Source organism: Lissotriton vulgaris, chromosome 6, assembly GCF_964263255.1.
Source record: "Lissotriton vulgaris chromosome 6, aLisVul1.2, whole genome shotgun sequence".
Lineage (NCBI taxonomy): Eukaryota > Metazoa > Chordata > Amphibia > Caudata > Salamandridae > Lissotriton > Lissotriton vulgaris.
Window position 1 is genome coordinate 1,127,903,158 of NC_141694.1, and position 288,358 is coordinate 1,128,191,515.

Below are 288,358 nucleotides of genomic sequence, written 5' to 3' on the forward strand. Positions count from 1 at the left end.
TTTATTTATAGTTTTTACCAAAAATTATATTTATGCAATTTTATATTATTGGTGCAATTTTTGAAAACATAAGAGAAGTGCTGTCTTTTGTTTATATGGATGTTCCCTCCAAAACGCAGGAAGTATGATCAACTCTGTAGCCACATTAGGAGAGTCAGGCATTAATGCCGAGTATGATAGTAAATGTTTACACTAAAATAAATGCAGTTAGAAATATAAAATCAAAATGAAAAAAACAGTGCAATAAGATTGTATAATTTGTACTTGGTTTTAAAGTTGAAATACGCTAGATGGAAGATGTAATTATGTCTTTTATGTCTATGCTAGAGTGCATCACGTGATTATGTGCACTAGGGGGGGCAATGGTAACAGAAAAAAACATTTATAAGGCATACAATGCTGCTGATATTTTGTGTGAGCAAGAGCACAGAGGTGCTCGAAACGCGTTGCAGCGGAGCGGGAACGAAATGAAATACCTTCTGCCTCATACTGTGTGGTTCGCCTTCTTCATTTTTCCTGGGAGTGGAAAACAGTGGAGAAATTGGTGTTCGGATATATCTATATCTATATCTATATATATATATATATATATATATATATATATCTATATCTATATCTATATATATATATATATATATATATATATATATATATATATATATATATATATATATATATACATATATATATATATATCACCTACTGGCGGTCACCAGTAGGTAGTTATAGTTAGGATATTTTTCAATGCAAAATTTCAAAATTCTATTTGGAATAACTTTGGCGCCGGTTGACGAATCTGCCTGAAAATTCCCTCAAATTTGCCTCGTCAAGCTCCAGTCCTTCCCTGAAAGTTTGGGGGGGATTCGTCAAGCGGGGGCCGAGATAAAAGGGGGGTCCCAAAACGTGTTTTCCCCATGTTAATTTCCATAGGGCGGTCAAACTCACTTTTAGCCCGAACGGCTGAATGGATTACCACCAAACTTGGCAAAATTGTAGGGACTGGTAGCCCGATGTGCCTTTACTATGTCTCAAGATATGTGCTCCAGTGGATTTTGAGTTATTTAAGTTAAAAAAATATATATATCTATGGCAGCGCCCCAGTACGCACACCGGGCGCGCTACGCAACTTGCGCACGGAAAGCTGATTGGCTCTCGGGTGTCTATAAACATTCGAAACAGTCCGGAGCGGCCGCCATCTTGTGTCTCGGTAGGATCGAGACACAAGAGGTGGCCAAAACAAAGGGGGAAATGATCATAAGGGGGCAGGGTAGACCCCCCCCCTGACCCCCTAGGTCTGATGTGGGGGCTTTAAAAGGGCCCCTGCGTTTTCATTTTGCGCGGGGGGACTGCCTGGTACGCGCACCGGGGAGCGGACTGGGGAGCGTACCGGGGAACATACCATGGGGAAAAAAGTATGACAGACTTTTCAAAAATTGTATGTTTATTAATTGTTCTTTTTTTTTTATTATTAAGTACCAACATGTAGGTACCAATGCAGAGTCTAAAATGTAATATACACCGTCTCCTTTGTAGATATCTTGCATGTTGTTACAGAAGTTATTGTGGTATATGAAATTCATACCATAGTCTGTCAGGAAAGCAGAAACAACATGGAGGTAGGAGATGATAAAGAGATGTTAAATACACATTGGAGATAATATAGTCGGAGAAAGGAAGTAACTATGAGCAAACTTACTATGTAACACAAAAAAGTTGCACAGTATACTGTAAGTCTCACTTAATATTATAAACATTTTGGAACTACTTGATGAATTACATATAAAAATGAATAATGTCTCGAACAATTTTTTATTAATAAATATGAATGTATTTTTCTGATTCTTTTTCAAAATTTAATAAAACTTCTAACAATATATTGTCTGGAATGTCCTCATTTTCATTCTGTTATTCTATTGATTCCACACACTGAACTAATTGAAGGTCCAGAGACTCATCCATAAAATCAAAGTTATCATTCTCAGCAATTTTTTCTTCAGGGTTGTTGTCCAAAACAATTTCGAAAGGAATATTCTGTTTTCCTTCCATTTTGTTGCTGTAAATTGAATAAAAAATAAATATATCAGTAGAGATATGTTATGTTATGTTAAAAAAATGTATACCGCGCACGTACACCGGGACGGTTTCATGGCGCTCATAACAAACATAGCTATCCAGGGCAGAGGAGTTACTCAAAGGCCGCCTTAAAAAGGTGAGTTTTCAGAGTTTTGCGGAACAACTCATATGAGGAACAAAAGCGAAAGGGAGAAGGGAGGGAGTTCCAAAAGGAGGGACCTAGAAAAGAGAAGCATAAACCACCGTGTTTTTTACGGCGAAATGATGGAGTGCAAAGAAGATTGTCAGCAGAGGAACGTAAATTGCGGGTAGGAAGGTAACGCTTAAGCTTGGAGGAAATGAACTCAGGGGCCTGGTTGTGCAAAGATTTGAATAGGGTGCAGCCGAGCTTGAAGGAGCACCGTTTAGCCACTGGGAGCCAATGAAGGCTCTTCAGGAGCGGGGTAACGTGCTGGTGTTTGGGTTGATGGTACACCAGGCGGGCAGCCTGGTTCTGGATCAGTTGAAGTTTTTGAAGCTGATAGACAGGAATCCCCACGTACAGGATGTTGGCAAAGTCAACCCTGGAGATGACCAAAGCCAGTATAACTAGTGTGAGTGCTTCTCTGGTTAGAAATCTACAGATCTTGCGGATTCTGCGTAGCTGGAAAAAGCAGGACGATGTTACTGCTGAGATCTGAGGTTTCATAGAGAGATCCTCAGAGATGATCACTCCTAGGCTTTTCACAGAGCTGACCGGGCTAGGGGGGAGACCCAAAGAGGGGGGCCAGTAGTTACCATCCCAAGGATTGGTAGGACCGCCCACCAGTACAAGTTCCGTTTTAGACGGATTCAACTTGAGCTGGCTGTGCGCCATCCAGTCAGAGATGAGTAACATAGTAGTTTGGAAGTTGAGGCGGGAGGAAAGTGTGGTATCCAATGGGAAAATCAGTTGTAAATCATCAGCGTAGTTGTATATTGTGGCGGAGGAATGATGAAGGGAAGCCATGAGTGGTTGCATATATAGATTGAAAAGGAGGGGGGAGAGGGCAGAACCCTGGGGGACACCGCAAGTGAGGGGAAGAAAAGAAGCAGAGAAGGTGGAGAGGTGGACTGCCTGGGAGCGGCCTTGCAAGAAGGATCGAACCCAGTCAAGGGCAGTGCCCCGAATGCCGGCGTTGCTGACACGGTCGATCAAGATAGTATGATCGACCGTGTCAAAAGCCGCCGACAGGTCTAGCAGTACGAGGGCTTGGGGGATGTTGTTATCGGCCCCAGTTCTAAATGTGTCCATCACAGCTGCAATCACCATCTCTGTAGAGTGCAGGGGGCGAAAGCCCGCCTGCTGGGGATCGAGGAAAAGAGAAGTCTCAATGAAAGTGCTCAAGCACTTAGTGACGTAGGTCTCTAAGATCTTTCCCAGAAAAGGGAGGAGAGAGATAGGTCTATAATTGCTCAGCACTAGAGGGTCTGCGCTGGGCTTTTTCAGGATGGGTAACACTACCGCCTGCTTGAAGGCATCTGGGACAACACCTGATGTTAAAGAGGAGTTGAGAAGGGCTAGAGCAGGGTCAGGGCAGTGCGTGAAAATTTCTTTGAAAATATGTGGGGGGCAGCAGTCCTTCGGGGACCCGGAGCTTACTTTGTGGAGAAGACTGTGGAATTCGGTGATGGAGATGGGAGGGAAAGTTAGGAATTTCTGAGGATTTTCAAGGGGGAGGGGAAATGATTTGGAAGGGGAAGGTGGAGAGATGTTGTTTTTGATTATGGAGATCTTGTCTTGAAAGAAGGCATTGAGCTCATTGCACAGGGCCTGAGTGGGAACGGGTGGGAGAGTGACACGATCGGGAAGGGAAAGCTCATTGACAATCGAGAAGATGTCTTTGGCTTTTGAGGCCGACTCCAGGATTTTACAAGAAAAATAAGAGGTCTTAGCCTCTAGGATGGAAGATTTATATTTGCTGAGTAAGCTTGTAAATTCAGTCTTAAGTGCTGGGTCATACTTATGACGCCAGCGCCGTTCGGCCTGGCGAAGAGATAGGGCACTGTTGGGTTTAAGTTCAGACAGGTACTTGTGAGTTTTTAACAGTGAAGTTATCTTTGGGCAGTGTATGGTTTCAGGCAGGAAGTAGAACTATTAAAAAGTGCCTGTGGTGAAGCCTAAGTAAATTCATAATTATACCAGAGAAGCCTAACTCAATCCCTAATTATAACAGAGAAGCCTATCTCAATCTCTAACTCTTACAGAGGGACAGTATATAACTATCTGAAAACCTTTTCCTAAATTAATTTAAAGTGCATAACATAGTTCTCCTTTCAAATTAACAACTTACCTATTTTAAAGTAGTGGAAGTTTTCTTTCAAAATTCTTAGGTAGTGTTAGTCAAAATGGCTGTGTTTCCCTCTCATTTTTCATATATATTCATGTACTTAACCAATCAAATGTCAGCACATAAAAGTACAAATGGAAGTAACATTTTAATTGGTTGAAAATTCAAACAGTTTCATATGTGTTTTTGTCACGTCATTTACCTCAGGATATTTAGACAGGGCTACAGCCCAAATGGCTCAATGGAATACCACCACATTTGGGTAAATGGTAGGGACTGCTATGTAGTAGGGCCTATTCTATATTTGGTGTAAGTGTCTCCAGTGGTTTTTATGTAAATTACTTTCCCACATTTTTTTTGGGAGCGCTTACCGGTGCGCGCTCTGGTATGCGCACCGGAAGCGCTACGGAAGTCCGCCATTTTGTGTTTCTGTAGAATTGAGACACAAGATGGAGGACAAACAATGTTGAGATTGGGTAGAAGGGGGCATGGTAGACACTTCCTGACCCTCTAGGTTTTCTGAGGAGGGTTTAGGAGGCCCATTTATGTCCCCCCCCAAAAAAAACATTATAAAATTTTTCACGGGGTGAGCGCCCGGTACGCGCACCGGGAAGCGTACCGGGGAGCGTACTCTGGTGAAAAATAGTGAAAAAAGTTAGAAAAAGAAAATCATTATGAGTCATCAGAGGTAGGGTAGCCCTGAAAAGAGCTTTTGGGTTCTGTGGCTGATTTAAGTACCTACAAGTAGGTTTCAATGCACAGTCTTAAATTCAGGAGGAATATTCTATTCCCTTCATCTGAGAAGAGCACACCATCTCCTCTGTAGATGTCTTGCATGTTGTAACGCAAGTTATTGTTGTATATTGAACCCATTCCATAGTCTCTCATGTAAGCAGAAACAGATTTACTCACATGTTTCCGTGCTTTCTCAAATTGTGGACAAAATTGGTTGGACCAGTTCCATTTCTGTCTTTGGCATATATTGGAATATACCAAGGCAGTTTGTGGAAAAAGTGTCATCAATTGATCAAAGGTGTCCTTTAAAAGCATTTCCAGACCAACCCCAGTCATAGTGCCCAAGCCATTTCCACCACAGTGCACTATTAAGAGGTCAGGGTTTGGCAGATGCAAAAAAGGTTTTCACCAATAGTATCAATTGGTGCCATCTCAATCCTCTCTGGCCAATCCACTTGATTTCCACATTTGATAAATCAAGGTTGTGAAAATGTCTGCTAGCTGCATACCTTTGAGCCCAGTGGATGAAGCTATGTCCAATAATCCACACAGAATACATGATGAGAGAAGGTTCTGGTGCAGTCAGATGAAGTGTGGGAATGAAATGGCAGTTGGAACAGTAGGAGTTTAAAAAAAAATGTGGAGTTTCTCTGCTCTTGAATCACAAGCAATGATTGGTGGATTCAGATAGTTGAAAACTGAAAGTTAGGGTGCATGGCTGTGTTGTGTGAAAGAAGCAATTTGAATGGTTAAGAAAAAGTCACTAAAAGCAATAATGCCCTGGATAAGCTGGTGTATTGAGAGGTCAAACATCCTTGCTGACTTAATTTGCAACATTGTAGAATAAACGTTTGAACCTGAGAGTTCAGTTAGGAGGGAGTTGCTATGGTAACAGATAGAAAGGTCTGAGAGGGGGAAGGGTGTTGGTTTGAAAAAAGTGAGGGAAGAGTTTTGATTGGTTGAAATGAGGCATATGTGTGTAGAATTAGAGGTTTTCTCTGCCAGTCTTGGTTTCAGTGTATTGAGTGCACACCTTTTGCTCTGCTAAAGAAAAATTGGTGTGTGTGTCTGACACTGTTCTCAATCTCCCAAAGCATTTGTAAAGGTAAGTAATGATTCATTTAATTTAGATGGAGACTCGTTTGCTCTATGGAGAAGATTTGGAAGCAGATAGTGAAGTTTCAGTAGTAAAATTGAATGCTTGTACATAGGACTTGTGCTGTGTTTGTAAAACGTTATTTAAAAAACGATTTTGGGGTAAATGGATGGCTTATATTTTTGAGAAGAAATTAATAGTGTTTGCCTCATTAAATAAATATATTTGAACTTTTAGAATGATATCACTTGCATTACCTCAAATTTGGAAGCAGATTGAGATTCTTTCTTATTGGTTTGTGGCATGTATTTTGGAAATGCTTGCTATGAACATTTGCAAGATAGGTGATTTGTATTTTGTGAAACAGTGAGGTTTCAGTAGTGAAATTGAATGCTTGTACATAGGTCCTGTGTTGTGTTTCTTAAATGTTATTCCAAAAACGATTTTGGGGGCAAATCAATGGTATTTACATTTGGGCCTTATTTATGATTGCCTTGTGGCGCCAGTGCGTCACTTTTAACATGGGAAAAAAGTGACGCACCGGTGGCGCAAGGCCTTCATAAATAAGGTTCTGAGTTTCTTTGCGGTTGATTTCTCTCTTGCTTTTTGATAATGCTTGCTATGAACATTTGCAAGATAGAGGATTTGTATTTTGTGAAACAGTGAGGTTACAGTAGTGAAATTGAATGCTTGTACATAGGTCCTGCGCTGTGTTTCTAAAATGTTATTCAAAAAACGATTTTGGGGGCAAATCAATGGTATTTAAATTTGGGCCTTATTTATGATTGCCTTGTGGCGCCAGTGCGTCACTTTTAACATGGGAAAAAAGTGACGCACCGGTGGCGCAAGGCCTTCATAAGTAAGGCCCTGAGTTTCTTTACTGTTGGTTTCTGTCTTGCTTTTTGATAATGCTTGCTATGAACATTTGCAAGATAGGGGATTTGTAATTTGTGAAACAGTGAGATTTCAGTAGTGCAATAGAATGCTTGTACATAGGTCCTGTGTTTTTTTTTCTTAAATGTTATTCCAAAAACGATTTTGGGGGCAAATCAATGGTATTTACATTTGGGCCTTATTTATGATTGCCTTGTGGCGCCGGTGCGTCACTTTTAACAGGGAAAAAAGTGACGCACTGGTGGCGCAAGGCCTTCATAAATAAGGCCCTGAGTTTCTTTGCTGTTGGTTTGTGTCTTGCTTTTTGATAATGCTTGCTATGAACATTTACAAGATAGGGGATTTGTATTTTGTGAAACAGTGAGGTTTCAGTAGTGAAATTGAATTCTTGTACATAGGTCCTGTGCTGTGTTTCTAAAATGTTATTCCAAAAACGATTTTGGGGGCAAATCAATGGTATTTACATTTGGGCCTTATTTATGATTGCCTTGTGGCGCCGCAGCGTCACTTTTAACATGGGAAAAAAGTGACGCACTGGTGGCGCAAGGTTTTCATAAATAAGGCCCTGAGTTTCTTTGCTGTTGGTTTGTGTCTTGCTTTTTGATAATGCTTGCAATGAACATTTGCAAGATAGGGGATTTGTATTTTGTGAAACAGTGAGGTTTCAGTAGTGAAATTGAATGCTTGTACATAGGTCCTGTGCTGTGTTTCTTAAATGTTATTCCAAAAACGATTTTGGTGGCAAATCAATGGTATTTACATTTGGACCTTATTTATGATTGCCTTGTGGCGCCGGTGCATCACTTTTAACATGGGAAATAAGTGACGCACCGGTGGCGCAAGGCCTTCATAAATAAGGCCCTGAGTTTCTTTGCTGTTGGTTTCTGTCTTACTTTTTGATAATGCTTGTTATGAACATTTGCAAGATAGGGGATTTGTATTTTGTGAAACAGTGAGGTTTCAGTAGTGAAATTGAATGCTTGTACATAGGTGCTGTGCTGTGTTTCTAAAAAGATAATTTCTCTTTGCAGCAAAATGTTTTAACCAAGCATTATCCAAAAATATGAGTAATCTGAGGAAACATAGATGACATGATTGTGAAATGTGTTAATATATTTCTTGAATCATGCAGATACTATCTAATCAACCTTTTTCTTTGTAATATTCTAGCCTTGAGTTACTCTCTATTACACATATGTGTCTGTTTTATACCGTCTCTCTTTCTCTTTCTGACTTTTTTTCTCTCTTCCTGTTACACCCTCTGTCTGTCCTATTTCTTGTAACATCCTGTCTCTGATTTACTTCCTCTTACACACTCTCTGAAACTTACTCTCTGTCTGTTCCTTTACTGGCTCTCTCTGTTTTAGTCTCTTTTACAACCTTTTCTCTTCTCTGTCTGTGTTAGTTCCTGTTACACCCTTTCTCTGTTTTATACCCTGTTACATCCTTTTTCTGATTTACTCCCTTTTTTTGACTGACTCCCTTTCCCTATTACATCCTTTTTCTGTCTTTCAACATATTATACCCTCTCTTTGTCTTAGTCCTTTTGTATGTTTTACTCCCTCTACCTGTTTCTTTGTCAGAGTCTCTCTGTGTTTTTGTATTACTCCCTCTAGCTGTTTTTCTTTGTCTTACTCCTAGTTATATAGTTGCTGTGGTATAAACTTAGATATGTTGCAAATTAGTGTTTATATCGTTTGCTTATTGTGATTGCTTTGTTGTTTGCTAATAGTGGTCTATAATGTGTTATTTTTTTCTTTACCACAGATTGAAATCAACATTTCAAAAGTAAGCAAAAATGCCGTCAAGGCAAAGGAGAAGTAAAAATACCATACGGAAAAAAACAAAATTAGCAACGGAAGTAAAGGAATCCTCTACAACAAGTACTTCTAAAAACACCCAAAAAGGTCCTGGTAAGACAACTAAGGGCCCCATTAGCATGACGGGCGGACATTGTCCGCCCGCCACCCTATCGTAGAACGGGACCGCCCGCCATAAGGGCAGGGGTACCGTGGGGGGAATTAGGATGTGCCCGCCACAGTGGCGGGCACATCCTGTAGTTTTTGCATTGTGGCGGGCGGTGCACTCTACACCGCCCGCCACAATGTAAAAAATGCTGTTTTGCATTTGCATATGCAAAGCGGCAAGCACCGCGCGGTGCCTGCCGCTTTGCATATGCAAATGTCAGGGGTTCCATAGGTACCCCCCATGTGCCCCCCAGACAGTGGCGCCAACCTGGGGGCCCTGCAGGGGGCCCCCGCAGCAATCACCGCATGCCTTTTCGTGGCGGCATTGCCGCCGCGGAAAGGCCTCTGCTTTTTGCCATTGTAATATGGCTGGCGGTGTCCATTGGACACCGCCACCATATTAATCTATTACCGCCGCGGTCGCAAGCCGACCACGGGGGTAAAGTGGCGGACGGTCTTTCAGTCCGCCGCTGTCCCCTCCGCCATCCTAATCAGGCGGAGGGGAACACGAGAGTGGTTGTTGGGCGGATTGCCTCCGCCTGGGTGGCGGTGGCCACCGCCACCCTGGCGGAGGCAATCCGCCCGATATCGTAATGGGGCCCTAAGTCTTTTTTTCTCAACATATGTAAAACAAATGTTAATGGGAATGTGAAGATTCAGAAGGAGAGAGCAAATTTGAAAAGGAAGGAGAGGCCCTCAGAAAATGTCTCTATTGGAGCAGGAGAGAAGAATATGGATAGCAATAGAAGGTTAAATCAATTTAGGGACATTCGTAGACGAATGTTTCGCAATAGGGTAGTTTTAAATTTGCTAAAAAATTCAAAGAAAGGTAAACATAGAGCTGCTTTTTACAAGAAAAAGAAAAGTGTAGAGAAGATTGTTGATCAGGCTTTTGAAGTTAAGAAAAAATTATGTATTATTTATTTTAGTAATCAATAGAATTAGGATACTCAATAAGGCAATTGATGTTTTTAAATCAAACAGTAGATGGAAAAGAATAATTAATCGGACTAATTTTTGTGCAGTATTTTCTGGAGATTGGATGCATAGTTCAAGTTTTGAGCCATTTTTTAATGATGAGAATGATTTGGTGCATGCAGTTGACACCAGTGGTCGAGCATATGAGGTGAAAGATGGTTGTGTGATGGAAAAAGAGAAACTTGTGTCTAGAGATGCAGAAGAGGTGTTAGCTGATGAAGTTTTAGGGAGACGTACTATGGGTCCAGTGTACACATTGAAGTGCAGTAGTATTTGTAGTGTGCGACACGATTCAATCGATTTGCTTTGAAATTTCTTACGTACATATAGTAAGAAAATTCTAAAACAAAAAATAAAGATCTTGCAAGAGTTAGATCCTTGCAGAGTGAGAGAAAACACAGGTTTGCGTGGGCATTCACTGGCTTGTCTTTCTAGAAAAGTATGTCAGAGTGTTTTTCACCATTTTAGGATGTTAGCAGTGCATCATAATAAGGTGAGGAAATTAGTGAGAAGGTTGTATTATGCAAAAAGTCCAGCACTTAAGCTTAAACAGTGCTCTTTTGCATGGATCTGAAGTAGATGTGAAGACTATTTGTGAAGAAATTGAGTTTTGTTATTTTGGGAACAAAGAGGACAGTGTAGAAATGGATATAGTAATGGATGGTAATGTGGAAGACAATGTACAGATTTCAAGTATAGAAAAGTTTGACGAGGAAATTACCAAGTTTAAGGTGAAATGAAGTGAAAGGCCTAATTTAACTTGTGTGTGTTGTCGACGGACTCATTATAAGATTCAGACTAGGTTAGTTGATTTATATGCAAAATGTGAATTGGAAAATAATAGTGAATGGAAGGATTTTGTAAGGTATTTGTTGGTGGAGAATTCTTTCGATTTGAGTTTTGATCAACGTATTTGTAATTATTGTTTGAAAAAAGTAAATGAAAATATAATGCTTGCTAGAGCTGTTCATAATAATCTTCAGTTGATAGATATTCCTACTGAATTGATGGATTTAAATACTTATGAATCAATTTTGATTCAATGTGTCCATTCGTTTCAAGCTATTGTTCGCATGGAGCCTAAGATAGGGAAATTACCTCCTACAGATTTACAAAGAGGATTAAAGGGAAGAGTTGTTTATTTGCCTCTAGATGTCAAGAAAAATATTGATACAATTGGTGTAGAAAGAGTAGAAGAGGATCCTCTGGTTAATCTAGTTATTGGGGTTCCGACAAAGAGTAAGAAAATCTGGCAAGATTTAGTGGATGTTAGGAAAGTCAAAAAGGCAACGTTGTATTTGGTCAAAAACAATGAGTACTATAAAGATGTAAGTGTTGGAGCAGAGGAAACAGCTACAGAAGAAGACAGTGATTGTTCAGCTGGCCAAATTGAAAAATTTGATGTGTCTAGAAGTGAAGAAATATATGAACATTATACTGTTCATCCTTTGCATTCCAAAGAAGTAATGGGGAATGCAATTAACTTGTTTCAAATGAAAGCAGCAAAAGGTAGTCCTATTAGTGTATGGGAAGAAAGTTTGGAAGCTCGTTGTTTTCCACAGTTATTTCCAACAGGTCGAGGTGGACGATATGATGATCGACCAGTTCAAATTCCTGCAGCTGAATACCGGACTTTAAGATTATATGCTGAAGATCCAAGGTTTCGTCAATGCATTCCGTATTTGTTTCATCTACTGTATGAAAGTGATTTGTCTGGGATTTCTTATTCAGTTAATCATATACTGAAAAGTGGAGCTCATCTGCAAAATGTTTCGGCGAGGGACTTTATGGAGAAAGTCAATCTGCAAGACAGTATTTTGGAATCTCAGCTAATCAATCTCATGGCATGTCAGCGTGGAACAAACGAGTATTGGTTCTGTCATCATGGGGAATTGAAATGTATGCTAAGAAACTTAGGAACTCCTACATGGTTCCTCACTCTTAGCTGTGCTGAGTATGCATGGAACGACTTACTTCAATTTCTACGAGAGGCAAATGGAAACATACAAAATATTGAATTGAAAACACCTGGAGAACTGTGTTCTATGGATCCAGTGAATGTTTGCAGATATTTTAATCATAGATTTGAAGCTATGATGTCTTTTATTACCAACAAAAAAAATCCTCCCCTTGGAGAGGTTTTGGATTTCTTTGGGAGGAAGGAATATCAAGCGAGAGGTGCTCCTCATATACATATGCTGTTATGGATTAAAGATGCACCCAAATTTGGAACTGATTCGGATGACACAGTGATGAGTTTCATTGAAGAATATTCAACATGTGCTGTTCCGAAAACTACTGAAGAAAACAGTTTAAGGCAACAAGTTTTACATTTTCAATCTCATCGTTGTGGAAAGTACTGTCGTCTAAAATTTAAAAACAAGGAGAAATTCTTCACGAAATGTCGTTTCGCGTTTCCACGACCAGTGATTTCTAAAGGAAGAGTAAATAATTGGATGTCTTCTCTGCGACATACTGTGACAAGGAAATCACCCGAAAATACATACAATTTAAAAAGAAACGAAGAGTCCAAGTACATCAACGACTACAACTCAGTGATTTTGTCCATGTGGAATGCTAACATGGATATTCAGTTCGTTGCTGACAACTCTATTGCTGTGGCTCGATATGTGACATCTTACATCACAAAAAAAGAAAAGACAGAACTGAAGGAAATGTGGGAGGACATTTCACATGAAAAGAGTCTAAGCAAGAAATTATACAGTTTCAGTCTGAAGATGTTGTCGCATCGAGAAATTGGAGCATATGAATGTTCTGATCGGTTATCATCAGCAAGTCTCTATGCCAAATTAAGAACAATCATTTGGGTGAGTCTAGGTCTTGCTGCAACACGAAACCGAGTTTTGAAATCTGTACAAGAAATTGAATATTTGGCGGAGAAAGAACCAAACAGTACAGATATTTTGAAGACAAGCATGTTGGATACATACTATCCAAATAGAAGTACTCAACTTGAGAACACTTGTTTGAATGAAGTTCTGCAAAACTACAGTTATAAGAGGAACATCACGGAAGATATCAATAATGGAAAATATGCTGTCATTGGGTATGAAGGATGTCTAGTGAAGCAGAGAAAAGGCCATTTGATTAATCATCGAAAATTGAGTTGCGAAGCTCCAGACAAAAGAGAATTTTACTATTTAGCTCTTTTGTAACTCTTTAAGCCATGGCGTACAGAAGAGGAACTACTTGGAGATTTTCTCTGTTATGAAGACTCTTTTAATGCAACCAAGGATACCATAGAATGTCCTGTTTTTCCAAACTATCTGCAAATGTTGAACGAAGAAATAGAGCAAGAAACCACAAGTGCTGAAGAGATTGCTAGAGACAGTTCTCAAGACAGTCAGAGTTCTACTTCATTGAGTCAGGATCCACTAGGAGGACCAATTATCCAAAATGAAGCTGCAACTGCCATGGATGAGGTGGAAAAAGCTATGGAACAAGTTCAAGAGGATGTAGTTAACTTAAAAGATTTGGTAAAGCAACTAAACGTTGAGCAGAAAAAGATATATGACGAAGTCACAGAACAGATTGAACATGGATTCAGACATGAGAAAAAAGTGTGCTCTTGTACATCATTTAAGCCTGTTCGACTGTACGTAAGTGGAGAAGCGGGAACAGGAAAAAGTTTTCTGATTAAAGCCATTGCAACTTATTTGCAGAAAAGGACTGAATCATCGCTGTCTTGTGTTGTAACCGCTCCAACTGGACTGGAAGCAAATAACATTAAACGGATTACTCTACATCGTTTACTAATGCTGCCAGTTGAGCATGATAATAAATTGCATTACAACAAGCTATATGGAGATGCGTGTTCTGAAGTTTCCAGAGTCTTGAAGAAAATGAAACTTCTTATCATTGATGAAGTAAGCATGGTCTCAAATCTAATGCTTGCTTTTGTGCATTTGAGAATGCAAGAAATTCTTAGAACAGAGTATGATGTGTTATTTGGAGGAAAACACATTATTGTTTTTGGAGATCTACCGCAGTTGACTCCAGTAAAAGGACAACCAGTGTTTAAAATCCTTACACATGAAGATACCAGGAAGTCCCTTGGAAGCATTGGAAACGTTAATATATGGTTACATTTTAAATATGCTGAACTGCTTCAAAATATGCAACAGGCAAAGGATGAAGATTATAAAAATATTCTACAAGATGTAAGAATTGGAAAAGTAAGTGAGCTTGGGAAAGAAGCTTTACATGCTCGATTAATTTCAAATTTGTATCCAAATGAAAACATTCTTCCAGAGAATATTTTTAAAAAAATGACTGAGAAGAAATCTGGGATATGTTTGATGCCAACTCTGCAAGAATGTTCCATCTTCAACAACAAAATGTTAAAGTTAGAAAATGAAGAAATTGTGAAACTGGAAGCAATAGATAAAATAGAGCATATGGGTGCAATAATTGTTTTGTCAGAAAATTTGAAAACAAAATTGGATTCATTAGAGAAAAGTATTTCTAAAACAGCTGGTTTTGAAAAGACTCTGAATGTGTGTTTAAATTGCCGTATCATTTTGAGAAGGAATTTAAATGTTGAAAGAGGTCTGGTAAATGGAGCAATGGGTTATGTTGTTGATTTTGTAAATTATAGAAATAGAGATGGAATTGAATTTTTAAAAATAAAATTTGATGGCATTGAACAAGTACAACAAATCAGTCGTTGTGCTGCTAGATTTTTGCTTGTAAAAGACTTATATGTTCGCCAAAAACCGTTTCCTGTTTGTTTGGCATATGCGGTGACAATTCATAAATCTCAAGTGTAGATAGTGCTTTGGTGAACATTGGAAGATCTGTGTTTAAAGAGGGTATGGAATATGTGGCATTATCACGAGTCAGAACTTTATCAGGATTGTACTTGATTGAGTGTGATGAGACAAAGATTTGTGCAGATCTAGATTGTGTTAAAGAATACAATAGGTTAAGAAGAGAGTATGCTCCACATTTGCCTCAATATCCTCTGTTTGAAAAACGTGTGGTAGGCCGAAAAAGAAGAAATGAGAATAATTGCAGTGAGGTAGCAGCAAAAAGACAAAAGTAGATGAAAATGTAATTGAAAACAGAAAGAAAAAGGATTCTGATGAAAATGTTGTTGGATTTCAGTTTGAAAACAGTTCTGGTGTCAACTGCTATGCTAATGTGGTGGTTAATGTTGATTTTTTTCTTCAAACTTTACAAGAACAGATTGTTGAAAATCGGGATCAAAGATTGTGTGGTTTATTGAATTCTGTGTTTGAGAAATGTAGCAGTGATAGAGCAAAAATAGAAAGTGTAACAGAAATTCGAAATATTTTATGTGTTCTGGTCAAGATAAATTTTCACAGAACATTCAGCAGGATTGTCAGGAATTTTCAATGTATATGTTTGGTGTTTTGGAAGATGAAGGTGTTTTTAGCCTTTCTTATCAATGGCAGCATGACTGCCACAACTGTAGTTCATCAAGTACTACTAGAATAGACACTGAAAGATGTATATATGTGACTTTTCCAGACTGTAAATCAGTGTCATTTAATAATCTAGTTAAAGCAGCAGATCATAATATGGTGTGTACCCACTGTAAGTGTCCAATGCTGTCCACATTATTTATACAAAGGTAAGGTCAGTATATCATTTTAGTTTTCCAACGATAGAGACCTGATGGAACTAAATTGACATCTTGTATCAATAATTTTGTGGCTTCTCAGTTATCAATTTCAGGAAGAACCTTTACAACTGTAGCTATTATTTATCATGACGGTCCTTCGACAACATCAGGACATTATACATGCTACTTAAAATGTCAAAAAGGTTGGAGTTACTGCAATGATTCTCATTTGACTTATAAACAACGTTTGCCTTATGACTTTAAAAATTCTTACCTAGTGTTTTTAAAACCAAAGTTTTAGTAAAGGTAATTGGCCTTTGAAGACGGGAGTAGTTAATAAAAGTTAGTTAGTTAGTTAGTCTAATGTTTAAAATTATTTATCTCATATAGGTACTGTAGTTGGATCTCACAGTAAGTGATATCAGTTTTATAGGAAATGTTGAACATGAGTGATCAAAAAAGGGAATATGAATATTTAAATATTGTGAAAATGGTATATGAGCTTTTCTTTGAAAACTTCGGGTAAACGGTAATTTCAGAGTTTAATTAGAGAAATTTAAAAATATACTCATATATCTGACACTATTTGGCCGTAAGGAAAGTGTAAGGTATGATGTTCTTAGATCTTTTTTCATAGGAAGTCGATGAAATAGAAGTTTTAGAGAACAGCAGACTTTTTCCCACCAAAAGGATCTTCACTATCTACTTTTTGGCCTCAAGGAAAAGTAAGTGAATATAGATTAGAGTACATATATGATTTGTAAGTTTATATGTTTTTTTTTAAACACAATCTTTTAGATTGTGTTTTTTTCCCTGCTGTTATATGATGAAGAGTTTGAACTCACTGTTTTAAGTGCCGTTGGCCCTTAAACGTTAGGATGTACAATTTCAAGTTAAACGTTTTGTAGGATGTTAGTTCGGCTAGGAGAACCTTTGTATTAGAGAATATGTTAAGGTTAGCCAAACATCGCAATGTGGAAATGAAATTGTACATTAATATGAAACTGTTATTTTAATGTTTTAATTTTGTTTCATATTTTAATAAATACGGCCGGGAGGGTCACTCCCTCCCGTCTTCCAAAAAGTTCAGAACCGTTTCCAGTTTCCCATTCTTGGGGATTGTGTTGAGAGGGGGTGGCGGGTATCTCAGCCATATAAACAATGTAACATATTTTATAAGTCATTCTATAGATTGCATTGTGTAATTTATATTGTATTCCCATTGTCTCACACTCATTTTCCTTTTTCCACCCTTATTCAGCTCTCTTTTGTCACTTACACTGCCTTTCTTTCACTTTGTTTCATCGCTGTTCCTTTACTCCACTTCTTTCACAACTCAATCCCATTTCAACTGTCTGCATTTCCTCTCTCCCTTGTACCACTTTTCAGCTTTCTCACATTCTCTCAGTACCACTGCTTTAGTTCTCTTCCCCTCTCTTTCCTTCTTTTGCTCCTTTACTCTTTTTCTTTTCTTCACTCATTGTACTGCAGTTCACTCAGTCCTTCCCTTTGTCTTTCTGTGTACTTACTTTCTCACTCCTTTTTCCTCTATCGTTCTATATTAACCTCATTCCTTTCCTCCTTTCACTCTGTGACTCCCCTTCACTCACTCTCAGTCATCTTCCATTCCTCTTTCTTATTAATGGATCCTCATTTAGACTCCTTTCCCTTTCACTCATTTTCCTTTTACTTTCTTCTCTTTCCTGATTTCGTTTTGGTATCTCACATTCTTTTAGTATCTTACTTATCTTCAGTAATTTGTTCTCCTTCTATTTCTTTTTCCCTCTTTTTTGTCTTTCTAAATTACTCTATTTCTGTTTTTGTATCCTTCACTCTTGCTTTATTTCTTAGTACACTTTTTTATTTTTTACCTCTTGACCTGTTTCTTCTATTTTAAAATATATATTTTACTAATTATAACTTGTTTTTTCTTTTGTCTTTCCCAGATACAAAGCGTAGTTTAAACATGCAAGTAAGTTTTCATTAATTATATGGTAAGTGTGACTACAAAATGTAGTTTGTCATCACCCTTTGCTTTAACCTCACTACTTTTCTCTCATCCTACCTCACCCCTGTTTCCTTAATCTGCTTCCCTCACTTATTCTTATCCTCTATGTTTATTTCCCTTATTCACTTTTATCCACTCTCTTTCACTTCTCTTTACTTACACTCACTGCTCTTTTCTTTCCCTCCGTTACCGCTGTTCCTTTTCTCTGGTTCCCTCACTACCCGTCATTCCCCATCCTTTACCTTCCTTCCTTTTACTTTCATCACCCATTCACATTCTCCCAGAACCTCTGCTTTAGTCTTCTTCCTCTTTCTTCTCTTCTTTTGCTCCCTTATTCATTTTCCTTTTCTCAGTTACTTCCTCTTATACCTTTTCTCTGTGTTACTATCTATTACACAGTCCCTCTGTGTTTCCCCCTCTAGCTCTCTTTCTCTTTAGACCACTCTCTTTGTCCCCATTCCTCATGCTCACTCCTTCATTATTTTTTTTTCTTTTTTTTTTGGTGCGCTGACCGGACGCGCCCCGGTACGCGCACCAGGGCGCACACCGGTACGCGCACCGGGAGCGCTCCAGGGTGAAACATAAAAAAAAAATGAATACACTTTAAAAAAAATATTATATTAATATACAATATAGGATTAATTTTTAGAAAAAAATACCTTTCTAAGCTATAGACATTTGCTAATAAATAACCTTAGAAATTCACTAAAAAACACATAGGTATGAGGCCCTATATAAAGTTAGGAATTAGCAGTTAAAAAACCTATGAAGTTCACAGAAAAAAACATAGGTTTCACACCAGTTATAGTTAGGAATTAGCATTTAAAAACCTATGAAATTCACTGAAAAAACCATAGGATTCACACCAGTTATAGTTACCTGGAACTTTTCCTGACATAAAACCATTGAAATTCCCACGTTATAGTTAGTTGGACTCACTATAACTTGCACGTGTAATGCACTGCTGATGACATCACATATTACATCACTCATTACATGGTCAGTGACATCACTCATGACATCACTGATGACACTATCCTTGTGACAGAGTGACAGACCACCTTTCACTGTAAAGTAACCCTTGAAACACATATTCAAAAATAGAAACTAACATTTTCAAAAAAGTGGAGATACCTATACCAGTTACAACAACCAATTCAGTAATTCCACCATTTATATACACATCCACTCATTCACCAACAGTTCTATATAGTCATTCATACATATACTCACTCATCATATGTAGTGATACACCTATACATCCGCTAACACACCGATAGTCTTCCAAAAGTTGCTCACACACATACTCACACATGCAAATAAACTATTGAACATCCATTTTTTTTGCATATACAGCTATACACACACTACCACCTTACTTCTAAGGAAACTTACACATAGTTACTCTCTTAAACAATCACTTATAGAAACACATACTTATTTAAACAAGAACTCTTTCAATCTCTCACTCTCACATATACTCACTTATATACATCAATACTCACATATACTAGATTAAAACATATGTAGTTACTGATAAAGACACTAGTAAGACAGTCATTCACTTACTAACACATACATATACACACATTCACCCATACAGTCCGGCACATATGCTGTCTTCAAAACACATACAAACAGTGAGTCAGTCATTGATGCATCTATGTGCGAAGTAACACCCTCACCAAATCATACAGACACTTATACTGATACTAAAAAAATCTAATAACCCATATACACACATGTAGCTACTCACCAACCCATGCAGCCACTTATACATACACAAAGTGAAACACTGATACAAACATTTAAATATTTAAACAATACTCGCTAATATATGTATTCACTATGATACACTTAATAAGCCAGTTAACCAATCAATTTTTTTTTAAAAAAAACATCCATTAAGACACTTATTAAAACATTTATTCTTCCATCGACCTTTACATATACATATATAAAACATGTTTATTTTTCAGAAAGACACACATTCACTGGATGGTGTCATCAGTGTGTCATGAGTGATGTCACTGACCATGTCATGAGTGATGTAATATGTGATGTCATCAGCAGTGCATTACACGCACAAGTTATAGTGAGTCCAACTAACTATAACGTGGGAATTTCAATGGTTTTATGTCAGTAAAATTTCCAGGTAACTATAACTGGTGTGAAACCTATGGTTTTTTCAGTGAATATATATATATGTGTGTGTGTGTGGGTGTGTGTGTCTATATGAATTTATATATATATATGTGCACACTTTATTAACCCAAGCCCATTTCATGCATAATTAAAATGAAACAATTTTTGTGGGTGTTAAGTTATAAAAAAATATACACAGGCTTGTAGGGCTAAAAGCATTATTTCATTCTGTTAGGATGGTTGTTGGAACCAACGACTTCTAGACACAAGCCAAACCAGGATCAGGAGTGACAAGTTTGATGTGAGCTAACCACAGCAACAATGATGCCCTCTTTAACTTATTCATCTTGTCTTTAAGATCAATTCTCCTATGAAAATTAAGGCAGCCAAAGATAACATCGGTGACTAAAAGCTAAAAATCAACCACAGCTAGTCTGTAACTTTACTTGTAACAAAACCAATGGTGTATGGATAGGAATTCAAGCCAGCGATAGGTGAAAGCATTTTTCTGATGAGAGTAAATCAGTGTAGTTCTGAGTGTAGCCATAGAGTTCACTTCCAAATGAAGCAGGAGACTTTGTGGACAGAAGCTTTCGATGCCCTCCATTCATGATGTCCACCAAATTCGGAGTGCAATTTCTATAAAAGCAATAATTCCTAAGTTTTGGAAGATTTAACATATAATCTAGCGTACTCAGATCAGCTAATAAGATCAACCAATGTCAGACAGTCAAAGCAACTTGCTTTTTCTATGTTTTCCAACACTGCCTATAATTTGTGTATCAGGATAAATACTGACCAAATTGCATTAGTTTTGTTTTTGTTTGATTTACTTCAAGTTGCTTCCTCGAATCGGAATTTGTCTGCAAAGCCCTGGAGTCTCCTCGATCCATGCCCGAAGCAGTGGCCTAACTTCGGGGTCATTGAATACTAGCATCTAAAATTCTTCCTTGTTTCCCTTCTGCTTTTCTGAGTATCTTCATATCTTTTCTATACTGTTTATAGATTTGTCCTGGAAACTGTTGTCTTCGGGTATCAATGATAATGGAAATGTATTTCTCTTAATAGGTCAAACTGAATACTGTTTTGTAATTATATTTCATAATTTAGCATATAATATAATCTCATTATTTACATTATGAGGATATTTGGGTTGTTTTATACTTGGTAGATCATATGACTTTAGGATTGTTCCCAACAAAAATAATTTAAATTCAAATCATCATGGTCCCTCAGTATTACTGCATATTCATATGCTTTGTCAAAAACAGCATAAATAAGTCTGAGCAAATCCAACAAGCTGTTTACATGCAACTAGCAAGGACACAGTATAATTCAATCAGCAATAATCAGTGAATTAATTACAAAAAATAAATAAATAAAAGATCCTATAGAAAGGAATTTCACCAGGTAACCTAATAAAATTAGACAACATTTCATCAGCAATTGTGCATTCTATAAATATATAAAATATGCCAGGCAGCTTGGAAAATGTTTTAAAAAAATATGATAACCTTGCAATTGACACTGAACCTCAACACTGCTTCCAAATTTTTGTTTACAATCTATGCAAAATGCAGCTCATAACAGGCAGTATTAATCATTCTATGTGTTTGTAAATTATTAAAAGTCATAAAATATGGTTGAAATGCCCTTTAATTTTCACTGAATATTAAAAGCAGTAATTCAAGAAATCATTCTAGCATTGAAGGCATGTCACAATCTCATACATTAAAATCCAAAGTAACCAGACAAGAAAATAGCAGTGTTTTTTGGACACATTTTAATCTATGCTATGCTCTTTAGGAGCGTTTTAATAAAAAAAGATAACTGCTTGTAAAATCAGGTCAGGTGGGACTTTGATATATAGCCATATTAGAACTTTTATGGATAACACAAAATTGTCTCTCAGAAATGAACACTGACATTAACCAAGGCATGAGATCTGTTTTCATGGGATGCCATGCTGAGGCCAGTCCATCTTACAATTGTGAATTTATGATGAATTCTTTCATGAAGTGAAATACCACTCTCGTGGATAATATATTGTTCTATCCCTGAATGCTACCCTATACTGGTACTGCAATCCTGACATTCAATAGTTGATTAGTTGAAGAAATTAGGTCAATCTCTAATATTGATCTTAAATATCATGTCACTATTCATTATTTAAAGAAATATGATTACATGGTGAATTATCTGCATTTTTATCACTTTTATCAAAAGCCTATGCATCTGCATAATCCGGTTAAATATCATGTGCAGTGGAGGCATTCATGCCAAGGAAAGACTACAGGCTAGATTTAGGGTTTAGATGGGCAGATGCACTGTCATAATTTGGCATTGCTCGCCCCACTCAAAAATCATGGTCCCTCTAACTAATTTAAAGTTAAAGGATTCACATGCTTTCTGACAGGGGAGCCTCAACTGTTTCTGCCACCAGAAATCTTGACCAGCTGTCCTTCTATCACTGGATCAGAGTCATAGTGGTGTTCAAACCCCCTTTTTAAGAGGTGGTTTTTACCATCACTGATTTCCCATGCTTGACGGTATGGCAGACCTCGGCTGGGAAAATAAGTAATGGGTAGACTTGCTAGAAGACATTTTTTGATTTTTGATTTTCTGAATCACACTCCCACTTTTGTTTCAGTAACATAAAACAGAATGCCGAGCAGGGGCAAACAAGCATGCCACATGCTTAGCATTATCCTTCACATTCAGTGTCTTTGTATGTTGTACATGCAATAGATGCACTGGCGAATGCACTAAGGGCACTGAGATTCCCATGAGGCAGGAGGGGATCTCTAACTGCGGTGTGAGATCCTCTACCAGGGAAGCAGATACCAGGTGGTGTTATGAATTGGTGGGTTGTCAGGCAGGTCACTAAATTAAAAATGATCCCATATATCTTTACTTTCATAGAAGTCATTTGATTCATGCATCATCCATATTATTCCGATTGTCCAGAGTTATTCTGGCCAATAGTTTTATGGTACAGCTTTCTTTAGATTAATTAGTTCAAGGGATAAACATGAAAATTAACAATAATGGCCCACTAGGAGCTGGGCTATCAAGATTATAAATTGATTTGACATTAATTGAATTTGTTCTCATGGAAGACTTTAAGTTATTTAAAAAAAAGTTCATTATGTTTTATGATAAGGCATTTACAAACATGCTTCAAAGGTACTATTTGGGCAATGTAGGTGGGAATCTGATTAGAATGTAATCTGCCTTTGACAGGAACAGTGAGGTTTTCTAATGATAACATTGATCATTGTTGCATTTTTGAAGTTACTGATGCTTTCTTATGCTACATTCAAGTTTTATAGGCATGCATGTATATTTAACCACATAGTAAAATATATTCATTTTATTAGACTTTTAAGGAAGTATTACCTATTTCTTCATTCGTGATAAAACACTTACATAAGGGACTTCAAGTCAAGTACTAATATTTGGGTGTTTTAGACAGCTAAACTAATCAAACAAAGATTACACATATTTTACAATAAATATAGACACATGGATTGTGGAGCGACAGACTGTTTCAATGCTTTTAATATCAAATAAAACACAAATATACAGATTTGAATGTCAACCTAATTTAGCTGGGTCTGAAATGTACTCTTAATGGGTTGTATATTTATTGAAGTCATCACCTCAGCCACTGAAATGTTAAAACTCCGACACTGTGTGTTATTTCAGAGGATTGTAGACTAGATTTTATTTACGTTATTTATCATTTACAACAAATATATGTTAAGGTAATGCTTTATAATACTGGGTCACAGGAACAGAGCTGCTATAAAAGGACAAGTATTTAGGCTGAAGCACCTGAGGCCTGCTTTGAAAACATTACTTTGAGATATTTCCTTACCCATCGGTTGTGAACAAGTAACCTTTTAATTCTCTTCTTTTGTTCAGTCTTATAAACGTTTTAATGATGAATCTGTAAGAAAAATAACAGCCAATTTAAATCTTAAACTATACTATATAAATATATATAGAGAGAGAGAAAGAAAGAGAGAGAACATATATAAGAAACAATTAAACTCTTAAACATATCATATATACATACATATACACACACACACATTCCTTCATGTATGGAAACATGCCACTTGTAGGTTTTGCAGATGAGCAGTACAGTGCACTGCTCTAACTTCGACTTACACTATAACTGACATTTTTTCATCTGCTCTACCTTCGACTTACACTATAACTGACATTTTTTCATTCTAAGCCATAATGCACTTCAAGAACAAAATCAAACTACCCCATCAATTCTCCTAATGAGATGGTGTTGTAAAATGTACATGTTAAACATCATGCCTGTACATATTTCATTTAATGTGTGCATGCCCCATTAAACAATACTTTAATTTTTACCTGTAATTTTAAATTCACGGTCAGTATTACATAGTAGTCCCGACATAAGCAAACCAGATTGTGAGTAAAGCTACATGCTTTAAAAAATGAATATTCCCATAAAATTTTAGTTTTGTTTTAGATTGCTAGAAAGATTTAAGTGAGGCCAAACACCTCTGCACAGAAAATAATTAATAGTAAAGAGTACATTATATATAATATAATATAATATATTCTGAAGATTGCCTATTTAATGAGTTGTAAATTAATAACTTTTTTATATTGTATATTTCTGTTTAGTGTTCTGTAGGTCTCATGCTTTCAGAACAGTTTGTAATAGGTACTTGCTTCGTTTTGATAAGCCCCTGCAGTTAAACCGGTTAACTGATAGAATAAAGCAACAGAATTGTCACAGTGTATTAAATGCTTGACTCTAAAATATGCAGCGATCTGTACAACACCAATCTGAAAAATGGAAGAGCTGACTCAGCTTTTTTTTATCCTGAGGTGGGGTTTATTATTACTTTTATTTTATTTATATTATAATTATTATCATTATTACTAATATTATTATTACTTGCAGATCACCTACAGTATTTCTGAGTTCACGATTCTATCACACTAAATATAATGTTTAGATCAGCAGATGGCTGTTGTGTGATTCAGAAAATTAATAAATATTTGGTAAATTTGTTCCCCACTCTATGGCATTCCAAGGGCAAATAGAGAAGCACGGCTAAAGAGTGAGCTGATTTAGAAGGTCATTGAACTTCATTGTGACTTGCAACATGCTTCTTTTATGTATGGTATGAGTGAACTTTATTACTTCTAATATAAAGGGCTATTTTTTTATTTATAGCCCCAGGGAGGTGGTGGTCCCAGCGGGCCAGGGTGGTCGGTGGCCCCCCAAATTAAGATTGCCATGAGCCCCGGAAGGTGGTGGTCTCCGGGGTATTTTTGCACCCTTGGTGGGAGGCCCTGTGTGCCCACCTACATTTTTATGTGTAAAGTCGGTATGCGCCCGGGATCTGGCCCGCCCAGGGGCTATAAATAGGAGTTGGAGGCCGCAGTTCATTCACAGCGATATCTGCGTATATTTGCGAATTTCACTGTGAATTAAAAAAAAAAAATGCTTTTTTGCCCTGCCAGGGTCCCTGCATACCTCAATGACAGAATCGACTTCCACGTACCCAACAGAAACCTCAGATCTTCAAACCTCAAATTTGCTGAAACTCTGTGCATCCACAGAGCCAGAGCAGGTGGAAGATCCTTCTCTCACATTGTGGCCAGGACCTGGAACAAGCTACCGGCAGACAACAGCCACACCCCCTCCCTGAACACCTTCAAGACCTGGCTCTTCGGCTAACCAGAACTGTGGACCCCCTCCACTCCCTTCATCGTCTTGATACCCTCACATGAGAGTAGCACGGTTACAACTCCCTGATTGATTTATTGACAAGACCAAGGCTATACCTACCTTGCCCCCTTTACTTTTCTATATTTTTTGGGGGGACTCGGCTGACTGTCAGTAAAAGATTTTAATTTTAAATTCTAAAAATGACTGATATCCACCAGGTATAGTTAGCTCAACGAACTATAATTGCGCCCCTTTTCTCTTCTGTTCTTTGTGTGTAAGGCTGAGGAGGTCTTATCTCAGACCTATGCTCAGTGCTTGCAGAACTCGTATAGTCAGGAATGCTGTGAGCCTGATGCTGGATATCATCAGTATGACCATTTTAAGACTGACATTCAATACTTAAATAGACACTGGAAACAAGGATGGAGAGTAATGTAGACCATTTCTGGACTCTAGACAGACCACAGGGATCTTGCATTTATTGTTTTATGGAAAAGTCAAAAACACATTTTGTTTATTCTTTTAGCCCATTTTCATGTATATGCAAATTAACAATGTACTTTATTGAGACAGGGGAATCCAAGCTTCTAATGAACACTTTGCTGTCATTAAAAGCAAAGATACTTTTCTCACAATATTATGTTTATTGACTCTTCAAGCTGGATTTAGAAGGTGATACAAGCTGTTTTCTATAGTGAGTTTACATCTTTGCCTACAGGATGAAAGAAGATTACTCCATCAGAAAAGCTGAGTTCGGAGTATGAGATTGATAAGTTGGAGGTAATATATAATTGAATGGTCTCATTTGTTTAAATCTTTGTCTACAGCAAAGAAGAACTTGACCACATCAGAAAAGGTGAGTTTGGAGTGTCAGACAGATAAGTTGGAGGTAATACATATGTGTAAGGCCTCATTTGAGGAACATGGATAAGCACACAAGGGGTCTATAATCCATGAAAAAACTCAGATACTCTAAAGGGAAAAAGCAAAAGGTTTTTTTGCGCTCACGACTGGGTATCTCAGGGAAATTGTTGAATCACTGAGGTACAGGGCCATGAGGATCCGAATGTCTTTCCATTTTTTAGTATTTATTCTAACCTATTTCAAAAGAACACATTGATCCTAAATTACAGTCTTCACTGTTATTGTCAAGTGGATCTCTATACCCAAGTATTCCTTGACCTAAATATTCCTTCAGAGGTCCAACTGGCTGTTTATTTTTTATCTGGCAATGAATGTCTGGGACCGGATTGTTTCCTTGCTACATTCTATAACTAACAGGCACAAGGGAAATCATGAATAAATCCTGGGAATCTACTGCCCATGTAACTATCACAATGGTTGAGTCAATGCTATGCTCATTCACAAATCGTAGAATGAAAAAAACTACACAGAAAACAGGACCATCACAGTACTTAATGAGAGTACAAAATGTTTTTAAAAGGTATTAGACATCTCTTTAGCTCATCGCTTGTTGGACATAGCTCATCTAGACTAATCCAGTTTTGTGAAATCCCTCTGTATGTTGGGCATTAGGCAATCAGCAAGTGCACCTGACATAGCACATAGGGAGGGTATACTTTTTGTAGGTACTCACCTTAGATGTTGTAGAAGATTTTGATTAGATGAACTGGTTGTTCATGGATAAAGTGGTCTAAGATTTTGGACAAAAACACCATCTCTTTTGAGTAATTTCATGTTGGCAACTAATTAGTGCTTTTAATGGACATACATTTCTGATGGGACAATACCAGTACTCTCCCATTAGAAATATCTGTCATTTAAAAAACTTTCAAAAGTCAAATTTAATCAAATAAAGTCAGAGTTAATAATAGCACTTCTGACAGAATCATCTTTAATTGCTGAACATTGCAGGGCTGTCCACTGTCCCCCACAACCTTGGTTCTTGTCATTGACACTCTTATATGTGAACCCATTGTATCACAGCAAAATTGTGGTGGGCCATGCACACCAAATGCTGGCAATGTACTCAGGTGACAAGCTAGTTTTTTGAGCCAAACTGTGACTTCTCTGCCACATTTCATCAAAGAGTTAGCTGAGTTCTGCAAGATATGTGTTTTAAAGAAATTTAAGTGAATAAGAGAAGTGTGAATGTGACAGAAACAAAGTTCAAAATATGGGTTGCTTTCCATTTCATGGGCAAAGCTTGCAAATTGCGGTATACACTTATTTATTCCACCCACTTCTTTTATGGTCACTGCTCCCCCAACCCTAGAGATACTGTGTGTCTTTAGAAGGAAGCATATGTGAATAGGAATTTTCCTCTGTTCCACCTTCATCTGATCCTGACACTTCCCATTTTTGTACCTTTGCACAGGCTGAAACAGATTAAGACACTTTATCTAGTAGGGCAAGCCTAAATAGTGGCCATGTGATTCTTTCTTAGGTCACCTCAACTGGGTGACTAGGCAATCTCAGATGTGAATTTTACATAGTAACAACAAATCCCTGTACCACCCTAGTTAGTAGTACAACTCAATGGGGAGAGATGATTTCCGCTGTATTAAGCCATGTCAACTCTACCTCTTTTAAGATGCTATGGATCCCACATCTGTAAATTCAATACACAAGCAATTATGCTCATGTTCTGCTAGCATGGAATGATGGGTGATTGCCATTAAAAGGAAGGGTATATCAATAATCAAGATATGAGACACTAGCTCACATTATGAAACTTAGCATACCTGTTAGACCTGTCATCCTTAGGGTGGTCTTCGCCAAACTTTTACCTGCTTACCGCCTCTTTCTTCTGTAGCTCTTTGTTGGCCTTAGGGCTATGAACACTATACCACTGCTAACCAGTGCTAAAGTGCATGTGCTTCTCTTCTAAACAAAGTAACATTTGTTTATCCATGATTGGTATATTTAGTTTACTTATAAGTCCCTTGTAAAGTGGTATACCATATACCAAGTGCTTTTAATCTAAATGCTACTAGTGGGCTTGCAGCACTGGCTGTGCCACCCAAACAAGTAGCCTTTCAAACATGTCTCAGGCCTGCCATTGCAAGGTCTGTGTGTTCAATTTACTGCCACTAAGACTTGGCATCTAAAAATATTTTCCAAGCCTTTAACTCCCCTTTATTTACACATAAGTCACCCCCAAGGTAGGCCCTAGAAAGCACCAAGGGCACGGTGCTGTGTAACTAAAAGTTAGAACATGTAACACCACGTTTTACAGGGCCTAGTAGTGGGAAAAGTCAAATTCATTTTTCACTTCTGTGAGGCCTACTCCTCTCAGGGGATAGCTTTGGGAATTCCTTATAACATTTTAAAGCTGTAATTTCTGAATAGAAAGGAGTAGCTGCACCATGTTTAATATCTTTGGAATGATAATGCTAAATCCTCTTTACTGGTAACGTTGGATCTAACATTACTGTTTTAGAAATGCCACTTTTTGAAAGTAGACATTTCTCTGCTCTTACTGCTTTGTGTGCCTTGCAGTCTGTCTCTAATACACGTCTCATATGGGTGAGAGCTACACTTTGTGCATTACCTCCAGACAGCCACTAACACATGAAGGGTGGATGTGACAGAGAACTCATCTGCATTCATCTACATTATGACTGCTATTCCTGGGCAGGAAGAGGGAGGAGTAGCTGACACCTACACCTGATAAGGCAGTGTCCTGTGTCCCATACAAGGGGCTAATTACCCCCACAGATAGGATGGCAGACAGGACTTGGATGAAAGGGGACCTGTGTACTCAAAGGGTCTGCTTTGAAATCACCCCCATTTCAGAGGCACAATTGCATATGCGTACTGGGCTCTGACCCTACCAAGACAGTATACTACTGGACTAGTGAAGGACTCTGCCAGGAATAAAGACTGGTGTGCTACAATGATTTCCACTCTGTATGACTGCTGCTCTGAAGGTAATGTTTTCTGCTTTGCTGAGCTGCCTTGCTGCCTGCTGAACTCTGCTCTGCTGAGGGAAAAAACATAGAGTGACTCCAAGGGCTTGCAGCCTTCCCCCCTCTTCTGAAGTCTCAGGGCTTTCAACTACTTCCTTCAATTCTGCAAGAGAGCCTGGACTCTGCCATCTGTGAGTCCTGCCCTGCCAAGTGGTGCCAATCCAGTCCTGGGCCCTTAAAAGGTGATTTCTGCTGTCCAGAACCATCAAAATCGACACAGTGACGACTTTGCACCAATTGGAACCAATGCATTGCTCTTTGACACAGATGCAGGAGCCTATAGATGACAACGCCTTGACAGACTGTGCGGCTTGACGATGATGGACAGCGCGCCTCAACAGTGACGCAAGTCTTCTCTGACACATCAAGGCTTCAATAATTTGATCCATCCAATGTACTTTCTCAGCGGGATCTGCATGAGTCCTGTAGCCGACTTGCCCTCCGTTCCTGTCAACCCAAACTTTGGATTTGCCCTGTTGCAGAGCGACCTCAAGTAACTCCTTAGCATTATTGACTTCTAAACATAATTTATTTATTTATTTTTTTAAATTCATAACTTCTGTTCTACTTATTAAATTTTTGTAATTTTGGGCTTGTTTGACCCGTAATTGTTTTTTCTATTTTTCTAAACCTCCATGTAGTTATTTTGTGGTATTTTCATTGTGTTATTGTGAGGGTTGGTTGCGCAAATACTTAACACATTGGCTCTTTAAGTGTTGCTCCCAACTGCAGAAGGCCAATTATCCTAAAACACGTGTCTAGAGATACACAGCATTGGCTGCACCAACAAGGGTGAAAAACTAAAGCCTGCCACCAAAGAAAGTGTTATCATTCACTGCATTTATATGATGCATCGGGGCAAACTGTGTGCAGGAGTGTGAGGCAGTGTGCGCCCACCCCCCTCCTATTTGAAAAGGCTCCCTTGAGCTAATGAGCTGATGAGCTCTGGTTGATGCACTTGCACCCAGCGAGTGGTACTGAGACCTGAGAAGACTTTGGCAGCATCTCCAGCACCCCCCAAAAAATGTTGCTCTCTACTGAAGAAGGATAATTATCCTGAAACATGTGTCTAGTGCTACAGAGCACTGGCTGCACCAACAAGGGTGAAAAACTAAAGCCTGACACCAGAGAAAGTGTTATCATGCACTGCATTTATTATGATGCATCGGGGCAAACTGAGTGCTGGAGTGCGAGGCAGTGTGCTCCCATTGTCCTCCTATTTGAAAAGCCTGAATGCTCTGTGCCAGACTACCTGAGGGTGAGCACAGTTTATCTTTTTGTGTGTAACTAGCTTAAACTGACAAGTATTGTGGTCACTACTTGGACAGGGTGCATACATCTGCCAACTAAAGATTCAGGGGCATATTACCAAGCAATAGCAATAATTATCGCTATTGCTTGGTTAGTGATAAAAAATCATTGCCGAGCTGCGGCAATTTTTATCGCAGATAAACCTTGGTATTACCAAGGTTTATCGCAAATGCGATAAAAATCGTCAATAATGCATGAATATCGCTGAAAAATCTGCGATATTCAGGCATTACCGAGCTAATGCTTTTAGCCATGTTAACCACCTCCCATTGGATAACATGGCTAAGAACTGCTCCTGGGCAGGTGTTAGCTTTTGGAGATATTCGCGCTTAGCGCGAATATCTCCAAAAGTTGGTAATAGGAGATAGCGATATTAGCGACTGTTTCCAGTCGCTAACATCTTGGCACGCCCACTTTGCATGTCATTAGTGATACATTTTTCTGACATGCAAATCGGGGCCCAAGATGGTCGCTATCTCCTACTAGCTGTCGCTAACTGGTGTTAGCGACAGCTAGGTAATAGGGAGATCATTTTATCTCCGCTTTCTTGGCTTTTAAAGCCAAAAAAGCGGAGATAAATCCCTTGATAATATGCCCCTCAAATTCTGACAACACCCATATGCTTATATGTGGAAATGGCGGTTAGATTACAATATAGATTTGTGAACTGACAATGTTTGATTACTTTCAAGTGTTCTCTTTGTTGAACAGTTCTGGCCTTACATTTCTCCCCACTTTAACGGAATATCTGCGCTGTGAATGGAGATTGAAGTTTTTGACATGTGCTCTATGATACTTATTTTGCTTAAGTGTCTAGCAAAACTATGTTAAGGAAAAAAATACTGCACAGTTTACATGAAAAAGCAAGAAAAGAAAAGGAGGCATGATTGAAAAGAATGTAAAAAAACCAATATTGACAGTTTGTGTGTTTCCATGAATGCTATGTTATTATAGCCAATCTAAGGGTACTTTATTACTCCTTGGGGTGAGGATAATGAGGAGAAACAGGAATTTTGCCTTCTTACCTTACTTCTTTGATTTCTGGAATATAGTCAGCAGCCACAATAGCAGCATTCAATGGTAGGGAAGCAAACTGAAGTGATGTTTCACCTAGATAGAACAAATAGATAAGGGTAATTGCACTTATTCCTATTTAATGTAGTGAAGGTGAAAATTATATTCCCAACATGCTGTACAATGTTGTGTACTGACTTTTTTGATTCTTAACCCTCTCATTGGAAATAACCAAAACTATAGACGAGCTCCAAGGACATCAAGACAACATATTACAGGAATCAAATTAGCAACTCTATGAGGAAATGTGAGAAAAAAACAATTTTTGTACACATCCGGGAATAAAATAAAATAAATTGGTAACAGCTGTGATTCTTTGGACAATGATCAGACCTTTGATGATAATTACTCCAAGGTCCTTCACCTCAGTTGTAGGTAGTAGCCACTGGCCAAGAGCGGTCAACCATCAGGATTAGTTCCATAGAGACTGCTTAATGTCCGTGATGAGAACCTCTGTTTTGCATGGTCTCACTCCAGGTAAATATTACTCATTCATGGCCAACAATTAATTATGCATGAGTTGAAAATGTTTCTGTTTTGGATGATGAGTAATAAATATTGTTGAGCAGTGCTACCTCAAAAGCTTTTCCTGAGTGGATATTAGAGCAACTCTCCTAAAATAACTTCAAATGAACTCTTATGTGTATTCATGGAATTCGTCATTCCCTTTACTGATATAATAGCTGCTAAATAAACATAAACAAGAGCTCAGGCATCAACCGCACCCACTGTTTAAAACACAGTACAGAAACTATGTTATTGGCAATATCTGCCTATTTTGTTCCTAACCCAATGATGAGATATGTTTGTATGACCTAGGTCAAATACAGCAACCCAAAACATTTTCAAATTCACAGATAGTCACAATCCAGTCCAACCAGTTGGCTGGTGCCTGAGAGACTCCTGGTGAAATGTGAAATTTGTATGACCAACTACTGCCTTTTATTCTTGGAGGCAGATAGTACTACGAGTTCAGTGAATGACAAGAACCACCTTTCTAGTTTTTGATGTTCAAGCCATAGCATTGCAAGATTTCAAGGCTTTCTCTTGAAAGATACTACAGAGAAGATTTAAAAGTTCAATATCATATTAAAATATTGTTCACTGAGAAAGATGCATTTAGCACACTACTGGGGACAGTTTGGCTTACCCAAGAAAGCAGACCATGGGTGCAATTTTATGTGTTAAGGCATTAAGGCCCACGTGTAGTGTCTGATCTGCAAAGCTGCATCTAATACGAGAGCTTGGCAAGTGTAAATCTTACTGTCTTCTTTTGATATATGCCTGTCAAGCTGTTCAGCAAGCTTCAAACATACCAATATATAGCTTGGAGTACTTTTGTGAGCAAAGGTCGATAAGTCACTTAATAGAACATTACAGATGTGGGGAAGTACCTGGGTCTTCTCCACACTCTACTGTTCCTGGCCTTTCATAGCAAGAATTGCATGAAACAGTTCTATAGCACTTCAAGAGAGGCAACTTGCATCTCAGGTTTAAATTACATGGCGACATTCCAGGTCATTTGGAGTGGTCAATATGTCATAGTTTATACACAACATGACAGCTTCAGGAGTGTGAGATGGCGCCTTGGCAAGCTGGTTGTGTATGCCCATTGTCCAGTATTTTGCTTGCACTTTCCTCTTGCGTTTCTGGTAGCAGGGATCTAGGTGCCCTAGAACGTATCCCTCAGTGGACGGTGACAAAGAGAGCTCAACTCCTGGCAGCAGGTAATTTACATTGGGTAGGTTAGAAGCCCACTTGTCTAATCAAGACTTTACACTTTGGTTAGTGATCCATCCACAAGAGAGCTCAACTCCTGGCAGCAGTTAATTTACATTAGGTAGGTTACAAGCCCACTTGTCTAATCAAGACTTTACACTTTGGTTAGTGATCCATCCACAATGCACTAACAGCTGGGCCATTGTTGCTCAAAATGTTACAACCGGTTCTCCACTATAGCTATCCCATTCTCTTCACCAATTTTCACCAACACGCTCTTCGTTGGACTGTAGACCAGGCTTGGCAGTTCGGGCTGGACTGTTCCCATAAGGCATAAGGTCAAGACTGATTTGCATATGGCTGGGTCTAAACTGGGGTGGCCTGGTGAGCAGAAGAATGATGGATATCACCCAGATATCTAGACTGACGGGAGAATGTTCTTCTTTGAATGGGTGCAGAAGTGAAGATGAAAAAAACGTATTTTGGTCATAAGCCAACTTAAATACTCAGAAAAAAGAAGGTTAGTGACTTAATTGTTCTTGCAGAATGAGTGTCGCTTTTGACATGCTGGGAGAACCACCCAGGTGTAGGTTTATTTTGCTCGATTTGAGATTGATTTCTTATGTTATGTATATTGATTTGTATAGTGCACTAATAACCTGAGTGGGTATCTAGGCATTTGGGCAGGTTTGTAGATGTGTGGTCTCCAATGTGTTTTTACGAAGAGCCAGGTCTTCAGTTCCTGAGGAACTCACGAAGTGAGGAGGGGGCTCTGATGGGTTGAGGGAGGTTGCTCTATGTCTTGGGTGTAATTTAAGAGAATGAGCAGCTCCAGTTTTGCTTTTGCGGATGAGAGGAATGTGTGAGAGTGAGCGTTAGGTAGAGTGTAGGTGTTTGTTGTGTTGATGAAAGTGTATATTTTTGTTCAGGTATTCTGCTCCTGTGTTGTGTAGGGATTTCCCTGCGTGCATGAGAAGTTTGAATACACTTTGCTTGTGAATGGGAAGCCAGTGAAGTTTCTTGATGCATGATGATCGTGCGGTGTGGGAGTTCAAGTATGAGTCTTGCATCTCAGAAATGGACATTGCATTATGGGCTCAAGTTACTAGTGCCATGATGATGAAAGGTATCCCATAATACCACCATTGACAGTGAATTCAGGCAAGATTTCTCTGTAGAAAATCGACTTCCTCTTTCGGGGCTCTAGTTCTCTTCTACATGAGCTACTACAAGGGGCAGTGAGGATTGATTGGGCATTCAGCACATCTCCTTTGTTTGGCTATTGTCCACAGTCATTGATATGGCGACGCTTCCTTTCAAGATACAGATTGAGCTGCCCAAAGTGGTCTGAATAAGTGGGTTAGGCATTAAGCACCTCTCACTGTTCATTAATACTTTGGTAAAACAGAATCAGTTGCAGAACAGTCTGTCTTCAGAAGCAAGGGTAGAAATTGTTCTAATTCATGGACATACGGGGGCCAGGAGAGGTAGGTGCCTCATTTCCTATGAAGTCTATCATAGCAACTCATGTTTTTGATGCTACACATAGACTGGGGACTATACACACACACACACACATGGACACACACACTCTTTCTCTCTCTGTCTCTCTCTCTCACTTGTAAATATATAATTAGCATATTCTGATAGTTATCATCTGTATAAGACATAGTCACCATTGTTAAAGTTAAAGGGAGTGTCTTTTTGAATGGGCAGAATCTCCAGTAGATTCATGTACCATTCTAGTAACTCTTTTACAAAATATTGCAGCACATTTACTAGACGACTCCTACACAGAAAAATACCCTGATTACATGAGAACATGGTGAAATCTAGAGCAGGGTGCCACAGTGTAAATGTGGCAAGAGCATTTGACCCCAAACCATCCAACTCCACTAGCAGTCTTGCCTAGTTCACAATATCTTCCAAAATCCAACACTATACCTTGAAAATTGTAGCCCAATCCACATTATTTGGTTCTCATGATCTTGCCAGGTCTGAGAGTGTTGTTCTTCTTCATTCCAGCACCGGATTCTCCTAGGCCTCTCATTCTGCACCTAGATAAGGATGTATACATTAGGATAGTGTGATGGAAATCAGAAATGCTACGTTCTCAGAAAATGGTGGCACAAATTCAAATTCAGACATTTCAAGAGCTAAAAAAAAGGCAATGAAGCAGCTGTATTTTGCACCATACATTTAATCCACAACAATGTTAGATAAATGCAATAAATGTGACAGAAAACATAAAAAAGACTGTTTAATTTGGTGTATCACAAAAAAGACTACCCTCATGCCACACTTAAGGGAAAGGAGTAATCTACGCATATGGTGGAAGGTTCTTCCATCAATATTAATAGGTTATTGAGTATTTTATATGGGCTGGGCATGCTTCACATTTCTCTATGGATTAACAGTCATATATTACAATATATTTGTGCAGTTTGGAAATCTTCCCAGGCTGGAAAGGTTCAGACCAATGTCCATAAATCTCTTTTGTCTATAGTATAATGCAAGCCAAGCTTCAAGAAGCAGCAAAGCGAGATTAAAGAAGATTCTCATTACAACAATGCAATGGGGGTAATGCAGTAAGATGTCTGAGTTCTGGTGTCTGGGCTCCGGATTGGGATCACTGGATGTTTGGGGGAGTGATGGGTGGGAACATGTTTCTTGGACAGTAGAAGGCAGTTCACTGTACATAAGAGGTAATCATCCAAATGCATGTAAGAGGTGCAAAATACCATAGTTGTATAAGCTAATTCAAGGATGTAATAGAATGCAAAAAGTGAAGCTTACTGTAAATAATAAACTGGATTGTCATCTCGGGGATTGCACGAATGACGGTCCTAATTTCTGAACAGAAATTGACATTAAACCTGAAGCTAAATTATGAGTGTGGCGGTTGACAAAATATTTTTTAGCATCTTATTGGATGAGAGCAATATGGATAATCCAAGGAAAGATATGGTTATAACAGCAAGAGAAAAGATATCAACTTTATTCATCTAAAGGAGGACATTGCCTTGAAGCACTGCAGATTTAAAATATTTTAGCAGAAACATTGTATTAGCAGTGCTTGCTTGTATTTTGTACTTACTATGAATGCTATAATGCCACTACACTCCAAAATGGAGGAACACCCATAATACTCTAAATGCCCCTGCTGGCTCTATTCACTTTCCTGAAACTTAACGACTTTGTACCGGACTACAATGTTGGGCAGACTCAAGTCCACCTGACACTGATTTGGTCCTAAGACCAACTGACCTTCGGTCGACTTTCCCGGCCAGCTACTTACAATGCGACCGTACACGGTTCAGTCACATAATCCCATTTGTCAAAGGGAGCTCGTGTTGCGGCCATAAATGGGAGGTATTGTTCATTCCTGCACCCCTCGGCAGACACATCAAGGTTCTTGCCACAAGGTGCTAGGATCAACAGGGGGGCACTTGACCTCAAACTGGAGCCCACATGCACAAGGGGCCCCAGCTGGGGGCCCCTAAACAATTTTTCCAACATGGTTTGCATGTCAGACAGGCCGTCATGGAACCATTTTGGAAACCATGCATCATAATTGCAAGGGCAGAAAGGCCCACCCGGTAAGATTACAAGTCGTTTCCAAGTGCCCGACAGGCTCCTTGAGCCAGTCGGAAGGCACCCGGAATAGCCAGCCGGTTTACTTTCGGACCGCCAGTATTGTAATGCGGTGGTCGGAAAGTAAACCGATCGGCCGATTACGTTGCGGCCTGGAAGGCTCCGAACATCGGAAAATCGGCCCCAAAGTGTTTATCTCGGATTCCTCCAAAGAGCAGAGGGGCCTTCAAAATATTACAATTCTCTTTTCCTAGTATGTACTGTGCAATCTGTTAAACATGGCCTAAATGACAGTTGCTGTAAAGACTACTAAATGGTGAGAGGCTGTCAGTATAGTTCAGGAGCAGCACATTCGATGGTGAATATACACTTCCTATTTTTTCAGTGCATTATAATTACATTATATTAAAGTGCTTAACTTCTTTAATGTTTAGCTGTCTTTTCCATTATCTGGTTGATATATTCAATATTTTACTTGAATTTGAACCTGAACCTCCACTTCTTTATTTTAATGATTTCTGTTATGCAAATGTATTTTTTTCTTCAATTCTTATAGTATATGAACACACACATAGCCTGTCTCTATACCTGACCAGCCAACCATAGCTCTCTTATATCATTGAAGCCCGAAGTCAAGATATCAACGTATTGTTTATTATTCAGGATTTCTCTGAGGGTAGTCCATCAAAATAGGTGTACTAGATAGTTGGCTAGAGCACCAAGTTAAATGGGGCATCACATAGAAAAAATACAATCATACTGAAAAGAAAAAGGAAACATTGTGAGTCGCTGACTGCTTCATTTGCCCGTTAGCAAAGGTTGTTGTTAGATAGTCTAGTGCCATCCCTGTTCTCACTTATTACATTGAGCACAGCACTGACGTGTAGTACTGTGCAATGCTTTATGTATGGTTTTTGTATTCTCTTGACAGGTCTTTGTTAAATTTTCCCCATTTTGAACTAGAGTTTATTTTTTATACTTAGATGAGCACTTGTCTGCTCTTGACTTCCACCACCACTGCTCACACTATGGCATAAGCACTGCTGGTATCTTCGGATAAATGTATATTGTATTACCTTTGAAACACAGGATCTCTTGTTTAATATGTAACAGCATTAAATAGCAAAATGAGAAAATTGCCCAAAAGATCACTGTGCAATTATTTCATGATACAATTGTGAAAATGTAAATACCATCAGATAAATTAATCTTGAGGAAATGTCCATCTGAACCGATTTTGAGCATCATACCCTTATGCTTTAGAAGAAATTGACTAAATATTGTACTATAGTAGAATGACTACAGATACATTATGGGCTAACTAACTGATCTTCGTTTGGAAGTTCGTAGCCTTCCACATAAATACAAAAATGCATTTTTTTTCATTGTGTTGTAAATCAACAGCGGTTAGATTAAGCATTAGCAGAAGACATGTTTTGGTTTTAACCATTATCGTTATAAGTGTGCCGACTCCATCTTGAATCTGTAGCGGCCATTTTGTATGCCATACATTGCCACGTGCTCCCCATGTGCTTGGTCCTACCTTCCTGTTCATCGCGCCTGGAGTCTGCCCGGCAACAAGCTATTTTTAGTAGTCTCCGCTTCCAGCATGCCTAGACATGCGCAGTAGGATCAGTGACCGTTACTAATTGTTTCCAGATAGGAATGTGTTTACCAGTTATCGGAGATTGTTAACTGCGCCCACTCATCGATTGTGCCTTCCAAAATGTCCTTGTATGGTCATAAATCTGCTCTTGTCTTTTGTACTGCCTTTTGTTGAGCCCCCTCATTGTGTATAAAAGGGGCCATGTGCTTTAGTTCAGTGTGCTACTCGATACAATACCGAAGGGTGTTGTGTGGGCTGTAGTATCACCTTTAAAGGTTTAATAAACTTTGCTTTTGTATTTCCAGTTTCATTGCCAACTTCTTCCTAAGGTCTGAGGACTCTGTGCAGAGAAGGGCGAACCCTTGCACTAAGTAGGCCTGGCTGAGGTTTGCTTACAACAATTGATCCTCCAAGTTTGTAGATCATATGTAAAATAGTGCCATCTTGACCCCACAATAGCACCTGGCGTGGGGGTACCAAGACCAATTTGAACTCAAAGACTATAAAATATACTCAAAAGTAAACTTCTATAAAATAGTTTTAGCAAAAATGTTGTTGTAATTTAGGGTTTCGATGTACTAAAGTTAAGTTAATCAGTAACCAGTTTGCGACTGGTTAGCGAATGCAAAATTGCAATATTGAAGTGCATCAAAGAAGAAAAATAATGTTTGCTAAAACTGCATATCGAACCAATCAGATAAGAAATAATTAAAAGAGATATGAAATAGAATTAATACTACTTCGCCAGGGACGTGCATAAAATATTACCAAACAGCAATTGTTCAGAAAAATGTGATTTTGAACTAGCAATTCACCACCAAGAGCAAGCATGTAGTAACCTGGTACAAACTATAAAAGGGGGGTCAGAAAGGAAATCTGTTTTTCCAAAATGGCAGGACTATATGCACTAGAAAAGAGGATAAAGATTTTGACAGCACAGTACAAGAATAGGAGGAGGCGGCAAGAGAGGATTTTTAAGGGTCAGTATAGTATTATTTAATCAAGAGACGAGTGCACTTATTTAAAACATAGGTTGAGCTGCAAAGTCATATGTGGCCTTATAAGGTATCTGGACCCAGTGGTAGGTAGCATACACACAGAAGTCACTATTCCAACAAGTTGACAGGTCCTATGTTCACTTCTGCTTTTAGCACTTGTCAGTTTTAGGCAACTACAGGTAAATCAGGGGTGGTAATGCTGAGAGGGGCATATTTACAAGAGCCTATTGCCACCAGAACGTCACTTTTTGTGACGTTCTGGTGGCTATAAGCCCTTTACCTTATTTACAAGGCGACATTAAGTCACTTAATGTGGCTTAACGCCGCCTTTTGAATAAGGCCCACTTTCAAGCAGCACTTAGCATGAAAGGGACGATAAATGGGTGTTGTGGTGGGCGTTCCACCGCAACACAATTGTTTTTTATGCTTCCCCCTATTTACAAGGGTGACATAAATATGGGGCAGCACCATATATAAGACCAAGGTAAAACTTGGTCTTAACCAGGCGAAAGGAGGAGAAATTATTACTTTCTTCTTTTTTTTGCTGTTTCTATGTGTGCTGCACTCTTCAGCACACATAGAAAGAACAAATCACCACTAGTGATTGTACATGTGCAGGAAGGAACACCTTCCAACACATGCACAATCATTCACCACAATGCAGGCACCCTGGCACTATGGTGCAAGGGTGCCTGTGTTGGTGCTAGGCAGCTACATTTAGTATTAACACCAGGGGAAATGCAGGATAGCATTGCATTCTGGTAATTATGGCGCATTCCTGCGTGTGAAAACTGTCGAAGTGTAGAGTTAGCAATCATGGCTAAATGCCATGCTCCAACAGTTTCCTTGTAAATTTTCCCCATTGTTGTTCCAGTGTTTTTCAATAATTTAATCAATGCTATGTTGTCAAAGATGCACAACTAAATAATGAATTACAAAATTCAGCTAAGGACTTTGGTAAATACAAGAGTTTACTTAATGCGCAATTTCCACAAATCCCAGGTTGGGTAGATGAGACCCGCAGCAACAGAAGTTCTACATAAGAATTGTAAAAGTGAACACTGATTAAGCATTTAGGTTGTATGCAGTGCTCAGTATTATTATAGACCTTTGTCAACATTTATGCCCAAACCAACGCAGGGGGTGTTGCACCTAAGATGAAGGCTTTCAGATCAGGAGATGCCACTGCTGGCATACCAATTTGTTTTATCCTTAAAGAAACACTTAAGGCTATCCAGGCTATGCAACTCGGGGAGGCACCAGACCCAGACAAAGTCCCCGGTGACCTGTTTCACCCTGAGCCTTTTGTATGGGGACACTATAATAATGCATTGTCTAATGGGATACTGGCGGGTGGGAACGTTCTCAACTCATGACGAGGCACAGAGATTATCCCAGTATACAAAAGGGTGATCGAAATGTTCATAGTAATCAGTCCATCAGCCTCATTGATAACCTCTAAATGGTTTTCTGCCAACAAGTCCTGGATAGACTCAAGGGGCCGTATTATAGAAGGGGCTGCAGACACTCATGTGTCCCTTTTGTAATACACATAGTGCTGGCACACATAAAGTGCCAGCGCTGCCAACAGAGGCCGTTCCCCATTTGCAAAGAGGTGAGGCCTCATGCAAATCATGGAATTCCTTACCCTCTGTGCCTGCGCTGTATTACCGATGCGGGCAGAGAAGCAAAGCAGTTGTGAGGAGGGGCACTAACAGTGCACCACATAAAGGTGGTGCACTCCCTGTGTGTCCCCTGATGCCAGCCCTCTAGAAGGGGAAAAGAGGTCCCATGGTGCCCCCAGACATCCCCTTTCAGGCGGGTGCAGTCACCCACTGCAACTTCCTGCAAGGGGATCTCTAATACCCCGTCAAAGTGCAGTCGGGTTGCCACTTGCACAGTGAAACACGGATCAGCTTAAAAACAGCAACTATGTTTTTCACCGGAATGTGCTGCCCTCAGCTAGAGTTTGCGCTGCCTTGGAGGCAGCGCATTCACTATATTGTAACACATTGTCCTGTTTAGCGCTCTGGACTCCTTTTGTAAGGGGCGTCCAACACTAACCAAGAAAATGTGCTGGATATGTAGTATGGCCCCTGGACTGGACTGGTGAGGCCTCCATTCTGTCCCCATTAGAGCCCGGTTTTCAAACCAAGGTGATTACAATAGATCAATTCTTCCACTTTGATCATATCATCACAAAATCAATCAGGCTCGCAATGGACCATCTTTACATGGCTTTTGTGGCTCTCAGGGTAACCTTTGACCTTGTCCCAAGACACCAGATGTGGTCCACCGTACCATCTATGGGGATAGATCAGGCACTCCTAGACATACTCAAAAGATTACGCAACAACTTCTTTGCTCAAGTCGGATGAGGTTTGGGTGCTGAATCTACTGATCATATTGTGCGGGGTATGCCAAGGGCACGTACTTGCACCAACATTATTTTCATTGTACATAAATGATGTGGTCAAGCACTTATGTAACTGTGTTCATGACTCCCCAAGGCTAGGAGGGAGTTCCACTCCTGCGCTGCTTTTTGCAGATGATACACTTCTGCTCTCACAAACTGATAAATTCATGAAATTCTTTGACCTTCATGGCCTGGAGGTGAATACTCTAAAAAGATAGTAGCACTCAAACCTCACAGATTCTGCAGAGGTGGGTTTTTAATGAAGGGGTCTACTCTGCAGGTGCCTGAGAAATTTGACTACCTGGGGATTAGATTTGACAAATCTAGTATATGGAAATCTCACATTCAAAAAAAGTGCAATAACACTGCTACACTCCATATCAGCAATTGCAAAGAGGCACAAGATGACTGCTCCAAAATCTGTCTCCCCTGCCATTAAAGTTTACTGTGCAAAAGCTCAGGAAGCTGCACTGTATGGGACAGAAATCTGGGGGTTTGTAAACATCCAAGGTTTAACTTTGAAAGAAAACAGTTTCTTGGGATCCTTCTTTAGTCAACCTCAGGGCACCCCTATGACACCTTCATTTTTCAACACCTGCCTCAAAAGGGTTGGCAATATGGCAGTAAGGAAACCCTTTTTATATTGGGCTAGGCTGTGATCCACCCCAGAACTTCAGCAATATAGGCTGGCAGCTGAGGAAGTACTATAACTGACCAAGACAGACCTTCCACCTTGGATTGAGTATGTCAAACTTCATATCCACGACTTAGGCCTGATTGATTATTGGAACAAATACATCTCCAATCAACTCTGGTACCAAGGCTAATATAAAAAAAACTTCTTCTGGAATAGTAACACAATCGGATACCATCATAAAGCCAAAAATATGGGTTTGGTGGATGTTTTTCTATCTTTTAAGCCTACACCTACAAAGGAATTGTATATGGATGTGATACAACCATCCTTGGCTCGTACGTTGTTTATTGAATTTAGGATTCATACACTATTAGTCAACAAATGTACTAACAAATGGAAAACGTATTGTCTTGAATTACCAGCATGTGTATTCTGTAACTACAAGATTGAGGATATTGAACACATACTATTTTTTTGTCCTGCATATGATAGACCTAGGGAGTCTTGGCTTCAGCCACTCTGCATCGCTACAGGCGTGAGACACTTCAAGGAGGCATATCGAATCACACAGTCTGACACTAGTCAGCGTTTGGTGTTTGGCATCAGCCGATATTTATATGCAGTGTAGCTACTCAGAAAAAGGATGGATGTTGCATTCTAAAAATGACACATACTAACCCTGTGAACCTCTTCTGTTCTTCTTTGCTGTGCCTCAGCAGTGCAAACACATAAGAGTCTTGAGCACCATGACCTGCAAAGTGCATCCTTCCTAATCTTCAAAACTATCCTCATGTTACTATTACTCTTTTAAATGCAATTTTTTACTAATTTTAGTATTTGGCTAACAATGTATATCTTAAACTTTGGTTGCTTTAATGCAGGAATATCTATTCAATAGACATTCTTTTTTCTCTGTGTCATATTTTAAATATTGTTTGCTATGTTTGTTATAGACTTTGTATCATGTTACTGTACGAGTACACTATTCATACATTTTCATGCATCGTAGCTCGTACAATTGTTTGACAAGAAGATCTTTTGGAAATAGATTACTATTTGGCAAGTCTCAGCGTATGCACTGTGATTTATTTATTACTGTAATGTAAAATGTAATGTTCGAAATGGACCTTTTCTCTGAAAGTGATATTTCTTATTCAATATGACTTTCGATGCTCACTTCATTATCTTAATGCTAATACAGCTAATGAGAAGAGATATAACATAGCACATAGACGAACAAGGTCGCTAGTGGAAGGACCCTTTGGACTATTAAAGAGTAGGTTCAGATGTCTACGCCAGAGCTGTAGAGCTCTGCAGTATTCCCCAAATAGTAGTGTGATATTGAATAAAACCCTACCTGCTTCTTCATCACATCGTGTTCCAGTCTCTACATTCGTTGGGAACACCACCATTAGTATGATGTTTCATGCTACATAATATAGTAAGAGAAAACTGTGGTCACTAAGAGTTTATTTACAGGGCATTTCAATTTAAGGACACATTCAATTGCAATTCACACTGTAGGTATGCTTTCAGACAGATGTGAGAAATATTGGGAAATACACATTTCTGAGCACCATTTTTTATTTTACAGAGTTTTATATAGCGTCAACTTGTCCTGAATCGGGTATCAGAGCGCTTTACATAGCACCAGTTGCATTACTTGAGGACACATTAATTTTTGTTAGGCACTGGGAGATTAAGTGATTTGCCCAGAATCACAGGATGTTCAGCGTCATTGCCGAGACTCGAACCCAGCTCCTTAGCTTCGAGGTCGACCGCCCTAGCCGTTAGGTCAACTCCTCTCCCCCATGAAAACATAAACAATGATATTCTAAAATATAAAAGAATTGATCACTGAGATATGAATTTTGTGGAAAAAACTTGCTCGGTGCTGTAGGTGATTCACACAAAATATTTTAAAATGAAGGAAGGAGATGTGGAAAAACAATGAAAGGCTTAATTTATATGCAAAACATTTTTAGATTACAAAACAGACATGACTATATCAATGTTTGTTCATATGCAGCCTAATTCGAACTGTGGTTTCAGGTGCTTGGCACCAACAGTGAATTATCAACACAGCACTTATAACAGTTAGCCACATAGTGGCTCTGTTGGCCTAAATTAATGATCAACACAGCAACAGTTGTTTATTATTTCAGTATAAAGAAAACATTCTTATACCTGCTGCTTAAGCCATCCTTGTAGCTTTGGGGGCCTGGAACAGTCTGTATTGTCACACCTGTTGGGTGTAACTATTAGCAATTGGCAGGGGCTGGGTTATGCAATCTGCAGTGGCCTCCTGACGGGGCCCTGACACTTATTTTTTTGTATAAATTAGGCCCTATTCATAAGGTGCAAGTCAATGGCATTTCGGCCCACACTAATGACCGGGCCATCATTGGGATTGAGAATTAGAAAGGAAGCCCAAGGAAAAAGAGGGAGGGGTTTGTGTCCCAGTTAATTTATGTAGGGAAGTGCCCCTTTTTACATGGTTACCCCCCACTTGTTGCTTGACATATTATGCATCCTGACTTCATGTGCCCTGTTTCCCTGCCAATCATGTTCCCAGGTCCTGTGTTCTTTGCCAAGACTGTACCTATGGATCCACAATTGACACATCCCTGCCCACAGGTAAGCCCCTTGTAAAAGATACCATTGTTACCAAATGCACTGTGACCAATAAAGGACTACAAGAGCTGCAGCACCTGTTGTGTCACCCTTAGAGGTCCTGCACCTTAACACACAGGCAGGCTGCATGTTTTGTGTGTGTAGAGACAACTGAAGAGTCCACAAGTCACACCTCCCTATGTTATCACACTATAGGGATTCTTATAAGGAGGAATTCTTACCATCCACAGTACCACTCCATAATACTCAACTCACATAAAAGGTAACCGGATGGTTTATGTACTGATCTCACAAAAATGTGTTATATATGCTAGGGAACGGACAACTGTATTTGTTAAGACAAGAACCCTCACTCACCCTAAGATGACATGCTTCATCATTGGGTTCCCCTTTACACACTGCAACCGCAAGTTACACAGAGTGGGCTACAACTCTCCCTCAGGAGAGGAGCACAAGGTGTTTAGGTTTGTATGAGGGGTGTGTCCATTTACCCATCACACTACACAACTGGATATAGGCCTTGAGACACCTTGGCTATTAAAATTCCCACTAATTGCAATGCGAATGGGGTGATCTATATAATTACACACCCCTGTTTATTGAAATACATAGGGATGATTACACGGAAAGCTATGTCACAAAAAAGGGAACCAGGAGCTTTATTTACGCAGGTTCTGCACACAAGCTCCAGGGCGTAATGAGTTTCAAGTGGGTGTGCAGTTCCTAGGGAAAGGGGAAGGGAAAGAAAGGTCTTTCTTTGTGATGCCCTCACACACGCTCGGAGGATGTCATGCTTCATCATTGGGCCTTGCTCCTTGTCGGGCCAGCGCTGCAATTCCCGACGGGCCCGCGTAAACGGGACTCTTTGGCTAAGATCTTTTGAAGAAGCCGTTGGGTGTGTGTGGGTGTAAGGGCTGGGTAGTGCACTGGGCTAGTGAGATAAAATAAGTCTAGAGCTGTCCTACTGTAATGTATGTTATTCCTGTGATAGCTCTAGCCTAATTAAAATATGGGTAAGCCCCTGCAAGGGTGTAATGTTCCCACAGGGCTAAAGTAGTGTTATTGGTCGACATGTTTTGTGCCTGTTGAGCCCCTAACGGGTCTAGTGGCACTTCTTCAGGACCATATGTGAAAATTGTGCAGTAAGTGTGCACTACCATAGGGCTGGTTCGATCAATTATACTAAAAGAGCCAGACCCGGTAGCGAACCACAGTTGGCATTGTCCTGGGGTGCGAAAGACCTAGAGGAAATGGGGGGAGTTAATAAAAAGGAGAAAACCAAGGACATTTCAGACACTGCAGACAAATACAATTACTTTTAAGTGGGTAGAGTTTGATGTGCGCCCTTGGTGGCTAGGTTAACTTTGTGTCGTGCATTGGCGCACATGGTGGAAGGCGATGGGAGGCCAGGGGTTTTGACTGAAACAATGGTGCTGTACTGAGGCTGGTGAGGTAGAGGAGTTTAGTGAATGCCACGCCCTACAGATGGACGTATAACAAATACAGCCATAGGTTGTTGTGCCGGTAGCATGACTATCGAGTAAGGGTGCCGGTTGCATGGTGCTTGGGATGCGGATTAAAGCGCTACTGTCGGTGAACGCATTGGCAGATTGACAACTTGTACGTAGGATTGTTTAGGGTTAAAATATGATGCCGGTAAGTAAAAGAAATATAAAATATAAATACACACTGGCCGCGCAGTGGGCATTAGTTGTTAAGTGGCTGCATAGTGCGTCTGAAGTGTAATGTTCAGTCCTCATTCATAGTATGCTAACTGTTGGGATCAAAACCGGGTGCCGTGTGGTAGCAGGGGTGATGCCTGTGAGGTCACCCGCATGTCTTAATAAAGTTCAGAAAGTAAGTCATAGAAGCTGTAGTGATTGCGTTTAAGTTACATGAAAATAAGTTGACAATACACAACAAACAACAGCGACAGACGTATACATACATAAGGCGCACAAAATGTCAGCCAATACCCTCAATGGCGCCTGAGACTCACCAGAATTAAGGATGGTCAAAGGCTGATGGGGAAAGGCAGAGCACTTAGTTGCTCGTAGTGGCAGGGCGGTCTGGCAACCTGCGGTGATCCTACGCTGGCTCTGAGCCCAGTGGAGGTGACTTCTGGGTTGGAGTCTTATAAATGAAATCTTACTGATAGTCTGGTGCGTGAATGGTGGCGGACATCTTGGGTGAGTGGTTAATAGCATAACGAATAAAGTGGACCCAAGGGAGAGGATTAAAAGCATGGACAGTGTTGGCAGCCATATTGGGTGGGTGATGTTGCAACTGCAAAGGACTTAGACGCATAGCCAAGTTTGGCGGCCATATTGGGTGTGTAGTGTTATAACAAGGTCATGGTCCTCATAAAGGGAAGTGGCCTATATGAAGAGAGGGGGGGGCGCCTGATTTGCAGTATGTGTCAAGTCAACTAGAGAGGGAAGTGTTCCATATATTATTATGGGTGGTATATGTAGTTGAGGGCCGTGGTCCTCCAATTGGAAGGTGACCTATATGGACAAAGGGGAGCCTAATCTATGGTATTTATACTGGGTGACTGGATTAAAAGGGGCCATATGCCTCACAAGGTAGAAAGTTGGATGTGGTAGGTCAGTTAAAATAACATATCTAGATGGTGGTTTTTAGGGACCTGTGGTCCAATGTGGTCTTGTCTGGTCCCAAGTAGACACATATGGAGTGATCAAGTGTAGAGAGGGATATTCATGAACAGTTGAGTTCAGCCCAAGGAATGTCATCGTTCAGACCTCGTGTATGTGAGGACAGTTTGAAAACCCAATTTTGCTCTTTTCTCAAAAAGTGCCTCTTTGGACATGTGTGGGAATGCTTCCAGAATAGTCCATGATAGATCATTGATGGTGTGGTGTGGTCAGCGAAATGTGTGTAAAGTGTTGTGTTGTTTTTTTTACATCTGATGTTACTTCTATGTTCTGCCCTTCTGATTTTTACTAGGTGGGTGGCCATGCCTATGTATTGTAACTGACAGGGGTAGGAGATGAGATAGATACAATTGCATGTATTGCAATTGGTGTGTCTGTTTTGGTACCATCTTAGAGTGTCGGTAACAATGATGTTTTTTGAAGCTTTCGTAAGGAGGAAGATGGTGCAATGCCAGCATGGAAAATGGCCTATAACTGGTGGCAAGTTCCATAGGGTATTGGTGACTGCAGGAGGTATCCATTTTGGTCTGGTGTTAATGAGTAGATCTTTTAAGTTTTCTGTTCATTTGAAGGCAAATGTGTGGTCTTCTAGTTGGAGGATACTCCAGTTTTGATGATGGCTCATTTTATCATATTGGACTCTGGAGTGATGGTGGGCACACAGGTCACGTGGGCAGTGTTGTTTTTAGGTTGCCCTTCCAATAGTGACATTCTATTGGTGTTGTGTGCTCTTTTTTGTGCCTGATCGATTTGTCTAATGGGATATTGTCTTTTTGACAGGGCAGTTGTGAGTGCAGCTGCCTGTGTTTTAAAGTCCCCCACATTGCTGCAGTTAAGCCTTATGCGTAAAAACTGTCCATGGGGAGGTTCTTCCTAAGGGCCTTTGGATGGAAGCTGGTGTACAGTAAAGTGCTGTGACTATCGGTTTGTTTTTTAAAGATGATGCTCTCTAGTCTGCCTTGTCTGCGTTGGATCTGGAGGTCTAGGAAAGGTAGCTCTGTGTCCGGGCTGTTAGCCATAAATTTCAGGTATGGGTTCAGGCTATTAGCCCAAGTGAGAAAGTTGGGGATGAGAAGCGCATCTCCTGTCCAAAACACCAGGATATCATTGATGTAGCGACGCCCAAGAGAGATTTTCTCGGTGTAGGAGTTGGTGGTATTGAGTTCGAGCCTTGCCTCGAAGTCTGACATGCAGAGACATGCCAGACTTGGGGCAAAGGTACTCCCCATGGATGTACCTTGGGTCTGATGGTAGATTTTCTCTTCAAACTGAAAATAAATTTCAGTTAGAGCAATGCGTGCACACTCAATAATGAAGCTTATGTGCATTCTAGTTGTCTAGGTAGTATTGCGAAGGATTTCCTCCACCACCTCAAGTGTGGCCAGTTGAGGTATATTTGTATGTAAAGCCAATGATATGAGGATGTCAGGATGGATCCCCTCTTGGTTGCTGGTCTCAATTAAATTGAGGATATCCCTGGTGTCCTGCTGGGTGTGTTTTGGACCAGGGGTTTGGAAGAAATGGTTGCAGAACTTTGAGGGTGGTTCCAGGACTGACCCTATGCTTGAAACTACGAGTCTCCCGGGGAGGGGGTGGGGTTGGACCCTCTTGTGGATTTTAGGGGGGGCGTAGAACTAGGGCATTTTGGAGGAGTCATTGATCAGGAAGCCCGCTTCATGCTTTGTGATCTACCCCTGATTAAGCGCTGCGGTCACCATCAGTTTGATGCATGTGGAGAGACCTGGTGTCAGGTCCTCAGTGAGGTGGTTATAGTAGCGGGTGTTACTGAGTTGATATAGACATACTGTTCTATAATCTGAGCTGGACATGATTACGATGGCCCCTCACTTGTCCGCTTCTTTGATGGTGATGGATGGGTCTGATGCCCAGGTTTTTATAGCCTCGGATTCCAATCTAGATGTATTGGAGAAATATGTCTTTTTTTTGTTTTCCATTGATTTCTTTCCATACTGCTTTTTTAAAGGTCAGCACCTCTGGTGGTACCATCCTGGCATTTGGAGTAAACTTGGAGGGTTTTCAAAGGCCTGAGTCCCCGGGCGGAGAATCCTTGCCAAAATATTTGAATGGTTGCAAAGATATTAGTCCAGGTACACAAACTTGACAATCAGTAGGTGGAAGATTAGAAGCAGAAGAGTGTGTAGCCTTAATCTGTATGAGAGTATAGGCAATTGATAGGTACATTTACAAAATGTGGCAGTAGAAAGGCAAAGCAAAATAACTCTGCCCGTTCAGGGAAGCAATGGACTGCCTGTGAGTATTCGCTGCCCGGAGAAAATTGGTGACCTGATGGGAAGAAGATTCCCGCCAAGGAAAGATGGATGGATGAACTCAATTAGTGCAGCTGTTCAAAAGAAACAACGGGTAGAAAAAGGATCCTCATATTGCATTAGATAGCCTAGAAGGCACAGTGAACACTCTGTACCCATGTAAGGTATAGCCGAGTGTGGGAAATAGGGATGTTGGTTGCCTGGGATGTGAGCCTGGTCAAACAACAACCACAATCCATTGCAGGGCGAACCAGTAAAAGGCACTAAACTGTGCTTAACCCTGGGTAGCTAGGCACAAAAAGCAGTTAGGCTTAACTTAGAGGCAATGTGTAAAGTATTTATGAAGCACACAAACAGCAATAAAGTGAGAATTCCACACAAGAAAAAAACCACACCAATTTAGAAAGATTGTCTAAATTTTAATAAATAATTAGACACCACACAATGGCAAAAATCCAATCAGTAGAACAGGAGTGATGAATTTGTAATGCTTTTAGTAAAAGCTAGCACCTAAAAGTTAATCGCTGGGCCACCCCCTTTACATCTATTGCCTCTGGTCTAAGACCTCGGAGTTTATCTGTGGGTCCCGAAGCCAGCATGTCAACCCGCTCTGGCAAAGCTCTGAGGGGCGGCGGAGAAAATGCCTCAGGGGGTACTACGATGATTGGCACTATGGACAAATTCATTACCAGGGTGGCCGCCGTCATTGAAAAGGAGATTGCAATGACGGAACGCCGCCTCTCACTAGACTTCCTCCCTTCCAAACGCTCTTCCCTGGGAGCTGCGGCACATGTTTTGTCCCCAACTTCCTCCATCTCCACCGCACCTCCGCCTGGGACCCTCTCTGGGGAGCCACATATTGTAGCGCTAGAGGCTGGAATAGACAGGATAGAAAGTCTGATATCTGATTCTCTCCCCACCAGTCCTTGTACTGTGGTAGCAGAGTCCCGCCCCGCTCATCCCATAGTCAGCTCTCCCGGCATCATGTCTCAATCCGGTTCTAACGTTCCTACACCCGACCTAAAACCACTGTCCCAGATTCGATCTACCCGGGTGCATAGGAAAAGGAAAAGGGCGACCAGCATTCGGAAGGGTTGCTACTCCACGCTCTATAAGCGTCCTAGGACCCAGCCCCAAAGGGGTCCTACACACTCAGACTCCGGAGGGCCTGAATCACCTGGGAACCCCATCCCCCCACAGCTTGCAGCCGACACCCTGCAACCTCCCCCCTTGGTCCCGGCAATACTTGTTCCAGTAAACGAGGGCCCCTCACTCGAGCTCCTCGAGAAACTGGTAAAGTCTCTGCTTGTACCACTCATTGACCAAGTTAAGAGTCTGGGGGATAGGCTTTACAGATTTGAACAGGTTACCAGGGACAATTTTTTCTCCCTGAAAACCTTGTTTAAACTTCAGCCAAAGCTTAGTGAGGACAACACAGACAGGAATGCTGGAAAAGGGGTTTCAGTGAGCCAACCATTGGGAGATCAGTCGACACTGCCAGCTAATCCACTAGCTACCGGGAATGCTCCTACTCCAGCTTCCCAGGCCGGTGCGAGGCAGGCAAGGCCGAGTGTTTCCACTCATGCTGCTCAAGTGCATGCTACTCCCTCCCCAGCAGTGATAATTCCCGTGCTTAATCCTGCCCATAAGAAGCAACAGAAGGGAGGGACTGGTTCAAACTCTCAATCCCTGGCTGCTCCACTCGCTAAAGCCAGCGGAGTAGCCATAACCTCTAAGACTAAACCCACCACCTCTCCGCCTAAAAATCCCTCCCCAGTGGCCATTCCGCAGAAACCGACACGTAAGTGCCCCCCGGTTAACCTCCCCCCTGAGTGCCACCCGTATGTTGTTGTCCTTACCAAAGTTCCCCCCCTAAAAGATACTCAGAAGGAAACTCACCAGGCGCTAAAGAACAAGGTCATCCACTGGCTGAAAACCAATAGACCCCTTCCATTGGTCGTGGATGGCCTGATTCTTGGCGTACGTAGTGTGGGCTGGATCGGACACGGGAAAAAACCTTTTGAGGGTGACTGTGTGGTGGTCAATTTCCAAGACACAAGAGCTGCCCATTCAATATGCTACCAAGAGCGACCCGTGGCCGGCGCAGGTGTTGATACAGTTGATCTATTATTCTTCTACCCGCGGCCGGTCTCGATTATCCCTTTCATCCATACCGGGCCCCTTCTCCAAAACAACGACCATGGCCAATTTTTCCCAGGAACTACTGTACCGCAGTCGCATACAGTTCCACCACTACCGAACTGGGGCTTCTGGGGCTGCTGACTTCGTGACGCTCCTGAGGAGACCTTGGTGACTTGGATTCCCGGTGTCGAGTCCCCCCTTTCTGCCAAAATTTATAGCCCTCCGGTCACATCAGAAGATCAGGTCATTGTCGAGACTTCAGGGGTACCAGGGGAGGTGAGGGCACCACTTGACCCTTCAGTTGGCTCTCCAGCTGCGGGTGTTGTGGACTTATTTGCTCCTGCCGAGACCTGTAGCATTGCGGCTGTGGCGGACCCACTCATTAGGGTTTTCAGCTGGAACGTAGCAGGCCTCGAGAGAAAGCTGGCATTGCCCGACTGGAACTCGCTTGTGGAGCAATACTCCATATGCCTGTTCCAGGAAACCTGGAGCAAGGAGCCCCTACACAAGGCAGGATACTCTACCCACTATTTACCAGCTGTCCACTCAGAAACTGGTAGGGGTCGCCCTTCAGGCGGCCTCCTCATCTGGGTGACTTCTGAACTTAACTGTAGGGTGGTGGAGCGGGATACTTAATGCCCGGACCTCCTCAACATTTCCCTGAAAAACCCTCAGGGTCGAGTCATTCTAAACATCTTCAATATTTATGCCCGAGGCACGAAGGGGGGTAGAGAATCCCCAGTTATAGCTTGCCTGGAAGCCCTGCTTCGTTCGTCACCACACAAGCATTGCACTCTGGTGGCGGGCGATTTTAATTGCACCTTTGAGCCCCTGGGCCCCGAAATTTTACAAGATCAAGAGGAACACGACAATAGGTGGGGGATACCGTCCTTAGAACTCAGCCCAATCAAAAAGTGGACAGAAGTGGCCCTCCAGATTAACTCCATAACTATGGAGTTTGGTCTGAGGGCCGCTAATGGCAGGACTGGTTCTGATAAAGCAGGAGCCCATACTTACAACAGGCCTGGACATACGTCAAGAATTGATTATTTTCTTCTTGACGTAAATTTGTGGAGCATGGTAAATGATATGGTGATCTTGCCTTCCGTGGAGAGTGATCACAATCTCCTCTCGCTCACATTGTCCCATAGGTGGTTATCTGGCACTGAGAGTAAAACCGCTTGCAATCTCGCCCCGGATTTGACAGCAGTCTCCAACTGTGGACGACGATTAAAGTGGGCAAAGCTGTCGCTCTCAGAGGAGAAAACCACTGCCATAAGGCAGCTTCTTACCACAGCTTTAGATAACCTGGACTCCTGCGAGGATGGGTTGTTGGAGGTGACTATTAGGTTCTGCACCCTAACTCAGGCTATCAGTGACCTTTTCGTAGTCCCAGCTAGTACCAACAGAAGGAAACCCCGTACACGGGCTAGACAGGGCTGGTTTAACCAGAAGTGCAGGGAGGCAAAGTCACTCCTTATTGAAGCAGTTAAATATAAAATACCCATTAGGACCAGGGCGGCTAGAAGGCACTATTCCCTCTGCCAAAAAAATGCTAAGAAGGAGTGGGAGGACATCTACTGGCAGGACCTTTTGGCAGCCAGCCAAGGGAAAGATGCTAAAGGCTTTTGGGAAATAGGAATCGTCCCGAGGATACACTGAGGACCTGCAGCATTAATGCCCAGACATAGTTTACCCACTTTCAAACACTCTATTCCGCCATCGAAGGCCCACTTAATGATCCCTTCATCCTTCCGCCATACACCTTAGATAGAGACCTGGACTTGTTTTCTGTACAGGATGTCACAAAGCAGATTAAAACCCTGGTGCCATTAAAAGCAGCTGGCCCGGACGGTCTCCCAGGAGACATTCTCTGAGCCTACTCAAAAGAATGGGGGGTACTGATCTCGGCCCTTCTTAACGCAATCATCGAGGGAGGATCTGTGCCAGACTCCTGGAAAGGGGCCGTGGTAGTCCCAATTTTCAAAAAGGGCTGCCGGGACTTACCTGGGAACTATAGGCCCATAAGCCTAATAGACTCGAGTCAGAAACTGGCGGGGAAAGCTATTTTGGGGAGGATCTTACAATGGGTGGATGACAACCACATTCTGTCTGACATGCAAGCCGGGTTTCGTTCAGGAACCGGAACTATTGAACAAGTGTTCAGGCTCCTGTTATTGTACTGGAAGGTGGTGGAGCTAGGCAAAGGCAGTCTTTACCTGGCCGTTATAGATCTGAAGACTGCCTTTGACCTGGTTCCCAGGGAGGAACTCTGGAGGGTGTTGTATGGTCTAGGGATGCCCCCGTACATCTTAAACCTTCTCATTAAATTGCATAATGCCACCTATGCCCAGGTTAGATGGGGTCTGAATGGGGAAAAGACCGAAAAGATCAGGGTCGAGAGGGGAGTGCGGCAGGGCTGTGTTCTGGCTCCCACCCTATTTTCCCTCTACATCAATGGGGTGGTAGAGCACCTGCTCGGCGAACCAGCAGACGCCCCCACTTTGGGAGGCGTAAAAATTCCAACACTGCTGTTCGCCGATGACACCCTCCTCATTTCGAAAACCCCCCAAGGACTCCAGAAACTCCTGAACCGCTTCCAGGACTTTTGCACCATCAGAGGATTAGTCATCAATGTGGACAAAACCAAGTATTTAGTCATTCACCCCCCTCGTAAACTTGGCCGTCCCCACATTTTGAACTCCACCCCCCTTGAAAGAGTGGCAGAATTTGACTACCTGGGAATCCGCTTAAGTGATGCGATGAGCTGGTCCGCCCACATCAACAAAATGACAATCGGTCATAAAAGGGTGGGGGGGGCCCTCCTCAAGGAGTACAGCAATTCAACCAAACAATGTGTTGCTCCATTAATAGATATTTACAAAGCCCGAGCTGTATCCGCGTCACTTTACGGAGCCAAACTGTGGGGCCTAGGTAAATTGGAATCTCTGAGCAAGGCCGAGAACAAATTCATTAAAGACCTCCTTGCCATCCCGATGAGTACCCCGACAGTCCCGGTCTTAATGGATGTAGGCTGCAAAGCAATTGGGGACCAGGCACGCCTTCACCCTCTCTTGCTTTGGGCTCGCCTGTGGAGGGTTCCGGAGTTAAAATCCTACGCTGACGGGTTAGCAGAGGTGATGCGCTCTGTTGGTTGGCAGAAGATTAAATGGCTTAGGGACATCAAACAACTTCTAGGGGATCTAGGTCTGGAATCCTGTTGGCTCAGCCACTCCGCCCCCCCAAAGGAGTCCCTAAAAAAACTATATTGGGAATGGGTCTTGGCGAAGCGCATCAGCAACCAGCAGCACTGCAATGCCACCGCAGCTTTTTTGTTAATAAAAGATGTTGTTGCCTTCGAGCCCTACATGGATTTAATTACCATCGCCATGGACCGGTCTTCGTACATTAAATTTCGATTAGGAACCCTACCCCTTGCCGACCTTTGCTCCAGGTGGAACAAGTCCCAGCCAGCATCACGCCATTGTGCCCTATGTTCTGACAAACCAGAGACTGTGCCACATTTTCTTTTCGAATGTCCGGACTATGGGCGCCCTAGATCACGATGGCTTAAACCAATTTGCAGAGAACTGGGCACTCGCCAGCATACGGTCGCCCTCCGGATTCTATTAACCAATACAGCCCCTCCCATTGTCTGTGCCGTTTCCAAGTTTTTAAAATGGGCTTGGTTGATTCGACTAAAAAGACTGTCCATATCAATTTAATTCTGTCTTAGCTAATTTATTCTAATCAATTGTGCTTTTATTCTTTTTATTCTTAATGTACAGTCACATTTTTCGACATGCTGTTTTATTCTTTGTAATGCTTTTATGATATATGCATATCGAAATAAAGCAATCAACCAACCAGTGGTCCTTCTTCATGGCAGAGTATCCACAGGCCCATACGTGTACTGAAGAGATGTTGTCTGATGTCCCTGTTTCACACCTTGGTGCCCTGGTTCTGTAAGGTGGGAGAGGCTTCTAGACAGTGGTTTTATAATGCATAGAATTTCCTGCCTCCACTGCCCTGGCTCCAAGTTGACCAAAGTGACAATTTGAGGTAGTTAGGCTCTTTGTGTGAAGGTAGAGTACAGGCTATTCAATGGCAAGAGGAGCTGGACTCTGCTCCGCCTCTTCATCCCGCCATCAGATGGCCCATTTAGGCACACCTAATCCCTCTACTGTATGACTGTCTGGGAGGAATTCACCAAGACTGTCAGTTACACCCAGTCATGTGACCCAGGCCAGGCTTTTTTCACAAAAGGGTTAAGGGCAAAAAATTGGCAACTTCCTAAAAGAGGATATTTTTAAATTGTGATCAAAAAAACAACTTTATCAATTAATAGGGCTTTTCATTACACGTCAAAAGACACCAAACATGATATAACAACCTGCTCCTATTTGGAAATGAGTCTAATAAATGTGATAAGGAATTTCCAATGTTATCCTATGAGAGGGGTAGGTGTCACAGTAGTGAAAAATGAAATTAGGAGTTTTTTACTACCAGGACTTGTAAAACTTAAAAGTACCCGTCTAACCTTTTAGTTACACAGCACCCTGTCCTATGGGCTACTTAGGTCCTACCTTAGGGGTGACGTATATGTACTTAAAAGGGAGAGGAAGGCTTGGCCAGGGGGTTTTAATGCCAAGTCGATATAGCAGTTAAAACTGCACTCAGCCTGCAGTGGCAGCCCTGGGACATGGTTTAAGATGCTTCTTAAGTGGGTGGCACTATAAGTGCTGCTGGCCCACTGGTAGCTTGTAATTTATAGATCCTGAGTATATGGTACATGTCTCTACAATCATGTTTAAATGAGAGAGCACAAGCACATTCACACTGGTTAGTAGTGGTAAAGTGCACAGAGCCCTAAGGCCAACATAAATAAATTCAATAAAAAGTGGAAGGAAAAAGGCAAAACATCATCCCCTGGCCTGAACTGCAGTGGAAATACTAATTATCATCATTCAAAAAGTATAGATATATGCACATCTGATATGTGCTTAGAGTGGTTTTACCAAGGGGGACAGACCACCCGGAATTTTCACAGCTAAGGAATAGACTGTTGGACAAATTTATGCTCCGAAAGGCCATGTCACTGTCCTATAAGAAACTTCTCAATAATATTCAAGATGTCTTGAAACAGTTAAGGGAGCAGTAGGAGCAGGAGGTGGGAGGCTTAGAGAATGGAGAGTGGGAGTAGCGGGCCATATGCTCAGAGTTTAGACTAACCCAGCTACAGATCATTCATTGCTCCTATTATGCCGGAACGACAATGATAAATATGGTCAGGACAGGAGACACAAATTGTCTCTATGACTGCGGACAGACAGGTACTTTTTTCATGTCCTCTGGGATTGCCCAGTACTGCAGGAATACGGGATGGTGGTTGTGTAGTTCCTGCATGAGATAGGAGGTGAGGGCAAAAGTGTCTTCACAAAGCAATGTTTCTAAATATTTGGGGAGATACAGACATCAACAGGGCGCAGCAGACATGGATGACAGTGGGTCTGGTAGTGGCTAAAATAAATATTGCAAAGCTATGGGGAGCCAGGAAGGCCCCAGACCTAGAGACATGTAAACATGATATGGATTAGTGCAGGATTGTGGAGTGGGTGGTCTATGAGGGTATGTTATAAATGCTTCTAGAGCACAACCAATACCCGTGGGTGTCAAGGTGCTAAGCTCATAGTGATCTGATATGATGCCTGATGAGTTCCTTGATTTGCAAATAGCTATGTTTCCAACAGCCTTCCTGACGAGAGCATGGTTCTGATTTGGAGAGGAAGAAGGGTCCACTCTTTAGCTGTTGATATGACCAAGCTTCTTCAACTCAGTTTGAGAGACTAAATCTGTTGGTCTATAATTTATTGGTGGCTATGAATCGGAGCATTCTTCTTTGTCTATACTATTTAAAGGAGTTCTGCAGAAAAACAGGACCACTGCCATGAGGGTCCTATGGGTCAGGCATAGTACCTTAGATTTCACACGCTGTCTAACTGGCAACCAGTGAAATTTATTGATAACCTTTGAGTTTGAAGAATGTTTAGGTGTCTGCTTTAATATTCTGGCTGCAGTATGTATTCTGTACTACCTGAAGCCTATAGATGCTGATGCTGCATATCAGGAAGACAACATTGCAGTAATCCAGTTTGACAAGCACCAGAGTTGACATTACAGTTTTCCGAGGATTTAAGGGGATGAAAGAAAGGATCTTTTTAAGCATCCTAACTATAAAGAAGGCTGAGAAAGTGACAGCATTTACTTGTACTCTGAAGGTGAGTCTATTGTAAATTACTACTCCTAGATTTTTAGCCTTTTTCACAGAAGTTGGCCCATTTCCTCAGGCCACAAGGCAGGAGGCCATAGGGATGGGTTATTCCCAAACAGAATCACTTACATTTTCCCAGCATTAAGATGGAGACAGTTTTGGCCCATCCATTTTCCAGTTTCTGTCATGTAGTCATGGAAATTACCATCCCCCAAGTTATGGGGAACGTACATAGCTATCACTATCTGAGTATCGTCTACACCGGAGGTGAGTTCCAAACCAAACGACTTTATCATTGCCACCAGCAGTTTCACATAGACATTAAACAATGTAGAATTGAGAGCAGATCCCTGTGGAACACCAAAAGGCAGAGTAAATGGTTCAGAGGTGTACGGGCCAAAGGCTACCATTTGGCCACCATTTGGCTCCTATCTGATAGAAAAGATCATAACAATTTTAAAGCTTAACCTAGAGGTTTCCCCTGGTAATGGAAGACAACTTAGAATGGATGGAAAGCCTATTTAGGATATGTGGAAATATTGACCAGCCTGAGGACAAATGGATAATTTTTAGAGACAATACCGGATGATCGAACAGAGTGAAGAGTGGAGGGGTGGATGGTGGATGGGGAAAGGGTGTGCGAAGATAGAGTGAAATATATGACAATTTATTTTGAAAAATATCACTGCAATTTTAGACACACAATTCCCATTTAAGTATTCCTCACTATAATAAGTTTGATTACTTACCCACATTAAGAAATCGTATCTGGCTTCCCTCTTGCGTCAATGCTTTAGCATCTTCATGATGATTGATTTAACACATCTGGTGTAAAGAAAAAAAGACAGGTGTCATATAATTGCTTAAATCAAGGTGATATGCCATACCTTAAGACTGTCCTTGTTCATTGTTTTAATGTATTTGATGAATTGTAATGAAAACATAAGGCAACACAACTTTCAGGGTTGCAACATAAACTATATTATTCACATTGAGATAGCAATGTTTTAGAACCTATTTAAGTGTGTAGTTGTTGTGAAAAAGTGACACAATTGTTGTTAATATGCTTTTTCCAACTTCAAAACATGCAAAAGTTCACAATACTTTTATTACAGGATGATCACATTCAATCTATTTTGCAACAGGTGTTTACCAGATTTTCAAACAAATTACTTAGCAATCTTAACTAACACTAGCAGTTTGAAATTTGATGCAGATTTTTCAAAACAGAAGTACAAGGGAGTTGCCTTACACAAACATGAAATGTGTGCTCAATTAACCAGTCATGTATTTCACAACCCTAATGTCTCAAACTCTGCTTGTATGAAAATGGTCATTTTTTTATCCGACTGGATCTCAGTTCAAACATTCAGCTATCTTTTTGTAAAATAGATAAACTATACAGTAATGCTCGACAAAATGTGGAAAAATTAAAATTCTTGAAAATGCTTGAAGAAAGTCACCAGTTGTTGTTTGTTGGTCAGTTACATAAGGATGTCTTACATTTCAATGAACTCTAATTAAGAATAACAATATACATCAAATACTTTGAGAGGCAAAACACAATTTTCAAATTTAAATGAACAATAATTTCACTACACAATATATGATATACTTGATGTGAGTTATATGCACATGCACATTAAACTGAAGCTTAGAAACATGTTTATTAATTCAGAAACACTGAACATAGGTCTTGCTACCCTTCATATGATGTTCTATGAGTGAATATTAGAAGTCTAGATCAAGGTAGAATAAGCACTAATGTAGGGAGGTAGCTCTCAAACGACCGCCAAGCTGTATGCATGCTCACACTCGGAATCACTCCACTTATTTTAACTTCGGTTTTCTACTTACTGTAAGTGCTACAAATGCATTTACTTCAATTAAATATTTTACTCTTTACTTCATTTGCATCTATAATTGTTTTGGATTTTGGTCATGATTGATCATTTGGATGACCATGTGTATAAGGACAACAATTTATGCAATGATCTCTACAACAGGAAATAGACATTACAACGCTGGCATCACATCGCAATGCTCTTACAACGCGGTTGTTACAATGACTGCGTTGTTACCACGCAATGCCATTACTACGAAAGTCATTACATCGACTTGCAGTAAACTACGAGCTAACATTTGAAATAGTATAGTTTACTATTCCAACCCCTTCCCTACTGATACATAGGCTGGAGCTGGAATAGTAAATTATACATTTATAATGTCAGCACACTATCTACTGCAAGACGATGTAATGACTTGTGTTGTAATGGCTTCGCGTGGTAACAACGCAGTCATTGTATCCACCACATTGTTATGGCACGCGTTGTGATAACTCATGTTGTAACAAGTCATATTCCTCTGCAACATAAGTTAAACATTCATATTTTAAGTTCAAACATGTGATACTCATTTGTAAGACAAATAATTTGTTGATTCTTTATAAACCAATAGTTAGCATAGTTTGAAAGCGTTAACGACTCTGATCCCACTTGATAACATTTTTAGGTCTAGCTGAACAGTACAGCTGTCTGCAAGACATATTATTGCTTAAAAACAGTGATTCTTTGTCTAAAGTTCTGGAAGGGTTTGAAATGCCTACTTAAGGTGTCCGCTGCCGTTTAGAAAATTAAATAATGGCAGATAATACATACGAAAAAAAGTACAATTGAAATGCTTAAAATGTTCGATAAAGGAGAAGGAATTTAAATTTGGGTGCTAAAAAACTCAAGTTGGTATCCATATTTTAATTTGTGAGAGCAGCACAAGTACAATGAATCTAGTATGAATGATTTGTGGCCTTAATTGAGGCAATGATATATGCCCATAAAAAGAAAGCAGGCGCAGGATCAAAAAAGACAAAATGATATGCTAGCATACAGCATTTCACTTTTCTTTTAGAAATAAAACTACATTTTTAAACACTCCAATGTTCCGATTAAAACCTTTGCATATTTGTTTGTTGACTAATTAGGCAAATAATTAAATTAAATAACCAATGAGAGAGAGACTAACTCTATGTCCTGATAGACCCCTTGATCTGCCAAAGGGTGCTTCTATTTTGTTGTAGAAGAATCCTCATCCACTAATATTCATTAGTGGCATGCTTCATCATAGGGTTCCCACAAAAGATGCTTAGAGCGATACCTGAATTACAGCAGAGCTTGTTTTTCTTTATCAGGGATCAAAACATGCTAAAATGGCCTTAAGGTATCCCTGCCAGGAAGGGTGATATTTATTAATGGGAGCCTTAGGTAAGGTTAAAAAAATCACAAGGTCGGATGAAGAGGGAGACAGTTATGATCTCTCACATTTTGGTATACATGTTTCAACCCTGTTTCAAATGCCACTCAGCGTCAAATGGCTTTCTTCAGGGGTGATAGCTAGATCTCTCTTATATTATCAGGTGTTTGCCAAACATTTGTGTACTTGTGCATTCTATGAGTTGTGATATTGTGCCATAATTTACGGTCTCTGTTATGCTCACCACGTCCTGTAGATAAATATTTGTCATAGTTGTTCATTATATCATAGAGATTTAGAAGAGGGTCCTCTAGTCACACATTCATCACAGTGTCACGCCCGATATGGACCTGAATGGTGTTCTCCAAGCTCTGCATGTTAGCATGTGCAAGCGATCAGGGCTAGATAAATGTCTTCCAGGAAAGGCGCGTCATGCCAGCACACGTGTCATGATGCAGGAGGCATATCATGATGCCAAAGGCATGGCAATAGTGTATTGATTCTGATTGGGGGAAGTTGGATAACTTCATTGTTGCGTGGCCAAACCTAGGTCTATTTATTCTAAAGAGTGGAGCGAGCACTATCTATTCTCCAAGAAGTCAGTATTTGTAAAAGGAGACAGACACATAATTTTCTCATGTCTTCAAGAAATAAACAAAGGATTTGTACTTAATTTCTGTCCACAAACAGTTGTCTTTGTTGTAACACATCTGTTGTCTATTAGTATCCCAGTGATAGGTCCAACTGAGATATATAATTTACATCCTTTTAATATATATGTCAGGTAGTATAAGATTGTCAGGGGTATGTCGTCTGACCCAAGTGTGATAACATGATGGAGCTACATATTGGTTATATTAGAACTGCATTCCAGGGTATTTTATCATTAAGCCCTGATTTGTGGGTTGAAAAGTGGTAAATTCATCTTTGTTCTGTTACAAACAGGATCCTATGTAGGTTTTTTATACCACTACAGGGTTGTTCTGTTATGACCCACCTCCAATCATTTGTTGTGTGTCCTAACGATAAGAAATATTCCTTCATCTTCAAGGTGCTTCATTTACATCGTATGTTGCTTCGATGTTCGCAAAGTCTGGTCAGTTTGTGGGTTTTCTGATAGTCCACATTGTGGGTTATTGACTATGGATGCCCGCAGAACTTGTCAAGTCCCCAACCAGATCACGATTAAATAGAAGGGCAACTACAATATACGGGATGCACCTAGACGTGGCTCACAAGACTTTGCTGGGCACATCGGTCTGGGAGATATCGATTGACTGAACTCACCCCCTTCATGCCCAGCTTTGAAGGTTGTCCTGCGAAAGGGCACATAGCTACAGAGAGAGAGCAGGACACAACACTGTGAGCCTAGTGGCATCCATTTGTGGGATTATCTGTGGGTAGCTGGGCTTGTGATGTCTTCTTGCAGGCAGGGAAGATTCTGTGAGGGTGATGGGTGTTCAGTACGAGGAGCCAGTCAACCAAGCAAGCCAAGGAAATCTGTTTTAGAATTTAGCTGGGATAGGGACCAAACTGGGGATGCTGACTAGGGCAGCTCATAGGAAAATATGACATCTGCCTCTATCAGGAAAAACCAAGCATGGGGCTTATCACCAACGGCTGCTATACTTTCTTTTACGCCGATGCAGTTCCATCCCCTAGAGGCAGTTCCTTAGGGGGCTTGGGAACAAGGATTCATTCAGCTCTGCAATGTTCTGCAAGTAACCTCCCTGTCAATTCCCCAGATGTGTTGGCTGTAGAGTGGATTTTAAAAGCGGAAATTCTACAATCATGTTGTAGAGAGGAATGTAGGAACCCAAGTGCTGAATATTCTGGATGATTTCCTGACTGATCTTTGGGGTGACAGGGAGCATATTGCACCGGTTGATCTGAGCATACCTTCAACAGGCCTGGTAATAACTGCCTTATTTACTATTTCTTTATTAGCCTGAAGAACTGGTAGTATCTTCAGGACATGGCAGTTCTCAAAAGGGTAGACAGCTACCACAATGCCCTTTGCTTGACTAGGCTCCCTTGCTAACACCCTGATAGCCTAGGGTCATCCCCAAATAGGAAATGTTGAACTTTCCAATTAAAGCAAGGCCATTAAATGGGGATGAGACAAGAGACATCCTGAACTCGTGGAGGCAGTGAACTCTATGGCGACACAGCGTAGATCTATTGAATAATCTTGCCCCAGAAGAGAAAGGGCTGTTTCTGGCAACAGCCCATGTCTTTCTTTAATAACATAAGAGAATTGTTGGCCCATGACAGAAAATGACAGAAAAAAGAAAGAATTAGAAATGGGCAAGAAGGACTGGGAAGACTCTCTCTGGGACGAGCTTTCCTTTCCTCTGGCATCAAAGGATAATGTAAGATTTTGGGCCAAATTGGCTTTGCGACCCAATGGTGGGCAGAGATCTGTGGAATACATTGTACAATCAAAGGAATGAGTTTCCCATTTTAGCAATTAATATTCCTGTCTGGATAATCCGGAATGGGTTTATGTGGATCCCCAGCTGGTGGAAAAACTCAAGGACCATAAAATCTAGAGGTTACCCTTCGTGGCCAGAGGAGGCCATTAGCTCCATGTCACTAAAGAAGGCACCTAGTCCAAGCCATACCCCAAATGAGCTCTACAAACGTAACCTGGTTGCCTTGGGATGTTATCTGAACCATTTCTTGAATGCCTCCTGACGGTTGGCAGAAGTTATTCCAATTCACAAGAAGGGCCAGCACAGTCTACAGATATGATTAGTCTTCACGACACCTCTTAGAAGATCTTTTGCAAACAAATACTTTATCACATTTTAGAGTGAGTGGATAGGTGACAATAACATACTATCTGAGGTCCAGGCAATTTTCAGGAGTGGAATAAGTACAGTAGATCAGATCTTCCACTTCAACTGTCTCTTCTGGAAAACTGTGTCGATAAGCAGGAGACAACTCTCTCAACTTCATTGACCTTCTCGCAGCCTTCACCGTAGTTCTTAAGGACATGCTCTGGACAATACTAGATAGGATGTGCATGCCTTCTAATTTATTGGCTATTCTGGCGAGGTTGCTTGAGGAGAACTATGCCTTTGTCAGATGGGTGGATAAGGGGCAGTTCAACCTTCCCATAAGCATCTGGAAAGGAGTCAGGCAGAGATGTGTACTGGCTTCCACTCTGTTCTCCCTCTATGTAAATGACGTTGTGAGGAGATTGGTCAGAGATGGTTGATATGCTTCTAGGGTGGGTGCCAGGAGAGTACAGACTCTGCCCTTTGCGGACAACACTCTCCTGATTTCCAAATCATGGTGAGGTTTAAAGCAGTTGGTGGATGATTTGTATACTTTCTTTTTGGAGCAGGGAATAGAACTAAATAGCGTGAAAACTAAATTCATAGTCGTTAACCCTGCTAGAGCCAAACAAATTGTTGGACTGTAAACTCTGTTGGAACAGCTTCAATAGAGCAGGTATACAATTTGTTTTATTTTTTTTAAACATAGTTTTATTGATTTTTCTTAAGAGAACATAGACATCTCAGTACAATGTTGCATATCATATATAGCCATATACATGTTGAGGGTGCCATCTATCAATATCTATGCTGCTATCAAATTGGGGCCTAGTACCCTGTTTCAGTTCACATCTATCAAAGAGATACTGTTAACATATATAGCCTATAAAAGCGGTATAAACAGTGGTATAGTCCACATCAGTACTGTCTGATATCATATCCATACATGGAAGCAAATATCTTTGCTATGACTAAGTATGAACAATGATCTTAAAAAACGCAACCCCAACACCCGCCAGCCCCATCCCTCCGATCCCATGTACATTCAGAAAATCATAAATACATTATTACGAACATTGCAGGCTCTTGTAATACTAATGCAGTTGTATACAAAGCCGCTTCATGTCATGCATCATTCGGGGAATGTTCGTCCTATTGTGCGGTCAACTGTGTGAGTCCAAGGGTTGACTGATTAATGTCTACTGCTTTGAGGGCTTCTAGAAGAACACCCAAGTCCAACACCATTGGAGTCTTGCGTAATACTCTAAGTTCCTCTCTGTTTAAGGCAGCACTCTCTGCACTACCCCCAATGCAGTAGTTCAGTGTGCCAGGTAAATATAGTGGGGTGGTTCCCGCGACTTCCATCGCATGGTGATGACACGTATCGCTAAAATAAGTGCCAAGTCTATAAATCGGTATTGTACTTTATGTTTGGACACCTGTTTATGTAGGCCTAAAATACATTCCTCTACGGTGTTTTGAGTTTCAAGGTGTGTGACCCCTCCGACTATGTGCTAACATTGTCCCAGAATCCCCGCACTTTCCGGCATGTCCATAACATATGCAGCAGGTTCGCTCCCTCCTATAAACATCTCGGACAGCAATGCTGTGTTTGTGGTTTCATTTTATCTAGTTTATGGGGAGTAAGGTAGGCCCGGTGGAAGACCACGGTCTGAATAAATTTGAACTTCGCATTCCTGGAGGCTTTTTTCGGGTGTTCAAGAACACTCGTCCATTCTTTGTCTTCTAATTCCCTGTCTATGTCCCCAGCCCATGCCGCCGGTAATGAATCCAGAGCAATCGTTGTATGGGAGCGCAAACCAGTATAGAGCCACTTAATAAGGTGTCTGCCTCTGCCCGTATAGTAAAGAATCTTGACCAGTTCATGTGTGGGGGTTCTTGTCTCCCCGGGGCCCAGTGCATTGTTATATATTGGAACAATGCAGAGTGTAGTAGATATAAGTGCGTCAGGGCTCCCGTTTCATTGACAAAAGTGTCATGATCTAGTAGCATCCCATCCCAAAACAGATCAGCAACTGTACTAACCCCTGCATCCAGCCAAAGTGTTATTCTGCGCTTAGTGAGCCGGCCATCCATCAGTGGGATGCCCAGAAATGGAATGTTACCTGCGTATGCCGTGGGCGCATGTGTATATTGCAGTGCTGCTTTCCAGCATGGGAGCGCCGTGCCTACCAGAGGGGGGAGACCCTTTGGGATTCCACCACCAGGCAGTAAAAGGGTATGTAAGATACCACGATCTATGTCCACCTCTGTATACCCTATGCCGTGCAAGTTACGCCCCTCTGTGCAATATAATAGCCATTGTAATTGACATGTGTAGTCGTATGTGCGCAGGTCCGGAACGCCCAGACACCCCCACACATATCCAATTGCAATTTCTTAAGACTGATACGTTTCCAACCAGAACCCCAGATAAGATCAATGAGTAAGGTGTCCATCTATTTAAACGTAGTTTGTGGTATCATAAGTGGTTGGTTTGTGAAATAATACGGCAGTCGCGGTAGGAATACCTTTTTTGCCAGGGCTGCCCTACCCATGACGGACAGTGGCAGCGTAGTCCAGAAAGCGATACTGGAATGCAAGGCTCTAAGCGCTCTGTTCAGACTTTCATCCAGCATGTCCGTATGGATCCGATATACCTGTATACCTAGATATTTGAATGTATGTTGTGCTACCTGGAGTTTGGAATCCCCAAATTCAATGTCTGTGATCTCTGCATGGTCTGTGAAGAAAAAAGCATGCAACTTTGTAACATTAATGGCTGGGCATGACACTGCTTCAAAATGGTGAAATACCTCGTAGATCGGATCCAGGGGCAATCGGAGATCTTGAAGGTAAAGAATAATATCATCAGCGTATGCAGAAAAAAGATGCGTCATATTTCCTAATGGTATACCCCTTGCAAGGAGATCCTTACGCATCATTATTGCCAGTGGTTCAAGGGCCAGTATGAAGACAAGGGGCGATAGAGGGCAGCCCTGTCTAGTTCCCCTGTGTATGGAATATTCTACTGAGATATTACTACTAGTACAGGCACGAGCTGTGGAAGCATTATATAGGAGCCTCAATCATGCAATGTAGCCCCTTGGAATCCCAAATTTCTCCAGCGCTCGATACATAAACTCCCATTTTATAGAGTCAAATGCCTACGTAGATACAGATATATGTAACCCGCATGAATATATCCCTTCGGGGCTTCCGTCATCAGATAGTGACGTTTTCTAGTGTTCAGCGATGTGCTACGGGCAGGTAAAAACCCTGTTTGGTCTATATGGATGAGTTTGGCCAGAGAGGGCAGTAATCTATTGGCCAACACCTTACTCAGTGTTTTATACTCTGTGGGTAATAGGGACAGTGGACAATAGCTGGCCATATCTGTGGGATCCCTTTCCTCCTTTGGGAGTGATATTACCAATGCTTGTGCCGTGGTGAGTGGTAGAGAGACCCTCTCCAATGCTGTGTTATATAAAACTTCTAAGTGGGGCACCAGGGAATCTGCATACATAGTGTAGAATTTAATTGGCAGACCGTCCAGGCCAGGGGTTTTGTTACGCGGGAGTCCCTTCATGGCTGCCCTAATCTAAGACTGAGTGATGGGCCCTATCAGTTCTTTCTGGGCTGCTGTCGTGATTTGCAGATAAGTGAGAGTGGAAAGAAAAGTCTCTGTGTGAGCCTCTGTACTGGTTGCAGATGCACCATATAGAGGGGCGTAATATTGACAGAAGGCAGTATTTATATCCCCTTGAGTGATGATTCTAACACCTTCCAGAGTATTAACCTAATTTATAACAACCGCTGGAGGAGCATCTCAGATCAACCTGGCAAGCAGAGTCCCGGACTTATCTGCTTCAGTGTGGTTCTGCCGCAAGTATGCCTGATAATCTATGACCCGCAGATTCCAGTAGTTCCGCATGCTTGATTGTAGCTTCCTGTAGTGGAGAACTTTTTGTCCTCATCAGTTATTGTGTCTTATTCTAGCCTACCCATAGTGTGTTCCACCTCCACTAGGTGACTTATGGAGTTCTTGTCTGGCTCCCACAGTCGCAATGATTGCCCTTCCTCTAACAACCACTTTGAATGCATCCCATTCAATCAGCCTATTAGACTCTGTGTTGCTATTTTCTGCGAAGTAATGCTCCATAGTATCTAGCATATAGGTGCGGAATACTGAGTCTTTTTATAGCTGGGACCACATACGCCAGCTGGGTACTGGGGGGGCACCCTGCCCCAAGTGAGGTTATGATCCGAGAAGGTCTTCCGTAGGTATGTGGCTAGGAGCACTTGCATTGCCATCCTGTTAAAACAATATATTCAATCTATTCTCGTGTAGAGTACATGAACGGAGGAATAAAAAGAGTATTCCCTGTGTGTTGGGTGTCGCATTCTCCAGGAATCACATAGTTCCCATCCCTCAGCCCATCTGCCCAGCGCCTCTGCTTGTTTAAATACTCCTGCTCCATGTAGGGGCGGGTGCGATCTATTCAAAGTAACATCCATTACTGCATTAAAATCACCTCCTACAATCCATGGGTGTGATTCCCTCCCCGTCAATGCGATATTTAGCATACCCCAGTACTTATCTTGGTCAAAATTTGGGGCATAGATGTTGCCCAACACCACACGTTGACCATCTAGAGTTCCTCTCACAAATATGTACTGCCCTTGTTTATCTATCCTTTGCTCCAGGGCAAAGAATGGTACAAAAGGGGGTGGTAATGGACGGAGCATCTGAACCAATCAAACACTCACACCCAGTCAAAAGATCTGGGTTTAATCCATCACCGTTCTTTAGCCAACTCTGCCACACCAGTTCAGACATGGCTATATGCAAATCAGTCTGACCCTGTGCCTCATGGGAACAGTCCAGCCCGAACTGCCAAGCCATGCCTTCCCTGGACCGGAAACAAGCTTCCGAAGACCGGTTTCTGGCATTCCAGCCGTCTTCAGCCCGGCTTGCTTGAATCCAGTGGCAAAGTGAACAAGGGACTCACATCTGAGCATACCCTGCCACACTTATGGCGGCCAAAAGCAGTACAAAAGGGGGTGGTAATGGATGGAGCATCTGAACCAATCAAACACTCACACCCAGTCAAAAGATACTGCTTTTGGCCACCATAAGTGTGGCAGGGTATGCTCAGACGTGAGCCCGTTGCTCACTTTGCCACTGGATTCAAGCAAGCCGGGCTGAAGACGGCTGGAATGCCAGAAACCGGTCCTCGGAAGTTTGTTTCCAGTCCAGGGAAGACATGGCTTGGCAGTTCGGGCTGGACTGTTCCCATGAGGCACAGGGGCAGACTGATTTGCATATAGCCATGTCTGAACTGGGGTGGCAGAGTGAGCTAAAGAACAGTGATGGATTAAACCCAGATCTTTTGACTGGGTGTGAGTGTTTGATTGATTCAGATGCTCCGTCCATCACCACCCCCTTTTGTACTGCTTTTGGCCGCCATAAGTGTGGCAGGGTATGCTCAGACGTGAGCACCTTGCTCACCTTGCCACTGGATTCAAGCAAGCTGGGCTGAAGACGGCTGGAATGCCAGAAACCGGTCCTCGGAAGCTTGTTTCCGGTCCAGGGAAGACATGGCTTGGCAGTTCGGGCTGGACTGTTCCCATGAGGCACAGGGGCAGACTGATTTGCATATAGCCATGTCTGAACTGGGGTGGCAGAGTGGGCTAAAGAACGGTGATGAATTAAACCCAGATCTTTTGACTGGGTGTGAGTGGTTGATTGATTCAGATGCTCCGTCCATCACCACCCCCTTTTGTACTGCTTTTGGCCGCCATAAGTGTGGCAGGGTATGCTCAGACATGAGTCCCTTGCTCACTTTGCCACTGGATTCAAGCAAGCCGGGCTGAAGACGGCTGGAATGCCAGAAACCGGTCCTCGGAAGCTTGTTTCCGGTCCAGGGAAGACATGGCTAGGCAGTTCGGGTTGGACTGTTCCCATGAGGCACAGGGTCAGACTGGTTTGCATATAGCCATGTCTGAACTGGGGTGGCAGAGTGGGCTAAAGAACGGTGATGGATTAAACCTAGATCTTTTGACTGGGTGTGAGTGTTTGATTGATTCAGATGCTCCGTCCATCCCCACCCCCTTTTGTACTGCCAGGGCTAAGAATGGCACTCCATTCTCACCCTAATTGTGGTCCCTCTTGCAAAGCTGGAGTACGTAGTGGGAAAAATGTGCCCTCTCCATTTCTTACGAAGCTTCACCACTTCACTATCTACCATATGAGACTCTTGCAGATATACAATCTGTGCCTTCTGGCATTGTAGTTGTGCATGTATTCTGTGGCGCTTCTGCACCGACCCCATTCCCCGAATATTCCATGTTGGTATGGTGTATTTACCAAGTGTATGCATTGTGATGTAGTCAGTACTCGCTGAATTACAAGCAAAGTTCCCAAGTTACAGAGCCTACCTGGATCAATGTCTACGATCGGACTGCCCCACCCCCCTCAAAAACCCCAATACTTGGTCTGGTCACAAAACAATACCGGACCATATAACACAATCAAACAACTAAAAATAGGTTGAATATGTAAAGTGCTTTGCATGTGGTGTGACCTTCATTTCAACAGTGCATGTAAGCTCCTACAGAACCCTGGGCCATATGAGCATGTCACTACTTAAAACAATCATACAGATACTTTACACATCAGTTACAGAATCATACGGCAGTCGGAAGCACAATATGAGTAAGGGCTAAGTTAACCATATAGATCATTAATTAATTGCGGAATTGCAGAGGGAAAGAGGGCCACACTGGCTTCTGAGTCTGTGTCGTGCCTGTCTTCTTCCTCAGAGGAGGTCTTGGCTTCCCACCTTGCAGCATGTGAAAAGGTGGCCATCGCGATAATCGCCTGTGACCTGTTCGTTGTATCTGTTGTGATGTGGGGAACTTCTGGGCTGGAGTCCTGCACGAGCGTCTGCTGCCACGGCCCGTTGGTACTCCAGAACCATTTTGATTCTTGGTGGTGGTTTGAGAAACAGATGCTGCAGCGCTGGTTAAATCCATTGCCTCCAGCCAGTCATCTACAACCCCAGGGCTTTAAAAAAAATATGCTTTCTGGTCATGCAAGCTTTTCAACCGGGCGGGGAAGAGAAGGGCATATTTAAAGTTTAAATCTCTAAGCTTCCTCTTAATCGTTAAGAAGGAAGAGCGCTGTATTATTTTGGCATTCTCAAAACTTATCTGGGGCAATTCACAAGCCTTTTGCGGGAGCATGTCTCTATCCCGAAAGTTTAACAACCTTACAATGAGAGGACATGGGGGAGCCCCTGGTTTTGGTCCCCCGGTAGGTATTCTGTGCGCCCGCTCAATACAGTATTGTGTGGAAAAACCCTCAGCTGTGACATGGTCCTTGAACCACTACTCCATATAGCACATTGCATCATTTCCTTTACTTCTTTCTGGCAGGCCAATGATGTGAATGTTGTTCCGCCCAGCTCAGCCTTCCACATCCTCCATTCGGTCCAACAGGGTTGCTATTTGATCCTGTAGCTGTTTGATGTGGGTCTCGCTCTGTGCCTGATGCGGAACCATCTCCCCCGTAGGACGTAGCCAGACGTGAGCGCGGCATCTGCGTTCTCCGCGGTGTCCGGGTCAGGGTCGAGACCTCCCTGATCCTGCTTCTTCGCTCTGTGTTGCCCCATCGTGCAGGTCGGTCTAGGTATAGTCAAAATGACTGGTAGCGTGAACAGTTTCTCAACACCCGGGCAGTGGTCTCTCAATACAGTGGCCTAGCATCCACCACTGTCCTCCTTTAACACCTGTCAATGGCCCAAATACTATAAGTCGTAAACCAATCCAGCAAAGGCTTCTATGCACCCCAGCTCTTCCACTCCACCCCCGGGCCAGGCCCTCGTCGCAGCAGGTCAGCACAGCAGTGGGGTGGGGGATAACCAGCTATCTTCTCCAGCAGCACAGAGTCACTGGCCTCAATATCTCCAGCGTGAAATGCACCAAGCACCACTCTACGCTGCCCACAGGAGAACTCTGCAGCGGTGAGAGGAGCAAAGGAGTACACAGGTAGCAGACGGGGCTCCACCTGCCCGCCATTCACATCAAGGCACGCTACCATTGATGCGTGGCCTTTCCAAACCACCGCAGCCATGCAAACGGGGTCTCAGCTTGTCACTACTGCCTTTCACCCCAAACTCTAATATGGGCGGGTCCCCCCACCACCGGCCTCTATCAGTTACCCCGATCATGTCCAGGGGAGTAGGCCGCATCTCATCCTCGGCCTCGCGTGATCGTCCTACCCCAGCCGCAGGGCCGCCGTCGTATCCCCACCGCAGGGCATCACAAACAGCATCCACAGCGCCGCCTTCTGCACCAGCTCAGACAAGCCTCAGCTCCTACCATGCACCGCCCAGGTACATAGAGGAGTCGGCCAGGGTCTAGCATGTCCGTTGCAGCCGGGCCCTCCCGCCCGGGCCCACCTCATCGCACCACCTCCGTCCGTGCAGTCAGGCTTCGGGGACGTTATCGCTGCATTCCCCTGTAGTACTCAGCAGCTATTCAGCAACGAGTCTTGGTGCCACTTTCAGCGAGTCTCCCACACATATATAGACCACTTCCTGTAGTTTCATCAAGTTAGTGTCAGGAAATTGCAGCCCAGGTCCGGAGCTCATCTAGAAGACGACCGCCATGCTTGGCTGCTAGCCACGCCCCGCAGGTATACAATTTTGACGATTTTGGGCTAGGGTTAACTCTCAACCTAGAGTGGTCCTTACAGGTCCAAAAAGCTGATGTACATCAATACTTATTCATCGCGACTGCTAAAGTTATACAACAAAACTTTCTCCAAGAAATTTGCCCCAGCGATTGAGATTTTTAATATCAAGGCTCTGGGGGCAGCCCCTTATGGTGCAGACTTGGAACTTCTCTGATTGTAGCATCCTTTCTCATTCTGAGAATAGGTTAATTAGATAGCTATTTGCACTCCAAAAGATCACACCACTGGTCCCATTGAATCTGGCACTTACAGAATTTTCTTGGATAGTCGGTCTTCCAATCTTCATGTATTGGCATAGGATGTGGACATCATCAGCTTTTGTGACTTATAGATATTCTCTAAAATGTATCCTAGCCCTAACAGGCATCCAGTGGATACCTTGGCTCATGCATATCAGGTCCTTGCTTGGGAAGTTGGGGGTGGAAACCTTTTAGGATGTACCAGAGATCCTCACATATTGTTCCAAAACATCAATGAAACTGGCCCACCGGCAGATGGTACTATAGGAAGGTATAATCATTAATATAGGTACCTTGACCTTGGATTTTCTGGAGCTCAGCTGTTTCCTAGCTACAAGGACACTATGGAAGGGATCCCTCCTACAGTTTTTACAATTTAGGCATCAGACCCTACCCATTATGACCTTTCAAGTGGGAAAATGCGAACCACCAGCGAACAGAGTGCCTGGCTTGCAAGGGGCTTCTCGAAGATTTGGCCCACTTTTTTTTTATTTTATTGTCCAGCGTACGACGTTCAGATGAGAAAATGGCTACTACCCTTGTGCAGATCACTGCATGTTAAGAGTTACCTGGTTGCTACCAGTATCCTAAGATCTGACACCTTTAGGTTGGTAGTGTTTGCTGTAGTTTTTGTGGTAGCAAGAGACCTCCAGGCAGCCTGGATATGGAGGTCAAAGTGTATCTGTGCTAAATAAGATAGAATACCATAGGAGAGCGACCAAGGGGGGCTAGGAGGCCTTCCTTTGTGCAAGGAATAGCATGTTGCAGCCAAGGGGATTGATTATAGTGGGTAGGTGTGTGAACTGAATTTAATAACTCCAAATGTTCCTTTTGAAGTACTGTTCTGTCCAGGAGAATTTTATGTTCCTAACAAAATTCATCATGTATTGTTTATCACTGGTTTTACGTACTTCTTCTATTTTCAAGTTGTCTCAAACACTGTTTTATTACAAAATCTTTCACACATTTTAATCTCCCTCTTTTTATCTGAAGGCTTAGATATATTGCACTACGCACCTTATTCTATGTGATGTCCAGTGGATTTGCGACTCCTCTATTATTACTATTCGGTATGCTAGATAGCATAACAGATCCATCAGGACCCATTTTCAGGCTTTCTCTTGGGGCTTTCTGCTTTTCTAGCACCTTGTCTTAGTATGTAGGTATTTTATTGAGGAAATTCCATTGGATCCATCAAATCATTTGCGCTAAAGGTCACAATTTGTATTAGTTCAATCAATTCAATTGCACTGCAGCAAATTTAGTTTTGCAATTTATTGAGTGTTATGAAAGTTTTGTATTTGTTCCTATTTGTGTGCTTTTATGGTTCTTCAAACCGAAATAAAGTTGTTTGATGATGATTGATAGTCCACATTACCTCAAGTCCAAAATCCAGTGTTTTTTTTGTTATTACCAAGTGGCAAATACTGAAGTTACCACAGGGGTTATGCCCTGCAATATTCAGGAGGCCCCAACAGTTTAGGATGGTGACTTTTATATTATGTGCTTTTTTGGTCTGGTGCATACCAAATGTTCACATATATGTACAACATAGGTTTATCCCATTTTGTGGGGCTGGTGTTTAAGATGCACCATTTTTTATTTATGATCTGTTTAACCTGGTTTCAAGATGAAGGCTTTGTATTCAAAATGAATTCTCTAGACTTTAGAGTTCAGTTGTTCCCAGCTTTAACACAAGCAGACCTGCATCTGGATTTAAGACATACTATCAAAGATGAGGTATGGGATTTTACTGGAAAGGTGATTGGACTGATTAAGAGACAAAAGACAGTAAATATAAAAGTAAGGCCAGATACAATATTCCCATGAACTAAACATTCAATGTTTTCAAAAGAAGCAGAAAGGGGAATGAAGCCGATGATTTAAAAAATTGACTGGAGTGGAGAATCCTCCCCGAGGTGCTTGGTAGTTCTTGTACGTCTCTTGTAACGGGAAATGGTAAGTGGCAGATAGTTCAGTATTTGTGCAAGATTAATAAAACTGGCATCCCATGTTGTCTTGTGGTACTGAATCTGGTAGTGATGTTTCAAATTCCTTCAGATATAGGATCGTATGCAGTCATTGACTTATGCCATGTGTTCTTCTAAATTCCTCTGCATGAGGAGAGTCACAACTTATTTGCATTCCAATTTTTGAATAAAGATCTCATGTGGTGTAGGATCCCACAAGGGTATACTGAAAGCTCTTTATCCTTCATCCAATCCTGAAGAAAGATCTAGAAAGTTTATTGTTGATGTAACTCAGTCTTACTGCAGTATATTGATAATCTCTTAGTAGCATCTAAGACATAAGAGCACTACAAACTTGATACAATTGCTTTGTTAAATTATTTAGCTGACAGTGGATGTAAGGCCTCTTCAACTAAAATGCAATACTGTAAAAAAGAAGTTATTTATCTTGGGCACCATATTGAAAAGGTGTGCGGAAAGTATCAAAAGAACATTTCTCTGCAATTCTGAAAATGATCCCACCAACCACCCACAATAAAGTTTGGATGGTACTAAAATTGTTGGCTACTCTCATCAGTGGATTGCAGACTTTACCTTAATTGTAAAACCTTTAGTGAGGCTGACCCACTGTGGTATTCAAGATCTGGAACCATTTTCAAAGAATTTTCTGTAGTATTCAAAGAGTTGAAAAAGAGTCTTTGTCAGGCACCAGCGCTTGGAATACCAGACCGCAGTCTAACCTTTTTCTTGTTTTGCCGCAAAGGAATGGATGTGCATTATCAAACCTTACCCAAAAGAATAGTGGGTTGATGAGACCCATAGCATAACTATCAGCTGTATTGGATTCAAGTATCTCTTCCAGTGTGCTTGAAATCAGTTGCAGCTGTTTATGTTCCCACTGAACAAAGTGAAGGAATAGGTAATGGCCATACTTTAATTTTATGTCCCTCACCTGGTAGAGATTCTATTGACAAGGTCAAGAACACAGCACTTGCTAAATAGCAGAATGACACATTATGAGAACGTCATCCGTGAAGCTGAAAACATCTCTAATAAGAGGTGTAGTACTTTGAAATAAGCAACGCTGCTTCCTATTTCACAGTCCCAAAAGACAGGTAGATAATAATGATGAAACTGTTCATGAATCAGAAAATGACTGCATAGAAGTTACTGAGTTATGTAGCAAACTAAGACCAGACATTGGAAAAACAACTTTGAAGATGGCTGATCTGACACTATTAATTGATGGTTGTTGTTTACAAGACAAATATGGAACACTGAGAGCTGCCTTTGCAGTACGTTCCGTTTCTGAGACTTTTCTGCCAAATGTAACTTCAGTACAAATGGTTGAATAGGTTGTATTGGCAAGAACTTGTTGCCTGTCAGAAGTTTTGAGTGTGACAGTTTATACAGACAGCCAGTATGGTTTTGGAGTGGTATATGATTGCGGTCACAAAAGGGTTTTATCACATCTTCTGGAGCTCCAATTAAAACCAGGAGGTGCATATTGAACATATTGGAAGCAATATAACAGCCAAAGGACACCGTGGTGTTCAAACATATTGCCCTTAACACTGGAAAGGACTTAGTCACACTTTGCTACAAGGATGCTAATCAAATGTCAAAATAATGTGCATTAAAAGATGAGACTGTTGTGCAAGAAAATGAGAATGATGAATCAAGAATAAGTACAAGACAAAATGCAGAAATTGTGGATTGTTTCTTTTTAAATGCAATCCAAACTTCTTTCCAAGAGTAATCCTGGTTTATCTATACAATAGGTAATCATGGGAAGAGACATGTGACTTGTTTACATTTCTTCGGCTGCATTAGTTTCAAAAACAGATTACAGTACTCTACTACTACAAAGGTCTGACTCATGTGGTGAAATCTGTCTCACCAGGTGAAGGCCACAACAGAAGCAACAAAGAACATTCCCTGCCATGGTTTGAGTCCAGGAGACTGTGTAGTGGTCTAGGAGCAAGTCAGTAGAATTGTTTGTAGGCGAGTTGGCATGGACCCTACTAGGTGATATTGACAAAAACACTGTAGTGAAGTCTGCAAAGTGATGCAGTGGATCCGCGCTGCTCACAAAAGAAGGTGAAAGTAATTGAAGATGAAAAAATTGTAGAAATGGCCACTGAATCAACTGTTGATCTGCAAAGTCAGAACATAGTGTAAGATCAAGCTGACGTCCGCGTGGATCCAGATGAGGGTGAACATTTTGAAACTGGTGATGGGAACAACAAAGAGACAGATGACATTACAAGGTTTCAGGTGAGTGGAAGCTCTGAAGAAGAGCCTGAGACATCTGAAGTACAGTTTCAAAGCAGGAATCAGAGTGACAGTCTGTTACTGTGTAGGAGTCAAAAGTGTGAATGACAGGAGTATTTGCCTATAGAAAAGGTAACAAATGTTAAATATAGCACATTTTTAAGAGTAGTGTTATAAACCAAACATAAAGCTAAAATTACTAAACATTTTTTGTTTGAGTAGAGCAAAAAATTAGTTTATAAGGGAATATAATGAGAGAGGAATAAAGATTGTGAGAGAATGGAGAGAAAAAACGACATCATGGAACAGATAAAGGAAGATAAAGGAAGAGGAATAATTTAGATGGTCAAGTATACATCCTAGGTTGAGAATAGAGAAGGAACTGTCCATCAATTGTTGTTTTTGCATTTGTCACCCCAAGTGGGACAGGTATGCTCAGACGTGAGTCCCGTGCTCTCCACGCCACTGGAGTCATGCTATCCTGGCTGATGACGGCTGATAGCCAGAAACCGGTCCTAGGGTGCATGATTACGGTCCAGGGAAGACATGGCTTGGCAGTTCGGGCTGGACTGTTCCCATGAGGCACAGGATCAAGCTGATTTGCACATGGCCATGTATGAACTGGGGTGGCTTGGTGAGCAAAAAACAATGGATTTAGGACCCAAGTCTCGGTACTTGGGTGAATATATGACATTGTTCTGCATTCTGTCCATCAACTGTTGTTTTTGCATTTGTCACCCCGAGTGGGACGGGTATGCTCAGATGTGAGTCCCATGCTCTCAACGCCACTGGACTCAAGCTATTTTGGCTGAAAACGGCTGATAGCCAGAAATTGGTCCTAGGATGCTTGATTCCGGTCCAGGGAAGACATGGCTTGGCAGTTCGGGCTGGACTGTTCCCATGAGGCACAGGGTCAAGGTCGATTTGCATTTGGCCATGACTGAACTGGGGTGGCTTGGTGAGCAAAAAACCGATGGATTTAGGCCCTGATCTCTGTACTGGCGTGAATGTATGACAATGTTCTGCATTCTGTCAATCAACTGTAGATTTTTTAATTTTACATTTTCATATGAAGCATCAACAAAAATACAATGGATGTTGCTCCAATGCTGGTTACACTCCTATATTTACCCCTCCCTACGCATCTTCTTTACTAACAGCTCTGGAGAATAAAGGTAGGTTGATGCAATTTTCCTATTGTGCTCAGAATGAACTTTCAAGTGTTCCTAACTGTAACATTTTTCCAAGGCCCTTCCACTGAAGCTCCATTGCTGAGCCTAGTCCTATTCATTTGTGTATTGGTTTGAACATCTCAAGATACCAATAACATAGAAGATGCCGGATGTTTTCTTAAATTGGGATAGTGATTATAAGCTCTGATAGTGTTGCATACTAGTCTGATTTGCTGAAAGAGTTGTTATTTGCAATAATGACACAAAGATGTTGCTGTTTTACTAATTTGTTATGCAAGAATTGTTAATAAGAACCCCTGAAATGTGGGGGTAAGTGAGAAGTCTTTCTCATTCTAGTAGTGATGGTACCTGTTTCTTTTCTGATTTTCGATGCTCTTTAGAGACTTAGACTACTTTCTGATTTTGACTATTCTAAAACTCAGAATTTTAGCCTTCATGGCATTTGTTTTGTACCTCTTTATTCTGAGAGTTTTGTAATGAAACCCCTTTAACTGTTCTCCAATCTGGATCAAAATTATCGAGTATCCCAATGATTACGTTGCTAGTACGCTAAACTGATGTTAGGGATGGTGCCCTTTTGCACAAGATGAATCTGGAGCAGAATCATCTGAGATCAATTTTAGAGTGATTAGAAATTTGGGGTGTTCTAAATATTGTAAAGGGGTGCTGTTTCCAGAATAGTGTGTGTGATACATACATAAAAAGTGATCGGTAATTAGGAGACAATAGAAGAGGAGAAGAAATAGGTTGAAGATAGAGAAGAAATTAATGTACAGGTGCTCAGCTCAGCAATCATTATAAGACACAAGTGATAAAAATACTGTATGCTATGGAAGATTGCAACATACTCAATTTTATATAACAATGAAGATGGCGGCGAGGAGTGTCCCATAAAGCCAATACTTACACCAACTAATTTTGCTTGTTCACAAGCAAGTACACCCTGCTATACACCAGAAGAGAATTCACAACACCAGAGGCATACATATAAAATAAATGACTGACTCACATACAAAGAACTGTTCTGCTTCAACCCTGCCACGTGTCACTCATCAGAGGTTAGACTACTCCAAATCATAGACTGTTACCACATTCCCGTACTTCAGACGTTTTGTTATGCGCTCCTTGGAACTCAGTTGTAATGTGCATGATGTATTAAAAATGATTTGCCACTTTGTGTTTGGCACGGTTGGTACATTGCTGTTTTTGCCTGACTGGATCTCTGGGGTCGGAGGTGATTGTCATAGATACACATCACACAGGCTACAGGCAGACTACCTCTCTACTCCGACAATGAAAGTCTAAAGCCCTTCTGCAGCGCAAACATCCAATCTGAATGGGTCACAGCACAGTTACGCCCCGGAAGACAGTAAAAGTAGATAACAGGCAGGCAAGAAACAAGCACCTGGCTTTCTTTGCCTGTGATTATATTGCACTGAGTGCCTGTGACAACACATCATTACTGCAGTCCACTAAAGTACTAGTGACTTTGGGCCCTATTCACTAGAGTAAATTTACCTATTTTGCGTATGTTTACAATTTTTTGTTATTCACCAACTCTGTTCATAATTTTACGAGTAGTATTTTTACAATTGCGGGGATCCACACTGGTGGCATAGTTTCTGTAGAATCTGCATGGCAGAAAAGGTGGGAACCATACATGGCACACTAACAAGTTAGTACAAACACATGAAATGATAAAAGCTGGCCACACTGAAGCCTCTGTTTCTTCAAACCTCATCTTCTCCAGACTGATATCTGGCTGCTCCCTTGTGAAACTTAATTTGCTAAAGAAAGAGTGCTGTTGCCTGAATCTGTGCTCCAAGGACCCTAGCCTGTGCAATTAAATGTGTAACTATTGAACAACTTGGAGCCTTAAACCCATCTCATGCCTCTTTAATACACTAGCAGAAACTCCCTCCACTTTTTCTGACTCTTGTAGGTCCCTGCGTTCTCCCTCTTTGAAAGTTTTCCCATCTTTCTCTCCCCACCCCTATCTGATTTGTGTGTTTTCCCTCTTATCTGATGGGAAAAATAAGTGCTGGTTCCCCAAAATAAGTGCCAGTAGCACCCAACGGTAACTACTGGCTTACATTAAGGAACTGTTCCTTGAGATCGTACTTCAACAATGCTGTATGTACTGAGGATAAACAAAAACAATGGTTCTTTTGGGAGTCACGAATACTTAGTTTCACTGTACTTAATACGTTTCACGAACATTGTTTCAAACATCAAATGAAAAGCACAAAGAAACACACAACAATAAGTTAAGTTCTAAGCATAACCTGTTTTTTAGTATATACGTTTTTCAAATAAATCAGTAGATCTCTGGCTGTCCCAAACAGAAAAACACGTGGACTGTGAAACAATTAGTGACTGGTCATGATTGGTGACATAGTGCTGTAAAAAAGTAATGAAAATAACATATATTCACACACTACCCAAGTTTCTGAGGTCCCGGATGGGTGGTCGGTCCTTTAGATGTACCGCAGCACGGCTGTGGAACTCTTTACCATTAGGCCTGAGGGGCCTGGAAGATTTTCCTTCCTTTAAAAAAGCATTAAAGACCCATCTGTTCCCCAGAACAATGTAAATAGATTGGAAGCTGGTAACATCATGTTTTGTGTCATAACAGTCTTAGCGCCAGGATGCCCGTCGGGTGACTTACAACGCTATATAAGAACGCCTATACATACATACATACATACATACATCTGGACAAAATACTTCACAAGTGTCCACTCTTAAATGCATAAGCCACAACTGGATACAATATTTCCTTATTCTAGTTGAGGAGTTGCGTGGACAAATTGAACTAACAACGTTGACGTTTCGACCCTATGAAGTAGTGCAGATTCATATGCATCTGTGTCGGGTCTTCATCAGGACTGGGAAGGGTAGGACAGCCAAAAAAAACAACGGAAGTGTGATGATTGGCTTCCGTGAGTCCTACTTATAGGGATATCAGCAGACACCCTTCAATTGCTTCTGAAATGGTCTGTTCTTGACAGATACTGGAAATGGTCTTTACCAGCTGGTGGAATGATTAAAGTGGGGTGCTACCGTATCGATCACTAAAGATTAGGGATTTTCAAGAAGACGTCTGCGCCCGAAAGACGGACGCAGACGGCCTATAGGAGAAACAGAGTTTGGGGTCTTTGCCCGGTTTGGGAAGAGGAATAATCACCGCTTCCCTGAACATTGGAAGAAGAACACCCATTTCTAGCGTCTCAGCATACACTTTCACTAGTCTTGGGACCATAATATCTTTATACGCTTCAGAAAAATACGCGAGAATCCGTCTAGACCAGGAGGAGAAGAGCCCCGCAACGCCTCGATCGCCTCCAAAATGCTTTCCTGAGATTTGGGAACGGACAGAAAGTCCTGCATATACCGTTCTAGGTAAACCATTGCAATTTCCGCAAGATATTCCCCTTGTTCTCGCAAGTCTCCAGTGACTCTAGAGGTGTATAATGTTTTGTAGTGCAAAAGGAACGTGTCACATATGTCTGGGGTAGAGTGCAATGGCGTGTCGTTCGGTCCTATGAGTTCAGTGATGTAAGCTTTATCCCGCGGATGGTGTGCGCTAGGATCTTTCCAAGTTGTTCGCCCTCTCCATATCGTCTAGCCACATGCTGTTTGTTAAGGAACAATAGCTCTCGTTCCGCTGCCTCTCTAAATTCAAGCAGCAAAGCTAAGCGCCGGGCTTCCTCAGTCCCTGATACCGTTAACACTAAATCTCTGTCCAGAGCAGCGATGTCTGTCTCAAAGCGGTTTAAAGAAGAGCGGAGACCTCGCAGGACCCCCGCATGTTTAGCAATACAGACTCCCCTGATGTAGGCTTTAAACCCCTCCCAGAGTACCGCCCAGGTGTCCACCGACCCAGTGTTAATTTTAAAGTAGTCCTCTATCGTCTCTCTTATTTCCTCATGAAAAACCTGATCTAAAAGAGCGCTTCCAGGAGAGCGCCACTGCCTCTCATATCCTCCGGATCTGGGAACGTTCATTTTAAGCACGAAGCAGAGTGGTCTGAAAGCGTGTGCGGTAAAGTAATCAGTCCACCCAGCCAGCCAGCAACTCCCGGGGAAACCAACCTGTAGTCTATCTTGGTCCATGTGTTGTGAAATCTAGAATAGTGCATGTATTCTGTAAGCTGTGAGTGCAATTTGTTTTCAACATCTATTAAAGAGAAGTGGCTACATATGTCTTTAAGCGCCCGTCATGAGCGGGGTTTAGTGTCAGGAGATGAGGCAGTGCTATACCTGGCGGGATCTAACAATACATTTAAATCTCCCCCCATTATCAGAAGTCCAGGGTCTAGTGTCAATAGTCGCACCTGCAACTCATGGTAGAAATCAGGGGAATCCACATTAGGACCATAAACACAGACTAGTGAGATCTTGTGGCCCATCAATGTACCAGTCACAATCAAAGTCCGGCCCTCGCATTCCACCATCATCTTGTGTAATGAGAAGGGGATTCTTCTATGTATGAATATGGCAACCCCCTGGCATAGATATTGTAATTGGAAAAAAATCTATGGGAGCCCCAGTTCGCTGCAACAGGCGTATGATCAGAGTTCGACAGATGTGTTTCCTGCATGAACACAATATCAATGTTATGTCTTGCGATATAATTAAGGACTTGCCTCCGTTTCCGAGTGTTGTTCAAATCTCTGACATTCCATGAAATCAAAGAAAGCCCGGAAGGACCGGGCTGACGACCTAGCTGTACCATTGGAAAGCAATCACAACAAACGCACAGCAATGTATATCAACCTTGTGTCCTATACCAGCAACCTGAGCAATGACTACTAAAGCAACATGAAAAACAAGCAAATATCTCTCCCACCACCCACCACCCAGCCTCATACCAACCCCTGCGAGGTAGAACCCAACTCCCCATGCCAAATGACGGTGCAATGCAATCGACCACATCAGTGCAGTAAACAAATTTACACACTACAAACTTAGCCTGAAAAGTAAAGAAACCTTAGTTTTCACCATGAGGCGCAGCAACACCACGCCTGTCGGGCAATACCGAATGTGATAGTAGCAAACAGGATAAAGATGCACTCATGATATCAACACAGCAGCACACAAAAATAAATGCAATGACAATTCAACCAGTTCCGGGATTAGAGAAGAGCTCCACGCTGGCTTCCGAGCCACTTTGCGGAGGGGAAGTGGAGTGCGGAGTGGCCGTCGCCCCGGAATGTTTTTTCTTATACACTTGACAGAACTCCTGTGCCTCTGCTGGTGTCTCAAAAATGCGGAATCTGCCATCCACATCTACTTTCAACCTCGCCGGGTAGAGCATGCCGCACTTAAGACCCAGATTTTTCAGGGTGACCTTGACTCTATGAAACTTGCACCGTTCCTTCTGAACCATGATGGTGAAGTCTGGGATAAAGGACAACTGACTCCCCTGCCACTGGATTTCCCCATGGTCACGAGCTGAGCGGAGGGTCGCATCCCTGTCCCTAAAGTTCATGAGTCTAGCAATGACGGGTCGCGGAGGAAGACCCGGTCGATGGTGAGTGCCCAGCAACCTATGAGCACTCTCCACTACAAATCTTTGCGTGAAGATTTCTCTCCCAAACAACTCCATTAGTAATTGCTCCAAAAAAATGTCCATGCGCCCGGTGGCGGCAGTTTCCGGCACTACAATAATTTGAATGTTATTCCGGCGACTGCAAGATTCCAAATCCTCATTCTTAATGATCTTCTCTACCCTTTCCAGCCGCTTCTGTGAGGACGATGCTCCGTCTTCAATGTCCGAGACCCTCGCCTTCACTACATCCAACCTCCGGTCATGAGCCTGGACTTTTGCACTCATGTCAGCCAATTTCTTGAATATGGCATCAAATCTTCCGTCTAGCACCCTGAAACCAGCTCTTATCTCTTTTAGCATAGCTGCAGTAAGGGAGGCAGAGCCGTCCATGTCATCTGAACCTTGAGCCCCATCTGCCATCTGCCATGTCGGGAGGGTCATCTGTGGTGGGGCAGAGGGCCTAATCAAATTGCAGCATGCGTTGTTTAGGGTCCTTCTTCCCCATGCTGTAGGGAGAGCAAGGGGACCCCCAGTCGCTGTAGGAGCCAAGCAGATGGCGTAAAACAGAAAGGTCAGAGATGTGTGGGGTCTTTGCGCATGAGAACCCCAGCAGCAGAGCCACTCAATGTCAACTGTGGTAGCACTGGCCAAATGGAGGGACACTGTCAGCACCCCAAGAAGGCGGGAACATAACAGCACAGGCCAGGTCGCCCACACAGAGAAGAGTGCAAAAGAGAGCGCGGGCTGTTCAGTCAATGATTTAAGTCGAACTGGCCAATGCAGAGTGTGCAAAGCGATGGCGGTAAGCAGCAGGGACAGTAGATGTGTGGTAGGCCAATACACGATGAAGCAATAGCAGTGTCTTAATACTAGAGTGGAATAGATCCCCAATGGCCGCCAACAGGCAGGGGAGAGCACAACATGAAGAAGCAGACGGTTCACCGCAGCGCTTGACAGCCGTGGAGGGAATCTCAGCGCACCACACATGCTCGCGCACCTCTCCCTCAAACTTGGCTGCGCTCCGCTTCTGAAAACAAGTGTCCAGACGGGGGGGAGCTGGCTCACCCGATGGAGCTCAGCACCAACGCGGCCTCTGATCTACACAGCAGGGCCCCTTCGCTAGCCCACCTCACCCCCCGCCAGAACCAGTACGCCGAGACCCGGCGCAGTAATGCCCACGAGGCCTACAGAGCCCCGCGAATGCGCCGCACACAGTGGGGCTCAGCCAACAGTCACAGCGGGGGTTGCAGGTGGAGGGAAGCTGATGGGTCGGGGCAGGTGGAAGCCTAAATCAGCGCTGGACACCCACCAGGGCCACTCTCAACTCCATCTTCGGTGTCCGCTCCGCAGCCGGGGAGGGCCGCAGGGCTGCGCCCATCCTCCGCACAGGCTCTCCGCATATCAACACCGCCTCACACAAGGAGCCGATCCGGGCATCAAATTGCTCCGCTCGTTTTCCCAGGACAGATGGAGGGTGTCTGCCGGTGGGGGATTGCTCCTAAATCAGGAAAAACTGATTACATCGGAGCCTGACTGGCGGAGCTTCAAGCAAAGGCGGCCATCTTGGTCGCCTCCGTGGCCATGCTCCCTAAATGTGACAATACTTAGACACTTTGCCTGGTAAATTTTCAGTAGGGTCTCTGGCGGTCTTCTGCCCATCTTTTTTGAAAATATCATCAAAGCCGCTGTCGACCTTTTGATTAGAAGTACCGTACTCTTAACCACAGAACCCCAAGAGCCTGTGTCCTCCGACAAAATGCCGAGGTAAGAGAATGTTTTGGTCGGTATGATTTTGTCATTCCCAGCTACAAGAGTACAACTTTTTGTCCTGTCCTTACCACAGGACATAACAAATGTTTTCTTAACGTTGAGCCTCAATCCCCTATTGTACATGAAGTCGATGTATGTGGTGAGAGCCCTCTGGAGGCCGAGCTGGGTTCTGGCCATTAAAACCCCGTCATCCGCGTGGAGGAGGGAGACGATCTGCTTGTTGTTAACTTGCGGAGAATCATTTGTTTGTTTATAAAATTAAAAATATTTCATTGTAACTTTTAAAAACATTCTATTTTACTTTTCCACATACAGCAAGAGTGAATCTTTCCATTGAGGCAGAAGTCTATGTACCTGCAGGACCTCAACATCCAGGTCCTCACCAACAACCTGCAAGAACTGGTAAGTGCAATATCAAGAAGTACTTCTCCTGTAGTACTAAAATGTTATTCATTCATTATGTAATATGTCATATCCATTACTTGGTTTTGAACATAACAGTTACTTGTATAAAAGTTTTTGTATGTTAAATGTTTTTAATTTGAATTTCACTCATAATGTTATAGGCCTTGAGGTGTTAGGTCTGCCCCCTTCTCAGGCAAAAGTGACTTTTGTTCCTCGCAATGAGACCACAGCTGGTCAGGCACCAAACAGCCGATGGATAGTAGGCACTGGTATACTGGTATGCTGACTCACTTGTTACTTCTAAAATGACTAATCTCCTGATTTAATGTTTAACATGTTAGTAGTATGTGTTTTGTGCCACATTCCTGTTGTCACCAAGCTCAGTATGCAAGATACTTGTTTCAATTATTTGAACCCTTATTCACCTCTTCTCCAGTGTGAGTGTACACCCTAACTTTTCAGTTCAAATTTTTATTTTGTTATCAAAATAAGTGATATTGTGATTTTAAAGAGCAGTTGCTTTGGGGAATGGCTTGGCACTGAAACAGGATGGCTGTCTTTCTGTGAGCTCTGTGATAGCCACGGCTGGAAGATGAGCCGCACTCTCCATTCAACGCCTTTCTTAGTTGGCTTGCCGGGATTCATCGGAAGAAACCTGGCAGATACTCTAGGTTCGCTGAGGAGATTTTTTTCTGTCAATTTAATGACCACATTTCACAAAATACAGCAAGTGCACTCAAAAGAGAGTTGCACCCGCCATTTTGTTTTCTTTTCCGGTGCCTCACGATGTTGCACTAAGTCTCTACAGCCTCAGAATGCCACCACCTCTTATTTTCACAAAAAGGAGATTTTGCAGTAATACTTGCCCTATAATTCCTCTGTTTTATATAGGGAGTCACTTTCTCAATATTTATCTGACATATCTGCCTGCCACCGGTTATTACCAAATGGGCCTCTTACGCCCATTGACTATTTAAATCACTTCTGAGTAGGACCAGGAATCTTCTTTCTCAGCACCAGAAAAAACAAAATCACTACTCTCAAACATGTCTCTGTTCTGGAAGATATAGATGAACAATAGGGGTGCTTGTTAAGATTCTTCCTCTAGCTTGACGGACTCTCACTCCATCTCTGTGACCAAAATGGCCTCTAAGCTGCTTATAACCTCTAATGCCTCAATGCATAAAAAAGTTAATAAAAGCCCCCCCTCACCCCCCATAAAATCCACTAGTACAATCTCAATGGAGCTTCTACTTGAGGGGATTCAGGCAGTCAAGACTTATATGGAATAAACTAATTAACACTTCAAGAATTGGATGAAAAATGGTCTTACATGGACATCAGAGTTACTCAGATGGAACAAAGAGTTTAGGTACTCCAATATACTGTGCTGACTGTAAAAATGTTGTCATCTAAAGTAGCGTCTTTAATAAAAGCATGCTGACAATACATAGAAAATCGAAATAGAAGAAATTATTTGCACATTTACGGACTGGTTGAAGGAGTGGGGGGCTCCGACAACACGTCTCTGTTCCTCGCCGAGTGGATGAGGAGCAGCGCCCTGAAACTGAACTCGGACAAGACGGAGGTCCTCACCATCGCCCCCACGCCCTCTGCCTGGGACAACTCCTGGTGGCTGACCACACTGGGAACCACACCAACACCCACCGACCATGCACGCAACCTAGGATTCATCCTCGACTCCTCCCTCTCCATGTCGAAGCAGGTCAACGCCTTCTCCTCCTCTTGCTACAACACCCTCCGCATGCTAAGCAGGATCTACAAGTGGATCCCGATCGAAACCAGAAGAACGGTGACCCAAGCCCTCGTCAGCAGCAGGCTGGACTACAGCAATGCACTCTATGCAGGAATCCCCACCAAACACCTACAACGACTGCAATGCATCCAGAATGCCTCCGCCCTCCTGATCCTCAATATCCCTTGACGCAGCCGCATCACCTCCCACCTAAGAGACCTGCACTGGCTCCCCTTCAACAAGAGGATCACCTTCAAGCTCCTCACCCACGCACACAAAGCACTTCACAACACCGGACCAGCCTACCTGAAGAACAGACTCAACTTCTACACCCACATCCGCCAGCTCCACTCCGCCAGCCTTGCCCTCGCCACCGTCCCGCGCATCCAAAGAATGATCTCCGGTGGCAGATGCTTCTCCTTCCTCGCCGCCAAGACCTGGAACACCCTCCCCACCCACCTGCGGCAGACCCAGGACCTGTTCACCTTCAGGAAGCTCCTCAAGACCTGGCTCTTCAAGCATTAGCAGCACCCCCTCCCCTCAGCGCCTTGAGACCCTCACGGGTAAGTAGTCCGCTTTACAAATTCAATGATTGACTGATTGATTGATTGATCTTCCAAAAGTTTTATACCTACCCACCTCCTCTCCTCTGAACATACAAAGGCTGCCTCAACTTCACAGAAGTCTAGAGGAGTAATCATTTACTTTTTAGAATTCCTACTTAAAATCATCAAAGCTGCCAAAAAGCGTATTTGATGATACGGTCCAACCTATTTTTTGTGAAAGACTTTGCCAAATCTACAACAGACAGACGGGAGACATTTTGTAATATGCAATCAGCTCGCTTCTCTCTCAATACCAAATTTAGTTTAATCAACCCTTGTTTATTCAAAGGAACATAAAATAGCAAAACTACCACTTATGAAAACCCCAGCCTCTTACAAAAAATGAATCACTAATTGCAGGGAAGAGGCAATGGACCCTTCCTAGTTTACTGTTACCTGATTTATGGATTTTGATTTTTTTCTAATACCTTCCTTGCTATCAGGCTTCTAATTGCCAGTTATATTTTATTTTCAATGTTTCTCACAACATACATGTTCTAATTTGTTGTTAGTATACTTGTATCTCTTATTTTAGATATATTCCTTGTCTTTACTAGATTACACAGATATCGTTTTGTGTGATTTGGTCTCCCCTCCATTGTCAGCCATTTTAGTTTGGTTGTGTCATCCTCTTTCCATGGCCCCATTACCCTCAACCTTTTGCTTGTCATATAGGTGTGCCCTTTTTGTTTTTCTCTTCAGTATGTTGACTGTCTACTTTCCTCGCTCTTTCTTTCTTTCTTCCTACTTCCCCCTTTTCTTTCTCTAGTCTTCATTTTTTTCTTCTTGTGACTAAATCCAGCTTTTCTTATATTATCCCATTATGCTGTTGTTTCATTGCTTACTTTTCAAATTACTTAGTCATCCATATATTATTATTGGTTTTCACTGTTTTCATTATGTATCAAAGGTTATACATTTCTTGCAATTCCAAAATGTTCTTAAAAACAATTTCATGGAATTTAAAGGTTTGGCATCACGTATAAAATGTCAGTAGGTTGTAACTCATGTTTCCAAATTAAAAGGTGACATTGTTGTACTGCAAGAAACTCATGCACCCGAAAAAGAAATTCTTAGACTGAAAAAACAATTGGTTGGCTACATTTGTACATCCCTGGGTACAGGGAAACACAGGGGAGTGGCTAAATTATTAAATAAATCCCTAGATATTCAAGTTATCTCCCATGACTCAGATCTCATGGGTAGATAGGGCACTGCATCCATAACTGTTAATATCTTTATTTGTATTTGGTTAATTAAAGTCTTACAAGGAGACATCAATCACAAAATATCATAAAATATCATAAAACCAGGACAAGTCCAAAGGACAGAGGGGCATAGTGACACTGCTCACACATGGTGACTATAAATCAAAGTGCATGTGTGCAGCAGCTATGAGTAGTCATGAGAATGCCAACAGTGATAGTACACAAAAAGACCCCTTTGGTGACATCTATAAGAGGAGCAATAGATCAAAAGTGCATGCCTACTGCAGCTATAAGTGGATGTACATTCTAATATTTGCAGATAAAAATAGTTCACTATCAGCCTCTTTGGAGACTAGATGCGAAGAAGGTATAAGAGCATCGCTCGCTCACAGTAGCTGTTAATAAGTTACCTGTAACTAATTTAAATGTCTATGCCCCCACACATTTTGATAGATCTTTCTGGCCTGATGTGTTATCTAAAATGATGTATTTAAAAGATAATTACTTAATTGTTGTTGTTGAATGCAATATAAGTTTTGAACTCCTTATTGATCACCAATCCAAATCCAAATTTATCCCGTCATCCATGAATTCACAAGTTACATCTATACTACTATTATAAAGAGAGAACTTGCACCTTTTGGCCAGGTAAACTCGGGAACCACAGCGCCAATCTACACACCCGATACATCTATGAAAATGTCAGGGTGTGTAGATGGACATAGGCTATATAAATAAAAATAAAAAAGTAAATTAAAAAAATTCAGTTTGTAAACAAAGTAGTCCCCTGAAAGTAGCGCCGGCCGGGACCTAGCGCTGGCCACTACGCGACGTGCGTGATAACGAAGGAGGAGGGCGGTGCAGGGAGGAGCGGCGGCACAGGTAAGGAAAGGGAAAGTGAGACTGTGTGATGCAGGGGGAGGCAAGAAGGAGGCAGCAGTAAATGAAAATGTCGGAGCGCGAGTGAGTCGGGCGGGAGGGGGGTGCGAGTGAGTCGGGCGGGAGGGGGCACGAGTGAGTCAGGGCGGGAGGGGGGCGGGAGTGAGTTGGGGTGGGAGGGGGGCGGGAGTGAGTCGGGGCGGGAGGGGGGCGCAAGTGAGTCAGGGCGGGAGGGGGGCACAAGTGAGTCGGGCGGGAGGGAGTCAGTGCGGGAGGGGGTTGGGGCGGGAGCGGGTGTACTGCACCCAGCCCCTTTCTGCCCCAGGCATCGCTGGGGCGGGCTGCTGGTCTATTATAAAACAGAGATACCTAATCAATGCTTGGAGACTCTGTAACCCTACCCTACAATAATGCACTTTTTTTATCCCCTGCACACTTGTCCCAATCTAGAAAGGACTATCAGTTTCTTTCAAAGTCTCTTGCACAACATGTTGTACAGTCAGATATTGGTTCCATATTAATCTCTGCTCACGCTCCTGTCACACTAGATTTGGATTGCATTACAGATACACCTAGCACTGAACAATGGAGATTGAATGATTGCCCCAGCTGATCTTTCCTACCTGCTGCCAAACGAGGAGAAGTTTATTCAGTTCTTGGTGGGACATGGCGAGGGGTCCTTTGTTCTTCCTCATCGGACTGATTGCCTTCTTTTCCCGGTGCCTGCTTACATCACCTTGGGAGCGGACTCCATCTCCCAGGGTGCAACACTTAGCCCACAGCTGCCGCGAGTAAGGGGGAGGCGTGGTGATCACACATAAAGCACTGCCTCTCCCCACGCGGCGTGGGAGCCCCATCTGATCTTTCCTACCTGCTGCCAAACGAGGAGAAGTTTATTCCGTTCTTGGTGGGACGTGGCGAGGGGTCCTTTGTTCTTCTTCCTCACTGGACTGATTGCCTTCTTTTACCAGTGCCTGCTAACATCACCTTAGGAGCGGACTCCATCTCCCAGGGTGCAACGCTTTGCCCACAGCTGCCGCGAGTGAGGTGAGGCGGAGTAATCGCGCATACAGCGATGCCTCTCCCCATGTGGCGTGGGAGCCCCAGCTGATATTTCCTACCTGCTGCCAAATGAGGAGAAGTTTATTCCGTTCCTGGTGGGACGTGGTGAGGGGTCCTTTGTTCTTCTTCCCCACCGGACTGATTGCCTTCTTTTCCCGGTGCCTGCTTACATCACCTTGGGAGCGGACTCCATCTCCCAGGGTGCAAAGCTTTGTCCACAGCTCCCGCGAGTGAGGGGGAGGCATGGTGATCGTGCATAAAGCGATGTCTCTCCCCACGCGGCGCAGGAGCCCCAGCTGATCTTTCTTACCTGCTGCCAAACGAGGAGAAGTTTATTCCGTTCTTGGTGGGATGTGGCGATGGGTCCTTTGTTCTTCTTCCTCACTGGACAGATTGCCTTCTTTTCCCGGTGCCTGCTTACATCACCTTAGGAGCGACTCCATCTCCCAGGGTGCAACACTTTGCCCATAGCTGCAGTGAGTGAGGGGGAGGCGTGATGATCGTGCATAAAGCGCTGCCTCTCCCCACGCGGACCGGGAGCCCTAGCTGATCTTTCCTTCCTGCTGCCAAAGGAGGAGAAGTTTATTCCGTTCTTGCTGGGACGTGGCGAGGGGTCCTTTGTTCTTCTTCCTCACCGGACTTCTTCTTTTCCTGGTGCCTGCTTACATTAAATTGGGAGCAGACTCCATCTCCCAGGCTGCAACACTTTGCCCATAGCTGCAGTGAGTGAGGGGGAGGCGTGATGATCGCACATAAAGTGCTGCCTCTCCCCACGCGGACCGGGAGCCCTAGCTGATCTTTCCTTCCTGCTGCCAAAGGAGGAGAAGTTTATTCCGTTCTTGCTGGGATGTGGCAAGGGGTCCTTTGTTCTTCTTCCTCACCGGACTTCTTCTTTTCCTGGTGCCTGCTTACATTACCTTGGGAGCAGACTCCATCTCCCAGGGTGCAACGCTTTGCCCATAGCTGCTGCGAGTGAGGGGAAGGTGTGGTGATCGCGCATAAAGCGCTGCCTCTTTTACCCCAGAAGCCACTCCGTATACAGTGGTTCTCGCCAATGTTCCAAAGCTTCCAACTGATGTCCGGGAACACTGGTCGATGTAAAAAAATTTGGCTTTATATTTGTTGGGCAACAGGACAGGGATAAGAGACCATCTGTTCGCTCAGTTTAAAATGGCACGGAGGATCCCTTGGATTGGGAAGTCACGCAAGCCCCTACCAGGTGATTGTGTGGTCCTTAGTTTTAGATCGCAAACACTGGTTCAAGAAATTTTGGAAACGGTTGGGAATTGTTTCACCAAAGTAGGCAAAATAAAAATTCTTCCGTTAGGTTTTTTTCACAAACTGCAGAATAAACCTAGGTTCAATGAGAGGCAGGGATCTCATGAAGCATACAATCAATATGATTATCCAGTGTACACAAGTAATTGCTTTGAAATCCTCACCTCTGTAGAGGAATTAGATTGACTGGGTCCAATTAACAACTCCCCATCAACAGTTTTAAAGGAATACATGGGTGAAGAGGAGGTCTTCACAAGTCTGTGTATTTCCATCTCCGTAGCCCTGTCCAATTCTGAGGAAGTTTATAAGGGCACACAGGCTCGCAATTCCACCAGTGTGGGTGTGGTGTGCTCACCCTAGTTGAAAACAAGTCTTAGTGGTATGATGAATGTAACTCCAGAAAGAGTAGCAGTATGTCACCCCAACACAGCTAGCAATCCCAGCTATGGCCTACTGGGATATGGCCAGGTATTAGACGCTGAGGTGATTGGTAGTTGTAATGATACGATAAATGGTTTTTCAAAAACGCACACGCCCATAGTCTCCTGGAATATTGCAGGATTAACATCCAAAACTGCGTCTACAGACTGGTCATAATTTATTGATGGCTCTGATGTCTGGATATTCCAGGAGACATGGTCTTTGAATAGAGTCTATCACCCGGGTTTCCTACCTTTCCCAAAGTCCGCTATAGGAGGACAGAGATGTCGACCGAGTGGTGGGCTGACTTGTTGGGTTAGGCAGCAGGCGGGAATAAGGGTTGATGAAATATCTATAGACAGCCCTGACATTATGGCCATAAGAGTTCGTTCAACTCATGGCCCAGATACGTTGATAATCAATGTGTATGCAAGAGGGCAGCCGGGTGGTAGAGGATCCAGTGTGGTTACAGCTCTAGATGGCTACAGGGATAATTTAAAGGGCAACTGTAATTTGATCATAGCTGGTGATTTTAATTGCTGCTTTGATCCCCTGGACCATGAGGATGAAAACCTTTGTGAAGAAGAGGACGCACAATGGAACACCCCACAGTTAGAATTAAGTCCCATTAAAAAAATTGACCACGGCCGTTCTACAACTGACGGGCTTTTGTCTGGAAAGGGGAATGAGGGCAGCAAATGGGAGGACGAAGTCAGATAGGATGGGTGCAAATACTTTTGACAATGGATTAAGAAGTAGTCGGATAGACTACTTTTTTATTAAGGGAGAATTTTGGTCATTTGTCCTGGATATGGAGGTCCAGAGGAGGACCTAAAGTGAACATAATCCATTGATTTTAAAACTACAAGATGTGGGTTTTGCAATTCAGACACTAGGGAAGCTGCGCATAGTACAGAAGAGGTTATATTAACTAATGATATGAGGAGAGTTCAATGGGCAAGGATTGTAGATAATGAGGAAGAATTGGCACAGATGAGGGATGTGGTAACTGGCTCGACGATTAAATTCTTGACTGTGACTCTCAGGAGGACACTAATCTTATTGTTTTTCAGGTCCACAAAGACCTGTTTAAGAATTTTAAATCAGCCTTTATTAAAAGTAGTATCACCAGGAAGAAGAGTAATGTGAAGTCAGGCTCATGGTATAATAGCTCCTGTAGAACAGGCTTACAAAACCCTATTGAGGGCCATCAAATCGAAAGATCTGGGTGCTATTAAAAAGGCCAGATTAAGTTATAAGGCAGTGCAGCTGCAAGCAAAGAAGGCATGGGACGAAGACCGATGGCAAGACTTGCTGTTGGCCTGTAAAGGGAAGAATATGACACAATTTTGGCAATTAGTTAAATGGGGTAGTGGTGACCAGAAGTGGTGCTGACTAACCATGTTGCTCCAGAACAGTGGGTTGCACATTATGAGGTGCAGTTTCAGTCCTCTAATTATAATGAAGTGATCCCCCTATGGCCACCATTTAGCGGACCTTTGAGTTTTACCAGCTTAGAGGTTGAGTCTGTGTTAAAACTAATTTCGAGAGGTAGGGCCCCTGGTCCGGACTGCATACCGGCAGGCCTGTTTATAAAAGAAAAAGAGTTTTGGTTACCCTATATTAAGTTACTGGTGAATGCCATACCTAGGGGTACACTGATTACGATACTTGGTCAGGTGCTGAAATCCTAGCTATATATAAGAATGGTGATCGTTCACATCCAGGAAAGTACAGGCCAATTAGCCTGATAGATTCTGTTCAGAAGATCGTAGCCAGATTAGTACTTGGTGGAATTCAGGACTGGATAGTCGAAACAGATACTCTGACACCCCTACAGGAGGAGTTTTGGCCACATACAAGTACTCTCGACCAGGTCTTCAGCTTTGTGTTAATATATTGGCGGGTGGTCATCATACTGGGGACAATCTACGTGGCTTTTGTGGACTTAAAATCCGCATTTGACCTAGTTCCCTGTGTGAAAATGTGGAGAGGTCTAGTGGAAATGGGGATGCCTCCAGAAATGGTGGCTATTTTAGTGAAACTACATGACTCAACATACGCGCAGGTCCGCTGGGGTAAGCCGGGGGAAGTCACAGAGAAGTGTCCTGTTTCCAAGGGGGTACATCAGGGGTGAGTGTTAGCTCCTACCCTGTTTTCCCTATATATAAACAGGGTTGTTCAACATTTTAGTAACCACCCCACTGACGCCCCACCATTAGCAGGTATGAAGATACCTCTGCTGATGTTCGCGGACGACACCATGATTATATCTAAGAACAGACAGGGCTTGGAGGCTGCTCTGTCACGGTTTGAGGTGTTTGCCACAACCATGAGTTAAGTGTTAATGTGGAGAAAAAAAAGTTCATGGTGCTTCATAAATCTAAAGTCATCTCTGGGAGAGTTTACATGAGCAATGTCCCCTTGGATCAGACGGATGTATTTACCTATTTGGGTATTACATTAGGTAGAAAGTTAAGCTGGAAACCCTGGGTCGACACGTTGGCTTTAAAACATATGCAACTAGCGGATGTACTGATCAATGAGTATAGGCTTTCTCAAACCAAGCCCATTGCCCCTGTTCTGCAAATATATATTTCAAAAATTAGCCCCGCAATATCATATAAAGCAGAATTGTGGGGCTTTGCCAATTTAACACCTCTAGTATCAGCACAAAACAAGTTTGTCAGATCGCTGGTTGGACTTCCGCAATCTTCTCCTCTTTTGCCACTCTACTTAGATTTGGGCTGCCACAATATTGAGGACGCAGCACGCTTTAGACCATTGGCATTTTGGAGAAGACTCTGGATTACCCCTGAGCTTTCTCAATATGCCAAGGCTCTTCTAGAAGTAAGGAGGCTGGGCCGACTGCATGAGATCCAATGGTTCAACAACATTAAAACCACATTGTCCGACATGGGGATGAGTCCTCTGTGGGAGGTCCCAGATGCCTCAGCATTTCCTCCCAAAAAGATCTTTAAGGCAGCATATTGGGATATGGTTAACACTAAGAAGTTCTCATCTATCACAAGGCCAACACTGTCCAGGGAATTTCTAGAAATAAACCACAAGGCTGAACTCGAAGCCTACTGGGACCTTATTTCTAGGCCGTTTGAATGGAAATTGTACCATCAGTTCAGAGTAGGTTAATTACCAATAAGAGCGTTCACAAGCAGATGGTTTTTACCAGCGGGCGATGAATGTACCTCTTGCCGTAGCCACATTGAGACCTCAGTCCGCATTCTATTTGTCCAGCCTACAATCTCCCTAGGACCAAATGGCTTAAACCCGTTTGTATGAATCCGGGCATAAAAACAGCAAAGGAGGCTTTAAGGATCTTAAGATCAGACACATCGGAACTTATCCTAGTTGTCATGGCTACATTTCTAGGTTGGATGTGGGCTATTCGAACCAAGAACACAGGGGTAGAGTAACCTTTACTGTAAGAGGGACCAGACACCAGGTTAATAATTTTTTTTTAATGAACTACTACTTGTTACATTTTTTATGAACCAAGGTTTTTGTAAATCTATGGGTGTTTTGGTATTAGCCTCTGTGATATGATAATAGTTGAATGTCATATTCCTATTTTAAAAATAATTTTACCATTGATTACGTACAATTATGTGCTTTAATAACAGATATACATTTATTAACTGTTTATAAGGATCTTTAATCCATGACGGTTTTATTAACTAATGGAAATAAGCTATAAGATGTAACTCTTTTTTTATATATTTTAAATACTGTACTATTCTGTCTTTTATGCTTGAGCAATCGAAATGAAGACTATATTGAATTGAATTGAATTGAATTGAATGATTGCATTCTCCTAGATCCTAGTTTTTCACAAAATTTTGAGAGGTTTGCAAAAAACTTTTTATGGATAATGAGACACCGGATATTTCCCCTCAGACTATCTGGGACACCTTTAAAGCTAACTCTAGATATTTCATTATTTCTTGTGCAGCCCACAAGAAGAAGTCCTCCTCCATGAAGGTAAGTCAAACTCTGAAATGTATGAGACAACTAGAAGATCTTTATTACCTTTCTAATTCTAAAACGTGTCTAGAGGAATTGATTCAAACTAAATACGCCTTTGATAAGATTTTCAATAGAGAATACTACTTCATATCTCCTAAAATCCAGTGGCTAGTATTATGGAGAACAAAATAAATCTGGGGAACTTCTTGCTAAGTAACCCAAACTTAAAAAAGATCAGACCAAATTAAACTCTATCTTGTCTACCACCAATCGCACTGACCATAAGAATAAAGACATACTCTTTGAATTTACTACCTTTTTCAGACATTTATACATGGCAGAATCCCATGCTGACCAGAAGATATACTTAATTTTGCATCCTCTGTCAAATCACCTTAAGATTCTGATATTGATTTTTCCTCATTAAATGATGACATTCGCACTGATGACAGTCTCACAGCCGTATATTTCATCAAAAAGGAGAAAGCTTCAGGACCTGACGAATTCACTAAACACTTTTATCTGCGATTCTCCAAACTCCTCACCACCAAATTACATCAGCTTTTTACTCATTTTATACCCTCTAACTCTGCTGGGGATCCTTTCAAGATGCTTTATTATGGCTTATTCCCAAAAAAGAAAACAGATCCAACTCGATGTAAAAATTACAGTTCCATTTTCCTTGTTAATTTGGATTATAACATTTTTGCTAAAATTCTTGTTCTTTGCCTTGACCCTTTATTGACTAAATTAATAGGAAGGGCGTAATAAGGTTTTATCAAAGGCCCCCATATTTCTGATAACACTAGATTATATTTTAATGTTTTAAGTAAATTCAAATCACAGAAATATTCTTTAGCAGCTAATTCCCTAGATACAGAAAAGGCATTTGACTGAGTTAGTTACCCTTTTATTTTTCTACTCTTCTTGGTTCTGCTTTAGTCCTAAATGTATTAATATTGTCTACCTCATATATTCTTCTCCCAAGGCATCCATCATTGTCAATGGTATCATGCCTCCATCATTTTCACTCCATTGAGGTGTTCAGCAAGAATGCTCTCTTTCTCCCCTATTATTTGTTCTTGTCCATGAGCCCCTTTTATCAAAAATGTGTATAAACTATGACATTTAGGGTTTCCAATAGGGGACAAACAGCTAAAACTGTCAGCATATGCAGAAGACATACTTCTCTTTATCTCAGAGACAAACCTCTCTGCAATCCTTCTTGAATGAAGTTACAAACTTTGCTTCTATCTCAGGATAGTAAACTAAATGCTGTCAAATGTGAAATTCTTCCTTTAAATATATAATATTTTTATGCTGACTTTGCTTCTTCTGTTCACTGGAATAAAGAAACAATTTAATACCTTGGTCTATGGTTTAATGCTTCGATAAAAGAGACAGTTTCTATCAATCTGAAAGAGGTGATCATAGAACTAACATCTCTAACATCTAAATAGACTCCGTTCTTCTTACCTTGGTGGGGAAGCTTAGATACAATAAAGATTATGCTAGTCCCCAAAATACTATGTTATCAGTCTAACATTCCAATAAATAAACATGCTATTTATTTTAAAAGAATCTATTTCTTTTTCAAATTGTTATGGAACATCATAAAAAATTGTATGTCCCTTCAAAAATGTAACCCGCCCAAGCATAAGGTAAGTGTTAATTTTTCAAATGTACGTACTTACCACATAGCATTTATTCTAAAACAAGCCTCTTATTTACTTATTGAAGAGGATTTTATTGTCCCTCCCCTGTGGGCCCATATTGAAAAATGTTTTCTTCCCCTTTTTTCTTTTCGAGAAGTATTATTTTTTACTCAGAAACCTCTCTCCTTAATCCCACCCTATTCTAAAAAATGCCTGTAAACTTCTTCAATGTATTATTAGTTCTCATCAGAATATCAGAGAACAATTTCTCTAATTCTCAATTTAGCATAATAAATATAGTAAAATACATAGTTAATTTTTTGGGGGGAAATCTTGGCTTGAAAAAGGTCTTATATGGATTTATTAACTATTTGATAATGGTTCTTGTCTTCCTTTTACACTAGTTTAATCACGTAATTTCATTAATATCCGCTGTTCAATCAACATATGATCATCTCCTGCATAAGATCACTTTTAATTGTCATACCCCTCATCTAGCCCCTCTATTGTTAAATTCTCCTTCAGCATCCTAAATATATAAGAAACTAACTACTTCAGAGGAAGATGATGACAAAACAGATGTGGAGCTGCAAAGGGAATCTGACCTAAAGACTTCTGTTTCAATTCATATATGGTCCAAAATTTGGATTAAATTACGGAAATTCTCTAGAGTAGCTAACACCATTCAAACTTTATTTTTTTGTATTTACAATAGACTCTTGATCATTCCAGCCACTCTCCATAGAATTCATCATACCTTCACCTCCTTCTGTTGGTCCTGCAATAACACTTCCTCTGACCTTAAACCAATGGTATTCAAATGTTCCTCCACACACCAATTTTGGTAACAAATTTGAAAGTAGTAAATTATATTTTTTCCACAAGTACATCCCCTTTTACATCATCAATATTTTTCCCGGAAATATTTCAGAGGTTTTGTTTTCTCATTCACACAATGTTCATGTATGGATTTACTTATTGCAGTTGCATTTCAGCTGAACACTAAAGCATTGAAAGACTCGTCTGATATATATTTTCAAGCCTAGTGGTATGGTGTATGCTATAATCACAGACTTGGCAGAGCATACTTCAATCCAATGGCTCTTGCCATCAAAAGAGACATTCTTTGGTTACCTGTGATTACTTTCCTGGAATTTTCTGCAAAGGCTACCAGTTTACGGAAGCCTAGGACTGAACAGGTACCCAAACCCCGATTACTCTTTATTACCAGTACTGATAATTGATCTTAATTTCTGCTATTGTTATTGCTATACTTTTGTTGCTCATGTTTTAGCAATTACATTATACCTTTGCAATCTCTTTCTAATAGGATACAGGTATATTATATTTCTTTCTGTTTTTTCCTTTTTCTGTTATTTTACACTGTCGCTATTTTCTATTGCTTAATTAGGTCTCTCATACTCCATTCATCGTAATGTACTTACATGCTTGTATACTTATCTATTTTTATAGAAATTGCTAAAAAAACTTTCTCTTTAATATTTATAAAAGAAGAGGAGTTGCTGACATTTTTCCATACTGTCTTCTATTAACACTTACACGTAGTTGCTCCAAAATGTATGTGTGGACTTAATTTTAGTTTCTGTCAAGAATAAGTCCATGATCATAACCACAGACAAATCTACATCTATGGGATTAGGAGACATATTAGCAGTAGCAATTAAGCCCTGTGCCATCCGCCTAACTGGTAAGTGTGTGATTTTTTGTATTTTACTTAAACTTTGCCAACTTTGCACATTACCTAATGCTTGTGGAAATTATTTCACAGTGAATGCAAATGCTTTTCAAATCATTTTATGGTGGAATATAATTTCTACCAATACCTTGTGGTACATCTCTACTTTTGTTTTTATGTTGACATTAATAAACCGAAAAATAATAAACCTTCAACTTCATCTAGGAAATCTTTGTGTATTCCAAACTCAAGGACCCAAGTTCAGCAGCTGAAACCATGGGGATATCCACACCACAAAAATCTGTGACTGGAGTTGGCCTCTGACACCACCACTTCAATACACATCTGGACCTGTAATCACTCTGCTGGAAAGATAAATGACTGTGTTAAAGGACTGCAACTCTGCTGGACTGCTGCTCTGGAAGAACTGCTACCTTGCTGTGATGCCCTGCTGCCTGCCTGCCGCTATCTCTTGCCTGGGTGCTAAAGATTGGTCCTACACCACTTGAACCCATAATGACTCCAAGCGCTAGCTGACCGGCATCCTGATCTGATGACTCAGTTACATTAAAGACTTCCAACCACCCTGCTGAGGTGATTCCACCAGCGGAATCGAGGCATTCTGGATTAAGGGAGTTTTGCTCAGCGGGCCTCACTGAGTCCTGATATCCCGCCCATGCTTCATCACAATGAACCTTTGACTTTGGCTCCGTCCCGAGTGACCAGATATCCCAAAAATGGCTTCTCAATTCTATTTTACAGTTTATTCTTTTAAAAGTCATATTTTAAGTTCAACGTATTGGATTTCTATCATCTTGGTCTTGTTTTATTTAATACATGAAGAGCTAATTTTCTAACCTGATGTGGAATATTTTTGAGTGTTTTTTTCACTGTTTTGCTGTTTGAAGTGTTGCACAAATACTTTAAACATTGTCTCTTAAGTTAAACCTGACAAATATGTGCAAAGCTACAAGAAGTTGAGCACAGGATGATTTTGGGAGTGGTTAGGCCTACCCTGACTAGGATTGTGGTTACTGTTTGACTAGGGCTTCCACCCCAGTCAACCAGGAACCCAATTTCTAACAGTTTTCCTTTAACTTATTTATCTTATCCCTGCTAATCTCTGAGCTATCATATGTTGGGTTTCACAAACCTCATATTAAGTGCAACTTCAAACACAGCTGGAGATGTATTTCAATAATCTGTTTTGCTTCACCATTTAAACTTGTATGTGATGTATTTCATCTGTGCAATCTTCTTCTTTTAAGTACTTGGGGCATAGAGTGGTGCTATTGTACTGAGCTATCTATAAGCAGATGGTGGTAGGCAATACAAGAAGAGAATTTGTTCCTCCTTCAACCAGCAATGTCCATGGCCAGAACTGCTCAAGAAAAAGAAGATGAGGATAATGAAGATGAGAAGAAGTTGGCCAACGAGGCAGACAAGAGGAGGGTATTTTTGGCTCAATGCCTAAACAACTGAAGGCCGCCCCACATCCAGCCAGCACTGTTTTTCCTACTTCACTTCTGAGGATTGCCAGTCTCCAGCATTTCCTGAGGCAGCTACTGACGCTACAGAGTCCTAGACAACATTCACCTGCTCACAGCACTCCCATCCCAGGTCGATGTGTAGATTCTTCTAGACACTCCTTCCATGAAGGTGTACTTCAGCCCTACTCTTTAATGTCTGAAAGAGAAAACAGCCCTGTTGAAGGAAAGTATCCCCTATGCATGAATCTGCCATCACAACCTCCCATGGGCCACTCTTTCTGTACTGGTCATGACAGGGCATCCCATGCAGGTGGGTGGCATGGGCTTATGTTGGTTGGCCACTGGGAGAATGGTTTTTCGACAGCAGAGTGAAGCTGAACTGGTATCCAGATGAGCAGTGCTTAGGTTGGGCCACTGAATGTAAATATCTAGGACTTTTACTGGATAGCAGAGTATCATGCAAACCTCAGCTGGAGGCACAGCTTCGGAAAGGCATTACAACTTTGTTAACAATGAGACCTCTAAAGAAAGTTCTACCAGATCTAACCGTTGATCCTTTACTACAGGTCATCAGGGTGAAGCTACAACCAGTGCTAACATAAGGTAGTGAAGTGATGCAAGGGAAAGATGCAATTGCGCTGGGCAAAATAATAACCAAATTATAGAGTGATCTTTCACCTCCCGACCGACGTGTTCCCTGTCCAAATTATCCTAAAATTTGGTTTACAGGAACGATCAGTGGAAAGGAGGGGGCATTCATAAAAAGTTGGCACAAGATTAGACGAGTCCGGATCATTAAACTTGCCTATTTGGATCTAATTGACACATCGCAAAACTTCAACCACTAGAGAGTATCTGTTTGATTCACTATCAAAACTGGGGCTAACTAGCCAGTGGGCTACCCCTACAACTCATCAGTGGTTTAAGAAGGAAGTAAGAAATGCAAAAAAAACAATATCCATAATAGAAGATAAAGGAACCCTGGCAAAAAGGGCACATGGCTTGCCAGTGCTCAACAACTATAAATTCCTTAAACCACAAACTTATTTTAAAACGGGTTTCAGAATGAAGAAAAAAGAGAAATTCTTAAGACTAAGCTTTGGCATTTTACTGATCCTCTAGCACTTACCCCCTGGAAAAGGACAATAGGAGTGAACTAACAGTGTGTGTGTGTTTGACATTGGTGTGGTCCTGAGGTGGAAGCCGGGACTTGTGTGTAACAGAACGCTGCAATTGAGCTTGAGAATTGCATTGATTCATTTTAAAAACCACGTTGCGATTGATTTTAAAAATAGCAACTAATCAGTTTAAAATTTACTTTGGCTATCCCCTCGACACCCTGTCCAGATATTGGGCCACTTCCCTTACCTGCAGTGCCTGACTACCACGAATCGGCAGGACTGCCCAACGGCCGCCATCTTGGGTAAGGAGCACGGCGAGCAGACCAGTGCTCGGCCACTCCCGCCCTCATTACTATAAAAACACCCAGAATCCGACGCACGCCAACTAACAGTGTGTGTGTGTTTGACATTGGTGTGGTCCTGAGGCGGAAGCCGGGACTTGTGTGTAACAGAACGCGGCAATTGAGCTTGAGAATTGCATTGATTCAGTTTAAAAACCACGTTGCGATTGATTTTAAAAATAGCACGAAATCAGTTTAAAATTTACTTTGGCTATCCCCTCGACACCCTGTCCAGATATTGGGACACTTCCCTTAACTGCGGTGCCTGATTACCACAATTCGGCAGAATTGCTCAACGGCCGCCATCTTGGGTGAGGAGCACGGCGAGCAGACCAGTGCTCGGCCACTCCTGCCCTCATTACTATAAAAACACCCAGAATCCGACGCACGCCAACTAACAGTGTGTGTGTGTTTGACATTGGTGTGGTCCTGAAGCGGAAGCCGGGACTAGTGTGTAACAGAACGCTGCAATTGAGCTTGAGAATTGCATTGATTCATTTTAAAAACCACGTTGCGATTGATTTTAAAAATAGCACGGAATCAGTTTAAAATTTACTTTGGCTATCCCCGCGACACCCTTTCCAGATATTGGGCCACTTCCCTTACCTGCGGTGCCTGACTACCACGAATCGGCAGGATTGCCCAACGGCCGCCATCTTGGGTGAGGAGCACGGCGAGCAGACCAGTGCTCGGCCACTCCCGCCCTCATTACTATAAAAACACCCAGAATCCGACGCACGCCGACTAACAGTGTGTGTGTTTTTGACATTGGTGTGGTCCTGAGGCGGAAGCCGGGACTTGTGTGTAACAGAACGCTGCAATTGAGCTTGAGAATTGCATTGATTCATTTTAAAAACCACGTTGCGATTGATTTAAAAATAGCACGTAATCAGTTTAAAATTTACTTTGGCTACCCCCTCGACACCCTGTCCAGATATTGGGCCACTTCCCTTACCTGCGGTGCCTGACTACCACGAATCGGCAGGATTGCCCAACGGCCGCCATCTTGGGTGAGGAGCACGGGGAGCAGACCAGTGCTCGGCCACTCCCGCCCTCATTACTATAAAATGGTTCCCTCATTTAGGAGGCGCAGCGTACGGGCGCAGCTGGCGCGCCAAAGGCGAGCCCGTCTGCGCCCGTCCGCGCCTAGCCGGCACCAGGGGCCATTACCCCTGCATCTTTTACAGGGATCGTCAGGAGCTACACCTCCACCGATCTGAGAGGGATAAGAACACAAGCGAATGTGACCTGCTCACATCTTTACCATCCTTTAGATATTCCTACACAGTGTGGGCATTGTAATGCTCAGCTTAAAGCTATGCCCTCGCAGACAAACAACAATCATTTAAAATGTTCCTTTTGAATTGCCGATCCTTACCGAGACACTGCCTAGAAATATCTTTACTACTCGAGGAGCTCAAACCGGACGAACTTTTTCTTACCGAGACGTGGCTAACATCGCACTCCGAACCGGAGTTAGTACAAGCCCTGGGGCAGGGGTATCAAATAGAAAGACTGGACCGTCCCAATGAAAAAGGAGGTGGCCTGGCAATTATATTTAGTGATCATTATGCCTGCCGCTCCCTCCCTAACCCCTTCACCGATTGAGAAAGTATGTCCTTCTGTCTTGAGTTCTCTCCTAATATAAGTTTCACGGGAGTACTCATCCATCATCCCCCCGGCCCAGCCAAACAATTCTATGAATCATTGGCACCGAAGGTTGCAGATCTTGCCTCTTTCCCATCCAACTATACCTTATTAGGTGACCTAAGTATCCATTTTGATGATATGACTGACCACATCGCCAGAGAGTTAACTGGAGATTTCTCTGCTCTTCAATTGACCCAGCTTGTCTTATCTCCAACACATACCAAAGGTCACCTGTTAGATCTGGTGTTCAGCAATTGCTCTAACCTGAAGGCATTTCCCCCAATAGCACTTTCCTGGACAGATCACTCGTTAATTCCCCTAGTATGGGAGACCTGTAAAATTCCAGCTCTAACATCTGCAGTACGAGACGCTTGCAACTGGTCAAAACTCTCGCTGGACCAATGGTCACAGGAGTTAGTAACATCAACACCATCAATTGATCAGGATCCGTCATCAGCTAATGACATTTTCAATAAATGGATAGATAGCTCCATTAATATCATTCTTCCCATCAAGAAAACTGCTCTAAAGCGTTCCAGGACCTCTGTCCCCTGGTACTCAGCTGAGCTCCGGGAGAAAAAGTGCCAATGCAAAAGATTCGAGAGGAAATGGCGCTTGGGATATGCTGAGTCGGACAAAATCATCTATAGAGAGGCCATTAGGACCTATAAAAATGATATCAAAACTGCACAATCCAGATATTACACACATAAAATCACTGAAGCCGGCTCCAACCCCAAAGAGATCTATCAGATCGTGAAAAACCTCACGAAGCTTCCACCTCCGCCATTAATTGATCACGATCCCCAGCTTCAGTGTGAGGAGTTGGCGGAATTTTTTTTCCACAAAATTGATATCATATATTCCTCCTTTCCACCCATAGACCTGATCATTTCGGAGGACCCACCTCTCCTTCCCCTACAGGAAGCTAAGTGTAACCGCTCATCTTTACTAGATGAATTCCCCTTGCTGAGCGTGGAAATACTCACCTCCTTAATGTTGCAGGTGAAATCGGGCTCACCCAGCGATCCCGCCCCTCCCCGTGTCTTGGTCACTATCACTCATATCATTCTTCCTACTCTGCTAAAAGTACTCAACACTTCTATTTCCACAAGCCTAGTCCCACTGGCATGGAAACAGGCCATGGTGCGAGCCCTTGTTAAAAAGCCCAATTTGGATACTAAGAATTTCAATAATTTCCCCCCAATCTCCTTGCTTCCTTGAGCTGGTAAAATCTTGGAGAAATATATAATTGGCTTACTGACATCCTTCCTTGAGGATAATCATTTGCTTGACCCCTCACAGACGGGTTTCCGACCAAAACATGGGACGGAGACTGCTCTGCTGACGGTCACGGAGGATTCCAGAAAAATCTTAGATCGAGGAGGATCGGTGGCAGTCATCCTCCTCGATCTGAGCGCTGCATTCGATACCGTTAATCACGTTATCCTTTTGCGGTGTCTCGCGGACATTGGATCATCTGGCAGAGCTCTAGAATGGTTCAAATCTTATTTGAACAATAGAACTTTCCAATCTACGAACACAATGCCATTTCCTCCAGTAAACATCTGGGCTGTGGAGTCCCTCAAGGATCTTTGTTGAGCCCGACGTTATTTAACGTCTGTATGAGACCACTAGCTGAGATCGTCCGCCCATATGGGATTAAAATCAGTACATATGCGGATGATACTCAGCTGGTGGTCTCCCTGGGCCAAGAGTGTGGCTCCTCAGCCGGGGTTGACCTGGCGGGCTGTCTAGAGAGGGTCAAGAGCTGGATGACCAAGTCTTGTCTCAAACTCAATGGAGACAAGACGGAGCTCATGTTACTCGCTCGGCTAGCTCCTGCTTCCATCTATTCGATCTGGCCACCATGTCTGGGCCCACCTCCGGCACCAAAGGATACCATTAAAAGCCTTGGTATCTGGTTAGATAGGTCTTTGTCTTTCGACTATCAGGCAACCAGATTATCTGCCACCTGCTTTGGCCTCCTCAGAATTATAAGAAAGATCCTTCCTCTGCTACCTTTTCATGCAAAGCAAACCGTGATACAGGGCCTGATCCAATTGCGTTTGGACTTTGGGAACGCCCTGTATTTGGGAGCGCCTGTTTCTACCTTGCGGAAACTACAAACAATCCAAAACTGTGCTGCCCGGACATTATTGCAAATCCCCCGTAGGTTATCCGTTAAGTCTGGGCTAAAAAGCCTACAATGGCTCCCCGTTAGGGAGAGAATCAGTTTTAAGTCCCTCTGCCTCGCTCATCAGGCTTTTTGGACCACTGGTCCAGCAATTAATTCATCCCTCATCACCCCGTACCATCCTGCCAGACAGTTGCGTTCAGCCTATGCCACTCTAGCCATGGTACCTAAAATAAAGAGAACTAGAACCGGTGGCCATTCTTTTTCCTATAACGTGGCCAAGATGTGGAATGCTCTCCCTCAATATCTAAGGTCCAATCCAGAACTCACCTCTTTTCGCAAGCAATTAAAAATGTTTTTGTTCAATAAATAGAACTCTCACTGGGACATCACTTTCATCTAACTGCACCCTGTATTAGTCTCAGGGCTTGGACGCCCCAGGGCAGCTAGGTGCACTTTATAAAATCCATTTTCATTTCATTTCATTCAGGAGAGCATATCTGCCATTTCTACAGATAGGGAAGAGGGGATCTTCTGCATTTAATCTGCATTTGTCCAAGCCTAATGGACTTTAGACACACTCCACTTTGCCCAACTTTTAAACGGAGCGGCATAAGGACTTGTAGGCAGGCAGTGAAGCTACGCTTCAACCCTACTCCTGCCCAAATAACCAGCCGCCATACAAAGATATTTGATATAGTGGAAAAGAGACTCATTAGTAATCCTTAAAGTCTACATATATTGACTAAACTGCACTGGTTATGTTTACATCTGGATGCACCAGTACTTTAAACTGGCATGGTTGACTTGGCATATTGATTTGGCTAAATTAAACTGGTTATATTTACATCTCTATTCACTGGCACTTTAAACTTGGTGCATTTATTTCGTAGCAACTGTACATGGTGCACAAATGAAAAGATGGATACATTTAATGAGGTTTTTTATGTAATGTCTCCATTTAATTGTGACCTGCTTATGTTTACATCTTTATTGGCATATTGATTTTGTAGCAGCTGCATATGGTGCACAAATGAAAAAACAGATTAATTCTATGTGGTTTTTAATGTAATGTCTCCGTTTAATTGTGAGTTGATAATGACTTGATTTCTCACCTAATTCTGTCTCATCTCTGAATCATTTTAAAGACCTGTTGATCTGTAATGTAAATAAGACGCAGTAGGCTCTTCCATACAGACACCGCCTGATCACAAACCTATAAGACAAGTGAAATGTATGAGGCACACTGCACATGTTAAAAGAAGGAAATATCTTCAACTGTTAATTTGACTTGTAATGTTTGACTTCATTTAGTCACACTGATGATGTCATTTGAGATGTTATCAGTGATGTAATCAGTGATATCACTGACCATGTCATGAGTGATGTAATATGTGACGTCATCAGCAGTGCTTTGCGGGCGCGCAAGTTATAGTTAGCTCAACTAACTATAACTGGCAAATTTCTCTGGTTTTATATGAGTCAAATGTCCAACTAAGTATAACGTCCCTGAAACCTATTGTTTTTTTAGTGAATTTCTAAGGTTTTTTAAATGTTAATTCCTAACTATAACGTGCCTAAAACCTATGTTTTTTTCAGTGAATTTCTAAAGTTTTTTAAATGTTAATTTCATATTTTAATGTTTCTAAACCTATATTTTTTCAAGTACTTTTTTTTATTATTTTGGAACTCTATGATACTTCTTTTTTTTTTACTTTAAAAATTATGTAATGTTTTATATCTTCTCAAAAAAATATGTATATATATTTTTGGGGGGAGAAACTGCACTCCCACACCGGTAGCGTACCAAGCTCCATCACCACATGAATCCTATCTGCCATATTAGTAAACTCGAAAATGATGAGCATTTCGTATCCGACGACTTCGTGTCACGCGTCCCACGTAACATCATATATACGCATGAAGTCACCCTAGGGCTACTTTGGTATCCGACGGGTATGCAGTACCAAGTCACGTGTACGTCATGTACGTATGGGGTCGAGCCCGCTGCGCTTTGTGTATGTGACGAGTACACGCTGCCAGGCCCTGTGTTACATCACAGACGTATAGTATCGCGCCGGGTAAGCCATTCCCTTTTTTTTGTCTCAAAAGTATATCTAAATAACTTTAAACAGTATATGAGAGAAAGCGATAATCTAAAATATTTTAAACATTTATATATTTCTAAATGTAATAAGCTTACATTATGATAAATATATTTTGTCAATATCGCGTCGGGTGCGGCCTCGTTTCGCGCTCAGTGCGCGATTGCCATGTGACCTTAAAAAAAAGCATTTGATTGGTTCATAACATTTCCCATTGTAACAGTTGGACGACCCCACCCATTTTACTCATTCTCTCTACAGCGTTGATGAGAGACACCTCTTCTGCTTACAAAGCTTTTTTCCTGTATACAATTATCTTATACTACACACAACATGCAAACATCATCTTGATCAATATTCATGCTCGTATATTAGCCTTCCATGTGTGATTGCTAATCATCTCAAACGTTCCATCAAAAAAAGAAATATGTGTTACACGATGCCCCTGGTGTGTGTGTGTGTGTGTACATTATTGAGCTCCCTTTCGGCCTGGGTATTCGTGGCTCTAAGAAGTATCAGGAGCCACGGGCAGAGTGCACATCCTATATCACATGTGACAAACAGTAAACAGCAATGTGTAGATTTATTTTGCTGTACGCTCTGTTGTCAGGCTTTACCAATATAGTAGTGTGTTATATGTGAGACTTTCAGATTCACATTTGACATGCATTGCTTGACTGTAATGAGTGTTATCAGTGTGTATGACGTAGCCTCACTGCTGATCCTCCCTCCATCCGAGCACATTCACATATGTACGCTTCGCGACAGCAACACTTTCAATAATACTGCACACCAATGACATGCATGTCTGCGCATATCCACAACCTTGACAATGACATGTAATGTTCACCATTCAATCTTTTCAAACACCATCTCATTAACAATAGTTTCCGCCCTCCAGACACATGCTACACTAATCTAAATTGCAGACTCTGCGAGGTCAAAACTACGAAAGAAACACACATAAGTATACTTCCTGGCCGGATAGCAACTGAACAACGCCCAAGTCCCCAGAATAATTATTCACACCCCTTCGCTGGCCTGGCGTATGCAAGCTCAGCCCACTTTGCGTACATATAAATAGGATAACGACGACGACACATGTCCCAGTTCTTTCACACTGCCTCAGGTGATATGGCCGCATATCACAATGTGCAATAAAAAAAAATGATCCATGAGGTGTACAACATCCTGACAATCAGCATGGGCTCTAAATTGTGAGCCCTACTGCCCGTTGTCTACGAAAGGGATCCATGAGGTGTACACTATCCTGCAATCAACACTCCATCTGAATTATGAGCACTGCTGCCCCTAGTGTTTGCTCACACAACAATGACAACAGGTAAGCAGAGCGGACTGGGTGCACAGGGCCTCCATTTGAGCACAGTAGCTGGGGTAAGTTGGTGTAATCACATCTTGCTTAGATATAGTATCCCTATATCTAACCTTAACTGGACACATGTTAACCTATAAGCCATTCCTATGGGAAGCCCCTGCAATCCTTGGGGCAGAGTGCGTGGTTTCATGTGAGATGGTGCTCTACCATGAGCTGAGCCTGTCTGCAGCTGTCGGGGACAATTCCCGTAGCTGTTCCGGGATATTGCCATACCATATACGCTTAAGTGCATTATAATCCTCGCGGTTATATGCAAACTTTGGTTTGGCTTTATCAAAACATGTCGAGTAAGGTGTCATACGAATTGGAATACTATCCCCTCGACAGTTCTGTCGACGGGGATAGCATTCCACCCTTCTAGAGGGACACAACTTGTACATAACCTGAACCCCGGTTAAATTTAAACTCGAGCCTCAGCATCGCAAAATGGATGCTGCCACCACAGACACAAGTTTGACCTCCTGCTGCTGGGAGTCCTTCCAGCGAGGGAGGCTTGGACAAAGGGTTTCCTGCCTTGGGAGGTGCGAGCACCATCCCAGACAGGATTTTGTGTATTGGGTAGGACAGGGCTGAATAGAATCAGACATGTCCGGGGCACACAAGGTGTCCTCGTGCATAAGTCAGTCCAAACCGGTCCTGGGACTTTCCAGACCCAGGCCTGGCGAGGAGCTGGAAAAAGGAAAGGGGGTGTAACCGCCCCCCTTCCTGGTCCCACCCAGTAGAGGGACCTAGCAGGTGATCCACCCCTCAGATTGGGAATAAGAGTGGGAGCAGTGCCATAGCATCTCAGATCATCCTGAATCAACTTGAAAATAAGAAGACAACTGGACTTCGACATTCTGCTGCACAGAAGACTGAAGAGCATCTCCCTTGTGGCCTAGGAGTGGCCACCCTGTGAACACAGGCACCATCCAGCAACTCGACGTCTGCGTTGCTGCCGCCTCCTGCTGAAGCCCGAGCCCAGAGCCTGACGAGACCCAGACTCCCAGGCTTCTCACCGCCCGATCCACAGTCCTTGCAGAGAAGGGACCCGTGGAGGTACCGAGAGACGTGGGACCGGACATCTCGGAAGACCCCCGAAAAGCTGACTGTGCAGCACCCGAGGCACCCTCGATGCTGTGCTTTGGGGATTGAGAAGCCCCACAACCGAGCAGCCCTTGCACCGAAGATCAGCCCCCCAGCTTCTCCACGATCTGCGTGGGGCCCTTTTGCATCGTGCCACTCGACACGCCATCCCGGCCACTTGCCACGTGGTCAGCGGCCATCTTGGGGACGAAACCTACAATCTACACTGCAGGTCTGGTTGCTCCAGACTTGCCCTTGCTCCTGTAAAAAGGAGCACCCACTCTGACCTTGCTGGTCCGAGTGATAAGCTTTTTCCAATTCCTGCGTGGCTTGCATTAGCCAAAGCCTATTTGCTCCAATCAAGAAGCCGACACCGCCAGCAGCTAGAACCTTTGTGGGACAGCTCATGACCGATGCCTGGATGTCCTCGACCTCTTCGTGTCCACGTGGCTGCAGAGAGAAGCTACACCTCATCGCCTGTTTGCACCTGACATCGCCTGGTTCCGTCCTTGTTCCACGGTAGTCACTGGCTAGTGACTTTGAACATTGTCCCCTCTGCTTTCAGGTCTTCACCACTTCAGATCCATCCTTGGGTCCATCGGAACTCTTCACATCGAGCCGCCTGCAGCATCTTCAGCTCCAAGCACCATCGACCTGCGTGACGAAACCCGACACTACTTCGCACCTGTACACCCGCTGCCTGTGGGTGAGGTAACTCAACAACGCCGGTGTTCCTACACTGGTACACACCCCTAGTATCTGTGTCTAAAGTTTCATTCTTCTAGGTCACTCGGAAGGTTCCTTAATAACTAACTTTGTAACTTTTACGCACCATTGACTTAACATTGGTATATGCGTGCACTTTCCGCACTGCACCCGAGTCCCGCTGGCCTTTACCGACTTCATCACTGTTAGTCCCGAACAGCTCCAGCGATTCCCAAGGCCCTAGGCCTACTTCTTTTCAGCTAGGTGGTTCTTACACCACTATTTTAGTATATGGTTTAGGTGGCCCCTAGGGCTCATCCATATTGTGCAACTTTCTTATATTTAAACTGTGTTTTGTTTTAACACATTTGCTTCTGTGCTCATAAAGAGTATAGGGGATTTTGTAGTAAATAAATATATATATATTTTCAATATATATATGTGTGGTGTCCTTTCATTTGGTATTCAAGGGGATTGTGTATGGTAAAACAGCTTGCTTCACATGCCTTTACAGAGTTTAGCCTAAGACTGCTTTGTCCACCCTACTAGGATAGCTGGTCTTTAAGGTTGACTTACAACAAATCATCATAAGGGTTGCTTGGCATGGTACAAGGTGATCACTAGAATTAGTGAGCCTCACATACCAGGCCAACTTCTCACATGGACTTTGCCAGTGAGGCCGGTTATTGAACTACATCCTCTTTACAGCACGAGGGTATCCAGAATGAAAAACGGATGTGTTGATCTGAGGCCCAGCGGAGAGTTGTGAAAGAAATTAAATTTAATCTGCAGTAAAAACATTTGATAAACACGTGCCCATACCTGAATAGAAGAATGTGGACTTCTAGTCCCGGCATACCACTTACTGGAAAGCGAGTGCCACGTGGGTATTAAAGGTGGAGGTCCATTCCATGGTTTACTTAAGTGCCGCCCTATGATTATGGTACTTTGAGCACCGAAACTCGTAAGGGAGAGAGAATTATTGGATTCAAGTCCATTTTCCCTGAGTAAAAGGTTTTGTGAACTTTACCCTCGTGGCGTGCTACTTCAAAGCTCTGGCTTTTCTTTGCAGAATTATTTACACAGCACTCCGGGCCGTGGAAGTATGCACCGCTTCTTGCAACTGGACTTTGCCTGGGGGGCCCGTTATTGAACTGCAGCCTCTTTACATCATAAGGGTATCCAGATTAAAAAACGGACGTGTTGATCTGAGGCCCACCGGAGGGTTGTGAAAGAAATGAAGTTTAATCGGCAGTAAAAACATTTGGTAAACACGTGTCCATACCTGAATGGAAGAATCTGGACTTCTACTCCCGGCATACCGCTTACTGGAAAGCGAGTGCCACGTGGGCATTAAAGGTGGAGGTCCATTCCATGGTTTACTTAAGCGCCACCCTATGATTAAGGTACTTGGAGCACCGAAATGCTTTAGGGAGAGAGAATTATTGGATTCAAATCCGTTTTTCCTGAATAAAAGGTTTTGTGAACTTTACACTTGTGGAGTGATACTTTAAAGCTCAGGGCTTTTCTTTGCAGAATTATTTACCCGGCCCTCCCGGCGGTGGAACTATGCACCTCTTCTTGCAACTGGACTTTGCCTGTGGGGCCAGTTATTGAACTGTCGCATCTTTACAGCACGAGGGGATCCAGAATGAAAAATGGATGTGTTGATCTGAGGCCCACCGGAGGGTTGTGAAAGAAATGAAATGTAATCTGCAGTAAAAACATTTGGTAAACACGTGCCCATACCTGAATGGAAGAATCTGGACTTCTACTCCCGGCATTACACTAAGCATGAGCGAATTTTGCGGATCTCGCGTTCGCGAATTTTGCGGATTTGCGGATTCGCAATCCGCAAAATCCGCGAATTCCCGCGAATTTGCGGATTTTTTTTTTTTTGTGTTCGCCCGTGTTTCTGCCAGTTCGCGAGGGTTTTTCACAATTTCGCAATTTGCGAACTTACCTGTCGGGTCGCAAGTTTTGCGAACTTGTTGTTTCTACGTGTCCAGCCTGTTTGGGACACTCTTCTTCATCACTGCCACTCTCTGTCACCACTGCCACTCTCTGACTACTCATGCCACCCTCTGGCCCACCCATGCCACCCTCTGTTTCATCACCACACCCTCTGGTTGTCCAGTGTACATTATTTTCGGCAAAGCAAAGCACACCTTCCCTGCCTCAAGTGACCTGAATTAATTTGGGGCTGATTAATGTGTCACAGAATATTTTTTTAGCTCGCACCTGCTTCCTTAGTGCGCCCTGATTAGTGATCTTTTGCACTTGCTAAGTGCTTTCATTGTTGCAAAATTAGTTACAACACCTGCCCTGCCCCAACTGACAATAATGAATTAGGGGCTGATTAATGGATTTTAACTTCCAGCCTGGCTCCTGCTTGTCTCCCTTAGCTGTAATTCAGGACCTTTGTGGCATATGTGTAACTATTCTGAGGTTCAGAGCAGGGTCACATAATAGTTTCAACTGGCAACTGAACTCTGGAGGGGCCCCTCAGGAAGCACTACAGGAAATGGCTACTAATGATGAGCCTGAACTTTTGAACCTGGTAAGTAGTTACTTTCAGTTTTGCTAAGATCGTATTTCTGCAATTTTGCACTTATTCGCGGGGCGCGAACTCACGCGAACTCACGCGAACAGTGCGAGCAGTGCGAGCAAAATCCGCTGCTCGCGGATTTGCGGATTTTGCGGGAGATTCGCGAATCTCGCGGATTGCGGATTTCCCGAAAATCCGCAAAATCCGCGAGCGGAACGGATTTTCCGCCCATGCCTACATTACACTTACTGGAAAGCGTGTGCCACGTGGGTATTAACGGTGGAGGTCCATTCCATGGTTTACTGAAGCGCCGCCCTATGATTAAGGTACTTGGAGCACCGAAACGCATAAGGGAGAGAGACTTATTGGATTCAAGTCCGTTTTTCCTGGATAAAAGGTCTTGTGAACTTTACCCTCGTGGAGTGCTACTTCAAAGCTCGAGCTTTTCTTTGCAGAATAATTTACACGGCACTCCCGGCCGTGGAACTATGCACCGCTTCTTGCAACTGGACTTTGCCTGTGGGGCCGGTTATTGAACTGCAGCCTCTTTACAGCACAAGGGTATCCAGAATGAAAAACAGACATGTTGATCTGAGGCCCACCGGAGGGTTGTGAAAGAAATGAAATTTAATCGGCAGTAAAAACATTTGGTAAACACGTGCCCATACTTGAATGGAAGAATCAGAACTTCTACTCCCAGCATACCGCTTACTGGAAAGCGAGTGCCACGTGGGTATTAAAGGAGGAGGTCCATTCCATGGTTTACTTAAGCGCCGCCCTATGATTATGGTACTTGGAGCACCGAAACGCGTAAGGGAGAGAGAATTATTGGATTCAAGTCCACTTTTCCTAAATAAAAGGTTTTGTGAACTTTACCCTGTGGAGTGCTACTTCAAAGCTCGGGGCTTTTCTTTGCAGAATTATTTACACAGCACTTCGGGCCGTGGAAGTATGCACCGCTTCTTGCAACTGGACTTTGCCTCTAGGGTCGGTTATTGAACTGCAGTCTCTTTACATCATGAGGGTATCCAGAATGAAAAACAGGCGTGTTGATCTGAGGCCCACCGGAGGGTTGTAAAAGAAATGAAATTTAATCGGCAGAAAAAACATTTGGTAAACACGAGTCCATACCTGAATGGAAGAATCGGGACTTCTACTCCCGCCATACCGCTTACTGGAAAGCTAGTGCCACTTGGGTATTAAAGGTGGAGGTCCATTCCATGGTTTACTTAAGCGCCGCCCTATGATTAAGATACTTGGAGCACCGAAACGCATTAGGGAGAGAGACTTATTGGATTCAAGTCCGTTTTTCCTGAATAAAAGGCTTTGTGAACTTTACCCTCGTGGAGTACTATTCCAAAGCTTGGGGCTTTTCTTTTTATATATATATATTCACTGAAAAAACCATAGGTTATAGACCATATATAGTTAGGGATTAGCATTTACAAAACCTTGAAAATTCACTGAAAAAACCATAGGTTATAGACCATATATAGTTAGGGATTAGCATTTACAAAACCTTATTTTACTCACACAAAACCATTGAAATTCCATATATAGTTAGTTGCACTAACTATATATCGCGCACCCGCAATCCACTGCTGATGATGTCACATATTACATCATTCATGACATGGTCAGTGACATCACTGATGACATCACTGATGACATCATCCAGTGACTGTGTGTTTCTGTAAAGTTTAAATATGTTTTACATATTGAAGAATGAGTAGATGTAGAAGTGTCTGGATGAAGGATTTAGTAGGTGCGTGACTGACTGTATGAGTGAGTGATTAAATGTGTCTCACTGAGGGCATGGGTTAGTGACTAAACTGTCTTAATTTGTGCATCATTATGTCTGTTGTTCTGTAAACTGCTGCATGTGTTGATCAGTAGCTATATGAGTAACTATATGGGTTATTGATTGATTGTCGAAGTATTTGTATGGGAGACTGAGTGTGTGTGGCTGGCTGGAAGATGTGTGACTCTGTGCAGATCAATGTGTTCTTGTATCAATGATTGTATAAGAGAGTAAGTATGTGTTAGTATATGTTTGAAAATGTAAGGTACTCAATGTTTAACTGTATTGATTATAAAATGGAAGTGTGATTGATTCTTTACAGGACTGACTAGGTGTGTGAGTAACTCCATGGATGAGTGGCAGAGTGTGAGTGTCTGTATAGGTGTATGAGTGCATATGATAGTGTTGTAAAGATGAGTGATTGTATGTATGAATGATTGTATGGGTGAATGAGTGAATCTGTGTGTAGACATAGGAATCAGTGAGTGCGTATGTAGTAACTAGTATTGGTGTGTCAATGGTTTAAAAAATTATATTCTGTATTTTACACTGGATGTAACAGAGGTTATATTAAAGTGTGAGGAGATGCATTGTATTGTCACATGAATGATATCATCAGTGATGTCATCAGTGATGTCATTTGAGATGTCATCAGTGATGTCATCAGTGATGTCATTTGAGATGTTATCAGTGATGTCATTTGAGATGTCATTTGAGATGTCATCAGTGATGTCATTTGAGATGTCATCAGTGATGTCATCAGTGATGTCATTTGAGATGTCATCAGTGATGTCATCAGTGATGTCACTGACCATGTCATGAATGATGTAATATGTGACATCATAAGCAGTGGATTTCGGGTGCGCGATATATAGTTAGTGCAACTAACTATATATGGAATTTCAATGGTTTTGTGTGAGTAAAATAAGGTTTTGTAAATGCTAATCCCTAACTATATATGGTCTATAACCTATGGTTTTTTCAGTGAATTTTCAAGGTTTTGTAAAAGCTAATCCCTAACTATATATGGTCTATAACCTATGGTTTTTTCAGTGAATTTCAATGTTTTTTTAATAGCAAATATCAAAAACTGTAAAATGTATCCTTATTCTAATTCAAAAATATATTTTATATTTTATTTTTTAAGCAAAGGACCCAGATGCATTTACAGTTTATCACTAACAATGTTCCAGGCTAATGTATTTTCACAGGAAATTAACAATTGTCCTGCAAGTAAAATATTCCTATTTCGAGAAAAAGGGCGTTTCTTCGTCCCATGAGGGAGCCGTTGAGCAAAAGAGGCTCGGCCTGCTGTCTTAGTCGCTGATAGGCCTGAATATCGGATTCTTATCGATCACTTTATGTTGCAGGAGTGGAAAACACAACAGCCCTTGACCATTTATCTTTACAGCATTCCTGCGTATTATACCTTTTAACCGTCATGTAATCGGGCTGCTTTATATCACTTGCCTTTTACTGATTCGAAAACAGTGGCTATTATTCAAAACTTTACCAATCTAGGTACTACTACCATGTTTTGTTTTAAAAACCTTTATTGTGAAAATGTCAGTATACAAATACGGGCCTATAACCACGTGGGCCGGCCACGGAGCAAACTGGAATCGTATATGATGAGGGGACATTTACACTGTAGAAGAACGTAACAGGCGGGCCATTAGGTTGCAAGAACTAAGGTGTCTAACAGTTGCGGAATCGGTAGACGTAAATTTTATAATTAAAGTACGACAGGCCCAGTTACAATAAAATTATCTAGATATACATTTGCGGGTAAGTACCATGGGTGACGTTAATTCGAACTTTCAATAGTACAGTAATCAATAACACATCAGAACTTAATATCAATAGGGATGTCCAAATGTTCAATCAGTACTCGTCCCCGCCCGCCATGTGCTTCAAAACTGCATACGTATCTCGTGATATCAAGGCTGGGCAACCAGTACACAACAAGTAGTTGCGAGTCCCATTTATACCGGCGCCATTTTGGGCGAGGCCGGGCAGGTCCAGGATATAGTCAAAATGTCTCCACCAACCAGTGGTCGGACCAGAACACCTTTCGGCAGTCAAAAAAGGTTCCGTTAAATGACAACAGAAGAGATAGGCAACAAGAACCATCAGTCAAAAGAGGCGAGGGAAAGTTCTTCCCTACCGGGTCACGTTGGGGCTCCACCGGAACTGATCGAATTGGTACTCTACAGTGTTTCTGGATGTTTCAGACTGAAGCTGGCGTCAGCATGAGAGCACCACCATCTCGTGGCTCCGTCGTGGCCATTCCGCAAGCAATCATGGCAGCCGCTCCCCACCGGAAGCCTGCGGGAGTCGGAAGCCCCGGTGACTTTTGTAGAATCTTCAAGGCTGAGGGGACGCTTTCGGGAATGGGGCCCATGCCCTAGCAGACAAGCGTCTGAGTTCCAAGGTGTCCCAGGGCCATTTTAGTGGACCAGACCCAAATCCGAAGAGCCGGCCGCCATTTTGAGAGTCCTTGGCAGCCGCCTATCGCTGCACCGCAAGAGTGGGCGCAATTCAGCTGGATGGTGGGCGAGACGCTGTAGCCGCAAGAGCGGGCGCAACTCAGCTGGATGGCGGGTGAGGCACTGTGCCGCAAGAGCGGGCGCAACTTAGCTGGATGGCGGGTGAGGCACTGTGCCGCAAGAGCGGGCGCAACTCAGCTGGATGGCGAGTGAAACGCAAAGGGGCGCCCCACTGCAGCTGAGGAGCCTCCACCTGGAGAGGCGGGGGAGGCCCGTTCACGCCACCTCCCCCCCCGGGGCGCCCCACGCCGTCTTTTGGCGCAGCATTGTAGGATGGCCAGACCAGTGCAGAAACTTGCTGGACACCACATCGGTGCCGTCCGGATCTCGGCGCGTTGTGCTGCCCCCCCGCCGTCTTTCGGCGCAGCATTGTAGGATGGCCAGACCAGTGCAGAAACTTGCTGCACACCAACACGGTGCCGTCAGGATCTCAGCGCGTTGTGCTGCCTTCGGCCTATTTGCACAACGGTCCGCTACTGATGCCGCCTCACAGGCCGACGGATTTGTGACGCGTCGCGTAAGCGCGACGTATCACGTTACCGCGTAATGCGTCTTATGACGCGCCGCGTTAGCGCACCCGGAAGCGATCCGGGGCACGGCGCGGAGCGCGTAACGTAAGCATAACAGGTTATGTGACTTGTTTATAAAACTTTTCATTGGTTCGTTTTACTTTTGCTTTTCTAATGATGGAAGGCTTGGTCATATGACCTAAAAATAACACTTTTCATTGGTTTAGAACATTGTTTTTCTCCAAAATGATGAAAGCCCCACCTTTTTTTTTCTCACTCTGACTTGTAAAGCAAAGGACCCAGATGCATTTACAGTTTATCACTAACAATGTTCCAAGCGAATGTATTTTCCCGGGAAATTTACAACTGTCCTGCAAGTAAAATATTCCTATTTCGAGAAAAAGGGCGTTTCTTCGTCCCATGAGGGAGCCGTTGAGCAAAAGAGGCTCGGCCTGCTGTCTTAGTCGCTGATAGCCGCAAGAGCGGGCGCAACTCAACTGGATGGCGGGTGAGGCACTGTGCCGCAAGAGCGGGCGCAACTCAGCTGGATGGCGGATAAGGCACTGTGCCGCAAGAGCGGGCCCAACTCAGTTGGATGCCAAGGGGCTCCCCACTGCAGCTGAGAAGCCTCCACCTGGGGAGGCAGGGGAGGCCCGTTCGCGCCGCCTCCCCCCCGGGGTGCCCCACGCCGTCTTTCGGCGCAGCATTGTAGGATGGCTAGACCAGTGCGGCAACTTGCTGGACACCACCTCGGTGCCGTCCGGATCTCGGCACATTGTGCTGCCTTCGGCCTATTCGCACAACGGTCCGCTACTGACGCCGCCTCACAGGCCTACGGATTTTGTAGGCTTTTTTATAGACAAAAGCCGACTACAAGGCAGCCCAAAGCAGCCCATTGTTGCTACTCCGGGGAGGGAGGGGCAGGGACAGTGTCAAGCGGACAGTGAATGCTTTGAGATGGATGTTGCAGCAGGCTGCCATGTAAATAGTTGTTTAAAATGGTTTTTTTTAACGTGTTTACTTTGTTGGAGCGTTGTATATATTTATAAGTTATTAAAGTGTTATAATCCTACTACTTTGTTGGAGTGCTATATATTTGTAATGTGGCAACAAGCACAAAGATGTTAATGTATAACCAGAAAAAGACATAGTCCAATTGTGCGTGATCTAGTCCAATCTGGTGACGCCGATAGTGGGTATCAGCAGACTTTCATTTGTATAGGGTTTGTCGGTTATTGGGCGGGGTGGGTGGTAGCGCAGACATGCTTAGGAAGCGAGGGCGGCGGAGCCGAACTACCTCGTGGCCATCCCGACCGTGAGCTTGGCTCCTCCCCCTGGTTTCATACTTTTGCTGAGGGCTATTTCCTGGTGTTTCTTGTTTTAGCAAGGTCAGAAAGGATCCTATCAGTGGCCTACTGATTTTGTTCGATTCCTTTCGTTTTGCAATAATTTGCTAGGAAGGTACCGTGGCTAATCCGTATTTAATATATATGTCCTCTTTATTAGGGGTGCCCTCCGGTGGGGCCGGACGAGCTACCTCTAATAAATGGTCCAGGTAGAACAAACTACCAATCAGTGGGAAGAAGATAGGCATTACAGATTACAAAACGGGGGACAAGGGTCCGCACTACCTATCTTGCAGTGAGAATCACCATTGCTCCCCGCCCCCGACTGACACCCTCCTTTGCCTCAGCTTGGATCATCATTTGCTAAAGTGTTCGAAGACCCCACCGTGAGTATAACAACAACCGGGGCCGTACTGCACACCCTGAGAAAAACTACGCAGCAAGACAATCTCTACCTTCTCCCTTTTCCATGTTCCAACGCTTTGAAATAAACAATATATTTACGCGCAGTGACAAAATGGCGGTCAACACTTCCTGATTTCCTTCGAATCGAATGTTAACAGACGTCACGCAGCAAAAAAAATTCCGATCACGCGCAGCCGCTGGAAGACATGCATCAACATATATGAGCCTCCTCAGCCACCCTCAGAAAACCTAGGGGGTCAGGATACGTCTCCCGTGCCCCGTTATACCCATTTCCCACATTGTTTTTCATCCATCTTATGATTTAATTAAAACAAAACACAAAATGGCGAACTCCCGTTACGCTACCGGTGAGCGACCCGGTTCACGTACCAGGAAGCGCTTCTACCGCGAAAAATTGATTTTTTTTTAAAAACACCAACATCATTCCTAGGGGGTCAAGAGGGGTCTACCTTGCCCCCTTTTATTAAATTCCCCCTTCGTTTTTCTCCTCCTCTTGTCTCTCGATCCTACTGAGAGACAAGATGGCGGCCGCTCCGGACTGTTTAGAATGTTGACAGACACCGGAGAGCCTATCAGCTTCGCTTCGCGAAGTTCCGTTACGCGTCAAGTATGCGAACCGGAGCGCTACCCGGAGCGCTGTCACAGATATATATATTTTTTTGAACGTTAATTTATCAAAATCCACTGGAGCACATATATTGAGACCTAGCAAAGGCACATCGGGCTAACAATCCCTACAATTTTGCCAAGTTTCGTGCAAATCCATTCAGCCGTTCGAGCTAAAAGTGAGGCCAACCGCCCTATGGAAATTAACATGGGAAAAACGTGTTTTGGGACCCCCCTTTTTTCTCGGCCCCCCTTGACGAACACCCCCCAAATTTCCGGGGGCTGCTCAGAAACAAAATGTTCCATTTTCCTGAAAATTTCAGCCAATTCCGTCCACAAACGCCAAAGTTATTAGACATAGAATTTTCAAAAATCCCATAGAGAAAAAATCCTAACTATATATACCTACTGGCGACCGCCAGTAGGTAATATATATATATATATATATATATATATATATATATATATATATATATATATATATATATATATATATATATATATGAAAAACAGGTTCCTCCTCAGCTCGCTCTGCGCTCGCAGACACCGCCTCCACGCCAGCAAAGAATGAGGACCGGACCAGCAAGTCAGCAAGATGGTAATTTTATTGATAAAACAGAACCAGCGACGCGTTTCGGGCGAAAAGCCCTTGATCACGCTGCAACATGTTTGTAATCATTATGCTACTTTTATAAGTGAATGCAGTGCCATTGACGCCGCCCCCTGGTGGCGCCCACCATAATCACGTGACATATAGTGAACAGTAAAAACGCACTATCGCTGTTACATAGTTGCCATTGCTGACTAGTAAACAAAGAGTCATATCTGGTCAAATCCAGTAATTCATCCGAATCCATAAAAGTATATTCAATTATATTCATGTAAAAACACATTTTTTCCTGTGAAATACGAATGAACAATATATCGATTCTGTGCAAATGAGCAAGTTAGTATGTATAGCAGCAGGAATATAAAGTGCGAGAAGAAAAAGTGCATAAGTGATGAAGATATGATAAAGTGCAAAAGTTAGCGGAAACATATGGAACTACCATTGGAATAGTAATGAGCAGTTGAGCACCAAAATTTGGATATTCACAAAAGTAAATTCATCAAAATAATCCTATTCCGTGATAAGTTCTATTAAAAGAGTTCAAGATACAAAAAAAGAACCTTTTTTCCAAGAAGCTAAAAATGACAATATGTATAAATAAGACCATATTTCATATATATACACACACTCACGCTCCCCATCACCCCATCCTACCAACACATTATCCTACAATAAGTCTAATTCGAATGCAAAGCCTATTGTGTCAACCAAAAAAGAGGGGAGGAAATACACCCCTACTAGCTACTATTTACACACCCATACAACCATACAAACGTACAAAAGCTTTCCCCCCTTGGTATTTACAAATGTTGTTGTATGTGCAACTCCATATATACACCAGCCAACCGCCATAACGCGTTTCACCTCCCAAACGAGGCTTGATCACATGACTACATGAATACATATATATATATATATATATATATTACCTACTGGCGGTCGCCAGTAGGTATATATAGTTAGGATTTTTTCTCTATGGAACTTTTGAAAATTCTATGTCTAATAACTTTAGCGTTTGTGGACGGAATCGGCTGAAATTTTCAGGAAAATGGCACACTTTGTTTCTGAGCAGCCCCTGAAAAAGGGGGGTCCCAAAACACGTTTTTCCCATTCATTTTTCCATAGGGCCTTTGGCCTCACTTTTAGCTCGAACGGCTGAATGGATTTACACGAAACTTGGCAAAATTATAGGGACTGTTAGCCCGATGTGCCTTTGCTGGGTCTCAATATATGTGCTCCAGTGGATTTTGAGAAATTAACGTTTAAAAAAACAGATATATCTGTGACAGCGTCCCAGATAGCGCACCAGATCGCGTACTTTTTGCGTAACGGAGCTTTGCGTAGCGAAGCTGATTGGCTCTCCGGTGTCTGTCAACATTCTAAACAGTCCGGTGCGGCCGCCATCTTGTCTCTCGGTAGGATCGAGAGACAAGAGGAGGAGAAAAACGAAGGGGGAATTTAATGAAAGGGGGCAAGGTAGATCCTTCTTGACCCCCTAGGAATGATGTTGGGGTTATGAAAGGGTCCCGTGGGGCAAATAATAAAAATTAGATTTTTCGCGGTAGAAGCGCTTCTCGGTTCGCGAACCGGATCGCAAACTGGTAGCGAAACGTGAATTCGCCATTTTGTGTTTCGATTTAATTAAATTACTAGGTATAAGGGGGTACGGGAGACGTATCCTGACCCCTTATGTTTTCTGAGGGTGGCTGAGGAGGCTCATATATGTTGATACATGTCTTCCAGCGGCTGTGCGTGAGCGTTTTTTTTTTTTTTGCTGCGTGACGTCTGTTAACGTTCGATTCGATGGAAATCAGGAACTGTTGACCGCCATTTTGCCACTGCGAGTAAATATTTTGTTAAAAATAATTGTTATAAATTAATCCTTATTGATAAACATTGTCTGCGCCATCTTGCCTTTTTTGCAATGCCACACTTTTGTTGAGCACGGCAGCCATTTTAGATGCCTTGACCAGACCCACTCTCTGCACGCCGCCGATCCTCAGCATGGCTCCCCACCCTCGCAAGCATCTCCCCCACGCACTAGTCACCCCGCTCTCTCTCTCATGCATGGGCCAGAAACCTCCTCCCATCTGCGCTGTTCGTGAGCATTTATTTATTTTTTGCTGCGTGCACCCCCGCTCTCTCTCTCATGCATGGGCTAGAAACCTCCTCCCATCTGCGCTGTTCGTGAGCGTTTTTTTTTTTTTGCTGCGTGACGTCTGTTAACGTTCGATTCGATGGAAATCAGGAACTGTTGACCGCCATTTTGTCACTGCGATTAAATATTTTGTTAAAAATAATTGTTATAAATTAATCCTTATTGAAAAACATTGTCTGCGCCATCTTGCCTTTTTTGCAATGCCACACTTTTGTTGAGCACGGCAGCCATTTTAGATGCCTTGACCAGACCCACTCTCTGCACGCCGCTGATCCTCAGCATGGCTTCCCACCCTCGCAAGCATCTCCCCCATGCACTGGTCACCCCCGCTCTCTCTCTCATGCATGGGCCAGAAGCCTCCTCCCATCTGCGCTGTTCTTCTCTGAGAATCACACCCTGTGCCCGCCCGACACCTCCCTTTCACCCTATTCACTACCGCACCCTCTGACACTCCTCTTCCTCTGTGTCCGATTGTCCAGGCTGGTCCCAGGCTATCACCTAGCCCTGCAGGTGTAGTTTATGTCCCCAGCTGTAGAGAATCACCCCTCTTCAAAGGAGTTACAATAGATCAAGGCCCCCACCCGATGAGATCCGTCACACCACACGCGTTCCTACTATCTGATAACCATCCTGTATTGTGCTTGGGGAGGGGATTCTTACTGTGAGGGTGTGTGGGTCCGAGCCTGAAGCGGAAGATTCCAGGGATGCCTCTTTGTACATCAAAGTTTTTACAATTATGTGTCACATTAAAAATATATAGCACTCCAACAAAGTAGTAGGATTATAACATTTTAATAACTTATAAATATATACAACGGAACAAAAACAGTAAATACATTTAAACATTTTTTAAAAAAGAAGCAACAATGGTCAGTAGCTGTGTTTTGTGCGAATAGTCCCAAGGCAGCACAACGTGCTGAGTTCTGGACGGCACCCAGTTGATGTTACCTGGGTGCCGCACTGGTTTTTGGTATCCTACAATGCAGCTCCGAAAAACGGCGTGGGGCGTCCCGGGTGGTGCGGGGGGAGGCCTCGTCAGTAGCGGTCTGTTGTGCGAATAGTCCCAAGGCAGCAGAACGCGCTGAGATGTGGATGGCAACTAGGTGATGTCCAGTAAGTTGCCGCACTGGTTTTGGCATCCTACAATGCTGCTCCGAAAAACGGCGTGGGGCGCCCCGGGGGGGGGGGGGGGGTGGCTTGAACGGGCCTCCCCAGGTGGAGGCTCGTCTGCTGTTCTGGGGCGCCCCTTTACCGTTTCAGTTGCCATTCCGCCCGCTTTTGCTACACTGTGCCTCATCCTCCATTCAGCTGTTTATCGCCCGCTCTTGCGGCTACAGCGTCTCGCTCACCATGTAGTTGAGTTGCGCCCACTCTTGCGGTGCAGCGATAGGCGGCTGCTACAGGACTCTTAAAATGGCGGACGGCTCTTCGGATTTGGGCCTGGTCCACTAAAATGGCCCTGGGACACCTTGGAACTCGGATGTCCCCTGAGCCTTGAAGATTTTACAAAAGTCTTGAGGGCCCCCGACTCCTGCAGGCTTCCGGTGGGGAGCGGCTGCCATGATTGCTTGCGGAATGACCAAGACGGAGCCACGAGATGGTGGTGCTCTCATGCTGACGCCAGCTTCAGTCTGAAACATCCAGAAACAAGGTGGGGCTTTCATCGTTTGGGAAAAAAAAATGTTTTAATCCAATGAAAAGTTTTATTTTTAGGTCATATGATCAAGCCTTCTATCATTAGGAAACCAAAAGTAAAATGAACCAATGAAAAGTTTTATAAACAAGTCACATGACCTGTTATGCTTACGTTACGCGCTGGTATAAAAAGCGTAGAAAATCCGTTGGCACGTGAGGCGGCGTCAGTAGCGGACCGATGTGCGAATAGGCCGAAGGTAGCACAACGCGCCAAGATCCGGATGGCACCGAGGTGGTGTTCAGCAAGTTGCTGCACTGGTGTTGCCATCCTACAATGCTGCGCCGAAAGTCAGCGTGGGGCGCCCCGTTGGCCTGTGAGGTCGCGTCAGTCAGTGGGGGCTGTTTGAGAAAGCAATGTGATGCTGTGCGTCGCCCCCAAGATGGAGGCTCCTCAGCTGCAGTGGGGCGCCCCTTGGTGTTTCACTCGCTATCCAGCTGAGTTGCGTCCGCACTTGCGGCTACAGTAGGCCGAAGGCAGCACACCGCGCCGAGATCTGGATGGCACCGAGGTGGTGTCCTGCAAGTTGCCGCACTGGTGTGGCCATCCTACAATGCTGCGCCGAAAGTCGGCGTGGGGTGCCCCGTTGGCTTATGAGGTGGTGTCAGTAGCGGACCGATGTGTGAATAGGTCGGAACCAGCACAAGGCGCCAAGATCCGGATGGCAAGTCCTGGATGTTGGGTGCCATAGTCGAGAGTTCTGAGCAGTGCTTGTAACACTGTCTGAAGCTTATTTGCACCTGCTGCAGCTTCACTATTGCCCTGGTGTGGCCAAAGATCGCCCATGACATAGGCGGCCGGCTCCCGAGGTCCGGCGGAACTTTTTTCCTTTTCCTTTCTGCATCTTGTCCCACAATCCGTTTGACCTGAAGACACGACCAGGTCCCTGAATGTGTGCAGGGGGACGCTATTGATTGAATCAAAATGGCGGCTTCACACAAAGCTGACTCAAGCGTTGCTGGTGATGCTATACAGACTAAAACTGGTTTTCAGTTTGTACATTCTTCAGGATTTTTCAATCCAAGGCTGGTTGAGAGTTTGTAGAACAATGGCTTTAGATCTTGCCCTCCCCTCTTTTGACTGTTGGTTCTTGTTGCCTATCTCTTCTGTTGTCATTTAACTGAACCTTTTTTGACTGCCGAAAGGGGTTCTGGTCCGACCGCTGGTTGGTGGAGACATTTTCACTATATCCTGGACCTGCCCGGCCTCGCCCAAAATGGCGCCGGTATAAATGGAACTCGTAACTCCTTGTTGTGTACTGGTTGAACAACCTTGATTTCACGAGATACGTATGCAGTTTTGAAGCACATGGCGGGCGGGGACGAGAATTGATTGAATATTTCGACATCCTTATTGATATTAAGTTCTGATGTGTTATTGATTACTGTACTATTGTAAGTTCGAATTAACGTCACCCATGGTACTTGCCCGCAAATGTATATCTAGAAAATGTTATTGTAAGTGGCCCTGTCGTATTTTAATTACAAAATGTACGTCCACCGATTCCGCAACTGTTAGACACCTTAGTTCTTGCAACCTAATGGCCCGCTCGTTACGTTCCTCTACAGTGTAAATGTTTCCTCATCATATACGATTCCAGTTTGCTCCGTGGCCGGCCCACGTGGTTATAGGCCCGTATTTGTATACTGACATTTTCACAATAAAGGTTTTTAAAACAAAACATGGTAGTAGTATTTACATTGGTAAAGTTTTTAATTTTAGTCACTGTTTTCGAATCAGTAAAAGGCAAGTGAAATAAAGCAGTCCAATTACATAACGGATAAAAGGTATAATACGCAGGAACGCAGTTAAGATAAATGGTCAAGGGCTGTTGTGTTTTTTACTCCTGCAACATAAAGTGATTGATAAGAATCTGATATTCAGGCGTATCGGCGACTAAGACAGCAGGCCGAGCATCTTTTGCTCAACGGCTCCGTCATGGGACGAAGAAACGCCCTTTTGCTAGAAAAAGGAATATATTTTACTTGCAGGACAGTTGTAAATTTTCCGGGAAAGTACATTAGCCTGGAACATTATAACATATATGTTTAAGAAAAAATAATGTTCGAAAGCAATAAAAAGCGTAATTTTTAGGTCATATGACCAAGCCTTTCATCATTAGAATAACAAAAGTAAAATGAACCAATGAAAAGTTTTATAAACAAGTCACATGACCTGTTATGCTTACGTTACGCGCCGCGCCCCGGATCGCTTCTGGAAAGCTGCGCCGGGTGAGCTTCCGGATGCGCTAACGCGGCGTGTCATATAACGCATTACGCGACAACGTAGGTCCAGAATATAGTCAAAATGTCTCCACCAACCAGCGGTCGGAACACAACCCCTTTCAGTAGTCTAAAAAGTTCTGTTAATTGACAACAGAAGGGACAGGCAACAAGAACCATCTGTCAAAGAGGGGAGGGCAAGTTCTTCCCTACCGGGTCACGTTGGGGCGCTACCGGAACTGATCGAATTGTTAGTCTACAGTGTTTCTGGATGTTTCAGACTGAAGCTGGAGTCAGCATGAGAGCACCACCATCTCGTAGCTCAGTCGTGGCCATTCCACGAGCAATCATGGCAGCCGCTCCCCACCAGAAGCCTGCGGGAGTCGGGGGCCCCCAAGACTTTTGTAGAATCTTCAAGGCTCAGGAAACGCTTTCGAGAATGGGGCCCAAGCTCTAGCAGACAAGCGTCCGAGTTCCAAGGTGTCCCAGGGCCATTTTAGTGGATCACGTCCAAATCTGAAGAGCCGGCCGCCATTTTGAGAGTCTTGTGGCAGCCGCCTATCGCTGCATCGCAAGAGCGGGAGCAACTCAACTACATGGTGAGCGAGACGCTGTAGTCGCAAGAGCGGGCGGTAAACAGCTGAATGGCGGAAGAGGCACAGTGTAGCAAAAGCGGGCGGAATGGCAACTGAAACGGTAAAGGGGCGCCCCACTACAGCGTGTCTTCAGGTCAAACGGATTGTGGGACAAGGTCCAGAATGGAAGAGTCATCAAAAGGCAAAAAGTTCCGCCGGACCCCGAGAGCCGGCCGCCTATGTCGGGGGCGATCTTAGGCCACACCAGGGCAACACGACTTGGGGAGGGGGCAGGAGCCAAGCGCCCCCTCCCAGTCCACGCCACCACACCGTATGTTGAAAATCTGAAACCATCGTTCTACAAACTCTCAACCAGCCTTAATTGGAAAAATCTTGATGAATGTACAAACTGAAAACCAGTTTTTGTCTGCATAGCATCAGCAGCAACGCTTGCTATCAGAGTTTATGAGTTTCATGCTCGATCGATTGAGCTAGCCGGATCAGGCAACAAAAAGTATAAAATAGTTATGTAAATAGTTATTTAATCAAATGTTTTACCCTGTTACTTTGCTGGTGTGTTGTATATATTTATAATATTTGCATAGAGTTTATCGTTATTTTGGGCGGGGTGGGTGGCGGAGCCGAGCTGTCTTGCAGCCCTCATGGTGTGGAGCTCAGTTCATCTCACTATTTTCGTATTTCTCATGAAGGGTTGTTCCTAATGTTTCTATTTTAGCGAGGTCAAAAAGAGATCCCATTATAGTGGCCTACTGATTTTGCTCGATTACTTTTGTTTTTTTACACGATTTTTCACTATCTGCAAAGACTAAACAGAGTATTGCGATTTTGTGCTTGTTTGTAAATAGAGAATGAACCAAAGAGAATCAATTCTAAAACAGTAAATGCTTGGATAACAATCAATCAAATGGAGAGACAAGCAGGCACGACGGATTACAACGGGGGCAAAGGCCTGCGTTAACTACCCTTCACTATCTGCAAAGAGAGAGTACTACTAAGAGAAAAGAGGGGGGGGCAGCGTTCAAAGCACATCAGCGTGCATAAACACGAAAAAGTTTTTACCTATCACGTACTTGACATTTGACAGCTTTTGATATTTGCTATTAAAAAACCATTGAAATTCACTGAAAAAACCATAGGTTTTAGCCCATATATAGTTAGGGATTAGCATTTACAAAACCTTAATTTACTCGCACAAAACCATAGAAATTCGCATATATAGTTAGATGCAATAACTATATATCGCGCACTGACCATGTCATGAATGATGTAATATGTGACATCATCAGCAGTGGGTTGCAGGTGCGCAATATATAGTTATTGCATCTAACTATATATGCGAATTTCTATGGTTTTGTGCGAGTAAATTAAGGTTTTGTAAATGCTAATCCCAAACTATATATGGGCTAAAACCTATGGTTTTTTCAGTGAATATATATATATATATATATATATATATATATATATATATATATATATATATATATATATATATATATATTCACTGAAAAAACCATAGGTTATAGACCATATATAGTTAGGAATTCGCATTTACAAAACCTTATTTTACTCACACAAAACCATTGAAATTCCATATATAGTTAGTTGCACTAACTATATATCGCGCACCCGCAATCCACTGCTGATGATGTCACATATTACATCATTCATGACATGGTCAGTGACATCACTGATGACATCACTGATGACATCTCAAATGACATCACTGATGACATCTCAAATGACATCACTGATGACATCACTGATGACATCTCATTTGACATTACTGATCACATCACTGATGATATCATTCATGTGATAATACGATGAACCTCTTCAGACTCTAATATAACCTTAGATACAATCAGTGTAAACAGACACTCACAGACTGTCACTCATCCATGGAGTTACTCACACACCTATTCAGTCATGCAAAGAATCAATCACACCTCCATTTCCTCAACTATACAGTTATACAAACTTTACTTATTCAAACATATACTAACACATATTTACTCTCTTATACAATCCCTGATACAAGTTCGCAATGATCCATACAGCCACTCACACATTCACTGGCTCTTATGCACAGTTATTTATATATGTCAACTCTCACATGTACTGTGTTTTACATATGTACTTACTTTGACATGTAGCACTGAGATATCCATTCACTCACCAATACACTCATGCACACAGTCAACCGCCCATACAGCTGTTTCCACATGCACTTTTGAAACCATACATCTAGTGAATCAACTGCTCACACATCTATGCACAGAGTCATACACCTCCCAGCCACCCACACACACACTCAGTCTCCCATACAAATACTTGGGCAACCAATCAATAACCCATATAGTTACTCATATAGCTACTTATCAACACATGCAACAGTTTACAGAACAACAGACATAATGATGCACAAATTAAGACAGTTTAGTCACTAACCCATGCACTCAGTGAGACACATTGAATCACTCACTCATAGTCAGTCATGCACCTACTAAATCCTTCATCCAGACACTTATACATCCACTCATTCTTCAATATGTCACTGGATGTTGTCATCAGTGATGTCATTTGAGATGTCATCAGTGATGTCAGTGATGTCATCAGTGATGTCACTGCCCATGTCATGAATGATGTAATATGTGACATCATCAGCAGTGGATTGCGGGTGCGCGATATATAGTTAGTGCAACTAACTATATATGGAATTTCAATGGTTTTGTGTGAGTAAAATAAGGTTTTGTAAATGCGAATTCCTAACTATATATGGTCTATACCCTATGGTTTTTTCAGTGAATTTTCAAGGTTTTGTAAATGCTAATTCCTAACTATATATGGTCTATAACCTATGGTTTTTTCAGTGAATTTTCAAGGTTTTGTAAATGCTAATTCCTAACTATATATGGTCTATAGCCTATGGTTTTTTCAGTGAATATATATATATATATACATACATATATAAACATATATCATCTGTATATCTATATAAATACAAACATAAATGCATGCATACATATACTTATATGCATACAGATGCATGTTATTTACATGAAAGTTGAAAAAACACTAATAAAAGCAAAGCTGAAAAGCCACCTCAGTACAAACAGAATGGCTTTAACTTAAACGAGGGCGAGATCTATTGCATTTTCAATGCTTGTTTACTTTGGTTCCATCAAGAAGGCATTCAGATGTGTCACACATTTGCCATAAATTCTGAATGTTAGCACTCTAGTTGCACATTAGATCACTGTAGTAAAGCTACTGCTCACCAGGGACGTCTGCTGCTGGTATTCAAAGTGCATGTTTCAGTCTGCATGTCAGAATTTTTTTAATGAAATAGAAGAGGATTTGAGAAGTCACTCAAAATGATCCCTAATTTTTCTTTCTGAAGCACTAATCATACTTTCTATGGCAAAATTAACCCCCTCATGTTGTTCCTTTTTAAATTGAGTGTTTTCAGACTTACCACTTCATTCCAATCAAGATGGCTTCTGGTGTGCCATACTTTTGTCATAAGTAAGACTGTTAGCGCTCTAGTTGTTCTTTAGAACACTCTGGGACATTCGGTCATTGGGCTATACTTGGGGTACATCTGGGTGATATTTGGGCTACATGTAGGCTCTTTTGTCTCTGGTGGCCATCTTGGGAGACTGTATGTCAGAATTTTTTAATGAAATTGAAGAGGGTTTGAGAAGTCACTCAAAATGTGCCCTAATTTTTCTTTCTGCAGCACTAATCATAATTCATATTGCAAAATATACCCCCTCATTTTGTTCCTTTTTAAATTAAATGTTTTAAGAGTTACCACTTTATTCCAATCAAGATGGCTTCAGGTGTGCCATACCTTTGTAATAAGTAGGACTGTTAGCGCTCTAGTTGTTCTTTAGAACACTCTGGGACATTCTGTCATTGGGCTATACTTGGGCTACATCTGGGTTATATTTGGGCTACATTTGGGCTCTTTTGTCTCTGGTGGCCATTTTGGGAGACTGCATGTCAGAATTTTTTAATGAAATAGAAGAGGATTTGAAAAGTCACTCAAAATGTGCCCTACTTTTTCTTTCTGCAGCACTAATAATACCTTCTATTGCATAATATACCCCCTCATTTTGTTCCTTTTTAAATTAAATGTTTTAAGAGTTACCACTTTATTCCCATCACGATGGCTCCAGGTGTGCTATACCTTTGTAATAAGTAGGACTGTTAGCGCTCTAGTTGTTCTTTAGAACACTATGGGACATTCTGTCATTGGGCTATACTTGGGCTACATCTGGGTGATATTTGGGCTACATTTGGGCTATTTTGTCTCTGGTGGCCATTTTGGGAGACTGCATGTCAGAATGTTTTAATGAAATAGAAAAGGATTTGAGAAGTCACTCAAAATGTGCCCTAATTTTTCATTCTGCAGCACTAATCATACTTTCTATGGCAAAATATACCCCCTCATGTTGTTTCTTTTTAAATTAAATGTTTTAAGAGTTACCACTTTATTTCAATCAAGATGGCTTCAGGTGTGCCATACCTTTGTAATAAGTAGGACTGTTAGCGCTCTAGTTGTTCTTTAGAACACTCTAGGAGGCTGCAGTAGAGCACAAAGGAATCAACTGACAGTCTCTGTCCTTGTTGGATGTACATGTTTTACTGAGAATGTCAGACTTCATTTTCACATGACTGAGAAAGATAATGTGAATTTACAGAAAATATGCTTTCAGTTTAGCTTATAGATCCCCTTCCAAACCACTGTGGGAAAATCATGAGATATTAGTTTTCTTTCAAACAATATTCATGATATCACAGCAGAAGGTTTTTTCACATGGTAAAATCACCTTAGAACCCACCACAATTCCTAAAACGAGTATGGTACCATCAACAAATGATTTATAATGTAACTAAAGTCCTAAAACCCTCTATTAACTACAATGCTTTTTAATGAGGTGCTATCATGTATATTGGTCCCAAGATGGCTGCCAACACTTCTTGGATGAAGTGCTGACAGCCAATCAGATCAGATGTGTGGTTAGGCTCCGCCCAGATATATATCTTTTTTTTAACCTAAATTACTCAAAATCCACTGGAGCACATATATTGAGACCTAGCAAAGGCACATCGGGCTAACAGTCCCTACAATTTTGCCAAGTTTCGTGCAAATCCATTCAGCCGTTCGAGCTAAAAGTGAGGCCAACCGCCCTATGGAAATTAACATGGGAAAAACGCGTTTTGGGACCCCCTTTTTTCTCGGCCCCCCCTTGATGAAACCCCCCCAAATTGTCAGGGGCTGCTCAGAAACAAAATGTTCCATTTTCCTGAAAATTTCAGCCAATTCCGTCCACAAACGCCAAAGTTATTAGACATAGAATTTTCAAAAATCCCATAGAGAAAAAATCCTAACTATATATACCTACTGGCAAATTTTTTTTATTATTTTTCTGAACATTTTTTTTATTTTTTTTGTATTTTCTGAACATTTTGAATTTTTTTTATTTTTTTGGGGGGAGGGGGGAAACAAAAATGATTCATTGAAAAGGGCTCAACAGGAGCAATGAAAAAAAGAAGAATTTATTGTTTGGGGCGTTTCGGGCAAACATGATTAGTAATAGCTTTCACAATCAGAGTAATGCTACTTTCTCTGTAGCAAATTATTTGGTTACAGCGCACGCACACTTGCTTCACTTCCCCAAAGTTCATTTGAATGTTTGGGTCCATCTCCCTCGCCTCTGGTCCCGACACTTCTTGAACCACCGATCTTCTTGCCATCGCAGGGGGATTTTGTTGTTCATCACGAAGCTGGGCAGCACTATAATTGTTTGGGTGCCACCTACTTATATGCCTATGCATAGTATAATTTCCGAAGCTGTATTTCTTATCTGTCCCCCTTGACAGTATTTCATCGCATATACGGCAAAACACATATCTTGCATTCACTTTTTTTTGCCCTTCAGGAAATGTAAAAAATTGACAGATGTAGTTTTCTTTTCGATTGTACGTCCTGGGCTCCTCTGGCAAAAACTCTGGCTCTTCCTGCTCATCCTCCTCTTCCTGATCTTCCTCTTCTTGTATGATTATTTTAGCAGGTGGTCCTTTCTTCCCATGAGGAGGTGGAGGTGGTGGTGGGGTTGCACCAGCTGAAGCAACTACTGAAGCCATTGCTCAACTATGAAAAAGGGTCTTTCTCTCACCAAGATGAAAGTCAGAGTGAGGAAAGAAGGAGGGGTTTTCATCATTTGGGAAAAGTAAAAGTTCTAAACCAATGAAAAATGTTAATTTTAGATCACATGACCTAGTATTACATCATTAGGAAACCAAAAGTGAAATGAACCAATGAAAAGTGTTATTACCGAGTCACATGACCTGCTGTGTTTACGTTTCACGCTTTGCTCCGCTTTCCGGTCCGCTTCCGGGTCCGCTAACTTGGCGCGTCAAATGACGTATTACGCGACAACGCAAAACGTCATTCTAACGTAACAGTTACGCTAAAGGAACGTTTACCGGTTCGCGGACCGAGTCGCAGCTTTAAATTGAGCTAACGGGAAGCTGACCGGTTCGCGGACTGGGAGCGAAACAAAAAAAAAATTACAAAACAAATTGTATAAAAAACATGTAAAATATATTTTAAGATTTAAAGAAGAATACAGATATTAGCTTTTGAAAAACCATTGAAATTCACTTAAAAAACCATAGGTTATAGACCATATATAGTTAGGAATTAGCATTTACAAAACCTTGAAAATTCACTGAAAAAAACATAGGTTATAGACCATATATAGTTAGGAATTAGCATTTACAAAACCTTATTTTACTCACACAAAACCATTGAAATTCCATATATAGTTAGTTGCACTAACTATATATCGCGCACCCGCAATCCACTGCTGATGATGTCACATATGCAGGAAATGCGTGTTGTCCACGGGTCTCGGGTGAATATGACCCAGATACCTTCGTGCACGATATTTGTGCACTGCAGCACTTCTGGTTTACATTGGCCCACCCTTGCAGTCATAGTTCCAATGGTTTCACCCGAGACCCGTGGACAACACGCATTTCCTGCATTCATCCATCTGTACCTATTTATTTAGTACATAGGGCCACATGCAGAAGCAATTTGCTCTGCACCTAGTTAGCGGTGGCAAACTTTTTCTCAGTGTGGTATTCTTGCCTTATAATGTTCATGCCCGATCCGGGCTGTGATTCCAACCTTGATGCTAATTTTCAAGCTTGGCTGGTTATACAACGCGTAAACCTAATTACTTTAATCGGGGCGTCATTGCCTCGAACAGCCGTGAACTGAGGTGTGCATACATATGCGGTTTTGCACGGACTGTGTGGGTGCTGTCATATTTTTTTCCAGTTTACCTCACGTATCTCCTGTTGCAGGGCTGTTTTCCTTGACACCTGGTTGTCATAGCTACATGTAGTTTCGAGACAATTTTTAACTACAACTGTGGCGGCGGATGCCGCGTTCATAATAATCATTGTGGGGTGTATGCTGGGATAGGAGCATTACAAACAGATTTTTTCTCCTGTGCATATAACAGAAGAATTTAGCGTAACGGGCACACACGTAATTTTGTATTTTTAACAGAATGCGCACGATGTTAAAGAATCAATTTAAATCGTTCGAAATGTGTGTTTAATAATGCCTGTTACAGCATATTATGTGATTCATGTCAACATCTTTCCTATGAATGTATAACTTTACTTTTTTGTTCTTCGCTACCAGTCCTGTCTCTATGGCGATGAAATTTGTCATTATTTACCAGGAACTGTACACTTTGAAACTAACGTGATCAAGGCTGTCCGCAGCCGAAACATGTTGTTGGTTTAAATAAACACCCTTGGAGTCTTGCGAGGTGTTGTGTGGATTGCTGACTGAGAGCACCGTTACTTTTGAACCTTTGAAAATTGAATTACCGGCGTGCTCGGCCGGCATTGGTTCCACTTCCCGAGGGGCCACAGTCAGCGTTTGACGAGCGGACGTTGGAATATATATATATATATATATATATATATATATATATATATATATATATATATATATATATATATATATATATATATATATATATATATATATATATATATATATATATATATATATATATATATATATATATCATGCTCCAGTTACCCAACGTGTCTGGGGGCACTCCGGGAAACAACCATCCCTCGAGACTCGGCAGCTCACAAGTCGCGGCCTGACGCGTTTCACAATGCTGCGACGCCGATATTAGACTCGCCAGTACATGGGGCCCATACAGGGCAAGCATGAGTGACTGTCCAAACTTGGCACCCATCCAGGGTCAATTTGTGCTAAACTACGGAAACCATAAAGCATTGGGAACCTGTGGCCTATGAGAAGGCAGCATCTTCAATTCCCGGTATAGCACGCATTGCCGAGTTGCAGACACAAACGGCCTCTGAAGAAGCAGCATTGTGAAACGCGTCAGGCCGCGACTTGTGAGCTGCCGAGTCTCGAGGGATGGTTGTTTCCCGGAGTGCCCCCAGACACGTTGGGTAACTGGAGCATGATATTTACCGCGGCAAGCCCTGCCGCGTGGGAGGCACCACTGCTGTCCTGAGCAGTTAAAGGAGCGACGCCGATATTAGACTCGCCAGTACATGGGGCCCATACAGGGCAAGCATGAGTGACTGTCCAAACTTGGCACCCATCCAGGGTCAATTTGTGCTAAACTACGGAAACCATAAAGCATTGGGAACCTGTGGCCTATGAGAAGGCAGCATCTTCAATTCCCGGTATAGCACGCATTGCCGAGTTGCAGACACAAACGGCCTCTGAAGAAGTAGCATTGTGAAACGCGTCAGGCCGCGACTTGTGAGCTGCCGAGTCTCGAGGGATGGTTGTTTCCCGGAGTGCCCCCAGACACGTTGGGTAACTGGAGCATGATATTTACCGCGGCAAGCCCTGCCGCGTGGGAGGCACCACTGCTGTCCTGAGCAGTTAAAGGAGCGACGCCGATATTAGACTCGCCAGTACATGGGGCCCATACAGGGCAAGCATGAGTGACTGTCCAAACTTGGCACCCATCCAGGGTCAATTTGTGCTAAACTACGGAAACCATAAAGCATTGGGAACCTGTGGCCTATGAGAAGGCAGCATCTTCAATTCCCGGTATAGCACGCATTGCCGAGTTGCAGACACAAACGGCCTCTGAAGAAGCAGCATTGTGAAACGCGTCAGGCCGCAACTTGTGAGCTGCCGAGTCTCGAGGGATGGTTGTTTCCCGGAGTGCCCCCAGACACGTTGGGTAACTGGAGCATGATATTTACCGCGGCAAGCCCTGCCGCGTGGGAGGCACCACTGCTGTCCTGAGCAGTTAAAGGAGCGACGCCGATATTAGACTCGCCAGTACATGGGGCCCATACAGGGCAAGCATGAGTGACTGTCCAAACTTGGCACCCATCCAGGGTCAATTTGTGCTAAACTACGGAAACCATAAAGCATTGGGAACCTGTGGCCTATGAGAAGGCAGCATCTTCAATTCCCGGTATAGCACGCATTGCCGAGTTGCAGACACAAACGGCCTCTGAAGAAGCAGCATTGTGAAACGCGTCAGGCCGCGACTTGTGAGCTGCCGAGTCTCGAGGGATGGTTGTTTCCCGGAGTGCCCCCAGACACGTTGGGTAACTGGAGCATGATATATATATATATATATATATATATATATATATATATATATATATATATATTTATATATATATATACACACTTACATATATATATATATATATATATATATATATATATATATATATCGGCAAACACTGTGGTCGTAAGCGGGTGCAGACTACGGGCCGGACCAATGGCCAAAATCAATTTTGAAACAAATTTTAGCCGCACACAGAAGTCCTTCAATTTCAGTGGTGTTTTATTTTAAAACAGAGCCAGTCTGTAAAAACTGACACGTTTTGACCAACATGGCCTTTGTCACGGTTGGGAGACTACTTTTACTACTGTTTTTATGGCATTTCCTGTTTGGACCCTCCCATTGCATCCTGGAAGTGGTAGTTTTTGATATTAAAACAAAACACTTGTTACCCAAAGACAGAGAGCACGTGTTGTTATATACAATTGCATCGTACTGGTATTACGTACAGTCGCATTGGTTTTAGATAATGTATTCTGAATTATACTTTTAAGGGTGTATGGTACATTGGTGCAATTTGTGACATTTAATGATACATATTTACGGGACAACCTTCCTACTATTTACATATATATATTTTTTGTTCGACATTAGTATGTCAGATATAAGTATTCAACATCATATATTGCATATGTCCGTAGTATTGGTTATATAGATGCTGAGAACATTCACTTTTTTTGCTGCTTTCGGAAGCCCAAAACATTTTCAGGACTTTTAAGCCGCAAGGAAAGTTCATTCTAGAGTGTTTAGATAGTATTAACAAAACTTTGGCCGCCCAAGTATCTTTCTTAAATCTGGGAATGATCGCTGAAATGGAGAGTACCATCTGAATTTACTTTTGAAATACACTGGTCCGGTCCAATGCAGAGTTTAGTAAGCCAGGCATAGTGCTTTGAAGGTATTTCTTTTCTTGACATGGAGCCAGAAGTGTTCAACCAAAGCACCCTTTACAACCTGATATTTAGCACTTTTCTTGAGCAGGCAACAGGCTTTGTTTCGCAGCATCATTTGAAGCTTGCTCAATGGTACCTGCTTAATACCCAGATACAGGCATAACAATAATCTAACCTAGATAAGACTATGGAGATGACCACAGATTTTTTAAGGTCAGATGGAACAAAGGGTAATACCTTTCTTAGCATTTTCCTCATAAAAAAACACAAAGATGCCAATTTAGCCTGTTCCACAAATGACAATTTGGGATAAAATGTGAGCCCTACATTTTTTACTTTCAGAACTGTAAGACAAGGGGGTGATAGAGGGACTGAAGCCTCCAGGATTGATTCCAAAAGGTCACATCCTTCCCAAAAAGAATAACTTCCATTTTTGGGGAATTAGACTTTAGGCGGTTGTCTCTCATCCACTTTACAATGGTCTTCATACAGTTGTAGAAGGGATCTGCAAATTCTTCAGCATAGCTTGAGATCAACACCACAATGTGGGTGATGTTAATATACACTATTGAGGAAAAACAAATGTTTGGCCAAAGGAGCCACATAAATATGAAATAGTGTAGTGCTGAGGGGTGATCGTTGGGGCACTCTGCAAGGCAGGGTAAAAGATTTTGAAATAAAAATATTATCAATCATTCTGAAATGTAAGGCACATTGTAAGAAAATTAAAACATTCATTCTAAAATGTGCTTTTCTTTTGGAGTATATTCAAACTATAGAGTAGGTTTAACAAGGGATACTTAAAAAAGAGAAAATGCAATGTGGGACAGTGTAACTTTTTACAAATAGGGTTCTGCTTCTCCAATGTTTATTTTCTACACAATGGAGAAGATTCATTGATAGATGCTTCATTCGAGGCTCGGTCTGCAAGAGAAAGTTGTCAAGTGTACTGATTAATGTTCTAGGAGCAGTACTAGCTTTATAAAAGTGTATTTTACAATTGTTGATATAAAAATGAAAGTTTCTTTTTAAACTTTTTAAATAAGGAATCTAAATATCCTGCAAATCAATTCCTCCATGTGAATTACAAGAAATATTTTAGTTACATATTTTTTTTGTGAATTACAAACCACTGACAAGTATTTAATAAGAATGCTTAACCATGTCATATATATGTATTGATATACAAATAAACATGCATACGAAGTCAGATTTAAACATGTTAAGCAAAACACAGCTTAGCCTGAGACATTTTAAGACATAAGCAAAGTGGGCTCTGATGTTAAAAAAAGATGTATAAAGCGCACGTTCACCGGACAGTTTCTTGTCGCTAGGCGGAATCGGTTGCAGGTACAGTAACAGTGGGGTTAATTGTAGGCCTGGGCGAATAACCATGTTTTAAGGGATTTCCTGAATTGAGTGTAGGAGGTGGCCAACTGCAATTCGAGGGAGAGGGAGTTCCAGAAATGAAGTGCCAGGGTCGAGAATCTTAGACTGCCATGATTTTTGCGTTTGAATGGGCAAGGGGTCAGCAGGTTCATGTTTAAAGAACGTAAATTGCAGGAGGGGACATAATGTTGTATTTTGGAAGCAATAAAGGCCGGACCATGATCCAAGAGAGTTTTGTAGATCATGCAGCCTAATTTAAAAAGGCATCGTTGGGTCACGGGAAGCCAATGTAGGCTCTTCAACAGAGGTTTCAAGTGGTAAGACTTAGGTTGACCATAAACAAGCCTGGCGGCTTGGTTTTGCACCAGTTGTAGCCGGCGTAGTTGGTAGACTGGGATACCGGTGTACAGGAGTTAGCTTAATCAATACGCGACATAACCAGGGCGAGAATGACTTGGATCCGGACTTCAGTGGTTAAATATCTGCCAATTTTTTTAATTCTCCGAAGATTGAAAAAGCAAGCGGAGACCACAGAGCTTATCTGGGCCTTCATAGTGAGATCGTTGCAGATCACGAATCTCATGGTTTTGACCGAGCTGACTGGAGGGGGTACTCCAATACTTGAGGCCAAAAGTTGGAGTTCCAGGGATTTGCTGGGCCTCCAGTGAGAATCAGCTCGGTTTTATCGGGATTTAGTTTAAGATGATTAATGTTCATCCAGTTGCTGATGAATTTCACAGTAGACTGAAAGCTCTCCATTGATGAAGGGGATGAGTCGATATTAAACACTAGCTGGAGGTCATCAGCATAGTTAAAGGTTACAACCTCTCTCTTTCGTAGGGCCAGGATCAAGGGAAAGATATACAAATTGAAGAGGAGGGGGAAAGGTATGAGCCCTGTGGTACCCCACAAGTCAGTCTTCTTTTTGCATCAGAAAAACTGGCGAGGCGGACTGCTTGAAAACGATCACTGAGGAAAGAGGAGATCCACTTCAGTGAGAGACCCCGAATCCCGGCGCTTCCGAGCCGGTCGGCCAGCAGATTGTATTGTATTGTATTGTATGAGGTACTTATGTAGCACGGCTGCCACCCAACGTGTTTCCTGGCACTGGGATTACCATTAAAAGACACTGTGCATAACCGAAGATCTAATCAGAGGGGCTGAGTGTTAGTTTCTCAGAAAAAGTCTGGTTTTCAGAGTCTTCTTAAACCTCAGCAAAGTGTTACTTTGTCTAATCTAGATAGGCAATGAGTTCCAGAGTCTGGATGCTACCAGACTAAATGATCTGCCTCCTAATCGGGCCTTGTTGAAATGTGGAGGACATATCAGATTAGACGAGGAAGAGCGGAGGTTTCTAGTTGGAGAGTACCAGAGGAATTTCCTCTGCAAAGGCTTAGGCCTCATTTTGTGAGCAGCCCTGTAGACAATGCAGAGTGCTTTAAACTGGACTCTCTGTGCCATAGGTAGCCAATGGAGATCCTTTAAGGCAAGCGAGGCAGAAGCTCTGCGTTGTCTATTTAATACAAGCTTAGCTGCAATCAGTTGAATCCTTTGTAGCTTTTTTAACAGGGAGTCAGGAGCGCCCAGTAATAGCGCATTGCAGTAGTCTAATCTGCTCATAATAATGCTCCTTACCACTTGTGGTCTTGCTGAATTTGGTAAAAAAGGGAGAATTTTTCACATGGCTCAGAGCAGAGATCGACAGGTGCTCACTGTTTTGTTCACTTGGGAGTCCAGCTGTAGGTTACTATCTAGTAGTACTCCCAAGTTACGAGCTGTCTTACCAGGCATCGGAGGGTTGTTTGCAGAGGCTGGCCAGAAATCCAACGGTAGAGAACGAGAAATTTCATTTAGAGAACAGTAGAGTATTTCTCTCTTATCTCCGTTGAATTGCAAGGAGTTAGATTTGAGCCAGCCTGCTGTTTCCTGCATACTGCTATGGAATTTTTCCTGGGGAATTGCCTTATTGCCCTCAAAGGTAAAGACAAGTCAGGTATTGTCAGCATAATTGATGACTTCTATGCCCAAAGATTTTATAAGGGAAATAAAGTGGGCGCAGATAATAGTTAAAAAGAATTGGCCTAATTGCCGAACCCTGTGGGACACCATGTTTTACAGGACTATTCTGAGAGAGAAAAGTCATCAGGGTTACTGCCTGCTGCCTACCTGAGAGATAAGACTGAAGCTAAGTATGGGCGGCAAATCCGTTTCGCTCGCGGATTTTGCGGATTTTCGGTAAATTCACAATCCGCGAGATTCGCGAATCTCCCGCAAAATCCGCAAATCCACGAGCAGCGGAATTTATGGCTTGCTCGCACTGTTCGCGTGAGTTCGCGGCTTCCCAGTACAACTTCGCTCCCCGCGAAAAAGCGCTAAATTGCAGAAATACCATCTTAGCAAAACTGAAACTACTTACCAGGTTCAAAAGTTCAGGCTCATCATTAGTAGCCATTTCCGGTAGTGCTTCCTGAGGGGCCCCTCCAGAGTTCAGTTGCCTACTTGCAACTATTATGTGACCCTGCTCTGAACCTCAGAATAGTTACACATATGCCACAAAGGTCCTGAATTACAGCTAAGGGAGACAAGCAGGAGCCAGGCTGGAAGTTCAAATCCATTAATCAGCCCCTAATTTATTATTGTCAGTTGGGGCAGGGCAGGTGTTGTAACTAATTTTGCAAATTTTAACAGGAGGGGGGAGAGAGAGAGAGTCAGTGGATTCAGTCTCCCTAGTTATATGAATAAACAAAGTAGAATCCACTCAAAGTGATAGTGATCCCTAAAGTGATGGGGAACACACAGTGTTGTTTAAATGCCCCTCACACACCAACAGGCCCCTTGGTGTCATGCTTCATCATCGGGGCCTTCACACCCCTCTACGGGATGCAGCGTGCTGCGACTCGCGGATACGCAGGAGCACTTAGAAGTGAACTATGTGTGGGGGTGTGTGTTTTACCAAAGTGTGAGTGAGGTGAGGTGAAAAAAGAGTGAATAGTTAAAAAATACCTGGCACGTGGAAGGAAATTTTTTTTAATTTAATCCCCAGCTGGTATTGTTAAAAGAAGTGCAGGGCGTGGTTAGATAGATACGTGTTAGGGTATCAAAACCACTGTTTAGAGTGTCAACATGTTTCGGAGGTCAAAGCCCCCTTCTTCAGGACAAGGGTTATGCACTTACCCTCCCCTTACTCACATGTAGAATGTAAAAGTGTATTTAAAAATAATTACCACAATGTGTAATATTCCTAACTATGTTATTATGTTAGTGAATGCAGTTGCGCCCAATTGGCGATAGAACCTGTGGAGAGAAATTCACAGATAAACACATAGATCTATAATGCACAGACCAGTGGAGAAGAAAAAAGCTTCTCTGAATACAACAAGGTTAAACCAAAAATAATGGAACCCTGTGGGAAAAATAAAACACAAATGGACATAACACAGTACTTACAGACATATATACAAAACACAAAATTACTCTCTGCTCAGATGGAAAGAGAGCAAACAATAGGAAAGATAAGTCTTACTTAAAGTTCTCAACTATAAGACCTCATGAGCCTATGCGAATATTGGGGGATCCTTCCTTTCTGCTCAGAAAAGACCTATAAAACATTAATATATGGAGTTCAGTTGGAAACACGGTACGAAATGCACCAAAGCGATGAAACAACTGCTCCTCTCTATGACCAAAACTCACGGTTACTGCAATGGCTAATCGCCTGCCTTCCCTCAACGCGGCTCCGATGAAGTGAGCATGAATCGCGTCAAAACCCTTATATATGCTCTCCCTGGAAGTAATTAGTGGTAGTAGATTGATTAATGAGGTCCGGGGGATGCCCAAATACGGAGATCGTAATCTCTGAGGGTCCGGTGTTGCGCTCTCGGCTCACACTACCTAACGCGCATGCGTATACTAGCTAGTCCAATGCGCATGTGCGGCACCTGGAGCGTCTGCGCATGCGTGAAGCAGGAGCGCTATACTATTTACCGGAGAAGAACAGGAGGCTGGATTATAAGTGCCTAGGTATAGCGCATTGTGATTAATAAATCAATCACGTGTGCTTAGGTATGGCGCATTTGTGATTAATAATAAATCTATCGCGTGTAAAGGCTAAAAAGACACGTGTCTTAAGTTGATTACATGGAAGGGCTCATCATATGTGGAATAATATGGGGAGCCAGAGAGTAAGTGAGTCTGTTAATCATGGGGGACCCCAGGAGACACGGTCCCTATTGATAAGTAATTAATCGTATCTGTTTGCATAGAGAACTGGTGAGCATGACTTTATGGTAGCACTATGACTTAATAAAACCCCCATTGCATGGTTTAGAATGTGGCCCCAAATATACGTCAGCTGTCAAAAGCATTGACCGGATAGAGTTTATCTTAAGAGGTTCCAAGGAATGGAATCATTGAGCCCAGTGGTGTCGGTTCCCAACCGGAACACCCACCGTTGTTCTTTTTCCAGAAGGCCCACCTCTGAGGGTAGTTGTTCTATTACCGTCCACTGTAGCTCATTTACACAGTGTTGGTGTTCAATGAAGTGGGCTGACATTTTTGTAGTGAGTTTTTTACACCTGATGTTACTTTTGTGTTCATTTAGTCTCACTTTCACAGATCTTGTGGTCATTCCCACATATTCTTTTCCGCACGGGCACGTGATCAGGTATACAACATTCTTGCTGTTGCAATTTGTAAATACACGTTGCTCCCACTGTGTCCCATTCGAGAAGGTTAGAATCAGGCTTTTTTTGGTAAGGTGGCAGTTGTTACAGTTGCCACACGGATGGTGACCATGTATGCCCTGCAGTCTTGTTTGGTCCCTTTTTGGAGGGGGTGGTCTTGTATGGACGAGCATGTCTCTCAAGTTCTTACCCCTTCTGTGTGCAAAAAGCGGTTTCTCCAAAGTTAGGCCGCCACTTGTCAAAGTGCGCCAATGTTTATTAACCAATTTTGTCACTTGGTTAGTTACTGGGCTATACGTGGTGACACATACTGTCCTTTTTCCCGCATCATCACTCCGTGGATTATCCTCCAGGAGGGCCTCACGGTTATTGTTTCTGCCCCTTTTTAATGCTTTTCTGATCACAGTTTCCGGATATTTTCTCTGTCTCAGTTTCATGCTGAGATCCTTGGCCTGAGTTTTGTATTTAGCAATGTCAGTGCAGTTCCGACGTAGACGTAGGAACTGTCCGTAGGGTGGGTTCTCCCTCAGATGACGCGGATGAAAGCTGTCGAATCTGAGGAGACAGTTCCTAGCCGTCGGTTTGAAGTGAGTTTCTGTTTTGAGAATGCCTGCTTCGTGGTAGATATTTAAATCCAAGAAGACCATACTTTTGTTTGACACCTGGTGAGTAAATTTCAGAAATGCATTCTGGTTGTTAAGCCAGTTGGTGAACTCAGTTACCGTGGTCTCATCTCCTTCCCAGATAACCAAGATATCGTCAATATACCTCCGCCAGGTGCGAATCCTCGCCCTGTATGGATTGTCTGGATGAAGGATTTTTGTGGACTCCAGGTTATGGACATATAGTCCGGCCAGACTTGGGGCAAAAGTACTGCCCATACTGGTCCCATGTTTTTGCCAGAAGAGAGTGCCCTCATACTCGAAAAAGTTTTTTGTGAGGGCCAACGAGATGCATTCCAAAACTACATTCCGTGGGGTGTGGTATTCCCAATTAGTAGAGTGCAGTACCTCCTCAATGATTTGTAAGGTCTCATCGTGTGGGAGGCTCGTATAGAGGCTCTCCACATCTAGGCTGAGGAGCATCTGAGAGGTGGGATCAAAAGTCTGGTTATTTAACAGTTGGAGTACTGCTTTTGTATCCCTCAGATACGTATCAGTGGCTTGTACAATCGGTCTCAAAAAAGCATCCGCAAACTTGGACAATGGTTCCAAAATAGATGAGATGCCGGAGACAATGGGGCGGCCTGGAGGGTTTTCAAGGTTTTTGTGCACCTTGGGTATGGTGTAAAAATATGGAATGCGTGGATTCCTCTGTATCAAGAACTCAGATTCCTTCCTGGTAATCCAATCGTGTGCAAGTGCCTCTTCCACCATGCCTCCTATCTGAACTCTTAATGATTCAGTTGGGTCTTCAGTAAGGATCTGATAATTCCTATTATCGGAGAGAAGCCTTCTGCATTCTTTGTCATAGGCTGGGGTGGTTTGGATAACCACTGCCCCACCCTTGTCAGCGGGTTTTATAGTGAGGTTCTTATTCATCCTCAATTCCTTAATGGCCTCACTCTCCATTCTGGTCATATTCTGAAAGACCCTTTGTTTATTTTCCAAACACTTCAATTCTTGCATTATGGCTTTTTCAAAGGCCAATACCTCGACCGGAAGTTGGTTATCCAACGGTGTGAAGGTTGACCTCGGTTTTAAACCCATATCTGAGGTCTCTGTAGATGGTTCCTTATCTTTAAAGAACGCCCGCAGTTTTATAGTTCTGATAAACTCCTGCATTTCTTTGTGCAGTAGAAAAATGTCAGGTTTATTTGTGGGGTCATATCCCAAGCCTTTATTCAGTACCACGCCTGATTCGCTGTCATGCTCCTCGTTAGTACCCGTGGGTCTGCCTCCTCTGTGGGATGCCAATTGACGTTGTTGCCCTTCTTGTTCCGCCCCCTGCGGGATCCTTGGCCCCAGGATAAAAAAGGCTGTTCGTTCTGGGGTGCATTGGTTTGATCTGGAACCCATTGAGGGTACATTTGTCCCATTTGTGGTGGGACAAACTGGTACTGTGGGAATTGAAAAGGGGGCTGATAAGGGTTGAATTGAGGTCCTTGAAAACCACGCCAGCCTCTCTGGCGTGGGAATTGGGCTCTTTGCTGTTGAAATCCTCCCCTTTGCTTTCTTTGCTGAAAACCTCCTGACTTATTGCTTGAGTTACTGCCATCAGAGTTGACACTGTCAGTATCGCTTATGTTGTCCTTCATAACATAGTCAGCTCGGGTGTAAGGGTAGGCTCTTTCAGGGGTAAATCGATCTTTGTCTTTTTTCAATTTGTTAAATTTGCTTTGTTTTAAGCTTGCCTCGAACTCTTTCATTTGTTGGTTCAGCTCTTCCAAGCCTTTCTTAAGATCTGCTGGTGAAATGAAAGCCTTTAGCTGTACTTCCAGACTTTGGATCTCTACTTTCAATTCCACTGACTTCCTTGCGGCAGTTTGGACTATGAGTACCAGCCAATCCCTGGTGCAGTGCCACGAGATGAGTGACCATGCTTTTTTAAAAACAAGGTCATCTTGGAAGATGAATGGTTTAGTTTTAACCAATAAACCCTGCGGGGCCATCTTGCTTCTTAAGTATTCCCTCATCAGTAAGCCATGGAGGGCTGTTCTGATTTGGGTTTTTCGGGCATTCATTAATTCATCCCAGTCCGCTACAGCAGGGCCCGGGTCACTATTGCTAAGGCCTTCAAAGGGTTTGTCATCAGCTAGAATACGATCGATGTCATCCTCGCTAAAGGTCAGTCCATGTTCATCCTCCATGTTGTCAAGTGAGGAGAGCAGGAAGGTGTCAAAATAAAGTGTTTTGTATAAATAAGTGTCTGTGTAGGTCCAAAAGTGAATGCTAGAAAATGGGAAGGGGCTCCCACAGCTGCGCGCTGTCTATAAACAGATTTTAACAGGAGGGGGGAGAGAGAGAGAGTCAGTGGATTCAGTCTCCCTAGTTATATGAATAAACAAAGTAGAATCCACTCAAAGTGATAGTGATCCCTAAAGTGATGGGGAACACACAGTGTTGTTTAAATGCCCCGCACACACCAACAGGCCCCTTGGTGTCATGCTTCATCATCGGGGCCTTCGCACCCCTCTACGGGATGCGGCGTGCTGCGACTCGCGGATACGCAGGAGCACTTAGAAGTGAACTATGTGTGGGGGGGTGTGTTTTACCAAAGTGTGAGTGAGGTGAGGTGAAAAAAGAGTGAATAGTTAAAAAATACCTGGCACGTGGGAGGAACATTTTTTTTTAATTTAATCCCCGGCTGGTATTGTTAAAAGAAGTGCAGGGCGTGGTTAGATAGATACGTGTTAGGGTATCAAAACCACTGTTTAGAGTGTCAACATGTTTCGGAGGTCAAAGCCCCCTTCTTCAGGACAATGGTTATGCACTTACCCTCCCCTTACTCACATGCAGAATGTAAAAGTGTATTTAAAAATAATTACCACAATGTGTAATATTCCTAACTATGTTATTATGTTAGTGAATGCAGTTGCGCCCAATTGGCGATAGAACCTGTGGAGAGAAATTCACAGATAAACACATAGATCTATAATGCACAGACCAGTGGAGAAGAAAAAAGCTTCTCTGAATACAACAAGGTTAAACCAAAAATAATGGAACCCTGTGGGAAAAATAAAACACAAATGGACATAACACAGTACTTACAGACATATATACAAAACACAAAATTACTCTCTGCTCAGATGGAAAGAGAGCAAACAATAGGAAAGATAAGTCTTACTTAAAGTTCTCAACTATAAGACCTCATGAGCCTATGCGTATATTGGGGGATCCTTCCTTTCTGCTCAGAAAAGACCTATAAAACATTAATATATGGGGTTCAGTTGGAAACACGGTACGAAATGCACCAAAGCGATGAAACAACTGCTCCTCTCTATGACCAAAACTCACGGTTACTGCAATGGCTAATCGCCTGCCTTCCCTCAACGCGGCTCCGATGAAGTGAGCATGAATCGCGTCAAAACCCTTATATATACTCTCCCTGGAAGTAATTAGTGGTAGTAGATTGATTAATGAGGTCCGGGGGATGCCCAAATACGGAGATCGTACTCAACTGTAACAACTGCCACCTTACCAAAAAAAGCCTGATTCTAACCTTCTCGAATGGGACACAGTGGGAGCAACGTGTATTTACAAATTGCAACAGCAAGAATGTTGTATACCTGATCACGTGCCTGTGTGGAAAAGAATATGTGGGAATGACCACAAGATCTGTGAAAGTGAGACTAAATGAACACAAAAGTAACATCAGGTGTAAAAAACTCACTACAAAAATGTCAGCCCACTTCATTGAACACCAACACTGTGTAAATGAGCTACAGTGGACGGTAATAGAACAACTACCCTCAGAGGTGGGCCTTCTGGAAAAAGAACAACGGTGGGTGTTCCGGTTGGGAACCGACACCACTGGGCTCAATGATTCCATTCCTTGGAATCTCTTAAGATAAACTCTATCCGGTCAATGCTTTTGACAGCTGACGTATATTTGGGGCCACATTCAAAACCATGCAATGGGGGTTTTATTAAGTCATAGTCCTACCATGAAGTCATGCTCACCAGTTCTCTATGCAAACAGATAAGATTAATTACTTATCAATAGGGACCGTGTCTCCTGGGGTCCCCCATGATTAACAGACTCACTTACTCTCTGGCTCCCCATATTATTCCACATATGATGAGCCCTTCCATGTAATCAACTTAAGACACGTGTCTTTTTAGCCTTTACACGCGATAGATTTATTATTAATCACAAATGCGCCATACCTAAGCACACGCGATTGATTTATTAATCACAATGCGCTATACCTAGGCACTTATAATCCAGCCTCCTGTTCTTCTCTGGTAAATAGTATAGCGCTCCTGCTTCACGCATGCGCAGACGCTCCAGGTGCCGCACATGCGCATTGGACTAGCTAGTATACGCATGCGCGTTAGGTAGTGTGAGCCGAGAGCGCAACACCGGACCCTCAGAGATTACGATCTCCGTATTTCTTCTCCATTTCCTTTCTGCCATTCGGTTTTCATCAGCCTCAACTCCTCATTGTACCAGGGAGAAAGACAGCTTCTTTTTGCTTTTGTTCTTTTTCAGCTGGGCCACTGGATCTAATGTATTAGTAATCTGATCTCTTAGATTCTCAAAGTTCACATCCACCGTATTATTAATATCAAAGCAGCTATCATTGATCAGCCGGGGGAACTCTTTCAGTTTTAATAATTTAGACCACTCCCTGCCCATACGCGAGTTTGTTCATGTATAGTAGCTAATGAAAAAAGAACCAAGGAGTGGTCTGTCCAGTATAATGGGAGTATCTTCCCCACAGCTACATATGTGTCATTAGCAAAGATTAAATCCAATGCATGGCCTCCTAAATGAGTGGGGCGCGACACCAACTGCTGTAAGTTAGTATTATCACAGGCTTGGCACAGTTCTTTAAGGGCAGTCTCAAGGTTACCGTTTTCCCAAAGATTAAAATCACCAAGAATCATTAATTTAGCATGAGTGTGTGAAAGATTTTATATCACGTTGATCAGTTCTTGATAGTGAGGTGCAACTCCTCCAGGGGGTCTATAACAGAGAATTCCAGAGTACAAATGGCCGCTACATTCTGTGAGTGAGAAACCAAGCAGCTTGAAGCCCTGTACCTCCTCTATAGCCATGGGGGCCACATTCCAGGCTTCTCTGTATATAATTCCTACCCCTCCTCCTCTCCCAGTTGCCCTTGGTTTGTGAAATATTTTGAAGCCTGAGGGGCAGGCTAGGCCTATTTCAACTTCCCTATCTGGTTGTGTCCAGGTTTCTGTAAGAAAAAGAATATCCACATTTTGATCTTCAACCAATGAGTAGATTTCCGAGTGGTGTTTGACAAGAGATCTAACATTAATTATACCACAATTAAGAGCTTTTACAAGGATATCCTTACCCCAGGTTTTTCCACTGCTACAGGTTGTCGTATACCTCTCAGTGCCTATGGAAATAAGTTCATCCCTGGGGAGAAAGATGCTGGTCCACCGTGTCGAAAGCGGCCGAAAGATCCAGGAGCACCAGGACTTGCATGGTGTTCTGGTCAGCCCCCCTTCTTAATTCGTCAAGAGCTGCTAAGATGAGGGACTCAGTGGAATGTTCGGGTCTACCGCCTGCTTGGTGTGAGTACAGGTAGTGAGATTGCTCTATAAAGGTGCTGAGGCAGTTAGCAATGTGGGCTTCTAGGACTTTACCCAGGAAGGGCAGCAATGAAATAGGACAGAAGTTACTAGGTGTTGAAGGGTCGGTGCCTGTTTTTTTATTTAATTGGTACGACTTTCGCACTCTTAAATAGATTAGGGACAATGCCTTTAGTAAGGGAGGTATTAAGGAGCAACATTGGGGGCTCAGGACAGTGAAGGAAGACTTCCCGAAGGATGTGGGGGGACAACTGTCCGTAGGGGATCCGGAACAAACCTTTTTAAGTAAGGAAAAAATGCATCTTGGGTATTAAGGGGGATTTGGTCAAGGCGATGAGGATTGGTGTGTGAGCTTTGAGGGCCTGGTAATGCGGAGAACTTGGGGATACTATATTTGATGATGGCAATTTTTTTTCAATGAAGTGAGTGTTAAGGGAGTAGCATAAGGATTGTGACGGGTGGGTTTCGCTGTGACACGATCTGGTGTAACAAGTTCATCTACTATGAAGAAGATATCCTTGGCTTTATTAGTGGATTCTATAATTTTTGAGGAAAAGTATTCAGATTTGGTCCTGAGGATGGCACTTTTGTATTCTTTAAGTGCCGTCAGAAAGATGGTCTTTTTGTAAGGGCAATAGTCTTGTCTCCACTTGCGTTCAGTTTGCTGCAAGGCCAGTTTCTTCGCCTTCAAGTTGTTGGAGAACCAACTTTGTGCATCATGGGGCCTCTTGTTTTTGATTTTTTCAAGGGGGTTATGCTATCACTGGCAGATTCCATCCAAGCATTAATATTTTCTGCCTGAGTGTAAGGGGATGCCATCTGGCCAGAGGGTATAGAGGCGGCTAGTAGGGCGCAGAATTCTGTGGTGCCTACCCAGCTGAAGTTCCTGGCCATGGTAGTGCCTGGGGGCGAGACTTTTGGGAGTAGGGGTACTCGGGTAGTGAAGGTAATAAAATGATGGTCAGACCATTTGCAAGGGGACATTTATAGGTCGGCTATCTCTAGGTTGGATGTTGGATCTCTAGGTTGGATGTTGGATGTCTGATGCACGGCCCCACCTATCATATGGGCCCCTCATTAATTGATCAAGTACTTTTAGCCAAATTCAAAAACATTTCACCATTCTCTTTGAAAACATATTTTTTCCCAGAAAGCCTATTTTTACACTTTTTAAATAAGGAATCTAAATATCTTGCAAATTGCAAATCAATTCCTCAATGTCAATAACAAGAAATAATTTGGTTCTGCCTCGTTTTTGTAAACTACAAATTTTGAAACCATTGACAAGCATTTAATAAAAATGCTTAACCATGTCGTATATATGAATTGATATATTAATATACATACATGCGAAGTCAGATTTAAACATTTTAAGCAAAACAACACTGCTTAGCAGAGACGTTTTAAGACATAAGCAAAGTGGGCTATGGTCCAGGGCTCCACCTATCATGAGGGCCCCTCATTAATTGATCAAGTACTTTTAGCCAAATTCAAAGACATTTCACCATGCTTTTTGAAAACCTAATATTTCCAAGAAAGAACCAGACAACTGAACAAAAAGTGCAAAATCCATAAATTAGGGGAACGGTAACAACAACCTCCTCCAGCCTTTAAGCAGTTTATTCGGACAATAGCAGTGAAAAGTAAATGCCAAACCAAGTTACCCGGGCACTGGGTGGATTACAAGGGTGAATATTTATTCAGTAAAAGTGCAGATTTCTCCTGACATGTTTAGCTGCAGCCACCTGTTTATATAAAGCTTAAAACTAATGGTGTCTCAACGTGTATAACTGCAACATAGGCATTTGCTTTATGTTATTTATCGTGTGAGCCCGGAGATGGTATCTTTTGTGGGGTGCTTGGCTAACAGAGCTGCGATGGGAAAATAGTGCCTGTAGCAGCCATTGCAAGTGAGTAGCAATGGCAGTAAGTGGCTGAGGTGGAAGCCAAAGTTGAACTGACCACTAATATATGCAAAAAACAAGAAACAGATGTATTGGCATATAGTTCAAAAGAAGCATCGTCTAATATCTCAATGCGTGAAAACAGTTATATTTACATTTTCTTTAACCAGGGTAGGGGGTGTTCACATCGTTCTAGCAATAATTAGCTATTTTAGGCGCATGCAGAAACCATTTTAAAATGTGGGTGCCTTCGTATTACTAAAGTACGGAGCAGAAACCCCTCAAAGGCACTATACAGTGTAAAAAGACATAGAGTGTCTACTGGCAGTGAAGGCCTGCATGGACAGCCACAGCATGTATCAAACTTTTTACTGTAGAGCAACAGATGGCGATTCTGTCGCCTTAGCACAGTACAACTTATCACAGTGCAACATGAAAATACTAAGGCCCTCATTACAAGTTTGTCGGAATAGATTGAGGTAATTACCACACATGGTAAATACTATTACCTCACTGTGAGATAATTACGTGTGGTAAACCACCTTTCATTCTGGGGTTATACAAGAAAAATGGGGCATAATGTTCAGAATAATTTTTTAATACATCGATTACGCATATTTATTAATTTATTTACATTTGTATAGCAGCGCACAGCTACCCCCAAGGGTTTCCCGGCGCCATATTTCGCAGTTTGATCTGCTGAAATTCATCAGAGGAAAACTGCGAAGGTGTCAAAATTATGACATGACTCGCAATTTCGGTACCTGTGCAGGGGCGGCCTTAGGCATGTGAAAGCTGTGCACCTGCACAGGGCCACCAAACCCCTGGGGCCGCCACGCCAATATATATCCTCAATATAATAATCCTCTAAGAATGGATACATATTTGCGTGGTGGCCCCTGGCAGGGATTTGGCGGCCTCGGCTCTGTCCCACTTCCAAACACCCTGACCCTCCCTCTTCACTGGCTTCCGCGCTCCGCCCCGCCCGAACCCCTCTGTCGGGGCCCCCTACCTACGCTCCGTGCCCAGGGCCGCTATGAGCCTAGAGCCGCCTCTGCCCTTTGCAAACATGTGCTTGCACGGGGATTATTGCTTAACTTGTAATGAGGGCCAAAGAAGTTGTGGCAACACTTTGCACATTTGAAACACCATTGTACATACACGCTGTGTGAGAGCATTGACTGAGTAAATATGTGACCGAACAAGTCAGCGACTGCGAGAATTCTGTGAGTGATCAGGTTGAGCATGAGCAAGTGAGTGAGCAGGCAAGGAAAAGCAATTGGTGAGTGAATGAATGAGTAAACCATTGATGTTTTTTCCTTAACTCTCACAGTGCGATCTGAATTTTATATAGCTGTGGCTTCCTATTATATTAACGGAGGCATATTCCTATATTAGTAATTCCTACACTGAAAGGAGATACAGGTTGGAACTGAATGCACAGGAGCTGGGCATAAAACTCAAGCAGTATCCTTATTAATTGCTATTTAAAGCCCATAACACACATGCACTCCCTTTTTCCCTGTGGAAAGGCCTTTTGCTTTATCAGAGGTCAGGACGAAACAGAAACAAGTAACAAGTTGGTGCATAGATTCAAACTCTTGACATCTACATTTTTACCGAACACATAAACTAATAATACAACTTCAAGAGGTCAAAAGTGTTTGAATATCAAAAAGGGGCATACCAGCTGCTGTGCATTGATTTGTGGAGAAAGATATGTAGTTTTGAGCATGTGGAAACAAACAAATATACCCAATGGAGAGAGGGGTTCTGTTTTGGTGCATCGAGGTGGCCACTCTACCACCTCCATCCTCAAACGTGGAAGCACCTGGATCGCCATGATTCCAGAGGTCCACTTCAAAACCTGCACCCTTTCACCTGTGTTCACAGAGCAATGCTCTTCTGGAAACAAAGAAGGGTGACAGAGCCTTGTACATACTCATGCTCAGCACTTTACAAGGTTGTCACAGCAGTCACAGATTGTTGTGCTGAAATATTTTTCTATCGCTGTGTTAGTGTCAAGGCCTGCAGCTTAGAAGAACACACACACATGAACTGAGACACTCAAATGATGGTGAGCACTGCTAGAATGTAACAAGCTTGTGTCGCATGTAGATTTTCCTTTGCTCACCAGCATATGTGGCCTAGTGATGAGATGTACTTAACTGCATGCATAATGTTGAGGCATACACAGCTGCTGGTGCAGATGTTGAGGCTGGACCAAAGGAGACAAGCTAGCCACCCTTGAGACCCGGGTGTTGCCCCATGCTCAATGGCCACAGCTCAGACAACACTTGACATTTATGCACTATGTCGGATGTGCTTGACTTGGTTTGCACTTGGTTCTTTCCATCACTTCCTGGACCTAGGACAAATGTGCCCTCCACCAGGGGGACCACAGAATCAGGCACGCAGAGTGGGAAGAAAGTGAGGGTATTCTAGTATGAGTTTCAGACCCCTGTAGTGTCTTGCAAATAAAAAAAACACAAAAACTCTTTTGGTTCCAACTGGACACCATATGACTGTTACCTAAGCATTGTAGAGATGAGTTGAAGGCAAGCTTAGAATGTTGAATTCTGACTTACATGCATAGAGAAAGAAAATATGTAACAATACTCTCTGTGTGTGGCGTTGCTATTGGTGAGTACGTGGGCTGGCAGGACTCTATGATGAGATAGGGAATAAGAAGCCTGTACACTGTAAGCGCTATTCAAGAAATTCTGCAATGGTACAGCTAACTGCTAGCGTGTGGCACGTGTGTCACGTGTGCCACGTGTACCACGTGCCGCAGTTGAAGTGCAGACTGGATGCTGACACCAGTGGAGTCTCAGAGCAACACCAACCTGTATAAAATGCTTAAGGATAAAGAAGCGATATTGAAAGTCTACGTGTCTGAGCCAGGAACTGAATGGAACTGTCACAAATAAAAGGTACTGCGCTATTACCAAAATGAATGACATATCTTATATGCAGTAAGAAAGCTAAAGGCGGATGCACCAAGTTACAAAAGCAGCGCACAGCAATATTTCTATACAAATCAAGTGAAAATTCAAGTGCTACGAAGCAAAGATTAACTAGGTGTTTGTGAAAAAACATTTAAGCACAAAGCGGACCAGTGTTATCTGCCTCCATGGACTTGTAGTGTGCAAAGATTTATCTAATGACCAGAACCATTAATGAATCATTGTGTCACAACCTGCTGCCGAGCGGCCCCAGAAGGAGGGTCGGACGGATTGTGCTTGTGGTGCTGTCTGCAGAGGAAGTGGCCCATCAACAAAGCTGCCGCATAGTGACCTGGACCAACTCCTTAGACTGTCATCCAGTATAGAGCTCCGATGGAGAGCGGGGCAAGATCTAAGCTCCAAAGTTCATTAGATGACCCCGAAGCAAGCACATTGCAAGGTGCAAGAGAAGTTCTACCTGATCAAGTTCCACAGGAAGCACCTGAGAGACCACTACTGTCCACCAATGTATATACACAGCAGCTGTATTCTTAAAACTGCCATCTGAATTTGATATTGGCAAAAAAACACAATATTGGCAATAGATTAATTGCATGGATAGAGACGTTTGAAGATTTTATAAATGCTATAGATGAAAGGGATGATGAAAAGATTATGAAGTATCTGAAGGACATGGCTGGTGGAGTGAAAGAAGCTATGAAAAAGTTCCTAGAAGAAGGTGGAGTGACGTACGCTTTAATCAAATCAGTTTTCAATATCAAATTTAATCCAGTGCCAAATGTGGATTATGAAAGATACATATTCAGTCAAGACCACCAGAGACCATAGGAAACCACTGGTGAGGTTGCTGAGAGATGGGATGTTCTGGTGAGGCACTGCAAACTCAATGAGTTTAACGATGAGGAAGCTACCCACCTCAAAGTAATCAATGGATGTCTGTCAGATTTCTTTCAACAACAAATGCTGAAAGAAACTCTGAGCTTAGAACAAGAATTCAAGCCTGCACATGCTGAGGAGCATGCTGATCGTCAAGCGAATCACATGGAGGCCAGATGCGACCAAAGTGCAATAGTCATGATGAGGAGAAGTATGCCTAGATACAAGGCAGAGGTACACAAGGTTATGTCTACACAGAAAGAGAAAACGTGTTACAGATGTGGACTGTTAGTTCCACATGAAGTTATATATCTCACTATTGGACAGATATGCATAGACTGTGGTAAAGAGAACCATTTCGTAACAACTTGGAAGGTGAAGTGAAAAGTAAGAGCCTAACAGATTGAAGGCAAAATGGCTGACCGACCACTACTTTAGCAGTGTTCGATGCGCTCCCACAAGGGCAATCGGTCACACCTTCTGAGGCAAGTCTACACCAAACAAAGTTGATCGTCATCTAAATCATTGTCACCTAAATACAGTGAAAGTGACAATGACAATTGTTCAATGGTGATGTTTACTTCATAAAGGCATGCATTTGTGGGACTTATCCAATGTGAGGAAAATCTCAAGGTAAAGAAAAATCATCCACTAAAAAGCACCAAAATCATTCAAACATTGTCCAAATATCACTCTAAAGATAAATGGACGTTCAATGTCCTTTATAATAGGCAGTGGTGCATTGATAAATATCATGCCTGGAGAGACATATCACAAATTATCTCCGTTACCACAACTTACAAAATCAAAGACTAAAGTATATACATGGGCTGCCTCAATGCCCTTAAAAAGTCAAGGTTTGGTTGTAGCTGGTATGAAGCGTAAGAAAACATTGGTACATGCGCCTAATTATATACTTCAAGGAACAGCTTCAAGTTCTTGTTTGCTGAGTTTCAACAATGCTACTGACATGGGACTGTTATCAGTGAACTACAATATGAATGCTCATTGTGAAATTGTAAGTCAGTTTCCTTCATTATTTCATGGATTAGGAAACCTCAAAACAGTGAAAGTAAAGTTACTCATACATGAGGATGTTCATCCTGTTGCTCCAGAAACAGACAAGTTTCATTTCACTTGCAAGAAGATGTTAAAAAGGAACTGAATTTGTTGATTGAACATGACATAATTGAACACTACACTGGCTCAACAACAAGGGTTTCTCCTATTGTAACATTACCTGAAAAAGACTGTGAAGGAGCTGTATGCATATGCGTTGACATGCATCAGGCAAAGAAGGCAATTGAGCGAGAGAGACATCCCAGTACGCACATTCCTGATATGATAACTCAATTGAATGGTGCAAAGTTGTTCTCTCAACTCGACCTAAATAAAGAATATCTCCAATTGTAGCTTGAAGAAAAATCCAGGTACATTGCAACCTTTTCTACACATATTGGTTTGTTTTGCTACTAGTGATTGATTTTTGGTATATTCTCTGCTGCAGAACTTTTCCAACATGTCATGCTATGTATCATACAGCCCATAGTAAATGCATTTAACTATAATGATGACACATTGGTTATCGGAGCTACACATACAGAGCATGACAAAGTCCTTTAACATTTGTACAGAAAGGTGTCTTTTAATCAGGCTTCATTGTGTGATATTTGCCCTGATGTGGTGAGATTAGGCAGATCAATTTAGGATACAAAGGATGCACTTGGATAATCTCATGCTGACTTGGTGCAATTTGATCCCCAGCTCATTCCTCTTCCTTTCCTTGCATCTTTGTGTCTGTTGTACATCCTTCTATGCCAAGTCCTATCCTCTTCTTTCTTGCCTCATCTCTGCATTCACCTCTGTCAGTGTTTAATTTCCCTTTCCTACCTTTCCATTATGCCTCAAATTTAAAGCCCCCTTAGCCTCACAGTTGATTTTTCTTCCTCCAGCACCTTCCTCCCTCTCTGCATCTTTTCTCTTTTCTTCACACTTTCCGTGGGGATCATCCATGTTTTCCACACCTCTTTCTTAATCCAGTTCCTCAACTTCTTTCTCCTTTATTTGCACTTCTGCTCTTCATGCTTCCATTCTCCCCATCAATTTTCTCTCCCTTAATCTGTTTCCTACGTCCTCATCCCAATACTTTTTACTCACATGCCTAATTCTCCATTCCATAGACTTTCTTTTGCCATCTGATTTTCCTCTCTTTCTTCTGCTTGTGTATCCTTTCTCTTGGTTCTTATGCTTTACTCCTCTTGTTTTTTACAACTCCCTACTATAATTTCCCATCTCTTTCTTACTTCCATCTTTGTCCATTTCTTCTCCTTACACTCTTCCGTCCCCATCCTATTTGTGTGCTTACCTCAAAATCTTTACTTAATTCGTATCATGATTAAGGGCCACCCATATACCCTTCTATGTCTCTCCCTTATCCTTGATCTTCCTTCCCATTGTTCCTTCCTTCCCTTCTCTCTCTTTCCTCTTGCTTCCTCTGATCTATATTCAATTTCTCACCTGACCTCTTCTTTCACTCCCTTCCTTCTTTCTATCACTTTCATCGTTTTCTGTTTACTTCTTTCTTTTCGCTTATTAGCACAAGCAAATGACCTTAGGGCTACTGTAATTGTGTGATGGGTGTAGTTGGAGACCATGTAAAGTTTGAGAGTAATCAACAGGCTGGAAAGGGTATACTCAATGACCCCCAAGCGCAGAGTAAAAATAGTTCTGTAAAAAGGCAAAGTTAAGGATGTTCAGTAAACAATTGGCAGCAAATATGGAGACGACATTGGGCTTGCTCTCCTCGTTGGATTGCATGTTTCTATTGTGCACAATGTAATATCTCTGAGTCTAGCCTAGACCTCACACTAATGTTCTAAGAATCAAAGAACATGCCATCCAAGTGAAGTGTGTGGGGTAATTTCCTGTGTTCTCATCGTGATGTTAAAATTCATATGATGTAATGCACTCTGATGTCACTGTTATGCAAATTAGCATGTTTGACATTTTAAAAATCCCACCTCTTTTCGTCAAAGAATGCTGGCAAATACACCACAGGCTCATGGTGGGTAGCCTCATGGACCCATGGTGTGCTCTATATGGATCAAGACAATCCAAGGTCAGATCAAGAAAAGGCCGGGATGTTAAAGGGAACAGGTGAGTCCTTGAGGAATGTATGTAAGTATTTGCCTATCATTTGTCTTCTTTCTTTTACCGTTGCTCAAATTTTAATGTAGAACTCAATAGGAGTGAAATAGCTGAAGATGGATCAGAATATCGAAATTGTTGGAAACAGGGGCTCCTCAAAATATGTTGAGAGCAGGGCCCCCAAAAAATCATGAAGTAGACCCTGTGACTTGCAATAAAAGGTAAAGGGACAATGAAAGTTTGCGGCAAGGTCCAGTTCTGGGTTGCGTCCTGGTGCATTGAACAGCTGTGGTAGGGAAAGGGCAAATAGAGTTGAGGCACGGGCACGATCTGCCCCCTTTAGAGATGCCAGTGATCTTACTATGAACAAGTATGGAGTGCAGTTGCCAATTAACAGATAAGGAACAGAAAACCTTGGTGTCTTATCTTTTTTTCACACGGAAAGACTGGACGAGGAATGTTATTTAGTAAGTGCCTTGATTTGTGCAAAATGAACCTGTTCAATGTCTTGTGTGGCAGCATATTGCTGGCTTTTCTTCCTACACCATCAAGCTGTGTTATTTCTGTCATAGGGCTGGCAAAGTCAATGTCATTGTTAGACTAACATGTATTTTACCTGTTAACCCAAGGATGAGGAGAAGGGAGCAATTTAGGAGGACATTAGAAATATGGGACAAAGAGAGCAATTCAAACATTCACTCTGATGGAGTTAAGAAAGTAAAATGAAAGAGTCTCTTTAAGGAAGCAGTGGAAGAATAGTGTTCATTGGATCAGAACACTGGCAGATCAACGCTGTGGAAACCCTGTGGAAACCCTGCCTAAAAGATAATCCAGGACCCCTGACCCTGCGAGAGCCTACCTCGTCAGCGCTGTTCCCCGTGGACCCTGGTGCCTGCTGGTCTCTGTCCCCCTCCCGCCGCCGCAACCGTCAACCAGAAGCGGCCGCCAAGCAGAGGGGTGCACAGGACTACGTTTCCCGCCCTGCTTAGCGGCGGGAGACGCCGCTGACATCGCGCCAGGCGGCGCATAAAGAGCGCGTCACCCCGGTGGAGCGGGTGATGCTGTGGAAACCCTGCCTAAAAGATAATCCAGGACCCCTGACCCTGCGAGAGCCTACCTCGTCATCGCTGTTCCCCGTGGACCCTGGTGCCTGCTGGTCTCTGTCCCCCTCCCGCCGCCGCAACCGTCAACCAGAAGCAGCCGCCGAGCGGAGGGGGGCACAGGACTACGTTTCCCGCCCTGCTTAGCGGCGGGAGACGCCGCTGACATCGCGCCAGGCGGCGCATAAAGAGCGCATCACCCCCGTGTCACGGGAGCGCGCGGGAGCGCCCGGGGCTAAGCCCGGGCAAAGGGCGGGCCCTCTGTGGCCCTCAGAGGCCCAAGGAGGACGGGACAGGCTACCCCCCTTTGATTTTGGCTGAAATCCTCCTGCATAAGGTGAGAGACTCAACACATAACCTGCCTATCTGTACAGTGACTAATATCCACGAGCTGAAGTAAAGGCATCTGTATAATAATTGTGGCAACTCAATTGTCTGACCAAGGACAACTTAATCATAGCATGATGAAAGTTAAAAAGACACCTATTGCTACTAGATCTTCAACCAGGAACAAAGTGGTTCCGACCACACCTTTGCCCACCCTCACTGCAATTGACATCATGCTGCAGAAAACCATCAATGTCGTAGCTGATGCTATTCAAAGTACTGAGAGACGTCTTTCTTTAACCCCTAACTTATGTTTCCCCAATTTATCACAACACAACACCCCTGTTACAAACACACTGGATCTTAGTACTAACTCGCAGGATTCACTCTTAATGCAATCTTTTACAGGATTGCCTAATACTCAGGCAAGAGAAACCCCTACCCCAGACACAGTTACACCAATAATCTGTAACAGTGCAGAAAGTAGCATACTACTAAATTGTAGCCCACAGATACACCAAGGTACTCCTTCTTTAACGAAGGACATGCCGTTAACTTTATCATGCGAAGTTAACACAGGGGGATTACCATCCTCAAATACCCCAGTGAGTGAAAAGGACAATCCGATAAATAAATCTAGAAGTCGGTACAGGAAAAAGTTAAAAATTAACAGGAGACAAATTTCACGACCTACTTGTAGACACAAATCTTCTGTTAAAGACATTTGGTCTACTTTTAGATTAACAAAACAGACAAACAATTTAAATACTTACCAGTCTCTCACATCAAATAACACGTTGGGCAGTGTCCACCGGTCATGCCAAACTGACTCATCATCACTAGATGATACTATATTTTTGGACCGTATAGAACACCTAATAAGGTCTCTCTTGCTACCAATAAGAGAAAGAACCATTAAGTTGGAAGAATTGACGGAGAAATCCAACTCCACACATAATAAAAATTCAGCATTAATACTGGAAAAAATGGATTCTTTACCAGCAAAAGAGACGTCATCTAAACGCCCACCCAAATTGTCTAATAAAAAGACTGTACGACCAAAAAATTCCCCTGATACTGGCAATGCTAAACAGCCACTACCTTTGTCGCTGACAGGTACAGTGTCAGGTACTGTTTTGGATGTTTCCAATATAAATTCTACTGTCCTTAATAATATTAGTGTCCCAGCAGAAATTTCAGATACTAATGCCACTCCCGAGTCGCCTCTAGTGGAAAATGACGAGAGCGAATGGGCAGCTGAGGGTCTATGTCTGGACAAACAAACTGTCCAGCATGGATCCTCAAGGCCTGTGGTAGTACAAAAGGTGTCAACAAATGATCCCAATGTAAACTCAACTCAAAAACCGCTCAAAAAACCAATATACACTAATCTTTCTCCAGAGTCTCACCCTTACACAATGGTGATGATAGGTGTTCCTAAACTAGTTGAGGGAAAGACAGAGACATATGGGGAGCTAAAAAATAAGGTGTCCCACTGGTTAACCACCCATAGGCCACTTCAACCTCACCTTGACGGCCGCATAGCACATGTTAGGAGGGTAGACTGGGTGGGCCACAGATTTAAATCCACAGAAGGAGACTGCATTATTGTTACATTTAATGACACCAGAGTGGCAAGGTACATTACCAGTTGGAGGGACAGTTTTACAAATAGTTTGATCCGTACAAAGGACCTTAGCTATTTCTACCCTTCTAATGGTCCTGGGCCAAATAACAGGTATCCCCATCTCCATGGGGAACAGAGAGGGTCCTACACTCACACTAATCAATACCTACACTGGCAAAACACAGATAAAAACAGTCACCATGATTTGGGTGACCAATTATATCCAGGCCAGGCTATACCTTGGAATCATAGAACTAGAGATTATTCAGCAATTTACCCAGAGAGTAGGGAAGGTTTATACCAGATACACCAACAGGAATACCCTTACTTCCCTAACATAAACAACCAGTACAACGTCCCTATCTCTAATAGATTTCATGCCTTTTATGACCAGTGTGATTTGGAGGGGGTTGACTGACTACCCAAATCACAAACTACCTGTGTGAACAAGGACATGGCAAAATGTGAGTTGATTTTAGACAAAAGTAACAGCATAAAGGGTCTAAACGCTTTCGATACTACTAATTGCCTTCCAACATCTGAGCAAATGGGCATCATCATAAGAACCTCTGAAGAGTGCTTATCCTCACAAAACAGTCCAGAGCCGTTCATAAATAACGTACAAGCTTTCAGCCATGAACTACCTAATAAACAACAACAGCATAACGCAATAGAAGATCGGGAAGTTGTTAGAACAGAGCCCATTTCCCTAAAAGCTGCTACAGTTGTATCTTCAAGTACAGACCTAAATTCTACAAGTCTGGTATCATGGAATACGGCAGGCCTGGCCGATAAAATTTGTGATCCTACCTGGCTGTCCTTTGTTAAACAATATGCAGTGATATGCCTGCAAGAGACTTGGCTGGTAGACAAAAAATCTGCTCACATCGAGGGATACCAAAGTTTTTACAACCAGGCTGAACCCTCTAACAGTGGGAGAGCAAAGGGGGGTTTGGCCATTTATATAAGTCTGGCTCTTACCCACCATAAAACCATCCGACACACAGGTAACAGGAACCTACAAGTACTTGAGCTAAAAAGGGGTAAATCCACTCTGTCCTTGATTAACTTTTATAATGCATCAAATCAGTCTGGAGAATGCAATCTACTGCCCTTGAGTGATTTTTTGAGCGACAACAAAGAGAAACTGTCGAGTAAACTGTTGATTGCCGGTGACTTTAATACACACCCCTGTGGGAATCCTGTAGAGACACTTATTGGATACTTAGGGTGCAATAGCATAAAAGGATTTCACTTTGACCACTCGCGGCGCGGTACACTGCTTAATAATATGATGGACAAGTATAATCTGGTTGCTGCCATGTCCGAGACACCGGAGCATACACTCTTTCAAGTTCCTATGTTTAAAGGTAATTCAAAAGGCTCATATATAGATCACATTTTATTATCCACTGATCTTGTCAACTGTGTCTCGGATTTCCGCATTCAATGGAATACCCATAGTGATCATAACCCGATTTCTATTAATGTTGGTGGAGGTATCCTGGAATTGCGAAAGAACAATGAAAGCCGTGGAACCATAAAAACTATAAATGGAAAGCGCTGATTAAAATGGACTATGATAATCTATATACAGCGATAAATAACCTCTGTAGTTTGGATCTCGAAACCTGTGTGTCATCTACATCATCTCCTGGTCAAATTTTTTCTGCTTTTGAGGGGGTCGCCGCAGTAGTGGGGTCTTTATTAACTGTGCCTGTAAGAGGGAGTATTGGAAATAATCCAAAATGGTTTGATCACTCTTGCTCCAAGGCGAATAAAGACCTCAAGACAGCCTTAAGAGTTAAACCTAGAGACCCAACCTGTATTAAAGCCATGCGTACACAGTATAAAAAATGCCTCGCAACACGGAAAAGAGAGGTTAAGGTGAGCACCTGGGAGTCTCTTTTAGACCTGAAAATCTTGGGTAATAGTGCCAGGTTCTGGGAAATCATAAATAAGCCACTATTTGACGACCCAAGTAATACGGCACTTGGCACAAATATCCCTGAGGAAGACTGGGTCACTCATTTCAGCGTCATTTTTAAAAGTAATAAGCCCCAGGCAGAATATTCTTCTATTACTCCTATGGAGAATTTATTGCACTTTACAGCTAAAGAGATTGAAATAGGTGTTCAAGGCCTAACTTGTAATGAGGCCCCTGGGCCTGATGGCCTCCCCCCGGACCTTTTTAAATCCCTGCCATCACTTTGGGCCCCAGTCCTCACCGCAGTAATTAATGCAGCGGCATCGTCTGGTTGCCCATCTTCATGGGGGATTTCTACTATAGTACCTGTATTCAAAAAAGGTGACCGCAGTAGTCCACTTTGCTATAGAACAATATCTTTAATTAACTCCATAGCAAAAGTGGTAGGGGGTGTAATTTTAAACAGATTAACAACTTGGGCCGATGAAAATAATATAATTTCCCCAATTCAATATGGTTTCAGGCCAGGCCATTCAACGATTACCCAATGCCTGAACCTATATATGATTATAGGGAAATATACTATGGCCAGAGAAGGTACAATCCATATGGCATTCATGGATCTATCGTCGACTTTCGACTGCGTAGATCGGGCAGATTATGGGATGTCATGGCTAAAATAGGCATAGAGCAGAATCTGATAAACTTCCTAGCCGACATGCACTCCGATACACGAGCTAATGTTAGATATACTCAAGATTTAAAAGTAACAAGGGAATTTGGAATACATCGTGGTGTTCGCCAAGGGTGTATTCTAGCCCCATTCCTATTCAATCTGTATATTAATGACTTAGAACAATATCTCTTAGACACAGGAGTCGATTACCCCTACGTAGGCCGGAAAGGACTGCCGGTACTGCTTTATGCGGACGACGCAGTCCTGATCTCCAGGACAGCAGCAGGATTACAAACTCTATTAAAAGCATTTTATGACTTTATGCAATCCCGGGATTTGAGTATTAACAACTCAAAATCGTATGTCATGAAGGTAGGCCTGGGGTACAAAAAACCAAATACCTTTAATATGGATGGGGAAAAAATTCCTGTGACAAAGACATTCTCCTACCTGGGTGTCCTTTTGGACCACCAGCTGAATTGGGGACCTGCTATATAGAGGAAAATTGGAGAGGTAACAAGGGCTAATGCAGCCATAGTGAAGTAGTGTGGCTCACTGGTTAGAGGCGCAGACCCGAGAGCAGAGGACGGCCCGGGACCAGGGTTCGTTTCCCGGCGTGGCAGGTTTCTGGACCAGGGTCAGCAGACTCGATAATTCTCTCGCCTTGGTGCCCACTCTGATCAGCGATCACACTCGGCAACTCTGGGCATTAGCTTGCCTCATCTTCACTAACGGCCCCACAATACCGCCGGGGATGCCTGGTCTCACCCAGGTGCCGAGAGCGTGAGGGGTAGGTGTTCCGCCGATCCAGTGTCCTCAGCAAGGTTTATCCAAACCCTATAACGCTGGCCTCACGGGAGCAAGCTGCGGGGCCCAGTCTTTATCCCCTTAGGGTCGCCTAAATAGAGCAGGACCCCTTGGCCCTCTTGTCCTCCGACCCAGCGAGGTTGTATGTGCTTTCTTTATATAGATAGAGCATTGAGTCCACTTTTGTTTCTTTGTGTAGTACTTTATTTTAGGTCCTGACGAATCGCCTTTTGGCGAGAAACATGTTGACCACACTAGGGGGTAGAGTTATTGCTCTGTACACCTTTACGGTCTCTAAACTCCCCTCCCACCCCTTTTAACTAAGGAATCAGCCACGTTATTAAAGTTGCAAGTGGACTGACTACCTTTTTTATCGCCTTCACTCACCATTGCACTGACTACACCTTCTCTCATCCTCACCCACATCCACCATCGGCTAGGAACTAAAAGAACCCCGTCAAAAGAGTACCTTTGGGCACTCCGTCAGACATTGCAGCGCCGGTCTGACGAGGGGCAGTGAGCCGATGATGACACCGGACACCCTCCAGTAAGGGTGTGTTTCACGCTTATTACTTTGGGTGTGTGAGGCTCTCTAAGTTCCGACTAGGGAACCCTTTCTTCGCAGCCACGGTATTGATTATACCAACTCCCTGCTCCACATTGTCTTAAACACCCCCCCGGGGAACTTTGTACTCTGCTGCTAGCTCACCCTGGAGATACCCATTAAGGGACCATCTCTCAGGAAAGCCAGGAAGGGTTTCGCAGAGGTCGAAGCGCCTTGGGACCCTCCGGGTAAGTAGTGTGCTATATAAATGCCTATACATTTACATACATTGTGTACAGTTGCTATAACTTCAGAGGACCAATAGAGCTCAAAGTACACACACAGACTTGGACACAATGTTTCTTACTAAACCGATGAGGCGTGTCTGGTGTACACTATATTTTAACGTTTATCTATGTAGCAACTATAAAAAAGGTATCTGCGGGCTCCAAGACGAGCATGATGTCCCCATCGCCCACTTTGCTCACTCCAGTATTGGGACTACTTTAAATAACAGTCTTTTTTCACTAGAACTTGAATTTGCGAACGAATCAGTGTGTCTCGTTGTCGAGTTCAAGCCGACCTTTCATGGCAGAGGTCTTTCCTCTACCATTGATTATATCCTGTGTTCGCAAACTCTAAATAATCGATTAAAAAACTTTATAACCGGCACTGACCCCTCCAGTGATCATTACTCCAACAGTATCACCATAATATTTAACTCAGTCTCCCCAGCCCACTCTAAGACTAGTCTTCTAACGCAGCAATCTCTGGAGATGGGTAAAACCAATGGCTATACTGTAAAATGGTCAAAGATCAACCCCAACGAGGTTACCAGCAGGATTATCCAAAAAACCCTTCCCCTAATATACAATTGTTTAGCGGAGACCTCATCTCCCCAGTTGATCCTCTCTAGTTTCGTTAACATCTTAGAAGCTATTCGGCAGGAGCTCACTCGCCAACATAAGGCACATGATAAGGATTCCCGGGGGTGGTTTGATTCCCATTGCCGCAAAGCCCTTAGCGCGCTAAAACGAGCTCTACGTAGCCAAGATAGGGACATGGCCCTAATAGCCTCATTAAGAAGAAATTATAAGCTGGCCCAAAAAACCCGTAAACGGGAAATAAAAAACAACCTCTGGGCCCAACTGCATGAGAGCACATTGAGCAAGGACAGCACTCTGTTTTGGCGAACAGTTAAGTCCCCTTTTTTAACGGACGCTATAGCTTTTCGCCACCTAGACCTGGCAGTACCCGCTGAAAAATGGGTAGCCCACTACTCACAGATCTTTGGGGACTCCACTTCAACAACTGAGGCCTCCAGAATTGGGGAGGCAGTCCTTACTAGGGATAACACCTATCCTATTGACCTCCACTTCGACCTTGTGGAGGTGACTGCTGCACTGACTTCCTCAAAGACCGGGAAAGCTCCCGGCCCTGACGGAGTCCCACTTGACATCTTTGTGAGTAACCTAGACCTATGGTCCCCAATTGTCATGCAAGTTATGTCCGCAGCTTCACAGGTCAGCCTAATCGACTCTTGGTCTACTTCTGTGCTTCTACCCATTTTTAAAAAGAGAGAACGCGACAACCCAGCCTGCTACACACCCATTTCCCTCTTGGACTCGCTGGGCAAGGTCGCTGGGAGACTAATCTTTGACCGTCTCCAGGACTGGGCCAAAGAGAACAAGATCATAACCGACCTCCAGTTCGGTTTCCAGGAGGGATTGGGCACTGTAGAACAGGCCCTTAATCTGACACTACTCATGGGTAAATATGCTTGGGCCAAAGGCGGTAACCTTTACCTCGTCTATGTGGACCTAAGCTCCGCATTTGACTGCGTAATCCACTCTAAGCTGTGGGAGATCCTGAGTAACCTGGGCGTAGATCCTCCACTCCTGAAATTTCTTCGAGAGCTCTACTCGGATGCCAAAGCATGTGTGAGGTATGGCATCAATGGAGAGCTTTCGGAATCATTCGGCATCGCAAAAGGCGTCAGACAGGGGTGCGTCCTTGCTCCATTTTTATTTAATATCTATACAAACGGATTGGAACAAGCGATGCTGGTAGATAATAAAGACCTCCCCTGCATAAACACCCGGCCAATCCCTGCATTACTATATGCTGACGATTCCGTCATTCTAGCGAGAACACCAAATCAGCTCCAGCTCCAACTGGACAAGTATTGTCAATATATGCTTTCTCTTTGCTTAAAAGTAAATAAATCCAAGACTTTTGTTATGCATATTGGCAAGAAAGCTCAGAAATGCAAACCTCTCTATATTGACAACACTAGGCTAGAAAACGCTAGAACATATCCTTACTTAGGGATCCTCATCGACGACCATATGTCCTGGAAACCTGCCACCTCCAGCAAGAAATTGTAGTTCCAGCGCACAACAACGGCGCTGACCTATTTTTCAAGGAAGTTGGGCAAGCCCGCTCCTGCTGTGATACTGAAAATCTACCAAGCCAAATGTTTGAGTGTGACCACTTATGGAGCGGGTGTATGGGGCTATACTCCTGCTACTGAGCTCCAAGTAATCGAAAACGATTTCTTGAAATATGTATTAGCCCTCCCCCGAAGTGCTCCTAACTACGGTAGCCATACTGAGCTTGGTTGGGACTATCTATCTGACACCATTAGATACCAACCGATCCTCCTCTGGCACCGTATATGGACTAAGGAGCAATGTCTCCTTACTAGGTCGTTAATAACCGATTGCCTTACATTGACCCACTGGAAAAAGATTCCCTGGTTATTATATGTTTTTAAATTTCTGAATGATTTGAATTGTCCAGCGTTTTTCACCGACCCTGTCTCACTAACGGCCATACCCAGAAAGACCTTGAAGAACTTATGTGTCGCCCATTTAAGAGACCTACGCATGTGTTCTGAAATTGGCAAACAATCAAATACTCACTTAATGACGATACAATCCTCCTATGGCATACAACCCTATCTGTCTTTTTACCTGTCAAATTATGATAGATATGTTTTAATTAGATTTCGGTTTGATTCCTTTTATCGTCTTGTTTCGTTCCCTGAGCCCTCAGATTGGTCTCGTGAACTAGCTAGATGTCCCTGTGACGGCTGTTCTTCTCAGTCTACTTTGCACGTAACTTTATTTTGTAGCTTCTATGAGACCCCGCGCAAACGCTGGTTGGTCCCACTTCTCCGACAAACAGGACTGAGAAGATGCAGACCTGCTCTTTTGGCACTACAGTTTTTAGATACCCCGTTTGTTGCCAAATCTATAGCTTGCTTCCTAAAGGCATGTCTGAAAATTTGTTCTCAACTAACGGTTACTGCATTGTAAATTTTTCTTCTTTTTATGTGAATAATTTTTATTCCATTGCCGTACAGGATGTCAATGTATAGACGATTCTTTTAATGATTAATTTAATGTTTTCTGTATCTATCAGTCAATATTGCTCAAATGAAAACCTTTTTTATAAATTGTTGTAAATATCTTTCTACAATGTACTTTTATGATTGTAAATTCAATCGAAATAAAGTTTCTTTTGACTTTGACTAACTGTGTATTCTGTCTGTAAACTGATACTTTTTGTGATCTTTAGTATTGTATGAATTATCTGTAAATTTTTTATTGAAATGTGCTTTTATGAATGTTACCATGTAAATTTGAATAAAGTTCTTTTGACTTTGACTTTGACACTGGCAGATCAAAATGCTCCTCGGAGGGGCAAAGAAAAGAAAAGGAGGGAATGCCATTGAATTAGGAACCCACCTGCGATGGACAGCAAAGCCAGCCAATCATGAGCAAGGGTTGATCCGAAGACCATGCAATTTATATTAGAAAGAATAGGTCTTCCTATAGACAGCTGACAGTTTGTAGCCGAGACCTAATGACCTTTGAATATTTTAGGCAGCACGTGCACTACAAGAATGCTCTACATCAGGGAGATATATATTGTGTACAGTTGCTATAACTTCAGAGGACCAATAGAGCTCAAAGTACACACACAGACTTGGACACAATGTTTCTTACTAAACCGATGAGGCGTGGCTGGTGTACACTATATTTTACTTTTTAGTATTTTTATTCATTCTATTTAGGCTGCGTCATTCTAGCGAGAACACCAAATCAGCTCCAGCTCCAACTGGACAAGTATTGTCAATATATGCTTTCTCTTTGCTTAAAAGTAAATAAATCCAAGACTTTTGTTATGCATATTGGCAAGAAAGCTCAGAAATGCAAACCTCTCTATATTGACAACACTAGGCTAGAAAACGCTAGAACATATCCTTACTTAGGGATCCTCATCGACGACCATATGTCCTGGAAACCTGCCACCTCCAGCAAGAAATTGTAGTTCCAGCGCACAACAACGGCGCTGACCTATTTTTCAAGGAAGTTGGGCAAGCCCGCTCCTGCTGTGATACTGAAAATCTACCAAGCCAAATGTTTGAGTGTGACCACTTATGGAGCGGGTGTATGGGGCTATACTCCTGCTACTGAGCTCCAAGTAATCGAAAACGATTTCTTGAAATATGTATTAGCCCTCCCCCGAAGTGCTCCTAACTACGGTAGCCATACTGAGCTTGGTTGGGACTATCTATCTGACACCATTAGATACCAACCGATCCTCCTCTGGCACCGTATATGGACTAAGGAGCAATGTCTCCTTACTAGGTCGTTAATAACCGATTGCCTTACATTGACCCACTGGAAAAAGATTCCCTGGTTATTATATGTTTTTAAATTTCTGAATGATTTGAATTGTCCAGCGTTTTTCACCGACCCTGTCTCACTAACGGCCATACCCAGAAAGACCTTGAAGAACTTATGTGTCGCCCATTTAAGAGACCTACGCATGTGTTCTGAAATTGGCAAACAATCAAATACTCACTTAATGACGATACAATCCTCCTATGGCATACAACCCTATCTGTCTTTTTACCTGTCAAATTATGATAGATATGTTTTAATTAGATTTCGGTTTGATTCCTTTTATCGTCTTGTTTCGTTCCCTGAGCCCTCAGATTGGTCTCGTGAACTAGCTAGATGTCCCTGTGACGGCTGTTCTTCTCAGTCTACTTTGCACGTAACTTTATTTTGTAGCTTCTATGAGACCCCGCGCAAACGCTGGTTGGTCCCACTTCTCCGACAAACAGGACTGAGAAGATGCAGACCTGCTCTTTTGGCACTACAGTTTTTAGATACCCCGTTTGTTGCCAAATCTATAGCTTGCTTCCTAAAGGCATGTCTGAAAATTTGTTCTCAACTAACGGTTACTGCATTGTAAATTTTTCTTCTTTTTATGTGAATAATTTTTATTCCATTGCCGTACAGGATGTCAATGTATAGACGATTCTTTTAATGATTAATTTAATGTTTTCTGTATCTATCAGTCAATATTGCTCAAATGAAAACCTTTTTTATAAATTGTTGTAAATATCTTTCTACAATGTACTTTTATGATTGTAAATTCAATCGAAATAAAGTTTCTTTTGACTTTGACTAACTGTGTATTCTGTCTGTAAACTGATACTTTTTGTGATCTTTAGTATTGTATGAATTATCTGTAAATTTTTTATTGAAATGTGCTTTTATGAATGTTACCATGTAAATTTGAATAAAGTTCTTTTGACTTTGACTTTGACACTGGCAGATCAAAATGCTCCTCGGAGGGGCAAAGAAAAGAAAAGGAGGGAATGCCATTGAATTAGGAACCCACCTGCGATGGACAGCAAAGCCAGCCAATCATGAGCAAGGGTTGATCCGAAGACCATGCAATTTATATTAGAAAGAATAGGTCTTCCTATAGACAGCTGACAGTTTGTAGCCGAGACCTAATGACCTTTGAATATTTTAGGCAGCACGTGCACTACAAGAATGCTCTACATCAGGGAGATATATATTGTGTACAGTTGCTATAACTTCAGAGGACCAATAGAGCTCAAAGTACACACACAGACTTGGACACAATGTTTCTTACTAAACCGATGAGGCGTGGCTGGTGTACACTATATTTTACTTTTTAGTATTTTTATTCATTCTATTTAGGCTGCGTGTATTATTTATGATTATAGTGCTACCATGTGGGAGCATGTAGGTTTGTTGTTCCTCCCTGAATTGCTTTAATCACCATCTTGCTGCACAATGTGCTCGGTAAAAACCATTACATGGATGAATGACCAACATATGATTAAAACGCAGCATTTAAATCACGAAGGTGCTGAAATACCATTGCACGCGCACTTGAATGTGATGGACACTCAACAAAGGGAGCAACTCAAATGTTCGTGAAGCACTGAAAACGTTCAAACGTTCAATTTTCGTGAAATTGTTAATAACAACGCGTGGTGAGAGCGAACAACAGTATCTGCGCCAGTATGAAGAAACACGAGGGATGAGCAGGGGTGGTTATACGTTTGAGTGACATTTTAACGCGAGTTGAGTGAACATTTGCCACCATTTCAGAAAAGGGTGGTGTGTTTTAGCACCGCCCCGATGCCAGTCCCTTTATTTTATCATGCGTGCTCTGGATCCGTTTTAGTTAAATATTGGGCACGACGGACTTCCGGTATTCACATATTTCTTTGAACAACCTCTGGTAAGACGAGCGTGCGTCCAAAGCATTACACGGGCAGAGGTGGTTTCACTGGGGCCGCATCTTTCTGCAGTGCTCTATGAAGCAGGCCTCAGTTCTCTCTTCACCAATCCTGGGCGAGCCGGAAGGGGGTCCCCAGTCGGCCCTTTGAAGCCTATCATTTGTTGAAAGGTGTTCAGAGGAAGTGGCGCTGATCAGTGAAGAGGGCCCTGGAGTAGCTTATTTCCATCGATCACATGCTAAGGACTTGGGAAAGAATGCCGGTTACTTTGGGTGTATGGCAGAGGCTTGCCGGCTCCCAGGCCTCATTGGGGTCTGTCAACATCGCCGCGCTCCCCCGGTGAATCCCCTCACTTGAATAATCTCAATACACTACATACAGAATGGTTGAGCATAAAAACAATAAGAGGCCTGCGGGCTCCTGCCGGTTCCAGGTGTGCAGTGCAGCAGTTTATTCAATGTAAATGAAGAGATTTGTGACACCCACGTGAGACCGAGAGCAGTAACTGTCTGTAGCGCCTTGAGGACGCCTTTGGCCCTAACGACTCCGACTGGAGTGAGCCCAGCTCGGCAGCTATGCATTCAATGGGAGTGTGCCGGGACGACGGCGCTTCTCGGGAGCAAACTACGGCGCTTCGAAATTTACATTTATAGGACTGGCTGGGACACTTGACCCACATGCATTGTGGGTTTTTTCTCGCCCATGCAAAGTGCTCACCTATAATAAAATAATAAAAACACGACGTTCCACGCCAAAGTCGTCTACGAGGTGGGCGCCTGAGTTGTTTAAATGTTGCGTCAATCGTGTCCGCCCGAAGGGTCTGCTGGTCTACTTCATTCCTTTTAGGAATGTGTATTCGGTCCTATGGCCACAGATGTAAGCCCGCTCAGATTCATTTGCCCTTCCAGATGTCGAAATAATGAGCGCCAATTTAAAGGGTTGACAATCCATATCTGTTATTCAGCGCAAAGATGCCCGAACACTAAACGTACTCTTTACAATTATACGTGATGATAAGCTCGTTAAAATGTGCACTCACTATAAAGTTCACTTCACTGCCCACGGTCCATCGCATCTATCCTCTCCGCTTGTGCCTGCTGCGCACACTGGCCTCCCTTGATATACGTACAAATACGCTCCGCTCAGCTTTATTTGGAGAAAAAAAAACGCCTGCCCAGCGCAAGAGGAATGTCGCCCAACAGTACTTTAATCAGGTTTACTGAACATCATCAACGCCATGTCCCAAACGGGACTTGCACTGTCACAGTGTGAAATGGGCCTTGCGCCACCAGCGCCGCTCAACATTCCCAGGCATTTTGAAACACTAACACATTTTCGTTCAATTCGGAAATATATAGAAATAAAGCGAGATCTCGTAGACGCTGATTTTCTCAAAAAAATCAAAAAACCCTATTGTAAAAATTGATTGCGCCTGTGGACACTGCAGGGAGTGAAGAAAGCGTCCTGTGACGTACTTGAACACATTCATGATAAAAGTAACGCTTCTGAAATGTAGCGTCCTCCTTTACTTGTATACGTTAATGTTACCTTTTACATAACACCTAAAGTAAGTATACTTATTTAATAGAGTCCTTCTACGATATGGGCCAGTGTGATCACACGGACACGGTAATGGTATACTGTGGTGATTTAAAAATCTGAACTAAAGTGCAGAACAGCCAAGGGGCGATTTATTCACATGTGACATGTTAAAAGTGGACAGACCTATTGATTTTTGGACTGACCTGGATTCCGAGTGCCTAGGGGGGAGAAGGACAAGTGCCAGCCTAGACGAGAATAACTCGTACTCCATGAAACTGGCACTGAAAGCCTTGGCCTCCTGATAAGACGCATTCAAAGGCCCCGAATAGGCACTTAAGGCCAGGAGCCCCCTTGTATGAACCCTCCCCTGCAGGGCACACATCACACTGGCAGCGCCTGACGAGCTATGAGCTGCACCGACGTGATCCAGTGCAGCGAGCTGGGGGTGTGCGTTAGCTTCCTGCAGTACCGCTGGACCCACCGAGCTCTTCCGCATCCTTTCATCATCGGGCAGCTTGGCCGCTCGAAAAGAGGTATCCCGGCCCCAGCAGGGCCTGATGCATTTCAGATAAAAAAATCAAAAAAATAATCTAAGGACCGTGATTGATCCACGCGCGCCACACAGCGATGTGCAATCGCAAGCCATCTTCCGTGAGTGATCCTCCCGCCCCCTCCCCCTGGCGCGGTGACACGCACAGCCCTGCAGTAGCCTGTATAAATATGGTGCAAGCCGGCATCCCTCGCGCTACAACTTGTGAGAAATGATCACAACACAAAACACGTAGGGGAAAAAAAGGGAAAATACTCCCCCGGCTCAATTCCACTGTTTGGAGGAGGTGCTGGGTTATCATCTTAAACATTATCTGACACATCACTGGCTCCTTCAGCCTAACAACCCTACACTCCGTGTCCCCAATGCAGCAGCAGCAGCAGCACCCGATCCCCACAACAGAGCTAGCCCCTTGAAACCCCCACCCCGCCCTTCCGTCAAAGCAATCAAACCGCGGCACACACAGCATCACAGAAGCGCACGCCTGCCTCCTCGCAGTGCCTGCATTTAATGCAGCATGCCGGGCTCAGAGTCCTGCCATTCCCCATTCTCGCGATTAAAATATGTACCGATGAGTTCAAATAATAAAACACCCTATCAATATATTTTTATTATAGGCGTTGTACCCCCCCCCCAATCCCCCCCCCCCCCTTCAGTAAAAATCTCAACAATCCTTTAAAGCCGGGTGGATGGCCTTACCGGTGCCTGGAGCTGCAGAGGAGGTTGCACCGTGGATCTCTTGTCACAGGTGCCGCGCCGCTGCCACCCCCCCGACCCCAGCAGTAGCAGCGGCAGCAGAAGCAGCGCTCGGCGGCCAGCAGCAGCTCGGGGAGAGGCGAGTCGACAAGAGGAGAGGTGGGCGAGCGCGCATGCGCGGCCGAGACGCCGTTTCTGCTGCTACTACTCCTGCCCCGAGCGAGAGCTCGCTGGGAAGGTCAGAGAATTCCCCACAAGCAGGGGTAAGGAACCCGTACTGTGGCCTTTGCTACCAGGGGTCAAACGCAGGTTCATACGCGCAGGGCGACCCAACCCCTCAGGGACCCCCGAACACTTGAGGGGGGCATTCAGTCCAAGTCCAATAAATATTTGTGAGATGTGAGTCGTCAGTGGCCCCTCATGACTTTCTGTAGGGAGTCCCTTATTTTGTGTTATGTGGTATGATTGCACCCCGACCTGAGATGTTTAAAATGCAGGGCTGGGTCCAAGCAGTTTCTTAAATTATGAAGCTTGTTGTATGGAGTGGTGCCTGCTGGTAACTAAAGATTATTTGAAGTCAAATGCAGGTTTCATTGTGTGACCCACCAGCTGAAATGGGACTCATTTTCTTGACGCTGGCGGATTAATGATAAAGCAAGTAAGCCAACCTAAATGTGTCTCAGGCGAGTACCTCTTTCCATTACATGTCAGGACACTGAACCATTTCTGAACTAAGGATCAATTTTACAGTCATATATTCTGGTCAAAGTGCAAGTTTTACAGACAATCAAAGAATACAACTGTTTGTGTATCTAGAATGTCTCTAGGAGAACACATAGTGGTCGGCACAGTGATGCTGGAATGATTTGAAGAGTGGGGTGCTGGCCTATAATTTTACCTCACAAAAACCATTGGGGATATTTGAAATAAAGAGAGTAGCCAGGGAATTAAAATACTCCCACTTTTTACCTAAGCTGTGATGGGGTCTAGTTAACTAAGCAAGTAAACCCAAACCTCCCTAGAAGAGTTCCCTTGTCTCTTACATCCAAGCATCCATCCATTCATCAATTCACCCTTCCATCCATTCACTGCTATCCGCTAATTCACCTTTAAATTCTGTCATCCATTTATTCTTCCATCCACCAGTCAATCTTTACTCTTTCCTTTCTTCCATCCACCAGTCAATCTTTACTCTTCCCATCCATCCATTGATTCCCACATTCACCATCAATGCATGCATTAATCCTTAAAGCCATCCACAAAATACATCCTTTCTTTGATTTACCCATTCATCATACAATCATCATTCAATCCAACCGTCCAGCCATCCAGCTATCTATCTGCTAGAAATAGGGGTCTCTAGTTGGTAGTGGTGCCCAAGTAGGGACCCTTCCTTCTAGTCAAGATGAGTAAATTAAACACCTAAGTTTGCCTGTGTTTACCATCTGGTAGCTTAGCACAGAGCAGTCAATTTAAACTACAGAGGCAATGTGTAAAGCATTTGCATATAACACACAGTAACACAGTGAAAACACCACAAATGGACACCACACCAGATTAGAAAAATGAAGTATGTTTATATGGACCAAACAAGACCAAAAACGACAAAAACCCAATATACAGATATCAAAATACCACTTGTAAAAGGTTTCTTGCTAAAATATAACTCTCATAAGACAATAGCTCCTACTAGGACTGACGTCGTGACAGACACCAATCAAAATCACCCTGCTGTCTGCGAGGTGGCTGGGGGGTGGCTGGGCCAGCCACTGAGTCACAAAGACCCCATAGAAAAGTACAGTTTGAGATAATCCAAACAAGAGAGTCGCACAGCGTCAGGGAGGTGATGCAGTGCTGCCAGGCAATGTTGGCTCCTTTCTGCCACAGTGGAGGTGAGGCGTTGATTCCTCACTGCCACAGGGGAGGTGAGGTGTCACTTCTTTACTGCTATGCAGGGGAGATGAGGAGTTGGTTTCTTACTTTTGCAGGGAAGGTGAGGCGTTGGTTCCCTACTTTGCAGGGCAGGTGATGGGTCGTCGTTAGCGGTGCAACGGTTCCTTACGTCATTGCAGCGCGGGTAGTACCCACTTAGGATATAACCTCCATGATGGAAGCGGTCGCTCCCTACAGCCCCTGGTCTCCTGTGCCTACTGCTGTGCCTCTCTACTGCCTGGCTTACGCTGTGCTGCCTGGTTATCGTAGTGCTGCTCTGCTGCACTGCATTTGATAGCGCTTGACTGTACCTGCTCGCATTATTTATGTAAAGTGCCTTTACTGCCTGGATAACGTAGCGCTCGCATTACCTGATCGTATTATTCACTTTTGCCCCATTCCTTAAGTACCTCTCTGCCCACAGCATAATTTAATTATTTATTTCCCCCAACCGGTTTGGGGTTTCGTTTCTGCCGCCATTGTTGTTGTTGTTGTGCCCGGAGCCCGCCCTCTCCACCACGCATCCGCCTCCCAGCTGCTCCTCCCTCGCCCCTCCCCTTCCACCCTCCATATATGACAGATGCCTTTGCGTGCAGCGTCCACACGCAGCGATCGCGCCCCATGCACGCCGAAGGTGCGCCAAAGGTAAGCCCGTCTACGCCCGTCCATGCCTGGACTGCGCCCAGCGCCAGACCCCCTGGTCCCCGCAAACCGTACTCCTCCAGCATAACGTATGACGCCAGCCACCTGTAGTGTAGTTCCTAGTTTCCCACTAGGCCCTGCGCATTGGAATAACATAAACAGTAGTATCGAAGTGGAACTGCGGATATTCCAGGCCTCCACTGACTATGCTAAACTTAATTGGGTTGTGTTACCAACTAGCTCAGAGGTCATTGGAAACTTTCTTCTCTGCATAGGAAGTGATCAGCTTCCTTGGCACAGACAAGAAGGGATTCAGCTTTCCAACAACCGTGCAACATGACAACTTTGCTCCTCAGATCAAGAGTCAATCTCTAGGGTCGTGTGAAACAATAGACATGTATTTCACTCAGTCAGTCTAGTGCAGTTTACTTTCACGAGATGTAGAGAATAGAGAGACGAGCGTTTATCAATAAAGGGTTAACATTTATTGAACAGTCTTTCTTCTCGTACAAGAGAAATGTATTGCCACAATTGCAATAATTGTTATTATAAAAAGTACGTACAGTAAGATAAGTATTAAAACATATATACAGTCATATATACATTAGGCTAACATACTCAACTGGTGCTTCTAACTAAGCCTACCCCAGTGTGCCTGACCTAAGCCTAACACGTGAAAGGGGAGCAAGTAAGTAGCTTTAAGTTAAGTTGGTTTTGCCAAGGTTTGTTTCAAGAATTCTCGTCTAAGGGTTTAGTCAACACCATACCTCTGAATAGAATGATGGAGGATTGGTATCTCCTTCAGGGGTCTCTCTCGATATCCCAGTCACCGGCGAGGGTAAACCAGAAACGCCGTGGCTGGATTTCTCTGCACGAGAAAGGCAGCGGGTCTCTTCAGCGCGTCGAGGAAGGAGGGGGGACAGCGTCCGCGGGCAGCTGGAATCTGCTGGATGTCTTCGCAGAGGGACGGCTGTTCAGCTCCTTAAGCGTACTGTACCATAGTTCGCGCTTTAGCGGCGATAATGGTATCAGCAGCTTCACCACCACAGGATAGCAGGCTGCAGCGACAGAGTGCTAGATTTACCAACACGGGGTCTTGCAGGCAGCCAGCATCAGCAACAGTAGCTTGTAGCTTACATTGCTTAAGGCAACGTTGGTAATATTTATACCTGACAGGTGCCGGGTTTGACGCAAGTTTGCTGGACATAAGACGTCAATTAAAGATGTCACTAGGAAGTGATAGTTATCAGTTGCTCATTAGAGTTCCATTACTAATCAAAACATAGCAAGCGGGGATTTCCAGGTTTGCTGAGTTTTTATCTTGTTGAAGAACTCGGAGTGTTATCTAGGAATATCAGATAGTGACTACTGCTCTGTCATTGCACTAATTGGTCGCAAAGGAAGTGGCAGAGAGAACTATGCTGGAATGTGGCTCTGTTCGTGTGAGGCCAGAGATGACTTTTCAGAAAATCGCACTTGAACGGTTATGCCAATATAGGGAATAAATGGATTTATAGCCGAATAGGGGCATAAGGTCACAGTATCGATCAGGAACCTAGATAAACACGCAACACCCACTCCACGGGTTAATGTCCATCAAAATTACTAAAACTAAAGCAATTAGATGCATGTGTAACATTGCCCACCCCAAAATACATAAATGCATTCGAAATAGGCGTACTTGTAATACATGAATTTAGGTACTGTACGTTTTTTAAAGCATAGTAATCATTCAAAAAATTATTGCATATGAAATCAATGAACGATTATGCAAAAGGAATTACACATGAAGTATCTCTGACAGAAGAAAAGCGAGATAAATCATCACATATAAATGCATTGTAATAACATGTGCTAGAGGCTGGTGTAATATTGGTATGTCTCTAGATGTGTTTAGAAATAGAAGTGTGAAGCTTCTGTTCTCTAAGAATAGTTTTTACGTTAAGCAAAGAATTGTTCGTGCCAAAAAAGGTCAATATTAGAAAAATTGTCCAAATAAAAAAAAATAGATTTCCAAAGCTTTTGGCAGTTTTTGTTGATCAAAACTGAAGGCCGAATTCAGAGTTCATGGGAACGCTGTGTGTCGGAAAGCTTCTCAAAAGTTTTTGTTTCTGTACGGGTGAGAACATCGTATCAGACAGGCTCTCAAAGAATTGGTCTACAAAATCAGGTGATAGTTCAACCAAATTAGATAGCGCTGTAACTTGGCAGGTGTGAGAATGATTGCTGTCATCGAAGGCAGGACCAGCAATGCTCACAGAACGTTGTACCTGGATGATGTTGCTTTTGTCTTTCGCTCCACTGTTACCACTTGGCTGTAGCACAGGAGTTTCCACGAATGCCGTCATCAGGATTGGTAGCCGCTGGGGACAACACAATGCGTGAGCCGTTTTTGGACTGAGCAAAGTATCGACGTCCATTGGTACTGCTGATGGAAGTGAAAGACAGATGTCCAACACGCATTCATTGCCGCAAAGCATACACCGTAGCACAGGTAAAATGCAATTTTGCCATATCGGTCTGAATGAAAGGAACCAGGTCATGTTTAGATCTCTCAGCCTGGCCAATCCAAGGACGTTAGTTATCCTGTCCCGGTAGCGCATTGCTAGGATTGTCTCTTCCATTCCCATGGGAGCTATGTCTGAGCTGAGGCTTGCCATAACGTAGCAGGAGGTTCAAAAATAGAATCCCTGCGACGAGTCCCAAAAATAATGGTATGCCGCTAAAAATGGAGTGCACAAAATTAGGAAAGATTCCCAAAATTGCCTGGAAGGGTGTTAGCAGTCCCGTAAAGACTGTCTTAAATATGCCTGGGATGCTTGTTGCACTAGACATGTTAAGGAGTTGGCTGAACATTTCTACGAAATGCACGGGGCAATTTGTTGATAAAAGGTCATGAACTTCAGTAGCTGTCCTTGCAACTAGAAGATCATACGTCTCTTTAGATGACATTATAGGCACTGTTGTCTGTAAAAGTACAGATTTCATTTTGCTTAATGTATCAATTCGTATAGAATAGAGATTCAGACAAGGCCAGATGGGAGTCGCTATGTCTGGAGGCCCACTCGGAAACAATGCTTGCATACAGCATTTGACCATGGATGTTACTTCTACTAGATAACTTTTCCCTGGCACGAGGCCACAACATCTGTGATCCGTTCTAAGAATGTAACTCCCGTTCGTGAGTTGCATAAAGAAGGGCTCTATCTGAGTTGCAGGTGTGACTAGCTGGTGGCATGAAAGGTTGTTTGAATTTCCATCACATGCTCCAAGTAAATTAATACCCTGACACAAAAGTATACCGCTTAGTGAATGTTTACAATTTTCACCACTAAGAAATACATTTTTGTCACTGTCACTATAGCAAGAATGAGTGTATGGTAATTTCCATTCGGATTTTATATATCCTTTACCCAATTGTTCATATTGGCCAGCAGGTATGTACTCAAGGCACTTTTTAAATCGGAAAGTTGTTATCGGAATTGTGATAATTCCGTGTATTATCCATTCAATGACAGGACTCTCTGACATTGTCAATGGTAATCTCTCGAGTTTTTCGATGCTCAGGATTGTATAGTCTGCTCCTTTCTGTGCCAAACTGATCTGTTTATCAGTAAGGTTAAAACTGGAAAATAATGACGTTGTGTTGATTAAACGCCAAGGCACATAGCCTGAACGAAGATTTTGCAGCGTCCTGCCTAATTCTATAATAGAGCGTAATTGAGACTGGCCATGTTGTAACATTAGCAAATCTCTGTCTATCACATCAAAGGCAGAGGATACAATATTGTCCAACGAATATATTCTGGAAGACAGAGTCGTTAACCCATTGTCTACCACAGAAAGTGATTTCTCCAAATTAATACGATCAATTTCTCGTATTTTTTCAGCAGTTTCAATTTGCTTTACTTTCCAAGCCTCGTTGTAAGCAGCATAGATACTGGTCGCTATGAAACGCTTTTGACGCTGTTTGCGTGGTCCAAGAATGAAATCGCGCAAATCAGCACCATCTTTTAGTAAAGACAAGTGTTGCTTAATTTCAGCCAGTGTGGACGAAGTTAGCCATTCAAGGCAGAGTTTCCCTACACTGTATGTTGTTATAATCCCTGGATGTTGTCCCTGGGAATATCTAGGGTCTAATCTGGTCATTTTTAAACCCTGTGTTTTATTCAGGAATCTATCTTGACAGCTATTTGTGTCTGTAGGCCAGATTAACCACTTTTTCCAATCAGGATGTGTTCTGTTGAAATGTAAAATTTGTGACACGTCTAACTCAATATCTGTGGTTGTATTTTCAGGTATTGGCTTTGGTATAGACGGTGTTTTAAGGACTTTGATCTTAGCTAGGCCAAGACAAGATGTTTGGTGTATTGTGTCATTTAAAAATAACATTTGTTCTGGTATCATGCAGGTTCTAAAAAGTGCTTCAATGCCTTGCACCTGCCAATCTTTTGTACCCCAAATTGTTTTCGTTTCAATATTATTTTTCCAATAATCAAAACCAAATGTCATCATTTTGTCATAAAATGCTTCTGAATATATCAATTTAGAATTTGTCAGCATTGTTTTCATTCCTGTTTTATCTAACAGTTTGTAATAAAACGTTTCTGCATCACTGGTGTTAAACCCTGAGAAGTATTTGAATTTCTCAAAAAATGCTTTAGAACTGCTTTTAGGTGGTGTAGAACAATGTTCCCATTGATTATACATAAAAACATTTCTAGGCTGTGCAGATTTATGCAGGTAATGATCCCCATAGTGGGTGTAACAGAATAACTGCTCATAACTAGATGAACCTTGTAAATAATCATGATCTGTGAATCTAGCTGACATTACTAAATCAGACATCATGTCATTAATACTGTTAAAGTCCCAATCATCAGAGAATGTACTTGGTGTCACAAAGTCACTTAAGGAAACCTTTAGTTGATGAGGATACTTCAGGATTTCGACCGGACCATAGATCTCATAGTCTGTTTTCTCCCATACTACCCCACCAGGTATTGGAATTGCTGTGACATTTACTGTTGACAGTTCTCTTTTCTTCACGTGGGATGATCTGTGTGGTTTCAGGACTACTTTGATGTTCTGACTTGCTGTGTCCATTCAATTGTAATAAACTTCCCTAAAATTAAAACTAAAATTAGGCATAGTAGGAGTATGAATACCCCTGAGATAATCCAATGCTCAATCAACGGTGAATCCAGATATAGTTCTTTGATTTGTTGAAGGAGTCCTGTTGTATTTTCTTTAGAACACTTTTTTGTTTCTGGCATCACTTCGGGGTCGTTTTGATCTTCAGAGAAGTTGTCGAAGTTGATGAAATAACCAGAGGCAGTTCTGTCAATTGATGGGATTGTTCTTTCAATCTGTCTTTCGGTAGCACTTTCTGATGCCACATCATTGTAGACTGGTGTTGTTTCTTGACGAACTGTTTCAATCTGTGTTTCAAGAGGCACGAGTTCCATGGCATTATTGCATAGTCCTTCATTGTGCACTGCAGGCTGATTGAATGTGATTAGTCTTTCAGTTTGAACCTCTTGGATTGTTGCAAGTTTGGGTATTCTGTTGTTTCTTGGGAGTCCACTGGGCCTACTGTTGATTATAGGCCACATGCTTGTGGTTTTACCAGATCGATAGACACGACTCTGTTCTCCTTTTTACCAGCAAGGGGCGGTAGCACAACTGATCTTGTTCCGGTGACTGCCAAGACAGGTACTGCTTTTCTGTAAGAAGGCCCAAATACCTTCTTCACCGCGATCTTTTCTCTGACTAGATCCCCAATCTTTGGAATCCAGACAGGCCTTGCTGGGGCTGTTGCGGGTGGTGCCTCGTCAGTGGTACTTGGCTGTTGCTTTAACTTTATGTTGCTTAATGATTTTCTTGTTTCATTCAGTTCCTGTAAAACAGCCAAACGATCCTTTACATCAAAGTGCGTTGTTTCTTCTTGTACCACTGACATCTGACTATCGAGGTCCTGAACTCGCATTCTAATTCCGAACAATAGTTCGTATGGGCTGAAACCTTTTAGAGAATTTCTTGGCATGTTGCTAAGACTAGTCTGGACACTTATTAAATGTTTGACCCACCCAGCGCCTGAACCTAATACCTTTGCTGTTATAGATTGCTTTATGTCACGGTTTTTTCTTTCTACCACACTATTCCCTTCCGGGGTATGACGGACAAGAATACCGCAACCCAATTCCCATGCTAGCCATGGCCTCCTTATAAGCTCGAGAGCTGAAAGCAGGACCCTGATCAGAATGGAACGTGGTAATTGCGTATGTGCCGATAAAGACTCGCAAATCTTTTATAACCGTTCTAGCGTCAGCCGAGCGCTGTTAGCCTCGTTCTTTAAGTGCTTTTCGTCTTAACTGTTAATAGGACGCAGGATGGGGTGTAGGCAGCGTTACGCTCTTTCTGACTGGTAGCCGGTAACCAGGTTCGCTACTGCAATCCCTATTGCAGTTTTCACAGTTGTTTGCATATATTTGGTGTTCTACATTCATTCCCGGCCACCAGAATACTGATTGTAATTCAGTCAGTGATTCCTTGATCTCTCTGTGCCTAAGACCCAAACCCATGTGTGCGTCTGCTATTAAAAATATTCTCCTGTTCATGTTTGGAATTACTCTGTCCCCCACTCCAGGGATTCGAGCAAAAGGAACGGAGTTTGCATCGATTATGTATGCATAATTGAGTGGATAGTTTACGGGTAGTGCTGCACAGTCGCCTTTTACGGTCGTTTTTACTGCCAGCATGGTTTCCCCGTCTATGTACTTATCTGTACGCTTTTTTGTGGCTACGGAAGCCGGTTTAGTTGCTTCAGCTTTGGCTGTATTAGCCAATGAATTCCCTGCAACGTGAACGCCATCACGCTGAAGACTCTGTGCGTGAATCACGTGAGTCTTTTGTAGTTCTTTGTGTAAAAGAGCTACCTCGTTCCAGAGCAATTTATGCTTTATTGTGGCACCTGTGTCATCTTTGTAGTCGTTTTTGATCCAACTCTGCAGTTTATTGTTGTAAGAGTTGACGCAAAAATGAGAATCGCACACTATAAGTGTCGGGAATTCACGTTCTGCATTTTTGAGCGCCATCTTTAAAGATCTGATTTCAGTTCTCTGAACCGAACAGTTTCTTACAGATTCATTTTTTGTTACTTTCGGTCTGAATTTACCGCACAGCCAACAACCTTTAATGATCGCACATGCTGCATCGTAGGATTTTCTCTCTACGTTGAAATGCTGTACAAAGCTATCTGTATAGATTATACAGGCGTATTGTGGGAGAGGCAGAATTTCGATTGGCAGAGGATATTCTTCTTCATATTCTAAATCATTCAGTTCTTCGAATTGCGGGGCGAAATAGTATTTCACGTCTTCCGCTCCTAGAGAATCTATGCACTGTATCCATTTCGGATCCAGTGACACTGTAGGCAAGTTTACTGGGCTGAATAGCGCCTCGAAGGCGGATTCCGCTGTAAGGATATTAATCCGTTTGCCGTGTGCTAGTTCTCGTTCATTTGCTAATGCGATTTGCACTGCTTTCACAGTTCTTTCTGTGTGACTGAATGTTTTTTCTGCTTGTGTGTACAAGTGAGATTTAATTGAAATTGGTACCTTTTCTCCCTCATTAGAGGTTAGGTACGTGAATCCGCATCTTCCTGGGATGACTCGGATTACAAGATCACGTGTGTTGTCACGTGCATCTAATTTTGTTTTTGCTAACATGTCTGTTTGCAGTGATCTCAAAATTTCTGTGTGTTTTTGAGTCCAATTGATTTGTTTAAAATCAGGTTTGATTAGTTCGTAGAGAGGTTTAACCCTCTCTGTGTAATTTAGAATGTAAGTTCTTCCGAAATTCAGAAAACCTAGAATGGATTGTAAATTCTTCAGCGTTTTTGGAGCTTGGAGTACAGCGCACTTCTCTAAGAAGTTGTCCGCTAGGCTTTTCCCTTCACTTGATAATTCGTACCCTAAAAATAGTACTGTCAGATGGGCAATTCGGGACTTTTTAAAGTTGAATTTGTAACCCTCTGCTGCGAACCCAAGTATAATGGTGTTCACTCTTTTCAAGTGAGTATCCAAGTTGTCGTCTGTGAGATAAATATCATCTACGTAAGATAATGCTTCATCATCATAGATTTGTAGTAACTCTGTTACCCTAGCTGAGAATAGTCCTGGGCTGTTCTTGAACCCCTGTGGGAGTCGACAGAATTTTTTCTGCGACCCAAATGCAGAGAAAGCGGTCAAATATCTGCTTTCCGGTGCAATGTTTTGACAAAAGAAACCATTAGAAATGTCTAATGTCGTTTTATATTTTTTCCTAACTATGTTATTCATTAGGGCTGCACTATGCGAGTTTTGTACTGCAAAGGTTTTGCAACATGTATTAAGGTGTCTGTAGTCCAAAACTAGACGATATGAATTGTCTGGCTTGGAGACAGGAAACAAAGGATTGTTCATTTGAGAGGTGCATGGTTCAATCACCCCCTGGTATTCAAGTTGATCTAAGATCTCCCTGACTTGTTTTTTAGCTTCTTGCTTTATGGGATACTGCCGTTGGGCAGTTGGTTCACTTTTTAATTGGATTTTGTGAGGCGGTGAATCCTCATCCCATCCTACATGATTTTTATATAATGCAGGTGCCTGGGCTACTGCCCATTTCCTTGCATATGTATATTTTTTGTGAATCGGAATGTGATTCGAGAAGGCAGGCATAATCACTTCTTCGCCACGAGGGCACTCCCTGACAAACTCTGGGGGCCAATCTTTTTCAGCTAACAGAATATCATAGCCTTTTGAGAGCTTATCCCAAAATAGACCCTTAATTTTCCTAGTCTTATCACCCTCTATACGCAATGTTATTTCGTATATTTTATGGGGCTCGCTAAGTCTGGCGTCGGCAGTTTCAACCTGAATGTATTCATTCGTGTCCACTGTCTCCAGATGACTCATCAAGATCTTGCGCGCTATACTGATTTCTGCTGCACTGTCCAACATTGTCAATGCCCACTCCCCGTTTTTCAACTGTGTCCTCAGTATTCTCGGCATGGTTGATTACTCTAATACTGGCTACCTTCTTTTTCTGAAATTGAGATTTCTTATTTTGAGCAGGTTCCTTGTCTTTGGACTTGGTGTGCTCTCCTGGGTCTGACCGTCCTCTTCTTTCCGAATTCTGTGGAAGAGATCGAGAGGGACGTGTATCAATACTTTGATATCTATCAGGTTTTTTCAGATTATCCCTATTTCTAAGGTTATATCTTTTCTCAGAGGGCTCCCGCTGTCGTCAGACGGCCACCGGGAACCAACGGAGGAGGGATTCCTTATTTCGGCGTACCGCCAACTCAGAAAACGAACCAGTTTTCAGATGTTTTCTAACCGATGGATCCCCTCCCGGTCAATGCCTGGAACACACACGTATTCAGCGCTTAAAGCTTGAAGTCTCTGATACACTTAAAGGGCGGAACAGAGCGGATAGAACTCGATCTCACTTCCGACTTCACTGGACACTCCACTTCCACCTACCTACCATTTGTCTTGAATTTAAAAAAAAAAACCAGTGTCTCCCTCTAAATCCACCTACGTGAAATATTACCATAACTTCCAGACTAGTCTCAACCCATGTACAGGAGTTGATTCTAAAGCCCTGAAGAGTCGTGTTGACTCAACGGCACACGACAAAACACGTGTCGGCATATTGTGACAGTCCTCAAGTCTGGATCCAATAAATCTTCACCCTGCTGGGACAAGAAACACACCAAAGAATCTGCTTCCATTTTATTATTGATACTTGTCTATTGTACTCAATTGTGTAACACTTTATTGTAGTTGCGAGAGCACAGCTGTATAATTTCGTATAGTCTCTGACTTTCAGACGGTTAAGGGTGTTTTTCCACCTGCTCTTCACGCACTACACAGCTACCAGTTTTCGAACCACACACAGTAACGTATAAATTTGAGGCAGTGCGCCCTAGATATCTGAATTTCTAAAATAAACCCCCCAATGAGCCTATTAATAGTGCGCCATGAAATCACGCTGTGGTTGTCGACGGCGTTTCGATCCTCTATAATTCGGGATCCTCTTCAGGACAGGGTTGGCATTGAATTGGGGTGCTGCATGGGAAAATAATTAATTTTAGGAGATCGGGCATGATAGGTGGTAGCTTAAAAGGTGGTAGCTTAAACAAGGTTGTGGCTTAAAAAAGAACACGAATGTGAGCCGGGTGATAGGGCACTTCACATTTAACTAGAAATAAAGGGGGGTTCTAGCAGTGTAGGCGGTGGTATGTCGCATGCAGCTCTAATGAGTGAGTAGGGAAGGTTGGGCTAGGGTGGAGGGAATTAGGGGAGGAAGAGGGGGGTGGTGGTTCGCAAACCTGAGAACTGGGAGCGCTGACAGAATGGAGGTCAGTCGTCCAAGATTGGTGGGTCCACGTACTCGGGAGCGAGTCAAAGATCACTGGCGGGTGGTCCAGGTCTCCTCTAGTTCTGTCGCTTAGGCGCCTAGAAGAGTGGTTTGAAGAAACGGGTTAAGGCGGGTACTAACGGGCAGTTCAAGCGAAGTCCGATATATCCGTAATGGCGGTGGCTCGGTGGAGCAATGGTGGATTACCTGGGTTGATCTGGGCGGAGGGGTCAGTCATCCACAAGTGGTAAGCCCGGGTACTCAAGGGCAAGTCTGAAGATCACTGCTGGGGGGTCCAGGTCTCCTCTAGTCGAGCTGGTGGGGTGCCTAGAGGGGGGATTGGAGAAATAGGTTAAGGCGGGTGCTCTCGGGCGATCTACTCTACATTGGTCAGACCACCCAAATGGTGAAGCAGCGTATCATTCAACATAAGAGCCGAATTAACTGCCAAGTTCTTTCAGCCCCTCTTGTAACACACTTCATTGAAAAAGGCCACCGGGACATTGATATACGATGGCAGGTAATTGAACATCTCAGACTCCCTACCAGAGGTGGCAACATAAACTTATTCCTAAACCGAGCTGAATGCAAATTGATCTCACTCGCAGACTCCGTAAATAGGGGCCTGAACACTCTTGATGAATGGAGTAGCACGGTTATCACTTGAACCTCCATGCAGACCTATCAACCTTACTCTGTACCTATTCTTTCCCCACACTGAAACTAACATCCTAACCCATGTGGTCCCAGTAATACCTCTACTGTTCACCCATGCTAGAACTATTATTAGGGCTCATGCATTCTTGCGCCTTGAACGTTTACTGTGTAATTTTATAAACCATGATCCATCAATGATCTTGCTCACAAAATGTATTTTAAATCTTGCGTTTTGGTTAGACCACACACCAATTCCTGTGCATCCCTGTACATTTTTGTTGTGAATTATAACTAGAATGTAACTCGTTTATGGTTATGAAATGTACAAATTGTTTAATTCATTCGACCACACCACCTTGATCCCTCCCAATACCAATAGGTTTTGGGAGGGATATACGATGGCAGGTAATTGAACATCTCAGACTCCCTACCAGAGGTGGCAACATAAACTTACTCCTAAACCGAGCTGAATGCAAATGGATCTCACTCGCAGACTCCGTAAATAGGGGCCTGAACACTCTTGATGAATGGAGTAGCACGGTTATCACTTGAACCTCCATACAGACCTATCAATCTTACTCTGTACCTATTCTTTCCCCACACTGAAACTAACATCCTAACCCATGTGGTCCCAGTAATACCTCTACTGTTCACCCATGCTAGAACTATTGTTAGGGCTCATGCATTCTTGCGCCTTGAACGTTTACTGTGTAATTTTATAAACCATGATCCATCAATGATCTTGCTCACAAAATGTATTTTAAATCTTGCGTTTTGGTTAGACCACAGACCAATTCCTGTGCGTCCCTGTACATTTTTGTTGTGAATTATAACTAGAATGTAACTCGTTTATGGTTATGAAATGTACAAATTGTTTAATTCATTCGACCACACCACCTTGATCCCTCCAAATACCAATAGGTTCAACCAATGGGCACTGTTCCACCGCTGCTCTCCTCCCCCTCCCACCCCCACACCCTGTGGCCCCACCCCCTACCTCCGTTACTTCCTGGTTCCCTCTGACAACAACAGTGAACCCGCTACTGTGCGCGGGCCCTCACCACCTAGGATTCAATCGCCTTCGATGCCAGACTAACCCAGGTAACCTACTAGCGCCCACCCCCGCCCTCTCCCCGATCCACCGCCATTGCGGAAATATCGGACCTCAACTGATCTGCCCGAGAGCACCCGCCTTAACCTATTTCTCCAATCCCCCCTCTAGGCACCCCACCAGCTCGACTAGAGGAGACCTGGACCCCCCAGCAGTGATCTTTAGACTTGCCCTTGAGTACCCGGGCTTACCACTTGTGGATGACTGACCCCTCCGCCCAGATCAACCCAGGTAATCCACCATTGCTCCACCGAGCCACCGCCATTGCGGATATATCGGACTTCGCTTGAACTGCCCGTTAGTACCTGCCTTAACCCGTTTCTTCAAACCACTCTTCTAGGCGCCTAAGCGACAGAACTAGAGGAGACCTGGACCACCCGCCAGTGATCTTTGACTCGCCCCCGAGTACGTGGACCCACCAATCTTGGACGACTGACCTCCATTCTGTCAGCGCTCCCAGTTCTCAGGTTTGCGAACCACCACCCCCCTCTTCCTCCCCTAATTCCCTCCACCCTAGCCCAACCTTCCCTACTCACTCATTAGAGCTGCATGCGACATACCACCGCCTACACTGCTAGAACCCCCCTTTATTTCTAGTTAAATGTTTAGTGCCCTATCACCCGGCTCACATTCGTGTTCTTTTTTAAGCCACAACCTTGTTTAAGCTACCACCTTTTAAGCTACCACCTCTTCATGCCCGATCTCCTAAAATTAATTATTTTCCCATGCAGCACCCCAATTCAACGCCAACCCTGTCCTGAAGAGGATCCCGAATTATAGAGGATCGAAACGCCGTCGACAACCACAGCGCGATTTCATGGCGCACTATTAATAGGCTCATCACTCTGCCAAATTGAACTTGTTCATTTATATATTCAATGTAAAAGTCTATATTTGATTGTTTTTTATCACTTTGCGCCGACCTCGCTGTCTTTCACCTTCACTTGCGTCGTCACTATCACTTCGTCATCACCTTGTCACCAAGTGCCTTTTTGGGTTGCTCCATGATTGTCTTTCATGTACAGTGCTGCATTTCAACTGTGCTTTTCATGTTCAACATAATTGGTGATTAATAACCTTTTCACAAATGTACTGAGACTCCCTGGTATTCCTTCTCTGTAATACGTACTGTATGCAAAATTTAAATTGTCTTTGACATTGATACCCAGTGGGACACTGTTTTTCCTATATACCTTACATACCCAGTCCCATTTAGATCTATGGGTTATACTCCTGTTCTTTATCACTCACCTTCAAGGCAGCCACCCGCAAACACCACCAGCTGATTCGATCCACCAAGAAATCAGCATTCAAGAATCGACTCGACAACAACGCCCATAACAGCAAGGAACTATTCAACATCTCCAAAGAATTCACCAACCCCACCGCAGCCTCACACGACATCACTCCCTCCCAAGACCTCTGCGATTCGTTATCCTCCTTCTTCTACAACAAAATTGCCGCGATACATAACAGCTTCAAAAACAATTCCAACGAACAATCCTCTCCACCCCCCTCAGAACCTAAACCGCCCTCTAACAACCTCAGTGCCTGGAACCCAATCACCACTGAAGACACCATCCGCCTAATGAATTCCATCCATTCTGGCTCGCCAACCGACCCATGTCCCCACCACATCTTCAACAAAGCAGACTCCATCATCGCACCTCATCTCCGTGATGTCATCAACTGCTCCTTCAACTCTGCTACCTTCCCAGAAAGCTGGAAACACACCGAAGTCAGCGCCCTCCTGAAGAAACCCACAGCAGACCCCTCTGAACTTAAGAACTACCGCCCCATATCCCTCCTCCCATTCCCTGCCAAAGTAATTGAGAAAGCCGTCAATATCCAACTCGCCGCCTTCCTTGAATCCAACAACTCCCTTAATCCCTCGCAGTCCGGCTTTCGAGCCAAACACAGCACCGAAACCGCCCTCATCGCAGCAACAGATGACATCCGAACACTACTGGACAACGGAGAAACAGTGGCCCTCATTCTACTCGACCTCTCCGCCACCTTCAACACTGTATGTCACAGCACTCTCATACAACGCCTCAGCAACATCGGCATAAAAGGAAAAGCCTTGGACTGGATCATCTCGTTCCTAGCTGGAAGAAATCAGAGAGTCCGACTTCCCCCATTCAGATCAGAGGCCACCGAAGTCATCTGCGGTGTACCACAAGGATCATCACTCAGTCCCACCCTCTTCAACTTTTACATGAGTCCTGAGGTTCCGTGACAATTGTAAGTGGTGTTTTCGACTCACACGAATATGGTCGAGTCTAGTATCTATGAACCGCAAATGACGAGTTTAGCAAGTGTGCGCAGTTTCGCTGTGCTAACTTAAACCGTTCGTTTGTTATGTGGGCTTCTCATCTGTACCCACGGGTTCCATCTTAGATACGGCATCCATTTTGTCTCTTGCCCTCAAGTAGCCAGCGAACGGACGCTGTCCGCTTCGCGACCCTGGGACTCCCAAGATATTTGCGGAAGACACATGTTCTTTGAAAGTGTCTTTATGACGAGGGGGATGCTACTGTAAGGCAGATGGCGCCGCTCGAGGCTCATCTTGCCGCACGGGCTTATTGTCTCAGTTGTGCATCTCATTAGGCACGTCCCTTTGATGCCTGTATCTCGTGTTTCTCGACACTCCCCTTTTACACCCTTTCCGATCTCCCCACTGTCTCCGTCTTCCTCTGCACCTGTCTTCGTTCCTGTTTCGATCTACTTTATTGCTGATTGGAATTTGCTAATGGTGGGAAGATGGGTTTTTACAGTTGGGAACCGCCAAATGTTTCCGCACTTATGTTCCGGATCTTGTGTGTTTCAAAGTGATCTAAGCGACCCCTCTGAGAGCGACTTGTGGGAACCAGGTTGTAAACTATTGTGTATCATGTTATCCTATGGGTAGAAACTGTATAAAAGGAGCGATCCACAAATACAATTTGAAGCAGTCTCCCCGAACTACACTCGATGTACTTCTTGTGACTTCTGTGTTCCCTGCAGTAAATAAACCTTGACTCTTTGACGCCGAAGGAAGTGTCCCGTGTCTCTGTGATTTGTACGCCGGAGCAGGTTACCCACGAAGGTTTCAGGTGTTGTGCCCTGGCACCGCTGGGTCCAAAGAACCCAGTCCTTCAGTTGGCGCCCAACGTGGGGCTGCATCAGTGGTACCGGTCCAAGCCTGACGATCGTGAGGAACTTCGTGTGAAATCTCCGAGGGAAGGTGCACCCCGCTTCATCGATCCTGTTGTCGAAATAAGTGGCCCGAAGACTTTTCCCGCGAAGATTCCCGCCTCCTAACGGCTGCGACGGACTGCTGCCCTGACTGTAGACCTGTTTTGGCGCCTGGCGTAGACCTTGGTATAGCGAGACGATAGACGGGCCTTCCTGAGGACGCCATTGATCTTTGAGTTAAGTATTTGTGGGTCGCTCCCAGAGTTCTTGGTTGTAGACACTTTAGCGAGTGTCTTTGTTGTAAACACTTTAGCGAGTGTTTTTGTTGTAGACACTTTAGCGGGTGTCTTTGTTGTACACGCTGTGTGAGTGTTTTTGTCGGTGACACTTTGCTAGCGTACTTTGTTGTTGTTGTATTTGTTTGACGACTGCAGCCGCCAAAGACCGAGGGTTTAGTTCTTTGCTGGGACTTGGTAAATCCCGAAATCCCGTAACCCTTGAAGTTTGTGAAACTCGGCTAGTGTGCAAGATGCCTGGTCGCAGTACTTTGTTCAGTTGCTTTAGACCTTGTGGTGCGGATTCCCTGCTGGAGGACTCGTGTCCGATACCTCCGGTTGGAACTCCTACATATGACTTATATAGCAAACATGGGCTAGGCCCGATTGCTTTTAACGATTATTGGATCAAATATACAAAGAAAGACGGCGATCTTCGTTGGCCACCTCACGGTAGCTTCGAAGCGTCGATCTTAGATAATTTGGAAATAAAGTTGTTCGAACGTAAATCAAGGCCGGCCATGTTTGATGCCTTTCGGTTGTGGCGCAAAGAAGCCCGACAGAAAGAGATCAGACAAAATAAACGTAGTCAGCGAGATACTGTTGCTACTATAGTAAAGAAAGCTGAGCAGTTTCAGCGTGATAAGGAGGATAAGGATAAGGAAGTGTTTGAGAGATTACAGCGTATGTCCATAGACAAATGCTATCCTGTTTTGTCTACGGAGTCGGATAAGAAGGAAGAGGCAGTTGAGGATTCTTTAATGTCCTATCTTATGAAGTCGCCACCTCCGTACGTACAGGGTACCGCAGCTCCTGTGGTCCCTGCCGTACCTGTTCCACCAGTTCCTCAACCTGCACTTGCTCTTCCGACTGTTCCTGCTCCTTTGCCTCTTTCTATTCCTACTGCTCCTCCGCTTCCACATACTCCTGTTCCCGCTACTGCTCACGCTACTGCTCCTGTGTTGTTAACCCCTGTTGTTGCTAATGTTTCTACTCCTTCTCTTGTTAGTCCTGTGTCTTATTCTTGTCCCTCTACCCGTAATCGTGATTCTCCCCTTGCGACAAACTTCTTTCAGTCGCTCGGACCTGTTTTTGGGTCTGCAGGTTCTGATGGTCCACAGAGACGTAGCCAGCTTCCTGGTAATAGAGAACGTGTTGCGCTATACAATATGGCGATGGGTTGGATGATAAACCCTGTTAGAAATCCACCTCGTGTTGTCCTCGAAACGTTTGATCAATTCAACATACCTACTCAGAGATATGTGTTTGATGAAATGTGCAAGTTCTTACATGATCAGATAGCGGCCAATGCGCCTGACGAGGTGCTGACCGCCCTGTCTAATCTTCGGCTTCAGTTCGCAACTGGACTGATAGTCGACACTAATGTCCGACGTGCTATTGAACGGTTGCTATCTTTTCGTCCCGCTCCTATTCCTCATGCATTGTTCGTTGAGGACATTGAACAACGAGATGGGTCTGGCCAATATCCTATGCGAGAAGTTCCGCCAGTTTGGGTACCCGCTGATAATACTAATGCTAATGCTCCAATACCAGCGCATTTCCAGAGAGTGTGGATACACCTCCCTTGGAAACGATCGGAAGTGCTTCAGGTGAAACAAACTTTGCCTGATCCTCGCAAAAATCCTGCGGGGTATTACAAAGAATTATCGCAGCTCGTAGACGCCACGATAATGAATCTGGCCGATATCGACATGTTGTTTGGCAATGTCGTACCGCAACCGGTATGGGCCAAGATTCGTCACCAAGATCACGCGAATGAATTAGGTGGTGATTGGGCTGCCATTACAGCGGCAGACGCTGGACAAGTGGCTGCTACTAAACCCGATCAGTTGATTGAACTTCTTCCCCAGCGAATCATTACGTTAATGAAAACGCTTATGCCAGCTATGAGGGTAAATTGGGACAAGTTGTCAGCCTGTAAGCAGAAGAAAGATGAGAGTGTTTCAGACTTCTTTACGAGGTTCGAGGAAACATTCGTCGATCATAGTGGGCAGGATATGGGTACTGAGGGTGGACAAAGGCTGTTTGTGGATAAATTTGTATCGAACTTATTGCCCGACTTGTGCAATAAATTGAAGAATTCAGAAAGTGCGTGGGCCGTTTCTACCTCAGCTCAGATATTGGCTACGGCACAATATTACGAAAATAGAGAAAAAGAGGAAAATGACCGTGCCGATAAAAAGACGAAAGAGCTGAAAACTAAAGTGTTGTTACAACAAGCATATCCGCCGCGTTCTAATCAGAATGCGCCTCAGCAGAATAGATCACAGTCGCAATCGAATAGATCGCAGCCGCGTAATGATTCATCTTTTCAGAGATCTTCGTTAGGGTACAATCAATGTGCTTATTGTAGACAGGAGGGACACATTAAATTCAATTGTCCTGCTTTAAATGACCGTAGTGGTGGTAATTCGTCTAGAGGAGGCCGTGGTGGTGCACAGCACGCATCACGTGGTAGAGGTCGTGGTGCTCAGAACGACCGTTCTGACAACTCATCAAATTCTAATAATTGTTTCGACCAACGTGGATCATCGCAAGGACGATCTGCGCAGTACAATGTAGACGATTATTACGTCGATCAGGGAACTGACGATAGTAATTACTAGGACAGCCTAAGACAAGGAGAGGGAGTGGTATCAGTTCCGGTTGATCAGAGAGGGCCTTACGTCGCAGTTGCTACATCGGGCGTCGTTGAGCCTTTTCTGTTGGACACTGGTGCAGCGAAAAGTTCTATTATGCATTCGAAACTCCCTGGCGCACCTTTGTCTGGCTTAACAAATGTATCCGTTGGATTTTCTGGCGCCCCCGTTAGCAATACAGTTTCGCGCCCTTTGCCCCTTAAAATTGGGCCTCGTGAGCTCGAAGCTCCGTTGATTTTAACCACTGGTTGTGGTGAAAATCTTTTGGGTCTGGATTTGCTTAAACGTTTGTATGCAACTTTGTATTGTTCTCCTGCGGGTGTAAAGCTTACGTTAGGAGAGAGGGTAGTCTCTCCCATGTACTTGTCCCTCGATAAGCTTCCACCGGAATTGAGTTCTCTTCCTGCATCTTTGTGGGCGACGGGTCCAAATGACGTGGGCCTACTTGATATCTCCCCTTATGTTGTTCAGTTGAAATCGAATGTGCGATTGCCACGTATTCCCCAATATCGTATCTCCCTGGATGGTGAACGAGCTTTGTTAGCGATCATTTATGATTTGATCGAGAAAGATGTCATTGAAGAAACTCGGGGAAACGTGTGCAATAGTCCTGTACTGCCCATTCTTAAACGTACTGATCCTACCAAACCGCCTGTTTATCGTTTTGTTATCGATTTACGGGAGGTGAATAAAATTGTGGTTCCTCAATTCCCTGTTGTGCCTGACATTACGGCGCTACTGACTCTGATTCCAGCTACGGCTTCATGGTTTTCGGTGATTGATTTGAAAAATGCGTTTTTCAGCATCCCGATTGCCGAAGAGAGCAGGGACCTTTTCGGTTTCTCTCTTGGTGGACGTAGCTTCCGGTTCAAACGCGCTCCTCAGGGCTACTGTGAAAGTCCATCGATTTACAGTCAAGCTTTGAAGGGTCAACTAGATGCGTTTAGGTTGCCGGTTGGTGCGGCTTTAATCCAATACGTCGACGACTTATTGGTGGCTGCTGATACTCAGGACATTTGCAAAATTGCTACAGTGTCGTTGCTGCAACATCTCTGTGAGTTAAATCACAAGGTGTCACCTTCTAAACTCCAATATTGTTGTCAAGAAGTAACCTATCTAGGTCACTTATTGTCAAAGGAGGGAAGGAGATTGACCCCAGAGAGAATTGCAGCGATTGCGCGCATGGCTGTGCCACAAACCCAAAGAGATGTGCGTGCCTTTCTAGGTATCACATCGTACTGCAGGCAGTGGATTCCTAATTTTTCATTGCTAGCGAAACCATTGGTGGCTCTTACGTGCAAGGATGTTTCGACTCCTTTACCATGGACGGAAGAATGTCAGAAAAGTTTTTCTGAATTACGTGATTCATTGTGTTCGGCCCCTGTGTTAGGTACCCCTGATTACAGTAAACCGTTCACGTTATATGTTCACGAGAGGGAAGGTTGTGCTTTAAGCGTCTTAACGCAACCTTTTGGTGGTAAGCAACGTCCATGTGCATATTTTTCCTCGACCTTAGACCCAGTAGCTAGAGCATTGCCGAGTTGTTTGAGAGCAACTGCGGCAGCTGCGGTCTCCATCCGACAATCAGCAGGATTGGTCATGGATAATATGCTTACGGTGATGGTTCCGCATGCAGTCGATACTCTTTTGAACCGTACGAAAACTCAGCACTTGACGAGTGCGAGGTTATCTGGGTACGAATTGACGCTCTTGGCAAGCCACATTCAGATAAAACGTTGTAATGTCCTAAATCCGGCAACTTTGTTACCGATTAGTGCAGAGTCAGATGCAGTAACAGAACATGACTGTTACTTGCGTACGGAGGAGGAAACAAAAGGTCGTGTGGACCTTAAAAACACCCCATTGGAAGACCCGGATGGCATCCTGTATGTGGATGGGTCATGTTTTAAATTGCCGAATGGTGATGTGACTACTGCTTATGCTGTTGTGACGTTGAATACTGTTGTTGAGACTGCGAGATTGAATCAGAATTCTGCCCAAGCTGCAGAGCTGATCGCTCTTACTAGAGCATGTGTATTAGCAAAAGGTAAACGTGTGAATGTGTACACCGATAGTCAGTATGCTTTCGGTGTAGCGCATAGTTTCGGACGATTGTGGCGAGAACGTGGTTTCTTGACGTCACATGGCACGAAAATACAGCATGGTCAGCTTGTGAACGATCTTTTGGATGCATTGACTTTGCCTGCTCAAGTTGCAATTGTTAAATGTAGTGCGCATCGTAAAGTGACGGATGATGTTGGTCGTGGTAATGCGTTTGCAGATGAGATTGCTAAGGAGACTGCCCGGAACCTTAGCACTCGAATGTATGTGACGAATTCGGTTAGGTGGCCTACAGAATCAAGTATGTGTGAGAATACTATAGAGAGTGTGAAAGCAATTCAGAATGAGGCCACCGACACTGAAAAGATGAAGTGGAAAGAAAGTACGGGAAGGTTGGATGTGAATGGTTGCTGGATTGATTTGTCAGATCAGAAAAGATGGATGTTACCGGATGCGTATGTACTGGCCGTTGTGCAAATGGCACATGGGTTAGCACATATTAGCGCGAAAGGTATTTGCAAGTTGTTGGCTGATGTGTGGAAGAATGATGGAATTACTAAGTGTGCTGAACGTTTGGTGAAGAATTGTATGGTGTGTATAATGTACAATCCTGGCAAAGGAACCCCAACTCCCTCTGGCAGTTTTGCTCCTCCTTCGTATCCCTTTGAGGTGATCCAATTGGACTTCATCCATATGGAGCGATGCAATAACCTGAAATACGTTTTGGTTGTGGTTTGCGCATTCTCCCGATGGATCGAGGCCTATCCCCTCAAAGATAATACTGCTTTGTCTACTGCGAAAATCCTACTGAAGGAATACTTTCCTCGGTATGGAATGCCTAGAGTCGTGTGGTCAGATAACGGAAGTGAGTTTGTTGGAAGTGTGATGAGGAGTGTGTGTAAGGGCCTTGGAATTAATCAGAAATTCCATAGCGCCAATCATCCCCAGTCAGCTGGATTGGTTGAAGGGTACAATGGCACCCTTAAACTAAAATTAGCGAAGATTCAGGCTACGACTGGACTTTCGTGGCCTGACGCTTTGCCTCTAGCATTACTGTCAACTAGGGCGACTGTACACTCCCGAATAGGGCTTAGTCCCTATGAAATAGTGTTCGGCCGTCCTGCGAATGTGTGGGGGGTTCCTAGGCCAGGTATATTTGTTGATCTTGAGTACCCGATGTTGATTGACTACTTACATGACTTGACTGCTAAACTGAGGTTAATTCATCAACAGGTTTACGACGCCTTGCCGACGCAGACGGAGGGTCCAGGCCACCAGCTCCAGCCTGGTGATTGGGTTGTCACCCGAAATTTTTCACGCAAGAAGAATCTGGACCCCCGCTTTGTTGGACCTCACCAGGTGCTTTTGGCCACGAGGACTGCCGTTCGTCTTGAGGGACGGAAGAACTGGGTACATGCTACCCATTGTAAGCGAGTCCCTATTCCTTTGCCGGCAGACCCGTGGGTGAGGAAAGGCATTGCGTCAACAGAAGCAGAGACATTGCCGGCGTTTGTACCTTTTAGCGACGCACAACTTGTTGGTGAACACTCAGTGCAGCAGAAAGCCACTGTTGGAACATTGTCAGCAAAAGACTCAAGACCAAATCAACGAACTGATCAACAGGACGCTGTCTCCTCAACAGATCCTTTGTTTGACGAGCAGACACGTCCCGGGAAACATCGATATTCTTTGCGTTCTCATACTAAGGACAAATAAATTTTTTCTTGCTTTGCTGAAACTGATAACTGCAATATCTTCGTTTCCCCTGATCAACTGTGAACAATTCGTATCACTGAAAATTGCTTTGTACATATATTAAGATTTTTTTCTTGTATCTTTTTCCTTCCACAGCTGAATTATTGTGCTAAATAAATACATATTGTGTATTGAGGGCCGTAGGGCCGCGCGCGTACTTCCTTCTGGACAGTAGGTCTTGACGCTAGGTTAAAGGCCGTCGGTTCCTAGGAACTCCTGGGAATTGACTATTGCTGCACAGAACGAAGTACGTCAAGAAACGTTGCGGACGGTCGTAGGAAAATGGCATTTTTGAAGCTGAATGATTTGGAAGGAACGCAGGCGTATAGAGTCAAACTGCAGAAACTTAGTCGTACGAAATGTTTTGTATCCCAATTGTTTGTACTGTTTTTAACTGCTTCTGCATTTTTGGCGGGTGGGGTGTATTACACTATGTCTTACTTCTTACTTCCTACCCCTACTCCTACTCCTTACCCTAACATTACTTCTACTGTTTCTCCTCATTCCTTTTATATGTTACCAGAACACGAACAGGCTAGACGTGTAGAATTCCGCAACAATTCCTTTATCCAGCTCCTCCATCAGCATCAGTTAGTGGTTAACACTACTAATTGTTGGGTGTGTGGGTTGATGCCACATACTACGGGTAAGGGAATTCCATATCTGGTGTTACCGTATAGTTCCCAAGGGTCAGCTCGAGCATACCAAACAATGCTTCGAAGCGCACTAGGTTTCCACCCCTCTCCAGAACGTTCCCCCAAACCGGGTCCTACCTCATGGCAGTGGGTGGTATCGATGATAATACAGGATTTGGAAGATGAGATCCATGATGCTTATCTCATCCCTAAGGCAGAGGTACAAGCCTATAGGGCACCGAATAGAGGGGAATATAGTACGTTCACTAATGAAAAGCAGCTTAAAAGCTCGTCTCCAATATGGGTCGTACCCCACACTGGTAATCTTTGTCTTGTGGGTCGTGGCTCGCAAGCCTCACTTGGAGTAAGTGCTTGCACTGAAAGTTACGTCCTGTCAATGTCCCCGATCCCTGTGCTTCTGGCTGCCAAGGGTACGTACTTCATCTGTCATGATCGTGCATACACATGGTTGCCCGCAGACTTCATGGGCTCATGTTTTGTTGCAAATCTGTTGCCTCCGACGTTCACTGTAGATGCCGATTACCACAAGACTAGAGTTGTACGAGGCGTAATTAGTGAAGAGGATACTGCCGGTCAAGAGGCAGGAGACTTTTTCAAGGGTTTCCTCCCGTTTTGGGGACCTATGGTTAATAGTAGGAACCTGAGACATTTGACTCGAGTGGTAGAATCGACAGCTAACATTACTGCCAGTGCCCTTGGTAATATCACCACAGAACTTCAGGCGGAGAGACTTATGACATTACAAAACCGTATGGTTTTAGATGTTGTCTTAGCAGATCGCGGTGGGGTATGTAAAGTGATCCATTCGAGCTGTTGCATTTTCATTCCAGATAATGCTCCTACTGTCTATCAAGCCATCTCGAAGTTGCACAAGATCTCCGAATCCATACACGTGGATGTAGGGGATTGGACGCTACTTGGTTGGTTTTGGGGCCTGGTGTCGACTTGGGGTTGGAAGATTCTGACGATCATCGGGGTTGTGGTAGTGTTCCTGTTCACGTGTTGCCTTTGTGTGCAGTGTGGTCCTGCCTTATGTGGCCTCTGTGCTACAACGTGTATGAGACAACCATCTGTTACCAAGGGGACTCGGTTGGACAGAGCTATGCTACAACGACATCTTGATGGTCTGATGAATATCGAGTATGATTCCGACTAGTGCTTGCCTACATGAGGGCAAAAGGAGCGTCTGAGGTTCCGTGACAATTGTAAGTGGTGTTTTCGACTCACACGAATATGGTCGAGTCTAGTATCTATGAACCGCAAATGACGAGTTTAGCAAGTGTGCGCAGTTTCGCTGTGCTAACTTAAACCGTTCGTTTGTTATGTGGGCTTCTCATCTGTACCCACGGGTTCCATCTTAGATACGGCATCCATTTTGTCTCTTGCCCTCAAGTAGCCAGCGAACGGACGCTGTCCGCTTCGCGACCCTGGGACTCCCAAGATATTTGCGGAAGACACATGTTCTTTGAAAGTGTCTTTATGACGAGGGGGATGCTACTGTAAGGCAGATGGCGCCGCTCGAGGCTCATCTTGCCGCACGGGCTTATTGTCTCAGTTGTGCATCTCATTAGGCACGTCCCTTTGATGCCTGTATCTCGTGTTTCTCGACACTCCCCTTTTACACCCTTTCCGATCTCCCCACTGTCTCCGTCTTCCTCTGCACCTGTCTTCGTTCCTGTTTCGATCTACTTTATTGCTGATTGGAATTTGCTAATGGTGGGAAGATGGGTTTTTACAGTTGGGAACCGCCAAATGTTTCCGCACTTATGTTCCGGATCTTGTGTGTTTCAAAGTGATCTAAGCGACCCCTCTGAGAGCGACTTGTGGGAACCAGGTTGTAAACTATTGTGTATCATGTTATCCTATGGGTAGAAACTGTATAAAAGGAGCGATCCACAAATACAATTTGAAGCAGTCTCCCCGAACTACACTCGATGTACTTCTTGTGACTTCTGTGTTCCCTGCAGTAAATAAACCTTGACTCTTTGACGCCGAAGGAAGTGTCCCGTGTCTCTGTGATTTGTACGCCGGAGCAGGTTACCCACGAAGGTTTCAGGTGTTGTGCCCTGGCACCGCTGGGTCCAAAGAACCCAGTCCTTCAGTCCACTCACTTCCATCGCGCGTCAACACAACCTTAACATCATCTCCTACGCTGACGACACCCAGCTGATCCTGTCCCTCACCAATGACCCCAACACCGCCAAAACAAATCTTCACGAAGGCATGAAAGAAGCAGCCGTATGCATGAAAAACAGCCACCTAAAACTTAACTCAGACAAAACGGAAGTACTCATCCTAGGATCATCCCCCTCTGCTTGGGACGACTCATGGTGGCCTTCGGATCTGGGCTCAGCACCCATACCCACAGACCACGCACGTAACCTTGGCTTCATCCTAGACTCCTCACTCTCGATGACCAAACAAGTCAACGCCGTTTCATCCTCCTGCTTCAACGGACTTCGAATGCTCAAAAAAATCTCCCATTGGATCCCCGCCAAGACAAGAAAGACTGTCACCCACGCACTGGTTACGAGTCGACTAGACTACGGAAACACCCTCTACGCCGGAACTACAGCCAAACTACAGAAAAATCTCCAACGCATCCAAAATGCTTCAGCAAGACTCATCTTGGACATCCCTCGCCAAGATCACATTACCGGCCACCTGAAAGACCTCCACTGGCTTCCCGTCAACAAGAGAATAACATTTCGTCTCCTCACCCACGCACACAAGGCCCTCTACAAACTAGGTCCCGAATGCCTCAACACTCGACTATCCTTCTACACACCCACCCGCCAACTAAGATCCTCCAATCAAGGCCTCGCCGCAGTTCCGCGTATCCAAAGAACCACCATGGGAGGTAGATCCTTCTCCTACTTGGCGGCCAAGACCTGGAACTCACTCCCCACTCACCTCCGCCTTACACAGAACCACATCTTGTTCAGAAAAGAACTTAAAACATGGCTATTCGATAAATAATTAACCCCCTCCCCAAGCGCCTTGAGACCCTCTGGGTGAGTAGTGCGCTATATAAATTCTTGAACTTGAACGTGCTGACTTCAGTCGGCATCAGGTGGTGTTTTGTGCACTCCACAAGCAGGGCCCTTGGCTCAGGTGCAGGCATTGGCCTCGAGAATGGTATCAGAGTTGATGCGGGGATGGTGTTGGCCGGCGTGAGGGCTGTGGTTCATCATAGTCAGTGCTGCACTCACCCAGCGAGCGATGACAACGGTGTCAGTGAAGGCAACAGCATTGGAGACGGCGTGGGGAATCAATTTCTTGAGGTTTGCAGCCAAGCAAACTCCTCCAGTGGCTCAGAATTGGGATTGGCACCACAGGGTAGGTTAAAACTCCCAACAGTGGAGTTCAGGGAGGCTGCAAGTGAAGTCTTTGTGTCCCTGAGACTTCGTAACATGAGGTAAGCTCTACTTCAAGCCATTGGAGATCTTCTCAAGCAGGACTCATATCAAAATACAGTCTTTGTCCTCTATCAGGTAGAATCAGGCAATTGCAGGCCAAGCCAACAAAGCAATACATAGCAAAGGGGCAGTACTTCTCCTTACAGCTCTTTAGCCCTTCTCCTTGGCAGATGGGTTTCTTAATCCAGAAGTAATCTAAAGTTCTGGGCTTTTAGGTCTAATACTTATACCCCATTTATCCTTTGAAGTCTTTGTTCAGAAAGTCTCTATTGCTTGGTAACACCAGTTCTGGCCTCTCTGGTACAGCCACACTCCAGGGGGCGGAGATAGCATTGTGCCAGACAGCCACAGACTATTCAGGTATTAGTGACAGCTCCTCCCACCACTCTATCCCAGATGACTCATCAGCATATGCAGGACTCATCTCAGCTACCTTTGGTGAGTGTCTGGAGTGAATGCACAAATAGCCCCTGTGAGAAGTTGCCTGGTATATGATGTCCAATATTCTAGTGGGCACCTTGCACCAGTCCAAACAACTCCTATTGATGATAGGTTAAAGACAACCTTATAGAAAGCTTAACTAGTGGTAGCTGTGGAGAGCAGCCTTCAGGCTGTCTTGAAGGAATGTAAAGCAGCTTGTTTTACCAGTCTATAATCTCTTGAATGATCAAATGAAAGAGCACCACACCAGGTATACATATAAAATATATGTATTTATTCTAAACACAACCCCTCTAGTCTCTTTATGAGGCTAGAGGCATAAGTACAACACAAGAACTTAAATAGCACACAGTAAATTAGCACAGTATACGTTTTGCCCTAGGGGCCTCACAAACCATATACTAAAAAAGTGGTATAAGAACCACGTGAGGGATAGAAGTTAGGCCTAGGGCCTGTAGAACCACGGGGGCAACCAGGAACCACCCAAGGTAGGGACGCAGGCGACCCACGGGGGTCACGTGCAGTGTCTAAACACAGCTGCGAATCACCATTGACTTCTATGGCGAAAGTTAAAGATACAAAGTTAAAGATTTAGGACACTTAGGAGTGGAATGCGTGGGAACCTCTTCAGTAATGGACACTTCGAGAGTCAAGACCCACAGGAGTACCGAAGAACTTGTGTTACCTCACCCAAGGAAGCTGGGTGCTTCGAGAGTCAAGACCTACGGGAGCACCAAAGTACTTGTGTTACCTAACCCAGGAGAGCCGGGTGCATAGGTGTCTTTTCGTTTTGGGTTTAATCATCGATTCCTATGAAGAGCTGCAAAGAAGTGCTGCAGTCTACCAGGAGCAAAGTCTCCGGATGGATCTAAGGGTGGATTGGAGATCAGAAGAACCTGAAAGCAGAGGGGACAGAGTCTGGGTCACTAGCCAGTGACCAGGAAGGCGACAAGAAGATGCCAGCCGATGTTGGGTGCTTTAAGGTGAAGTAGGTGAAGCTTGACTCTTCAGCCACGAGTTCCAGGAGGCGTCGACAACAACCAGGAGCTTGATTCAAGCTGTCCCACATCAGATGTCGAGTGCTGCAGCGTCGGTATCTGGATTGGACCCAACAAGCCTTGGCAACAGCAACCCACGCAAGATGACAAGATTGACTTCGGTACAGAACAGCAAAGTCTGAGGGACTCACCCTTTGTAGGGGAGTCAGGGCACATCTGGAGCAACCAGGACGGCCAAAGAAACAAAAAAGGATTGTCCTTCGTGGGGACCCACTAGCCAACGGACTAGAGATTGCAAAGGAGCCTCGAGCTGTGGTGAAGAAAGCGGGCCTAAGGAACACTTGTGGAATGTAGGCCTCTCAGCTTCGGTGCACAAGGTACTTGGGGCAAGGGCAACAAGTAACCCAATGCACAACTTCGGGAAAGATCGGGAAGTAGGTGCACTTGAAAACTTGCAGGATGTCCAGGAGTTCCGGTCCCACATCTCTCGTGATAGCTACAGGTCTCAGCTTCGCAGGGTACTCGTGTCAGCCTTGGAGATGCCTGGAAGTCTGTGTCCTGTGTCACAGATTCTTCGGGATCGGGCGGGAGCCTCGAAAATGCAGACCGGCAAGATGCTTCTTTGGTGCCTGTTTGAACAGGGAGGTCACTCCTTGACCCCAAGGGAGATTTCTTCCGTCTTCCAGTCGATATGGAATATCGAAGGTCCAAGATTTCGTCTTCAGAGTATCATCCAGGGTAATCTAAAGTCCTAGTGACTGGGTTCTCATACTTATACTAAGTTTAGGGGTTGGATTAACTCTTGGGTCACACCTATGGGAGGACCTGGGGAGGGGGTAGTTACACCCCTTCCCCTTTGTCCAGTTTTGCACCAGAGCTGGGGCTGAGTGCCCCAGCAACCGGTTTGAACTGGGAAATGCATGGAGCACCTTGTGTTCCCCAAGCAATGTCTGAAAAGCATTCACTGAATGCAACCCACTCTGACCCAATACACTAAAGCCTGTCTGGGAGGTGCTGGCACTTCCCTGGACAGTGATGAAGCGAGTTTCAGAAATGAATTATGCTTTGTCTCACGAAGTTAAACTTCCATAATGACTAATTTTATTAATGAGTTTATGCATGAAAATGTACTAATCAACCTAGAATAAAATACATACATGACACACGGGACTAATTCATATGCTCTATGTTGCACTTGCAAGTATGTTGAAAAATAATGAACTAACCTTGTCTATTGATTTTGTCAACATTAATTGCGGCTGTTTAATTAATGGCATGTGCTTATTTTAAATGTGCTTTTGTCTATGTCGTGTCTTATATGTGGCAAAGGCTCGTGGAGAATCCTGGAGGCCTATAAGAAGAAGGTTTTTATTATGCTTCTTTTTGTGCTATGGCTAGGTAACATAATTAACCGGGTTAATATTTAGCAAGGGGGTGGGAAACAGAATAATCTTCATTACTCAAATTAATTAATGTTTTGTGTTTCTTTGAATACTAGCCTTCAAGAAAGAGGCCTGAGGCCTAGCTTTTTAAAAGGGCGTTTGGAATCCTGTCTTGATGAGCCGAGCACAGCTAAGAAAGTGGAAAAGTTTTGCCACAATGATGTTCATCAGAAAAAATAAATAAATGGAACTGTGCAAAATGTGCTCTAGGTTGAATAACTCCAAGGACAGGAAGCGGCAGATCAGCAAAGCTGAGGAAGCAGCGAACTGTTATTTAATAAGATGTTGCAAAATCCTCGGAAGCTAATGTCACCTGTGGATAAAGGACAAAGACGTTTTAGAAAGGCACAACTTTGGATTGAAAAGGTTATGATCTCATATGGACTGACGGCTGTCAGCCAATAGAAATGCTGGATGTCGGAGAAAAAGTATTCTTTTAGTGTGAATTAGTAAGTTTTAGATACAGAAAAGGTATAAAACCTGGCCCCTTGTGAGGAGGCAGGCTGGCTTGTTCCTGATTCCTGAAGGGCGTGAAGTGCTGTCGGACTTTTTGACACACGTAAGGATAGCTGAACTAATGAATTTTTCCTTTAGGTTTTTAATGAGTTTAGTCAGGGAAATAGAAAATAGGGGATGAGACCTTTATTGCTTTAAATCTTTGCAAAGCTGATCCGTTTTAAATGTCAGTCTAATATGCCTTTAATTGATTAAATGATGCATACAAAATTGCTAATAAAAGATTTCATATTCTAAAAATGCTCTTTGTCTGATAATAAAATTAATAAATTAGATTTTGAAATGACAAGCTGGTCTTGTTTATTCTTAGTCTAGTTACCATCAGTTGATCCATTTACCTAAGTGACTTAATGAAATGTTTCCGTTATGTTATAATGATTATGATGATGACAAACTGCAGTTGTATATAAAGTGTAAATAGTTTGTGATTAGTTCTGATTATTTAGGTCACATGATTCAGTTGCCCAATATTTGTCTCGGTTACTTATGGGCCTTCCGAAAAATTATGATTAATGGTGAGTATCATGGTGTTAGGTAGTATAGTTGAGACAGATTTTCTATAGGGGCGCTGGATCAATTCCTTGGTAGCAGAGTGATGGTTACTATGGTAACGGACATGCTACATGGTAGTTACATAGGATCCATGTCTAAAACATGTTAAGTTTGTTCTCTTGTTATATGTAGTCAAAAGGTTTTTTTCAGCAGTGTGAATATTCCTGGTTGCCGGCAAAAGAGTAGTGTAACAGGTGAAGTTACACAGTGCATTTGTTCTGTTTCAAAATAGTGGTATTGACATATCGCTAGTGTTGTGGACGTACAGCACAAGTTTAGGGACTTTAGGTGTGATAGGTAAAATGTATAGTGAGGATTGCCTATGAAATCGTAGCTTTGAGTATAGGGACTAAGAGCATGTTTTAAAACTCGCTGTGAACAGAGTAATAGGATTTATCCAAGCTTGAGTGAAGGGTAAGGAAGCATCGTCCATTCTTACTGGCGAATGAGGATTTTCTATTGGCAGGTTAAAGTCCTACCAAAGATAACTACGCATACATGGTTAGAGTTTTCGGTTTGAATGTGTATAAATGATTTTGTGAGAATAGCATTGTCTGTTTCATGAGAAAGAATACTCGAATGATTGAGAAAACTATTGCTTTATTTAGCGAAACAGAGAAATGGTTTGTTTTTCTGTAGTTACTAATTGAATTTCATTGAAAAGAATTGTTAAAATGGCGCTGTGAAAATATTTTGTAAAGGAGGGGTGAGTTTACGGAGCGGAGACAGCGAAGCTGCAGCGGCAGTATACGTCACAAGGTTCGTACTGTGATTGGTTAACGTACGTCACAGCAGGCACACTGATTGGTTCACGTGACCAAAACGAGCTGATAGCTGATTGGTCCTTTCTGAAAAACAGTACTTTCATTGGTTGAGCAAGGTAGTGACGTGGCTTAACCTGATTGGCTTGTTGTTGAGTTTCGCGCACAGATTGGCTAGAGTAGCGGAACAACAAAGAAATACTTATGATCTTTTCCAAATTAAGCGGAATAGTTTTAAAACATGAGTTATTGGTACAGAAAAGAGGAAAAGAAGCCTACATGGTTTCAGAAATTGAAAAATATATTCAGCCCCGATAAGAAAATTGAAACGTGTGGTGGAAAATTACTTCATAAGTATAAAACACTGGCAGCATATATGGACGGTGAATATGGTTATCATACTGTCCTTTGGTTTGAAAATTGGATGCAATATACCAAAGATGATGGCGTATTGGCACGGCCAGAAGATGGGTCATTTAATATTAAAGTTTTGAAAAACTTGAGAGAAAAAATGACGGCTCTTGTGCCAAAGCCTAGACCTACTCAATCTGAGGCTTTAGTTGAATGGGAGGTTGAAATGTTTGAACTTGAACGAGAAACTAGAGGTATAACAAGAGGCCCAATATTCGACATTAATAGGGAAACTCATGAAGATAGAGTACAAAGTTGGAGAAAAGCAGACATGTGTGATGGTTTGTACCCAGTAAGAGTGATAATTACTGAAACACCAGGTCAAAAGAATACCCAAAAGAAAAATAATATTGATGAAGAATTAGATGGTGCGGTTTTAGAAGAAATTTGTACTACAAAACGCAAACCGCCACCTTATCAACCAGACTGTTCATGGTCTACCCCGAGAATTTCTTTAGGAACTTCTCCAAGTGCACCACCTAGAGAAACTGATGAAAATTCACCCAGTTTAAATCAGAATATTGAAAAATTACCTGAAAGAGTAGGGACAAGAAGTAATTCTAGTTCATCAGGAGAAAACAGAAATTATCCTGAGATTCCAGAACAGAGAAATTAATTCTCAAGGAATGTAATAAGAACAGAGAGACTTGGGAATATACCAGAAATTTCGGAATATTTAAGAGCAAAAGAGGAATTAATACAGCAATAAACGAAAGGGATGGAAGCAGTAACATTACCAGTAACAATTGGTCCTGTTGTACCGGTTTTTGACCAAAGAGAAAATAGACACTCAGCTCTGACTGTTCCATTAAATGCGGAAATTCAGAAAGTGGCTGAAAATTTTTATTCAGATTTATCAGAAATACATCGAGAAAAAACAATGCCAGATTTAACTTTTAATCGAAGTTTGTCAAATGATCAGACACCATCTGTTGCAGGATCTGATTCTGGATCTCCAGAAAAGGGCATGAATAAAATAGATTTAACACAGACTCCACAGACCCTACAGACCCCTGAATTTAAACTACTAGATGTTGCAATATTGAAAGCAAATTTGGAAGAATTAATTATTGGCACAATTGGAACTGACAGTTTAAAGCAATATCAGGATGATGAATTATTGTTTATTTGCAAAAGTATACAATGGAAAACAAAAAATAAGTATGATTAATTAGAGGAAATGGCTGCTGAATTAGAAATAGATTTGAGTAGACAGAAACAATTGCAAACACATTACAGAGTGGATTTTTCTGAAAAAGATATTGAAAATTTGAATACCACAGGTAGGATAACTCATGTAAAAGAATTGTGTTTCTGAAAAGATTAGGTGAATTAAGTAAATGGAGAGTGAAATGGACAAAGAAAAGAGAAGAAGAAAAGAGAGAAAGAGGGGAAGTTGCAAATGAGTTTCCTATGAGAGAAATAGCTGGTAGAGGGTATGTTCATGTCCCTTGGCAAGACAGGACATTTTACTGTTTACAAATGATTTTCCTCGGCTGAGAGAAAAGCCAGTAGAATGGTATCGCCAGGTAGACAGATTCATTAAGGTTTCAAAAGTTCTGTGGATTGATCTTGATGGATTCTTTGACATTGTTGTCCCATCAGATCTTTGGACGGAATGTAAAATTTCTGTAAGTTGGCCCAAAGAAGAACCAGCTAGAGATAAAATAACAGGTGCTCCTTCAGCAGATGTCATGGATTTGTGTGACAAAGTAATTGTGTGGTTGAAAAACAAAATTGCCCCAAAAGAAGTAGATTGGGTTAAAATTGACAGAACAAATCAAGAACCAAAAGAGTCAGTACATTCATTTTATGAAAGATTACTGCTGGTATTTAAACAATACAGTGGCTATGAAAAATTAAGTGAGAAAGACATGAGCCACTTCATATATAGGTTTGCTTATGGCTTGAGACCTGAAATTGGTGAAATGATTAGAAATGGAATTGTTGGCTGGCAATCACTAACAGTTGATGACATTCTGTGAAAAGCAAAATATTGCAGCGATGAGATAGATGCTAAGCAAAAGAAGCTTAAGGAAAAAGCAATGTGGGCACAGGTTAAAGTAGCTGAACAGCAAATATCGACCTTAGAAAATAAAAATGTTCACCAAACAACGAATCAAGGCAAATTTAAAGGAAAATTCAATAAACTGAAATTTAATGTGAATATTGAAGAGCTCAAGCAGAAGCTCCCATATTTTAATTGCGGCAAAATTGGACACTGGAAGTGTGAATGTAAGAATCCACCCAGAAATTTAAAAAATACATCATTAAATCCACAGATGCAGAGTGAGATAAATCAGCAGCAACAGCTACAACGACAGTTCAATGAAATCGGTCAGCAGCAACAGCGACAGTTAGTGAATCAGCATAGTCAAATTCCACAACCGCCACTTCCAAACTGTGTGAATGGGCAAAGATACAGTCCTGAAACAGGATTCTGCGGAGGTGAACAGGTAAACAGATCGTCAAGAGTGAATGTGTCAAACGTTTCTCAACAATTTTGGTTAAAAGAAAATGAAGGAAGGTATTCAGAGAATTACTAATGACGGTGCCTGAGAGAGGAAGAAGAGTGTGTGCTTGGAACCACTCTTGAGGTTGATCAGTCCGGTCCATTTGTAAATGGTAAAGTGAATGATGTAGAAATCAGTTTTCTTGTAGATACTGGTGCTACCCGTTCTACTGTTAGATCAGTGGAACGAGAAAACCTTCCTCTCTCTGGTGAAACCATCCAAGTAGTTGGCGTAGCAAATCAACAGATTAAAGCAGATTTAACTGATCCAGTTAAAGTCGAAATTGGAAAATTTAAAGATAAACATAGATTTGTAGTCTTTAACAGCAGTCCTGTAAACCTATTAGGGAGGGACAAATCATGCAAAATGAATTGCAAAATATATTGCTCATCGAATGGTATTGAGCTTCAAACTTTAGAAGAAGATGGTCTTTACAAGCTAACAATGCTAATGGTTGAAGAAGAACATAAACTATTTCCTGCTTTTGATAAAAATAATTTACCTGAAGAACTGAAAGAGACAGTTAATGCAAAAATCTGGGATTTAACTGGAGATGAAATGGGTTTAATGAAACATGTGGACCCAGTGCAAATTACAGTAAAACAAGGAGCAGATTATCCGAATATTCCTCAGTATAAAACGAACGCTGAGACAATTGAGGGAGTAATTCCTGTAATTGAAAAATTTAAAAAACAAGGTGTTTTAAAAGAAATTGAGAGCAGCCCATGTAATTCACCGATTATGGGGATCAAAAAACCAAACGGAACATACAGAATAGTTCAGGACCTGAGAAAGGTTAATCAGATAGTTGTTCCATGTTGTCCAGTCGTACCAAACCCAGCGGTAATTCTATATCAGATTCCGCATGATGCAGAATGGTACACGGTCATAGACCTATGTAATGTTTTCTTTACAGTTCCACTGCATCCAGAGAGCCAACACATTTTTGCGTTCAGATTCCAAGACTGCATCTTACCATGGTGTCGTATCCCTCAAGGGTATACTGAGAGTCCATGTATTTTTAATCAGTTGTTAAAGAAATCTTTGTAAGATCTAGATTTGCCTGGTAGATCAACATTGGTCCAATATATTGACGATCTTCTAGTGGCTGCAAAAACACGAGAAAATTGTGTAACAGACACCATTTCTCTTTTGAATCGTTTAGCAGATGAGGGACATAAAGTGTCACCAGCAAAATTACAGTTTTGCAAACAAGAAGTAAAATATCTTGGTCACAGGATTGCAAAGGGAATCAGACCGTTTAGAGAATAAAAATTATTCGAGCAATACAACCTCCAACAACACACAGACAAGTCAGAATGTTTCTAGGAATGGTAGGTTATTGTCGTCAATGGATTAGTGGATTTTCAGTAATTGCCAAACCACTGCAGAGACTGACAAAAGCAGACATAAAAGATTCGATTATCCTAACAAAAACTGAGTTAGAGGCTTTTGAGCAGTTAATAAAAAGTTTGTGTGAAGCTCCAGCATTGGGGATGCCAGACTATGACAAAGAATTTGAGCTGTACTGTAGTGAAAGGGAAGGTTGTGCATTATCAGTTCTGATTCAGAGACATGGAAAACTGAGAAAACCAATAGCGTATTTCTCAGCTGTTCTTGTTCCTGTTGCAAAAGCATTGCCAGGTTGCTTAAAAGCAGTGGCTGCAACAAGTGTAAGCCTTGAGCAGAGGGAAGGAATCATAATGGGGTTTCCTGTAAAAGTGTATGTACCTCATTCAGTTGAAATTCTTCTTACCAGAAGCAAGACTCAGCATCTGACGAGTAACAGGTTGACCAAATTTGAAAAGGTTATTCTGGGATCAGATAATGTCTCAATTGCAAGATGTGTGAAATTAAATCCTTCCACATTGTTGCCTGATGGTACTATTACTGAAATCAAAAATGAAACTGATGTTGACCACAAGTGCTTGGATGTTTTAGATCATTGCACTAAACCCAGGCAAGACATAAAGGATGTACCATTGCCAGAATCAGACTTTGTTTACTTTGTTGATGGCTCCTACCTAAGAACAGATGAGGGCATTCTGAGAGCAGCATATTCTGTCTGTACAGTTGCAGAAGTAGTTGAGGGTTCCTTTCTTGAGGGAATTCGTTCAGCTCAAGTGACAGAATTAATTGCTTTAATTCGTGCATATGAAAGAGCAAAAGGAAAAAAGATTACCATAGTGACTAATAGTCAGTATGGATATGGCGTAGTCCATGATTATGGCCAGCTTTGGTCTCAAAGAGGTTAGTTGAGGGGGGCGTGGCTTGGACGCCGATAGGGATGGCGGCGTGAGCCTGTAGCTCCGTGCCCGATCCCGCAATTTCTCCTGATAAACTTTGCCTGCGCGCCGCTTGCAGCGCGGGCAGTCTGCATGAAACCCCAGGAGTAGCGGAGGAGCATCCTTTTGAAGAATCAGGAGGCCGAATAGTGTAATTAGAACCGATTTCGGAGCAGGTGGTGCTGCGTTCTGATTGCAAGATGGTGGCAGCCCCGAGCGGAGGAGACTGAACAACGAGGTGCGATGGACCGCGGCTGGAAAATGCTGCAGGAAACCCTCTGAAGGAGGGAAAGGAGTACGGCCCCTATCAACGGATGAGGCTGCGGTAAAGTTCGCTCTCCGCCGCTTTACAGAAATACGATCGAGGCGCCGATCCCCACCGCCTAAGATGGCAACCGTGTGAGGAAGACCTCGCTTCCTGAACGCGGCCCGAGACGACCGTTGCCGCTGGGAGTCCGACAACAGTGAGCCGTGGGGACCTTTGAAGATGCGCACAACGAGGATGAAGTGGTAAAGGGAGTGAGTAGAACCTAAATACGACCTCCAGGCGGATTGATAGCACTGTGTAAGAGCCCCGACAGGGCATCGCTCCATGCACAAGACAACAGATCAAGGAGCCGACTGCGGAGCTGAATGAGGACCGAGCCCGGGCGGGCTTCACCGGTGGGTCTGTACACCAGATCAGCATGGAGTAACACTCCGCACAGACCACGAATAAAGTTCGACATAGCATTTGCCTGCTAGATTTGGTGTGAACTATTGGCTTCTCCACATTATTATATTGGGACCTCTTCAACTCTATTGTAAGGGAACCTGGTGAGCCCGCACGGCGGACGACGACAGGCTGTGCGAAGAAAGGCTCTTAGGCCACTAGGTGCTTACAGGAGTACTGTCGGGTGTGATCGCTGCCCGCCCAGAGTGAGGGACAACGGATAGTGATTGTCCATTTTGGACACGGTAATGAGGCCCTCAGGTTGAGGACGATCTGAACCGCGAGAGAGGCAGCCACTGCTCGGAAAGAATACTGAGACTGTCGTGTGGAGGAATAAAGTACGAGGGGGCCGCTTTTCATCTGCGGATGGACGTAGGAACCGAGAAATCCCCTGGAAGCGAAACCGAAACGGCGTTCTCGGGGATCAAGATGGCCGCCAGTGGTCGCGAACTGAAAATGAAACAGGGGCATGACCAGGCGAAAGGGCCTGAAACAGATAGCAGGACCCATATCGACTCGGAAGGCTCACCGCAGGAACAGCGACTGAATAAAAAAGTGTCATATGGATACTTCGGTACATATACTGCGTTAAGTTAGCATGAGTGCATTACATGTTTAAACAGCCTTTTTTCCTTCGGCTTCAGTTTTGCACACGACACATACTTGTTGTTGTCGCCTTCACCCTAGAAGCGGTGAGGTGGTTTAGTTGAGAATAATATGTTATTTCTATGCTATCAGCTTTGCCTGGTACACTTGGTACAACTGTCTGCACACTGAGAGCTGCACACTCTAAAATTAACCTAACACAAGGTTGCTGGGAGGCTTGATCCTCGCACCACATTAGACATAACACAAATAATGTTGATGCCAACATTTTGGGCTCTACGCGGGTTTAAAATAGAGTTACACGGAATGAACGTAGACACTTGGTGCTGCGCATGAAGAGAGCTGGTAGCTGTTGATGTGATCTGCTCCTACTGACATTGAGAGGTATGGGGCCGCCCTGCTAAAGCCCGAATGAGACCTTCTTAGATATAAAATAATATGCTAGATAGGGTGCGCGAAATATAGGTGATATAGATTTCTATAGATTTGCATTATAACATGCTAGCACCTTTTGCTTACTATGGATTAGTGACTATGCTGCTGACTCTGATTTTTATAATCTGCATTTTGGTATTATACAAGATACTGCGTTTGAGAACTTTGCATTGAATAATAAATATTTCAAACTTGCACTTGTGTTCTTTGACTCCCAGTTTTGGTTTGAAATGATTATATAACGAAAGAATGTTCATGTGTTCCACGACTCCTGAGGTATTCTAAAGATCATGTTCTGGTTTGTCTAAGACATGGATCATTCCATAATGATCCATGAGACACTGTAGCTAGCTAGGTAAGGAGATTTCTGACACTGAGATGAGTTTTTGGATCATCCTAACTCACTGAGGTTCTAGATCTCTATGCACAGTTCTGTGGGAGAACGGAAACCCTGCTACATGGTGCCCAACGGATTGGTTGGCCGTATTTCATGACACTCGAGTAGTATATCATTCAAACCTTAACACCTTCATTCCCGTTTCCGGTAAACGGTGGTGTCGGAAAAACCTACCTATTTTTGAAATAGGTCTTTTCAAGCTTGAATTCTTCTGAAAACGGTTTCTTTGAATTACTACCCAGTTGTGCTACAAACTGTTCTTTGTCTCTTTTCACTTCCTGTGCTAACATGGCCGTGGACATAGCGCAGCATAGCCGCGTCGCGGTTCGCGACCACTTGCGGGGTTATAATGTACCTGCGGAAGGCTTGGCTGTGGTTCTAGTGGTGAGTGCGGAACATGCGTACCCGTACGAATTGTTTTATTCCTGGGTAACATTTCCGGCTTTGGACGCTAATTCGGGTGTCTTCCATTCATACACTGCCACGGATGTACCGGCGGCTTATGCTCCGTACAGGGCACTGGAAGTACCTATCGACGCTTGGCAGCACGGAGTTTGGTTTGGTGGCGCCCTACCCCATTCTTTAACGGCTCCGAGGTTAGGTCCTTTGTCCATTCCGGGCACAAATTGGCCCGCTTTGGGTGGATTTACTCCTCATCCTAATCGCGCCACTTGTAACGTGGGTGACCTGCGGCGTCTTCATGAGGTCGCGGTTGGAGTGATTAGAGCGCTTGTTCATTACATTGGTCGTAATATTCATGGCGCAGCCCCCGCAGGTGCGCAGCTTCGGGCAGATCAGGCTGGTTTGAAAATCAGTCCTGTCTTGGTGAATTCCGTTATGGGCAGAAAGCCAGAGAATAAGGATGATTTTCCTTACTGGCTTGCCGAGAAATTCGACCAGCTGGAGGCTGTGTTTCCTAATACGACTCCGGGTGAAAAACACCGGATTCTTACGCTTAGTTTACCGAAAGATTTAGCCCCTGAACTTGCTGACTGTGAAACATGGGGTAAGACTTTTGCAGCGGTTTACTCAAGGTGCTATGGCACCCCGTCTGTGTCAAACCTTTCTGAGGTCCTTAAACGTGTTCAGGATGATCACGGACCGGAGTCGGCGGTTGAATTGGGTATGCGACTGAGCGGCTCGTTTGAGACGGTTTGCGGTCTTATCCTTGCAAATGTCAAGGGGGATGCAGTGAACTTTCAGGTGGCCAATGCTCTGGCGTTAATTCCCGAGGCCGAGAAACCCCGTCAGCTGGCAAGAATTATTGTGGCGGCTTATAAAATGGTTGGCCGCACTTCTAAGGGTTTAAAGGCTTTTTCTGAAAAAGAGAGGAAGCAACCCCAGGGACAGTCTTCGGAAACGGGTGGACAACCCAAGTCCAAAAAACAAAATTGGCCTAAAAAGCAGAAGCAGGGTAAGCAACAACAACAGCAGACACAGGTTTCTGGTCCTGCACCTTCGCAGCCTGCGCAGTCAGATCGAGTTTATGATTTGTGCGATCGCGCGATGATTAAAACGCCAGAGAGATATCAGGCTTCTGACCAACGCTCTCCTCGTTCCTTTCAGGACTCATCGGCTCCGTCAACCGGTGGTGGAGGGGGCGGCAGGGGCAGGGGTGGCCAGCAAGGACGTGGCCAGCCCCGCACGCGAAGTGAAGGGGATCAGCGGGACGACTCTACGCCAAAGAGACCGCAGTTTGCCAAGAAGAAAGTCGCAGCCTTAACGGCGCATCGATATGCCCCAGATAGTGAGAACGCGGCTTCGGAATCTGACGTGGGCTCTGACCTTGCTGGACAGCGCGGCGGAGATTACCATAGTGAGAGAGGCCCTCCGTCCACTGTTGAAGGTGACAGCGACTGAGACTTTTATTGTGATTGAAACAGCAGATACGCATGTTGCTCCCCCTGAAAGACTTTTTGAAATTGTCCTGTTAATTGAAGGTGACATGCAGCGAACTGTAAAAGGGGTATTTTGGGAAAATCTTTCGGATACGTATGACATTTTGCTTTCGGAGGCTGACTGGCCCCCACCTTTTGTTCTCGCAGCTCCGCGAGGGGAGGAGGTAATCCTCCCCAGTTTCGCGCACACTGTACCGAGAGTGGAAGCGCTGCATTTTGCAGAAGAGTGGGCTCTGGCGCTTGCGCCGGCTGTGTACCGAAATCAGTGTGGCTGGGATAAATTGTCCCCTAGCCATGAGATTCCTTTACGGTCACAGCCGCAGCCACAACCCCAGTATCCCATACGGCGTGAAGCTAAAGCTTCAGTCGCGGCTATCCTTGAACAATTGGAATATCAAGGTGTAATTGAAACGTGTGTGTCACCTATGAATAATCCCCTTTTTACTGTTAACAAGCCGGACGGCTCGTATCGTCTAGTTTTGGATTACCGGCATTTGAACTCGCATTGCCGTAACTGTGCAGTGCAGAATACTCACGGCTCTGCTCTAGTAAATAGTCTTGAGCGTAAACGGTTCAAAACCACGCTTGACATTTCCAATGGTTTTTATGCACATAGATTAGATGGTCTAAGTTCCCAATGGACCAGTTTTACGTGCGGCGGCGTACAAAAAATGTTTAAACGACTCCCAATGGGATATAAAAATAGTCCTGGAGTGTTTTCCGCCCGCATAGTCTCTCTTTTGGAGAGTTTCGATCCAGTTGCATGTTCGTATGTGGATGACATTTATCTCACAGACGACGAGCTTTGGGTGCATCTGTGTCGAGTAAACAGCATAATTTGTAACTTTGCAGACATGGGTTACAAGTTTAACTTTGCAAAATCACACATTGCGGAGTACACAGTGTTGTTTCTAGGTTATGAACTTAACCATGAAGGAAAGGGATTGGCTCCTCACTTCCTGGAGAAGTGCGCGCAGTTGCGCTCTCCGACAATGCTGAAAAAATTACAGTCTTTACTGGGTTTTTTAAATTTCGGGAGGACATACATTCCGGAATATGCCCAGCGTATCAAGCCTTTATATGCCTTGGTACAACCATCTTTTTCCAAATCATGCTGGCTGCCTGAGCATTCAGCCATACTGCAGTCTTTGCAGGCTGATTTGCTCACTTCTGACTACTTACAGACCCGTGATAACCGGACCAACCTGGTGATAAGAATTATCCCTGGGACGGTGGGTTTCACGTACCTTACTTTTAATGAGGGGGATACTGTACCTATTGCTTACAAGTCACACTTGTACACTTCGGCTGAACTGCGTTTTTCCACTGTGGAGAAAGTGTTAACGGCTGTGCAGATGGCAATTCTTAAAGAACGTGCCCTGTCGCAGGGAAAGCGCATGTTGGTTGTTACCCCGTGTCCTGCCTTGGAGGCGGTCACGAAAGCCAGTGTACCGAATTCTAAAGCTTTGCACCCTCGGTGGATTCAGTGGGCTACATCCTTGACATCTCAGGATGTCACGTTTATTTTTGACGCCGCTTTACGGTCGCAGGAGTATTTACAGTATGAATTTGTTCATCCTGCTCCTTTAGCAATGCGGCCGTTGGAGGATTTCCATTGTATCATTTACACGGATGGTTCGGCGCAGGTTGCGCATGGCTCTAAACATGCCTACGTTTCCGCTTGCGCCATTGTGGTCGGTGCCATGGTGAACGATGAGTTCAAGTCCAGTGTCGTGCACACGCAGACGCGTGGGGACTGCACCGCACAATTAGCTGAGCTGCGTGCTCTGATGCTTGCATTGGAGTACGCTGATCCTTGTGTGACGACTTTAATCGTAAGTGATTCTTACTACTGTGTCCAGTCTTACAATGAGAACTTGTTCTTTTGGATTCAGAATGATTTTCATGATTCCAAGGGTAGCACAATAAAACATAAAATGATCTGGGTCCGAGTGGCAGAACTTAAAGAGAAACTGCCGCTCGTGTTTGTGATTCATACTCTCGGCCACCAGCGCGTGGGGGTCCACGCTGTTGGCAACTCGCTTGCTGATGAAGCAGCGAAGTCAGCGGTATCAAAATACTTAGTTGCAGCAGTCACGAGGTCCAAAAGCAAAATAGATGATGACATCTTGGCAGCTGTGGCTGCCACGGAGAAGGGAGGTAAATATCCTGCGGGGTTCCCTTCGAAGTACACATACCACTTAAGTCCCGATAAGGTTCCTTATGTGAAAATTCCTGAAGTTGGAGAGCGTTTAGTTCCCAACTCGGATCGCAGAGCGTCTCTGATTACAGCGGCTCATGAAGGTGTGGCGTCTGCGCATGCGGGCGTCTCAGCCACTGTATCTCAGCTACAACAGAGGTTCTGGTGGCGGGGACTGTACAAACAGACGCGCGATTATGTCCTTATGTGTGACATTTGTCAGCAGATTAAGCCTTCTACTGCTGCGCGTCCGCCTCAGACACAGTTGTACATCTCTAATAAACCACTTGGTTGTGTTTATTTGGATCACTGCGGTCCTTTTTCTTCTGATACTGCGTATAAATACATCTTAGTAGCAGTTGACTCATGCACACGCTTTGTATGGGTATGGCCGCATCGAAGCGCTGATTCGCGAACTGTCATTAAGGATTTGCGTGTCTTTGTGGGAATCTTTGCTTGTGGTGCTTTCCATTCGGACCAGGGTCCGGCTTTCGCCTCTAAGGCGTATAAGGATGCTATGGTTTCGTTGGGAGTACAGGTGAAGTTTTCAAGTCCCTACAGGCCTGAGGGCAATTCTGTGGTAGAAAGAATGAACCGCGACTTAAAGCAATCTTTGACAGCCCGTGTTATAGGCACTGGTAGAAACTGGCTGACCCACCTCTATGGCGTGCAGCGTGCGCTTAATAATCTCCCTAGAAGGTCTCTGGGTGGGCGGACCCCATACGAAATGCTCTTTGGTATCAAGATGTACGTCCCTGACCTTGATGGTGCAGACTGCCAGGCCCAGGCCGCGGCCTTTGACATAGATGAACATTGCAATGTTTTACAGGATCTACAAAAGACCAGAGACAGTCTTGCAAAGGAACACTTGCCCTCCACGTCGGATGATGCGTTGCAGATCCCGGTAGTTGGCTGGCTACCCCAGGTTGGAGAACTGGTTCGAGAGAAGATCGATAACAAGAAAGAGTTTGGTCCCTCGTATCGTGCACCAGTTCGAGTCCTGGGAGTGAAGGGCACAAGAACAGTCATTTTACCACCACTTCCAGGTCGTAAAGAAAACAGATTTATTTCTATTGACAATGTCAAGACACACAGGGTGGCCGATTCTTCATAGCATGACACCGGCTGTATCCTGTCCTTCCATGGTGAGGCACTCTGTGCTGGCTATTACATCTGGTGCAGATCAGGAGGTGTCCCTCGAGATGCCTGCCATATCCAGTCCTTTATTAAATACTATTCCTGTTACTAACATTGATGAGGTGACATATGCAGATCCTGCTGATTTATCTATGTCCGATTTACATGCTCGTTTGGCTAACCAGTCCAGATTCTCTTTTGACTCTGATTCGGAACTTTCAAAGAAACCATCGACTATTGCAAAATATGCCACGTTGTTTAGAAAACATTTTTTAATTCCACCTTGGACATACATTTGGCTGATACTATTTTCATTTTATCTTTTTATGTCAATTGGTTTTGTGTTTTATTTTTTCCGCCTGATCGATGGCCATTATGTGAAAGAAAGAACAGGAATTCGGTACCTTAATGGAACATTGGCCCCTCTTTCCTCCTCACATTCAGCACACAGACTAAGGAGAGACTTACATTCAGTAGAGATTACTGCTTGGCCTGTCCTTGATGGGATTGTGTGGGATGCGGTTAGGTTTCAGATACATGGCCCCACAGAAGTTATTAATGTTCCTAATGTGCTTAGAGTAAACATGGGAGATGTGATTAAGCAAAATATTCGTTCTGATGATTGGGATCTTCAGGCCGTAGAAGCATTGTTCTCTGATTTGAAATATTATGCGGCCTTTGATGATGAGGATTTGTACTTAGATTCTGTCAATTATGGTGATTTGTTTTGTTATCAACATTATGGAAATCATTTCTTACACAAGACAAGTTCCAGGAGGGTTCCTGTGAATTACACTCAGTGGTAACATTGCCCTACTCCTTTACAGGGGAGCTCAAGTACATTTCTGGGAAAATACTCTTACTTTACAGATTTTAATCAATCAAATCCTGAGTCGTTTTATTTTAAAGTGAACCAGAAATTCATGCCCAAAGTTAGACTTACTGATACAAAATTGCTGTATTCAAAGTCCTTTCTAGAAAGGCTATCTGTGGATGGCTATGAGTTATGGAAGGATGCTATTGACCTTAAATCGGTTTGGGGTACCAAAGATTGGCAGGTACAAGGCACTGAGGCTTTGCATCGTGCATGTCTCATCCCGAATCACATGTTGTTTTTAAATTCTACTATTTCCCAAACAACATGTTTTGGATTGGCTACATCTAAAAAGTTAAATACCCCTACTATCCCTGATTTGGAAGAATATTCAGGTTGGAGTAATTTCACTACATTATCCATCAGTGGGATACAAGCACTTTTGCAGAATTCCTCCTTTAACCCTTTCGATGCTGATGACGAGCTCAGCTCGTCATGATGCACAGTTGAGCTGTGCTGATGACGAGCTGAGCTCGTCATGAATACAGGGGAAGAGCCATTTCCAGCACAGGAGGGGAAAACACCTAGCAGCCAAGGTGTTAATATTTCCAGTTTTGATCCAGATGGGTGGCTTTTGTGGCAAAGAAGCTCTGATTCTTGCCAACGTCGTTTTTTGGGTTTGTCTGAAGGTTTTACACACATCAGGCCAGATCCCAGGTTTGAAACAGATCACACTGTTACAACATATTCAGTAGGCAAATTGTGTCAGAACTGGTTACAACATTCCACTTTAGCTGCAGTTAAACTGCATCTGTCCCAGTTGAATGAGAATATAGAGCTAAATGATTTTATAAAAGGCCCGACTAGGGGTAGGTCTAAACGCTTTATTTATGCTGTTTACAATGAAATTTGGAAATTTTCACAGGTTGAAGCAGCTAAACGCCTGAGGGCTATTGATCAAGCAAATTTGGAAAAAGTGCTTGCAGTGGTCGATAACAGTATTAACATGCTTTCTTCCAGAATTTACACATTGGATAATATTGTTTCTTCTGTTGTTGATATTGTACATGATGAAGTGTCCACGTTATACCATGGTCAAAATCAATTGTGTTCTGTAATGCAGTTTGCCTGGACTCTCCAGACAATTAAGGCTGGTCGAGTTCCCTGGACCTCATTGAACGTTTCATCCCTTTTCGCCCCTTTTAATCTTACTGAAAAACAGCGCATGCTTTCAATGCGTGATGCTTCATTTTCTATGTTACATATTGAGAAGCTAGAATCCTTGCCTTTTTCTGTTGCTGAAACCACTACTGCCACGTGGCTTATTCATGGTTTAATTACATTACCATTTCCTTTATATAAATTTACTAACTGTATGCGGTATATTGCTATAGGACGATATGAACCACTGGGCAATGCATTCCTACATGAGGCATGGTCATTACCATACACATACAGATGTCTGAAGGATGGGAAAGAAGTGAATCTTAATGGTGAGGAATGCACACAGTCACCTGACCATTCATTAATATGCAGACACATTCAGTTACACGGTTCTTGTAATCAGGACCGCCCAAATTTAGCATGTGTTTTAAAAGGCACGCCAGTTCCAGCAGTGGTTCCCACATTCACATTATTAGCTAATGGTAGTTATTTGCTTTTAAACAACGAATTATGTTGTGGTTTATTAATTGGTGTGGCTTATGTGGTAACTGTATCAGAGCGTGTGGTGTGCTGCAAGAATGTTCTATACCCACCCACGCATGGGTCTTTAGATGTCTCCATCTGGCCACGGATTCCAACCTTGGAAGCAAAATTCAATGGTTTAAGCAGAATAAGGGCCCTTTTGTCTCAAAAACAAGTGACCCTGAGTTCGGCCCGGGAAACTTATGTCCTTCACATAGCCAACACCCGCACAGAGGTGCAGGCGCTTTTAAATACTGATTTGCCGTTTCATTTCTGCGAGCTGGTACACCAGATTTTTAATGCTTCTTCAACGACTGGGCTTGCACATTTTTTCAAGTTAGTAAGCAGTGGCCTCGTGACTACGTTTGAAAAAGTTTTTGGTATCATTCCCACGTTTTTCCACACTATTTTTTCGAGTTTGTTTGGTGGACTACCTGTGTTGCTGGCTGTAGCCGCAGGCATTCTGTTGGTGTTTTTCTTCATAAAACATGGATGCCCATCCTGCGCAAGACGCCGTTCAACGCCTCCTGACACTGTGCCGTAATCGGATGCTCAATTACTATGGAACATTGCCGCTTGCAGCATTAAGCACGGCCTATAGATTGTCATTTCGGTTCACCGACTTCACGTGTGTCCAACCTGTGTTTCACTGCCTGAGCTGCGAGTTCGATTGGGCCATTGATTTGTGCCTATGCTTGAGGACTGCTCCTGACGTCGATTTTGATCAACTAATGCGTCCCGTGGTGGCTCATGAGCTGATCTGTTCTGGCGAAAGAGTTATGGCCTTGGCAGCGATAAATGGAGTTTTGGGCCAATGGGAGATCTCTGCAGCGGCGGATGCCTTTCTGACACACAGCGATCTGGTGAACCCACCGAGTTGTCCTCTGGCGTTACAGGAGGATCCGATGCTGGAGGAGCACGTATGTTCTTTCCCATTGCTGAATTGGATTGCTGAACTATTTTCGGATGATGGCAGTGATTTCATACTGGAGGCTGTTGCAACTTTCTTTGCATATACTTTCCAATCATGACATGCCTGGGAGGAGTGCTTTGTTGTGAAATATGACTTTCCCCTCGCTGAATTGGAGGGATGGACTGTGTTCAGCTGATGGAGAGTTCAATCACGTGATGTCGCTGAGGATAACGTCGATGTGGCACATGACTTTGGATATCGGATAAGTGCCTTGTTTTTTCTCTTACAGACATTTGGATTGATGCGACCTGGTCCTACATTTCATATTTTTGAGACCTGGCGAATAACTTTTGGTTCGAAAGTTTTGTTTTTATTTTTAGACTTAAGGCCACTGTAGGCATTCATACATATTCATTCATACATATTTTTAGCTTATTTTAGCTCAAGATTATTGAACTTTGCTTTCAATTTTTGTATCGGATTTAGTATTGCCTTTTCCCTTATGTTTGACGGTGCTCGGACCAATGGGGGGGTGTCATATGGATACTTCGGTACATATACTGCGTTAAGTTAGCATGAGTGCATTACATGTTTAAACAGCCTTTTTTTCCTTCGGCTTCAGTTTTGCACACGACACATACTTGTTGTTGTCGCCTTCACCCTAGAAGCGGTGAGGTGGTTTAGTTGAGAATAATATGTTATTTCTATGCTATCAGCTTTGCCTGGTACACTTGGTACAACTGTCTGCACACTGAGAGCTGCACACTCTAAAATTAACCTAACACAAGGTTGCTGGGAGGCTTGATCCTCGCACCACATTAGACATAACACAAATAATGTTGATGCCAACATTTTGGGCTCTACGCGGGTTTAAGATAGAGTTACACGGAATGAACGTAGACACTTGGTGCTGCGCATGAAGAGAGCTGGTAGCTGTTGATGTGATCTGCTCCTACTGACATTGAGAGGTATGGGGCCGCCCTGCTAAAGCCCGAATGAGACCTTCTTAGATATAAAATAATATGCTAGATAGGGTGCGCGAAATATAGGTGATATAGATTTCTATAGATTTGCATTATAACATGCTAGCACCTTTTGCTTACTATGGATTAGTGACTATGCTGCTGACTCTGATTTTTATAATCTGCATTTTGGTATTATACAAGATACTGCGTTTGAGAACTTTGCATTGAATAATAAATATTTCAAACTTGCACTTGTGTTCTTTGACTCCCAGTTTTGGTTTGAAATGATTATATAACGAAAGAATGTTCATGTGTTCCACGACTCCTGAGGTATTCTAAAGATCATGTTCTGGTTTGTCTAAGACATGGATCATTCCATAATGATCCATGAGACACTGTAGCTAGCTAGGTAAGGAGATTTCTGACACTGAGATGAGTTTTTGGATCATCCTAACTCACTGAGGTTCTAGATCTCTATGCACAGTTCTGTGGGAGAACGGAAACCCTGCTACAAAAGTAGATGGCATACTGGAGGCAATAGCTGCGACCAAGGAGTCCCTGCATCAAGATATAGCGCAGGTTGCTACGGGACTGGGCCTCTTGAGGGCGGATCATGCTAAACTAACTGACAGAGTGAAGGAAAAAGAGCTACTGCTTCAGGAACTGAAACCGGCGGTGGTGACCGCAGATCAAAAACTGACAGATATCCTTGGTCGCCTGACGACGCTGGAGAAGCGGGCGGAGGATGCCGAAAGCCGAAATAGGAGGAACAACGTGAGGGTAGTAGGCCTGCCGGAAAAAGTTGAGGGGGATGACGTGGTAGCCTACATGGAGAACTGGTTCAAAATGGTCGTGGCCCCAGAGGGTCTCTCCCCATTCTTTTCCCTGGAACGGGCACACAGGGTCCCTGCCCGCCCACCTTTGCAGGGTCGCCCACCCAGACCCATGGTGGTGAAGATTTTGCATTTCAGGGACAGAGACCTGTTGATAAAAAGGGCACGCTCGACGGGCCCCTTCCAGGTGGACAATAGTTCGGTCACGGTTTTTCCCGACTACACGCAGGAGGTCCAAAAACGTAGGGCCTCCTATTTGGCAGTGAAAAAGGAACTGAGGGATGAGGGCATACAATATTCCTTGCTCTTCCCGGCCAAGTTGCGAGTGACCCTGGATGGGACGACCCAATTCTTTCAGACTCCCGATGAGGTGTGGTCATGGCTTGAGTTATATCGTGCTGGTACGGACCGCAGACATAAGGGAGAGAAGGAGAGGCAAAAACCTATCCAGGTGCAAAAGTCCCAACGCATCCGCAAATGGAATAAACTTAAGAGAGCGTTGTGGGACGATCAGGTGGCGGCAGACAGAAAAGGAGCTTTGGCTGCAACGCGATCATCACGGGCTCGCAACAGGAGGGGCAATCGATAGGTTCGGACTCTGAAGAGGAAGGAGGACAATCAGGAGGAGACATTTCGGACGTTGACAGCTCTGGGGGGCCGGCAGTCACCCCACAGACGGCAGATGGACTCTTTAATGAATGACATTTAGAATGAGGACCATACTCCTTAATCCTGCTGGTGCAGATTGCCCTGGTGCTCTGCGGAATGGCAGGTATTGTGTTGCAACACCGCATGGGGTCGCGGGCTTGGGGCGAGGGCCTTGCCTGCCCCCTGTTGGCTCTGAATCACCCTATCGTTGCCCATAAGGCCTTCTGTAGTGACGACTACAGAGTAGTAGAATGTGTGTTTTGTTACAGGTTTGGATGGGGGCTGATGTCGTGTTATTAGGTCCTGTTCTGGGGAGAGGGGTTGGGGGAGTTTTCCGGTGTTTTGAGTTGGGGGTTTTGCTGCAATGATGTGGGTGGCCGAGTAACACTGCTGGGATGGGGGGGGGCATGGCTGCAATTGGGACGTTACCTAATCTGAAATGCCTTACATGGAATGTCCGTGGACTTCGAACAATGTCAAGATGATACAAGATGCACGCCTATCTGGTACGGCGTGGTATTCAAATAGCACTGTTGCAAGAAACTCACTTAACCAAGCAGGAATGTACTGCACTGCAGAGGAGGTGGCATGGCCAGGTGTTTGGCACATCGTACTCGGCGTTTGCCAGGAGGGTGTTGATATGGGTGGGAGCAGGGGTCCCTTTCCAGGCCATGAACCTGCTGGTGGACCCTGAGGGTCGATTCGTAGCGGTGGAGGGAAGGTTGTATGGTTGTGATGTGGTCTTATGTAGTCTGTACGCCCCCAATGCTGACCAGGCCCGTTTTTTTGATAGATTGACAGGCTCACTGGCACACTTCTTAGCGGGCCCCATCATACTGGGAGGTGACTTCAATTCGCTCACTGATGTCTTACTGGATAGATCACACCCACCGTTAGCCGACTCCCCAGTGCGCAGGTTAGCCACACACAGGAAAAACTGTCAGGAGAGGTGGGGCCTTCTTGATGTATGGAGGGAACAACATCCTGATCTTAGGGACTACTCCTTCTTCTCGGCATTACATGCATTACACGTTAGGATAGACTCCATCTTGTGTAGTGGCCGCCTGGCTACCATGATAGCGCACACAGAATACCTGGCTAGGACCATTTCGGACCATAATCCATTACTGATGACGGTGCAGTGGCAGCGAACGAGGTCGGCGGTCCCGACATGGAGACTGCGGCCTGATACATTGGAGGACCTGGTGTTCAGTGATATGGTCCACCAGGGCATTGAGCCCTATTTTGGTGAGAATGAGCGTTCAGTTACCACGAGATCGATTGAATGGGATGCGATGAAGGTGGTGGTGAGAGGTATCTGCATGGGCAGGTTTTCGAATGAAAGGACTACGGTTGTGGCCGATTTGGAGAAGGCGGAATGTGTGTTGAGAGATCTGGAGCGGCGTAGGCCTGAGCGACCGGATTTACAGGATCAGCTGCTAGAGGCGAAGGAACTGGTAGCAACGGAAACAGAGCGACTGCGGTGCTATGATTATAAGTTGTATACCATCAAGGTGCATGCGGAAAGGGATAAGGTGGGAACCCTACTAGCTAAACTTGCCAATCCGGAACCTAGAGGTTGCCCGATCATGAGCATAAAGACGGAGACAGGAGCAGTAGTCTACTCGCAAGAAGCAGTTTTGACACGCTTCCTGTCGTACTATACGACTCTATATGAAAGTCGTCTAGAGGTAGACGTCTCTACCATTGACGACTACCTGGAGAGTGTCAATATCCCAGTGCTGGATGACGCTACCGCGAAGGACCTGGGCGTTCCCATAACGGTGGCGGAGATTCCGGGGGGCCATCAAGCAGATGACTAGAAATAAGACACTGGGGGTAGATGGCCTACCGATTGAATTTTATGTGAAATATATTGATATTCTGGCGCCCAGGCTCCTAGCGGTATACTCTGAAGCCATGAAACTGGGACGTCTACCCTAATCGATGAGGGAAGCCCTGGTAGTACCGCTTCTGAAACCTGGTAGGGAGGCCTCAGACGTGACATCGTATAGACCCCTATCTATGCTGACGGTGGATTACAAGATTCTGAGTCGCATTTTGGCCACCAGACTACTGCCACACATGACCATGATGATCCACAAGGACCAAGCCGGGTTTATTCCTACTAGGAACACTGCTATAAACATCCGCTGACTGGTCCGCTTACTAGACGGCACTTTGGAAACGGATCATAAACCAGCAGTTTTATCGGTGGATATCGAAAAGGCATTCAATAGCTTAGAGTGGATATACCTTGACAGGGTGCTAGAGAAGTTTGGTCTAGGGGGCGGATTCCGGTGCTGGACGAGAGTTCTTTACTCATCTGCTACGGCCAGGGTGCGACTGGGGTCTGTTATATCCTCTGCCTACCCAGTGTGTAGAGGAACGAGGCAGGGATGCTCGCTATCTCTCCTGTTGTTTGCATTAGCAATGGAACCACTGGCAGCGCAGGCGAGAACAGGGGCGCTATACAATGGGATTGACCACGGTGGGGAGTTTCATCACATATCACTATACGCAGACAATCTTTTGCTGTACCTAGAGGATACGGAAAGTGCACTAGAAGGGGCGGTGGGGATGTTGGCAAACTTTGGTAGGCTGTCGGGCCTCAAGGTGAACTGGAATAAAACCTGCATGTTTCCGTTGCGAGTGGACACGCCGTATCCCCCTCTTACAGTGGATGTGGTCTGGGAGGGTACTTGCTTTACCTATATAGGAGTCCGTATTTACCACAATGTCACGACTCTGCTAGAAGGAAATATAGGGCGCTGCATCAGGGCTCTGAGAGGGTGCATGTCCTTCTGGGCCTCCCTGCCTCTATCGGTGCAGGGCCGGGTGGCCCTACTAAAAATGGTGGCCTTGCCAAGGCTGCTCTATTACTTTCGTACCTTACCGGTGTGGGTTCCTCAGCGGATCTTTAAAGAACTGAGGACGATGGTCATTGACTTTCTCTGGGGGCACGGGAGGCGCAGGGTGGCATTGAATACTCTGATGAGACCCAAACTGGAGAGGGGGATGGCGGTTCCCGATTTTGAATTGTATTACCTAGCAGCACAATTACAGATCTTAACGCAAAACATTGCGAAAGAATTTAGAGGCCCAGACTAGGACCGGGGAACCGGTATTCAGAGGCACATACTATCATATATAATTATGCATTAGAAATTGGAACTGAGAGGCTTATCCATGGAGGAGAGAACCCCACGGTTGTGCTGGCACAGGAGCTTGAAGAGGGCAAAGGCAACAAGGCCATATGCGCCGGAGATTCCCCTGGGGATGCTGACAGCATTACCACATGGAGGCGATTGGTCCCCACTATCGGAATGGGAAGATCTGAGTTTACAGGTGGTGGGAGACCTATATATTGATGGGATGCTGGTGCCCTTCAGAGTATTACAAGATCAGTTTGGTCTCCCGGATGGGAGCTACCTCTTACACGCAGCAGTGCTCGCGGCGATACAGAAACACTGGAAAGGGGGGCTAGCGGAACCAGACACGACCATGGCTTGTCAATATGTGGTGATGGCTGCGGGAACGTTCAAAGCGGTTACCTGCCTCCGCTCTAGAATGCTACATGAGGGACTAGAACCACTAACCACACTGAAAGAGAAATGGGAGGAGAGCATAGGCAAACCAATCCCAGACACCGTCTGGGAACACATCCTGAAGAGGACATGGAAGGGTTGTAGAAATGCCCGCTTCCAGCAGGTGCACTTCTTTGTACTACATAGAGCCTATTTGACCCTGGGAAAGATCAGACGGTACTTCCGAGTACAAGATGCAGCGTGCCCGAGGTGCCTAGTACCTGAGGTAGAGCTTGATCACTTATTATGGGGTTGCCCGAAGTTAGGGACGTATTGGCCTGAGGTGGGAGAACTTCTGAATACAGTTACGGACCGTGAAGTGGAGTTTGATATGGCGACTTGCCTACTGCTTTGGTTCCCTCACACGACTAGAACGAAAATTGCAAGTACATTTATTGATCTAGGACTCATATTGGCCCAGAGAGAGATTACCTGGCACTGGAAATCCAAGGAGGGCCCATCAGTTAGGAGATGGATGAATGAGCTGCTGAAATGGTCCAGATGTGAAAGTGTGATTCGATTACGGCAGGCTGCTAGGACTGCTAACGATAAGAGCTTGGAGATGGCGAGGGCTTGGGATACAATAGTGCAGGCTCTGAAAGACTACATGACAGAGGATGAAGAGTAGTGACATCTGGAGAGGAGGGTTCCATGGGGCTTGCAAGAACGAATACACATAATCATCAAGTAGCAACCTCCTGAGTCAGTACCCACAATTACAACCCACATCAGCAGCAGTTGGGGGTAGGAAGGGGAAGGGGGGGAGTTCTTAGGCATCTGCAGAAATGACAGGAGGGGGTGCCCACAGAAAGGAATTGGAGTTGCCACTGAAGGAAGGGATATCTGGGCCACAACACTTTGGATAAACAGGGATTGGTTGCCGATGGCCGCCCCCAGAACACACCACCACGGCAGGGTACTGGAAGGGACCGTATAGCGCGGGCACTGATGCTACTGGTGTCTCCCATAATGGGGGGCGGACTATAATTGACAGTGAATTGGGGGGGGAGTTTGGAGGGCAAAAATGCAGATACTACATTGTGTTGTTGACCAGACATCTCTATGAGATGGCCTCCATTACGTCTTTGCTGGACAATACGAATACGCCGCCCAACCTCCGGGATGTGGGCTGAAGGCTGCGTGCAATTTTATTGACAAGAATGTGCCTTGGAATGTCAAGAGTGAGAAGGTTGACCTATCTTGCTGCCTTCTGCAATAAAAACAGATTTAAAAAAAAAAAAGAGGTTAGTTGACTTCTGCGGGAACTCTGATTAGGAATGCAAAATTGATCAAGAGATTGATTGATGGCATTCAGTTACCAGAGAAAATTGCTGTTGTAAAATGTGCTTCTCATAAAAAGGGTGAAGATTATATTACTAAAGATAATTCCTTTGCTGATGAGATCGCAAGATACTGTGCAAAAAACAATTTTTCAATTAACCGGGAAAAAGACAATGAACATGTTTTAAACTCACTTATGCTAATATCTGTAGTTGAGACATGGCAAGGTGTAAAAGATCTACAAGATGAGGCAGATGATGAGGAAAAAGACACATGGCTAAAAGCAGGTTGCAGACAGCGGGAAGAAGATGAGGTTTGGGTTTATAAAGATGACAGACCAGTAATGCCAAATTGCATGATTGCTGACATGGCACAGATGTACCATGGTCCAGGACATTTAGGAAGAGACTCTATGATCAGGTTGTTTAGGCAAACATGGTTTAATCCAAAATTTAGGATTATTGCAGAATCACTTTGCCAGAGATGTTTGATCTGCCAACAAATTAATCCAAACAGAAAAACAGTTGTGAGCATGGGAACCGTAGGACGGGAGGGTGGTCCTTTTACCAGGTTGCAAATGGATTTCATTGACATGCCACCCCACAACAGATTAAGATATGTCCTAGTGATTGTCTGTCTGTTTTCAAGATGGGTGGAAGCATTCCCAACAAGTCACAATGACTCAGTTACTGTGGCAAAATTGCTTTTGAGAGAAATCATACCTGGGTATGGATTTCCAGTTACAGTTGAAAGTGATCGTGGCACACATTTTGAAAACAGATTGCTACGAATGATTGATAAAGCCTTAAATATAAAACAAAAGCTACACTGTGCATACAGACCAGAAGCGTCAGGTGTTGTTGCACAAATGAATGGGACAATAAAAAATAGAATTGCCAAGATGTGTCTAGCTACTGGAATGACATGGACAGATGCACTTCCACTTGTTCTAATGTCTTTGAGAAGTACACCAGATAAAAAGACAGGTCTAAGCCCTCATGAGATCCTCATGGGCAGAGTCATGAGACAAGCATTTGTTCCAGTTAATAAGCTATTAAGTATTAATAAAAGTGCAATCATGGAATATTGCAAGAACTTGTCTGATGTGGTGACTTCTGTATTCCATCAGGTGGGAACTTATGTGATTTCAAAAGAAAAGGAGCAAGCTCATGATCTGTTGCCAGGAGACTGGGTGAGAACAAAAGTACACCGGAGAAGAAACTGTTTAGTACCCAGGTGGCAAAAAGCAAGACAGATGATATTAGTCACAACAAATGCAGTTAAATGCAAAGGTTTGAAAAGGTGGGTGCATGCGATTCACACTATTCGTGTACCACCTCCTGATAATCCTGATGAGGATAGTGACACGACAACTGATTCAGACTCTGAAGAAGAACCTGAAGAGAATCGAGATTCTGAAGATCGACTAGGCGGTCGACATCTGGAAGATTCAGATGCGAGTCAGGCATTGAATGAAGAAGATCTAGAGATTGTGATTCTAGATTCTGAAAATGATGAAGATTTGCTAGAAAAAGAAGCAGGAAAAGATACTGAGTCAGAAGAGAATCAAGATCAGGAGAGTATTGAAAAGCAGAATATAAGCTCTGAAAGCAGGAACACGAATTCTGAAACTGGGAAATTAGAAGTAATTCCGGAATAAGAAGAAGACGAATTACCCAGTACCAGCTATAAGGATGATGTTCCTAACGGAGTGAATCTGCAGAGTAAAGAAGATCCTAGATATAAATTCGAAGTCTCTGAGACTGATTCAGATGAGAGTGATGAAGATTCTCAAATAAGAAAATTCAGAAAAAGAGCTTGGAAAGCTGAATGTAACGAAACTGAGCCAAAGAAGAAATTCATAAGAAAAGGAGATACTTGGCCAAAAGAAAATTTTAAATTCAAATTAGTGAACAAGTCAAAAGAGCAAGTTAATGAGATATCAAGTCAAACGAGTGACTCTGATAAGAAAAATCAAGCAGGAAAGAAAATAGAAGTGATTTGCAGTAGGGGAAAAAACCATTAAAGCCAAACCAAAAGTACAAGTCCCCTGAGTGGACTTACATAATAATTCCACCAGTAGTGGAAATCAGTAGCAGAAGTCAGGAGGATTTAGAAGAAACCAGTGATAATGATTGAAGTTGTTTTCTTTTAGGAAGAGGTTTATTTTTGGCAGGAGGCTGAAGAAATTGTGTTAGGTGACATAAGGTCGAAGAAATTGTGTTACTTAAAAAACACATTGATGTAAGACGCAAGGTCGAAGAAAAGCTGTTAGAGGGTTTCTGAGTTTAAAAAAAAATAAAAAATTAAAAGGGGAGGTGTATATAAAAAGTATTTTTAATTTTTGTTTTAGAATTTTTGTTTTTGATTTAAGTAAAAAACTCTTGTAAAAAGAAAAAAAAGATGCCTAATACTGACACTTCAAGGTGTGCTATTTTTAGAAGATGCTGTAAAATGTCTTCTATTTGTGTGATTCTAATAGTTTTGGTTTGGTTGATTTTGGCAGTCATCTTTCCTTTTGGGATAGATAAAGAAGAATACAAAGCTAACATGACAAGTAAAGTAGTTACTAACAAAGTTATTGAGCACAAACCAGAGATCCATCAAGATAGATCTGTTGGTGGTTTTTGGAGAAGTGTGGCTCAATGATTAGAGCGGCAGACCCTGATGAAGAGGTCTAGCCCGGGACCATTGTTCAATTACTCGCCTCGGCAGGTCTTGGGCTAAAAATTCCACAGACCTGATAATTCTTGCCATGGCGTCTATTCCAATCATGGATTCCCACTCTGCAACTCTGGGCAATAGCTTGCTTAATCTCCACAACGGCCCCCGCAACGCTAAGGATGCCTGGCCTCCACCTTGGGGGTGCACAGGAGTGGACGCCTCAACCTGAATAGGTTCAAGCTCCTCTGGGACAGTTCCTTTTTCAGGCTCACAATCAGCTTCCACAGAAGGCTGATCCTCACTCTGAGTCAGGGAGGAAGGCACTGCCTTAACCCTACTGCTCATTTTCTTGATAGGCAACTGATCCATTATTCCAGAAGCCAGTGCCTGTCCAGTGTTAGACTTTCTGACCTGTGACCTAGTCACAGCAAACACATGTGCAGGAATTCCAAGCATTGCTCCATGGGTCCTCAACTCCACTTCAGACCAGGCTAGAGTTTCCAAATCATTGACAAGCAAGCATTTTACAGGGAGGTATTCACTCATCACAACCTTCTTAAGGCCAGTTACCCCTCCCCAGGAGAAAACACTAACTGCCATGGCATGGGTTGTCCTGACATTGCTGGTGTTGATCACATGGTAAGTCTCACCAAGTATGACTTGTCCAGGGTCCACAAAGTCTGGTGTCACAACCCCTGTGTCCCTGTAGACCTCAGCCCTTTTCTCATTATTTAAAGGTGTTTGTCTGTACTTGCCCAGATTACTGGGAGTCACAGAAGAGGTCATATCCATCCCTCCATCACAGATCAAAACAGTTGAGTTGGCACTCTGACTAGGCCAGACTCCATCTCAGATCCCAGGGTCAACCCTACTACACCCGTTTGCTGGGAACCACCACTTGTAGCTGAACTGGGGGGAACAGTTGCCTAAGGGGAAATGATGGCTGGAGCTTTCTCCTTTGCAATCACCAGTCCAGTAACTATTATTTTTACAAACTTTGCACCATGGTTTCTTTGGGCCTTCTTTCTTTTTAGACCGGGGACCCCACCATTAGAAGCTTTTTGGGGACCTTGTGAAGACTTCTGGTTTCTACCTTTCTCCTCACCCTTTTGATCTAGCTTCTTTTGGTCACCACATTGGTCTGACCCCTTCTGCTTCACCCTGATTCTGACCCATTTGTCTGCCTTCTTTCCCAATTCTTGGGGATAGGTCAGATCAGAGTCTACCAGGTGCTGATGCAACAGCTGGTTCTGACAGTTGTTAAGAATTTGCTCTCTGATGATCAGATTATACAATCCTGTATAGTCACACACTTTACTGCCCAGCAACCAGCCCTCCAGAGCCTTAGTAGCACAATCAACAAAGTCAACCCAATCCTGAGTATGGCACCCCGTCTGTGTCAAACCTTTCTGAGGTCCTTAAACGTGTTCAGGATGATCACGGACCGGAGTCGGCGGTTGAATTGGGTATGCGACTGAGCGGCTCGTTTGAGACGGTTTGCGGTCTTATCCTTGCAAATGTCAAGGGGGATGCAGTGAACTTTCAGGTGGCCAATGCTCTGGCGTTAATTCCCGAGGCCGAGAAACCCCGTCAGCTGGCAAGAATTATTGTGGCGGCTTATAAAATGGTTGGCCGCACTTCTAAGGGTTTAAAGGCTTTTTCTGAAAAAGAGAGGAAGCAACCCCAGGGACAGTCTTCGGAAACGGGTGGACAACCCAAGTCCAAAAAACAAAATTGGCCTAAAAAGCAGAAGCAGGGTAAGCAACAACAACAGCAGACACAGGTTTCTGGTCCTGCACCTTCGCAGCCTGCGCAGTCAGATCGAGTTTATGATTTGTGCGATCGCGCGATGATTAAAACGCCAGAGAGATATCAGGCTTCTGACCAACGCTCTCCTCGTTCCTTTCAGGACTCATCGGCTCCGTCAACCGGTGGTGGAGGGGGCGGCAGGGGCAGGGGTGGCCAGCAAGGACGTGGCCAGCCCCGCACCCGAAGTGAAGGGGATCAGCGGGGCGACTCTACGCCAAAGAGACCGCAGTTTGCCAAGAAGAAAGTCGCAGCCTTAACGGCGCATCGATATGCCCCAGATAGTGAGAACGCGGCTTCGGAATCTGACGTGGGCTCTGACCTTGCTGGACAGCGCGGCGGAGATTACCATAGTGAGAGAGGCCCTCCGTCCACTGTTGAAGGTGACAGCGACTGAGACTTTTATTGTGATTGAAACAGCAGATACGCATGTTGCTCCCCCTGAAAGACTTTTTGAAATTGTCCTGTTAATTGAAGGTGACATGCAGCGAACTGTAAAAGGGGTATTTTGGGAAAATCTTTCGGATACGTATGACATTTTGCTTTCGGAGGCTGACTGGCCCCCACCTTTTGTTCTCGCAGCTCCGCGAGGGGAGGAGGTAATCCTCCCCAGTTTCGCGCACACTGTACCGAGAGTGGAAGCGCTGCATTTTGCAGAAGAGTGGGCTCTGGCGCTTGCGCCGGCTGTGTACCGAAATCAGTGTGGCTGGGATAAATTGTCCCCTAGCCATGAGATTCCTTTACGGTCACAGCCGCAGCCACAACCCCAGTATCCCATACGGCGTGAAGCTAAAGCTTCAGTCGCGGCTATCCTTGAACAATTGGAATATCAAGGTGTAATTGAAACGTGTGTGTCACCTATGAATAATCCCCTTTTTACTGTTAACAAGCCGGACGGCTCGTATCGTCTAGTTTTGGATTACCGGCATTTGAACTCGCATTGCCGTAACTGTGCAGTGCAGAATACTCACGGCTCTGCTCTAGTAAATAGTCTTGAGCGTAAACGGTTCAAAACCACGCTTGACATTTCCAATGGTTTTTATGCACATAGATTAGATGGTCTAAGTTCCCAATGGACCAGTTTTACGTGCGGCGGCGTACAAAAAATGTTTAAACGACTCCCAATGGGATATAAAAATAGTCCTGGAGTGTTTTCCGCCCGCATAGTCTCTCTTTTGGAGAGTTTCGATCCAGTTGCATGTTCGTATGTGGATGACATTTATCTCAGAGACGACGAGCTTTGGGTGCATCTGTGTTGAGTAAACAGCATAATTTGTAACTTTGCAGACATGGGTTACAAGTTTAACTTTGCAAAATCACACATTGCGGAGTACACAGTGTTGTTTCTAGGTTATGAACTTAACCATGAAGGAAAGGGATTGGCTCCTCACTTCCTGGAGAAGTGCGCGCAGTTGCGCTCTCCGACAATGCTGAAAAAATTACAGTCTTTACTGGGTTTTTTAAATTTCGGGAGGACATACATTCCGGAATATGCCCAGCGTATCAAGCCTTTATATGCCTTGGTACAACCATCTTTTTCCAAATCATGCTGGCTGCCTGAGCATTCAGCCATACTGCAGTCTTTGCAGGCTGATTTGCTCACTTCTGACTACTTACAGACCCGTGATAACCGGACCAACCTGGTGATAAGAATTATCCCTGGGACGGTGGGTTTCACGTACCTTACTTTTAATGAGGGGGATACTGTACCTATTGCTTACAAGTCACACTTGTACACTTCGGCTGAACTGCGTTTTTCCACTGTGGAGAAAGTGTTAACGGCTGTGCAGATGGCAATTCTTAAAGAACGTGCCCTGTCGCAGGGAAAGCGCATGTTGGTTGTTACCCCGTGTCCTGCCTTGGAGGCGGTCACGAAAGCCAGTGTACCGAATTCTAAAGCTTTGCACCCTCGGTGGATTCAGTGGGCTACATCCTTGACATCTCAGGATGTCACGTTTATTTTTGACGCCGCTTTACGGTCGCAGGAGTATTTACAGTATGAATTTGTTCATCCTGCTCCTTTAGCAATGCGGCCGTTGGAGGATTTCCATTGTATCATTTACACGGATGGTTCGGCGCAGGTTGCGCATGGCTCTAAACATGCCTACGTTTCCGCTTGCGCCATTGTGGTCGGTGCCATGGTGAACGATGAGTTCAAGTCCAGTGTCGTGCACACGCAGACGCTTGGGGACTGCACCGCACAATTAGCTGAGCTGCGTGCTCTGATGCTTGCATTGGAGTACGCTGATCCTTGTGTGACGACTTTAATCGTAAGTGATTCTTACTACTGTGTCCAGTCTTACAATGAGAACTTGTTCTTTTGGATTCAGAATGATTTTCATGATTCCAAGGGTAGCACAATAAAACATAAAATGATCTGGGTCCGAGTGGCAGAACTTAAAGAGAAACTGCCGCTCGTGTTTGTGATTCATACTCTTGGCCACCAGCGCGTGGGGGTCCACGCTGTTGGCAACTCGCTTGCTGATGAAGCAGCGAAGTCAGCGGTATCAAAATACTTAGTTGCAGCAGTCACGAGGTCCAAAAGCAAAATAGATGATGACATCTTGGCAGCTGTGGCTGCCACGGAGAAGGGAGGTAAATATCCTGCGGGGTTCCCTTCGAAGTACACATACCACTTAAGTCCCGATAAGGTTCCTTATGTGAAAATTCCTGAAGTTGGAGAGCGTTTAGTTCCCAACTCGGATCGCAGAGCGTCTCTGATTACAGCGGCTCATGAAGGTGTGGCGTCTGCGCATGCGGGCGTCTCAGCCACTGTATCTCAGCTACAACAGAGGTTCTGGTGGCGGGGACTGTACAAACAGACGCGCGATTATGTCCTTATGTGTGACATTTGTCAGCAGATTAAGCCTTCTACTGCTGCGCGTCCGCCTCAGACACAGTTGTACATCTCTAATAAACCACTTGGTTGTGTTTATTTGGATCACTGCGGTCCTTTTTCTTCTGATACTGCGTATAAATACATCTTAGTAGCAGTTGACTCATGCACACGCTTTGTATGGGTATGGCCGCATCGAAGCGCTGATTCGCGAACTGTCATTAAGGATTTGCGTGTCTTTGTGGGAATCTTTGCTTGTGGTGCTTTCCATTCGGACCAGGGTCCGGCTTTCGCCTCTAAGGCGTATAAGGATGCTATGGTTTCGTTGGGAGTACAGGTGAAGTTTTCAAGTCCCTACAGGCCTGAGGGCAATTCTGTGGTAGAAAGAATGAACCGCGACTTAAAGCAATCTTTGACAGCCCGTGTTATAGGCACTGGTAGAAACTGGCTGACCCACCTCTATGGCGTGCAGCGTGCGCTTAATAATCTCCCTAGAAGGTCTCTGGGTGGGCGGACCCCATACGAAATGCTCTTTGGTATCAAGATGTACGTCCCTGACCTTGATGGTGCAGACTGCCAGGCCCAGGCCGCGGCCTTTGACGTAGATGAACATTGCAATGTTTTACAGGATCTACAAAAGACCAGAGACAGTCTTGCAAAGGAACACTTGCCCTCCACGTCGGATGATGCGTTGCAGATCCCGGTAGTTGGCTGGCTACCCCAGGTTGGAGAACTGGTTCGAGAGAAGATCGATAACAAGAAAGAGTTTGGTCCCTCGTATCGTGCACCAGTTCGAGTCCTGGGAGTGAAGGGCACAAGAACAGTCATTTTACCACCACTTCCAGGTCGTAAAGAAAACAGATTTATTTCTATTGACAATGTCAAGACACACAGGGTGGCCGATTCTTCATAGCATGACACCGGCTGTATCCTGTCCTTCCATGGTGAGGCACTCTGTGCTGGCTATTACATCTGGTGCAGATCAGGAGGTGTCCCTCGAGATGCCTGCCATATCCAGTCCTTTATTAAATACTATTCCTGTTACTAACATTGATGAGGTGACATATGCAGATCCTGCTGATTTATCTATGTCCGATTTACATGCTCGTTTGGCTAACCAGTCCAGATTCTCTTTTGACTCTGATTCGGAACTTTCAAAGAAACCATCGACTATTGCAAAATATGCCACGTTGTTTAGAAAACATTTTTTAATTCCACCTTGGACATACATTTGGCTGATACTATTTTCATTTTATCTTTTTATGTCAATTGGTTTTGTGTTTTATTTTTTCCGCCTGATCGATGGCCATTATGTGAAAGAAAGAACAGGAATTCGGTACCTTAATGGAACATTGGCCCCTCTTTCCTCCTCACATTCAGCACACAGACTAAGGAGAGACTTACATTCAGTAGAGATTACTGCTTGGCCTGTCCTTGATGGGATTGTGTGGGATGCGGTTAGGTTTCAGATACATGGCCCCACAGAAGTTATTAATGTTCCTAATGTGCTTAGAGTAAACATGGGAGATGTGATTAAGCAAAATATTCGTTCTGATGATTGGGATCTTCAGGCCGTAGAAGCATTGTTCTCTGATTTGAAATATTATGCGGCCTTTGATGATGAGGATTTGTACTTAGATTCTGTCAATTATGGTGATTTGTTTTGTTATCAACATTATGGAAATCATTTCTTACACAAGACAAGTTCCAGGAGGGTTCCTGTGAATTACACTCAGTGGGAACATTGCCCTACTCCTTTACAGGGGAGCTCAAGTACATTTCTGGGAAAATACTCTTACTTTACAGATTTTAATCAATCAAATCCTGAGTCGTTTTATTTTAAAGTGAACCAGAAATTCATGCCCAAAGTTAGACTTACTGATACAAAATTGCTGTATTCAAAGTCCTTTCTAGAAAGGCTATCTGTGGATGGCTATGAGTTATGGAAGGATGCTATTGACCTTAAATCGGTTTGGGGTACCAAAGATTGGCAGGTACAAGGCACTGAGGCTTTGCATCGTGCATGTCTCATCCCGAATCACATGTTGTTTTTAAATTCTACTATTTCCCAAACAACATGTTTTGGATTGGCTACATCTAAAAAGTTAAATACCCCTACTATCCCTGATTTGGAAGAATATTCAGGTTGGAGTAATTTCACTACATTATCCATCAGTGGGATACAAGCACTTTTGCAGAATTCCTCCTTTAATATTTCCAGTTTTGATCCAGATGGGTGGCTTTTGTGGCAAAGAAGCTCTGATTCTTGCCAACGTCGTTTTTTAGGTTTGTCTGAAGGTTTTACACACATCAGGCCAGATCCCAGGTTTGAAACAGATCACACTGTTACAACATATTCAGTAGGCAAATTGTGTCAGAACTGGTTACAACATTCCACTTTAGCTGCAGTTAAACTGCATCTGTCCCAGTTGAATGAGAATATAGAGCTAAATGATTTTATAAAAGGCCCGACTAGGGGTAGGTCTAAACGCTTTATTTATGCTGTTTACAATGAAATTTGGAAATTTTCACAGGTTGAAGCAGCTAAACGCCTGAGGGCTATTGATCAAGCAAATTTGGAAAAAGTGCTTGCAGTGGTCGATAACAGTATTAACATGCTTTCTTCCAGAATTTACACATTGGATAATATTGTTTCTTCTGTTGTTGATATTGTACATGATGAAGTGTCCACGTTATACCATGGTCAAAATCAATTGCGTTCTGTAATGCAGTTTGCCTGGACTCTCCAGACAATTAAGGCTGGTCGAGTTCCCTGGACCTCATTGAACGTTTCATCCCTTTTCGCCCCTTTTAATCTTACTGAAAAACAGCGCATGCTTTCAATGCGTGATGCTTCATTTTCTATGTTACATATTGAGAAGCTAGAATCCTTGCCTTTTTCTGTTGCTGAAACCACTACTGCCACGTGGCTTATTCATGGTTTAATTACATTACCATTTCCTTTATATAAATTTACTAACTGTATGCGGTATATTGCTATAGGACGATATGAACCACTGGGCAATGCATTCCTACATGAGGCATGGTCATTACCATACACATACAGATGTCTGAAGGATGGGAAAGAAGTGAATCTTAATGGTGAGGAATGCACACAGTCACCTGACCATTCATTAATATGCAGACACATTCAGTTACACGGTTCTTGTAATCAGGACCGCCCAAATTTAGCATGTGTTTTAAAAGGCACGCCAGTTCCAGCAGTGGTTCCCACATTCACATTATTAGCTAATGGTAGTTATTTGCTTTTAAACAACGAATTATGTTGTGGTTTATTAATTGGTGTGGCTTATGTGGTAACTGTATCAGAGCGTGTGGTGTGCTGCAAGAATGTTCTATACCCACCCACGCATGGGTCTTTAGATGTCTCCATCTGGCCACGGATTCCAACCTTGGAAGCAAAATTCAATGGTTTAAGCAGAATAAGGGCCCTTTTGTCTCAAAAACAAGTGACCCTGAGTTCGGCCCGGGAAACTTATGTCCTTCACATAGCCAACACCCGCACAGAGGTGCAGGCGCTTTTAAATACTGATTTGCCGTTTCATTTCTGCGAGCTGGTACACCAGATTTTTAATGCTTCTTCAACGACTGGGCTTGCACATTTTTTCAAGTTAGTAAGCAGTGGCCTCGTGACTACGTTTGAAAAAGTTTTTGGTATCATTCCCACGTTTTTCCACACTATTTTTTCGAGTTTGTTTGGTGGACTACCTGTGTTGCTGGCTGTAGCCGCAGGCATTCTGTTGGTGTTTTTCTTCATAAAACATGGATGCCCATCCTGCGCAAGACGCCGTTCAACGCCTCCTGACACTGTGCCGTAATCGGATGCTCAATTACTATGGAACATTGCCGCTTGCAGCATTAAGCACGGCCTATAGATTGTCATTTCGGTTCACCGACTTCACGTGTGTCCAACCTGTGTTTCACTGCCTGAGCTGCGAGTTCGATTGGGCCATTGATTTGTGCCTATGCTTGAGGACTGCTCCTGACGTCGATTTTGATCAACTAATGCGTCCCGTGGTGGCTCATGAGCTGATCTGTTCTGGCGAAAGAGTTATGGCCTTGGCAGCGATAAATGGAGTTTTGGGCCAATGGGAGATCTCTGCAGCGGCGGATGCCTTTCTGACACACAGCGATCTGGTGAACCCACCGAGTTGTCCTCTGGCGTTACAGGAGGATCCGATGCTGGAGGAGCACGTATGTTCTTTCCCATTGCTGAATTGGATTGCTGAACTATTTTCGGATGATGGCAGTGATTTCATACTGGAGGCTGTTGCAACTTTCTTTGCATATACTTTCCAATCATGACATGCCTGGGAGGAGTGCTTTGTTGTGAAATATGACTTTCCCCTCGCTGAATTGGAGGGATGGACTGTGTTCAGCTGATGGAGAGTTCAATCACGTGATGTCGCTGAGGATAACGTCGATGTGGCACATGACTTTGGATATCGGATAAGTGCCTTGTTTTTTCTCTTACAGACATTTGGATTGATGCGACCTGGTCCTACATTTCATATTTTTGAGACCTGGCGAATAACTTTTGGTTCGAAAGTTTTGTTTTTATTTTTAGACTTAAGGCCACTGTAGGCATTCATACATATTCATTCATACATATTTTTAGCTTATTTTAGCTCAAGATTATTGAACTTTGCTTTCAATTTTTGTATCGGATTTAGTATTGCCTTTTCCCTTATGTTTGACGGTGCTCGGACCAATGGGGGGGTGTCATATGGATACTTCGGTACATATACTGCGTTAAGTTAGCATGAGTGCATTACATGTTTAAACAGCCTTTTTTTCCTTCGGCTTCAGTTTTGCACACGACACATACTTGTTGTTGTCGCCTTCACCCTAGAAGCGGTGAGGTGGTTTAGTTGAGAATAATATGTTATTTCTATGCTATCAGCTTTGCCTGGTACACTTGGTACAACTGTCTGCACACTGAGAGCTGCACACTCTAAAATTAACCTAACACAAGGTTGCTGGGAGGCTTGATCCTCGCACCACATTAGACATAACACAAATAATGTTGATGCCAACATTTTGGGCTCTACGCGGGTTTAAGATAGAGTTACACGGAATGAACGTAGACACTTGGTGCTGCGCATGAAGAGAGCTGGTAGCTGTTGATGTGATCTGCTCCTACTGACATTGAGAGGTATGGGGCCGCCCTGCTAAAGCCCGAATGAGACCTTCTTAGATATAAAATAATATGCTAGATAGGGTGCGCGAAATATAGGTGATATAGATTTCTATAGATTTGCATTATAACATGCTAGCACCTTTTGCTTACTATGGATTAGTGACTATGCTGCTGACTCTGATTTTTATAATCTGCATTTTGGTATTATACAAGATACTGCGTTTGAGAACTTTGCATTGAATAATAAATATTTCAAACTTGCACTTGTGTTCTTTGACTCCCAGTTTTGGTTTGAAATGATTATATAACGAAAGAATGTTCATGTGTTCCACGACTCCTGAGGTATTCTAAAGATCATGTTCTGGTTTGTCTAAGACATGGATCATTCCATAATGATCCATGAGACACTGTAGCTAGCTAGGTAAGGAGATTTCTGACACTGAGATGAGTTTTTGGATCATCCTAACTCACTGAGGTTCTAGATCTCTATGCACAGTTCTGTGGGAGAACGGAAACCCTGCTACAAAAGTAGATGGCATACTGGAGGCAATAGCTGCGACCAAGGAGTCCCTGCATCAAGATATAGCGCAGGTTGCTACGGGACTGGGCCTCTTGAGGGCGGATCATGCTAAACTAACTGACAGAGTGAAGGAAAAAGAGCTACTGCTTCAGGAACTGAAACCGGCGGTGGTGACCGCAGATCAAAAACTGACAGATATCCTTGGTCGCCTGACGACGCTGGAGAAGCGGGCGGAGGATGCCGAAAGCCGAAATAGGAGGAACAACGTGAGGGTAGTAGGCCTGCCGGAAAAAGTTGAGGGGGATGACGTGGTAGCCTACATGGAGAACTGGTTCAAAATGGTCGTGGCCCCAGAGGGTCTCTCCCCATTCTTTTCCCTGGAACGGGCACACAGGGTCCCTGCCCGCCCACCTTTGCAGGGTCGCCCACCCAGACCCATGGTGGTGAAGATTTTGCATTTCAGGGACAGAGACCTGTTGATAAAAAGGGCACGCTCGACGGGCCCCTTCCAGGTGGACAATAGTTCGGTCACGGTTTTTCCCGACTACACGCAGGAGGTCCAAAAACGTAGGGCCTCCTATTTGGCAGTGAAAAAGGAACTGAGGGATGAGGGCATACAATATTCCTTGCTCTTCCCGGCCAAGTTGCGAGTGATCCTGGATGGGACGACCCAATTCTTTCAGACTCCCGATGAGGTGTGGTCATGGCTTGAGTTATATCGTGCTGGTACGGACCGCAGACATAAGGGAGAGAAGGAGAGGCAAAAACCTATCCAGGTGCAAAAGTCCCAACGCATCCGCAAATGGAATAAACTTAAGAGAGCGTTGTGGGACGATCAGGTGGCGGCAGACAGAAAAGGAGCTTTGGCTGCAACGCGATCATCACGGGCTCGCAACAGGAGGGGCAATCGATAGGTTCGGACTCTGAAGAGGAAGGAGGACAATCAGGAGGAGACATTTCGGACGTTGACAGCTCTGGGGGGCCGGCAGTCACCCCACAGACGGCAGATGGACTCTTTAATGAATGACATTTAGAATGAGGACCATACTCCTTAATCCTGCTGGTGCAGATTGCCCTGGTGCTCTGCGGAATGGCAGGTATTGTGTTGCAACACCGCATGGGGTCGCGGGCTTGGGGCGAGGGCCTTGCCTGCCCCCTGTTGGCTTTGAATCACCCTATCGTTGCCCATAAGGCCTTCTGTAGTGACGACTACAGAGTAGTAGAATGTGTGTTTTGTTACAGGTTTGGATGGGGGCTGATGTCGTGTTATTAGGTCCTGTTCTGGGGAGAGGGGTTGGGGGAGTTTTCCGGTGTTTTGAGTTGGGGGTTTTGCTGCAATGATGTGGGTGGCCGAGTAACACTGCTGGGATGGGGGGGGCATGGCTGCAATGGGGACGTTACCTAATCTGAAATGCCTTACATGGAATGTCCGTGGACTTCGAACAATGTCAAGATGATACAAGATGCACGCCTATCTGGTACGGCGTGGTATTCAAATAGCACTGTTGCAAGAAACTCACTTAACCAAGCAGGAATGTACTGCACTGCAGAGGAGGTGGCATGGCCAGGTGTTTGGCACATCGTACTCGGCGTTTGCCAGGAGGGTGTTGATATGGGTGGGAGCAGGGGTCCCTTTCCAGGCCATGAACCTGCTGGTGGACCCTGAGGGTCGATTCGTAGCGGTGGAGGGAAGGTTGTATGGTTGTGATGTGGTCTTATGTAGTCTGTACGCCCCCAATGCTGACCAGGCCCGTTTTTTTGATAGATTGACAGGCTCACTGGCACACTTCTTAGCGGGCCCCATCATACTGGGAGGTGACTTCAATTCGCTCACTGATGTCTTACTGGATAGATCACACCCACCGTTAGCCGACTCCCCAGTGCGCAGGTTAGCCACTCACAGGAAAAACTGTCAGGAGAGGTGGGGCCTTCTTGATGTATGGAGGGAACAACATCCTGATCTTAGGGACTACTCCTTCTTCTCGGCATTACATGCATTACACGTTAGGATAGACTCCATCTTGTGTAGTGGCCGCCTGGCTACCATGATAGCGCACACAGAATACCTGGCTAGGACCATTTCGGACCATAATCCATTACTGATGACGGTGCAGTGGCAGCGAACGAGGTCGGCGGTCCCGACATGGAGACTGCGGCCTGATACATTGGAGGACCTGGTGTTCAGTGATATGGTCCACCAGGGCATTGAGCCCTATTTTGGTGAGAACGAGCGTTCAGTTACCACGAGATCGATTGAATGGGATGCGATGAAGGTGGTGGTGAGAGGTATCTGCATGGGCAGGTTTTCGAATGAAAGGACTACGGTTGTGGCCGATTTGGAGAAGGCGGAATGTGTGTTGAGAGATCTGGAGCGGCGTAGGCCTGAGCGACCGGATTTACAGGATCAGCTGCTAGAGGCGAAGGAACTGGTAGCAACGGAAACAGAGCGACTGCGGTGCTATGATTATAAGTTGTATACCATCAAGGTGCATGCGGAAAGGGATAAGGTGGGAACCCTACTAGCTAAACTTGCCAATCCGGAACCTAGAGGTTGCCCGATCATGAGCATAAAGACGGAGACAGGAGCAGTAGTCTACTCGCAAGAAGCAGTTTTGACACGCTTCCTGTCGTACTATACGACTCTATATGAAAGTCGTCTAGAGGTAGACGTCTCTACCATTGACGACTACCTGGAGAGTGTCAATATCCCAGTGCTGGATGACGCTACCGCGAAGGACCTGGGCGTTCCCATAACGGTGGCGGAGATTCCGGGGGCCATCAAGCAGATGACTAGAAATAAGACACTGGGGGTAGATGGCCTACCGATTGAATTTTATGTGAAATATATTGATATTCTGGCGCCCAGGCTCCTAGCGGTATACTCTGAAGCCATGAAACTGGGACGTCTACCCTAATCGATGAGGGAAGCCCTGGTAGTACCGCTTCTGAAACCTGGTAGGGAGGCCTCAGACGTGACATCGTATAGACCCCTATCTATGCTGACGGTGGATTACAAGATTCTGAGTCGCATTTTGGCCACCAGACTACTGCCACACATGACCATGATGATCCACAAGGACCAAGCCGGGTTTATTCCTACTAGGAACACTGCTATAAACATCCGCTGACTGGTCCGCTTACTAGACGGCACTTTGGAAACGGATCATAAACCAGCAGTTTTATCGGTGGATATCGAAAAGGCATTCAATAGCTTAGAGTGGATATACCTTGACAGGGTGCTAGAGAAGTTTGGTCTAGGGGGCGGATTCCGGTGCTAGACGAGAGTTCTTTACTCATCTGCTACGGCCAGGGTGCGACTGGGGTCTGTTATATCCTCTGCCTACCCAGTGTGTAGAGGAACGAGGCAGGGATGCTCGCTATCTCTCCTGTTGTTTGCATTAGCAATGGAACCACTGGCAGCGCAGGCGAGAACAGGGGCGCTATACAATGGGATTGACCACTGTGGGGAGTTTCATCACATATCACTATACGCAGACAATCTTTTGCTGTACCTAGAGGATACGGAAAGTGCACTAGAAGGGGCGGTGGGGATGTTGGCAAACTTTGGTAGGCTGTCGGGCCTCAAGGTGAACTGGAATAAAACCTGCATGTTTCCGTTGCGAGTGGACACGCCGTATCCCCCTCTTACAGTGGATGTGGTCTGGGAGGGTACTTGCTTTACCTATCTAGGAGTCCGTATTTACCACAATGTCACGATCCGCTAGAAGGAAATATAGGGCGCTGCATCAGGGCTCTGAGAGGGTGCATGTCCTTCTGGGCCTCCCTGCCTCTATCGGTGCAGGGCCGGGTGGCCCTACTAAAAATGGTGGCCTTGCCAAGGCTGCTCTATTACTTTCGTACCTTACCGGTGTGGGTTCCTCAGCGGATCTTTAAAGAACTGAGGACGATGGTCATTGACTTTCTCTGGGGGCACGGGAGGCGCAGGGTGGCATTGAATACTCTGATGAGACCCAAACTGGAGAGGGGGATGGCGGTTCCCGATTTTGAATTGTATTACCTAGCAGCACAATTACAGATCTTAACGCAAAACATTGCGAAAGAATTTAGAGGCCCAGACTAGGACCGGGGAACCGGTATTCAGAGGCACATACTATCATATATAATTATGCATTAGAAATTGGAACTGAGAGGCTTATCCATGGAGGAGAGAACCCCACGGTTGTGCTGGCACAGGAGCTTGAAGAGGGCAAAGGCAACAAGGCCATATGCGCCGGAGATTCCCCTGGGGATGCTGACAGCATTACCACATGGAGGCGATTGGTCCCCACTATCGGAATGGGAAGATCTGAGTTTACAGGTGGTGGGAGACCTATATATTGATGGGATGCTGGTGCCCTTCAGAGTATTACAAGATCAGTTTGGTCTCCCGGATGGGAGCTACCTCTTACACGCAGCAGTGCTCGCGGCGATACAGAAACACTGGAAAGGGGGGCTAGCGGAACCAGACACGACCATGGCTTGTCAATATGTGGTGATGGCTGCGGGAACGTTCAAAGCGGTTACCTGCCTCCGCTCTAGAATGCTACATGAGGGACTAGAACCACTAACCACACTGAAAGAGAAATGGGAGGAGAGCATAGGCAAACCAATCCCAGACACCGTCTGGGAACACATCCTGAAGAGGACATGGAAGGGTTGTAGAAATGCCCGCTTCCAGCAGGTGCACTTCTTTGTACTACATAGAGCCTATTTGACCCTGGGAAAGATCAGACGGTACTTCCGAGTACAAGATGCAGCGTGCCCGAGGTGCCTAGTACCTGAGGTAGAGCTTGATCACTTATTATGGGGTTGCCCGAAGTTAGGGACGTATTGGCCTGAGGTGGGAGAACTTCTGAATACAGTTACGGACCGTGAAGTGGAGTTTGATATGGCGACTTGCCTACTGCTTTGGTTCCCTCACACGACTAGAACGAAAATTGCAAGTACATTTATTGATCTAGGACTCATATTGGCCCAGAGAGAGATTACCTGGCACTGGAAATCCAAGGAGGGCCCATCAGTTAGGAGATGGATGAATGAGCTGCTGAAATGGTCCAGATGTGAAAGTGTGATTCGATTACGGCAGGCTGCTAGGACTGCTAACGATAAGAGCTTGGAGATGGCGAGGGCTTGGGATACAATAGTGCAGGCTCTGAAAGACTACATGACAGAGGATGAAGAGTAGTGACATCTGGAGAGGAGGGTTCCATGGGGCTTGCAAGAACGAATACACATAATCATCAAGTAGCAACCTCCTGAGTCAGTACCCACAATTACAACCCACATCAGCAGCAGTTGGGGGTAGGAAGGGGAAGGGGGGGAGTTCTTAGGCATCTGCAGAAATGACAGGAGGGGGTGCCCACAGAAAGGAATTGGAGTTGCCACTGAAGGAAGGGATATCTGGGCCACAACACTTTGGATAAACAGGGATTGGTTGCCGATGGCCGCCCCCAGAACACACCACCACGGCAGGGTACTGGAAGGGACCGTATAGCGCGGGCACTGATGCTACTGGTGTCTCCCATAATGGGGGGCCGACTATAATTGACAGTGAATTGGGGGGGGAGTTTGGAGGGCAAAAATGCAGATACTACATTGTGTTGTTGACCAGACATCTCTATGAGATGGCCTCCATTACGTCTTTGCTGGACAATACGAATACGCCGCCCAACCTCCGGGATGTGGGCTGAAGGCTGCGTGCAATTTTATTGACAAGAATGTGCCTTGGAATGTCAAGAGTGAGAAGGTTGACCTATCTTGCTGCCTTCTGCAATAAAAACAGATTTAAAAAAAAAAAAAGAGGTTAGTTGACTTCTGCGGGAACTCTGATTAGGAATGCAAAATTGATCAAGAGATTGATTGATGGCATTCAGTTACCAGAGAAAATTGCTGTTGTAAAATGTGCTTCTCATAAAAAGGGTGAAGATTATATTACTAAAGATAATTCCTTTGCTGATGAGATCGCAAGATACTGTGCAAAAAACAATTTTTCAATTAACCGGGAAAAAGACAATGAACATGTTTTAAACTCACTTATGCTAATATCTGTAGTTGAGACATGGCAAGGTGTAAAAGATCTACAAGATGAGGCAGATGATGAGGAAAAAGACACATGGCTAAAAGCAGGTTGCAGACAGCGGGAAGAAGATGAGGTTTGGGTTTATAAAGATGACAGACCAGTAATGCCAAATTGCATGATTGCTGACATGGCACAGATGTACCATGGTCCAGGACATTTAGGAAGAGACTCTATGATCAGGTTGTTTAGGCAAACATGGTTTAATCCAAAATTTAGGATTATTGCAGAATCACTTTGCCAGAGATGTTTGATCTGCCAACAAATTAATCCAAACAGAAAAACAGTTGTGAGCATGGGAACCGTAGGACGGGAGGGTGGTCCTTTTACCAGGTTGCAAATGGATTTCATTGACATGCCACCCCACAACAGATTAAGATATGTCCTAGTGATTGTCTGTCTGTTTTCAAGATGGGTGGAAGCATTCCCAACAAGTCACAATGACTCAGTTACTGTGGCAAAATTGCTTTTGAGAGAAATCATACCTGGGTATGGATTTCCAGTTACAGTTGAAAGTGATCGTGGCACACATTTTGAAAACAGATTGCTACGAATGATTGATAAAGCCTTAAATATAAAACAAAAGCTACACTGTGCATACAGACCAGAAGCGTCAGGTGTTGTTGCACAAATGAATGGGACAATAAAAAATAGAATTGCCAAGATGTGTCTAGCTACTGGAATGACATGGACAGATGCACTTCCACTTGTTCTAATGTCTTTGAGAAGTACACCAGATAAAAAGACAGGTCTAAGCCCTCATGAGATCCTCATGGGCAGAGTCATGAGACAAGCATTTGTTCCAGTTAATAAGCTATTAAGTATTAATAAAAGTGCAATCATGGAATATTGCAAGAACTTGTCTGATGTGGTGACTTTTGTATTCCATCAGGTGGGAACTTATGTGATTTCAAAAGAAAAGGAGCAAGCTCATGATCTGTTGCCAGGAGACTGGGTGAGAACAAAAGTACACCGGAGAAGAAACTGTTTAGTACCCAGGTGGCAAAAAGCAAGACAGATGATATTAGTCACAACAAATGCAGTTAAATGCAAAGGTTTGAAAAGGTGGGTGCATGCGATTCACACTATTCGTGTACCACCTCCTGATAATCCTTATGAGGATAGTGACACGACAACTGATTCAGACTCTGAAGAAGAACCTGAAGAGAATCGAGATTCTGAAGATCGACAAGGCGGTCGACATCTGGAAGATTCAGATGCGAGTCAGGCATTGAATGAAGCAGATCTAGAGATTGTGATTCTAGATTCTGAAAATGATGAAGATTTGCTAGAAAAAGAAGCAGGAAAAGATACTGAGTCAGAAGAGAATCAAGATCAGGAGAGTATTGAAAAGCAGAATATAAGCTCTGAAAGCAGGAACACGAATTCTGAAACTGGGAAATTAGAAGTAATTCCGGAATAAGAAGAAGACGAATTACCCAGTACCAGCTATAAGGATGATGTTCCTAACGGAGTGAATCTGCAGAGTAAAGAAGATCCTAGATATAAATTCGAAGTCTCTGAGACTGATTCAGATGAGAGTGATGAAGATTCTCAAATAAGAAAATTCAGAAAAAGAGCTTGGAAAGCTGAATGTAACGAAACTGAGCCAAAGAAGAAATTCATAAGAAAAGGAGATACTTGGCCAAAAGAAAATTTTAAATTCAAATTAGTGAACAAGTCAAAAGAGCAAGTTAATGAGATATCAAGTCAAACGAGTGACTCTGATAAGAAAAATCAAGCAGGAAAGAAAATAGAAGTGATTTGCAGTAGGGGAAAAAACCATTAAAGCCAAACCAAAAGTACAAGTCCCCTGAGTGGACTTACATAATAATTCCACCAGTAGTGGAAATCAGTAGCAGAAGTCAGGAGGATTTAGAAGAAACCAGTGATAATGATTGAAGTTGTTTTCTTTTAGGAAGAGGTTTATTTTTGGCAGGAGGCTGAAGAAATTGTGTTAGGTGACATAAGGTCGAAGAAATTGTGTTACTTAAAAAACACATTGATGTAAGACGCAAGGTCGAAGAAAAGCTGTTAGAGGGTTTCTGAGTTTAAAAAAAAATAAAAAATTAAAAGGGGAGGTGTATATAAAAAGTATTTTTAATTTTTGTTTTAGAATTTTTGTTTTTGATTTAAGTAAAAAACTCTTGTAAAAAGAAAAAAAAGATGCCTAATACTGACACTTCAAGGTGTGCTATTTTTAGAAGATGCTGTAAAATGTCTTCTATTTGTGTGATTCTAATAGTTTTGGTTTGGTTGATTTTGGCAGTCATCTTTCCTTTTGGGATAGATAAAGAAGAATACAAAGCTAACATGACAAGTAAAGTAGTTACTAACAAAGTTATTGAGCACAAACCAGAGATCCATCAAGATAGATCTGTTGGTGGTTTTTGGAGAAGTGTGGCTCAATGATTAGAGCGGCAGACCCTGATGAAGAGGTCTAGCCCGGGACCATTGTTCAATTACTCGCCTCGGCAGGTCTTGGGCTAAAAATTCCACAGACCTGATAATTCTTGCCATGGCGTCTATTCCAATCATGGATTCCCACTCTGCAACTCTGGGCAATAGCTTGCTTAATCTCCACAACGGCCCCCGCAACGCTAAGGATGCCTGGCCTCCACCTTGGGGGTGCACAGGAGTGGATGCCTCAACCTGAATAGGTTCAAGCTCCTCTGGGACAGTTCCTTTTTCAGGCTCACAATCAGCTTCCACAGAAGGCTGATCCTCACTCTGAGTCAGGGAGGAAGGCACTGCCTTAACCCTACTGCTCATTTTCTTGATAGGCAACTGATCCATTATTCCAGAAGCCAGTGCCTGTCCAGTGTTAGACTTTCTGACCTGTGACCTAGTCACAGCAAACACATGTGCAGGAATTCCAAGCATTGCTCCATGGGTCCTCAACTCCACTTCAGACCAGGCTAGAGTTTCCAAATCATTGACAAGCAAGCATTTTACAGGGAGGTATTCACTCATCACAACCTTCTTAAGGCCAGTTACCCCTCCCCAGGAGAAAACACTAACTGCCATGGCATGGGTTGTCCTGACATTGCTGGTGTTGATCACATGGTAAGTCTCACCAAGTATGACTTGTCCAGGGTCCACAAAGTCTGGTGTCACAACCCCTGTGTCCCTGTAGACCTCAGCCCTTTTCTCATTATTTAAAGGTGTTTGTCTGTACTTGCCCAGATTACTGGGAGTCACAGAAGAGGTCATATCCATCCCTCCATCACAGATCAAAACAGTTGAGTTGGCACTCTGACTAGGCCAGACTCCATCTCAGATCCCAGGGTCAACCCTACTACACCCGTTTGCTGGGAACCACCACTTGTAGCTGAACTGGGGGGAACAGTTGCCTAAGGGGAAATGATGGCTGGAGCTTTCTCCTTTGCAATCACCAGTCCAGTAACTATTATTTTTACAAACTTTGCACCATGGTTTCTTTGGGCCTTCTTTCTTTTTAGACCGGGGACCCCACCATTAGAAGCTTTTTGGGGACCTTGTGAAGACTTCTGGTTTCTACCTTTCTCCTCACCCTTTTGATCTAGCTTCTTTTGGTCACCACATTGGTCTGACCCCTTCTGCTTCACCCTGATTCTGACCCATTTGTCTGCCTTCTTTCCCAATTCTTGGGGATAGGTCAGATCAGAGTCTACCAGGTGCTGATGCAACAGCTGGTTCTGACAGTTGTTAAGAATTTGCTCTCTGATGATCAGATTATACAATCCTGTATAGTCACACACTTTACTGCCCAGCAACCAGCCCTCCAGAGCCTTAGTAGCACAATCAACAAAGTCAACCCAATCCTGAGTATGGCACCCCGTCTGTGTCAAACCTTTCTGAGGTCCTTAAACGTGTTCAGGATGATCACGGACCGGAGTCGGCGGTTGAATTGGGTATGCGACTGAGCGGCTCGTTTGAGACGGTTTGCGGTCTTATCCTTGCAAATGTCAAGGGGGATGCAGTGAACTTTCAGGTGGCCAATGCTCTGGCGTTAATTCCCGAGGCCGAGAAACCCCGTCAGCTGGCAAGAATTATTGTGGCGGCTTATAAAATGGTTGGCCGCACTTCTAAGGGTTTAAAGGCTTTTTCTGAAAAAGAGAGGAAGCAACCCCAGGGACAGTCTTCGGAAACGGGTGGACAACCCAAGTCCAAAAAACAAAATTGGCCTAAAAAGCAGAAGCAGGGTAAGCAACAACAACAGCAGACACAGGTTTCTGGTCCTGCACCTTCGCAGCCTGCGCAGTCAGATCGAGTTTATGATTTGTGCGATCGCGCGATGATTAAAACGCCAGAGAGATATCAGGCTTCTGACCAACGCTCTCCTCGTTCCTTTCAGGACTCATCGGCTCCGTCAACCGGTGGTGGAGGGGGCGGCAGGGGCAGGGGTGGCCAGCAAGGACGTGGCCAGCCCCGCACGCGAAGTGAAGGGGATCAGCGGGACGACTCTACGCCAAAGAGACCGCAGTTTGCCAAGAAGAAAGTCGCAGCCTTAACGGCGCATCGATATGCCCCAGATAGTGAGAACGCGGCTTCGGAATCTGACGTGGGCTCTGACCTTGCTGGACAGCGCGGCGGAGATTACCATAGTGAGAGAGGCCCTCCGTCCACTGTTGAAGGTGACAGCGACTGAGACTTTTATTGTGATTGAAACAGCAGATACGCATGTTGCTCCCCCTGAAAGACTTTTTGAAATTGTCCTGTTAATTGAAGGTGACATGCAGCGAACTGTAAAAGGGGTATTTTGGGAAAATCTTTCGGATACGTATGACATTTTGCTTTCGGAGGCTGACTGGCCCCCACCTTTTGTTCTCGCAGCTCCGCGAGGGGAGGAGGTAATCCTCCCCAGTTTCGCGCACACTGTACCGAGAGTGGAAGCGCTGCATTTTGCAGAAGAGTGGGCTCTGGCGCTTGCGCCGGCTGTGTACCGAAATCAGTGTGGCTGGGATAAATTGTCCCCTAGCCATGAGATTCCTTTACGGTCACAGCCGCAGCCACAACCCCAGTATCCCATACGGCGTGAAGCTAAAGCTTCAGTCGCGGCTATCCTTGAACAATTGGAATATCAAGGTGTAATTGAAACGTGTGTGTCACCTATGAATAATCCCCTTTTTACTGTTAACAAGCCGGACGGCTCGTATCGTCTAGTTTTGGATTACCGGCATTTGAACTCGCATTGCCGTAACTGTGCAGTGCAGAATACTCACGGCTCTGCTCTAGTAAATAGTCTTGAGCGTAAACGGTTCAAAACCACGCTTGACATTTCCAATGGTTTTTATGCACATAGATTAGATGGTCTAAGTTCCCAATGGACCAGTTTTACGTGCGGCGGCGTACAAAAAATGTTTAAACGACTCCCAATGGGATATAAAAATAGTCCTGGAGTGTTTTCCGCCCGCATAGTCTCTCTTTTGGAGAGTTTCGATCCAGTTGCATGTTCGTATGTGGATGACATTTATCTCACAGACGACGAGCTTTGGGTGCATCTGTGTCGAGTAAACAGCATAATTTGTAACTTTGCAGACATGGGTTACAAGTTTAACTTTGCAAAATCACACATTGCGGAGTACACAGTGTTGTTTCTAGGTTATGAACTTAACCATGAAGGAAAGGGATTGGCTCCTCACTTCCTGGAGAAGTGCGCGCAGTTGCGCTCTCCGACAATGCTGAAAAAATTACAGTCTTTACTGGGTTTTTTAAATTTCGGGAGGACATACATTCCGGAATATGCCCAGCGTATCAAGCCTTTATATGCCTTGGTACAACCATCTTTTTCCAAATCATGCTGGCTGCCTGAGCATTCAGCCATACTGCAGTCTTTGCAGGCTGATTTGCTCACTTCTGACTACTTACAGACCCGTGATAACCGGACCAACCTGGTGATAAGAATTATCCCTGGGACGGTGGGTTTCACGTACCTTACTTTTAATGAGGGGGATACTGTACCTATTGCTTACAAGTCACACTTGTACACTTCGGCTGAACTGCGTTTTTCCACTGTGGAGAAAGTGTTAACGGCTGTGCAGATGGCAATTCTTAAAGAACGTGCCCTGTCGCAGGGAAAGCGCATGTTGGTTGTTACCCCGTGTCCTGCCTTGGAGGCGGTCACGAAAGCCAGTGTACCGAATTCTAAAGCTTTGCACCCTCGGTGGATTCAGTGGGCTACATCCTTGACATCTCAGGATGTCACGTTTATTTTTGACGCCGCTTTACGGTCGCAGGAGTATTTACAGTATGAATTTGTTCATCCTGCTCCTTTAGCAATGCGGCCGTTGGAGGATTTCCATTGTATCATTTACACGGATGGTTCGGCGCAGGTTGCGCATGGCTCTAAACATGCCTACGTTTCCGCTTGCGCCATTGTGGTCGGTGCCATGGTGAACGATGAGTTCAAGTCCAGTGTCGTGCACACGCAGACGCTTGGGGACTGCACCGCACAATTAGCTGAGCTGCGTGCTCTGATGCTTGCATTGGAGAACGCTGATCCTTGTGTGACGACTTTAATCGTAAGTGATTCTTACTACTGTGTCCAGTCTTACAATGAGAACTTGTTCTTTTGGATTCAGAATGATTTTCATGATTCCAAGGGTAGCACAATAAAACATAAAATGATCTGGGTCCGAGTGGCAGAACTTAAAGAGAAACTGCCGCTCGTGTTTGTGATTCATACTCTCGGCCACCAGCGCGTGGGGGTCCACGCTGTTGGCAACTCGCTTGCTGATGAAGCAGCGAAGTCAGCGGTATCAAAATACTTAGTTGCAGCAGTCACGAGGTCCAAAAGCAAAATAGATGATGACATCTTGGCAGCTGTGGCTGCCACGGAGAAGGGAGGTAAATATCCTGCGGGGTTCCCTTCGAAGTACACATACCACTTAAGTCCCGATAAGGTTCCTTATGTGAAAATTCCTGAAGTTGGAGAGCGTTTAGTTCCCAACTCGGATCGCAGAGCGTCTCTGATTACAGCGGCTCATGAAGGTGTGGCGTCTGCGCATGCGGGCGTCTCAGCCACTGTATCTCAGCTACAACAGAGGTTCTGGTGGCGGGGACTGTACAAACAGACGCGCGATTATGTCCTTATGTGTGACATTTGTCAGCAGATTAAGCCTTCTACTGCTGCGCGTCCGCCTCAGACACAGTTGTACATCTCTAATAAACCACTTGGTTGTGTTTATTTGGATCACTGCGGTCCTTTTTCTTCTGATACTGCGTATAAATACATCTTAGTAGCAGTTGACTCATGCACACGCTTTGTATGGGTATGGCCGCATCGAAGCGCTGATTCGCGAACTGTCATTAAGGATTTGCGTGTCTTTGTGGGAATCTTTGCTTGTGGTGCTTTCCATTCGGACCAGGGTCCGGCTTTCGCCTCTAAGGCGTATAAGGATGCTATGGTTTCGTTGGGAGTACAGGTGAAGTTTTCAAGTCCCTACAGGCCTGAGGGCAATTCTGTGGTAGAAAGAATGAACCGCGACTTAAAGCAATCTTTGACAGCCCGTGTTATAGGCACTGGTAGAAACTGGCTGACCCACCTCTATGGCGTGCAGCGTGCGCTTATTAATCTCCCTAGAAGGTCTCTGGGTGGGCGGACCCCATACAAAATGCTCTTTGGTATCAAGATGTACGTCCCTGACCTTGATGGTGCAGACTGCCAGGCCCAGGCCGCGGCCTTTGACGTAGATGAACATTGCAATGTTTTACAGGATCTACAAAAGACCAGAGACAGTCTTGCAAAGGAACACTTGCCCGCCACGTCGGATGATGCGTTGCAGATCCCGGTAGTTGGCTGGCTACCCCAGGTTGGAGAACTGGTTCGAGAGAAGATCGATAACAAGAAAGAGTTTGGTCCCTCGTATCGTGCACCAGTTCGAGTCCTGGGAGTGAAGGGCACAAGAACAGTCATTTTACCACCACTTCCAGGTCGTAAAGAAAACAGATTTATTTCTATTGACAATGTCAAGACACACAGGGTGGCCGATTCTTCATAGCATGACACCGGCTGTATCCTGTCCTTCCATGGTGAGGCACTCTGTGCTGGCTATTACATCTGGTGCAGATCAGGAGGTGTCCCTCGAGATGCCTGCCATATCCAGTCCTTTATTAAATACTATTCCTGTTACTAACATTGATGAGGTGACATATGCAGATCCTGCTGATTTATCTATGTCCGATTTACATGCTCGTTTGGCTAACCAGTCCAGATTCTCTTTTGACTCTGATTCGGAACTTTCAAAGAAACCATCGACTATTGCAAAATATGCCACGTTGTTTAGAAAACATTTTTTAATTCCACCTTGGACATACATTTGGCTGATACTATTTTCATTTTATCTTTTTATGTCAATTGGTTTTGTGTTTTATTTTTTCCGCCTGATCGATGGCCATTATGTGAAAGAAAGAACAGGAATTCGGTACCTTAATGGAACATTGGCCCCTCTTTCCTCCTCACATTCAGCACACAGACTAAGGAGAGACTTACATTCAGTAGAGATTACTGCTTGGCCTGTCCTTGATGGGATTGTGTGGGATGCGGTTAGGTTTCAGATACATGGCCCCACAGAAGTTATTAATGTTCCTAATGTGCTTAGAGTAAACATGGGAGATGTGATTAAGCAAAATATTCGTTCTGATGATTGGGATCTTCAGGCCGTAGAAGCATTGTTCTCTGATTTGAAATATTATGCGGCCTTTGATGATGAGGATTTGTACTTAGATTCTGTCAATTATGGTGATTTGTTTTGTTATCAACATTATGGAAATCATTTCTTACACAAGACAAGTTCCAGGAGGGTTCCTGTGAATTACACTCAGTGGGAACATTGCCCTACTCCTTTACAGGGGAGCTCAAGTACATTTCTGGGAAAATACTCTTACTTTACAGATTTTAATCAATCAAATCCTGAGTCGTTTTATTTTAAAGTGAACCAGAAATTCATGCCCAAAGTTAGACTTACTGATACAAAATTGCTGTATTCAAAGTCCTTTCTAGAAAGGCTATCTGTGGATGGCTATGAGTTATGGAAGGATGCTATTGACCTTAAATCGGTTTGGGGTACCAAAGATTGGCAGGTACAAGGCACTGAGGCTTTGCATCGTGCATGTCTCATCCCGAATCACATGTTGTTTTTAAATTCTACTATTTCCCAAACAACATGTTTTGGATTGGCTACATCTAAAAAGTTAAATACCCCTACTATCCCTGATTTGGAAGACTATTCAGGTTGGAGTAATTTCACTACATTATCCATCAGTGGGATACAAGCACTTTTGCAGAATTCCTCCTTTAATATTTCCAGTTTTGATCCAGATGGGTGGCTTTTGTGGCAAAGAAGCTCTGATTCTTGCCAACGTCGTTTTTTGGGTTTGTCTGAAGGTTTTACACACATCAGGCCAGATCCCAGGTTTGAAACAGATCACACTGTTACAACATATTCAGTAGGCAAATTGTGTCAGAACTGGTTACAACATTCCACTTTAGCTGCAGTTAAACTGCATCTGTCCCAGTTGAATGAGAATATAGAGCTAAATGATTTTATAAAAGGCCCGACTAGGGGTAGGTCTAAACGCTTTATTTATGCTGTTTACAATGAAATTTGGAAATTTTCACAGGTTGAAGCAGCTAAACGCCTGAGGGCTATTGATCAAGCAAATTTGGAAAAAGTGCTTGCAGTGGTCGATAACAGTATTAACATGCTTTCTTCCAGAATTTACACATTGGATAATATTGTTTCTTCTGTTGTTGATATTGTACATGATGAAGTGTCCACGTTATACCATGGTCAAAATCAATTGCGTTCTGTAATGCAGTTTGCCTGGACTCTCCAGACAATTAAGGCTGGTCGAGTTCCCTGGACCTCATTGAACGTTTCATCCCTTTTCGCCCCTTTTAATCTTACTGAAAAACAGCGCATGCTTTCAATGCGTGATGCTTCATTTTCTATGTTACATATTGAGAAGCTAGAATCCTTGCCTTTTTCTGTTGCTGAAACCACTACTGCCACGTGGCTTATTCATGGTTTAATTACATTACCATTTCCTTTATATAAATTTACTAACTGTATGCGGTATATTGCTATAGGACGATATGAACCACTGGGCAATGCATTCCTACATGAGGCATGGTCATTACCATACACATACAGATGTCTGAAGGATGGGAAAGAAGTGAATCTTAATGGTGAGGAATGCACACAGTCACCTGACCATTCATTAATATGCAGACACATTCAGTTACACGGTTCTTGTAATCAGGACCGCCCAAATTTAGCATGTGTTTTAAAAGGCACGCCAGTTCCAGCAGTGGTTCCCACATTCACATTATTAGCTAATGGTAGTTATTTGCTTTTAAACAACGAATTATGTTGTGGTTTATTAATTGGTGTGGCTTATGTGGTAACTGTATCAGAGGGTGTGGTGTGCTGCAAGAATGTTCTATACCCACCCACGCATGGGTCTTTAGATGTCTCCATCTGGCCACGGATTCCAACCTTGGAAGCAAAATTCAATGGTTTAAGCAGAATAAGGGCCCTTTTGTCTCAAAAACAAGTGACCCTGAGTTCGGCCCGGGAAACTTATGTCCTTCACATAGCCAACACCCGCACAGAGGTGCAGGCTCTTTTAAATACTGATTTGCCGTTTCATTTCTGCGAGCTGGTACACCAGATTTTTAATGCTTCTTCAACGACTGGGCTTGCACATTTTTTCAAGTTAGTAAGCAGTGGCCTCGTGACTACGTTTGAAAAAGTTTTTGGTATCATTCCCACGTTTTTCCACACTATTTTTTCGAGTTTGTTTGGTGGACTACCTGTGTTGCTGGCTGTAGCCGCAGGCATTCTGTTGGTGTTTTTCTTCATAAAACATGGATGCCCATCCTGCGCAAGACGCCGTTCAACGCCTCCTGACACTGTGCCGTAATCGGATGCTCAATTACTATGGAACATTGCCGCTTGCAGCATTAAGCACGGCCTATAGATTGTCATTTCGGTTCACCGACTTCACGTGTGTCCAACCTGTGTTTCACTGCCTGAGCTGCGAGTTCGATGGGGCCATTGATTTGTGCCTATGCTTGAGGACTGCTCCTGACGTCGATTTTGATCAACTAATGCGTCCCGTGGTGGCTCATGAGCTGATCTGTTCTGGCGAAAGAGTTATGGCCTTGGCAGCGATAAATGGAGTTTTGGGCCAATGGGAGATCTCTGCAGCGGCGGATGCCTTTCTGACACACAGCGATCTGGTGAACCCACCGAGTTGTCCTCTGGCGTTACAGGAGGATCCGATGCTGGAGGAGCACGTATGTTCTTTCCCATTGCTGAATTGGATTGCTGAACTATTTTCGGATGATGGCAGTGATTTCATACTGGAGGCTGTTGCAACTTTCTTTGCATATACTTTCCAATCATGACATGCCTGGGAGGAGTGCTTTGTTGTGAAATATGACTTTCCCCTCGCTGAATTGGAGGGATGGACTGTGTTCAGCTGATGGAGAGTTCAATCACGTGATGTCGCTGAGGATAACGTCGATGTGGCACATGACTTTGGATATCGGATAAGTGCCTTGTTTTTTCTCTTACAGACATTTGGATTGATGCGACCTGGTCCTACATTTCATATTTTTGAGACCTGGCGAATAACTTTTGGTTCGAAAGTTTTGTTTTTATTTTTAGACTTAAGGCCACTGTAGGCATTCATACATATTCATTCATACATATTTTTAGCTTATTTTAGCTCAAGATTATTGAACTTTGCTTTCAATTTTTGTATCGGATTTAGTATTGCCTTTTCCCTTATGTTTGACGGTGCTCGGACCAATGGGGGGGTGTCATATGGATACTTCGGTACATATACTGCGTTAAGTTAGCATGAGTGCATTACATGTTTAAACAGCCTTTTTTTCCTTCGGCTTCAGTTTTGCACACGACACATACTTGTTGTTGTCGCCTTCACCCTAGAAGCGGTGAGGTGGTTTAGTTGAGAATAATATGTTATTTCTATGCTATCAGCTTTGCCTGGTACACTTGGTACAACTGTCTGCACACTGAGAGCTGCACACTCTAAAATTAACCTAACACAAGGTTGCTGGGAGGCTTGATCCTCGCACCACATTAGACATAACACAAATAATGTTGATGCCAACATTTTGGGCTCTACGCGGGTTTAAGATAGAGTTACACGGAATGAACGTAGACACTTGGTGCTGCGCATGAAGAGAGCTGGTAGCTGTTGATGTGATCTGCTCCTACTGACATTGAGAGGTATGGGGCCGCCCTGCTAAAGCCCGAATGAGACCTTCTTAGATATAAAATAATATGCTAGATAGGGTGCGCGAAATATAGGTGATATAGATTTCTATAGATTTGCATTATAACATGCTAGCACCTTTTGCTTACTATGGATTAGTGACTATGCTGCTGACTCTGATTTTTATAATCTGCATTTTGGTATTATACAAGATACTGCGTTTGAGAACTTTGCATTGAATAATAAATATTTCAAACTTGCACTTGTGTTCTTTGACTCCCAGTTTTGGTTTGAAATGATTATATAACGAAAGAATGTTCATGTGTTCCACGACTCCTGAGGTATTCTAAAGATCATGTTCTGGTTTGTCTAAGACATGGATCATTCCATAATGATCCATGAGACACTGTAGCTAGCTAGGTAAGGAGATTTCTGACACTGAGATGAGTTTTTGGATCATCCTAACTCACTGAGGTTCTAGATCTCTATGCACAGTTCTGTGGGAGAACGGAAACCCTGCTACAAAAGTAGATGGCATACTGGAGGCAATAGCTGCGACCAAGGAGTCCCTGCATCAAGATATAGCGCAGGTTGCTACGGGACTGGGCCTCTTGAGGGCGGATCATGCTAAACTAACTGACAGAGTGAAGGAAAAAGAGCTACTGCTTCAGGAACTGAAACCGGCGGTGGTGACCGCAGATCAAAAACTGACAGATATCCTTGGTCGCCTAACGACGCTGGAGAAGCGGGCGGAGGATGCCGAAAGCCGAAATAGGAGGAACAACGTGAGGGTAGTAGGCCTGCCGGAAAAAGTTGAGGGGGATGACGTGGTAGCCTACATGGAGAACTGGTTCAAAATGGTCGTGGCCCCAGAGGGTCTCTCCCCATTCTTTTCCCTGGAACGGGCACACAGGGTCCCTGCCCGCCCACCTTTGCAGGGTCGCCCACCCAGACCCATGGTGGTGAAGATTTTGCATTTCAGGGACAGAGACCTGTTGATAAAAAGGGCACGCTCGACGGGCCCCTTCCAGGTGGACAATAGTTCGGTCACGGTTTTTCCCGACTACACGCAGGAGGTCCAAAAACGTAGGGCCTCCTATTTGGCAGTGAAAAAGGAACTGAGGGATGAGGGCATACAATATTCCTTGCTCTTCCCGGCCAAGTTGCGAGTGATCCTGGATGGGACGACCCAATTCTTTCAGACTCCCGATGAGGTGTGGTCATGGCTTGAGTTATATCGTGCTGGTACGGACCGCAGACATAAGGGAGAGAAGGAGAGGCAAAAACCTATCCAGGTGCAAAAGTCCCAACGCATCCGCAAATGGAATAAACTTAAGAGAGCGTTGTGGGACGATCAGGTGGCGGCAGACAGAAAAGGAGCTTTGGCTGCAACGCGATCATCACGGGCTCGCAACAGGAGGGGCAATCGATAGGTTCGGACTCTGAAGAGGAAGGAGAACAATCAGGAGGAGACATTTCGGACGTTGACAGCTCTGGGGGGCCGGCAGTCACCCCACAGACGGCAGATGGACTCTTTAATGAATGACATTTAGAATGAGGACCATACTCCTTAATCCTGCTGGTGCAGATTGCCCTGGTGCTCTGCGGAATGCCAGGTATTGTGTTGCAACACCGCATGGGGTCGCGGGCTTGGGGCGAGGGCCTTGCCTGCCCCCTGTTGGCTCTGAATCACCCTATCGTTGCCCATAAGGCCTTCTGTAGTGACGACTACAGAGTAGTAGAATGTGTGTTTTGTTACAGGTTTGGATGGGGGCTGATGTCGTGTTATTAGGTCCTGTTCTGGGGAGAGGGGTTGGGGGAGTTTTCCGGTGTTTTGAGTTGGGGGTTTTGCTGCAATGATGTGGGTGGCCGAGTAACACTGCTGGGATGGGGGGGGCATGGCTGCAATGGGGACGTTACCTAATCTGAAATGCCTTACATGGAATGTCCGTGGACTTCGAACAATGTCAAGATGATACAAGATGCACGCCTATCTGGTACGGCGTGGTATTCAAATAGCACTGTTGCAAGAAACTCACTTAACCAAGCAGGAATGTACTGCACTGCAGAGGAGGTGGCATGGCCAGGTGTTTGGCACATCGTACTCGGCGTTTGCCAGGAGGGTGTTGATATGGGTGGGAGCAGGGGTCCCTTTCCAGGCCATGAACCTGCTGGTGGACCCAGAGGGTCGATTCGTAGCGGTGGAGGGAAGGTTGTATGGTTGTGATGTGGTCTTATGTAGTCTGTACGCCCCCAATGCTGACCAGGCCCGTTTTTTTGATAGATTGACAGGCTCACTGGCACACTTCTTAGCGGGCCCCATCATACTGGGAGGTGACTTCAATTCGCTCACTGATGTCTTACTGGATAGATCACACCCACCGTTAGCCGACTCCCCAGTGCGCAGGTTAGCCACACACAGGAAAAACTGTCAGGAGAGGTGGGGCCTTCTTGATGTATGGAGGGAACAACATCCTGATCTTAGGGACTACTCCTTCTTCTCGGCATTACATGCATTACACGTTAGGATAGACTCCATCTTGTGTAGTGGCCGCCTGGCTACCATGATAGCGCACACAGAATACCTGGCTAGGACCATTTCGGACCATAATCCATTACTGATGACGGTGCAGTGGCAGCGAACGAGGTCGGCGGTCCCGACATGGAGACTGCGGCCTGATACATTGGAGGACCTGGTGTTCAGTGATATGGTCCACCAGGGCATTGAGCCCTATTTTGGTGAGAACGAGCGTTCAGTTACCACGAGATCGATTGAATGGGATGCGATGAAGGTGGTGGTGAGAGGTATCTGCATGGGCAGGTTTTCGAATGAAAGGACTACGGTTGTGGCCGATTTGGAGAAGGCGGAATGTGTGTTGAGAGATCTGGAGCGGCGTAGGCCTGAGCGACCGGATTTACAGGATCAGCTGCTAGAGGCGAAGGAACTGGTAGCAACGGAAACAGAGCGACTGCGGTGCTATGATTATAAGTTGTATACCATCAAGGTGCATGCGGAAAGGGATAAGGTGGGAACCCTACTAGCTAAACTTGCCAATCCGGAACCTAGAGGTTGCCCGATCATGAGCATAAAGACGGAGACAGGAGCAGTAGTCTACTCGCAAGAAGCAGTTTTGACACGCTTCCTGTCGTACTATACGACTCTATATGAAAGTCGTCTAGAGGTAGACGTCTCTACCATTGACGACTACCTGGAGAGTGTCAATATCCCAGTGCTGGATGACGCTACCGCGAAGGACCTGGGCGTTCCCATAACGGTGGCGGAGATTCCGGGGGCCATCAAGCAGATGACTAGAAATAAGACACTGGGGGTAGATGGCCTACCGATTGAATTTTATGTGAAATATATTGATATTCTGGCGCCCAGGCTCCTAGCGGTATACTCTGAAGCCATGAAACTGGGACGTCTACCCTAATCGATGAGGGAAGCCCTGGTAGTACCGCTTCTGAAACCTGGTAGGGAGGCCTCAGACGTGACATCGTATAGACCCCTATCTATGCTGACGGTGGATTACAAGATTCTGAGTCGCATTTTGGCCACCAGACTACTGCCACACATGACCATGATGATCCACAAGGACCAAGCCGGGTTTATTCCTACTAGGAACACTGCTATAAACATCCGCTGACTGGTCCGCTTACTAGACGGCACTTTGGAAACGGATCATAAACCAGCAGTTTTATCGGTGGATATCGAAAAGGCATTCAATAGCTTAGAGTGGATATACCTTGACAGGGTGCTAGAGAAGTTTGGTCTAGGGGGCGGATTCCGGTGCTGGACGAGAGTTCTTTACTCATCTGCTACGGCCAGGGTGCGACTGGGGTCTGTTATATCCTCTGCCTACCCAGTGTGTAGAGGAACGAGGCAGGGATGCTCGCTATCTCTCCTGTTGTTTGCATTAGCAATGGAACCACTGGCAGCGCAGGCGAGAACAGGGGCGCTATACAATGGGATTGACCACGGTGGGGAGTTTCATCACATATCACTATACGCAGACAATCTTTTGCTGTACCTAGAGGATACGGAAAGTGCACTAGAAGGGGCGGTGGGGATGTTGGCAAACTTTGGTAGGCTGTCGGGCCTCAAGGTGAACTGGAATAAAACCTGCATGTTTCCGTTGCGAGTGGACACGCCGTATCCCCCTCTTACAGTGGATGTGGTCTGGGAGGGTACTTGCTTTACCTATATAGGAGTCCGTATTTACCACAATGTCACGACTCTGCTAGAAGGAAATATAGGGCGCTGCATCAGGGCTCTGAGAGGGTGCATGTCCTTCTGGGCCTCCCTGCCTCTATCGGTGCAGGGCCGGGTGGCCCTACTAAAAATGGTGGCCTTGCCAAGGCTGCTCTATTACTTTCGTACCTTACCGGTGTGGGTTCCTCAGCGGATCTTTAAAGAACTGAGGACGATGGTCATTGACTTTCTCTGGGGGCACGGGAGGCGCAGGGTGGCATTGAATACTCTGATGAGACCCAAACTGGAGAGGGGGATGGCGGTTCCCGATTTTGAATTGTATTACCTAGCAGCACAATTACAGATCTTAACGCAAAACATTGCGAAAGAATTTAGAGGCCCAGACTAGGACCGGGGAACCGGTATTCAGAGGCACATACTATCATATATAATTATGCATTAGAAATTGGAACTGAGAGGCTTATCCATGGAGGAGAGAACCCCACGGTTGTGCTGGCACAGGAGCTTGAAGAGGGCAAAGGCAACAAGGCCATATGCGCCGGAGATTCCCCTGGGGATGCTGACAGCATTACCACATGGAGGCGATTGGTCCCCACTATCGGAATGGGAAGATCTGAGTTTACAGGTGGTGGGAGACCTATATATTGATGGGATGCTGGTGCCCTTCAGAGTATTACAAGATCAGTTTGGTCTCCCGGATGGGAGCTACCTCTTACACGCAGCAGTGCTCGCGGCGATACAGAAACACTGGAAAGGGGGGCTAGTGGAACCAGACACGACCATGGCTTGTCAATATGTGGTGATGGCTGCGGGAACGTTCAAAGCGGTTACCTGCCTCCGCTCTAGAATGCTACATGAGGGACTAGAACCACTAACCACACTGAAAGAGAAATGGGAGGAGAGCATAGGCAAACCAATCCCAGACACCGTCTGGGAACACATCCTGAAGAGGACATGGAAGGGTTGTAGAAATGCCCGCTTCCAGCAGGTGCACTTCTTTGTACTACATAGAGCCTATTTGACCCTGGGAAAGATCAGACGGTACTTCCGAGTACAAGATGCAGCGTGCCCGAGGTGCCTAGTACCTGAGGTAGAGCTTGATCACTTATTATGGGGTTGCCCGAAGTTAGGGACGTATTGGCCTGAGGTGGGAGAACTTCTGAATACAGTTACGGACCGTGAAGTGGAGTTTGATATGGCGACTTGCCTACTGCTTTGGTTCCCTCACACGACTAGAACGAAAATTGCAAGTACATTTATTGATCTAGGACTCATATTGGCCCAGAGAGAGATTACCTGGCACTGGAAATCCAAGGAGGGCCCATCAGTTAGGAGATGGATGAATGAGCTGCTGAAATGGTCCAGATGTGAAAGTGTGATTCGATTACGGCAGGCTGCTAGGACTGCTAACGATAAGAGCTTGGAGATGGCGAGGGCTTGGGATACAATAGTGCAGGCTCTGAAAGACTACATGACAGAGGATGAAGAGTAGTGACATCTGGAGAGGAGGGTTCCATGGGGCTTGCAAGAACGAATACACATAATCATCAAGTAGCAACCTCCTGAGTCAGTACCCACAATTACAACCCACATCAGCAGCAGTTGGGGGTAGGAAGGGGAAGGGGGGGAGTTCTTAGGCATCTGCAGAAATGACAGGAGGGGGTGCCCACAGAAAGGAATTGGAGTTGCCACTGAAGGAAGGGATATCTGGGCCACAACACTTTGGATAAACAGGGATTGGTTGCCGATGGCCGCCCCCAGAACACACCACCACGGCAGGGTACTGGAAGGGACCGTATAGCGCGGGCACTGATGCTACTGGTGTCTCCCATAATGGGGGGCCGACTATAATTGACAGTGAATTGGGGGGGGAGTTTGGAGGGCAAAAATGCAGATACTACATTGTGTTGTTGACCAGACATCTCTATGAGATGGCCTCCATTACGTCTTTGCTGGACAATGCGAATACGCCGCCCAACCTCCGGGATGTGGGCTGAAGGCTGCGTGCAATTTTATTGACAAGAATGTGCCTTGGAATGTCAAGAGTGAGAAGGTTGACCTATCTTGCTGCCTTCTGCAATAAAAACAGATTTAAAAAAAAAAAAAGAGGTTAGTTGACTTCTGCGGGAACTCTGATTAGGAATGCAAAATTGATCAAGAGATTGATTGATGGCATTCAGTTACCAGAGAAAATTGCTGTTGTAAAATGTGCTTCTCATAAAAAGGGTGAAGATTATATTACTAAAGATAATTCCTTTGCTGATGAGATCGCAAGATACTGTGCAAAAAACAATTTTTCAATTAACCGGGAAAAAGACAATGAACATGTTTTAAACTCACTTATGCTAATATCTGTAGTTGAGACATGGCAAGGTGTAAAAGATCTACAAGATGAGGCAGATGATGAGGAAAAAGACACATGGCTAAAAGCAGGTTGCAGACAGCGGGAAGAAGATGAGGTTTGGGTTTATAAAGATGACAGACCAGTAATGCCAAATTGCATGATTGCTGACATGGCACAGATGTACCATGGTCCAGGACATTTAGGAAGAGACTCTATGATCAGGTTGTTTAGGCAAACATGGTTTAATCCAAAATTTAGGATTATTGCAGAATCACTTTGCCAGAGATGTTTGATCTGCCAACAAATTAATCCAAACAGAAAAACAGTTGTGAGCATGGGAACCGTAGGACGGGAGGGTGGTCCTTTTACCAGGTTGCAAATGGATTTCATTGACATGCCACCCCACAACAGATTAAGATATGTCCTAGTGATTGTCTGTCTGTTTTCAAGATGGGTGGAAGCATTCCCAACAAGTCACAATGACTCAGTTACTGTGGCAAAATTGCTTTTGAGAGAAATCATACCTGGGTATGGATTTCCAGTTACAGTTGAAAGTGATCGTGGCACACATTTTGAAAACAGATTGCTACGAATGATTGATAAAGCCTTAAATATAAAACAAAAGCTACACTGTGCATACAGACCAGAAGCGTCAGGTGTTGTTGCACAAATGAATGGGACAATAAAAAATAGAATTGCCAAGATGTGTCTAGCTACTGGAATGACATGGACAGATGCACTTCCACTTGTTCTAATGTCTTTGAGAAGTACACCAGATAAAAAGACAGGTCTAAGCCCTCATGAGATCCTCATGGGCAGAGTCATGAGACAAGCATTTGTTCCAGTTAATAAGCTATTAAGTATTAATAAAAGTGCAATCATGGAATATTGCAAGAACTTGTCTGATGTGGTGACTTCTGTATTCCATCAGGTGGGAACTTATGTGATTTCAAAAGAAAAGGAGCAAGCTCATGATCTGTTGCCAGGAGACTGGGTGAGAACAAAAGTACACCGGAGAAGAAACTGTTTAGTACCCAGGTGGCAAAAAGCAAGACAGATGATATTAGTCACAACAAATGCAGTTAAATGCAAAGGTTTGAAAAGGTGGGTGCATGCGATTCACACTATTCGTGTACCACCTCCTGATAATCCTGATGAGGATAGTGACACGACAACTGATTCAGACTCTGAAGAAGAACCTGAAGAGAATCGAGATTCTGAAGATCGACTAGGCGGTCGACATCTGGAAGATTCAGATGCGAGTCAGGCATTGAATGAAGAAGATCTAGAGATTGTGATTCTAGATTCTGAAAATGATGAAGATTTGCTAGAAAAAGAAGCAGGAAAAGATACTGAGTCAGAAGAGAATCAAGATCAGGAGAGTATTGAAAAGCAGAATATAAGCTCTGAAAGCAGGAACACGAATTCTGAAACTGGGAAATTAGAAGTAATTCCGGAATAAGAAGAAGACGAATTACCCAGTACCAGCTATAAGGATGATGTTCCTAACGGAGTGAATCTGCAGAGTAAAGAAGATCCTAGATATAAATTCGAAGTCTCTGAGACTGATTCAGATGAGAGTGATGAAGATTCTCAAATAAGAAAATTCAGAAAAAGAGCTTGGAAAGCTGAATGTAACGAAACTGAGCCAAAGAAGAAATTCATAAGAAAAGGAGATACTTGGCCAAAAGAAAATTTTAAATTCAAATTAGTGAACAAGTCAAAAGAGCAAGTTAATGAGATATCAAGTCAAACGAGTGACTCTGATAAGAAAAATCAAGCAGGAAAGAAAATAGAAGTGATTTGCAGTAGGGGAAAAAACCATTAAAGCCAAACCAAAAGTACAAGTCCCCTGAGTGGACTTACATAATAATTCCACCAGTAGTGGAAATCAGTAGCAGAAGTCAGGAGGATTTAGAAGAAACCAGTGATAATGATTGAAGTTGTTTTCTTTTAGGAAGAGGTTTATTTTTGGCAGGAGGCTGAAGAAATTGTGTTAGGTGACATAAGGTCGAAGAAATTGTGTTACTTAAAAAACACATTGATGTAAGACGCAAGGTCGAAGAAAAGCTGTTAGAGGGTTTCTGAGTTTAAAAAAAAATAAAAAATTAAAAGGGGAGGTGTATATAAAAAGTATTTTTAATTTTTGTTTTAGAATTTTTGTTTTTGATTTAAGTAAAAAACTCTTGTAAAAAGAAAAAAAAGATGCCTAATACTGACACTTCAAGGTGTGCTATTTTTAGAAGATGCTGTAAAATGTCTTCTATTTGTGTGATTCTAATAGTTTTGGTTTGGTTGATTTTGGCAGTCATCTTTCCTTTTGGGATAGATAAAGAAGAATACAAAGCTAACATGACAAGTAAAGTAGTTACTAACAAAGTTATTGAGCACAAACCAGAGATCCATCAAGATAGATCTGTTGGTGGTTTTTGGAGAAGTGTGGCTCAATGATTAGAGCGGCAGACCCTGATGAAGAGGTCTAGCCCGGGACCATTGTTCAATTACTCGCCTCGGCAGGTCTTGGGCTAAAAATTCCACAGACCTGATAATTCTTGCCATGGCGTCTATTCCAATCATGGATTCCCACTCTGCAACTCTGGGCAATAGCTTGCTTAATCTCCACAACGGCCCCCGCAACGCTAAGGATGCCTGGCCTCCACCTTGGGGGTGCACAGGAGTGGACGCCTCAACCTGAATAGGTTCAAGCTCCTCTGGGACAGTTCCTTTTTCAGGCTCACAATCAGCTTCCACAGAAGGCTGATCCTCACTCTGAGTCAGGGAGGAAGGCACTGCCTTAACCCTACTGCTCATTTTCTTGATAGGCAACTGATCCATTATTCCAGAAGCCAGTGCCTGTCCAGTGTTAGACTTTCTGACCTGTGACCTAGTCACAGCAAACACATGTGCAGGAATTCCAAGCATTGCTCCATGGGTCCTCAACTCCACTTCAGACCAGGCTAGAGTTTCCAAATCATTGACAAGCAAGCATTTTACAGGGAGGTATTCACTCATCACAACCTTCTTAAGGCCAGTTACCCCTCCCCAGGAGAAAACACTAACTGCCATGGCATGGGTTGTCCTGACATTGCTGGTGTTGATCACATGGTAAGTCTCACCAAGTATGACTTGTCCAGGGTCCACAAAGTCTGGTGTCACAACCCCTGTGTCCCTGTAGACCTCAGCCCTTTTCTCATTATTTAAAGGTGTTTGTCTGTACTTGCCCAGATTACTGGGAGTCACAGAAGAGGTCATATCCATCCCTCCATCACAGATCAAAACAGTTGAGTTGGCACTCTGACTAGGCCAGACTCCATCTCAGATCCCAGGGTCAACCCTACTACACCCGTTTGCTGGGAACCACCACTTGTAGCTGAACTGGGGGGAACAGTTGCCTAAGGGGAAATGATGGCTGGAGCTTTCTCCTTTGCAATCACCAGTCCAGTAACTATTATTTTTACAAACTTTGCACCATGGTTTCTTTGGGCCTTCTTTCTTTTTAGACCGGGGACCCCACCATTAGAAGCTTTTTGGGGACCTTGTGAAGACTTCTGGTTTCTACCTTTCTCCTCACCCTTTTGATCTAGCTTCTTTTGGTCACCACATTGGTCTGACCCCTTCTGCTTCACCCTGATTCTGACCCATTTGTCTGCCTTCTTTCCCAATTCTTGGGGATAGGTCAGATCAGAGTCTACCAGGTGCTGATGCAACAGCTGGTTCTGACAGTTGTTAAGAATTTGCTCTCTGATGATCAGATTATACAATCCTGTATAGTCACACACTTTACTGCCCAGCAACCAGCCCTCCAGAGCCTTAGTAGCACAATCAACAAAGTCAACCCAATCCTGAGTCTGTGCCTTCTGGGTGTCTCCGAACTGTATACTGTACTGTTCAGTGGTTAAGCCAAACCCATCTATCAGAGCACTCTTCAGGACCTTGTAATCATCGGCATCCTTTGTCTAAAAAGGAGAGCCACAGATTGCTGCCCACTGCTCCTGGGGTACCTTCTGTACTTACCAGGCCCTCTCCAGTGCAGTAATCCATTTGTGGATGTCATCCCCAGTCTGATAGGGAGGGACAATCTTGTTTAGGTTTCTATGATTATAAGACCTATCCCTACCACTAGGGAAGTTGCTGCCACCATGGGGCTCTAGCCCCATCTTTTATCTTGCTCTTTCAAGAGCTATGGTTTCCTTTTCTAAGGCTACTCTTTGTCTCTTTATTCTCAGTTGAGCTTCTTCCATTCTCACCTGATACTCCCTCTTCTCCTGGGAGGTAGCCCTCCTATGAGCAGAGGCAGAGGACCCTATAGATGTGCCAGAAATATTAGTTTCCACTGAAGGTGATCTTGGTCTTCTGGGCCCACCACCAACTCTTCCTGGGGGCACAAAGAGAGGGCCCCTTGGGCTTTCCCCATCTCCAGTAGGAGCTGGGTTTTCCAGGTCTAGTTCATTGTCAACTTCCTGGTCAGCATCAGAGTCTAAATCCTGTGGGATTGGACCACTAGGATCTTCCTCATCTGCTGCTCCCAACCCATTGCCTACCCTTGCAGGCTCTGAAGCCTTCTTCAGGTCATCTAACAGTAATACCTCTCTGAGACGCTGGGTGTTGGCACCTTTTCCAGTCTTCAGGTTTCTCATAGTACACAGCGCCCATAACTCTCAGAAATGGAATGTGTCATATTTAAATGTCTGTAATTTACTGACATCTGGCAAGGACACACTAGGTCCTGCCCCTGAAGCCATGACTAGTGAGGTGTTGTGTATGCACTGGATCACTGACATAATATCGAGGGACATAATATCGAGTACCAAAATTATCGGCGACAAAATATCAACAGACAGAATATCAACTTTGTATCTACAAACAGGTATGTACAAAAATATCAAGTAAAAAATATCGTTTTCAAAAATATCGTTTGTAAAAATATCGACTTTATTAAAAACAATGTTAAATTAAATTAATATTAAAAATTATTTACTAAAATATACTTAAAATACTTAAATTACCTTATAATAATTAAATATTAATGAAAGTTATAAAAAAAAATGTTCAATCATATTTGTTGAAACATATATATATATAGTAACATAATATAATTAAAATATATCCAATATTATTACCGTAGGATAGCGGAAGTATAAAATTACTATTTCCACTCCAGAGAGTGCGACAGTAGATAAGGCGTTGGATAGCGTAGAGGTAAAAATTACTATTCCCACTCCAGAGAGTGCAACAGTAGGGAAAGCGTTGGACAGCGTAGGGGTAAAAATTACTATTCCCACTCCAGAGAGTGCAACAGTAGGGATAGGGTTGGATAGCGTATCGGGTAAAACTTACTATTCCCACTCGAGAGAGTTCAACAGTAGGGAATTACTATTCCCACTCCAGAGAATGCAACAGTAGGGAAAGCATTGGATAGCGTAGGGGTAAAAATTACTATTCCCACTCCAGAGAGTGCAACAGTAAGGAAAGTGTTGGATAGCGTAGGGGTAAAAATTACTATTCCCACTCCAGAGAGTGCAACAGTAGGGAAAGGGTTGGATAGCGTAGGGGTAAAAATTACTATTCCCACTCCAGAGAGTGCAACAGTAGGGAAAGGGTTGGATAGCGTAGGGGTATATAAAAATTACTATTCCCACTCCAGAGAGTGCAACAGTAGGGAAAGCGTTGGATAGCGTAGGGGTAAAAATTACTATTCCCATTCCAGAGAGTGCAACAGTAAGGAAAGCGTTGGATAGCGTAGGGGTAAAAATGACTATTCCCACTCCAGAGAGTGCAACAGTAGGGAAAGCGTTGGATAGCGTAGGGGTTAAAAATTACTATTCCCACTCCAGAGAATGCAACAGTAGGGAAAGCGTTGGATAGCACAGGGGTAAAAATTACTATTTCCCCTCCAGAGAGTGCAACAGTAGGGAAAGGGTTGGATAGCGTAGGGGTAAAACTTACTATTCCCACTCCAGAGAGTGCAACAGTAGGGAAAGCATTGGATAGCGTAGGGGTAAAAATTACTATTCCCACTCCAAAGAGTGCAACAGTAGGGAAAGCGTTGGATAGCGTAGGGGTAAAAATTACTATTTATACTCCAGAGAATGCAACAGTAGGGAAAACGTTGGATAGAACAGGGGTAAAAATTACTATTCCCACTCCAGAGAGTGCAACACTAGGGAAAGGGTTGGATAGCGTAGGGGTAAAACTTACTATTCCCACTCCAGAGAGTGCAACAGTAGGGAAAGCATTGGATAGCGTTGGGGTAAAAATTACTATTCCCACTCCAGAGAGTGCAACAGTAAGGAAAGCGTTGGATAGCGTAGAGGTAAAACTTTCTATTCCCACTCCAGTGACTGCGACAGTAGAGAAAGTAGATACTTCATATATTATTTAAAAAGATATATATATATCAATATCTATAAAAAATGTAATTAAAAGTAATTACCACTTTAATATAATATAATAATTCATTCATTACAAATAATAATTTAATTTAATCATTACAATTAATTATCTATTAACACCAATTAATTACAAATGAACAATTAATTAATTAGTAATTAAACAGTTACTTAACAATTAAAATCTAATAAATACACAAAAAAATTAACATATGTAATTAGTTATAATTAAATTACTTCCCACCCCATTCCCCTATGAACCCACAACCCGCTACAGAAATTAAATTACTTAAATTAACATAATTATCAATTAATCAATTAAATAAAATTAATTGGCAATTAAAATGCAATTAATTACTAAATAAAAATTAATTATAAACAAATACCAATAAATAAATTTACGTATTTAATTAATTATAATTAAATTACTTCCCACCCTATTCCCCTATAAACCCACAACCCGCTACAGATTTAAATTACGTAAAATTTAAATAACATTAAAATCATTAATTAAATTACATTATAACATAAATAAACACTTTTACCACAAAAAATACCCTATAAAAAATTTGATGTTATTAAAAGTTCGATATTTTTCTTAACTTATATTATGTACTTCGATATTTTGACTATCTATATTTTAAAGTTCGAAATTACATTACTTACCTTCAAAACAATATTTTTGATGTCTATATTCTGTCCATTCGATATTCTGTCCAGCCTATATTTTGTACTCGATATTATGTCCATTCGATATTTTGTAGTAGATATTTTGTCAGTTTAGCGCATGCACTACCTACTCTAGTTGGTTTCGTACTAAACCGCTCTTGAGCTGTGGCAAGGGTGTGCTAAGCCCTTAACACACACACAGCTCTAAGTTCAGTAGAACTTACTGTATTCTAAGCTTGGATTATATGTACCTATGGTACCTTTAATGATTTTTCAATTGATATTCTCAAGATTATCTGGTAAAACAATGCAAGCTGGAATCCCACACGCTGAACACCAATGTGAGAAGTTGGCCTGGCATATGATGTCCATTATTCTAGTGGGCACCTTGCACCAGTCCAAACAACCCCCGTTGATGGTAGGTTAAAAACAACCTTATAGAAAGCTATCCTAGTAGTAGCTGTGGAGAGCAGCCTTCAGACTAAGTCTTGAAGCAATGTAAAGCAGCTTGTTTTACCAGTCTATAATCTCTTGAATGATCAAATGAAAGAGAACCACACCAGGTATATATATAAAATATATGTATTTATTCTAAACACAAGCCCTCTAGTCTCTTTGAGGCTAGAGGCAAAAGTACAATACAAGAACTTAAATAGCACACAGTAAATTAGCACAGTATACGTTTTGCCCTAGGGACCTCACAAACCATATGCTAAGAAAGTGGTATAAGTACCAGGTGAAGGATAGAAGTTAGGCCTAGGGCCTAGGGCCTGTAGAACCACTGGGGCAACCAGGACCCACCCAAGGTAGGGATGCAGGAGACCCATGGGGGACGCGTGCAGTGTATAAACAATGTATAAACACAGCAGCGACTCACCATTGACTTCTATGGCGAAAGTTAAAGTTACCCCTTCAGTACTGGACACTTCGAGAGTAAAGACCCACGGGAGCACCGAAGTACTCGTGTTACCTCACCCAGGGAAGCCGGGTGCATAGGTGTCTTTTCGTGTCGCGTTTGTCGTTGATTCCTACGGAGAGCTGCAAAGAAGTGCTGCAGGCCCAGGAGCAAAGTGTCCGGATAGATCCAAGGGTGGATCGGAGATCAGAAGAACCTGAAAGCAGGGGGAACAGAGTCTGGGTCACTAGTCAGTGACCAGGATGGCGACAAGAATATGCCAGCCGATGTTGTGTGAATTAAGGTGAAGTAGGTGAAGCTTGACTCTTCAGCCACGAGGTCCAGGAGGTGCCGACGACAACCAGGAGCTGGATTCGAGCTGTCCCACATCAGATGTCGAGTGCTGCAGCATCAGTATCCGGATTGGACCCAACAAGCCTTGGCAACAGGGCTCTAGGTGGAGCACGAGCGGAACGGCTGCGGTCTTCTGAGGCTCCCGCTGGCCGGCTGCTGATCCTGTAATTATCCTGGGCTAAATGACCCCTTTAACGTGTAAACCGGGTTAATATATCTGGCTAAAGGCTTGGGGTCACAGCGGACTGCAGATTTGTGGCGGAGATCGAGGCGCGAGCTGCATATCACCCGCTCGGTAAGCGGAGCGGGACTGGCTTGCAGGGACAGGGGAGCCGGACCCCGGCAGCTGCGACAACGTGAGCACCGTGGCTGTACCGTGGTGTGTGGGCCACGCATCCGCAGAGGAATGAAGGACTAGGCAGCCCTGCCCGCCGACTGGCTGAGATTGCTGCGGGGGACCTCTATATCATCCGACGACCACCATTGAGTGCTACTTACCCGGATCTAGCCTGCAAGTAAGGTGGAGCGATTCTGAGCTGGAGGTGGGCCGCGGCGCCAAAATGGCGGCAGTGACCGGGAACGGGAGACCATGAATAACGGATGGCTATTGCAGTGACCCTGTGCAGAGACATTTTGGGCTCTCATCCACGCCGCTTACCTTCATTGTCTGGTGGGATTTCCTGCTGTTTGGTGCACCCGGGAATGCTGCCACGATACTCCTCTGACACCTGGGGTCTATGATTGCTGCACCTGGGATATAACTTTCTATGCACTCCCCTCCTGAGTGCTAGTGGGTGTTCCTCTGTGGTGCCTACATTTGGTGGAGGATATCGCCCAGCGGAGGTGGTGCCGGGGTATTTTTCTACAGCTGAGGCTCCTTTAATCTGTGGGGTACCAGACGGCCATTAACCCAGGGGGTATCGTAAAATGGCGGCCGAGGCCATGATGGCTTGATAGGTTAGCTAGCTCTGTTGTCCCAGGGGCACTGCACACTCCGAGGCTGATCTCTGCACCCTGCTCGCTCTTCGCCCCTGACCTGGCGGATTGCACTACTGAGGCTGAGACAAGGTGGTTTCCTCATGTTACCGGGGCTCACCATCCACGCTAGTAACAAGCGGATCTGCGTTCCTGAGACACATAGCATTGGGATCCTGGCGATGGGCCTGCCCTACCTGCACATCTGACCTGCGGGTCTGGAGATCTTGTGGTACACCCAACATCCTCACTAGTCATCCCCCCAGCATACTTGCGGCAGCTCCCTGATTCCCTCTTGCGCAGCATTGTGCTGCCTACACATAGCAAGGCCGGTCTGACATCCTGATTGCCTTCTCTGGACACCCACATCCATAAGACTCACGGCTCAACTTGGGTGCAGTGTACGCACATATACTAGGCATTGGTGGAGACCAACCGGTTCGAGCGAAATGGGTAAACCGGACTCCAGGCAGCCCTCGCCTTACCTTCGAAACCAGAAAGCCTGCCAAGAAACCACCTGAGGCTGGGGAGGAATAACCTGCGGGGATGGTGGGTGCTGCATCTTCTTGTCCGGCCAATGAACTGCACACCATCTTCACAGAGATGCGACAGGGGTTCGCAACCATAGCTGACAAAGTTGATACGCTTAAGACCCACATGGACAGTATAGCGCATAAGCTGGATACTCACGATGTCCGACTTAAGGAGGCGGAACAGCGCATATCTGATTCTGAGGACATCACTGAACAATTTAAAAAAGCAGTCACCCAAATGGACAAACTGATGCGCATCATAGAAGCCAAAAATGAGGATATTGAAGCGCGCAGTCGATGCAATAACGTTCGGATCTTAGGCATTTCCAAAAGTACCAACACTGGACGCCTAGAACAATACGTTGAGAGGCTGGTAACGGCGATAACTACTGAAGGAGCCCTCTCGGCTCAATTCATAGTTGAACGAGCGCATCGATCATTGGACCCAAGACCACCGCCGGGGACGGCTCCAAGACCCATTATAGCATGGCTGCTTATCTATCGATACCGCAACGTTGTACTCCGAGTGGCGCGGGAGACGAAGCAGCTTACTTATGATGGTGTTTCATTCACCATTTTCCCAGACTTTACTGCTTGGGTGCAGGAGGAGCGCCGCCAATTTAATATTGTGAAGCTACGCCAGGAGCAGGTGGACTATGCACTCTTGTATTCGGCACGTCTGCGCATCACACACCAAGGGACACAAACCTTCCACACCACGCCGCAGTCGGTCGAAAAGTTCCTGAAAACACTGAAGAAACGTAAAAATGTCCAGGCTGATGCTGCAGAGATCGATGAGACAACTTTGTCTGGAGTGGAATGAGGGAGGTCGGACATGAAACCACAGGCCCTTCTTCTGTGCTTCTGTAACCTCTTCGCTGCGACGATGGCTGAGAGACTGTTGGACACTCCAAGACTGTAATGTATAATTGTTCTGCTAACTGATGGTTTATGCCAATTGTATCTTAATACACATAAGAGTGGTTTACTAAGGGGTTTAAGGCTAGTGTTCTCCTGGTATGCCGGACACCCCATCTAATATTGGGGATCGCTAAGACCTGAGGATTCCCTCATTACCAGCAGGGTCGACGTGTGCCATCTAGATGATTACCCCAATGGCAGTACCCCTTTGGATCTTTGGTTTGCTCTTGTTGTGGGGGTGAGGGGGGTTCGATGCTCGCATGTTTGGGGTGCAGCAGTGGGAGGGGGTGGTGCAGTTCCAACGGGTGTTTTTTTTCTTCCAGAGGGGGCGGGGAAGATGTTTGTTCCATCTAGGGACCTGATTAACCGAAGGAGAGGTAACCATTACATTGTCATACAACACAACACAATTGCACACCGTATTTTGAGGTATGGCAGGGACAGGGAACGAATCACACTTGAAACCCATGTCCTGAAATATTAGGGGACTTAACGATGCTCCTAAGGGTCGGAACGTTATTGCATATTTGGAGCGTCATCAGGTTCATATCGCAATGCTTCAGGAGACGCATTTTGCTCCACAGTCTCACACACAATTTGCTAGTAAGTGGGCGAGTACCTGTCTCTTCTCCTCTTACACCATTTACGTGAGAGGTACCGCTATCCTGATTAAGCGATCAGGGCCATTTGTTGTTCTGGGTGAGGCCCTTGATCCTGCTGGACGTTATGTTATTGTGTGGGGTCGTCTTGGGAGGGACACGGTTACACTAGTCAACTGTTATGCACTCAATGTTGATACACCTACATTCTTCACGACGCTGTGGGGCAAGATCATAGATGTGGGCTCCCTACATGTCACATGGGGGTGATTTTAATGTTGTGCTTATACCAACACAGGATAGGGCAGATGGGGTAGCACTATACAAGATTCGATCCAGGGAGGCTTGGCTGGGAATAGTGGAGGAGAGTTATTTGACAGATGGCTTGCGATATCTCTACCCTCTTCGTAAGGAAGGCACTCCCTTTACCTCATCAACAGGCACATGGGCACGACTGGATTACTTTCTGTTGACCAGGGGCTTGCTTGCAGGTCTGGAACGGGCTGCGCATTTGCCAAGAACATACTCTGACCAAAGCCCGGTCCTGCTTCATTTACACATGCCGGGGTGGGATAGCCCTAGGCTGCACTGTCGGTTGCAGTCCATGGCCTTGCTGGATGTGGTCTTTAGGACAGAACTGGGAGAGGAAATAGACGCTTTTTCCCTTTTAATAAGGGCTCAGTGGATAGTGTCGAGGTCATATGGGAGGCCTTCAAGGTAACGGTCAGAGGCTACTGTATATCGAAGAGCTTTGGCGTCCTGCGGGATATACAAAGAACGATACGCGCTCTCGACCGCGAACTGAAAGAGCGAGAGAATCGGATGGTGGGGGGGAGGCAACACAGGCACACATTGATTTTAGGGCCAAACTGACGCATTATGAAGGGGAGCCTGCGAGAGAAGCCAAGTTCAGGGGTAGGCACTGGTCAGCAAGAAAGTACTGTGAGGGTGACAGACCTGGCAAGGCACTTGCAGTCCTTACATGCAACCCACACTTTAACAACACGTGCTGGAAATCACCAACTCGGAGGGAGGGGTCTGTCGGGACACTGAGGGAATATTAAATGTCTATGTCTCGCATTACAACACATTATACACCACAAAAAGCTCGGGGGTCGTGCGGTTTGACGACTTCCTTGGAGATGTCGCCCTGTGTTGGCTCAGCGATGTACATAGGACCTTCTTGAGTAAACCCTTCGAGTTGGACGAGATCAGGGAAGCAATAATGTCATTAAAGAATGATAAGTCTCTGGGGATTGTCGGACTCCCTGCTGAGTTCTATAAGAGCTACATAGATATAATGGCTCCCGTCCTTCGTGAAGTATTCGAGGAGTCTTTGGGTGAAGGGGTTCTGCCCCATTTGATGTGGGAGGTAATGATCACGTCCCTCTTAAAGCCCGGTAAAAATCCCATGTCTTGCGACTCATATCGCCCGCTCTCCCCGATAAATTGTGATGCAAAGATCCTTGCCAAGGTGCTAGCCACTCGTCTGTCCCTCTTGATGACCCAAATGATAGTGCCAGATCAATCGGGTTTTGTCCCTGGACACTCCACCACCCATAATTTGCGGACCTTGTTCTCCCTGATTCTGACAATAGCTCCTGACTTCCCGGTGGTGGCTATCTATCTCGACGCTTCAAAGGCATTCGATTCGGTTGAATGGAATTACTTTTTTACCGTGCTGCAAAGCATGGGATTCCCTAAGCTATTTATCTTCGGGGTACAGCTGTTATACACTCAACCCTCAGCAAGAATACTTATTAATGGTCATCTGTCCCCCTCAATTGATATTACACGTGGCACTAGGTAGGGGTGTCCACTCTCCCCCCTCCTCTTTGCTATTGCCATAGAACCGCTTGCTTGTCGTCTCCGTCAGCTACATCCAGTCGGTGCTTTTCGATGTTTTCAGCGTCAGATTGCTGTTTCACTGTACGCAGACGATATGAAGCTCTTTGTCACTGATCCGCTTCACAACTTAAATCCCTTGTTGCAAGAGTTCGTTATCTTTGGCAGATTATCTGGGGTACAGATAAATTGTAGATTTCCCGTTGGAATGGTGCCACTCAAATCTCCGATATTTGGGTGTACATGTTTCAAGAGATAGGGAAGAGACGATTCGGCTCAATTATGGCGTTGCTATCACCAAGTTGACCACTTCTGTTGAGTGCTGGCATTCACTACCTTTATCCATGGCGGGGAGACCTTCCCTCATTAAAATGGTAGTACTACCCCGCTTTTTATATCTTTTAAAACAATTTTCCTACTATCCGGGAGCTTTTTTTTTTCAAAACATTAAGAGCTGAACTGAGTCGACTGTTCCGGGGGGATAAACAGCAAGGCTTCGGTGGACGGTACTGGCACAACCATATGACAAGGGGGGGTTTTGACCTTCCTGATTTTGAAGTTTACCATATGAGTGCCCAAGCGCATTACGCCTACCATTGGATGGTACCCAAGCCCTTAATGCCTCAGCTGGCAGTTGAAGACTGGGTGGCCAATCCTTTTCCCCTGAGTGGCCTTATACAAGGCCCAGTTGCGGCCATAGAGACACCATTTATGACTGTTACATGCACGATAGATGTGTGGCAACGCATAGCTAGAATGTTATGTTGTACCTTGCTTTGCTTGGCGCGGATGCCCTTGACCTATCATCCTAAGTTGGGGTTGCTGCAGTAGACGGGTTTCCGATTGCTGTGCCAACGCCTTCAGGTGAAAACATGAGGTGACCTTTTTGTGGATGGGCAATTCCGTGCCATGGATCTGTTTTTTAATGATCACCGACCCACCCCACTCGATATTTTTTATTACATACGACTACGTCAGGGGATGAAGGAGATTCCGCCGGACTACCCCCATGATCCTGACAACTTGTCCCCACTACATTTTATGTTAGGCTCGCAGGATGGCTCGCACTTTGTATCGGGCATTTATGGACATATTAGGGCGCAGGGACAGGGATTTGAGGGATCTGCCCAGTCTCACTGGGGAGACGATTTAGCCCTCGAGATCACTGACGAGCAGTGGTTTTACTGCTGTAACATTACGGCCAGAATCTCTGCTAGCTGCAGGCTTAAGATTATTCATTACAGGTTCCTGCAGCGATTGAACTATACCCCAGAAAAGAAATTCAGATTTCAATTGTCTGATAACGATAGATGTGAGCTCTGTCATGCGGGAGGTGCTGGATTTCTCCATTTGTCTTGGGAGTGCCCTGCTGTTAGGGATTACTGGAAGCAAGTACACAAGGCCCTGGCGGCCATGGTGGGAGAGCCTCTGGATGCTAACCCCCTGTTCATGTTGGTGGGGTATACATTGCCTGTGCCTAAATCTTACAGAAAATTCCTTGATATCACTCTTTTGCTAGCTAAGAGAAGAGTGGCATGTTGATGGGGACGGGGAAGGGCTCCGAAATTCAAGGACTGGCTTAATGATATAATTTATTGTCAGGAACAAAATGCCATTTTTGCTGAAACACTGCCAATGTCTAGTAGACCTAAGGACATATGGGGACCGCTGACCACCTATCTTATTTCTCAAGGTGCGACAGATGGGGACTCAACGCATGATGAGATACTTGGCACTTGCGGTGGGGATTTGGACAATTAA

At 43.8% G+C, this 288,358-nt stretch overlaps 1 protein-coding gene and 1 long non-coding RNA gene across 3 annotated transcripts in view; both read right to left on the minus strand.

Moving 5' to 3' along the window:
* RGS17 (regulator of G protein signaling 17) overlaps window positions 1-31,899 on the minus strand; it is a 320,291-nt gene extending 288,392 nt beyond the window's left edge. For both annotated transcript variants that reach the window (XM_086927222.1, XM_086927221.1), the window contains exons 1-2: window positions 31,810-31,899; window positions 23,694-23,765 (exon numbers count right to left, since the gene is read on the minus strand). The gene's annotated coding sequence lies outside the window, so the exon portion shown is untranslated. The remainder of the gene's footprint in view (window positions 1-23,693; window positions 23,766-31,809) is intronic.
* A 3,620-nt stretch (window positions 31,900-35,519) lies between these two features.
* Window positions 35,520-178,918, minus strand: LOC147708539 (uncharacterized). The gene is made up of 3 exons (XR_015296646.1): window positions 178,787-178,918; window positions 59,588-59,663; window positions 35,520-35,634 (listed from the first exon to the last, which is right to left on the minus strand). It is a non-coding gene; the product is annotated as an uncharacterized LOC147708539 (long non-coding RNA).
* Window positions 178,919-288,358: the final 109,440 nt, after the last annotated feature.